This window comes from Aquarana catesbeiana, linkage group LG08 (genome assembly GCF_042186555.1).
Source record: "Aquarana catesbeiana isolate 2022-GZ linkage group LG08, ASM4218655v1, whole genome shotgun sequence".
Taxonomy (NCBI): Eukaryota; Metazoa; Chordata; class Amphibia; order Anura; family Ranidae; genus Aquarana; species Aquarana catesbeiana.
Genome location: NC_133331.1, coordinates 306,564,351 through 306,852,708, shown reverse-complemented (window position 1 = coordinate 306,852,708; position 288,358 = coordinate 306,564,351). Strand labels below are relative to the sequence as shown.

The 288,358-nt window shown below is 44.9% G+C and overlaps 9 protein-coding genes and 2 pseudogenes across 15 annotated transcripts in view; 5 read left to right on the top strand and 6 right to left on the bottom strand.

Annotated features, from left to right (window-relative positions):
* Window positions 1-15,578: 15,578 nt before the first annotated feature.
* On the bottom strand, window positions 15,579-15,697 carry LOC141107012 (5S ribosomal RNA; annotated as a pseudogene).
* A 10,332-nt stretch (window positions 15,698-26,029) lies between these two features.
* Window positions 26,030-36,576, bottom strand: LOC141105091 (uncharacterized). Of its 3 annotated transcripts, none has more exons than XM_073594937.1 (5): window positions 36,418-36,576; window positions 31,946-32,063; window positions 31,615-31,749; window positions 31,405-31,528; window positions 26,030-29,923 (listed from the first exon to the last, which is right to left on the bottom strand). In XM_073594937.1, exons 2-5 carry the CDS (start codon window positions 32,048-32,050, stop codon window positions 28,236-28,238), a joined length of 2,052 nt encoding a protein of 683 aa, XP_073451038.1. In that variant the 5' UTR covers window positions 32,051-32,063; window positions 36,418-36,576; the 3' UTR covers window positions 26,030-28,235. The 3 variants fall into 3 exon arrangements, with proteins under 3 accessions (XP_073451038.1, XP_073451039.1, XP_073451040.1); XM_073594938.1 differs by lacking the exon at window positions 36,418-36,576 and adding an exon at window positions 33,862-34,057; XM_073594939.1 differs by lacking the exon at window positions 36,418-36,576 and having other exon boundaries at window positions 31,873-32,010.
* A 5,546-nt stretch (window positions 36,577-42,122) lies between these two features.
* Window positions 42,123-43,453, bottom strand: LOC141105151 (uncharacterized). Its single transcript, XM_073595038.1, has one exon. The coding sequence runs from the start codon at window positions 42,811-42,813 to the stop codon at window positions 42,127-42,129; it is 687 nt and encodes a 228-aa protein (XP_073451139.1). The 5' UTR covers window positions 42,814-43,453; the 3' UTR covers window positions 42,123-42,126.
* A 16,415-nt stretch (window positions 43,454-59,868) lies between these two features.
* Window positions 59,869-282,652, bottom strand: LOC141105079 (uncharacterized). 3 transcript variants are annotated; one of them, XM_073594919.1, is made up of 12 exons: window positions 282,376-282,652; window positions 280,500-280,663; window positions 278,048-278,185; window positions 277,830-277,955; window positions 277,593-277,743; window positions 66,958-67,055; window positions 66,668-66,809; window positions 66,334-66,431; window positions 66,073-66,214; window positions 65,259-65,356; window positions 65,020-65,143; window positions 59,869-61,802 (listed from the first exon to the last, which is right to left on the bottom strand). In XM_073594919.1, exons 2-12 carry the CDS (start codon window positions 280,584-280,586, stop codon window positions 60,793-60,795), a joined length of 2,214 nt encoding a protein of 737 aa, XP_073451020.1. In that variant the 5' UTR covers window positions 280,587-280,663; window positions 282,376-282,652; the 3' UTR covers window positions 59,869-60,792. The 3 variants fall into 3 exon arrangements, with proteins under 3 accessions (XP_073451020.1, XP_073451022.1, XP_073451021.1); XM_073594921.1 differs by lacking the exons at window positions 278,048-278,185; window positions 280,500-280,663; window positions 282,376-282,652 and having other exon boundaries at window positions 277,593-277,706; window positions 277,830-277,939; XM_073594920.1 differs by lacking the exons at window positions 59,869-61,802; window positions 65,020-65,143; window positions 65,259-65,356; ... (2 more) ...; window positions 66,668-66,809; window positions 66,958-67,055 and adding exons at window positions 272,295-277,033; window positions 277,137-277,272; window positions 277,379-277,476 and having other exon boundaries at window positions 282,376-282,651.
* On the top strand, window positions 88,626-152,153 carry LOC141105494 (uncharacterized). Its single transcript, XM_073595350.1, has 20 exons — window positions 88,626-88,751; window positions 91,908-92,265; window positions 93,078-93,163; window positions 93,284-93,446; window positions 93,563-94,878; window positions 95,010-95,151; window positions 95,696-95,889; window positions 96,016-96,157; window positions 97,595-98,629; window positions 136,813-137,037; window positions 137,147-137,229; window positions 143,600-143,743; window positions 143,830-143,953; window positions 144,070-144,167; window positions 144,281-144,419; window positions 144,538-144,635; window positions 144,756-144,870; window positions 145,075-145,172; window positions 145,282-145,360; window positions 150,029-152,153. The coding sequence occupies exons 2-20, from the start codon at window positions 92,181-92,183 to the stop codon at window positions 151,909-151,911; spliced, it is 6,249 nt and encodes a 2,082-aa protein (XP_073451451.1). The 5' UTR covers window positions 88,626-88,751; window positions 91,908-92,180; the 3' UTR covers window positions 151,912-152,153.
* On the top strand, window positions 161,249-188,540 carry LOC141105493 (uncharacterized; annotated as a pseudogene).
* On the top strand, window positions 193,605-219,614 carry LOC141105164 (uncharacterized). Its single transcript, XM_073595054.1, has 4 exons — window positions 193,605-193,757; window positions 199,509-199,647; window positions 201,136-202,842; window positions 215,664-219,614. The coding sequence occupies exons 2-4, from the start codon at window positions 199,563-199,565 to the stop codon at window positions 216,674-216,676; spliced, it is 2,805 nt and encodes a 934-aa protein (XP_073451155.1). The 5' UTR covers window positions 193,605-193,757; window positions 199,509-199,562; the 3' UTR covers window positions 216,677-219,614.
* On the top strand, window positions 221,683-229,857 carry LOC141105492 (uncharacterized). Its single transcript, XM_073595348.1, has 7 exons — window positions 221,683-221,769; window positions 224,256-224,379; window positions 224,496-224,593; window positions 224,729-224,858; window positions 224,974-225,071; window positions 225,726-225,867; window positions 226,961-229,857. The coding sequence occupies exons 1-7, from the start codon at window positions 221,683-221,685 to the stop codon at window positions 228,343-228,345; spliced, it is 2,064 nt and encodes a 687-aa protein (XP_073451449.1). The 3' UTR covers window positions 228,346-229,857.
* Window positions 232,788-254,084, top strand: LOC141105172 (uncharacterized). Its single transcript, XM_073595064.1, has 6 exons — window positions 232,788-232,895; window positions 234,796-234,970; window positions 235,087-235,175; window positions 235,278-235,419; window positions 236,093-237,512; window positions 250,051-254,084. The coding sequence occupies exons 2-6, from the start codon at window positions 234,937-234,939 to the stop codon at window positions 250,514-250,516; spliced, it is 2,151 nt and encodes a 716-aa protein (XP_073451165.1). The 5' UTR covers window positions 232,788-232,895; window positions 234,796-234,936; the 3' UTR covers window positions 250,517-254,084.
* Window positions 260,089-268,927, bottom strand: LOC141105121 (uncharacterized). 3 transcript variants are annotated; one of them, XM_073594992.1, is made up of 6 exons: window positions 268,824-268,927; window positions 264,942-265,077; window positions 264,260-264,494; window positions 264,055-264,143; window positions 263,856-263,970; window positions 260,089-262,570 (listed from the first exon to the last, which is right to left on the bottom strand). In XM_073594992.1, exons 2-6 carry the CDS (start codon window positions 265,017-265,019, stop codon window positions 261,459-261,461), a joined length of 1,629 nt encoding a protein of 542 aa, XP_073451093.1. In that variant the 5' UTR covers window positions 265,020-265,077; window positions 268,824-268,927; the 3' UTR covers window positions 260,089-261,458. The 3 variants fall into 3 exon arrangements, with proteins under 3 accessions (XP_073451093.1, XP_073451095.1, XP_073451094.1); XM_073594994.1 differs by having other exon boundaries at window positions 260,089-262,567; XM_073594993.1 differs by lacking the exon at window positions 268,824-268,927 and adding an exon at window positions 268,621-268,772.
* Window positions 282,653-288,306: 5,654 nt separating the features above from the next.
* LOC141105086 (uncharacterized) overlaps window positions 288,307-288,358 on the bottom strand; it is a 32,053-nt gene continuing 32,001 nt past the window's right edge. Inside the window, exon 7 of the mRNA XM_073594930.1 lies at window positions 288,307-288,358. This exon is cut by the window's right edge and continues 5,185 nt beyond it. The gene's annotated coding sequence lies outside the window, so the exon portion shown is untranslated.

Sequence of the window (288,358 nt, the reverse complement as noted above, 5' to 3'; positions counted from 1 at the left end):
GTTGTTTACAGGGTAAAAATAAAGCAAAAAAATTTAAAAAACATGAAAAAGAAAATGATTGCAGCGACCACCAGCAAGGACTAGAAAGCTGCAATATATTACATTTTTTGTCTGGGGTTTAAATTCACTTTAAGGCATGGGTGCTTAACCTGTGGCCCTCCAGCTTTTTGTGGAATTACAAGTCCCATCGTGCCTCTGCCTTTGGAAGTCATCCTTGTAACTGTTCAGCAATGCCTCATGGGACTTGTAGTTCTGCAACAGCTGGAGGGCCACAGGTTGAGCACCCATGCTTTAAAGGGTTAGTTCACCTTTTCATAAAGAATAAAAAGGTGAACACCTTACACCCCTTAACCTGTGGTCTCCACAGTACATACCTCCCATAGGGGATGAGCAGTCAGTGCTTGTGTATCCGGTGTTCTCCCTCTTCTCTCTGCAGTGCTTCCAGGATGGATCAGAGCGATGCTCTGTGCTGGCGCTGGCCAATCAGAATCACTCTAATCCCTCCTAGAAGCACTGCACAGAGAAGAGAGAGGATTACAAATCCCTAGACCTCGTACACTGACTACATGGGCACTGACAGCTCATCACTTAGTTAAGTACGGCAGGGACTGGGGGTTGGCGAGATTTTGCTCTCTCCAGTTTTAGTAAATCAACCTCCATATTGCTTCATGTTTTTAAATACAGACAGACGGATACATACAACAGAAACGTGCACAACGTATTAATTTTTTCACTTCATACAATCGGGTTGATTTATTAAAACTGGAGAGTGCAAAATCTAGTGCAGCTGTGCATGGCAGCCAATCAGCTTTCAACCTCAGCTTGTGCATTTAGGCTTTGACAACAAAAACTGGAAGCCGATTGGTTTCTATGCAGAGCTGCACCAGATTTTGCACCCTCCGGTTTTAATAAATCTCTCTCCTTGTGTGTTCTACACCATTGAGTGAAAATCCGCCATCTACATTTCAGCCACAAGAGGGCGTATGCTGACACTCTCCCGTCAGCCCTCATTACATGAAGTGTTACAGAATTCTGATTGTATTAAAATGAAGTCCCTGTAGAAAAAAGGAGGACAATAAACACTTCATAAAGTCCCTCATATCTGTACCGTGGAAGTCCTGACTATGCTGGGGCAGCAGAACATGTTCATTGAAGAATAGGAGGGCGCGGGAAGCGTCTCTATGTAGTCAGTGAGTCCAGGGCCCTGTGCAGGGCTGTGCCGGAGAACAGGGACACGTGGGATGAGATCATCTCCTGAGTCCAGGCCTCGGCATCTGAAATATTAGAGAGAGAAACTTCAATATCATCAGGAGAGGGACACATAAAATATACAAGCGGAGTTGTGGGATCCAGTGAAAAGTGCAGGTATTAGCTCCAGTGGGGGGCAGCTTTCTTGATATGGGGGCTTCAAGTGTGGCCCTCCGACATCACCAAAGGGCCACACATTCAATTCAGTGAATATGCAGTGTAGGAGACAAACAAACAGGATATAGTCAGAGACTGCAGACATGATACAGGAGATGGTCAGAGACTGCAGACATGATACAAAAGATGATCAGAGACTGCAGACATGATACAGAAGATGATCAGAGACTGCAGACATGATACAAGAGATGGTCAGAGAATGCAGACATGATACAGGAGATGGTCAGAGACTGCAGACATGATACAGGAGATGATCAGAGACTGCAGACATGATACAGGAGATGGTAACGAAGGGGCACTCAACAGAGCTGCCCGCTTTCGCCTCTCTTGTTTGTCTTGGCTATGGAACCGCTGGCGGAGGCGATCCGTTCACATCCAAATATAAAAGGTATTGAAGTTGCAGGTTCTGCTCATAAGATCTCCTTGTTTGCAGACGACATCCTAATGACTCTGACTGCACCCAGAATCTCGCTGCCTAATTTATTCTCCCTTTTGGAGACCTTTGCGTCTCTTTCGGGACTACATGTTAACCCCTACTAAGTCTAAAGCGATGTCCGGAAACCTGTCCTCCTCGGGAACTGACCTCTCTAAAAGCCAATTTCCCATTTCAATGGCTCCCCTCATTGCCCTATCTCGGTATACAGCTCACTCCCAAATATGACAGACTGTACCAGGCCAATTTCCCGCCTCTCTTTAGAAAACTCCCTGACATGTTATCCTCCTGGTCCCACCTCCCGCTATCCTGGTTCAGGATCTCTGTGGTTAATATGACCTACCTCCCAAAACTGTTGTATCTATTTAAAGTATTACCAGTCCTGATCGCCTCCTATATATTATGAATTCACCAACCCAAGCTCTTGAAATTTGTCGGATCAACGGAGGTCTTTCAGTCCCCAATCTTCAGGCACACTACACGGCAGCGAACATAGCCCCACTATCCCACCTTCATGACACATATCAAATGCTGCTATGGGCCGTTATTGATCTGGTCGAATCTCACCCTATACCCATTTCCTCTGTACCCTGGCTCCCCCCCCCACGAAATGCCCGCGCGGGTTTGGGCCGTGTATGACACATTCTCTTCGCCTATGGGACTCTGTTAAATTCTCGGCAGGACTACTATCCCCTCCACTTACCATTACTGGTTCTTACTCATTGCCCTTTATTTGCCCCCAGTTGTGAGAATCCTAAATAATTCTCATGGTTGACAGATAATGGATTCACTGACGTTCATTCTCTGTTCACCCCTACGAGAATAATAACATTCGATGTTCTCAGATTTCCCCATGATATCCCCCTTTGTGAACATTATAGTTACCTTCAAATTAAACACTTCCTCCAACAACTCACAAAGGCCTGACCTACCCCATACACCTTGACCCCATTTGAAAGCATCTGCAGGGCTAAACCCCATTCCCCGGGAGTAACATCTTTACTTTACTCCTCAAGCATTACCTCTAGGAAGCCCCCAGTGACATCGTGTCATCTCCAAAGAGACTTGGGTAAACAGTTGGACCCAGAGGACTAGAAGATCACGACAATAGCCCTTACGAAGAGTTCTAGGAATGTTCTCATTCTGGAAAATGCATACAAAGTGTTCTATACATGGTATTATATGCCAGCTAGACTAGCTCGTTTTATTCCTTCCTATTCCCCTCACTGTTTGTTACCGGGGTTGTTCGCAGAAAGGTACCATGGCCCACATTTGGTGGACTTGCCCCAAAGTATGTAGACTATAGGTCAGGGTCTACACCCTTCTTCGTAACATGCTCCATTTCAACCTTAAAAGAGACCCCTATGAAGCCCTTCTGTGTAAACCTAGCCTTGCACTCCTCCACCCGGAATGCCAATTGGCCCAGCACCTCTTTAATGAAACCAAGTTGACCATTGCGAGGGCATGGAAAACCCCAGTACTCAGCTTCGAAGCAGGTAAAAACCTGCATGAACGACATCATGATTAATAAGAAATTGGCAGCCCTCACCTCTGATACTCACAATACATTTCTCAGGGTCTGGCAGCCATGGATATCATACAACCAGTCCTCCGGGTTCAACAGCCTACTTCTTTCAATTTAAGGGTCTCCGGATGCACACCCCTCCCCCAATGGACTCTTCCCTCCTTTCTCTCTTCCTTGTCTTTTTTTTTCTCTCTTATATCACCCCTTGTCTTCTACAGTCTAACCATTCCCTTTCTTTTTCTGTATACTTTCTCTGACACTCCTAGTTTCCAGGAGTCGGCCCAGTTAAGATAGTTACAGTGATGAAAAAAAAAACAAAAAACAAATAAAAACCAAACAAACAATTGTTTTTCTTTCTTATCCATAATCAATATGCAGTTAATCTATGTATGTATGTATTCACCCCTCTTTATTGCTTTGGGTTTCCGAGCCTTTGCCTACAATACAATAAACTCTGGGGCATTAAATGATCTATTTGTACTGATGAATATTGTACCACGTGTATAACATCCCTTTGTTGGGATCTTCCTCTCCATTTTATGTTTGATGTAACCATCACACTCTTGCACTAATCTGTTGAATTTACTTTTCTACCTATAAAGACTTTGTAAAAGAAAAAAAAAGTTGTTTTATTGAGTTAATGTTTTATTGTTACCATTGTTTGCTCTGCAAGTACGCTATTCAGCTGCAGCGCGTATTTATGTATTTTGACAGCAACAGCGTTTGTTCTCACGATATGTATATCAGCGACTCCAGCGCTGTAGGAGGTGATTTCACCACCACAGTTAAAACAAAACAGTGCATGTATGTCCATCATTAGAAGTGGGTGAATGAAGGGTGGTATTCTAATGGTGGGCATACTCACCGATCAATCTCTTTTTTCGTTCAGCCCACATCCTGCATGAAAAAAAAGAACATTGCAATATATGCCCAACAAGGACCAGCAACATACTGGTAGGTAGTTGGATTTTGAGTGGTTATAACAGAATGATGCCTGCAGGTTTAGGTGTCATCTTGGCATCATTCTTTTCAGCCAGCGGCCGGCTTTCATGTAAAAGCAATCCTAGCTAATTAGCAGCTAGACTGGTTTTACAAGCAGTGGGAGGGAACTTCCTCCCCCCCGCCATCTTCCATGGTATTCTCAGGCTCTCCTGTCCCACCGGGTAACCTGAGAATGCAGCCGGAGGTTCCGCCAGTTGACCATAGAGCTAATCGGAGACCAGAATGGTTACAATCATGTCTATGGCCAAAGAAACCGGAAGCTATGAGCATTTCATGACTTCGGTTTCACAGGATATAAACAGCGCCATTGGGAAAATTTGAAAGCATCTGATCATACCAATCTTGGTGTGGTCAGATGCTTTGAGGGCAGAGAAGAGATCTAGAGTTTAAAATTTTTTCCAAAAAAAGAGTACCTGTCACTACCTATTGCTATCATAGGGGATATTTACATTCCCTGTGATAACAATAAAAAAAAAAAAAAAAAAATTAAAGGAACAGTGTAAAATAAAATGAAAAAGCAAAATAAATAATAAAAACCCCTGTCCTCCCGTGCTCGCATGCAAAGGCGAACGCAAGCGTCAGTCTCGTGTCCTATGTAAACAGCAATTGTACTATTCATGTGAGGTATCACCGTGAAGGTCAGATCGAGGGCAGTAATTTTAGCAGTAGACCTCCTCTGTAAATCTAAAGTGGTAATCTGTAAAGGCTTTTAAAAATGTAGGTAGTTTGTCGCCGCTGCACGGTTGTGCGCAATTTTAAAGAATGTCGTGTTTGGTATCTATGTACTCGGCATAAGATCATCTTTTATATTTTACCAAACATTTGGGCAATGTCTGTTTTAGTGCATTAAAATTCAAAAAAGGTGTTTTTTTTTTCCAATAAAATTGCGTTTGAAAAAATCGCTGCGCAAATACTGTATGAAAAAACAAAATTGCAAAACAAAAAATCAAAATTGCAACACCCACCATTTTAATCTGTAGGGCCTTTGGTTTAAAAAAATATATAATGTTTTGGGGTTCAAAGTAATTTTCTAGCAAAAAAAAATGTTTTTCATGTAAACAAAAAGTGTCAGAAAGGGCTTTGTCTTCAAGTGGTTAGAAGAGTGGGTGATGTGTGGCATAAGCTTCTAAATGTTGTGCATAAAATGCCAGGACAGTTCAAACCCCCCCCCAAATGACCTCTTTTTGGAGAGTAGACACCCAAAGCTATTTGCTGGTAGGCATGTTGAGTCCATGGAATATTTTATGTTTTGCCAAAAGTTTCAGGAAAATTACAATTCATTTTTATTTTTTTTACACAATGTTGTCACAAAATGATATATTGCTCACACATGCCATGGTTATATGTGGAATTACACCCCAAAATACATTCTGCTGTTTCTCCTGAGTATGGAGAAATCACATGTGTAAGACTTTTTGGTTGGTAAGTTATTGGCTGAGAGGCATGTTGAGTATTTTGCAGCTCCCATTTATTTTTCAAATTTCTTTTTTCAATTTTCAAAAATTGTGACAAAAAGCAAGATCTGCAAAATACTCAACATGCCTCTCAGCCAATAACTTGGGGTGTCTACTTTCCAAAATGGGGTCATTTGGGGGGGTTTGTGCTATCTGGGCATTTCATGGCCTCCAAAACTGTGATAGGTAGTGAGGAGTGTAATCAAAAATTTACGCCCTTAGAAAGCCTGAAGGCGGAGTTTTTTTTTTTTTTAATTTTCCTGAAACTTGTGGCAAAATATAAAATATTCCATGGACTCGACATGCAAATAGCTTGGGGAGCCTACTTTCCAAAATGGGGTCATTTAGGGAGGGGGTGGTTGTGCTATATGGGCATTTTATGGCCTCCGAAACTGTGATAGGCAGTGAGGAGTGAAACCAAAAAAGTACGCACTTAGAAAGCCTCAAGGCGGTGATTGGTTTTAGGGGTCCTGTACACGGCTAGACTGCCAAAAAGTCTCACACATGTGGTATCCCCGTACTCAGGAGAAGCAGCAGAATGTATTTTGGGGTACCATTTCACATATGCCCATGGCATGTTTGAGCAAAAAGTCATTTCAGTGACAACTTTGTGTAAATTTCTATTAAATTTTTTTGTGATTTTTCAATCACTTGTGACAAAAAATAAAATAAAATATTCAATGTGCTCAACATGCCTCATAGAGAATTCCTTGGGGTGTCTACTTTCCAAAATGGGGTCATTTGGAGGGGGGGGGGGTTGTACTGCCCTGCCATTTTAGCACCTCAAGAAATGAGATAGGCAGTCATACACTAAAAGCTGTGTAAATTCCAGAAAATGTACCCTAGTTTGTAGCCGCTATAACTTTTGCGCAAACCAGAAAAATGTACGCTTATTGAAATATTTTTTAACCCAAGACATGTAGCTGAATGCATTTTGGCCTAAATGTAGGACTAAAATTTAGTTTATAGTATTTTTTTTCTAACAAAAAAGTAGAAAATATAATTTTTTTTCAAAATTTTCAGTCTTTTTTCGATTATATAGCAAAAAATAAAAAATGCAGAGGCGATCAAATACCACCAAAGGAAAGCTCTATTTGTGGGGAAAAAGACGCAAATTTCACATGACCGTGCAATTACCAGTTAAAGCAGCGCAGTGCCAAATTTAAAAAAATGCTCTGGTCATTAGGGGGGCAAATCCTTCCGGGGCTGAAGTGGTTCCAGGGATCCGAAGATTGCTGAGTGGTCATCAGCTTCTACTGTCTGTAACCGGATCCTGTCTATACCTGGCCTGTTTGATTGTGCTTGTTCCTGATACCTTGTTGCTGACCCGGCTTGTGACCTGACTGCCTTTACCTACCATCCCGGTGCCTTTTATACTTGTCTGATACTGACCCCGGCTTAGCCCTGAGTCCGCTTTGGATCTGATACTGTACCTCTGCTTCTTGACCGTTACTGGCGTTCTGCCTTCCTGACCACCCGAGATCCTGCATGCGCCTGCTCACCAGCTTGGTTGCTGCCTGCTGCTCTGCACCTGTTGCTGTGTACCTGCACCTGCCAGTCCACCAGTCTGCCTGCTCTCCTGCACCTGCTGCCGTGTATCCACCTCTGCTAGTCCATGAGTCTGCCTGCTGCTTGGTACCTGCTGCAAGTACCTTCCGTCCAGGATCTCCAACAATTCACCCGTGCCACTCCGTGCCTTACTGTATATTGTGTCACCACCTTCAGGATTAACAGGACAGGAGGTGTAAGGGAAAGCAGCATAGTTTTTAAAAAGGTTTTGCAGGATTTCCTTTTATTTGTACTGCATTTTGTTTTTTATCTGTTTTGTATACTACAAAAAAAATGCAGTGCATAGCTAAAGTTTGGGCTTGAAGAAAAGGTAGCAAACCTACTGGATGGGTGATGTTGGTGATATCAGTTCAGAAGTGGCAATGGAAAGGCTGATTCCCCTATCTGCCAAGGGAACAACTCTTCCAGTGAAGATGAGGGACGAGGGTAGAGAAAGGAAAAAAACAGATACTGGTGGGAGGGGACTCAGCTATTAAAAGGACACATAGGGCAATCTGTCACAAAGACCGTGATCGATGAACAGTTTGTTGTTACCAGGCGATGGGGAGGACCGGGCCCTGGGGAGGACCCAGCAATCATGGTACTTATTGGTACCAATGACAAAATTAGAGGAAGATGAAGCATCTTAAAAAAAGCATTTCAGTGACTTAGGGGCTATATTATAGAAAAGGACCTCCAAGGCAGCATTCTCAGAAACACTGCCTGTACCTCGAGCCACAACAGAGAGGCAGCAGGAGCATAGGGAACTTCCAGCAGCTGTATAGCCACTAGGATTACTTTAACAATGTGCAGAATCGCCAGTCCTAAAAAAACACCAGGATCATGACTGTAGCTGCGGACAGTATGTTAAAAGTTAACAGGGGTCAAAGGTCCCTGTTGGTATGTACATAATGTCATACAAACATGGTTAGTAATTATGAAATGGAGGCAAACCTCCCAATGGGTGGGGAAAGTCTCCCTGGCAAGCTGCCTGCCGAAACCATAACATTTTATATATATATATATATATATATATATATATATATATATATATACACACACATATACATACACACATATACACCCACACAGTGCTTTGAAAAAGTATTCACACCCCTTGAAATTTTCCTTATTTTGTCATGTTACAACCAGAAACTTACAGTAAATGTATTTTGTTGGGATTTTATGTGATAGACCAACACAAAGTGGCACATAATTGTGAAGTGGAAGAAAATGATAAATGGTTTTCAACATTTTTTACAAATAAATATGTGAAAAGTGTGGCGTGCATTTTTTATTCAGCCCCCCTGAGTTAATACTTTGTAGAACCACCTTTCGCTGCAATTACAGCTACAAGTCTTTTTGGGGATGTCTCTACCAGCTTTGCACATTTAGAGAGTTACATTTTTGCCCATTCTTCTTTGCAAAATAGCTCAAGTTCTGTCAGATTGGATGGAGAACGTCTAAGCAGATATTTTCAAGGCTTGCCGCAGATTCTCAATTGGATTTAGGTCAGGACTTTGACTGGGTCATGCTAACACATGAATATGCTTTGATCTAAACCATTCCATTGTAGCTCTGGCTGTATGTTTAGGGTCGTTGTCCTGCTGGAAGGTGAACCTCCACCCCAGTCTCAAGTCTTTTGCAAACTCTAATGCCGCGTACACACGGTCGGACTTTTCGTCTACAAAAGTCCAACGGACGCTGACGGACTAAAGCTGGCTGGTAATCCGATCGTGTGTGGGCTTCTCCGGACTTTCAACGGACTTTTTCAGCCTCAAATCCGACGGACTTTAGATTTGAAACATGCTTCAAATCTTTCCGACGGACTCGAGTCCGGTCGAAAAATCCGCTCGTCTGTATGCTAGTCTGACGGACAAAAACCCACGCTAGGGCAGCTATTGGCTACTGGCTATCAACTTCCTTATTTTAGTCCGGTGTACGTCATCACGTAAGAATTTGACGGACTTTTGTGTGATCGTGTGTAGGCAAGTCTGTTCGTTAGAAAGTCCGCCGCAAGTCCGCCGCAAGTCCGTCGAAAGTCTGTCGGACAGGCTGTCGGACTTTTGTAGCTGAAAAGTCCGACCGTGTGTACGCGGCATAACAGGTTTTCTTCTAAGATTGCCCTGTATTTGGCTCCATCCATCTTCCCATCAACTCTAACCAGCTTCCCTGTCCCTGCTGCCACCACCATGTTTCACGATGGGGATGGTGTGTTCGGGGTGATGCGCAGTGTTAATTTTCCGCCACACATAGCGTTTTGCTTTTAGGTCAAAAAGCTTAATTTTGGTCTCATCTGACCAGAGCACCTTCTTCCACATGTTTGCTGTCCCCCCCACATGGCTTCTCACAAACTGCTAACGGGACTTCTTATGGCTTTCTTTCAACAATGGCTTTCTTCTTGCCACTCTTCCATAAAGGTCAGATTTGTGGAGAGCACGACTAATAGTTGTCCTGTGGACAGATTCTCCCACCAGAGCTGTGGGTCTCTGCAGCTCCTCCAGAGTTACCATGGGCCTCTTGGCTGCTTCTCTGATTAATGCTCTCCTTACCCGGCCTGTCAGTTTAGGTGGACAGCCATGTGTTGGTAGGTTTGCAGTTGTGCCATACTCTTTCCATTATTGGATGATGGATTGAACAGTGCTCCGTGAGATGTACAAAGCTTGAGATATTTTTTATAATATAACCCTGCTCTAAACGTCTCAACAACTTTATCCCTGACCTGTCTGGTGTGTTCCTTGGCCTTCATGGTGATGTTTGTTCACAAAGGTTCTCTAACACACCGCTGAGGGCTTCACGGAACAGCTGTATTTATATTGAGATTAAATTACACACAGGTGGACTCCATTTACTAATTGGGTAGCTTTTGAACACGTCACACTTTTCGCATATTTATTTATAAAAAATGTTGAAAACCATTTATCATTTTCCTTCCACTTCAGAATTATGTGCCACTTTGTGTTGGTCTATCACATAAAATCCCAATAAAATACATTTACGTTTTTGGTTGTAACATGAGAAAATGTGGAAAATTTCAAGGGGTATGAATACTTTTTTTAAGCCACTGTATATATGTGTGTATGTTGCAAAGTTCCAGACCTCTTTAGGCCTAATAGTTACCTCCAGGGTTAGGGACAGCTGACATCCTTCAGTGTACAGTGGGTTACAAGGCATGGTGGGTGTAATGCAAGATGAAAGGGTAGGCGCCAGACACTTTTTGAAGGCAAAGAGATTTATTGTCTCTTAAACAGAACTGAGGGAGAGAGGGTTAGGGCCCGGACACCCCTAGGTATATGCAAAGGTAATTAGCATAGTTACATAATGACATAGTATGTGAGGTTGAAAATAGACACAAGTCCAACCTATGTGTGTGATTATATATCAGTATTACATTGTATATCCCTGTATGTTGTGGTCGTTCAGGTGCTTATCTAATAGTTTTTGAAACTATCAATGCTCCCCGCTGAGACCACCGCCTGTGGAAGGGAATTCCACATCCTTGCCGCTCTTACAGTAAAGAATCCTCAACGTAGTTTAAGGTTAAACCTCTTTTCTTCTAATTTTAATGAGTGGCCACGTGTCTTGTTAAACTCCCTTCCGCAAAAAATGTTATCCCCATTGTGGGGTCACCAGTACAGTATTTGTATATTGAAATCATATCCCCTCTCAAGCGTCTCTTCGCCAGAGAGAATAAGTTTAGTGCTTGCAACTTTAACAAGGGGGCCCCCAGATCTCAGGCACCCCCATGTGAATGAGTATGGGTTACATCACCAAAAAAAAAGTAGTTCAGTGTTAAAAAATACAGTAGTTTTTGACAAGTCTTTTATTAAAAATATCTTCTTCTTCCTCCTCCGGGCTCCTTCTACTCTCGCTTTTCTTCATTCTTCTTTGTCCAGTGTTCTTCTTCCTCTGCTGCTGACGACCCACCTCTGATGCTGAATCCCGCTCCCGCTGACGACCCCCCTCCGATGCTGAGTCCCGCTCCCGCTGACGACCCCCCTCCGATGCTGAGTCCCGCTCCCGCTGACGACCCTCCTCCGATGCTGGGTCCCGCTCCCGCTGACGACCCTCCTCCGATGCTGCATCCCGCTGATCTGTCCGCGCCGATGTCAAGCATTTCTTAGATAACGATGGGGGCATGGCCATTGGATTATGTCATCCAGAGGCCCCGCCCCGTGTGACATCACCACCCAGGGCATGACGGGTCCTTGACGTCACAAGGGGTAGGGCCTCTGGATGACATAATCCGATTGCCACGCCCCCATCGTTATCTAAGAAATGCTTGACATCGGCGCGGACAGATCAGTGGGACGCAGCAAGAGAGTCATCGGCGGGAGCGGCGGCAGAGGAAGAAGCACACCGGACAAAGAGGAAAGAAGAAGAGCGGAAGAAAAACCAGCGGGAGAAGAAGATATTTTTAATAAAAGACTTGTCAAAAATAGGATTTTTATAACAGCTTACCTGTAAAATCCTTTTCTTTGAAGTATATCATGGGACACAGAGTCATAGTAGTTACTATGTGGGTTATATAGGCTACTTTTTTTTTTTTAACAAAAAAAAAACTGTTTATTCAATTTTTTTACAATACAAGCGATGCATATACACAGTTGTACACAGAAATATTGTCGCATGAGTTGAGCAGGTCTTGGAGATTGGGGGGTGGGGGTGGGACTGGGAGGGAAAGGAGGGGGGGGAAGGGGCGGAGAAGGACCACATCCATCTTGCTAGGTTCACAGAGCTCAAACAATGATTAGGCATTCAGAAGATTAAAACAATGGTAAACTATTACCGGGCGGGTCCAACAGCATCATCTCGGTGGTCATCCTCCCCCAATGTGCCCCATATAGGCCACCTTTAGGTGATGGACACTTGTACACCCTAAACAGGAAGTTCAACTCCCTATATAACCTCTCCCCTTACAGGGAGTACCTCCGTTTTGTAGCAAAGCAATACATGGGTATACCAGAAAGAGGGGAGGGACCTCTGTGTCCCGTGATGTACTTCAAAGAAAAGGATTTTACAGGTAAGCCGTTATAAAAATCCTATTTTCTTAAGAGTACATCACAGGACACAGAGCCATAGTAGTTACTATGTGGGATGTCCCAGAGCAATGCCAACTGAGGGGAGGGGGACACAAACAAAAGTAGGGTGCCATCAGACCTAAGGACCTATACTGCTGCCTGCAGTACACTGCGCCCAAAGGCGAAATCCTCATGCCTTCTTACATTAACCTGATAGAATCTGGTGAATGTCTGGACTGAAGATCAAGTTGTGGCCTTGCAGATCTGAGCCATGGAGGCTTGGTGACGCACTGCCCAAGAAGCACTAACAGTCCTGGCGGAGTGCGCTTTGATTTGAAAAGATGGAACCTTTTCTTTCAAATCATAAGCTTGAATAATTACATGCTGAATTCACTTAGAAATAGTAGATATCAACGCTGCCTGTCCCTTTCTAGGACCTTCAGGCAACAAAAACAAAACATCCGTTTTTTTCGAATGTGAGCGGTCGCGTTCAAATATACTTTGACTGCTCTCACTACATCAAGAGAATGACTGAGTGACTTTTCTTCCGTAGAACAGGGTTCTGGAAAAAATGAAGGTAGAACAATATCCTGGTTTTAGATGAAAACCTGAAACCACCTTCGGCAGAAAGCTAGGATGAGGACGCAATATCACCTTATCCTTGTGAATAATTAAATATGGCTCTTTACAAGAAAGAGCAGCCAATTCTGATACCCTTCTTGCAGAAGATATGGCAACCATAAAAACCAACTTCCTTGTCAAAAGAATCAAGGGAGTATATCATATCGGCTCAAAAGGCTGTTTTTGTAAACTGACAAAAAAACAAATTCAAGTCTTAAGGTTTTAAGGGTGATCTAACCAGCGGATTAAGTCATATCACCCCCTGTATGAAACCACGGACCAGGGAATGCGAAGCAAGTGGTCGTTGAAACAATACTGATAAGGCCGAAATCTAGCCCTTGACGGTACTCAAGGCCAGCTTCATTTCTAATCCTTTTTGCACAAAGGCAAGGATTTCCTCAAAAGGCTGTTTTTGTACCTATAACATACTTTCTAGGATGCCAACCCCTGAACTCACACCAGGAATATATTCCTTCCAGACTCTATAATAAATGACTATGGAAGCTGGGTCCTTGTATTAATCAAGGTAGATCTTACTGAGCCTGAAAGCCCCCAATTCTTCAGAATGTGGGTTTCAATAGCCAAACCATTAAATTTAGTGTTTGTGAGGCAGGATGGAACACTGGTCCCTGTGAGAGCAGGTCTGGACGTGGTGGTAGGATCTATGGGTCCCCTACCACCATCCTTACGATCTCTGCATACCAAGATCTTCTGGGCCACAGCAGTCATGGTAACAGCGGAATAGGAGGGAATGCATAAATCAGTGAAAACTGATCCCACAGGGTCACCAACAGATCTGTTCCGTATGCGAGTAGATCCCTTGTTCTTGACACAAAGTTGTCGACTTTGTTGTTGAACCTGGATGCGAAACAGATCTACGTCCAAAATCCCCCATCTTTGGTATATAGCCAGGAAGAGGTCGAAGTGAAAGGACCATTCCCCCGGGAACAACTGCTGGCGACTCATGTAGCCCGCCTGCCAGTTCTCTACACCTGGAAAGAAGATTGCCGATATGCACGGCACATGCCTTTCTGCCCAGGTTAGGACTTCTGACTTCTGGTGCCCTCCTGGTGATTGAAATAAGCCACTGCTGTGGCATTGTCAGATTGATTCCCGATAGGACGATTCCACAACCTGAATGTCCAGGCCCTTAGGGCTAGGCGTGCTGCCCGAATCTCTAGAATGTTGATGGGCAAGGTCTTTCTGGTTCTGGACCATTTCCCTTGGACAGTCCTTCTTTCAGGACTATTTCCCAACTCAAAAGGCCAGCATATGTTGTTACCACCTTCCAGGTAACTGGTAAGAAGGATCTCCTCTTCTGCAGATTCTTGGATATCCTCCACCAACTGAAGGCTCTGGCGCACCCCTGGCGACAGAGGCATTGGAAAATCTAGCGCCTGGACCTTCTTGTTCCAGGTAGATAGCATACCGTTTTGCAGCAGTCTCGAATGAAACTGAGCATAGGGAAATGAATGAAGCCACCATCTATCCCAACAACCTCATGCAAAGGCGAATAGAAGGACCCTTCTTTGCCCTGACCACCTGAACCAGCTCCCTTATGGAACTGATCTTTGCTTGGGGTAAAAACACCCTCCTATAGGCTGTATCTATAATCAGACCCAAGTACACTTAGCATTCTTTAATGGTTTTAAAGAAGATCTCTCTAGCTTGAGGCCCAACCTAGGTACGATTGTGGTGACCATGCTCTGGTCTAAGCGGGCTACCAACCTGTCTAACAAGAGCAGGTCGTCTAGGTATGCTACAATTGAAATACCTTGAGTCCTTAATCTGGCTAACGGAAGGCCAGAAGCTTTTGTAAACACCCGAGGTGTAGTAGCCAGACCGAAAGACAAGGCTATAAACTGAAAATGGAGCTTTTCTACTTTGAAACGCAGACACCTCTGCTGAGCGGGAAAAATAGGCACATGCAGGTATGCATCCCTGATGTTTATTGATGCCAAAAGTTCTCCTCCTTATAGGATGGAGACAACACCTCGGATTGATTCCTTGCAAATCACCTTTTGAGACAAAAGTCAGTCTAACGCTTGAAAAAGAGACCTTTTTCTCTGGGTCTGAAGACATTTTGACCTGAGGAAACGAGGACACGGGAAATCTTGTAACTCTAGTTTGTAACCTAGAGCTATTATGAAGACCATCCGACTGTCTCAAAACTCCTCCTGCCAGACCCTTGAGAACTGTAAGTCTTCCCCCCCCCACTCGAGCGAGCTGGGGCGCCACTTCATAAGTGGCTTTAGCACTCTGTCTTATAGGTTTCCTCCCCCCAGGACTTCCTTTGTCCCTGGGGTTCACTCTGAGGTCCTCTTGAACCTGGCGGTGGAGACTGTCATGACTGCCTGGAGGCTGATGCCCCTGGCACTGGAGAAAGTGTTTGTTTAAATGAGGGACGTCTACTCCTTTTCTTAACTGGCAAAAAGGTACTTTTCCCCATCCCCAAACAGCCTTTCACCATGTAAAGGAAAACCAGCCAAGAGCTTTTGCATGGCGCTTCGGCTGACCAACTTTTCAACCATCAGATTCTACGCATCTGTAGCCTATAGCACCTGGTTATCCCAGGCGGACTCCTATCCAGGTATTAACCAGGCCCGACCCTGCTTAGCCTCCAAGATCAGACGAAATCGGGTGCTCTCAGGGTGATATAGCCATAGGCCAACTACCCAAGTGTAAGGCGAGAGGTTTAAAGAATAGAATCTCTGATTGTGTCAATTGCAAACACAAAGCCCCTGGCAGCTCAGGCTAAATCCTGAGCCTGCTGTTCAGGGAAAACCTTGAGCACTAGTCTCAAATGGTCTCTCAGGGATTAACATACCCCAATTGCCACCACTGCAGGTTTACAATCTTTTATTAGTTGGATTCCTAAGCATTAGAACATTGTCAACAGGACAAGTCAATTTTTTTATTTACAGAGGATACAACAGCGTCAATTGCTGGTATACCTCACATGTTTGTAAATTTTTCCTCCATAGGATAAAGTGTTGAGAACTTTTTAGGAGGAAAAAATTGTTTATCTGGGTGATCCCACTCAGAATACATAAGCTTTCCCAGCAATGAATGAACAGGAAAAGCAAGCACTACATGGTATTCCCTCAGACTACATGGTAGGCCCTCAGACTACATGGTAGGCCCTCAGACTACATGGTATTCCCTCCGACTACATGGTATTCCCTCCGACTACATGGTAGGCCCTCAGACTACATGGTAGGCCCTCAGACTACATGGTAGGCCCTCAGACTACATGGTATTCCCTCAGACTACATGGTAGGCCCTCAGACTACATGGTAGGCCCTCAGACTACATGGTAGGCCCTCAGACTACATGGTATTCCCTCCGACTACATGGTATTCCCTCCGACTACATGGTAGGCCCTCCGACTACATGGTAGGCCCTCCGACTACATGGTAGGCCCTCAGACTACATGGTATTTCCTCAGACTACATGGTAGGCCCTCAGACTACATGGTAGGCCCTCAGACAACATGGTAGGCCCTCAGACAACATGGTAGGCCCTCAGACTACATGGTAGGCCCTCAGACTACATTGATGGCCTTTTTCTGGCACCATCCTTCTATGTTTCTCACGAGCTTCCCAAGTATTATTTGATTGGTATGGTTGTCTGTTAAGCAGTTGGATCTTTTTTGAGATGGCCTTGGGCCAACCTTGTTTAAGAAAAGCCTTTTGGCATTCCAGCTGTGTAGGGTTTAACCACCTCCTGCCTGGTCTATTGTAAAATTACAGCCGCCCCGGAGCCTCTGTCTTCTGGGTGGACGTTATATGACACCCTCCCGGTTGCGTGCCTTGTGTGTCCCCTAGGGGTGTTTCGTCACATATGGCGACCCATCACATTTGGCTGCCCGCTGGAGTGGGCATGCGCGACGCCGCCATATGCGTTCCAACACTTATAAAACTTTTGTCACTTTTAACACTTTTTTAAAAGTGTTTAAAAAAATAAAAAGTGTTTTTGTCACTTTTAACACTTTTAAAACGTAAAGTTTTAAAAGTGTTGGAACGCATATGGGGCGCTGTCGCGCATGCGCACTCCAGCGGGAAGCCAAATGTGATGGGTCACCATATGTGACAAAACAGGGGCCGTGCAGTGGCACAATCTGTGACCTGCTGTGTCCACCAGACACAGCGGAAGACAGATCGCTATACCGGGCCGGCCCTGGTACCATGTGATGGCTGTGACCAATCACAGTGACATTGTTGCCAACCATCAGTATTTATACTGGCAGCCAGTAAAAAACAGGCACTTTTCTACTGCCAGTAAATGCCAGTGACAGGAAGAAGTTGCCAGTAAAAAAATGTCTGACGGTTGGCTTGATACTGCACATGTACAATTCTGGTCTGGAGCCGGCCGAGACTATTGAAGTGCCTGCTACAGTGTGTTCGGGCAGCACCGGCAGGGGCGGGTCTACCACAGGTGTGCCTGAGCATGTCGTGTGATGGTGCAAGGGAGCTGAGCAGAGCGGCCGGAGCCTCGTGTGCAGGTCTGTGGGAGAGGAGTGGGGCTGTCAGTGCTGTTTGGACTGAAGGGACCACCTGGTGTGGAGAGAGACTGTGATTCAGGAGGAGACGCGTCGTGTCGGTGAGGTGTCCTCATCATCTGTGCTGCTGCACACTGCTGTCAATGTCATTGTGAGAGTCAGTTTCATGTGTGTGCGTGCCTCCCCATTCTTATTTCTTGCCCCGTGAGCTACTTACTATATCAAAAATAAGATAGAAATATATTTTTTTTAACTTAATATCTACTTTTGGAAAATTCCAGTAAAAACTTGGCTGTGCCAGTAAATTTTGGATGTTGTGTCAGTAAATTTCAATCTGGTAGGTTGGCAGCACTGCACAGTGATCACATGTCAAATGTACACAATGGCTTATAGTCATAGCCAATCATTGTGTACTGTTGTGATCTCTGTGATTGGTCCCTGTGATCACATGGTACAGACAGGGCTAATCACAGCACACCTGTACCATGTGATAGCCAATCACAGCTATTGCAATAATACATAATGACACATGAATTGATGCCATTCATAAAAAATAAGCGAGTACACCCCTCACATTTTGTAAATATTTTATTACCTTTTCATGTGACAACACTGAAGAAATGACACATTGCTACAATGTAAAGTAGTGAGTGTACAGCTTGTATAACAGTGTAAATTTGCTGTCCCCTCAAAATAACTCAACACACAGCCATTAATGTCTAAACCGCTGGCAACAAAAGTGAGTACACCCCTGAAAATTGTGAAAAAGTGAAAATGTCCAAATTGGTCCCAAAGTGTCAATATTTTGTGTGGCCACCATTATTTTCCAGCACTGCCTTAACCCTCTTGGGCATGGAGTTCACCAGAGCTTCACAGGTTGCCACTGGAGTTCTCTTCCCCTCCTCCCTGACGACATCACAGAGCTGGTGGATGTTGGAGACCTTGCACTCCTCCACCTTCCGTTTGAGGATGCCCCACAGATGCTCAATAGGGTTTAGGTCTGGAGACATGCTTGGCCAGTCCATCACCTTTACCCTCAGCTTCTTTAGCAAGGCAGTGGTCGTCATGGAGGTGTGTTTGGGGTCGTTATCATGTTGGAATACTGCCCTGCGGCTCAGTCTCTGAAGGGAAGGGATCATGCTCGACTTCAGTATGTGACAGTACATTTTGGCATTCATGGTTCCCTCAATGAACTGTAGCTCCCCAGTGCTGGCAGCACTCATGCAGCCCCAGACCATGACACTCCCACCACCATGCTTGACTGTAGGCAAAAAACACTTGTCTTTGTACTCCTCACCTGGTACCGCCACACAGGCTTGACACCATCTGAACCAAGTAAGTTTATTTTGGTCTCATCCCCAAAAATGGGGATATTTATTACAGCAAAAAGTACAAAATATTGTTTTTTTTTTCAAAATTGTCGCTCTTTTTTTGTTTATAGCGCAAAAAATAAAAACCGCAGAGGTGATCAAATACCACCAAAAGAAAGCTCTATTTGTGGGGAAAAAAGGACGTCAATTTTGTTTGGGTGCAACGTCGCACGACCGCGCAATTGTCAATTAAAGTGACGCAGTGCCGAATCGCAAAAAATGGCCTGGTCATTCAGCAGCCAAATCTTCCAGGGCTGAAGTGGTTAACCACTTGTTTACTGGGCACTTAAACCCCCCTCCAGACCAATTTTCAGCTTTCAGCGCTGTCGCACTTTGAATGACCATTGCGCGGTCATACAACACTGTACCCAAATTACATTTTTATCATTTTTTCCCACAAATAGAGGTTTCTTTTGGTGGCATTCGATCACCTCTGCGGTTTTTATTTTTTGTTAAAAAAATTTAAAAAGACTGAATTTAAAAAAATATATATATTTTTTTTATATTTTGTTATAAAATGTTGCAAACAGGTAATTTTTCTCCTTCATTGATGTACGCTGATGAGGCTGCACTGATGGTCACCAATAGGCTACACTGATAGGCACCGATGGGCTGCACTGATGGGCACCGATAGGGCAGCACTGGTGGGCACTGAGAGGTGACACTGAGAGGTGGCACTGAAGGGCATTGATAGGTGGCATTGGTGGGCACTGAGAAGTGGCACTGATAGGTGGCACTGATAACTGGCAGTGATGGGCACTGATAGGTTACACTGAAAGGCAGCACTGCTAGGTGGCACTGATTGGCACCACTGGTGGGCATTGATAGGTGGCACTTGTGGGAATTGACAGGTGGCACTGGCAGGTGGCACTGGCAAGCACAGAGGAGGAGGCAGATGTGCCTCCTTCCTCTTCGGGACCGATGTCTCTTGAACATAAGCCGGTGATCAGCTTTTTTTTTCTCCTCACACTGTCAGCGTGAGGAGATAAAAAAAACAATTACCGAGCTTTTGTTTACACACGTGATCAGATGTCATTGGCTGACAGCTGATTACGTGGTAAGGGGCCGCGATCGGCCCCTTACTCGGATCGGTGATCACCCGAGTCTCGGTTAATCACGCCGCGCGTGCCCTGCAGGGGGAGCGCTGGGAGCGCGCAAAGGGGAGGACGTCCTATGATGGCCTCCCAGAAATTCAGGTCCACGCTGGGGCCATCATTCGGCTACAGCACGGACCTCAAGTGGTTAAAGTATAACTAAAGGCAAAACTTTTGTTTTTTGTTTTTTTTTTTTTAGATAGAGGGCAGAGAGATTAGAACACCTGTCAATTTTGATTGCTGTCTCTGCCCCCATTATGGAGATTCTCCCTCTGTTTGTCCTGTTTACCATTATCATTGAAAAGGAAAAAAAAAGGAGATCCCACATTTTTGGATTGTCCCCTGAAAAGTAATAGAGGGGGAAATCTTCCAATGGGGCATGAGTTCTGGTGACCTGGGGGTCCCCAAGGGATTCCCCTCATTTTCTGGTATTTCCTCTCACTTCCTTTTTTGGCTATGGGACAGGAAGTGAAGGGAAGTCTCCCTGCATTGGGACACAAATGGTGAAAAAAAAAAAAAATCTGACAGGGGTTATCATAGTTGCCAAGATTGTAAAAAAAAAAAAGAAAAGTGGAACACTTTTGTGGCTGTAGGCGGAGCCGTACAATAATTAGGGGGAGAGGGGGAAAGGGGAAGAGGGAAATGACGCGACAGCAGCCCCAGATCCTACACAATAAAAATATGTGTATTCTAGAAAGTTTAACAATCAGCAGATAAAGTCACTCCAAAGACATGCTGGTAGGTTAATTGGATCCTGTCTAAAATTGTCCCCAGTATGTATGAATGTGAGTTAGGGACCTTAGATTGTAAGCTCCTTGAGGGTAGGGACTGATGTGAATGTACAATGTATATGTAAAGCGCTGCGTAAATTGACGGCGCTATATAAGTACCTGAAATAAAATAAATAAATAAATAAATAAAGTTACTCCAAACACCTGGTGTTAGCACTTCAATCATCCCGGCACCATGGTTGTTATGGTGTCAAGATGATTAAAGAGCCCCCCCCTCACACCAGGAGTCCCCGGCAGAGCCCCCCCTCACACCAGGAGTCCCCGGCGGAGCCCCCCCTCACACCAGGAGTCCCCGGCGGAGCCCCCCCTCACACCAGAAGTCCCCGGCGGAGCCCCCCCTCACACCAGGAGTCCCCGGCGGAGCCCCCCCTCACACCAGAAGTCCCCGGCGGAGCCCCCCCTCACACCAGGAGTCCCCGGCGGAGCCCCCCCTCACACCAGGAGTCCCCGGCGGAGCCCCCCCTCACACCAGGAGTCCACGGTGGAGCTCCCCCTCGCATCAGGAGTCCTCGGCGGAGCCCCCCCCCGCATCAGGAGTCCCCGGCGGAGCCCCCCCTCGCATCAGGAGTCCCCGGCGGAGCCCCCCCTCGCATCAGGAGTCCCCGGCGGAGCTCCCCCTCGCATCAGGAGTCCCCAGGGAAGCCCCCCCTCGCATTAGGAGTCCCCGGCGGAGCCCCCCTCGCATCAGGAGTCCCTGGCGGAGCCCCCCTCGCATCAGGAGTCCCCGGCGGAGCCCCCCCTCGCATCAGAAGTCTCCGGTGGAGCCCCCCCTCGCATCAGGAGTCCCCGGCGGAGCCCCCCCTCGCATCAGGAGTCCCTGGCGGAGCCCCCCTCGCATCAGGAGTCCCCGGCGGAGCCCCCCCTCGCATCAGAAGTCTCCGGCGGAGCCCCCCCTCGCATCAGGAGTCCCCGGCGGAGCCCCCCCTCGCATCAGGTGTCCCCAGTGGAGCCCCCCTTACGATTCCCAGAGCTTTTCTTCCAATAATAATAATCCAAAAAGTGACAAAAAAAACAAACGAAACTCCATATTAAGTGTAACTAATGAATCCATAGAACCACTGTGCAAATAGAATATAAAAAAGCAATAAATACGACACTCTAAAATAAGTAATGGTAGTGCAACTATGTGATCTGTGCAATAATAATATAGAATAAATATATATAAATAATGACAGATAAAAATCCACACAAGTGCAATAAATAATAATTAAGTCCAATGGTATCAAAAAGGTGCTTAGATCAGTGAAGAAACGTGCCCTTGGTAAAAAGGTCCCATAGACGATACAATCAAAATTGATAAAACAGCTCCACGATCCTCCTCAAAATGACTCTCCTAGGGATCTCTCGTCCTAACACCGCATAGGATTTTCCCCATAGAACCTCCATTCACGTGGTTGTTTTACATTTCTATTATATTCATTTTTTTGAGCAATATTTATTATACTTTTTTGAGCGTCACTTAATCATCAGTTTTTTACACCATTTATATTTTAATTTGATTGAGCGCTACATTCATTTAATATTTTGTTACCTACATTTACTAGCGCCTGGGTTGTCCACTATTTGCGCCTGAATTATGCCTACTCTACATGAATGGGTGCCCGGATTGCGCCTACTTGACCCCTATTAGCGGCTCAGTTGCTGCTGCTCTGTACCAGCCGATTTAGATAGCTACAGCTTGTGCGCAAGTGTGGTAGAGCAGAGAGCGCCCCTTCAAGCCCAGCAGCGTGCGGGTGTGATTTCCAATGCTGCCTATCAGTGCCGGGACAAGGTCACCCAGTGCCCAGGGCGAACATACCAGATTGCCCCCCCCCCCCTCCCCCATTTACAGTGCAAGGGTTCAGTAGCAAGTGATGCAGAGCTCAGGAATGGAAAAAAAAAACATATTAAGGATTGTGGAAATAGGGTTCAGAAGACTGGTATAAAACCCAATATGTTATATATTGCAGTTTAACAATCATTAGATGTGGTGGCTGCATTAGTTTTATTTTAGGCTTTTCCCCTCTGTTTTCACCTGGCGATCTGGCCAGTGGCATATGTCCTGTATTAGAGTGCCCCCAATCTGGATAAAGGAGCACAGAAGGCACAGCTGATAGCAGCATAGTCAGTCTGGGAAGGAGGGTAGTGTTAGATGTACTAGCAGATTTAGCCAAACTCAATAGCCTATGAAAAACAGGATCACACATTCTCCACACTTCAGCACACTGGACTCCTCTACTTTCTGCTCTGCTGTCTAAAGTCAACATGGGAAAGAGAATGAGGAGGACACGCTCTGACACACAGGGGGGCTCTGACACACAGGGGGGCTCTGACACACAGGGGGCTCTGACACACAGGGGGGCTCTGACACACAGGGGGGCTCTGACACACAGGGGGGCTCTGACACACAGGGGGGCTCTGACACACAGGGGGGCTCTGACACACAGGGGGGCTCTGACACACAGGGGGGCTCTGACACACAGGGGGGGGGCTCTGACACACAGGGGGCTCTGACACACAGGGGGGCTCTGACACACAGGGGGGCTCTGACACACAGGGGGGCTCTGACACACAGGGGGGCTCTGACACACAGGGGGCTCTGACACACAGGGGGCTCTAACACACAGGGGGGCTCTGACACACAGGGGGGCTCTGACACACAGGGGGGCTCTGACACACAGGGGGGCTCTGACACACAGGGGGCTCTGACACACAGGGGGCTCTGACACACAGGGGGCTCTGACACACACGGGGGGCTCTGACACACAGGGGGCTCTAACACCTCAGCTCTTTTCTGGGAATGTGGGGCTGACAGAGCAGGGGAGGGCTCAATAGACTGACAGGAGAGCTAATAGGGACAGGTATTTCTTTTTTCATTGCACCCAGCTTATATCAGGCAAATAATATAGTAAGTACACTGCTGTTAGTGAGACATATCCTGTGTTTAGGATGGGAGACAGCTGGGGGGAGTTAGTTAAGCACTGGATCCCCTCCCTATACACAAGTACTAGATGGATCAGCAGAGAACATTAACAAATGAAAAGTCCCAGTATATTCCCAACATATATAAGAATTGTTCTTCACTTTTTGTAAAGCTGCTCTGCAAAGTACAGGGCGAGTTTACAGCACAGCCAGGTAGAGTTTGGAAGGCAGAGCAGTGGGGACTCACATGGAAGAAAACTAACATCCATCCTGTGAGATCTTCATGTTGGGAGAGCTGTATGATGTATGCAGGGGGCGGAAAGCAATGATCGGAACTGCACTGTTGTATCATCTTGCTCCGCCCACCTGTAGAGGAGCTCTCAGTGTCACAGCCCGATCCAGCCAGCCAGACTGATGAGAAATCAGCAACGCACACTTTTTTTTCCTACATTTTTTTAATTATTCATTTTATTTATGGTATTTATGGTTTTCATTTATTATTTTTATACCCCTTTATATTTATTCATTATTCATTTCATCAAGCACCCATTTTTATACACCATTATTTATTTTTAGATTTACCCATTATTATATTTTTTTTTTTCTTTTTCTACACCATTTTTTATTTTTCATATGCATTTATTATTTTTATACACCCTGATTCCTAGTTATTTTTATATTTATTAATTATTATCCTCATTATTTTTCTTTATTTTTATACACCCTTATTTAGAGTTATTTTTATATTTATTAACTATTATATTTATCATTATTATTTATTTTATACACCCTTTTTTTTTATCTTTATTCTTTAAATTTATTCATAAATGTATCCTTTTTTATTTTTTTATATACATTTTTATTCATTATCTTTATTTTTTTATGTATATTTATACTCTCTTATTTTTTTATTTTATATTACTTTTATTTGTTTATATTTTTAACCTATTTTTTTCCATTCACAATCTTTTATTTATATTTATTTATTATTAATGTCATCGCACACCCATTTTTATTTTTATACACCGTTATTTATTTTTAGATTTACTCATTATTAAGAAAGCGGGGCCCCATTCACAGGGGCCCTGGGGCCCAGGAACCATTCCTAACAAGGAAGAGACCTGGTGTAGTATAAAAGGGGTTTTTAACCGATTCAGCCCTCGGAAGATTTTACCCCCTTCCTAGGCAACAAACAAAAGGTAAAAGAAGGAGAGGTCTGGAGCGAGGCTATGAAAAGGACTAGCAAAGGGCCCGTGTTCTGACGAAAAGTGTCCCCCCATCGGATAGTGTCCACTCCGTACTGCGCAGGCGCCGCGCTTGCGCAGTAAGGAGGACAAAGGAGACGCCGAAAGTCTCCGAAGAAGAACAGCTGACGAAGAAGTATAAACGGCGCCTGCGCAATAGATGTAATATTCTGTCACAGGCTCCCACACGCTCCAGATGCTCGAGGGGGCGGATTTATAAAATGTGTGGATGTTTGCGGGGCTTGTTTAGTAAGGTGAAGGGTGGGTTTAGCAATGTTTATGGGCGTATTTAAGCAAGTGACACAAACAAGTAGGCATAGTATCCCTTACAAAGTACAAAAGTATCTGCCCTTATCACCGCCCATCACACCGCCCCTTAGAAAGTTGTAAGAGCCTCGGGAGCGTGCGGGGGCATGTGACATGAAATCAAGTTATCAAGTGCGTATGCGCCCAGCTCAGCTGTTCATTTTCGTATATTTTTGTCCCGCTGCGCTTGCGCAGTAGAGAGCGGACAGTATCCGATGGGCCACCTGCGCTTGCGCAGTAGAGGGCGGACACTATCCGATGGGGACAAAATTCGATAGGACACCGGCATGACGAGGTAATAAGAGAACAGCAAGGGGTTAACAAAATAGAGCAAAGGTGGGGGATTAATGATTGGAGGAGAGATGGGAAGAGGTGGGGTTTAGTTTACTTAAGGAGTAGGTGGGGTGACCCAGACAAAACTGCAGGGGATCGTGTCAGAGGAGCCGTTTTCCACCCAACCTCCCTGTGTTTTGTGTTGTAATTTGACGATTATTAGTCAAATATACTCATTCTGTGTACGGGGTTTTGTATTGTCTGTTTTTCACCGCTCAATCTATTACAGTGGCTGTATTTACACAGCAACTCCCAGCTGTCATTTTGACAGCCGGGTATTACCAGCAAATGCAAGGCAGTGGCGGCTGGTGTTTTTTTGTTTGTGGGGTGGCAAAAAACCGAACTCTCCCCCGCTGCGGCAAATCACTTTTCCATGTCATCCCACTGACACCGGCAGTAACGTTGGCATTAGTTATAGTGCTAAATAGAGATTTACATTTATTTTCTTAATAAACAAGGCTTTCTTGCAAAAAGTATTTTATTTTCTATACATTTACAGGGAAAAAAAAGAAGTAAAAACAAGAAAAATATTATTTACATTTCTTTGTTCACTTATGACGATTTGTAGTTTATAAACTGCCCCTATCTATAATTTATAGCCCATCCCTTGTTCCTCTGTATGGGCTCCAATTTTAGAACGAATTTCCCATTTTCCTCTCTAATCAATAAAAGAAGAGTGTACAGCAGGTAGAAGACAATAAAAGAAAAGAACACTTAGTAAAAAATATAATAAATTTCTGTTCTCGCAACTCTGTATAACTGAAACTGTTAGATGAGGGTTGAAGATTTGCACCTCCTGAGGATATAAATGTGAGTTCACTATTACATATAAACCTTCCTCCCCCCATGGCCATGGGAGAGGGGAGGGGGGAGAGGCTGAAGAGACACAGTCACACAGGAGAGGGGAGGGGGAGAGGCTGCAGAGACAGTCACACAGGAGAGGAGAGGGGGAGAGGCTGCAGAGACACAGTCACACAGGAGAGGGGGAGAGGCTGCAGAGACACAGTCACATAAGAGAGAGGAGGAGGAGAGGCTGCAGAGACACAGTCACACAGGAGAGGGGAGGGGGAGAGGCTGCAGAGACATGGTCACACAGGAGAGGGGAGGGGGAGAGGCTGCAGAGACACAGTCACACAGGAGAGGGGAGGGGAAGAGGCTGCAGAGACACAGTCACACAGGAGAGGGGAGGGGGGAGAGGCTGCAGAGATACAGTCACACAGGAGAGGGGAGGGGGAGAGGCTGCAGAGACACAGTCACACAGGAGAGGGGAGGGGGAGAGGCTGCAGAGACACAGTCACACAGGAGAGGGGAGGGGGAGAGGCTACAGAGACACAGTCACACAGGAGAGGGGAGGAGGAGAGGCTGCAGAGACACAGTCACACAGGAGAGGGGAGGGTGAGAGGCTGCAGAGACACAGTCACACAGGAGAGGGGAGGGGGAGAGGCTACAGAGACACAGTCACACAGGAGAGGGGAGGGGGAGAGGCTGCAGAGACACAGTCACACAGGAGAGGGGAGGAGGAGAGGCTGCAGAGACACAGTCACATAGGAGAGGGGAGGAGGAGAGGCTGCAGAAACACAGTCACACAGGAGAGGGGAGGGTGAGAGGCTGCAGAGACACAGTCACACAGGAGAGGGGAGGGTGAGAGGCTGCAGAGACACAGTCACACAGGAGAGGGGAGGGGGAGAGGCTACAGAGACACAGTCACACAGGAGAGGGGAGGGGGAGAGGCAGCAGAGACACAGTCACACAGGAGAGGGGAGGGGGAGAGGCTGCAGAGACACAGTCACACAGGAGAGGGGAGGAGGAGAGGCTACAGAGACACAGTCACACAGGAGAGGGGAGGGGGGAGAGGCTGCAGAGACACAGTCACACAGGACAGGGGAGGGGGGAGAGGCTGCAGAGACACAGTCATACAGGAGAGGGGAGGGAAGGAGGCTGTAGAGACACAGTCACACAGGAGAGGGGAGGGAAGGAGGCTGTAGAGACACAGTCACACAGGAAGGGGATAAGCTGCAGAGACACAGTCACACAGGAGAGGGGAGGGGAAGAGGCTGCAGAGACACAGTCACACAGGAGAGGGGAGGGGGGAGAGGCTGCAGAGACACAGTCACACAGGAGAGGGGAGAGGCTGCAGAGACACAATCACACAGGAGAGGGGAGGGAAGGAGGCTGTAGAGACACAGTCACACAGGAAGGGGATAAGCTGCAGAGACACAGTCACACAGGAGAGGGGAGGGGAAGAGGCTGCAGAGACACAGTCACACAGGAGAGGGGAGGGGAAGAGGCTGCAGAGACACAGTCACACAGGAGAGGGGAGGGGAAGAGGCTGCAGAGACACAGTCACACAGGAGAGGGGAGGGGGGAGAGGCTGCAGAGACACAGTCACACAGGAGAGGGGAGAGGCTGCAGAGACACAGTCACACAGGAGAGGGGAGGGGAAGAGGCTGCAGAGACACAGTCACACAGGAGAGGGGAGGGGGAGAGGCTGCAGAGACACAGTCACACAGGAGAGGGGAGGGGGAGAGGCTGCAGAGACACAGTCACACAGGAGAGGGGAGGGGGAGAGGCTGCAGAGACACAGTCACACAGGAGTTTCCCATGTGTCACCACCAATATGAAAGGAAGTATTTTTTATTGTAAAGTTTCCCGCACTCCATACATGACTATGGCTCTCCGTAGTGATTTCTGACGTGCCTATAGAGACTATCTCTGCGAGTGAAATATTTACCGCAATCTGAGCAAGAAAAAGGGCGCTCGCCCGAGTGACTTTTCTGATGCTTAATAAGGTATTTTTTGAGGCGGAAAGACTTCCCGCACTCTGAACAGGAATGAAGAAGCTTGTCCGTGTGGGTTCTCTGGTGTCTAAGAAGGTCCCCTTTCAGGGTGAAACTTTTCCCGCAGTCTGAGCAGGCATACGGGCGAACTCCACTGTGAAATTTCTTGTGCCTTATAAGACTCTCTTTCCAGGTGAAACCTTTCCCGCACCCAGAGCACGAAAAAGCGCGCTCGCCCGTATGACTATTCTGATGATTCGTAAGGTATCTTTTCTCGTTGAAGCTCTTCCCGCACTCTGTGCACGTAAAGGGAACCGCACCCGTGTGAAGTCTCTGGTGGGTAAGGAGGTGTCTTTTTTGACTGTAACATTTCCCGCACTCTGAACAGGAGTACAGCTTCTCCCCAATTTCGACTTTGACGTCGGTATCCGGGCTTTCCTTGTCCGGGAAACTGTTTTCTTGCTCAGAGGGCTCGTCGGGGGAATGAATTTCCTCCTGTTTAACAATGTCCAACGTCTTTATGAACATTTCCTCACTCTCGAAGCATGAGAAGGTCACCCCGGCCGCACCGGCATTTTGGTTCTCCTGAAGCTTTGGTTTTGATTTTAGGGGTTTCCCACACGCTGACTGTGTTGGCTGCTCCCCTGTATGGGTTCGTTGGTGTAGGATAAGCATACCTCTGAGCGCAAAGGTCTTCTCGCACGTCCTACACGTGTAGGTTTTTTTGCCCACGTGGGTTCGCTGGTGTTTGATAAGCGTATCTTTCCAAGAAAAACATTTCCCGCACTCGGAACACGAAAAAGGTTTCTCGCCCGTGTGGATCCTGAGATGTCTCCTCAGGTGGCCCCTCTGCATGAAAGACTGACCGCACTCTGTGCACACAAAGGGTCTTTCCCCCGTGTGGTATCTCAAATGGCTGACCAGGTCACCTTTGCCTATGAAAGATTTCCCGCACTCCGGACAGGGATAGGGGCGCACGCCTGTGTGCTGACTTACGTGTCTAGTAAGGTGGGATTTACAGATGAAGCGTTTCCCGCACTCCGAACACAGGTAGGGGCGCACCCCGCTGTGAATTTTTTTGTGAAAGACCAGATGTGATTTTGTGTTAAAACACTTCCCGCACTCGGAACATGAAAATGGCCGCTCTCCTGTGTTCATCTTCTGATGCCCAGTAAGAGTTGATGTTGACGTTGGGCATTTTTTATCATTAGTATATGGAATGATCTCTTCACCTTTGTGTATAAAGATATCTGAATTGCCGTAAGGAGATTCCTTGAGGATCAGCGCATCTGTTGTCTTACCTGCAACGGGAGTTCTTGGAAGGATATTCAAGGTAAAAGCATGTAACTTATCAAAAGGGTTCTCCGAGTTCAAGGGATCTGCTGGACTGTCTGGATATATATTTGGGGTGGCAGTATGGAATCGATGAGGAAGAACGTTGAAGGTGTCTGCACAGTTAGTTGTGTGAGCAGAGTACTTCACTTCTGGAGAACATTGTACGGTCCCGTTATCTACTCCATTATTATCTGGAGAGAAGAGAGGATATCTCTCTGAGGTATCGAAGATATCGTATTCATCTAATGAAAAGAGATTAAAAAAAAAACAAAAAACATTGACATTGGTTTGGTGAGGAATGTTGGGAACATGACATTATATTGAGGAATGGAGATGGACCTTTCATATGGTGTACAGTATCTCCTCCTCATTTGTTGGGAACGTGACATTATATTGAGGAATGGAGATGGATCTTTCATATGGTGTACAGTATCTCCTCCTCATTTGTTGAGAACATGACATTATATTGAGGAATGAAGATGGACCTTTCATATGGTGTACAGTATCTCCTCCTCATTTGTTGGGAACATGACGTTATATTGAGGAATGGAGATGGACCTTTCATATGGTGTACAGTATCTCCTCCTCATTTGTTGGGAACATGACGTTATATTGAGGAATGGAGATGGACCTTTCATACGGTGTACAGTATCTCCTCCTCATTTGTTGAGAACAGGACATTATATTGAGGAATGGAGATGGATCTTTCATATGGTGTACAGTATCTCCTCCTCATTTGTTGAGAACATGACATTATATTGAGGAATGAAGATGGACCTTTCATATGGTGTACAGTATCTCCTCCTCATTTGTTGGGAACATGACGTTATATTGAGGAATGGAGATGGACCTTTCATATGGTGTACAGTATCTCCTCCTCATTTGTTGGGAACATGACGTTATATTGAGGAATGGAGATGGACCTTTCATATGGTGTACAGTATCTCCTCCTCATTTGTTGAGAACATGACGTTATATTGAGGAATGAAGATGGACCTTTCATATGGTGTACAGTATCTCCTCCTCATTTGTTGGGAACATGACGTTATATTGAGGAATGGAGATGGACCTTTCATATGGTGTACAGTATCTCCTCCTCATTTGTTGGGAACATGACGTTATATTGAGGAATGGAGATGGACCTTTCATATGATGTACAGTATCTCCTCCTCATTTGTTGGGAACATGACGTTATATTGAGGAATGGAGATGGACCTTTCATATGATGTACAGTATCTCCTCCTCATTTGTTGGGAACATGACGTTATATTGAGGAATGGAGATGGACCTTTCATATGGTGTACAGTATCTCCTCCTCATTGGTTGTGAACATGACGTTATATTGAGGAATGGAGTTGGACCTTTCATATGGTGTACAGTATCTCCTCCTCATTTGTTGGGAACATGACGTTATATTGAGGAATGGAGATGGACCTTTCATATGGTGTACAGTATCTCCTCCTCATTTGTTGGGAACAGAATAGCATCTCTGCATTATTTGCTAGTAGCACTGGGTAGTGTCTTAAAATACCCAGATTACTGTGTTGTATTAAGTACTGCAGATGTTTCACCTCTATGAGGTATGGCGATATATACATCTGCTGGGAGCATAAGATGGGGGTGTAGGTTTATTGATGATGTTATTAGTGACAGCAATAAGGGTTAGTAAATCAGATTATAAATGATGAATGTGCTTTTATTTCATAATTCATATTCCTCTTACCTGGTGATATGAGGATCTCCTGATTCTCCATCTTGATTTCCGTGTAGAGATCCTTGTGTCCTTCTAAATACTCCCACTCCTCCAAGGAGAAATAGACAGTGACATCCTGACACCTTATAGGAACCTGACACACACAATGATACAGTCACCATCCAGACACATCCCTTGTCTGTTACTGGATAATGTCCCAGAATTCCCGGCACCGCTCACCTCTCCTGTCAGCAGCTCGGTGATCCTACTAGTGATTTCTACAATCTTCTGCTTGCTGTTTTCCTCTGGTGTCAGGCAGTGTGGTGGAGGCACTGTGAAGGTCACCTGGTCACCAGACTTCACAGGAGGAAAACTCTGTATTGGAGAAACAAGTTTAAGACCAAATTATTCTCTATCTTCCTCACCTCTAAAGGCACACTTGTATTTTATGAATAGAGATAAGAGTGATGTCATGTGACCTCCCAGAATCCTCCTCACCTCTCCGGTCAGGTCTGTGTTTTATTAATAGAGATAAGAGTGATGTCATGTGACCTCCCAGAATCCTCCTCACCTCTCTGGTCAGCAGGTAGATGATCTCCAGGGTGAGGTTTATTATCTTCTCAGTCATGTGACTCCGGTCCTCATCTATCTTCATTGTGGTGGTCATGTGATCCATACAGGATGCTTCTCTGTTTAAATGAATAATAATAAATTAAGAATTATCTGGATAGTACTGGTATGATTAAAGTGGAAGTCCAGGCTGAACCTATCTAATCTTAAATATGCTCCCACCCCCATTCTAACTCCTATTCTAACTATCCTGTAGAGGAAATATGTGTATACTTTCCTATTCTCAGGAATCTCCTTACACTTGTGGTCATTGGGAAGAATTCCCACAATACAGATAACTAAAAAGATCAATGGTGTCAGTGGGAACTTATCTGACAGGCAGAAATTGGCAATTGCTCAAGAAACCCCTGGCAACCTCTGGAGAAACCCTGGGGTTCCATGGAGACCTTGTTGAAAACTCTACACTATACTATGAGTCTCAGTCATTGAGAACATTACATTGGTCCATTTCCACAGGAGTCAGGAATGTCTATTTTGGAAGCCTTGTCCTATTAGTGTCATTGGGAAGGGGATGCACCATACCCATTGTTCTCACTCTGATATCAACTTCTTCAAAGTAACTTTGGAGGCATCTATGGTGGGAATAGTATTTCAGTGGTTTTGGATCTAATTTTAGGCTGTATCTTGACTATAAACCAACAATTCTGGATGGACACCTGGACAAATGGGTAAGACAGTGTTCTGTATCAGTAAGAGAGGTGTTTGGAGGGTAGGACCTTGGGTATAGAGTTGCCACCTCATCCCTTTAAACCCGAACACATATGAATTACACAGGTTCTGAGGCTAATTTAATGCAGGTAAGGCACCAAGTGAGTTTAATTACCACCTAAATCAGCTACAGAACCTGTGTAATTAATATGTGTTTGGGTTTAAAGGGATGAGGTGGCAACCATACTTGGGTATTATGTGGAGGAGAGGTGTACGGAGGGTAGGGCTTTGGGTAATGTGTGAAGGAGAGGAGTGTGGAGTCGGGTAGGACATTAGGTAGTATGTGAAGGAGAAGAGTACGGAGGGTGGGTAGGTAGGACATTGGGTAGTATGTGAAGGAGAGGAGTGTGGAAGTAGGTAGTATGTGAAGGAGAGGAGAGTGGAGGGTAGGTAGGATCTTGGGTAGTATGTCAAGGAGAGGAGTGTGGAAGTAGGTAGGATATTTGGTAGTATGTGAAGGAGAGGGGTACGAAGGGTAGGTAGGACATTGGGTAGTATTTGAAGGAGAGGAGTGTGGAGGTAGGTAGTATGTTAAGGAGAGGAGTACGGAGGGTAGGTAGGACATTGAGTAGTATGTGAAGAGAAGAGTGTGGAGTTAGGTAGGCCATTAGGTAGTATGTGAAGGAGAGGTGTATGGAGGGTAGGACCTTGGGTAGTTAGTGAAGGAGAGGAGTGTGGAGGGTAGGACATTGGGTAGTATGTGAAGGAGAGGAGTGTGGAGGGTAGGACATTGGGTAGTTAGTGAAGGAGACGAGTGTGGAGGGTAGGACAGCTGAAGTACGGACAGTGTACACAATGTGACGGCATTGTGAAACGTGTAGTTGGACTTGGTTAGGATGGGATAACTGTTCTCGAAATTAGATGCCTGTTGAACCCATGGTACCCCCTTACTGTCCATCATATACAGACCAATCTAAGCACACTAAGAGCCCCGTTACACGGTATAGAAAGCCCGGATTTACTCGTAGCTGGACATTTGTGGGTTCTTTGTGTGCATAGGAGAACTGTGAATGGTTTATCATATTTTCATATCACTGAACTCTATATACGCATCTTCTGAAGATACAAGACATCACAGTGACTATGGAGGAAGAGGACGGACATGATGGAGGGGTTACTGGGTGTAAATAGAAAATAATATCTTATTACCTCCTCTACTGCCAGTTCCAGCAATGTCTCCTCTCTACTTCCTCCTGACTCACCTCTGACCCGGAACTTCCTGTCTGTAGGTTACATCACTTCCTGTCTGTGTGCGTTCCACTGAAAACGACGTAGTTTGCCACCCTGTGGCGAGTATGCTAGCTGAAGGCTTAATTATTTTATCAGTCGTCTGACCACTACCGGATGATGTTGGGAATAGTCAATTGAGTGAAACTAAGCCTGGTCTTCCTGATATAGAGGTGCACTTGAGAACTTCGTTGGTGAGGGGAGGAGGCACATATATATCAAACATTAAATATATATATATTATATTATATTTATATATTAGACATTAAAGTCCCCGTCCTTAGATACTAAGAAGAATATAAAAAATTAGGGAAGAGGAACCTCTTGAACTTGACTTCCGGTGGTCATGTCCTGTCATGGCTTCCAAAAAAACATTACATTTTCAGTCTAGTCTTCCCGATTTAGAGGTGCAGGCTGGTTAATGAAGACATCAAATTTCTAGGGTTGCCACCTGTCCAGGATTCACCCGGACAGTTTGGGTTTTGAATCATGTGTTCGGGTTTCAGTCCACCTTAATCCCGGACACAATATTCAGACAGGAATGTGGCTCAGAACAGGGCCCCATAGGAGGGTGAGGGGGCACTATGCACGCCACATTACTATTCGCCCAAAGATGTCCCGGGTCTGTTACAATCCTATAGTGTATGCTAAAAAATATATATTTTAGCTGTGCGCCGCTAAAGTGTTCGGGTTTGGCTTGAAGTAAAAGTGGCAGCCCTACAAATTTCCCATCTTTAAATAGCCAGAGAATATGGAAAATAAGGGTTGAGGAAACTCTTGAACCTAAATTCCGGTGGTCAAGTCCTGTCTTGGTGTCCAATAAACACTACATTTTTAGCTTGGTCTTTCTGATTTAGAGGTGCAAGTTGGTTAATAAAGACATAAAAGTACCCATCCTTAAATAGCCAGCGGATATGGAAAATTAAAGGATGAGGGAACATTTAAACCTGACTTTAGGTGGTCATGTCCTGTCATGGCTTCCAAGAAAACACTACATTTTCAGCCCGGTCTTCCAGATTTAGAGGTGTGGGTTGGTTAATGAAGACATAAAAATTTCCATCCTTAAATAGCCAGAGAATATGGAAAATTATGGATGAGGGAACTGTTGTGTTGAACCTGACTTCCGGTGGTCATGTCATCTCCTGGCTTTTAAAAAACACTACAATTTCAGCCTGGTCTTCCTGATTCAGAGGTGCAGGTTGGTTAATGAAGACATAAAAGTACCCATCCTTAAATAACCAGAGAATATGTAAATAACAGATGAGGGAACTCTTGAACCTGACTTACGGTGGTCATGTCCTGTCATGGCTTCCAAAAAACAATACATTTTCTTTTTTTTTTAAATGTAAGTTTTGATAGCTTCAAGAAACTATTAGATAATCACCTGAATGACCGCAGCATACAGGGATATACAATGTAATACTGACACATAATCACACACATAGGTTGGACTTGATGGGCTTGTGTCTTTTTTCAACCTCTCCTACTATGTAAGAACATATACAGTAACAAAACTAGTATTCGGTATACCCATCTATTAACCTTCAACTGGTCCCTCTTTATTGCATGGAATGTTTCATAGTTGATATATATGTGCCTCCTCCCCTCACCAACAAAGTTCTCAAGTGCAGTTTCTGGCTGACATTTTGGCTAGGCTGGTGTTGGCAGTGGGCAGTTTGAACAAATTCTGGCATTTCACACTTGAGAAACATGTTGGGGGTTGGACACCCCGTGTTGGATTTCGAAAGCTCACTGTGCTATGCGAAGAGCTTGGTTTGGTGAATCTTTGGCTCATGTTGCATCCCACTGATGGCAAGTATACATATCATTGGTAAAACAGACCACACTCTTTTGGTTGTTCGACCAAGAAATTCTCTGCTCTATGCTGCTCCTCTCCAATGCCACTTGAGACCCGGGTGTCGGGGGCAATAGAAGCCGTCTCCACTCACAGATTACATGCTGGATGAAGGGGAAGCCACCGCACATCAGAAAGATCAGTGGTATTCACATTTATTGTGTAGGAAGTTCATGTGCAGCTTGCTACTTATCTTGGCCTGCTACTTGACTACGCTCTGCTTGCTTCCCTGGTACTGACCTCAGCCTACTGCTTGACTACCCTTCCTCCTGCCCAACCATGTATGACCCTGGTTTGCATTGACACACATCTCTAATATCGTTTCCTTCTCCCATAGGGGTGACCTTTCAAACGAAGTGCAAACAGACCCAAGGATATTGGAAAGTGAACCCCTTCTGCTTGACCCTGATGATCTAGCACTCCCAGATCTCAACATGCCCTCTTTCACCTTCAGCTGGCCCATGTGGTGATCGGCAAATGTGGGAATGTCATGGTATTTCGAAATGATCACTTTGTATTCAGAAAACACTCAATATACTGATATACCACCCACTGCCGGCCAGAACTGGCAACAACGGACAGGACAGATCCATGGATTCACACTTCGTACACCAAATTCTTACCTGGCTTTTGGCTTTGTTTCAGGTCATGGTAAAAATTGAGATTCCTCAGACCAGCTGGTCATCCCATGTTGGTGATCTGGTAACCCCTGTAACCCCGTTTTCCTGTTCTTAGCAGAAAGGAGAAGACCCCGGTGCCGTTTTCTATTAATGGAGTGCATCCCTCTTAATGTTCTCCAGGTTGGGTGTTCAGAAACAACCTTTTGCAGCACTGCTGTAAAGAGGGCAGTTACTGGAGCAGCTTTAATGGACCAAAAAGAGGCAAATAGAAATGTATTTTTCGGTTTCACATAGACTTTAATGGATATGTCTTGCTTTAGTCTAAATCAAACCTAAATGAGCTCTTTGCTAATCTAAACATTTCAGAAAGTTTGACTTGAAGTGCAAAATGCGTTCTATTTCAGCATTTATCGCCATAGATATCTTTTTTTTTTTTTTTTTTTAGTCAAGTATTGGAGTTTTATCTTTTTTTTTATAAAACAGAAGCAACCCAAATACAAAACACCCATCCCCCACCCCAGTTACAACCCCTGTAACAGCCCTACATAGTTGGAAATAACATATCAAGAGCATAAGATGTTCCATACAATAAACATACTTATACATCAGTCAGTGGTGTACCTATCATATCTGGCAACCAGGATATTAACACCCCTCCCCCTTCCCCCCACGCAATATAGCGGTGCAGACAGCATGCACGGTCAAGTTGTGGTTGTGTCCAAATGGCGTTAACAGTAGGAGGAGCCTAAAAGAGCATGGTTAAAAAAAACGAAGCCTTCTCGCTGTAGAGTATATACTATACTTAGAGTGCAGTGGTCAGGAGTATGTCATATAAAGCCCAGTGTACAGAGTGCTGTGGCCAGGAGTGTGTTATGTATAGCATAGTGTTTATATTGCAGGGGCTGGGGAGTGCGTAATGCAGAGAGTGAAGGGGTCAGGAGTGTGCAGCGAACAGAGTGCAGGGCACAGGAATGCATAATGCAGGGGGTGCAGGGTTTAGGTGTGCCTAACATAGTAAGTACAATGCTCAGGAGTGTGTTATGCAGATAGTGCAGGACTCAAGAGTGCGTAATGTAAAGAGTTCAAGGGTCAGGGGTACATAACGCATAGAGTGCAGGGGTCAGGAGTCAGTAACTGTCAGGGAAATCATATGCATAGTCATGCACGAAGGCATGCGCAAGGATGTGCACATGCTCATAATAGCTCTCGAGTGACAAGCATACATTCCCTGACTCACGCACATGCCTGTGCGCATGTGCATTAGCGCGAGCATGCATGAATACTTGGCGCTCACTTGTCTATTGCATAACACAGAGAGTGCAGGGGTCAGAAATGGGTAATGTAGAGAGTGCAGGGGTCAGGACAGGGTAATGTAGAGAGTGCAGGGGTCGGGACAGGGTAACATAGAGAGTGCAGGGGTCAGGAGAGGGTAACACAGAGAGTGCAGGGGTCAAGAGTGGGTAACACAGAGTGTAGGGGTCAGAAGTGGATAACGCAGAGAGTGCAGGGGTCAGGAGTGGATAACGCAGAGAGTGCAGGGGTCAGGAGTTGGTAATGCAGAGAGTGCAGGGGTCAGGAGTGGGTAACACAAAGAGTTCAGAGGTCAGGAGTGCATAACGCAGAGAGTGCAGGGGTCAGGAATGGGTAATGCAGGGCTCAGGAAAGGGTACTGCAGAGAGTGCAGGGGTCAGGAGTGGGTAAAACAAAGAGTGCAGAGGACAGGAGTGGATGACACAGAGAGTGCAGAGGACAGGAGTGGTAATACAAAGTGCAGGGCTCAGGAGTGCATAATGCAGAGAGTGCAGGGGTCAGGAGTAGGTAACACAGACAGTTCTTAGGCCAGGAGTGTGTAACACACAGGATGCAGCGACCAGGAGTGAATAATGCAAAGAGTGCAGGGGTCAGGAGTGGGTAACGCAGAGTGTGCAGGGGTCAGGAGTTTGTAACACTCAGAAAGCAAGGGTCATGAGTGTGCAATGCAGGCCTCAGGAGCTTGCAACACAAAGAAGGCAGGGGCCAGGGGCATGAAACCCAGAGAGTGAAGAGGTCAGGAGTGGGTGATGCAGAGAGTGCAATGGTCAGGAGAGAGTGACAAAGAGAGTGCAGGGCTCAGGGGTGGGTTATGCACAGGAGGCAGAGAATAGAAGCATGTAAAAGTGCAGGGCTTAGGAGTGCATAACACACCAGTACAATCCCCATCCCAGCCCACCCTCTCAGTACAGACCCTGAGACAGTGATATGTATGACCAGTCTGGTGTCTATGAAGGTGTCTGTAATGGTTCTAACATTTCCTGTCTAAGAAGGGAGAAGCTTCTCCATGTGGGTTCTCTAGTGTCTAAGAAGGAAGAAGCTTCTCCATTTGGGTGCTTCTCAGTTTGGAATCTCTGGTGTCTAAAAAAAGAAGAAGCTTCTCCATGTGGGTTCTCTGGTGTATAACAAAGAAGAAGCTTCTCCATTTGGGTGCTTCTCAGTTTTGATGCTCTGGTGTCTAAAAAGAAGAAGCTTCTCCATGTGGGTTCTCTGGTGTATAATAAAGAAGAAGCTTCTCCATTTGGGTGCTTCTCAGTTTTGATGCTCTGGTGTCTAAAAAGAAGAAGCTTCTCCATGTGGGTTCTCTGGTGTATAAGAAGGAAGAAGCCTGTCTGTGTGGTGTGGGTTCTCTGGTGTCTAAGAGGGAAGAAGCTTCTCCGTTTGGGTTGCCTGGTGTCTAAAAAGAAGAAGTTTCTCCATGTGGGTTCTCTGGTGTCTAAGAAGGAAGAAGCTTCTCCAAATGGTTTCTCTTGTGCCTAAGAGAGAACAAACTTGTCTGTGTGGGTTCTCTAGTGTCTAAAACTAAGAATATTCTCCATTTGGGTTCTCCGGTGTCTAACAGGGAAGAAGCTTATTCATGTGGGTTCTCTGGGATTTAAAAAGGGAGAAGCTTGTCTATGTGGGTTCTCTGGTGTCTAAAAAAAAAAGAAGGTTCTCCATAGTAGGTTCTCTGGTGTCTAAAAAAGAAAGAAGCTTGTCCATGTGGATTCTCTGATGTCTAATAAGGAAGAAGCTTGTCCATGTGGGTTACCTAGTGTCTAAAAAGAAGAAGGTTCTCTGTGTGGGTTCTCTGGTGTCTAAAAAAGACGAAGCTTGTGCATATGGGGTGTCTGGTGTCTAAAAGGGAAGAAGCTTGTCGTTGTAGGTTCTCTGTAGTCTAAAAGCTAACAAGCTTATCTATGTGGGTTCTCTGGTGTCTGAGAGGGAAGAAGTGTGTCCATGTGGGTTGTCTGGTGTCTAGAAGGGAAGAAGCTTGTCCGTGTGGGTTCCCTGGTGTCTTAAAGGAAAGAAGTTTGTCCATGTGGGTTTTCTGGTGTCTACGAGTTAAGAAGCTTCTCCATGTGGGTTGTCTGGTGTCTAAAAAGGAATAAGCTTGCCCATGTAGGTTCTCTGGTGTCTAAGAGCTAAGAAGCTTGTCCATGTGGGGTGTCTGGTACCTAAAAGGGAATAAGCTTGTCTGTGTAAGTTCTCTAGTGTCTAAGAGCTAAGAAGCTTGTCCATGTGGGTAACCTGGTGTCTAGGAGGGAACAAAAACTTGTTCATATGGGTTGTCTGGTGTCTAAAAAGGAAGAAGCTTGTCCATGTGGGCTTTCTGGTGTCTAGGAGCTAAGAAGCTTGTCCATGTGGGTTCTCTGGTGTTTAAAAGGGAAGAAGCTTGCAATGTGTATTCTCTGGTGTCTAAGAGGGAAGAAGATTCTCTGTTTGGGTTCTCTGGTGTCTAAGAGGGAAGAAGCTTGCCCATGTGGGTTGTATGATGTCTAAAAGAGAAGAAGCTTGTCTGTGTGGGTTCTCTGGTGCCTAAGCGCTAAGAAGCTTATCCATGTGGGTTCTCTACCGTCTAAGAGGGAAGAAGCTTGTCCATGTGGGTTGTCTAGTGTCTAAAAGGGAAAAAGCTTGTCCACGTGGGTTCTCTGGTATCTTAAATGGAAAAAGCTTGTCCATGTTTGTTCTCTGATGTCTAAAATGGAAGAAGCTTGTCCATGTGGGTTCTCTGGTGTCTAATGCCCTGTACACACGGTCGGACTTTCCGACGTAATATATGCAATCGGAGCTTGTTGTCGGAAATTCCGACCGTGTGTGGGCTCCATCTGACTTTTTCCATCGGAATTTCCGACACACAAAGTTTGAGAGCAGGCTATAAAATTTTCCGACAACAAAATCCGTTCGCGTAAATTCCGACCGTGTGTGAACAATTTCCGACACACAAAGTGCCACGCATGCTCAGAATAAATTAAGAGACGAAAGCTATTGGCTACTGCCCCGTTTATAGTCCCGACGTATGTGTTTTACGTCACCGCGTTCATAACTATCAGATTTTCCAACAACTTTGTGCGACTGTGTGTATGCAAGACAAGTTTGACCCAACATCCGTCGGAAAAAATCCATGGATTTTGTTGTCGGAATGTCCGATCAATGTCCAATCGTGTGTACAGGGCATTAGAGGGAAGAAGCTTGTCCACGTGGGTTCTCTGGTGTCTAAGAGGGAAGAAGCTTGTCCATCTAGGTTCTCTGGTGTCTAAGAGGGAAGAAGCGTGTCCATGTGGGTTCCCTGGTGTCTAGGGTAGAGGAAGCTTGTTCATATGAGTTGTCTGGTGTCTAAAAAGGAAGAAGCTTGTCCATGTGGGTTGTCTGGTTTCTAAAAGGAAAGAAGCTTGTCCATGTGGGTTTTCTGGTGTCTAAGAGCTAAGAAGCTTCTCCATGTGGGTTGTCTGGTGTCTAAAAAGGAAGAAGCTTGTCCATGTGGGTTGTCTAGTGTCTAAAAGGGAAGAAGCTTGTCTGTGTGGGTTCTCTGGTATCTTAAATGGAAGAAGCTTGTCCATGTGGGTTCTCTGGTGTCTGAGAGGGAAGAAGCTTCTCTGTTTGGGTTGTCTGGTGTCTAAGAAGGAAGAAGCTTGTCTGTGTGGGTTGTCTGGTGTCTTAAAGGGAAGAAGTTTGTCTTTGGGGTTCTCTGGTGAAGGAGGAAACTGATGTCCAAGAAGGAAGACGCTTGTCCATGTGGGTTATCTGGTGTCTTAGAGAGAAGAAAATTGTCTCTGTGGGTTATCTAGTGTCTAAAAGGGAAAAGGTTGTCTGTGTGGGTTCTCTGTTATCTAAGAGGGAAGAACTTGTGCATGTCAGTTGTCTGATGTCAAGAAAGTATCTTGTCAGTGTGGACTCTCTCTAAGAAAGAAAAAGCCTGTTCAAGTGGACTCTCTGGTGTCTAATGCCGCGTACATACGAGCGGACTTTACGGCAGACTTTGCCCGGCGGACGGGATTTGGTCGGACAATTCGATCGTGTGTGGGCTCCAGCGGACTTTGTTTTCTCAAAAGTTGGACGGACTTAGATTTAAAACATGTTTTAAATTAATCCGTCGAAATCGAGTCCGGTCAAAAAGTCCGCCGTCTGTATGCTAGTTCGACGGACATAAAGCCACGCTAGGGCAGCTATTGGCTATGAACTTCCTTGTTTTAGTCCGGTCGTACGTCATCACGTACGAATTTGATGGACTTTGGTGGATTGTGTGTAGGCAAGTCCGTTCATTCAGAAAGTCCGTCGTAAAGTACGTCGAAAAGTCCGCCGGGCAAAGTCTGCCGTAAAGTCCGCTCATGTGTACGCGGCATAAGAAAGATGAAGTTTGTTCATGTGAGCTTCTTTGTTGTCCTAAAGGGAAAAAAATTGACTCTGTAAGTTCTCAGATGTCTATGATGGAAGAACCTTGTCCATGTGAGTTCTTTGGTGTCTAAGAAGGTCTCCTTTCAGGGTGAAACGTTTTCCACAGCTTGAGCAGGCATGTGGGCGCACTCCACTGTGAAATTTCAAGTGCCTCATAAGACTCTCTTTCCAATTAAATCCTTTCCCGCACTCTGAACACGAAAAAGCAGGCTCGCCGGTGTGACTTCTCTGATGGTTAACGAGGTATCTTTTCTCATTAAAACTCTTCCCGCACTCAGAACATTTATACGGAAGCTCGCCAGTGTGAATTCTCTGGTGGGTTTTAAGGTGTCCTTTCTGGCTATAACATTTCCCGCACTCTGAACAGGAAAATGGCTTCTCTATGGTGTGGTTTTTAAAAAGGGCATCAGGGCGGTCCTTCTGTGAGGAACATTTTCCTTGCTCAGAGGGATCCTCGGTGGAGTGCGCTTCCTGATTACCAACAAGGTCTGGCGTCTTCCTGAACACTTCCTCGCTCTCAGAGCATGAAAGGGTCTTCTCGGCCGCGTGATCGTCTTGATGTTCTTGAAAATTTGATTTTGCTTTTAAGGAATTCCCACATTCGGATTTTGCTTGCTGCTCATCTGTGAGGGTTCTTTGGTGTAGGATAAGCATGCTTCTAAATGGAGGAAGAGGACGGACATGACGGGGGGTTACTGTCATAGTTGCCAACATTGTAAAAAAAAAATGTGGGACACTTTTGTGGCTGTAGGCGGAGCTGTCCAATAATTAGGGGGCGGGGCATTCGTCAGCAGGCGTGGCCTGGAAAAAACAGACAAGCGCGGCGCGCCGAAAAATGGGCGTGGTTTACGTGAAATTGTGGGCGTGGCTTAAATGGGCGTGGCTCTAGAGGGTGTGGTTAGAGTCTGAAATGAATGAGGGATGGAGAGGGGGAGAGAGGGATGGAGAGGGGGAGAGAGGGGGAGAGAGAGGGAAATGACGGGACAGCAGCCCCAGATCCTACATAATAAAAATATGTGTATTCTAGAAAGTTTAACAATCAGCAGATAAAGATACTCCAAACACCTGGTGTTAATGCTTCAATCATCCCGGCACCATGGTTGTTATGGTGTCAGGATGATTGAAGCGCATTATTTCTATTATTATATTGTAATATAAAATGAAATCATTCAACTCACCATAATGCAGAATCAGTGGGATCCCTGAGCGTGTCACCAGCCACGTCGCCTGCCACCAGCCGTCCGTCCTTGCTTCAGATGTCCGAGCAGAGTCCGTCCTTGCATCAGGTGCCCCCAGCGGAGCCCCCCTCACATCAGGAGTCCCCGGCGGAGCCCCCCCTCACATCAGGTGTCCCCGGCGGAGCCCCCCCTCACACCAGGAGTCCCCAAGGGAGCCCCCCTCACACCAGGAGTCCCCGGCGGAGCCCCCCCTCACATCAGGTGTCCCTGGCGGAGCTCCCCCTCACACCAGGAGTCCCCAAGGGAGCCCCCCTCACACCAGGAGTCCCCGGCGGAGCTCCCCCTCACATCAGGTGTCCCTGGCGGAGCTCCCCCTCACACCAGGAGTCCCCAAGGGAGCCCCCCTCACACCAGGAGTCCCCGGCGGAGCCCCCCCTCACATCAGGTGTCCCCGGCGGAGCCCCCCCTCACACCAGGAGTCCCCAAGGGAGCCCCCCTCACACCAGGAGTCCCCGGCGGAGCTCCCCCTCACATCAGGTGTCCCTGGCGGAGCTCCCCCTCACATGAGGTGTCCCCGGCGGAGCCCCCCTCACATGAGGTGTCCCCGGCGGAGCCCCCCTCACATCAGGAGTCCCCAAGGGAGCCCCCCTCACATCAGGAGTCCCCAAGGGAGCCCCCCTCACACCAGGAGTCCCCGGCGGAGCCCCCCCTCACATCAGGTGTCCCCGGCGGAGCCCCCCCTCACATCAGGTGTCCCCGGCGGAGCCCCCCTCACACCAGGAGTCCCCAAGGGAGCCCCCCTCACACCAGGAGTCCCCGGCGGAGCTCCCCCTCACATCAGGTGTCCCTGGCGGAGCTCCCCCTCACATGAGGTGTTCCCGGCGGAGCCCCCCTCACATCAGGAGTCCCCAAGGGAGCCCCCCTCACATCAGGAGTCCCCAAGGGAGCCCCCCTCACACCAGGAGTCCCCGGCGGAGCCCCCCCTCACATCAGGTGTCCCCAGTGCCCCCCCTTCACATCAGGTGTCCCCAGTGCCCCCCCACTCACATCAGGTGTCCCCAGTGCCCCCCCCACTCACATCAGGTGTCCCCAGTGTCCCCCCCACTCACATCAGGTGTCCCCAGTGCCCCCCCCACTCACATCAGGTGTCCCCAGTGCCCCCCCCACTCACATCAGGTGTCCCCAGTGCCCCCCCCACTCACATCAGGTGTCCCCAGTGCCCCCCCACTCACATCAGGTGTCCCCAGTGCCCCCCCCACTCACATCAGGTGTCCCCAGTGCCCCCCCCACTCACATCAGGCGTCCCCAGTGCCCCCCCACACTCACATCAGGTGTCCCCAGTGCCCCCCCACTCACATCAGGTGTCCCCAGTGCCCCCCCCCTCACATCAGGTGTCCCCAGTGCCCCCCCCACTCACACCAGGTGTCCCCAGTGCCCCCCCACACTCACATCAGGTGTCCCCAGTGCCCCCCCACACTCACATCAGGTGTCCCCAGTGCCCCCCCACACTCACATCGTGTCCCACAGCGGTGCGCGCGCTCACCCCCCACCTAGAACCCCCGCCCCTTTCCATATCAGACTGGCAGCGGGGCGGGGGGTAGGCGGGCCGAGGCGGAGCGGGGCGAGGCGGAGCGGGGCGGGCCGAGGCGGAGCGGGGCAGGGGGTGGGCGGCGACGCAGAAGCTTCGTCTAGCCTCCCCCCAGCCGTCTTCCTGAACTTCAACAAAATGGCGGCCGGCGGAGACAATGTCTCCGCCGGCCGCCGACCTCTAGCGGCGGCGGCGGCGGCGGCGGCGGTTTCAAAAACCGGAACCGAATTTTTCGGGACATTTCCCGGGACACCACAAATCCGGGAATGAAGTCCACGTCCCGGGAATGTCCCGGGAAATTCGGGACAGTTGGCAGCTATGCATATCCCTGGTGTATAGTATCTTCTCCGCATTTGAGGGGAACATGACTTCATATTGATGAATGGTGATGGACCTTTCCTATGATGTACAGTATCTCCTCTTCATTTGTTGGGAACATGACGTTATATTTGTTGGAAACATGACTTCATATTGAGGAATTGAGATGGACCTTTCATATGGTGTACAGTATCTTCTCATTTGTTTGGAACATGACGTTATATTGAGGAATGGAGTTGGACCTTTCATATGGTGTACAGTATCTTCTCATTTGTTGGGAACATGACATTATATTGAGGAATGGAGATGGACCTTTCATATGGTGTACAGTATCTCCTCCTCATTTGTTGGAAACATGACGTTATATTAATGAATGGTGATGGACCTTTCATATGATGTACAGTATCTCCTCTTCATTTGTTGGGAACATGACGGTATATTTGTTGGAAACATGACTTCATATTGAGGAATTGAGATGGACCTTTCATATGGTGTAAAGTATCTCCTCCTCATTTGTTGGGAACATGACATTATATTGAAGAATGGAGATGGACCTTTCATATGGTGTACAGTATCTCCTCCTCATTTGTTGGGAACATGACGTTATATTGAGGAATGGAGATGGACCTTTCATATGGTGTACAGTATCTCCTCCTCATTTGTTGGAAACATGACACTAGAGGAATCAATATGGACATTTCATATGGTGTATAGTCAGGGTTGGACTGGGACAAAAATCCGGCCCTGGACTTCATCATGACCGGCCCATTTTAATTTTGAGTGTCCCCAACAGCGCCCCCCTTCACATCAGGGAGTCCCCATCAGAAGGCCTCTTCATATCAGAGAGTCCCTATCAGCAGTCCCTTCACATCAGAGAGTCCCCATCAGAAGCCCCCTTCACATCAGAGTGTCATCCCTCTCCTTCCCCTCCCACAAGTACTCACAGTTTTAAAGGCAACTTCTCGTTCCTCTCTCCAGTCATTTGATAACAAGTGATAAGGGGAGAGAGAGGAAGGAAAGTCTGCTGACTGTATATCTCCCCCTGCAGGCTGGAGGGAGCAGAAAGCCTAATGCTTTCTCCAGCAAGTGACGGAAGCTGCTCCTCCTGACAGGAGTGAAATAGCGATCACTCACTGTCAGAGAGGAGCGGCTCCAGGACTGCACCTGACCGGCCCACCGGGAAACTCCCGGTAGTCCCGATGGCCAGTACATGCCTGTGTACAGTATCTCCTCCTCATTTGTTTGGAACATGACATTATATTGAGGAATGGAGATGGACTTTATAGTAAGGAGGGAAATATCACAGATTACTAGACCTGTTTCTGCATTTCATACTCGCCTGTGCTGAGATCTAGAGAAGACTCCTTCGCTGTCATTGTCACTATCATCCCAACCTCCTCCATAGACTGCTGATCACCCCCCAAATGTGTCTCTTCTTCCTCTTTAAGCCAAGCTTTTATATCCATATCTTCTTCACACTATAGAAACACAAATTATTAACATTAAAATAGACAGAACTAAAAATCTAATAATACAATGTTTTAACTGGAGAATCTTAAAACCTCATCTACCTGATGATGGTGAGGGATGGTGTGACCTTCCTGTGTGGAATCCCGGGAATGCAGAGGACGAGGACATCTCTCTGGTGGGTTTCTCAATGGCTCCATAATAGCGTCCCTGTAGAGATCCTTGAGTCCTTCTGAAAACTCCTCCATAAAACCATTAAATTCTGGATATGAGGCAAGATGTCTCTTTGGTGTATCCTGCACGTGATGACCATATGCTGGAAAGAAAAATGAAATTCATAGTAGAAACGTCTTCATTTTTCTTCTGCAATCAAGAGTCATATAAGTCATTCTATTCCTAGTGGTTTTATAGCTGTGAAATGAGATTTGATAATAACACCAATACAATGAAATAATAAAATAAAATACACAATGTAACCAGACCAACAATGGTACCCCGAGTCATGGTGTACATACACTGTTTAGTGGTCATTGCTTACCTGTCTCCTCCATAGACTGCAATGCATCTCCTGAATAAGCTTCTTCTTTTTCCTCCTTACACTCAACTTTTACATCAATAAGGTCCTCATCCTAAACCCACAAAAATGACAACAAATAATATCTGTGAATACAGAAAAGTTCCTAATCTTTCTTAGTTTGAGGTCTTGGTTGACTTCCAGATTCTTGGAAATACCTGGTCCTTAGGTAAGATGCTGTGACCTTTCTGTATGGAATCCAGAGGAAGGGGACATCTCTCTGGTGGGTTCCCATTACTGGATCCATCTGTAGGAAACACACACACTGACTGAATACATTGTTTCTATGTGTTTATCAGATGATGGGGGATCTAGGTGGACCCTCCGTACTGCTCTCTCCTTTATAATAAAGTCTCCTCTTACCCGGTGATGTGAGGGGCGGTTGATTGTCCATCATAACGTCCTTGTAGAGATCCTTGCGTCCTTCTAAATACTCCCACTCCTCCATGGAGAAATAGACAGTGACATCCTGACACCTTATAGGAACCTGACACACACAATGATACAGTCACCATCCAGACACATCCCTTGTCTGTTACTGGATAATGTCCCAGAATTCCCAGCACCGCTCACCTCTCCTGTCAGCAGCTCCATTATCTTCTTGGTGACTTCTAGAATCTTCTTGTCATTCTTTCTGTCTGGTGTTAGGTAGTGAGTTGGAGGCACCGCTGTCGAGATTGGACATTGCGGATGGCTGCTGGATGTCAATACCTCACCAGATGTCTTCTTTACTACTACAAATTCCTTGACCAGTGTAGTCAAAATGACCCCCATGAATTAACTGTTATGCACCTAAACTCCAACCCACTTTAATATCCATTTATAATAATTGAGTCCACACCTTGTTTTGGAGTATAAATGGCCATAACAGCTTTTATTAGACAAACCAACCAGATAACTCCACTATCAAATCAACATAAAACCCATACCATAACATTTTACCCCAGTCCGTTGGTCTCTGACGGCGACTCACCTTGTTTACCAAATATGTATACCAAAAATATATATACCACCACGCACTGCGGGTACCATTTTGAAAACCGTTAGGCCTCCCGCTGTAGCCGCTCGGAGACACCCCCTTTCCCGCAGTGCCACCATCTCCTTATTCCATCCACCATGATGGAATACACCGGAGGGGCTGATCTTGCCGATGAGCCCCCCACCCCTTTTGGATTACCAACTTCTTACTGCCACCGTCAGAGACCAACAAGCAACTCCGCCACCCTCTGTAAACACCCCTTATTCGCTGTTATGACGACCGTCTTCCACCTGGAATACAAAAAGAAAAATCACAACAAACACCCAACATAAATTGTATACACTTCTGATTTTATATATATCTATATATAGGGAGGGAGGGTGGGAAAACTGCCTCCTCCTGTGTCTTCTTTCTCTCCACTGCCCCTTCCTGGCTCCACCTCTCCCCTTAAGTAATGCCACTCCCCCTTTTACAAGTTCCTATCTTCCACCACCCTTCCTAGACACTCCCATTCCTTATTTCTAATTAACCCCTCTTGTGTCTCCTTCTCCACACTGTCATGCCCGGCCCTCCTTTATCATTCCTTCCTCATTTTCACTCCGGGCCTCCCTTGACCAGTGTAGTCAAAATGACCCCCATGAATTAACTGTTATGCACCTAAACTCCAACCCACTTTAATATCCATTTATAATAATTGAGTCCACACCTTGTTTTGGAGTATAAATGGCCATAACAGCTTTTATTAGACAAACCAACCAGATAACTCCACTATCAAATCAACATAAAACCCATACCATAACATTTTACCCCAGTCCGTTGGTCTCTGACGGCGACTCACCTTGTTTACCAAATATGTATACCAAAAATATATATACCACCACGCACTGCGGGTACCATTTTGAAAACCGTTAGGCCTCCCGCTGTAGCCGCTCGGAGACACCCCCTTTCCCGCAGTGCCACCATCTCCTTATTCCATCCACCATGATGGAATACACCGGAGGGGCTGATCTTGCCGATGAGCCCCCCACCCCTTTTGGATTACCAACTTCTTACTGCCACCGTCAGAGACCAACAAGCAACTCCGCCACAGCCTGAAAGAGTGACCAACTTACTCTTGAAGGCACCTCCACACCCACAGGGCCCTTTGAATCCCTTCCTGCAAGCCCAGACTAGAGGTCAATCCCCCATCTGAAAGATGAACTCCATCCTTTATCCAATAGAGCCCAACATTGGTCTCTAATTCTAGATGCCCAATGACTAAACCTCCATTATTAACCACAACCTCCCCACCATTTTGTTTATGCATATGCGTGTTTTCTGAATGCTAGTCACTAATCTAGCCCGTCTCCAAACTGTCCGGGCAAATATGTCCGACCATAGCCGCAGAGTACCCGGAAAATCAGCCTTTAACTGCAGAAAATCAGCCTTGATGTCTGTGATCAGCTCCCTGACCGGACGTACCCCCCAAACCACTAACCCCTGCATGGATTACCAAAACATCGGGAGGTCTGTCCAACTTTCATATCATACCACTTCCCAAACTACTCTCTCCCACCTCATACCAGGCGTACCCAACCACCGCAAATGAGCTTCTTTCCGCGAAATGCCCAATCCCAGCACACATAGAAATGACCGAGGATCCAAATGAGGCGTGTGGAACCTCCATCTGAAAATGAGGCGTGTGGAACCTCCATCTGAAATGAGACGACAAAACATCCAAGGTAGCAATACTCCAGCATATCCCCACATACTGACAACCTCATTTAAAACACCCCGTAAATCCGGTTTACCTCCCCCTGTTCTCTTTCTTTAAAATTGTATTTTATTTATTTATTTATTTTTTTTTTTTTTTTTTTTTAAATGCGGAATCTCCTTGATTCCCACCTCCCGTTCCTCCACACCGCCGCCTCATCCTACCCACACCTGGCAGCTTCAGTAGCCGCCCCTATGCGGAAGGAGTGTGAAGCGTATTGTTCCCCCTCCAAGCCTGCCCTGAAAAGGCATTTGCTGAACACCGACATAAATTGGAATTTTTGATAAATAGGACCCATCTTTATGCCTTAGTCATAAAATGCCAGCGAAGATACCGCAGTAAAACAGTAAGACCTCATAGCTTGAGATACATACTGAACACAACATCCCACATATGGCCCTCAGACTGGCAAACGTGACAGGCCGTCTCATAACCAATTTCATGTGACCCCTCCGGAAAACCCCCCCCCCTTTTTTTTTTTTTTTTTTTTTTTAAGCCTGTTTCACCCAAACTCTTTTGTTGCGTCCTCCTCCCCCATCAGTTGTAAAATCATGACAGGCCTGCCATCTTCCGCTCAATGGCAGAGACCAATCCCCCACGTTCCATGTTCCTAGACACAAAATACAAAACCCACAACCTTACCTCCGCCCTGTCCTTACCAATCCTGGCCTCCTGTACCATTAACAACCACTCCTTCCATACCTTAGTATAATGCGCCCACGTGGCTACACTCACTGACTGCCGAATCCATCCCGCGGCGACTCCAATGCCAGCTCCCACATCCAATCTGTGTAAGGGACTCCCTCCTGCTCTGCGCCCGGGGTCAACTCTCTGAATCTGTCCCACCGAAAGCGAGACCGTGCATCAGCCAGTGTATTATACACTCCAGGTATGTGACCAGCATACAAGAAAATGTGCAGTCCCAAGCACCTCAACACCAACCTACGCAATAGCCTTAGTACAGGTGGTGATGACGCCGACATGCGGTTGATCACCTGGACCACTCCCCTGTTGGCACAATTCAGTCCCGATTTCATATTCCTACAAGCCTCACCCCCAAAGTTCCAACGCCGGTACTACTGGAAAGAGTTCCAGTAACACCAGGTTACGCGAACCCTGCCTCCACCCATACTTGCGGCCAAGGACCCGCACTCCACTGCCCTTGAAAAAAAACGCCCCATAACCCTTAGCCCCTACCGCGTCCGTAGTTAAATCCATGTCACCGGGCCCGACATCCACAACGATCTGCCGTTGTACGACTCCAGAAACTCATACCATACCTTCAAGTCCTCCCGGTGTTCCCTATTAAGCCCGACCAAATATGTAGGTGCCTTGACCCCTACCGTTGCTGCCGACAGCCGTCGACAGAACACCCTCCCCATTGGGATTATCCTACAAGCGAAAGTCAACTTACCTAGTAACCACTGCAAAGCCCTCAACTGGACTTACCACAGTCTGTGGATCCCTCAAATTACTTTGTATAAGTTCTCCAACTTACCTCTGGGCAGGCGACATTCCACTGTTTCCACATCTACCACTATCCCCCCAACAAACTGAGTTCCGTCGTCGGGGCTTCTGTTTATCCTCTGCTAAAGGCACTCCAAAAAACCTGCCCGCGAAGTGCTGCAACGTGGATAGCAGAATCGCACACACGTCGGAGGCACTAATGTATGACCGAATCTAGGCCCGACACATCCCTAACCACCCACTCCCGAAATGAGCTAAATGCGTCAAACATGGCACCATAAATGAAGCAACCCATAGGTAAGCATTTGTCTACATAAAACTGTTCTTGCCAATAACAACCCAACGGCCGGAAACTATCCGGATGCCCCGGAAGCAAGCGGAAGGCGGATTCTATGTCCGACTTGCCATCAATGGCTCTTTTGCTATACTTCCTCACCCATCATACTGCCACGTTGAATGACGTGTAAGACCCAGTGCATGCTTCCGGATCGATAAATCATTCACCAAACCCCCTTAGGAAATGACCAATGATGAATAAGTCGGAACTTGTTCGGTTCCTTCTTAGGCCCCACCCCCCAAGGTGAAACAACTAAATCCTGTATAGGTATTATCCACAAACGGCCCCCCATCCGACCCAAAGCCACTTCCTTTGCCAATTTTTTCCCCCCCACTAACCTTCTAATTTCTTGTCAGTGGTGGAACCACTGCCCATGAACATGGTATACGAAAACCTTCCCCAAACCCCGTGACCAATAGCCTCATCGCTACCTAGTCCGGATACCTACTTAGAAAAGGCTGCTTCCTTTTCACCTTTCCGGCGTCGTCCCTTTCATGTGCAGGCTCGCTGTGACGCCTCCCTTTTTTTTTTTTTTTTTTTTTTTGAAGCACTCGTGCTTAAACTTACAGGACCCCCCAAATTTACAATTTGTAAATGTCCGCGGAATCAGCCTGTACCTCCTTTTTCTTCATCCCCCCTTCTTGGAATTATCCGGTTTTACCCTATCACAAGTTAAATTTTTCCAGCGGCAATAGGGAAAAATATCTCCACATATTCACCCTTGACAATATTATCCCGAACCTCCTGCTTTAAGTGTGTTCCCAGTGGACCCTCAAAGCACCCATATACCTCGCCCTTCGCCGCATCCACAATACTCACCACCTCCACTCTGGCCGTTGTTGCCGCCCCCTCTGTAGCCCCCCTTTTTTCCTTGACCCGCTCCTTCTGCTGCCGCCCCAGAGGGGTCCGGCACCCTCTGCACCCTTACCCTAGTCGCCATAGCACCTCTTTCCCCCCCGGTTACCGTTCCCTTCCAAGGGCCACCTGCGGCAGCTGTTCCTGTACCAGTTCAAATCTACCCACCAAATTCTGCAATCCTTTCGATAAATCCTTCAATTGCGCCCCTGATCCAGAACTGGCCGGCCTTGGAGCCGCCAATTGCTGATCAGGCGCCCCCCCCCCCCTTTATCCCCACTGTACCCGCTGTTACGACCCCTAATAAGTCATGTAATGCCTTAATCACAGATAAATCATTGCTGGACTCACCGGGCTGTCTGGGAGCACGCCCCCACCGCCTCCGATTGGTCTCTCCTGCTGGCACTTGTTGTTCTTCGCTGTCGGACACCTCACCTTCCGAGCGATCGTCCTGCTCCCTGACAGTTGGCGTTGTCAGCCCCCCGGGTGAAGAGGCCCCGGAAGCCGTGAAGATCTGATCATATAAGGGCCGACTCTCTCCTGCCGCTATACTTCTTCCTGAACCACCACTAGGAGTCGCCCTGGCTGCACCGATCGGCCTGCTTGTGACCACCACCGCCATCCTTCTGTCCATGTGCCAGTCTGTTGGCTAAGCCCCGCCCACCCACAGCCTTGCTGACCGCTCTAATCCCCCTCCGGTGGCCACTGTGTCCTCACTACTCCCCCCCTTAGCCCCCCTGCCTGTTCTGCCACCCCCATGTGTTAAACCCTCACTCTGAGGCCTGTGAAACTCTGGCGGTGAAGCGGCGCCATAACGGCCCGTGGCCCCGCCCCCCGGAGTAGGCCTGCGGCGTGCAGACCGCCCGGGCCCTGAGTTATCCTGTCGCTGTGTCCGCTTCGCTGGGGGCGCTGATCGGTCCCCCCGAGGGCTCCCTGTCTGCCGAGCAGGCCGCGATGGCGGCCCTGGTGAAAAACACGCCGGAGGCCGCGACCTCCGCACGTGATGGGTCTCTTCCACTGTCCACGATCCCTCCTCATCCAATATCAGTGCCCCGACTTGCCTCTTCAGCCAGTCCACTCCTCTCGTCGCCGTCGCAGCCCTCAGCCTCGCCAGGATGGTGTCCTGTCCTCCATGCTGATGCTGGAGGAGCAGTGAATAAAACTGCCTCCTCCTGTGTCTTCTTTCTCTCCACTGCCCCTTCCTGGCTCCACCTCTCCCCTTAAGTAATGCCACTCCCCCTTTTACAAGTTCCTATCTTCCACCACCCTTCCTAGACACTCCCATTCCTTATTTCTAATTAACCCCTCTTGTGTCTCCTTCTCCACACTGTCATGCCCGGCCCTCCTTTATCATTCCTTCCTCATTTTCACTCCGGGCCTCCCTTTATCAAAGAGGATTGTAGGAATAATTACTATGAACGTTCTCAGAATTACTCACCCCTCTGGTTAAATCTATGTTTTATTAAGAGTGATGTCATGTGACCTCCAAAAATCCTCCTCACCTCTCCGGTCAGCAGGTAGATGATCTCCAGGCTGAAGTTTATTATTTTCTCTATCGTGTGACTTTCATCCTCATTCATCTTCATGATGTGGTCATGTGAAGGACGCTTTTCTCTGTACATAGATAAATGGTTCTATATTTAGGATGTATGCGGTTTAAAAACCAGAGCCTCTGGATGGACAGTTGGATAAATGGCTCTATATTTAGGATATATCCGGTCTATAAACCAGAGGCTCTGGATGGACAGTTGGATAAATGGCTCTATATTTAGGATATATCCGGTCTATAAACCAGAGGCTCTGGATGGACAGTTGGATAAATGGCTCTATATTTAGGATATATCCGGTCTATAAACCAGAGGCTCTGGATGGACAGTTGGATAAATGGTTCTATATTTAGGATGTATCTGGTCTATAAACCAGAGGCTCTGGATGGACAGTTGGATAAATGGTTCTATATTTAGGATGTATCTGGTCTATAAACCAGAGGCTCTGGATGGACAGTTGGATAAATGGTTCTATATTTAGGATGTATCTGGTCTATAAACCAGGACAGACGTCACAGTGACTATGGAGGAAGAGGACGGACATGACGGGTTACTGGGTGTAAATATAAAATAATATCTTATTACCTCCTCTGCTGCCAGTTCCAGCAATGTCTCCTCTCTACTTCCTCCCTACTTAACTTTCACCGGAACTTCCTATTTATACCTGACATCACTTCCTGTCTAACATTTCCTGTTGGTGTGTTCCACTCCAAATACCTTGGTTCTCCATCTTGTGGATAATGTATAACATTTCAGCTTGCATTGTTTTACAGTAACATAATTCTTGCCTCGTAGTGTTTTTTTCAGTGATGTTGAACATCCGTATTATACAAAAAACTAAAGTCATAATGTTCACAAATCTCAATAAATCCAAAATTGGAACAGTATGTAGTAAATCAAAGTAAATGTATAATTTTAATTAAAGTGCGCCGGACTGGGTATTAAGAGATATCCCGAGCCATGTAAGCAAAGTAGAAAAAATAAAGGTGTGGGGTTCCCCCCAATTCATACCAGACCCTTCACATCTGATATACATTTCTCATCGTGACCCCAGGAAAAAAAAAAAAACAGTGTGGGATCCCCCCCAAATTCCATACCAGGCTCAAAGAGTCTGGTATAGATTTAAGAGAAACCCCATGCAAAACTCAAGAAAAAAAAAGTGGGGTGCCCCAGAAAAATCTTTGCCGGACTCTTATTCGAGCAAGCAGCATGGCTGGCCAAAAAAAAAGGAGGCGGCGAGCCTGTGGCACCTATTTTTACCATACCTGGCAACATGCCCTCAACATGGGGGATAACTTCCCCCCAGTAAAGCACCAACAGGCCAGGGTTGTGGGGAAGAGTCCCTTGTCTTCATCAACAAGAGTACCCCCCATTGTTGGAAGAGCTGTACTGGGGGAACCCAGTATTTGGGGGTGGGCCTTTACTGGGGAAATCTGTCCTAGGGAGAGCTGTATTGGGGGAAATCTGTACTAGAGAGCTCTCTACTTGGGAAATCTGTACTGGAGGAGATTCATACTAGTCAGGGACATGTATTTGAGGGAAAGTTGTTCTGGGGGAGATCTGTACTGGGGTGAAGCTGTAATGGGGGAGAGCTGTACTGGGGTAGATCTGTACTGGAGAGATCTCTACTGGGGGAGATCCATACTAGTGGGTGATCTGTACTTGAAGGAGAGCTGACCCAGGGGAGATCTCTATGGGGTAGAGCTGTACTGGAGAAGAACTGTACTGGGAGAGCTGACCTGAGAGAGAGCTGTACTGGGGGAAAGCTGTACTAGAGGAGAGTTGTACTGGGGGAGAGCTGTACTGGGGATTGCCTGTACTGAGGAAGTTTGTACTGGGGGAGATCTGTACTAGTGGGGGAACTGTACTGAGAAGAGCTGTACTGGGAAGAGAGCTGTAATGTAATTGGGGTAGAGATAATGGGGGAAATCTGTACTGGTGGAGTTGTACTGGCAAGCGCTTTATTGGGGGAAAGCTGTACTGGGTAGAGCTGTACTGGTGGAGGGCTTGGCTTGGAAGAGAGCTGTAATGGGGTAGATCTGTACTGAGATCTGTACTCTGAAGAGCTGTAATGGGGGAGATCTGTACTGGAGAGATCTCTACTGGGGGAGATCCATACTAGTGGGTGATCTGTACTTGAAGGAGAGCTGACCTGGGGGAGATCTCCATGGGGTAGAGCTGTACTGGAGAAGAACTGTACTGGGCGAGCTGACCTGAGAGAGAGCTGTACTGGGGGAGAGCTGTACTGGGGGAGAGCTGTACTGGGGGAGATCTGTGCTGGGGATTGCCTGTACTGGGGAAGTTTGTACTGGGGGAGATCTGTACTAGTGGTAGGACTGTAATGAGAAGAGCTGTACTGGGAAGAGAGCTATAATGTAATAGGGGTAGAGATAATGGGGGAAATCTGTACTGGTGGAGTTGTACTGGGAAGCACTTTATTTGGGGAAAGCTGTACTGGGTAGAGCTGTACTGGTGGAGGGCTGGACTTGGAAGAGAGCTGCAATGGGGGAGAGCTGTACCGGGGGATAGTGTTTGTACTAGGGAGATCTGTACTAGTGGGGGACCTGTACTTGGAAGAGAGCTGTAATGAGGGAGATCTGTACTTGAATGTGATCTGTACTGGGGGAGAACTGTACGGGGGGGGGGGATTTGGGATTTTAGCTCAGAGGGGGAGGTAATTTTTTGCTGTGTTCTTTCTACTGACCCCTGCACTCTGTGCTTTAACGTATTCCAACACCTGTGTTCTGTTCATTATACACCCCTGAGTCCTGCACTATATACACTATGCTGCGTATTTCGTAATTATAATCACTGCACTCTGTACATTGGGCTGTATATCAAATATACTCCTGACCACTGCACTCTAAGCACATTATATACTCCTGACCACTGCACTGTTTTTATATTGTACATCAGTTGCTGGTTGCTAAGTAACCACAATGTTAATGAAGTTCTTCTTCAAGGTTGGTTGTTTGCAGAAAGAGCATATGTAATGGAAGTGGCTCATTTTCTACAAATGGGTTTGCTTAGGTTTTTATGTGTCTTTTAGACTCTTGAGTGTGGCATGGTAGTTAAAGCATATTTTTCGGGGTACAAGGACTGTGACACGTGTTACTGTGTAAACAGTAAGTAGGCTTGAGTTTTAGACTCCCCCTCCCACCCATAACACCATTTCACCACATCTGTCATTTGTCACGACGTGCTGCACACCGCCTAGTTCTTCTCTGCATGCCCAAGGCTGAAACCCTCTCCTAAGAAAAAAAATATGTATCTACAGCATGCAATCATAGGGAGACCCCCATGTACATAGTGTCCAGGCTGGGATTCCAACCAAGGACCCCACTAGTGCAAGACAGAAGGTCTAACCACTAAGTCACTGTAATGCCCAATTGTTTATGGCCTTCAGAAAATCATCAATAAATGGAAACATTTATAATTAGGATTTTCGTTTTAATAAGATTTATAGAACACAAAAAAACACATGTAGCACCTCCAAAAGGAAATAATCACAATAGAAAAAATGTATCTCAAAAAACAAATTCATGCAAAATTCAAGCAAATATGGCAAGCTGAGGTAGGTGTTGGTCACAAGTGGAACAGTATCTGACCTAAAAAAATTATAATGGGGTTATCAAGGAACCTGCAACCACTCTGAAAATTATGCCATTCATGAATATTGCTCATTTGCTACATAAAATATCATAAAACTAACAGTGTAAATCTTAAAATGGTTCAAAAAGAAAAAGAAAAACTGCGCTGCAGAGCAAAAAAGGTCAAAGGTAAAAGCTGCACACAAAATACACCAATATCTGTGTATACCATGAAAAATAAAAAATAAATAAAGTGCGCTAATTATATGAAAATACACACATAGATGTGAATACATGTGGGTAGTAGTAAAAACCACAATCTACTGAGAGCAAGTAAATGACTCCATGAGTGGTAAAAATATATAAGTGCAAAACATAAAAACTCAAATAAAAAGAAGAAACAAAAAATGTGTACATGTGAAATACAATGATATTAATAGCGTGAAAATCTGAAAATCAAACAAACTCAGTCCATGGGTTCAACTATAAAAAGTTCATCAGTGAAAAAAAGCTTCCATCCACTATACAGCTCAGCAGCAACTAATCCCCCTATGAGTGGATTGACAAAGGAGAGAGATGTGCAGGATGGTGCAAATCCACTGGCGGTGACTCCAATAAGTGAGAAAGTGATAAAGGTGGACTCTTACCCTCCGTGTTGGACCCCCTCCTTGGCAGGGTCTATCAGGCATGCAGATTTTTGCCCTCTGCAGGGACCGTGTAATGGTAACTTTTGAACTTTTTATATTTGAACCCATGGACTGAGTTTGTTTGATTTTCAGATTTTCACGCTATTAATATCATTGTATTTCACATGTACACATTTTTTGTTTCTTCTTTTTATTTGAGTTTTTATGTTTTGCACTTATATATTTTTACCACTCATGGAGTCATTTACTTGCTCTCAGTAGATTGTGGTTTTTACTACTACCCACATGTATTCACATCTATGTGTGTATTTTCATATAATTAGCGCACTTTATTTATTTTTTATAAATCTTAAAATGAACTTGTGGTAGAAACTGCCCTCATCATAATTTATTTTTAAGATTGATATAGAATGTAGCAAGTGAACCATCAGATTATTCCTCTGAGGTGGCGGGTCCACTTTTAAGACAGGTAGCTGTTTATCCACCTGGTTTCTGTCTTAGAGGACCAACAGCTGAAGGACATCTGGAGATCCATTATAGGAACCCCTCACAGTCAGAGTCAACAAATTATTTTTTTCTACAGTTGACACTGTTCCACTTCACAAGATGTTTTTCTCTTGAGTGTGGCCTCTCTTTCTATCCAGCTTTGCTTTTAGAACATCTCCAGGAATCCTTGCTGGAAAAAAACCCTCAGCCCTTTGAACAGGCTGATGTCTAGAAGATCATTTGATTTCCATACCAAGGGCGTCTATGTCTTAAAAAAGAGTTTGCCTTCTTCTCATATGATGGAATTGGAAGTCCACTACAGGCACTCCTTGCAGTCTGTAGATGACAACGTTCAACATCACAAGATGTTCTTCTCTTGAGTGTTAACTCTTGTTCTTGCCAGCTTTGTTTTCAGAACATCTCCAGCAATTCTTCCTGGAAAAGATCCATCAGACACTTGAACATTCTGATGTCTAGAAGATGATTTGATGTCCCTACCAAGGCCTTCTACATCTCAAAACAAAAGTGTGGCTTTTCCCCATACGATGCATTCATATTTATAATTCTGATATCATGAATACGAGGGCCACCAATATGAGGAGAGCTGGAAGTCCACTATAGGAAACCCCTCATGGTGTCAAGGGCAACAAACGATCTTTATCTGTAGATGGCACCATTCAACTACACAAGACATTCTTCTTTTGACTGCAACCTCTCTTTCTAGCCAGCTTTGCTTTCAGAATCTCCAGCAATCCTTGCCGGAAAAGGTCCCTCAGACCTTCGAAAATTCCAATGTCTAGAACAGGGGTCTCAAACTGGTGGCCCTCAAGCTGTTGCAGAACTACAATTCCCATGAGGCAAAGCCATCTACATCTTGGAACAAGAGTGTGGCTTCTCCCCATATGATGTATTCTTCTTTATAATTCTGACATAACTACGAGGGCCAACTGGAGAAGAACTGGAAGTCCAATACAGGAACCCCCTTGTAGTCAGGGTGCCTTTTTCTTGACACATTTATGTCAAATGTTTTAAGTTTGCACAGGCTGGAAGCCGCTGTCACCAAATATTTTAGGCTAATTTTTTTGTGCCTTCTCCTCATATAATGTATTCATTTTTCCAATTCCGACATGAATATGAGGGCCACCAACTGGAGGAGAACTAGAAGTCCACTACAGGAGCCCCTTTGCAATCTGTAGGTGACAACATTCAACATCACAAGACATTCTTCTCTTGAGTGTGACCTCTCGTTCTAGCCAGATTTGTTTTCATAACATCTCCAGAAAACCTTCCTGGAAAAGGTCTCTCAACCATTTAAACATTCTGATGCCTAGAAGTTGATTTGATTTCTGCATCAAGGCATTTCGCATCTTGGAAAAAGATTGTGGCTTCTCCCCATATGATATACTGTGTTCATATTTCCTATTCTGACATGAATACGAGGACAACCACCTGGAGGAGAGCTAGAAGTCCACTATATGAACCCCCTCACAGTCAAGGGCGACAAATGAACTTTATCTGTGGATGACACCATTCAATGTTACGAGAGTTTCTTCTCTTGACTGTGAGCTCTTGTTTCTAGCCAGCTTAGCTTTCAGAACATCTCCAGCATTCCTTGCTGGAAAAGGTCCCTCAGCTAAGATGATTTGATTTTCTTTCCAAGGTCGAAACAAGAGTGTGGCTTCTCCCATATGTTGGATTCATATTTCTAATTTTGACTTGAATTTGAAGCTTCTTCTTGACTCTAATCGCATATGCTATTTCCAGGAGCTGTTCATCATCTTAAAATATTTGGTGACAGCAGCTTCCAGCCCGTGCAAAGTCTAAAACGCTTGACAAAAATAGCACCTCACCAGTGTGGATTGTTTGGTGTTGTACAAGAACATCTAAATGACTCTTCTGTTCAACTCTCAGAGTGATGACTTTTGATTCGGCTCTATAATGTTGCCTGCACTTTGGAGGCCCACGTTGCCTCCAGAGTGGACCTTCTGATGCCTGAGAAGACTGTTTTTAAAAGTGAAGTATTTACCGCACGTGGAACAGGAATATTGCTTCTCCGTAGTGTGAGAGTCCTGATGTGAAATCAGACAGGCTTTCCTGGTGAAACGTTTCCCGCACTCTGTACAGGAAAACGGCTTCTCGCTGGTGTGACACTTCAAATGGCTACTGAGATTCTCCTTAGATGGAAAACATTTTCCGCACTCGGGACAAGGAAAGGGTTTTTCTCCGGTGTGGACCCTCTGATGCGTAACAAGCTTATATTTCTTTGTGAATGATTTCCCACACACCGAGCATGAAAAAGTCTCCCCGGTGTGGACTCTCTGGTGTAGAGCAAGCTCGGATTTCTTTTTGAACGTCTTCTCGCAGTTCGCACATGAAAAAGGACGCTCAACCATATGGCTGCTCTGGTGTGTAAGAAGGTCTCCTTTCTGGGTGAAACTTTTCCCGCACTCCGAGCAAGAATACGGCCGCACTCCGGTGTGAAGCCGCTCGTGTAAAACGAGACTCGCCTTCTGCGTGAAACTTTTCCCACAGTCTGGACACGAATAAGGACGCTCGCCTGTGTGAGTCCTCTGGTGCGTAAGAAGGTCTCCATTCCGAGTGAAACACTTCCCGCACTCGGAGCAAGCGTACGGTCTCACACCAGTGTGAAATCGCTTGTGGACGATGAGGTTTGCTTTTTGCGTGAAACATTTCCCGCACTCTGAACATGAGAAAGGACGTTCGCCTGTGTGGATTCTCTGGTGTCTAAGAAGGTCTCCTTTCCAGGTGAAGCATTTCCCGCACTCTGGACAGGAAAACAGTTTCTCGTTATTGGAACGGGAGTGGATGTTTCCCTTTTCTATGCCAGCATTTTCTGCATTAGAACCTGGAGATAAGACAGGATGTCCTTTCGAGGTGTCCTGAACATCGCGTCCACCTGTTGGAAAAAAAATGTATTTATCATAGTCGGTAAGGTTGAATAAAGACAATAGTCCATCCAGTTCAACCTGTGTAGTTGTATGTGTGTCGGTAATCATTTCCCATATCCCTGTATGCATGGGCGTCCACAGGTAGGGGCAAGAGGGGGCTAGTGCCCCCCCCTCCCGGAGCAAGGTGTCTGCACACGGACACTCAGGGGCCAGGCTGATCCTGAGTGGGTGCAGAGCCGGCACCAGCATATTGGAGGAAAGGCCACCAGGAGAGGGACGGCACTAAAGCCACGGGTCCCTCAAGAAAAGCTGATGCTGACGCCGGGCCGGTCACACCTTTACATCAGCTGCTGCCTCCAGGTCACACTAGTTTCCATTTGCTCTCCACTCCAAGCTGCTACTGCGCCCAGGGCCATCTTAATGCATGGGCACCCCTGGGCACTGCCCAGGGGCCCCAGGTGCATGAAGGCCCCATAATAATCTTGCATAACATCATACTTGCCAACCGTCCCGGATTTGCCGGTACGGTCACGCTTTTTACTAAGCTGTCCCGCGGGATGGCCGTGTCGAGGGCAGCTTCCCTGAACCTGTACTGTGCCCTCCTGATCCCTCTGTACTGTGCCCTTCCACCCACCCATCCCCTGGTCACCGCCCAGGGGCCCCAGGTTCATGAAGGTCCCCATAATAATCTTGCATAACATCATACTTGCCAACCGTCCCGGATTTGCCGGTACGGTCACGCTTTTTACTAAGCTGTCCCGCGGGACGGCCGTGTCGAGGGCAGCTTCCTGGAACCTGTACTGTGCCCTCCTGATCCCCTCTGTACTGTGCCCTTCCACCACCCATCCCCTGGTCGCAGCCCAGGGGCCCCAGGTGCATGAAGGCCCCCATAATAATCTTGCATAACATCATACTTTCCAACTGTCCCGGATTTGCCGGTACAGTCAAGCTTTTTACTAAGCTGTCCCGCGGGACGGCCGTGTTGAGGGCAGCTTCCTGGAACCTGTACTGTGCCCTCCTGATCTCCTCTGCACTGCGCCCTTCCACCCACCCATCCCCTGGGCACTGCCCAGGGGCCCCAGGTGCATGAAGGCCCCATCATACTTGCCAACCGTCCCGGATTTCACGGTATAGTCACGCTTTTTACTAAGCTGTCCCAGGACGGCCGTGTCGAGGGAAGCTTCCCGGGACCTGTACTGTGCCCTTCTGATCCCCTCTGTACTGTGCCCTTCCACACACCCCCTCCCCCAGTACTGTGCCCTTTGCATTTTTATTGTTTAAAATCAAATTTATTGAAGCTACTAATAAATATATGTTTATTTCTATCAACTATGTATACTTTAGTTCTTGAGAGTAGGTGCATAAATTGGGGCAAGCTGGTGGGGGCCCCAGAATATTAGTTTGGCCAGGGGCCAATGATGCTATTAAGACGGCCCTGACTGCGACCTCCTCTCTCGGAGTCCCGGGTGAAGGGGCAGAACAACCTCTTTTCTCTCCAGGCTCCAGCCCCGCAATGAATAATTCCCGCCCACATGGGCGGTAGCAGAAATGCCTCCAGTCCAGCACAGAGTCATCAATTGCCGCTGAACTGGAGGTGGAGAGATGAGGGGGAGGAGTCAAGCGAGACTAGGGGGGGGGAGTCAGCAAGCACAGGGGCGGGATCAGCCCGGAGCGGAGGGATAAAAGGCAAATCTTGCTGCTTTGCTTTGCATAAGATAGCCCGCATGTACACCATGGGGACCCTCTTAGAAATGAGGAATAGGTGGGAACATAGGAACATGCTTCCTATCCACTTGCTCAGCTTGGGATCTGTGTGCTGATCCCCTGCTGAGCAGATCCCACTCTGCTTTGTTGGTGGTGAGGTGTAAACAGACTTGGGTTTTTTACACCCAACTGCTCTCCGATCCCATCTGCCCAGATAGAGGGGAACAGATCCCCTCGTCTGGGATGATGTAACGTCTGTTTACATCTACCACTCCATAGAGGACCATGGAGGGTCTGATCGGGCCTGCCCATAGGAGTGCGCACAGGGTGTGCCAGGTGTGCCCAGGCACCCCCTTATCACCCTGTGCAGCACAGATTCCCCTTACTGCCCTTGCTCCCCCCTCCCCCCCGGAGCGCCTCCCTCCTTTTCTCTCCCACCAGCTGTTGCTGCGGGGATGTTTGAGAATGAGTGGGGGGGGAAGGGGCAGGTAAATTATGTCATTTACAGGCCCCTTCCCTTTCTGAATGAACACAGTGAGTGCTTGGTAGTGTGTGTGTTTGAGCTTTGGGGTGAACACCCTAATGCAATAGGCTGCGCACACCTATGGGCCTGCCTGAAAAACTGACAGGCCGACCCGATCAGACCAGTCGGTGCCAGGATGTGCCACCCCCTCCCCAGTCACCTATATGCTATCACATAGGGGCTAACATGTGATAACAATAAAGTCATGCACAAAAAAATTAATAAACACATTTTAAAAAGTTTTAACGGTTTAAATGGACACAAACAATAATACATTTTTTTTTACAGGCCTCCCCCCAGCCCCCTCCACCCCCACACACACATACAAAAACACATGTTTTAGGTCACCTAGGTAGGAGAATGGTGTTTGAAAGGCAATATATCACATATATCGCTGCGCACATCAGAATGAGGGCAGTCGTATAAATTCTAAAATGATGACCTACTGGGGCGTTATAGAGAGATGTAGATCCACCCGGCGCGGCACCACCCACTCAAGCCCCTCCCCTCCATGACATTGACAAAAAGGGGTGGGGTATAGGTGACCTTAAAATTATGATGACCTACTGGGGCGAGATAGAGAGATGTAGGTCATCATTTGGATCTACATTTCTCCATCTTGCCCCAGTAGGTCATCATTTGGATCTACATCCCTCCCTCTCGCCCTAGTATTTCATCATCTGGTTCTACTGGGGCAAGATAGAGAGATGTAGATCCAGCCGGCGCGGCACCGCCCACTCAAGCCCCTCCCCTCCATGATGTTGACAAAAAGGGGGGGGTGAATCCTGCACAGATTCCTGACCTCAACCTGATAGAACACCTTTGGGATGAATAAGAGCGGAGACTTGCTGGTCTACCATTTCCAACCCATTCTCTTCTTACCAACCAATGAGAAGGTCTATGCATTCTCCACCACTTTCATTCACTTAGTATTCTCCCAATTTTCTGGAGTAAAATAAAAATGTGAACAGTTTCTACATTCCCCGTGTATCACTTACCCCTGCTGAGGTCTAGAGAAGCTTCCTCCTCTTTAATCGTGACCTTAGACTGTTGATCACCCCTCGTATATGTCTGCTCTTCTTCCTCTTTAGCCTCAACTTTCATATTAATCAGGTCTTCAACCTAAACCAACACATTAGTAGAAAATAGCATGCAAATGATACCAAGTACACAGAAAAAAAATTATCCCATATAGTTTGGAATCACCATTGAACCCTGGACTCAAATTCCCACCTACCTGATGATGGTGTGGGATGGTGTGACCTTCCTGTGTGGAATCCTGGGAATACAGAGGACAGTGACATCTCTCTGGTGGGTTCCCATTACTGGATCCATCTGTAGGAAACACACACACTGATTGAATACATTGTTTCTATGTGTTTATCAGATGGTGGGAATCTAAGTGGACCCTCCGTACTGTTCTCTTCTTTACAAAAAAGACTCCTGAGGTCTTTTGTGCTTCAGACTATGGGGGTACAGACTGGCTTCTCGGACCTGTCTGTTCCTGCACCAGAGAGGTAAGCCACCAAGCATCAGGGCCCTGATGACTGCAGACTGCCAACCGCCCAGGACAAGGTTTGTGGTATACCAGGACTGGTGAGTGGATCCAGCTGTGTTTTTTTCCACTGCTAGTAATCCATTACAACCAGAGACTGCCTTTGCCTAACAGCCCTAAAAGTAGTTCATTGCATGCAGTCCTAAAGAGACGGTAACACGTGCACCACCGTACAGTTTGGGCCCCACTGTTATCTGGGAATACAGAGGATGGGGACATCTCTCTGCTGGGTTCCTGCTACTGGATCCATCTGTAAGAAACACACACACTGACTGAATACATTGTTTCTATGTGTTTATCAGATGATGGGGAATCTAGGTGGAGCCTCCGTACTGCTGTTTCCTTTACAATAAAGTCTCCTCTTACCCGGTGATGTGAGGGGCAGCTGACTCTCCATCATGACTTTGAGATTATCTTACCTGAAGAAGGTATACAGATCCTACAATCATCAATCCATATCGCTGAACAGTTTCTGTATTTAGGATTTCTTACTTACCTGTGTTCAAATCTGGAGCAGATTCCTCCTGTTTCATAGTCACTACCATTCCAACCTCCTCTGTAGACTCCTGGTAACCCATCACATATGTCTCCTCTTCTTCCTCTTTCACCTCAACTTTCATATACATCTCTTCTTCATGCTAAACCAACAGAAGGGTAGAAAATAATATCTTAAAAATGTGAGCACCGATAACCTGAGACTTGTAGAAGAATCTTATTTTTTAGAGTCTGGTGTCAATTCTCTGTTCTACCCACCTACCTGATGATAGTGAGGGATGGTGTGACCTTCCTGTGTGGAATCCCCGGAATACAGAGGACGGGGACATCTTTCTGGTGGGTTCCCATTACTGGATCCATCTGTAGGAAACACATACACTGACTGAATACATTGTTTCTATGTGTTTATCAGATGATGGGGGATCTAGGTGGACCCTCCGTACTGCTCTCTCCTTTGGAATAAAGTCTCCTCTTACCCGGTAATGTGAGGGGTGGCTGATTGTTCATCATGACATCCTTGTTGAGATGGGTCTACAGATCCTCAAACATCAATCCATATACCTGAACAGATTTTGTATCTAGTGGCCAACACTCACCTGATCTGATGTCTAGAGAAGATTTCTCCTCTTTAACTTTGTCCGTCATCTCAACCTCCTCCTTGAACTGCTGATCACCCATTGCATACGTCTCTTCTTCTTCCTTCTTCACCTCAGCTTTTATATCCATCAGTTCTTCACCCTAAAACCACCAAATGATAAGAAAGACCATCCTCAAAACACAAGCACTATCCTCAAAGAACGAGCACTAATACCTGGAGAACTCAGAGATGTTTATTTTATACAATTTGGAATCATTTGTAAGTTGGAGATGCTCCAACTCCACCTACCTGATGATGGTGGGGGATGGTGTGATCTTCCTGTGTGGAATCCCAGAAGTACAGAGGACGGGGACATCTCTCTGGTGGGTTCCCATTACTGGATCCATCTGTAGGAAACACACACACTGACTGAATACATTTTTTCTATGTGTTTATCAGATGATGGGGGATCTAGGTGGACCCTCCGTACTGCTCTCTCCTTTACAATAAAGTCTCCTCTTACCCAGTGATGTGAGGGGCGGTTGTTTCTCCATCATGACGTCCTTGTAGAGCTCAATGGTGGCAGGAGATCTTTAAAATAGGGACTGTGGCTTGTTTATATGAGCAGTTCTTTGATGGAATTTTATCAAACAAGGGCCTAACCTCCTAAAAACTGATAGTCAACCATCATCTTCAACCTTCTGCAATACAAATAAAGCAAGGATACAATCACATCCTATGGTGTCGGTGTTCCCTGAATATGGATCTAAACAACTAAAGGTGAGAAAATCCCTGAAAAGGCCAGAGGGAATCTATTTACTGAGCATCCTCCAACTTGGGGCATTGAAGGATCTGCACCATGATGTGGGAAATACGACTCAATTGAAGTACGTTTGTGTACGATTGCCACCTTCTCTGAGGACACATACCAGCTGGATCATCTTTATCCTATTGACAATGACAAGTCCCAGTGTTACCGGAGACCAGGAACGTGTGCAGACTTCTTAGTCCCCCTCCTGAACTGCCACCATTGTAAATTCTGAAATGATACAGCGGCTTATAGGTAACATTTGGAGACACTCAGATCCCGTATTGGATCAAGCTTGTCAAAGGGAAAATGAGGGTGTACGGGCTCTTGAAGGGGGCATCTAGTGGGGGATGGAGGACATTATGGAGAACCTTTACACACAGAAATGGAGAGACTGAAGAACAAATATACTGACCGGCAACTTCACCCAATCTATAGGCAGCCATTATCCCGCCCACTTCCATCATGTGACCTTTAACCACTCACTGTGGGCAAGACCATAATCCAACATGGCCACCGGGGGCCAAGATAGAGGAACTATCCTGTAGTGTCATGTGACCACACACCACCATTTTCTTGTAGTCATTTGGAGGCGACCTACTGCACCCCTCCTAACCACCATCCTTTAACCCTTTACTGCCCCCCCTTTATGTACAGTAACCCTTTATTACCCTTTCCTATCCACATTACATTAACCCTCTACTGGCCCCCTCCCAGTCAAGGTAAATGAACTATTTCCTGCATCCCATCCAACGTACATTAACCCTTTACTACCTCCTCCCATCTAACGTGTATTAACCCTTTACTGCCCCCCTCCCATCCAACGTACATTAACCCTTTACTACCTCCTCCCATCTAACGTGTATTAACCCTTTACTGCCACCCTCCCATCCAACGTACATTAACCCTTTACTACCTCCTCCCATCTAACGTGGATTAATCCTTTACTGCCCACTCCTATCCAACGTACATTAACCCTTTACTCCCCCCTCCCATTTAATGTACATTAACCCTTTACTGCCCCCTCCCATTTAATGTGCATTAACCCTTTACTGCCCCCTCCCATCTAACGTACATTAACCCTTTACTCCCATTCAACGTACATGAACCCTTTACTGCCCCTCCCATCTAACATGTATTAACACTTTACTGCCCCCTCCTGTCTAACATGCATTAACCCTGTACTGCCTCCTCCCATTTAACGTGCATTATCCCTTAACTGCCCACTCCTGTTCAACCTACATTAACCCTTTAGTGCCCCCTCCCATCTAACATGCATTAACCCTTTACTCCCCCCTCCCATTCAACGTACATTAACCCTTTACTGCCCCCTCCCATCTAACGTGCATTAACCCTTTACTCCCCCCTCCCATCCAATGTAAATTGACCCTTTACTGCCAACTCCTATACAATGTAAATTAACCCTTTACTGCCTACTCCTATCCAATGTAAATTGACCCTTTATTGCCCCCTCCCATCCAACGTAAATTGACCCTTTAATGCCCCCTCCCATCCAAAGTAGATTAACCTTTTTGCTGCCCCCTTCAATCCAACGTAAATTAACCTTTTATTGCCCCCCTGCCATCCACCATACAGTAACCCTTTACTGCCCCCTTCCATCCAACGTAAATTAACCCTTTACTGCCCACACCTATCCAACGTAAATTGACCCTTTCTTGCCCCCTCCCATCCAATGTAAATTGACCTTTAAATGCCCCCTCCCATCCAAAGTACATTAACGCTTTGCTGCCCTCTTCAATCCAACTCTTTACTGCCCCCCTCCCATCCAACGTAAATTAACCTTTTATTGCCCCCCTGCCATCCACCATACAATAACCCTTTACTGCCCCCTCCCATCCAACGTAAATTGACCCTTTTTTGCCCCCTCCCATCCAAGGTACATTAACCCTTGACTGCCCCCTCCTATCCAACGTAAATTAACCCTTTACTGCCCCCTCCCAACGTAAATTAACCTTTTATTGCCATTCCTCCCATCCGCCATGCAGTAATCCCTTACTGCCCACTCCCATCCAACAAAAATTAACCTTTTATTGCCATCTCTCCCATCCACCATACAGTAATCCTTTAATGCCCCTTCCCATCCAACGTACATTAACCTTTTACTGCTCCCAATCCACTGTACATTACCCTTTACTGCCCCCTCCTGTCCAATGTACATGAACCCTTTACAGCCCCCCCAATCCAACGTACATTAATGCTTATTGGCCCTGCCTCCACACTGTACATTAACCCTTTAGTGGACTCCTTTCCCCATTGACTTATGCATAAAATTTTGTCGATTTTAAGGCACGAGGTTCTGTGTTAGCTCTTAGATCCTTGCTGCCTAAAGAGGTGATGGATAATTCATTAGAGTTGTCCTTCCCATAGTCCATCACACCATCGTTCCCGTTTTGAGCGGGGCTCTTATGGAGGACTTCCACCATTGGGGCCCCAAAGTTGGCTTACCAGCCTTCATCCAATGGGCTATTTTGCGAGGTTGAAACTGACCCGAATATCTCTCTGCTCTATATGGTTTCATAATGCACCAGTTGGTTGCCTAAAGTTTGTCAATTTTAACGGACGAGGTTCCGTGTTCTCTTCTAGATCCTTGTTGTCATAAGAGATGATGGAAACATTCCTTGGAGTTAACCTTCTCATGAGCCATCACTCCACCATTCCCACTTTGAGTGGGTTTCTTATGCTGAGCTTCCACCACTGGGGCCCCAAAGTTGGCTTACCAGCCTTTATCCAATGGGCTCCTTTGTGAGGGTGAAACTGAATGGAATATCTCTCTGCTCCATATGTTTTATAATGCACTAGGTGGTTGCCTAAAGTTTGTCAATTTTAATGGACAAGGTTCCGTTTTCACTCCTAGATCCTTGATATCATAAGAGATGATGGAAACATTCCTTAGAGTTGACCTCCTCATAAGCCATCACTCCACCATTCCTACTTTGAGTGGGTTTCTTATGCTGGGCTTCCACCACTGGGGACCCAAAGTTGGCTTACCAGCCATTATCCAGTGGGCTCTTTTGTGAGGGCAACACTGACCGACATATCTCTCTGCTCTATAAGGTTTCATAATGCACCAGGTAGTTGCGTCTTTTGTCTGATTTTTCGGTATATTAACCCTTCACTCTCTACTTCATGCCATAGATTAACGCTTTACTGTACCTTAAAGTAGAACTGAAGGTGAAATTGTTTTTAAAATTTTGGATATAGTAAAGAAGGGTTAGAACCCCTGACCGTTTTTTTTTTTTGCCATCTGTGTCCCATTGTGGAAATTTCCCCTCACTTCCTGTTTACTTCCAAAGTGAGGGAGTCCCTGGTTGTCATTGGAAGATTTCCCTCCTGTTCCTGTTTGGACAACCAAAAATTTGGCATTTTCACTTTCTTTGATAACGGTTACCAGGAGAGAGGGTGAATCTTCCTTACGGGGACACAGAGAGCAATAAATACCTGACAGGGGTTCAAAATTGATTTTAATTTTTTTATTACTTCAGTTACACTTTACTGTCCTAAACACTCCTCTCTGTATATTACCTCTTCACTGTCTAGTGTCATTTCAAGACTCCTTTTATTATTATTTTTTTTCCCCCTAAAATTGCAGCTTTCATGAAAGTAATCCCTGGTGATCCTGCCAGGGACACCCCTGTTCAGGCACTTCCTGTAGTAGGGTGACAACCCTCGGTACCCGTCTCCCATTTGCACTCCTGGGTTGTCACCTTGTCAAAGGGGAGACTACAAGCAGCCATTTTAACGCTCATTACGCAGGCTTGGTCCACTGTTCTCACCATCATGAAAACCGCCATGGGAAATCCCACACAGATCCTTGGAGTGGACATCGGCGGGGAAGTGGGTGCTAAGAGGATGCAGCAGATCAACAGCGCTGAGCTCAAACAAAGGATATATACAAGGGGTTATTAAAAAAAAACGATGTCACAACTGTTTATGCTTCTGTTGCAGCCCGGCCAACACTGAAATGAATTCCGTATGACTAACACAGTCTTCCACAGCCTTAAAACTCCCCAGGGGGTCTCCACGGCTGTTTCAACACACATTACACAGACATGGTCTACTATTGCCACCATCTGTAAACCTGCCCTGGGAAATGAAACCATGAAACCATCACTGGAATGTCAACGTGAAGTAGCTGCAAAGAGGCCGTAGGAGATCAGCAACACTGATATACATTGTATATGCAAAGGTAAAAAAAAAAAAAAATGTTTTATTTAAAAGAGAACGGTTAGAAGAGGGGGTTACATCAGAATTTTTTGTAAGTTAGTAATTACTGCCTGAAACTGTGTCTCTACCACAGTGGATAGGTTTTCGGAGGTGACTGAGAGGCGGTTTTCAGGCATTCAAGATGTCCCAAGGTGGACTTTACGTTGAAACACCCCAACTGGTCCGTGGTTGAGGCGTGGTCCCCCTTTGACTTTAATGGGAGAAGTTGGCAAGTCAACATGCTAAGTTAGAATTGTCCCACCACGAAAAAAAAGCAATGTGACCGTTTGTCCATCTGGGTCCCATGGTAGGTGGGTGGTTATGTGCTGGACAAAGTGTGGATCCACCACCCATTGTTACTGCCCCCTAATCGTCCATGTAAACGTAGGCTTGGGGCACTAACTAGATGTCCTGACCCACCTGGTTCTATGGCTGGACCATACCACTATGGAAGAATACGAACTTTACTGAATTGTGCGAGACGCCAAAATCCTCTTCCACTTACTTTCTTTGGATCTTTTGCCCTCACAATGTAGCTCACTCCCCTCTCATTTTGACTATTACTTTTTTACTTACCCCTCCCCCATCCTTTGCTCACTCTTTTCAACTTCTCAATCCCTTCCCCCCCTTTTTTTTTGGTTTCTCCTTTCCCCTGACTCCAGCTGCCCACACACCCACCTTTACCCCCTACTTAATACATTTTTTGGAGACAATGGCCTGTGGAGATATACTCTTTTGCTGTTTCCTCCTTTCTATATTTGTATAGAAAAGTCTTTAAATAGAAGAATTTACAAAAAAGGAATTTGGTAAGGCGCCCCCATGGTCACTAGTTATGTCCCTCCACCCTATCATCAACTTCCATCTTTCTTACCACCATCATTAGTTCTTACAGTTAAGCTTGGCTTTTAGAACAAACTTAAAGAGGACACCATTCAATATCACAAGAGATTTGTCTCTCAAAAGGTCCTCTATGATGTCTACCCAACTTGGTTTTTAGAACATCTCAGAACCTCTTGTAAGCACATAGGCCCCTCCACTTTTTTGACATTCTCTTATCTAGATTATCTGTCTTCCATACCAAGGCCTTCTACATCTCAGAACAAGAGTGTGGCTTGCAGAAACACAAGTTGGAGAAGAACTGGAAGTGCACTGCAGGAACCACCTCACACTCGGAACAACCAATTAACCTTATCTAAAGAAGACACCATTCAACATCAACTGTGATTTGTCTCTCAAAAGTGTCCTCCATGATGTCTACCCAACTTGGCTTTTAGAACATTTCAGAACCTCTTGTAGGCACATAGACCCTTCAGTTCTTTCGACATTCTGTTATCTAGAAGATTATCTGTCTTCCATACCAAGGCCTTCTATGTCTCAGAACAAGAGGGTGGCTTGCAGGGCCACAAGCTGGTGGAGAACTGGAAGTGCACTTCAGAAACCAGCTCACACTTGGAGCAACCGATTACCTTTATCTAAAGAAGACTCCATTCAACATCACATGAGATTTGTCTATTGAAAGTGTCTTCTATGAGGCCTACCCAACTTAGCTTTTAGAACATCTCCAGACTCCTTGTAGGCATATAGGCCCCTCAAATTTTTCCATATTCTGATGTCTAGAACATTATCTGTCTTCTTTACCATGCCGTTCTATGTCTCAGAACAAGAGTGAAGTTTGCAGGACCACAAGCTGGAGAAGAGCTGGAAGTGCACTGCAGGAACCACCTTAACTCAGAATCGATGACCCTTATCTAAAGAATAAACCATTCAACATAAAAGAGATTTATCTCCCTAAATCGTCTTCTATGAGGTCTACCCAGTTTGGCTTTTAGAACATCACTGAATGTACTGTAGGCCAGCGACCTAGGGACCCCTGCATTCCTTTACCTTCAAAGACTCTGTGACCCCCCCCATGTCCCCTATGACCTCTGCACTCCTGTGCCTCCATAGACCTTATGACCTCCTGTGACCCCAGTGTCTAAAGTGACCCCTACACATCCAGTGTCACCTGATGACGCCAGAGTATTTTGTGTCTCCGTTGACCCCAAAGCATCTTGTATTATCCAGTGACCTCAGAGTACTCCAGTTTACGCTGAACACCTCTGTGGGAACTGTGTCTCCACTCAACCTCAGGTATGCTCCTGTATTTCCCCCGACTGTGTCTCTCCCTGGATTTAGACCCCTGTCTGTGACAGAGTGGACCTTCTGATGCCTGCTAAGATATTTCTTCTCGGCAGCATGGGAGTCCTAATGTGAAATCAGACAGGCTTTCCCGAAGAAACGTTTTCTGCACTCTGAACAGGAAAACGGCTTCTCACTGGTGTGACACTTCAAATGTCTATTGACGTTCGCTTTCCATGGAAAATATTTTCCACACTCGGGACAAAGAAAGGGACATTCTCCGGAGTGGACTCTCTGGTGTTCTGCATGAAACTTTTCCCACACTCTGACCACGAAAAAGGATGCGTGTGAATTCTATAGTGTCTAAGAAAATGTTCTTTCAACCTGAAACATTTTCTGCACTCTGGACAGGTAAAAGTCTTCTCGCCATTGTGGATTTTAGAATGGGAACCGACATTTCCTTTTTCTTTGTCGTTACCATCTGCATTATCATCTGGAGATGCCATAAGATGTCCCTCCTAGGTGTTCCAGGTGCAGTGTTTATCTGTTAGAAAGAGATGTATTATTTATGGAGGCTCAGCATCACATGTGGACGTTACTTAGGATGGTCTGCATGCAATTGCAGCCTGCCTATGTGCTCTGCCTCAATTAAATGTTTTGTTTTTTTCTGTTGTTCGTTTGAACTGTATCATGTTGCTATTCTTTGTAGTATGCTGACACCTAGTGGCGGTTTAGGGTCATGACAACTTGTTTACTTTGTGATTTGGTAACTCCCTCTGTCATCTCCTACTTAATTTGTTGCAAGTTCTCTCAGTCCTAGCTAGATCCTTCCTTTTTTTCTTCCATGTTCCCTTAGTCGGGGTTGAGACAGGGCTTGGAAAAGTTGTTATCTTCTGAGACTTCAAACAACTGGAAAAAACTGCACTGATCTGAAGTAAAAATGTGTTGGATACAAGGTTTGTATCTTATTGAAGTGTTAAAGCGGTGTTCCGGCCAAAATTGTACTTTTTAAATAAAAATACCCCTATAATACACAAGCGTAATGTATTCTAGTAAAGTTAGTCTGTAAACTAAGGTCTGTTTTGTTAGTTTATAGCAGTAGTTTGTTATTTTATAAACTTACAGCAGGCCGTGGCCATCTTAAGTGTGGGCATCTGAAGCCAGACTGTATTTCTTCCTGGATCTCATCCTTGCAGATCTCGTACATGCTCAGTGCAGCACAAGCAGTGTAATAGGTTTCAGGTCAGGTTTCCATAGCAACGGCAGTGTCAAAGGAAGTTGCTGCCCCTTCCCAGAAGGCATTGCAAACAGGAAATGATGCGATGGGCCATGGCCAGGGAGGAGGAAGTGAAAAATGAATACAGCAGATATACAGTGGGTGCTGAGAAAAAAAATGTAAAAATATCCAATTCATTTGCAGTGCACAGTTTAGTGAGGGATGCTGAAGAGTTGTAAAAGTGGGTGGAACTCCACTTTAAGCTGCCTGTGGATTCTGTCAAGTCAGCAGGTGACCATATTGTCCTGACAGACTGGGACTATGGAGGTAAGCAATGGGGGGGAAAGCGAACTTAGGACTTTAATTGGGACGCAAGGGAAAGTTTGCGTCCCCATCCTTAATATCATGAAAAAGAGGGAGGGGGGGGGGGGTTGGGACTTTGAATGAGGTGCGCATGATGCAGCCCAATCACACTCACAGAGGTGCAAACATATGTATGTTTATTAAGGACCAATGATCAACATGGCATAAAAACGCATTGCATACATTAGACATAAAATAATCGCATATAGACAATGAATCTATGTATATACAACCATTGGACATGGGTAGGTACAATTATGCATCTTAATCCCCCAAACAAGATAAAAGTCATGTGAAGTAAAAAACATCTGGAAATTGGTCAATGTGTGTTTGATGCATCAAAGGTAGGCCCGACGCTGCGTTTCATGGACTTCAATCCACTCTTCAGGAGCCGGATGCATCTAAATTCTATAAAAAATGTATGAAAAGCAATATAATTTCACGGGTCTAACAAAATCAGCAGAAAAGGGGGAAATTTGGGCATAATGGGCCATGCCAAAAAGGTTACTCACATGATAGCCGAAACTGGGACCGTGCGACAAAACAAAGCCAGGGGTGAGCCATGGAGCCTGGCCCGGGAGCTGAGAGGGGGACCTTAACGAGGAACACCGGACCGCATACACCAACACCCCGCAGTGGAGGGGACTTCTATAATGTAGGAGATATATAAAATGTATCTATGATGATACAAGTAACAAAAAATGAGATGATATAAGCTGCAAATATCACCAAGGTGATTGAAAAAAATATGGAGGTATGTCAATGCATAAGAAGGCATGGGAAGAAAGGAAGTCCTTTGAGCAGCACATCTCTGTGAGGTGTAAGACAGCCTCAGCTTGTGCTCCAGCCAAGCCACGCCACCAACGCGTTTCGCTCTGCCCTGGAGCTTAGTTCCCCATGACCCCCGTGATGCTCCCATGTTGTGCGCCAAGTGTGCTGTCTTCTAGTTGCTCTGCTCCGGTCTGGACCCCGCTCACCTTCCTGCTGCGCCACTCCACGCACCAGATGTGACGTCTGCACCAGACACTCCCAGAATATATATATATATATATATATATATATATATATATATACATGAACCGGAAGGGACTGCTGATGTCTTCCCAGTTCGCTTGTTGGTTTCCCAGTGCAGTGGATATCTCCTACCTGCAATTCCTCCAAAACAAAGCAACGCTAATGCTGAAAAAAGGGCCCTCAAAAGCTGCAGGTGCTGTAAGTGAGTTTTGTCATAGACTTCTATGAAGGCTTTGGAGACACTTTAACCGCTTCAATACCGGGCCAATTCTGACACTTCGCTCCTACATGTAAAAATCATCATTTTTTTGCTAGAAAATTACATAGAACCCCCAAACATTATATATGTTTTTTTAGCAAAGACCCTAGAGAATACAATGGCGGTTGTTGCAACTTTTTATCTCACACAGTATTTGCGCAGGAATTTTTTGAACGCGTTTTTTTTGGGAAAAAAACTGTTTTGTGTTTAAAAAAAAAACAAAACAGTAAAATTAGCCCAATGTTTTTGCATTTTGTGAAAGATCAAGTTACGCCGAGTAAATAGATACCTAACATGTCACGCTTCAAAATTGCACACGCTCGTGGAATGGCGCCAATGTTCGGTATTTAAAAATCCCCATAGGCGACGCTTGAAATTTTTTTACTTCTTACCTGTTTTGAGTTACAGAGGAGGTCTAGGGCCAAAATTATTGCTCTCGCTCCAACATTCGCGGCGATACCTCACATGTGTGGTTTGAACACCGTTTTCATATGTGGGCGGGACTTATGTATGCGTTTGCTTCTGCGTGCGAGCACACGGGGACAGCGGCGCTTTAAAAATTTTTTTTTTTTTTTTATTGTTAATTATATATTTTTTTATTTTATTTTGACACTTTTTTGAAAAAAAAAAAAAAATTGATCACTTTTATTCCTATTACAAGGAATGTAAACATCCCTTGTAATAGCAATATGACAGGTCCTCTTAATAGTGAGATATGGGGTCAATAAGACCCCCATATCTCACCACTAGGCTGGGAAGCCTGAAATTAAAAAAAAAATAAAACGATCGCCGCTTCCAAGCTGAAGCGGCGCCGTTTTTTTGAATGGAGAGGCCGGGCGTGACGTCATAACATCGCGCCCGGCCTCCGATGATCATAGAGACTCCGGGGACCATCTGGTCCGCCGGAAATCTCTATGATCTACATCCGGCGCCGGCGGATCTACTCTCCGCCTCACCGATCGTAACGGTGAGTCGGAGCAGGCACCGGAGGGCGGCGGGAGGGGGGGGATGTCCCCTCTCGCCTCCCATAGGAACGATCAAGCGGCAGAACGGCCGCTATGATCGTTCCTATGGTGTAGAGATTCGCCGGCTGAAACCGGCAATATCCGAATGATGTCTGTAACTACAGGCATCATTCAGATATACCTGAAGTTAGCACCAAGAAAAAGTGACATGGGGGATAATTTTTAACGCAACGTGTGACCAGGACTGTAAGGCAACCATTTTTTTTTTTAGCTTTGATTGGCATTTAGAGCGCTTTAAAAAAGCGTGTCCAATGCCACATTTTGACGCTAGTGTAAATGAGCCCTATCAGTAAAGTCTCTCTGTCACAATGTCCTTGTAGAGATTATCTCGCCTGATGCTGTGAAGGTCTACAGATCCTCAACCATCAATCCATATACCAGAACAATGTATGTATTTAGTGTCCATTACTCACCTGTGATAATATCTGAAGAAGGTTCCTCCTGCTTCAATGTTGACATCATCCCAACCTCCTCCATAGACTGCTGATTACCCAACACATATGTCTCTTCTTTTTCCTCTTTAACCTCAGTTTTTATCTTCATCCCTTCTTTAGGCTGAACCAACGGAACAATAGAAAGTAACGTATTTAAACGACAAGCACTAATTACATTAACAAATAAAATCTCATAGTGGAGATGGTGTGACCTTCCTGTGTGGAAGCTCAAGAATATAGAGGACGGGATCTCTGGTGGGTTCCCATTACTGGATCTATCTGTAGGAAACACACACACTGACTGAATACATTGTTTCTGTGTGTTTATCAGATGATGGGGGATCTAGGTGGACCCTCCGTACTGCTCTCTCCTTTACAATAAAGTCTCCTCTTACCCGGTGATGTGAGGGGCGGCTGATTCTCCATCATGATGTCCTTGTAGAGATCCTTGTGTCCTAAATACTCCCACTCCTCCATGGAGAAATAGACAGTGACATCCTGACACCTTATAGGAACCTGACACACACAATGATACAGTCACCATCCAGACACATCCCTTGTCTGTTACTGGATAATGTCCCAGAATTCCCGGCACCGCTCATCTCTCCTGTCAGCAGCTCCATCATCTTCTGGGTGACTTCTAGAATCTTCTTGTCATTCTTTCTGTCTGGTGTTAAGTAGTGAGTTGAAGGCATGGTTCTAGAGATTGGACTTTGTGGATGGTTGCTGGGTGTCAATACCTCACTAGATGTTTTCTTTACTACTACACATTCCTTTATCAAAGGGGATTGTAGGAATAATTACTATGAATGTTCCCAGAGTTACTCACCTCTACAGTTAAATTGATTTTTTATTAAGAGTGATGTCATGTGACCTCCCATAATCCTCCTCACGTCTCCGGTCAGCAGGTAGATGATCTCCACGGTGAGTTTTAATATCTTCTCTATCGTGTGATTTTTCACCTTTAAACCATCTTCATTGATGTGGTCATGTGAAAAACGCTATATTTAGGATGTATTTGGTCTATAAACCAGAGGCTCTGGATGGACAGTTGGATAAATGGCTCTATATTTAGGATGTATCTGGTCTATAAACCAGAGGCTCTGGATGGACAGTTGGATAAATGGTTCTATATTTAGGATGTATCTGGTCTATAAACCAGAGGCTCTGGATAGACAGTTGGATAAATGGCTCTATATTTAGGATGTATCCGGTCTATAAACCAGAGGCTCTAGATGGACAGTTGGATAAATGGTTCTATATTTAGGATGTATTTGGTCTATAAACCAGAGGCTCTGGATGGACAGTTGGATAAATGGTTCTATATTTAGGATGTATCCGGTCTATAAACCAGAGGTTCTGGATGGACAGTTGGATAAACGGCTCTATATTTAGGATTTATCTGGTCTATAAACCAGAGGCTCTGGATGGACAGTTGGATAAATGGCTCTATATTTAGGATGTATCTGGTCTCACTACCTGTGATTAGCCGTGTGCAGTGTTGGCTTCCTGGCGGAATCGGGCATGTGGGATTTCGAACACGCCCGAGCCCATCTCTATAGCTCCATATTTAGGATGTATCTGGTCTATAAACTCGAGGCTCTGGATGAATAGATGGATAAATGGCTCTATATTTAGGATGAATCTGGTCTATAAACCAGAGGCTCTGGATGGACAGTTGGATAAATGGCTCTATATTTACCATCATGTTCCATGGTGTCATTGTTCCCTGAATTCTAAAACAACTGAAGGTGATAAGATCCATGAACAGCCTGGCTAAATTATATTTTCCTGGCTCCAACATGGCAGCATACATGTGGTAGTATGCTGCTATGGGTTGGCTCCAAGAAAGGAAAATTACGGCAAGTATCTTTTACAATTTTCCATTTTCTGAGTTTCCTTCAACCTGGGGCTTTGAAGGATCTGAACCATGGTGCAGGAAATGTCCCCCCCCCCCCCCCCCCAGACAAACCAATGACAAAATCTCAATGAATCCCAGTTAACCAGAAGCTTCCACCTTAGTAAAATGCATACTAGAACGGCCACCTCTCTGAGGACACATACCAGCTGGATCATCTCTTTCCTGTTCACAATGATAAGCCCCCATTTTACTGACTGGGTGAAGAACCCGGGTATGTATGGACAAGCTGTGTTAGTTCCTCAGTAAGTCCTGAAATGAGTGACTTGTAGATCACATTACATTTGGTGGCTCTCAGATTCCATATTGGATCACACCTGTGACCCAATGATGGTGTATGGACTCTTAAAGGGTTATCTAGTGGAAGGTGGAGGACATTACGAAGGATCTCTACACACAACAATGGAAAGACCGAAGAACAAAATTACTGACCATGATCCCGCCCCATTCCATCATGTGACCTTTAACCACTCAGTATGGGCAGTACCACGATTAAACATGGCTTCCAGGGGACTGGATAGATGAGAAGTGTCATATAACCACTCCCCTTACCCCTTCTTGTAATCATTTTGTGTTCACAGCCGATCCCTACAGTAACCCTTTACTATCCTCTCCCATCCGGCGTTCGTTAACCCTTTACTGTCCCCCTGCCAGACACTGTGCATTAACCCTTTACTCCCCCCCTCCCGTCCACCGTACATTAACCCTTTACTCCCCCCCCCCCGCCTCCCATCCACCGTACATTAACCCTTTACTGTTCTACGTCATTTTAAAACTTTCATTGAAAGAATCTCTACTGATCCTGTCAGGTGGTCTGATGATATCATGAACTCTGTCTTAGCCAGACGTTGCTTTGCATCAATTCATAGAATACAAAGCTTCCTGTGAATGGTGGAGAAGCGTGTCCGGCCTGACTCCATTTTCCTCTGGGAGTGGGACGGGAAGTTCTATGCCCTCTGCAGTATACAGTGCTGTATAATGTATGTAGCAGAGGCTAAATGCAGCTCATACAGCCCTGAGAGCCGCTGCAACGGTTGGGCGTCATTTAGACAACGGTTGGGGGGGGGGGGGGGTGGCTGTAATAAGTCACAGTTGAGACGCATTTTTACTACCCCCCCCTCCAAAAAGAAAAAAAGTACTATATTACAGCTTACCAATCATTAGATGTGATGGCTGCATTGATTTCCTTTTTTTAGGCTGATCGTGCCTCAGAGGAGATGTAGATTGAGACACACATCTAAATCTACCCTTACTGAGGTAAATAGTTGTTTGGACCAGCTTGGGGACCTCACAAAGTGTTTAAAATCCAATGAAACTTGGAGATCAGCTTAAATAAGCTCTTAGTTATAATTTGCATATTGTCCACCAGGTGGTGGACTACACACAGGAAGTGATGTATTATGTGCCTAGGAAGTGATGTAAGGCGAACACGGGAAGTGATGTCTTGTGTGCCTAGGAAGTTATATAGAGCGAATACAGGAAGTGATGTAAGGTAGGCACAGGAAGTTGGTGTATGTGCCTAGGAAGTGATGTAAGCTGGACACAGGAAGTGATGTATTGTGTGCCTAGGAAGTGATATAAGGCGGACACAGGAAGTGAGGTAATGTGGGCCTAGGAAGTGGCGTAAGGTGGGCACAGGAAGTGAAGTAAGCGTAAAAACATGGCGCTCCTGACAAGAGAACAGTTGGCAGGAAGTAGAGAGGAGACATTGCTGGAACTGGAGTAGTGAGAGTATTAGAAGGAGTCCTAGGGTTGCCACCTCATCCCTTTAAAACCAAACACATATTAATTACACAGGTTCTGTGGCTGATTAAGGTGGGCAGTCATGACAATACATGGGGCAACAAGCGGGCAATCATAATTCATGGGCCAACAATTGGGTTGCCACATCATCCCTTTAAACCCGAACACATATGAATTTCTCAGGTTCTGTGGCTGATTAAGGTGGTAATTAAACTCACTTGGGGCCTTATCTGCATTAAATTAGTCTCAGAACCCATGTAATTCATATGTGTTCGGGTTTAAAGGGATGAGGTGGCAACCCTAGCCAACAAGTGAGCTATTTTGACAATACATGTGGTGACATTTCAGCAATCATGACAATACATGGGACAACAAGTGGGCAATCATGACAATGCATAGGACAATTAGTGGGCAATCTTGACAATACCCAGGACAACAAGTGGGCAATCATACCAATACGCAGGACAAGTGGGTCATCTTGACAATACATTTGACAGCAAGTGAGTAATCATGACAATACATGGGACAACAAGTGGGCAATCATAATACATGGGACAGCAATTGTGACAATACATAGGACAATACGTGAGCAATATTGACAATAAATGGGACAATAACTGGGCAATTGTGACAATACATGGGGCAACAAGTATTCATATTATTATATTGTATGTTCATCAGTTTGTCTGATTTTGTAAGATAAACCAGACATCTCTACACTTTACAATATTCTTCCCTTTTTTTTAACAACTATCATTCTCTGATGATCGGTTATTGGAATGTGATCAGTTCATAGACAGTCATCCATTGGGGTTTTTATACTAAGATGGAGCATCCAGAAGGTCCAGTTCCACACGTGTCAGCTGATATTCTAAGTATACATGGAGGCACTACAAATGTCACATAGAATATTCCCATGGCCACCATCTTAGTTCTCCTCCTCATGGTCACAATTTTTGGCTCCATATGTTTACAGTCAAAATTTTTACTAGTAATATGGAGGTTATCCCCATCAGTGGCTTGCATCGTATGTTGGTGTCATGTGATTAGCCCCGTTATTGTAATCTTGATTATTGTTCCTGTCATTGCAACAACTTAAGCCATCATTGCAACACCAAGTTTCTTCTCCGCCTAGCTTTGGAGTGACATACCCCTCTGTGGACTGGGTGTTTCAGGGCCAGTCTGGAAATGGAAGTGGGTGTAATATTGCTTCCACCTTCTCAAATTCCCAGCTCGACCTGGTGCTCAGATTGTCAGGCTGCTGATTCCTCTGTGTAGCACGAATCACTTGACGAAAAGTCAGAGTAACATCAACTGATGGTCTTCCTTTATTGAGAGAGCATGCATGACAGCTGTAAAACAGCCAACGTGTTTCAGCCTTCGGGCCTTAATCATGGCTGATTTATTGGCTGATTAAGATCTGACACTCAAGACGGCCTTACAGTCTTCCTTTTTTGAAATACCATGCATGACAACTGTAAAACAGTCAATGCGTTTCGGCCTTAATCATGGCTGGTTTATTGGTTGATTAAGGCCTGGCGGTTGAAACGTGTTGGATGTTTTACAGCTTTTAAGCATGTTATTTCAATAAAGGAAGACCGCCAGTTGTTGTTACCCCGAGTGCCGACTTTTCCTCTAGCGATTCAGTCTGGGAGTGACCTTAAAGCAGTGGGTTCCGCTTGTAGTGCTTTTGAGACCTTGTTCTAGTAAAAGTTAGCCACAGAGCGTTTCCAGGTCCAGAAGTGCCACCTTGGCCCCAGCGCTTGCCCCGTCTCTGAAGACCCATTCTGTGAGTCGGTACACAGGGTGCCTTTAAACTTTCCACTTCCATCAGTTTTACACCAAAAGGGATTAACACCGAGGGACTAAGCTCCGATTTCATCTTCTGGGTGCAGTTTTGCGCCAACGCACTCTGTGCCCGTTTTCCAGCCAGTGTCCAAAAAGCACCTTCCTGCCGCTGCTCTGGCTTGCAAGAGCCATGTGGAGCTCTGTTTCTACTGCCAACCTACTGTCACGAGGGCCACGTACCTGATGTGAGACCGAAGTAGTGGGGAGGCCTCCCTTGCGCCTCAGATTTCTTAAAGCCTCTGGAGATGGAGACAGAGACTTGGTGGGGACACCGAGTGGCAGAGGTGCCAAGGGTGCAGAGCACCGTGCAAGCCTTAGCCTGGGACCCGAGCCGAGGTCAAGTCCAGTTGGACAACGAGGCATAAAATGGTTAATCAGAAGAAGAATGGTTGAGATCCAAGCTGGGGTCGGTTCCAATCTGGCAGCTGAGTACAAAAGGGGCAAAGAAGTAGAATGGTTAAGGTACAAATCCGAGGTCAAAGGCAAGCAGCAATCAAGAGTAGTCAAATAGGTTTCAAGGTCACAACAGGTTCAGACAGATCACACACTTGCACAGGAACAAGTGGGGACTGAAGATAATCCAGCAATTTGGCAGTGTCTGGGCTGGGCTTATATAGGGAAGTTTGAGATCACTTCCTGTGCGCCTCCTGGGCATTTTCCCGCCTTTTTCCATCAGATTGATGTCACTTCCTGTGCGCCTCCTGGGGATTTTCCCACCTTTTTCCATCAGGTTGATGTCACTTCCTGTGCGCCTCCTGGGTATTTTCCCAACTTTTTCCATCAGGTTGAGCTCACTTCCTGTGCGCTTCCTGGGCATTTTCCTGCCCTTTTCCATCAAGTCTTCTGCGCAGGTGTGGGTTGGCGCCCTGAGGCGTCTTTGGTGCATGCTCAGTTGGCACGGATTTCCTCTTGCGGCAACTTGTGACTAGTGACTTGGTCATCTCCAGCAATCTGATCCTCGAACACTGCCCAGGGGTAAGGGGGTGCTACACTGCATTTCACATGGGTGTACTTAGGCATACTTAAACTGCCACCTAAGTTTGAGTTGCCCCTGCAACCTCAGCTGAGGCTCTGTCAGTCTTTTGCCTGAAATCTCACAAATATATAACTGATGTGGGAATCATTCCCATTCAATAGCATGCAGCAGCAGCCCTCAAAAAGGGAGAGCCACGTTGGCTTAATGTACTGTTCGCTACTTTCAATAAATGTCTCTTAATCTACCATCAAACTTGTATTCTTTTAGACACCAGGCACTCCTCCTTTCTTACTATTCCAAGTTTACATGTGGAAACGATGTTAGGGCCGTACCAAAAAGGCAGTAGCCCAAGCCCTAAGATGGCTCACAGTCAGTATCTATCATTGTGTCAAGAATTTGTGGTAGTGAGCCCTTGTGGATCGCCAACTCTTGGTTCCCCAGGGCGCAGAGTCTAAGCCCCAGCCTGCATTTTCTCCAGAGCCCCTGATGGTGGGAATGGATTTGCAGCAAACTGGAACCAAGGCGCGACCCCCCCCAGGTATGTCCAGCTGAGGATGCAAAGACCACTCGCGTGTGCAGACTGCAACAGTAGGAAATCCAGGAGACAAGCCGAGGTCAGGACGGGCAGCAAACATGCACAGACGGTGAACAAACCCGGGTCCGTACATGGGTCGTCAGGAACAGGATACTCAAGTGACAAGCGAACGGGAGCTCCGAGAATTGTGAAGTTGCTCAGGCAATATCGACTACACTGAGAATTTCTTATACAGGTGAGTAAACTAGGGGGCGGGCCAGAAAGTGATGGAAGGGAAGGAAATAAAAGCACAAAGAATAGCAGGCAACGCCCATAGGTGAGCACAGCCAAACCACACTTAGTTATATAGTAGGTGAGGTTGAAAAAAGACAAGTCCATCAAATCCAACCTATGTGTGTGATTATATGTCAGTATTACATTGTATATCCCTGTATGTTGCGGTCGCCCAGGTGCTTATCTAATAGTTTTTTGAAATTATCGATGCCCCTCGCTGAGACCACCTCCTGTGGAAGGGAATTCCACATGCTTGACGGTCTTTTGCCACGTACACACGGTTGGATTTTCCGAGGGGAAATGTTGGATGTCAGCTTGTTGTCGGAAAGTCCGACCGAGTGTACGCTCCATCGAACATTTGCTGTCGGGCTTTCCGCCAACAAACGTAGATTAGCAGGTTCTCAAATTTTCCGCCAACAAAACTTTGTTGTTGGAAAGTCCGAACGTGTGTACACAAGTCCGTCGCACAAAAGTTCACGCATGCTCGGAATCAAGCAGAAGGAGCCGCACTGGCTATTGAACTTCCTTTTTCTCGGCTCGCCGTACGTCTTTTACGTCAACGCATTCTCATGTTCGGAATTGTTGGCCAACATTTGTGTGACCACGTGTATGCAAGACAAGTTTGAGCCAACAACCTTCGAACAAAAATCCACTGTTTTGTTGGCGGAAAGTCCAAACGTGTGTAATTTTAGTGAATGGCCGCGTGTCTTATTAAATCCCCTTGTGCGGAAAAGTTTTCTCCCTATTGTGGGGTCACCAGTACGGTATTTGTTCATTAAAATCATATCCCCTCTCAAGCGTCTCTTCTCCAGAGAGAATAAGTTCAGTGCTCGCAACCTTTCCTCATAACTAAGATCCTCCAGACCCTTTATTAGCTTTGTTGCCCTTCTTTGTACTCGCTCCATTTCCAGTACATCCTTCCTGAGGACTGGTGCCCAGAACTGGACAGCATACTCTAGGTGCGGCCGGACCAGAGTCTTGTAGAGCGGGAGAATTATCGTTTTATCTCTGGAGTTCATTCCCTTTTTAATGCCAATATTCTGTTTGCTTTGTTAGCAGCAGCTTGGCATTGCATGCCATTGCTGAGCCTATCATCTACTAGGACCCCCAGGTCCTTTTCCATCCTAGATTCCCCCAGAGGTACTCCCCCCAGTCTATAGATTGCATTCATATTTTTGCCACCCAAATGCATTATTTTAAATATTTCCACATTAAACCTCATTTGCCATGTAGTTGCCAACCCCATTCATTTGTTCAGATCTTCTTGCAAGGTTTCCACATCCTGTGGAGAAGTTATTGCCCTGCTTAGCTTAGTATCGTCTGCAAATACAGAGATTGAACTGTTTATCCCATCCTCCAGGTCGTTTATGAACAAATTAAACAGGATTGGTCCCAGCACAGAACCCTGGGGGACCCCACTACCCACCCCTGACCATTCTGAGTATTCCCCATTTATCATCACCCTCTGAACACGCCCTTGTAGCCAGTTTTCAATCCATGTACTCACCCTATGGTCCATGCCAACGGACCTTATTTTTTACAGTAAACGTTTATGGTGAACTGTGTCAAATGCTTTTGCAAAATCCAGATACACCACGTCTACGGGCCTTCCTTTATCTAGATGGCAACTCACCTCCTCATAGAAGTGTAGCGCAACGACCCCCCGAAGGAGCTGCAATTTGTGTGTTCTATCCGTAAATCACATTTACCATTTAGCCCATCGCAGCCCATAGAAATAGAAACAGTCCATTTTTGTCATTTTCTCTTGCGTTTATTGGTGTAACATGAACTGGGATAGGAGAAGGAGTTTTCTGAGATGCTCTTTTTTGCTGCTTTATGATCTTTCCTTTGCCTTCTCATGCAAAGACTTAGAACAATGCGGACTATGAAAAGTCACTCTGAATAACTTTTCATTGGGAAGATAGGAGTAGATTTACTAGAGAATACATAGGCTGTTGTAGTAAAGAGTCACTCTGAATAACTTCTTCACCCGTAGACCTTTTTAGAACAATCTGTATCTCTTTTTGTGCTCAGAGCTTTACCTCCACCTTTTGACCACTACTTCCCGTCTGTACAGTACTTCCAAGTTGAGCAAAGGAAGAGATTACTCTGAATAATTCCTCCCGCCTGACTGATTGGAATCCCGGGGTATTGTTGAACCCAAAGTCACAAACCATCACCGCCTGTCTCAATGACTTGCGTACCAACATCCCTCAGCCTCTGGTAGTACCCTTCCCATTGCCTTTCACTCACTTGATCAACAGTCCATGTGCCACTCACAAACAATCGATCGCCCAGTTGTCTTCCGCTTAGTTGCTACTTCTTCTGCAATGGTTTCTCCATCCCTTCTCTCCAGTCTGGCACGCTCCCTTCCCCATAGGGGCGTCCAGCGACACCAGCGACTACATGCTGTGCGGTGTCACTAACTCCTCTCCTCCGTGTGGCCTGGTCCCCCCCTCCTTCCCCGTAGGGGGGGCTCTGCTCCGTCCCCCGCAGGGGAACTCTCTGATGTCTCCCTCTTCGGACTCCTTTTGCAACATGTGACGCCAGCTTTTATGAGAGTCCCGCCTCCTGCCAAACAAATTAATGATTGGCCAGAACTCACACACGAGCTGCCTGTCACTCAGATCCCAAGTCCAACCTCCCTTCCAGAACCATTTCCACTGAAAGCAAGAGGAGGCATCTCTGGGTCCAAGCACAGGTGGCCACACCCTGCACCACACCGACACTCCCAGTTCTCAAAATAAACAACCAGGCCTGGAATCACAATGCAAGCCTGGCTAAATTTACCTGAAACCATACTTTGTCATTTAAACTCAGAAAGCTCACCTACATGAAAGTAGGTGCCCGCTACAGAAGGTTAATAGATTGGTTTGGCAATAACGATTCTTCATGAATCCATGCTGATTACTGCTAATGATACCGTTCTCATTGCTAAAATCTTGTATATAGTCCCTTATCATCCCCTCCAAGAGCGTGAATAGGAGGCCTTGGGGATAAGCTAACGGTTGGTTTGTTTGTTTTCCCCAAACATTCGTCTGAACGTCGGACTTTCCCACGTTCTTGAACTTTCCAACATTGGCCCGATCATTTCTCAGTCACGATTTGCAAGTTGTCCAGCAGGTGGCGATCTCTGCGACTTTAGCAGAGAACGTGCGCAGGAGGTGATGTGAGATACAGGAAGTGATGTAAGGAACAGGCAGGAAGTGATGACGGTGCAGAGAGGAAGTGATGTCAGGTGCAGACAGGAAGTGATGACAGGTTCAGACAGGAAGTGATGTCAGATATAAGTAGGAAGTTACGGGGAGGAAATAGAGAAGCTACGTAGCTGGAACTGGCAGCAGAGGAGGTAATAAGATATTATTTTCTATTTACACCCAGTAACTCTCCCGTCATGTCCGTCCTCTTCCTCCATAGTCACTGTGACGTCTTTTATCTCCAGCAGATGACGTGACATACATCCTATCTATTATAAAAGCTAAAAACATCTTTCCTTCTGTATCTGAACACCCCAAACCTAAAGAAAATCCCTAAGAAAGACCAAAAATACCCCCAAAATGAAAAGGTAAACTAAAAAAAAAAGACCCTATGAAACAAAAGCCGACTTTTTTATAGGTTTAGGTTTGCAAAATTAATTTTTTTTAAAAATATTTTGCTATGTAAAAATAAAAAAATAAATTAAAAAAGGCGACAGCTGCCCTCAAATCAACCATGTAATAAAATAATAGTAAAAAAAAAAAAAAAAACTAATATTAAGAAATCACAAAAATAAAAAAGCAGAAAAGGGGGTGATTGCCCCAGAGCTGTCAATGAAAAGTCCCGCTGATACCAATAGTTCCAGTAAGGACTTTTTGGGTAATTAAAGATCTACAGTATTTCATAAAAGTAAGTACACCCCTCACATTTTTGTAAATCTTTTCTTCTATCTTTTCATGTGACAACACTGAAGAAATGACACTTTGTCTACAATGTAAAGTAGTGAGTGTACAGCTTGTATAACAGTGTAAATTTGCTGTCCCCTCAAAATAACTCAACACACAGCCATTAATGTCTAAACCGCTGGCAACAAAAGTCAGTACACCCCTAAGTGAAAATGTCCAAATTGGGCCCAATTAGCCATTTTCCCTCCCCGATGTGTCATATGCCTCGTTAGTGTTACAAGGTCTCAGGTGTGAATGGGGAGCAGGTGTGTTAAATTTGGTGTTATCGCTCTCACTCTCTCATACTGGTCACTGGAAGTTCAACATGCCACCTCCATGGCAAAGAACTGTCTGAGGATCTGAAAAAAAGAATTGTTGCTCCACATAAAGATGTCCTAGGCTATAAAAAGATTGCCAAGACCCTGAAACTGAGCTGCAGCACGGTGGCCAAGACCATACAGCGGTATAACAGGACAGGTTCCACTCAGAACAGGCCTCTCCATGGTCCACCAAAGAAGTTGAGGTCACGTGCTCAGCGTCATATCCAGAGGTTGTCTTTGGGAAATAGACGTATGAGTGCTGCCAGCATTGCTGCAGAGTAAGGATGAGCTCCGGCGTGTTCGCACACTCCACGTGCAGAGCCCGCCAGGAAGTCGGCACAGCACTGCGCTAATCACAGGCAGTGAGACATTTCCCGATCTCTGCAGCCGCACATGGGGAAAATGTCTCACTGCCTGTGATTAGCGCAGCGCCGTGCCGACTTCCTGGCGGGCTCTGCACGTGGAGTGTGCGAACACGCCGGAGCTCATCCTTACTGCAGAGGTTGAAGGGGTGGGGGGTCAGCCTGTCAGTGCTCAGACCATACACCGCACACTGCATCAAATTGGTCTGCATGGCTGTCATCCCAGAAGGAAGCCTCTTCTAAAGGTGATGCGCAAGAAAGCCCGCAAACAGTTTGCTGAAGACAAGCAGACTAAGGACATGGATTTCTGGAACCATGTCCTGTGGTCTTATGAGACTAAGATAAACTTGGTTCAGATGGTGACAAGCGTGTGTGGAGGCAACCAGGTGAGAAGTACAAAGACAAGTGTGTCTTGTCTACAGTCAAGCATGGTGGTGGGAGTGTCATGGTCTGGGGGTACATGAGTGCTGCCAGCACTGGAGAGCTACAGATCATTGAGGGAACCATGAATGCCAACATGTACTGTGACATACTGAAGCAGAGCATGATCCCCTCCCCTCGGAGACTGGGCCGCAGGGCAGTATTCCAACATGATAACGACCCCAAACACACCTCCAAGATGACCACTGCCTTGCTAAAGAAGCTGAGGGTAAAAGGTGATGGACTGGCCAAGCATGTCTCCAGACCTAAACCCTATTGATCATCTGTGGGACATCCTCAAACAGAAAGTGGAGGAGCGCAAGGTCTCTAACATCCACCAGCTCTGTGATGTCATCATGGAGGAGGGGAAGAGGACTCCAGTGACAACCTGTGAAGCTCTGGTAACCTCCATGCCTAAGAGGGTTAAGGCAGTGCTGGAAAATAATGGTGGCCACACAAAATATTGACACTTGGGCCCAATTTGGATATTTTTACTTAGGGGTGTACTCACTTTTGTTGCCAGCGGTTTAGACATTAATGGCTGTGTGTTGAGTTATTTTGAGGGGGACAGCAAATTTACACTGTTATACAAGCTGTACACTCACTACTTTACATTGTAGACAAGTGTCATTTCTTCAGTGTTGTCACATGAAAAGATAGAAGAAAAGATTTACAAAAATGTGAGGGGTGTACTTACTTTTGTGAGATACTGTATGAACCCCACCCCACCACCGCAATTTGCAGGAGTAAAGCACAGTTTCCTAACTGACCGTAATCTCTTTCCCTGTCGTTTCCCATACACTGACACTGTGGCTGCTGTGAGACCCCTTTAGAATGAGGGAGCTGGGTTGTCCATTTCCCCCATTATTGGCTCTTCTTAATCTGCTGGACATGGGCTAAAGGATATGCCATGCTTTATGGGGGGTTTAAACAATTGTTCAAGCCAATTCAGCCCAGAATATTCCCATTTGGGCACATCTGAATCCCAGGGGTTTACTGCAAATGCATGGTCAGGCAAATCCAAACCTCCTCCCTGGCGATCATCAACCTGCTGACCAGAGAGGTGAGGAGGATTCTGGGAGGTCACATGACATCACTCTTATCTCTATTAATAAAACACAGACCTGACCGGAGAGGTGAGGAGGATTCTGGGAGGTCACATGACATCACTCTTATCTCTATTAATAAAACACAGACCTGACCGGAGAGGTGAGGAGGATTCTGGGAGGTCACATGACATCACTCTTCTCTCTATTAATAAAACACAGACCTGACCGGAGAGGTGAGGAGGATTCTGGGAGGTCACATGACATCACTCTTATCTCTATTAATAAAACACAGACCTGACCGGAGAGGTGAGGAGGATTCTGGGAGGTCACATGACATCACTCTTATCTCTATTAATAAAACACAGACCTGACCGGAGAGGTGAGGAGGATTCTGGGATGGGATGTAGTGACCGTTGTTATTTTTTTTAACCTAGGATTTTGCAGTGATAAAGCTGTCTAGTGAGCAATGGACACCCAACAGTCTTCCTCATAGACCATCTGACATCACAACTACATCCTCACTACTGGATACCAGAAAAACACAACAAGCAGAAGATTATAAAAGTCACCATTAAGGTCACTGAGCTGCTGACAGGAGAAGTGAGCGGTGCTGGGAGTAACAGACAAGGGATGTGTCTGGATGGTGACTGTATCATTGTGTGTGTCAGGTTCCTATAAGGTGTCAGGAGGTCACTGTCTATTTCTCCATGGAGGAGTGGGAGTATTTAGAAGGACACAAGGATCTCTACAAGGACGTCATGATGGACAATCAACCGCCCCTCACATCACCGGGTAAGAGAACAGTGTAATAAATATGGTAAAGCGGAGAAAATTATTTGTCAACATGTTCTACTCACATGTTCCCAACAAATGAGGAGGAGATACTGTACACCATATGAAAGGTCCATCTCCATTCCTCAATATAACGTCATGTTCCCAACAAATGAGGAGAAGATACTGTATACCATATGAAAGGTCCATCTCCATTCCTCAATATAACGTCATGTTCCCAACAAATGAGGAGGAGATACTGTACACCATATGAAAGGCCCATCTCCATTCCTCAATATAATGTCATGTTCCCAATAAATGAGGAGGAGATACTGTACACCATATGAAAGGTCCATCTCCATTCCTCAATATAATGTCATGTTCCCAACAAATGAAGAGATACTGTACACCATATGAAAGGTCCATCTCCATTCCTCAATATAATGTCACGTTCCCAACAAATGAGGTGGAGATACTGTACACCATATGAAAGGTCCATCTCCATTCCTCAATATAACGTCATGTTCCCAACAAATGAGGAGATACTGTACACCATATGAAAGGTCCATCTCCATTCCTCAATATAACGTCATGTTCCCAACAAATGAGGAGGAGATACTGTACACCATATGAAAGATCCATCTCAATTCCTCAATATAATGTCATGTTCCCAACAAATGAGGTGAGGATACAGCACACCATCCCTCACATCAACGGGTAAGAGGAGACTTTATTGTAAAGGAGAGAGCAGTACGGAGGGTCCACCTAGATCCCCCATCATCTGATAAACACATAGAAACAATGTATTCAGTCAGTGTGTGTGTTTCCTACAGGTGGATCCAGTACTGGGAACTGTTCCTGTCCTCTGTATTCCCGGGATCCGGCACTGGATGATCACAACTATGCGCGCTGTTACCAGGTTGGTTGGAGCATCTACAAAATGAATGTGACTCAACAAGACAAGTTGCAAGTTGATGTTTTTTTCCCTGTGGTCTTTCATTAATAATTCTTATATTTGCAACCCATTTTCTTGATTTAGGGTAAAGATCTGATAGATCTAAAAGTTGAGTTTAGAACAGAAAAGCAAGAAACGTATATGAGATGTGACCTTTCCCTGGAAGAAGGTAAAATGATAAGGCCAATTAACGAGAAGGAATTTATCCATGTCATTATGAAGAATTGGCGGCCCCTCACATCACTGGGTAAGATGAGACTTTATTGTAAAGGAGAGAGCAGTACGGAGGGTCCACCTAGGTCCTCCATCATCTGATAAACACATCGAAACAATGTATTCAGTCAGTGTGTGTGTTTCCTACAGATGGATCCAATAATAGGAACCCACCAGAGAGATGTACCCGTCCTCTTTACTTCCGGGATTCCACACAGGAAGATCATATCTACGCACACCATGATCAGGTGGATGGATCCAGTAATAGGAACTCACCAGAGAGATGTCCCCATCCTCTTTTTTCACGAGACTCCACACAGGAAGATCATATCTATGCATACCGTGACAATGTGGATGGATCCAGTAATGGGAACCCACCAGAGAAATGTCTCCGTCCTCTGTATTCCCAGGATTCCACACAGAAAGATCACATCTACGCACACCATGATCAGGTAGATGGATCCAGTAATGGGAACTCTCCAGAGAGATGTCCTCTGTATTCCCGGGATTCCACACTGGAAGATCATATCTACGCACACCGTGATCAGGTAGATGGATCCAGTAATGGGAACTCACCAGAAAGATGTCCTCCTTCTCTGTATTCCGGGGATTCCACACAGGAAGATCATATCTACGCACACCGTGATCAGGTAGATGGATCCAGTAATGGGAACCCACCAGAGAGATGCCTCCGTCCTCCTTATTCCCGGGATTCCACACAGGAGGATCATATCTACGCACAACATGATCATGTAAATGGATCCAGTAATGAGAACTCACCAGAAAGATGTACCCATCCTCTGAATTTCTGGGATTCGACACAGGAAGATCATATCTATGCAGACATTGATCAAAAAGATGGATCCAGTAAAGGGCACCCACCAGAGAGATGTCCCCATCCTCTGTATTCCCAGAATTCCACACAGGAAGATCATATCTACGCCCACTATGATCAAATAGATGGATCCAGTAATGAGAACCCACCAGAGAGATGTCCCTATCCTCTGTATTCCCAAAATTCCACACAGGAAGATCATATCTATGCACACAATAATCCAACAGATGGATCCAGTAATGGGAACCCACCAGAGAGATGTCCCCGTCCTCTGTATTCCCGGGATTACACACAGGAAGATCATATCTATGCACACAATGATCAAACAGATGGATCCAGTTATGAGAACCCACCAGAGAGATGTCCCCGTCCTCTGTATTCCCCGGATTACACACAGGAAGATCATATCTATGCACACAATGATCAAACAGATGGATCCAGTTATGAGAACCCACCAGAGAGATGTCCCCGTCCTCTGTATTCCCGGGATGCTACACAGGAGGATCATAGCTACGCATACCGTGATCAACTAGATTTATGCAGTAATGGGAATCCACCAGAGAAATGTCCCAGTCCTCTGTATTCCAGGGATTTCACACTGGAAGATCACAACTATGCTCAACGCTATCAGGTAGGTGGAACATATATGGTCCTCTATTCTGTGTCATCTTCTCAGATAAAGTGCAGATCTTATACAGCAGGTTAATGTTCTGTTTTTGAAGCTTCTAAGTCATTTTTTTTTCAATATTTTTGCGATGGAAGTGTGATGATATGATGAATATGGAAGTTGGGAGTAAAGCAGAAGAAGCAGAGGTTAATATGAGGGGTGATCAGAAGTCAACGGAGGAAAGTGGGTTGATGGTGACAGACAATGAGAAGAGGTTTCGTCTGGATGACACTGAAGGTGATTGTAAATATTATATAGAGCACTGATTTATATTTCTTTTTTTTTGTTTTGCTTGGTTGTTTTCTTAAAGCCAAACTCCAGGAGAGATCTTATTTTAAAACCTACATTTTTCCAGCTTGGCTCCATCTAACACTTCATTTCTCACATCTGGAGATGCGGACATTCACTGAAGTACATACAGTCAGCGCTGGTGTTTTCCAGGTGCTGCTCAAGCGACTTACCTTCTGCAGTATATACTGAACACAGCAGATCGCTTTCTTGGCAGGTCTACCACTCAGAGAACATCTTGTATTTTTTTTCAACGACCACAAGGAGTTCTCTGATTGGACAAGGTAGAGATTTTCATCATTTGTCCCTCCTCTCGGCCTCATCCAATGAAAGATGGCCTTGTATTAATTTAAAAAGAAATACAAGATGTAAAGTATGTAGGTTGTCATTGATTACATTCTTGGTAGTTGCCTGGATAGTTCAGTTTATTGGAAAGAGCAGAACGAACGTTCAACCTAGATGTTTCTTCATCCCCCATAACTGTTTCTTGCAGATGGATCCAGTAATGGAAACCAATCAGAGAGATGTACCCGTCCTTTGTTTTCCCGGGATTCCACGCAGGAAAATCATATCTACGCACACCATGATCAGGTAGATGGATCCAGTAATGGGAACCCACCAGAGAGATGTCCTCTGTATTCCCGGGATTCCACACAGGAAGATCACACCATCCCTCACCATCATCAGGTAGGTGGGACTGGGCATGTAGGAAAGTGATCCCATACTCTGAAAGATAACAGTCTTCTATGTACAGTATACAATATTAAAGTTCACATTCTAAGGGTTTTATATTTTGTCATTGTGTTGGTTAAGGATGAAGAATTTATTATTAAGAAAACTGAGGTTGAAAAGGAGAAACAAGAGACATATGAGAAGGGTGATCAGCAAATTATGGAGAAGGATGAAATGATGGACACTGGTAAAGAGGTGGACTCTTCCCCAGATATCAGCTCAGGTAAATATTCATCACTAGATGCAATAACATATTAACCTTTTACTTCTACAAATGGAAGATATATTGACTGATTGAATGTGGGGAATTAGCAGACCTGCATGCTCACGCCTTTTGCTGGAAAGGTCCATCTCCATTCCTCAATATAATGTCATGTTCCCAACAAATGAGGAGAAGATATTGTACACCATATGAAAGGTCCATCTCCATTCCTCAATATAATGTCATGTTCCCAACCAATGAGGAGGAGATACTGTACATCATATGAAAGGTCCATCTCCATTCCTCAATATAATGTCATGTTCCCAACAAATGAGGAGGAGATACTGTACATCATATGAAAGGTCCATCTCCATTCCTCAATATAATGTCATGTTCCCAACAAATGAGGTGGAGATACTGTACACCAATGTTTCTCAACTCCAGTCCTCAAGTACCAACAGGTCATGTTTTCAGGATTTCCCTCAGATGAAACGGCTGTGGTAAATACTAAGACAGTGAAACTGATCAAATCACCTGTGCAAAATAATGGAAAGCCTGAAAACATGACCTTTAAGGGGTCCATCTCCATTCCTCAATATATCATCATGTTCCCAACAAATGAGAAGGAGATACTGTACACCATATGAAAGGTCCATCTCCATTCCTCAATATCATGTCACATTCCCAACAAATGAGGAGGAGATACTGTACACCATATGAAAGGTGCATCTCCATTCCTCAATATCATGTCACATTCCCAACAAATGAGGAGGAGATACTGTACACCATATGAAAGGTGCATCTCCATTCCTCAATATAACGTCATGTTCCCAACAAATGAGGTGGAGATACTGTACACCATATGAAAGGTCCATCTCCATTCCTCAATATCATGTCACATTCCCAACAAATGAGGAGGAGATACTGTACACCATATGAAAGGTCCATCTCCATTCCTCAATATAACGTCATGTTCCCAACAAATGAGGAGGAGATACTGTACACCATATGAAAGGTGCATCTCCATTCCTCAATATAACGTCATGTTCCCAACAAATGAGGAGGAGATACCGTACACCATATGAAAGGTCCATCTCCATTCCTCAATATAACGTCATGTTCCCAACAAATGAGGAGGAGATACTGTACACCATATGAAAGGTCCATCTCCATTCCTCAATATAACGTCATGTTCCCAACAAAGGAGGAGGAGATACTGTACACCATATGAAAGGTCCATCTCCATACCTGAGTATACCATCACGTTATGAGGTAGATAAAGGTTTCTCTCCATTCTCCACCAAAAAATTGTCATCATTGTAGAAATGCTATTACCCAGTGATGTTTGGGTGTATTGTATCTGGTTTGTCTTCGTAGTTTGGTGTTATAATTTCACCTAAATTCATGCCAGAGATGGACATAGGAATACCTCAGAGATTTATTTTATTTTTTCTTCAGGTTCTAATGCAGAAGATAAAGGCATCACACAATGTCCTCCAGAAGCAAATCCTATTACTGATAATATACATGACAGACCTCACCTGGAGGAATCAATGGATACGTCTAATCCTGAGGAATGTTCTGCTAAATCCCAGTCTAGGACTTCTAATTGCCAACCAATATCTGAAAGTGCGGATACATCAAGAGATCCATCTAGGGGATGTCAAACGGATGAAGGTCCTTCTTCCTGTTCAGATTTTGCTCAGAAAGAAAAGCCTAATCTACCCCAAGAAAGTCACACAGGCAAGGACTTATTCTTATGTTTAGAGTGTGGGAAACGTTTCATCCACGAAGTTGATCTTGTGAGACACCAGGAAATTCATACAGATCTTTTTACCTGTTCGGAGTGTGGAAAATGCTTCACTCGTAAAGGACATCTTCTTGACCACCTCAGAATTCACTCAGGGGAGTCTCTTTTTTCATGTTCAGAATGCGGGAAATGTTTTGCTCAGAAAGCAAAGCTTAAGAGACACCAGAAATGTCACACAAATGGGCGCCCATACTCATGCTTAGACTGTGGGAAGACTTTCACTCAGAAAGAGAGGCTTCAAAGCCATCAAAGAATTCATAAAGGTGAGGACCCTTATGCCTGTTCACAGTGTGGAAAATGTTGCTTTGATAAAAAAGCACTTATTACACACCAGAGATATCACACAGGTGAGCGCCCCTTCTCATGTAAAGAGTGCGGGAAGAGTTTCATTCACAAAGAATACCTTCATAACCACTTCAAAATTCACATAGGCGTGCGTCGTTTCTCGTGCACGGAGTGCGGGAAAAATTTCCTTTACAACAGGGACCTTGCTATACACCACAGAGTACACACGGGCGAGCGCCCTTTTTTATGTTCAGAGTGCGGGAAGTGTTTCCCTTTCAAAAGTGGACTTGTTACACATCAGAGAGTTCACACGGGTGAGCGCCCCTATTCTTGCGCAGAGTGCGGGAAATGTTTCATCGAGAAAGGAGGCCTTCTTAAGCATCTGAGAAATCACATGGGCTGAACTTCCCTTTCACTCAGAAAAAGAACTTCTTACACAGGACAGGGGAGCTTCCCTACTCTGCTCGTTCTCCACCTAGCCTCTCCAGAAGTCACACTCCTACGGGTCCTCTTGATGTTCCGAGAGTGAAAATAAAAAATAAAATAAGTAAAATAAATTTGATTAGACAGAGTACTCGCAGCTGCTGACAAGGTCGAAAAAGTACGGGTCCTCTTGATGTTCCGAGAGTGAAAATAAAAAATAAAATAAGTAAAATAAATTTGATTAGACAGAGTACTCACAGCTGCTGACAAGGTTGAAAAAGTACGGGTCCTCTTGATGTTCCAAGAGTGAAAATAAAAAATAAAATAAGTAAATAAGTAAAATAAATTTGATTAGACAGAGTACTCGCAGCTGCTGACAAGGTTGAAAAAGTACGCTTGTAGCAAATGTATATCTTGTACAACCTGAGGGCTAAAGTGTTTGTAAAACCCGAACAGTGAACTTCTTTTCTGTTGTCCCTTTTTGTTCCGTTAAATAAACCATTGAAAGCATTTTGTTATATTTGTTCAATACGTGTAGATAAATATACTGCCTGTACTACAATCCTAACATCTCCTCCCCTCAAAAACCTCTCCTCCCCCTGTGTTGTCGAGGTGGATTGGGGCCCTACCATAGTATGACAACACTGCTCTTCAAGATACACTATGTTGTCAAAAGTATTGGTACGCCTGCCTTTACATGAACTTTAATGGCATCCCAGTCTTAGTCCGTAGGGTTCAATATTGAGTTGGTCCACCCTTTGCAGCTACAACAGCTTCAACTCTACTGGGAAGGCTGTCCACAAGGTTTAGGAGTGTGTCTATGGGAATGTTTGACCATTCTTCCAGAAGCGCATTTGTGAGGTCGGGCACTGATGCTGGATGAGAAGGCCTGGCTCGCAGTCTCCGCTCGAATTCATCAAAGTCAGGACTCTGTGCAGGCCCGTCAAGTTCCCTCCACCCCATACTCGCTCATCCACACTACATTGTCAAAAGTATTGGGCCACCTCTCCAAATCATTTGGTGGAGGGGGGGATTATGGTGTGGGGTTGTTTTTCAGGGGTTGGGCTTGGCCCCTTAGTTCCAGTGAAGGGAACTCTTAAAGTGTCAGCATATCAAGACATTTTAGACAATTTCATGCTCCCAACTTTATGGGAACAGTTTGGGGTTAGCCCCTTCCTGTTCCAACATGACTGCGTCAAGTTCCTCCACCCCAAACTCGCTCATCCATGTCTTTATGGACCTTGCTTTGTGCACTGGTGATCAGTCATGGCTGGAACAGGAAGGGTCCATCCCCAAACTGTTCCCACAAAGTTGGGAGCATGAAATTGTCCAAAATGTCTTGGTATGCTGACGCCTTAAAGTGGTTGTAAACCCTTACACACCACTTTTACCTACAGGTAAGCCCATAATAAGGCTTACCTGTAAGTACTGGAAATATCTGCTTAACCAGCACGGAAGGGCCCTAGCAGTCAAGGGGCCATTCATGGTTTCTGAAGGGTCCTGAAGCTTCTAGTTATGTCTATGATCCATTATAAACCCTCCTCTACTCAGTATGCCTCAGTTTTGTGAAAAAGTAGTACAAAGGGCATGAATAGAACGCAATAATTACAAAAATCATATTTTCCTTTTCATCCATTGTGGTACAAAGGAATTCAAAACAGTTTGGACGTCCAAAAAGCATTCCAACTGACAGGTGGGCAAAAAAGCTAAGCCTTACTAGAAGGACTAAGGAATGTCTACAGACCAAAAGCTGCCTGAAGAACCAGTGCCTGAATCTGAATTAATAACTTGAGGCTTCCTAGTAGGGTAGCCTACCAATACTACCAAGGGGAGAGAACACAGGTTCAACCTGATGTTCCAGATCAGGATGAAAAGGACAACACCAGAAGGAATGCGTTCACATGGAAGGGCAAACAGAATCTGAGGCTGTGAGAAGCTGATTAGGCCAGAACCCACCAAAACTAAGTGAAACAATAACAAATTCCCAACAAATCGAAAAACGGACCCACAACCTAATGAGGTCAACAAAATAAAAAATAACTGGGAATAATCCCAAGGAGTAATAGGTGCCAAAGCGAACCTAGTAAAAACAAAAAAACATAGGTCCAGGCAAGAAGGTCAGCTGGTCTAAATGAGAAGATTGCAGTTCTATTAACCACAACCTTTTGGGTCAAGGGGACAAATAAACTCTGTGAATAAAAGAGGTTGCCAAGCAACACAATCAACCACAACAAGCAAGGTTCACCAGAGAATGTACAGCCCAATTACAACCCAATAGCCCACAAGGGTATAAAGCGACCCCATAGCCCACTAGAGGGTCCAGAGGAGACTAGAGTGACTACTTCAGGCACCTGATGAGGTTGAGTGATTACATCAAAGGCTGCCTGATCCACAGAGACAGGGCCACAGGCAGATCCGTTATTGCAGGGAGGGGGTCAGAAGAAAGCCGGGATGGAAAGGAAGGCCTTACCTTGTTCCATCTACTATTATTAGACCTTGTGAAATGCTCACTATTCCCACTGAGGGCGACTCACCAGGCAGATTTAGATGGATAAATAAGGGATTTACAGACATGTACTCACTATTGTCTTTTGATGGCATGAAATCCTTAAAATTTCGGGAGACGACCTCAACCAAGAATATTACCATAATATACAACTACAACCCTTTGTCTCCTCTTACGGTTTTAAACCCTACTGGTCACCAATCTTTGAAAATGAATGCCATACAGACCCCCACTCTCCAGGTCTTAGGAGCTGAGTAAAACCCTGCCTGATGAAGATTGAGAGGAGTTCAACGTTTATTTAATATTTTTAGCCTTGGAGAATTCATACAAAGTACTTTTTTGATGGTACCTCACTGCTCCTATGTACCCCTAATACTCGCCATTCTGCTTTCATAATTGTGGACATTATTCTTTGCTTCCAGGCACAGAGGTTATGTAACCAAGCCAACTCTTTAGTAGACAAAGTAGCTGGTTGCAACTTACACAAATATCCATTGGAAGCTTTGTTGAACAAACCTAAAAGCCCAAAATCTAAAATGTGCCATGGTCTACCAACAAACAAATTAGCTTTGTATTCAATTATACCAAACAAACCATAGCTCCCTTTTGGAAATCTCCAGTACTAAACTTCTCAGAAGTCAAGGCCCACCTTAATGGGACCATGAATATTAAAAAAATCGATGGCTATTATATTGGACACCCACAAGAGATTCCTTAAAATCTGGTCCCTGTGGATAGCCTACTCTCAATAATACAGCCTTTCACTTTTAAAGCTGGTTTAATGATCTAGAAGCCCTTGGGGATAAGGATCAATCCTTCCCCTCCCCCCAAGAAAACTCTTCCTTTCTTTCCCTGTGGCTTCCTCTTTCTCCCTTGTCCACCCACCCATCATTTTGGCATTCAGTTGGGGTTCCTCAGGGGGGTGATCAGTAGAGAAGTGTCCTCTTACATTAGTGGTCAGTGAAGAAGTGTCATCTTACATTGATGATCAGTAGAGAAGTGTCATCTTACATTGGTGATCAGTAGAGAAGTGTCATCTTACATTAGCTGTCAGTGAAGAAGTGGTATCTTACATTGATGGTCAGTGGAGAAGTGTCCTTTTACATTGGTAGTCAGTAGAGAAGTGTCCTCCTACATTGGTGGTCAGTGAAGAAGTGTCAGCTTACATTGGTGGTAAGTAGAGAAGTGCCATCTTACATTGGTGGTCAGTTGAGCAGTGTCATCTTACATTGGTGGTCAGTAGAGAAACCTCCCTATACATTGGTTGTCAACAGAGAAGTGTCCTCTTACTGTACATTGGTGGTCAGTGTCATCTTACATTGGTGGTCAGTGTCATCTTACATTGGTGGTCAATAAAGAAGTGGTCAGTAGAGAAATGTCCTCTTACATTAATGGTCAGTAGAGAAGACCCCCTTACATTGGTGGTCAGTAGAGAAGTGCTATCTTACATTGGTGGTTAGTAGAGAAATGTCCTTTTATGTTGGTGGTCACTGGTCAGTAGAGAAGCCCCCCTTAGATTGGTAGTTAGTAGAGAAATGTCCTCTTACATTGGTGGTCACTGGTCAGTATAGAAGCCCCCCTTAGATTGATAGTTGAGAAATGTCCTCTTACATTGGTGTTCACTGGTCAGTATAGAAGCCCCCCTTACATTGGTGTTCAACAGAGAAGTGTCCTCTTATATTGGTGCTCAGTAGAGACGTGTCATCTTACATTAGTGGTCAGTAGAGAAGCCTCCCTTAGATTGGTAGTTAGTAGGGAAATGTCCTCTTACATTGGTGGTCACTGGTCAGTATAGAAGCCACCCTTACATTGGTAGTCAACAGAGAAGTGTCCTCATATATTGGTGCTCAGTAGAGACGTGTCATCTTACATTGGTGGACAGTAGAGAAGTGTTCTCTTACATTAGTGGTCAGTAGAGGAGTGCCATCTTACATTGATGGTCAGTAGAGAAGCACCCCTTACATTGGTGGTCAGTAGTTAAGTGCCATCTTACATGTCAAATATTGAAGTATGTATTCTCAACTCAAAAAAGGATCTTCTCTTGCTCTCAGTCTCCTCCAAACGTTCAAGTTTAATCGTTTTGATGCTGTGATAGGACTTCTGTTTAGAGGGTGGCTATGTTCGTTCTCCATGGTTTTACCGTATGCAGGAACGTAGCCACCCTCTCGATGGACATGGGTCTATGAACTATGAGAATGTGTAGTGTGCATAGAGCAGTGCACATGGCCACAACTAACGTGTAATGCTTGTTCTACACAAATGGAAGTGGAGAGGAAAAGGAGAGGTTCGGGAGTTCACGGAGAATGTTACACGGAGGAGACATACAAACACAGTAAGCAACCATTTAATGAAAAACAGATTACATGGCCATTACGTAGTGGATGTGTATGGATTGTTTTAGTTAAAGATAATTTTTAGCATCACTTTGATGTTACAATTTACGAAAACCATTTTTTTTCCTGCGTGCTTCACAATGTGGCATCAAAAGGGGAATAAAGATTTCCTAAAACGCACACTTTCCCTTTGAGTGTTACCATTCCTCTACATTACATATAAAAAGTCACGGTAATGTGATATAACGTATGATATAACGACTTGCTGATTATATATTGTGTTTTAAATATAGAGGAGGGGGGGTGCAAATTACGTAAATGGCAAAAATTACAGAATTTTTTTTTTTTTTCTTATTTTTAACAATTTATTTCCAATCAGAATCAAGGAAACACAAATATTTGTTTTCAAATTGGCTCCCAAATCAGGTCAGGTCTTATTACTAGAGATACGAGTGATGCCATGTGACTTCCCAGAATCCTCTTCACTCCTACGGAAAGCCCCAACCATAGATGATCTCCGGGGTGATTTGCTTACTGTCCACCAGTTGGCGATCTCGGACAGCGTTGGTGGATTACACACACAGGAAGTGATGTAACATACAGACAGGAAGTGATGACGTGTAGAAACAGGAAGTTCCAGGTGAGAGGTCAGACTACTAGAAATAAGGACGTGCTGTATTAGCATACTCTCCACAAAGATGGTCAAGGTTAGTTTGACAGGCAGGAAGTGATGCAACATTGGCAGGAAGTGATGTTACAGACAGACAGGACATTCTAAGCGAGTTGGAAGGAAGTGGAGAAGAGACATTGCCGGAATCGACAGACGAGGTAATAAGATATTATTATTTACTCTAGAGTCGCCACCTCATCCCTTTAAAACCGAACACATATTAATTACACAGGTTCTGTGGATTTTTTAAGGTGGTAATTACTTGGTGTCTTATCTGCATTAAATTAGCCTAAGAAACGGTGTAATTCATGCCCCATCATGTCCATCCTCATCCTCCATTGTCAAATCATTGTGATGACTTTTATCTCCAGGGAATGTTACTGTATAATATAAAAGCTAAGTACCTTATTCCTTCTGTCGCTGCATCTGAGCCTTTGATAAGAAGGGCAACGGCAAGACAGGACTAACTGGCAATAATAGGTCCAACCCGTGTATGTCTAACTTTTAAATAGGTCTAACGTGTGTATGTCTAACTTTTATTTTATCTATGGGGATGGAGTGATATAATGTGAAATGGTTTAGGCGCACGCTGTTGTTTCCTAAATGACGCAGCGGCGTGTATTGCAAACAAATGGCAGCTCAGATGGTCAGAAGCACCCAAAACCTAAAAAAAAAAACTCTATTGACATACAGTAAAAAAAGTATACCCCCCCAAAAATAAATAATTCCAAAACACCACCCCTAGAAACGAAAGCCAACTTTATTTTATAGGATGGCCTTCCAAAAATATTAAGAAAAGCAGCTTGCCATGACCAGGAACACTGCCGTGATAGCAAGTTTAAAAAGCCCTCCAAGGCAAAGAGGCTATGGATCCAAGTCTACTCATGAATAGGGAAGGTACTGGGTTGCAACCTACAGAAAGGTCCAGTGGAAGGTTTACTGAGCAAGCCTATCCAAAATGTCCCACCATCTACCACTAAACCATTTAGCTTTATATTCAATGCTACTAAAGGAACCGTAGCTCACTCTTAGAAATCTCAGTTTTTAGCTTTTTGGAAGTCAAAATCCATCTGAACCGGACCATGACTAGTAGGAAATTGGCTAGTAGATTGGACAAACACAAGAGATCCCTTAAAATCTGGTTTACTAGCCTACTCCCGATACTAGAGCCATACAATTTTATAAAGATGGGTAAATGACCGAAACGCCCTTGGAGATGATCCATTAAAGTCCATAGGTGACCACCAAAGTGCAAATCTTGTTCATCTGTGACTCCCACTTCAGTGTTTCACCGCCAAAAAACCCCCACAATAACCACTTACCAGATGATAAGAGGTCTAACAGGTCTCAAAATATGGCAGGAACACTGAGAGAATCCAGTGGAAGGTCTACTGAACAAGCCTATCCAAAATCTCCCACCATCTACTACTAAACTATTTAGCTTTAGATTGAGTGCTACTAAAGGAACCATAGCTCCCTCTTGGAAATCTCCAGTACTGAACTTCCTAGAAGTCAAAATCTGCCTGATCGGGACATGACTAAAAAAAAAAAAAAATTGATGGCTAGTAGATTAGACAAACACAAGAGATTTCTTAAAATCTGGTTTACTAGCCTACACCTGATACTAGAGCCATACAATTATAAAGATAAATGACCGAAACGCCCTTGGAGATGATCCATTAAAGTCCATAGGTGACTACCAAAGTGCAAATCTTGTTCATCTGTGACTCCCACTTCAGTGTTCCACCACCAAAAACTACACATTAACCACTTACCAGATGGTTAGAGGACTCCTGATAATAAGAGGTCTAACAGGCTGCAAAATATGCCAGGGATGCAAACAGGTAAGGCAACATGTGCAAAACGAAAAAATTGCATTCTTTTTGGATTGATTTGTTAAGTTACTGTTGTTTTGATGCATTTGTAATGAAATTCATTTTAATTTAGTTTTGTTTATTCGTTTTCGACTGGATTCACATTTTTCCAATGGATTCGGAGTATTGGAATCGAATTTGAATCAAAAATGTTAAATCGATCCGAATTTATTGTGAAGAATAGCTGGTTCTATTCTAAAAGAAATTCGAATGACGATTATATTCTTTCCATTTTTTTTTCTATTCTAGTCTTTTTTTTTCTATTTTATTCTATTCTTTTCTATTCTATTCCTTTATTTTCTATTTTATTATTTTGTTCTCTATTCTATTTTTTCTATTTATTCTATTCTTTTTTTTTTCTGTTCTTTTTTATTTTATTCCCTTATTTTCTATTCTACTTTTTTCTATTCTTTTATTATCTATTCTGTTCTGCTGTTTTACTCTATTATTTTCTATTCTGATTTATTATATTCTATTCTTTTTGAAATTCAAATTTATGAAGACGGCTATATTCATTCTTTTTTATTCTATTCAAATCTATTCTATTCCTTTATTTTTTTATTCTATTGTTTTCTATGCCTTTATTTTCTATGCTATTCTTTTATTCTATATTCTATTTTGCTCTTCTTTACTCTATTCTTTTCTATTCTGTGTTATTCTATTCTTTTTGAATTTATGAAGACAGTTATATTCTTTCTATTTTATTCTATTAAAATATATTCTATTCCTTTATTTTCTATTCTATTTTCTATTTGTTTATTTTCTATTCTATTTTATTCTATTGTTTTTTTTTTCTATTCTATCCCATTCGAATTCATGAAGACAGCTGTATTCTTTCTATTCTATTCCTTTACTTTCTATTCTATTCTTTTCTATTGTTTTATTCTGTTCTGTTATTTGCAAACTTTGGCTAAGATGGCTATATTCACTGATACACTTAGTCTTTAAAGGAAATCAGCAATAGTCAGCAATATGTTTATTTCAAATTTGTTTTTAAATTCCTACATTGGTGGTCAGTAGAGAAGTGTTCTTTTATACTGGTGGTCAGTGAAGAAGTCCCACTTACATTGGTGGTCAGTGGAAGTGTCATTATACTTTAATGGTCAGTAGAGAAGTGTCCTATTACATTGCATTGTTGATCAGTATAGAACCCCCCTTATCCCCCTTATAATGGCAATCAGTGAAGAAGATCACCTTAAATTGGTGGTCAGTAGAGACGTCCCCCTTGCATTGGTGGTCAGTAGAGAAGTCCCCCTTTCATTGATGGTCAGCAGAGAAGCCCCTCTTGCATTGGTGGTCAGCAAAGACGCTCCCCTTGCGTTGGTCAGTAGAGAAGCTCCCCTTGCGTTGGTGGTCAGCAAAGAAGCTCCCCTTGCGTTGGTGGTCAGCAGAGAAGCCCCCCTTGCGTTGGTGGTCAGCAGAGAAGCCCCCCTTGCGTTGGTGGTCAGCAGAGAAGCTCCCCTTGCGTTGGTGGTCAGCAGAGAAGCCCCCCTTGCGTTGGTGGTCAGCAGAGAAGCCCCCCTTGCGTTGGTGGTTAGCAGAGAAGCCCCCCTTGCATTGGTGGTCAGCAGAGAAGCCCCCCTTGCGTTGGTGGTCAGCAGAGAAGCCCCCCTTGCGTTGGTGGTCAGCAGAGAAGCCCCCCTTGCGTTGGTGGTCAGCAGAGAAGCCCCCCTTGCGTTGGTGGTCAGCAGAGAAGCCCCCCTTGCGTTGGTGGTCAGCAGAGAAGCCCCCCTTGCGTTGGTGGTCAGCAGAGAAGTGCTATCTTACATTGGTGGTCAACAGAGAAGTGTCCTCTTACATTGATGATCAGCAGAGAAGCGCTCCTTACATTGATGGTCAACAGAGAAGTGTCCTCTTACATTGATGGTCAGTAGAGAAGTGCCATCTTACATGTCAAATATTAAAGTATGTATTCTCAACTCAAAAAAAGTACCTTATATTGCTCTCACCCTCCTCCAAATGTTCTAGTTGAATCCTTTTGATGCTGTGATATGTCTTCCTATTAAAGGTTTGGCTACGTTCTTTCACCATGGTTTTTCTGTATGCAGGAATGTAGCCACCCTCTCGATGGATGGACATGGGTCTATGGGATGTGTAGTTTGCATAGAGCGGTGCACATGGCCACAACTAATGTGTAATGCTTGTTCTAAACAAATGGAAGTGGAGGGGGAAAGGAGAGGCTTGCGAGCTCACGTAAATTAAAACCCAATATGCAACAACTTCATGAAAATCAGATTACATGGCCATAAGTAGTGGATGTGTATGGATTGTTTTTGGAGAATAAGGATATAGTTTAACATCACTTTTAATGTTATGTTGATGTTACAATTTCCGAGAACCATTTTTCTCCCCGCGTTCTTCACAATGTGGCATCAAAATATAAAGCTCTCCTAGAATGCACATGTTCCCTTTTGAGTGTTACCATTTCTCTACATTACATAAAAGTCACGATAATGTAATATAATGTGAATGGTCAAACTTGCTTATTATATATTGCGGTAAATATGGGAGGGGGGGGTGCAAATTATGTAAATGGCAAAAATTACAGAGATTTTTTTTTTTTTTCTTATTTTTATCCATTTATTCCCAATAAGAATCAAGGAAACAAAGACATATGTATCTAAATTGACTACCAAATCAGGTTAGGTCTTTATTAATAGAGATACGAGTGATGTCATGTGACTTCCCAGAACCCTCTTCACAACTGCGGAAAGCCCCAACCATAGATGATCTCCGGGGTGATTTGCTTACTGTCCACCAGTTGGCGATCTCTGCCGGATTACACACACAGGAAGTGAGGTAACACAGAGACAGGAAGTGATGACGTGTAGAAACAGGAAGTTCCAGGTGAGAAGTCAGACTACTAGAAAGAAGGACGCGCTGCATTAGCATACTCTCCACAAGATGGCCAACGTTAGTGTGACAGACAGGAAGTGATGTAACGTTGACAGCCAGGAAGTTGTAGGCGAGTTGGAAGGAAGTGGAGAAGAGACATTGTCGGAATCGACAGACGAGGTAATAAGAAATTATTATTTACACACAGTGACGCCCCGTCATGTCCATCCTCGTCCTCCATTGTCAAATCATTGTGATATCTTTAATATCCAGCGAGTGTTGCAATTTGGGATGAGCCGAACAACACCACCCCGCCCCCCCCCCACGAGTCGGTATGCAGCAGAACATGCGAACATAAATATATATATATATTCTCTATTTAATCTCTATAGAGATATATATCTATATCTCACAAAAATAAGTACATTTTTGTAAATATTTTATTCTATCTCTCATGGGACAACACTGAAGAAATTACACTTTGCTACAATGTAAAGTAGTGAGTGTACAGCTTGTATAACAGTGTAAATTTGCTGTCCCCTCAAAATAACTCAACACACATCCATTAATGTCTAAACCGCTGGCAACAAAAAGTGAGTACACCCCTAAGTGAAAATGTCCAAATGGATCCCAATTAGCTATTTTCCCTCCCCAGTGTCATGTGACTCGTTAGCGTTACAAGGTCTCAGGTGTGAATGGGGAGCAGGTGTGTTAAATTTGGTGTTATCGCTTTCACTCTTTCATACCGGTCACTGGAAGTTCAACATGGCACCTCCATGGCAAAGAACTCTCTGAGGATCTGAAAAAAAAAGAATTGTTGCTCTACATAAAGATGGCCTAGGCTATAAGAAGATTGCCAAGACCCTAAAACTGAGCTGCAGCACAGTGGCCAAGACCATACAGCGGTATAACAGGACAGGTTCCACTCAGAACAGACCTCGCCATGGTCCACCAAAGAAGTTAAGGTCACGTGCTCAGCGTCATCTCCAGAGGTTGTCTTTGGGAAATAGACGTATGAGTGCTGCCAGCATTGCTGCAGAGGTTGTAGGGATGGGGGGGTCAGGTCAGCCTGTCAGTGCTCAGACCATACGCCACACACTGCATCAAATTTGTCTGCATGGCTGTCATCCCAGAAGGAAGCCTCTTCTAAAGATGATGCACAAGAAAGCCCGCAAACAGTTTGCTGAAGACAAGCAGACTAAGGACATGGAGTACTGGAACCATGTCCTGCGGTCTGATGAGACCAAGATAAACTTATTTGGTTCAGATGGTGACAAGCGTGTGTGGCGGCAACCAGGTGAGGAGGACAAAGACAAGTGTGTCTTGTCTACAGTCAAGCATGGTGGTGGGAGTGTCATGGTCTGGGGCTGCATGAGTGCTGGGGAGCTACAGTTCATTGAAGGAACCCTGAATGCCAACATGTACTGTGACATACTGAAGCAGAGGATGATCCCCTCCATGCAGAGACTGGACCGCAGGGCAGTATTCCAACATGATAACGACCCCAAACACACCTCCAAGATGACCACTGCCTTGCTAAAGAAGCCGAGGGTAAAGTTGATGGACTGGCCAAGCATGTCTCCAGACCTAAACCCTATTGAGCATCTGTGGGGCATCCTCAAATGGAAGGTGGAGGAGCGCAAGGTCTCTAACATCCAACAGTTCATGGAGGAGGGGAAGAGGACTCCAGTGGCAACCTGTGAAGCTCTGGTGAACTCCATGCCCAAGAGGGTTAAGGCAGTGCTGGAAAATAATGGTGGCCACACAAAATATTGACACTTTGGGACCAATTTCGACATTTTCACTTAGGGGTGTACTGACTTTTGTTGCCAGCGGTTTAGACATTAATGGCTGTGTGTTATTTTGAGGGGACAGAAAATTTACACTGTTATACAAGCTGTACACTCACTACTTTACATTGTAGCAAAGTGGCATTTCTTCAGTGTTGTCACATGAAAAGATAGAATAAAATATTTTGCGTATGTATGTATATAAAATGTTCTCAAATACACTGCCACTAACTGAATAACCTGCCTGCTTAATCTAAATCAAGCTATCTCTCTGTCCACACCAACAACACTACACAGGGCCGCCATGTAAGCAGCCTTATATAGTGTGGGGCATGGACTTAGTCCCCCTGAGCCATGATTGGCCAAAGGCACCCTACCTTTGGCCAATTAAGGCTCTCTTAGCAGAGGGCGCTGTGATTGGCCAAAGCATGCAGATCAGGTGCATGCTTTGGCCAATCATCATACAGCAATGCACTGTGATCTCGCAGTGCATTGTGGGGCGTTCTGCAGAGCTCGAATTTGCCGCAAACGCCCCATAATGTTCACTGTTCTGCGAACGGAAGAACACCCGATGTTCGACCCGAACATCAAGCTCATCCCTAGTTGCTATATAATATAAAAGCTAAGTACCTTATTCCTTCTGTCGCTGCATCTGAGCCTTTGATAAGAAGGTCAACGGCAGGACAGGATTATTGACAATAATGGATCCAACCTGTGTATGTCTAACTTTAAATAGGTCTAACTGGTGTATGTCTAACTTTTATTTTATCTATGGAGGGTGCGGTGGATTGGCGTGATATAATGTGAAGTGGTTTTGATTTTTTTTTTTTTTTTCTCTCTTAAACGACGCATGATGGCATGTTGCAAACAAGAAGCAGTTCCAAGAACAGATGGTCAGAAGTGAATGCTTCGATTTGATCAGTAGTCCCCCTTACATTGGTGGCCAGTGGAGAGGTCCCCCTTACATTGGTGGCCAGTGGAGAGGTCCCCCTTATATTGGTGGCCAGTGAAGAGGCCCCCCTTACATGGTTTCTTTAGAGGAACACAGGGGGATTTTATGGCGCCAAAATACATCAAACTTTATATAAAACACATTTCTTTTATTGCTTCAAATGTTAAAAATGGGGGCATAAAAATTGCATCCCAATGGAACATTGATTAAAATCTTAAATATACACATAATACATATCTATACAGATGTTGTGCATGTTGTTCGACATGTTTCGCTATACTGCTTCTTCAGGAACTGTAAAGCATATGTAGCTATGAAGAACTAGATATCATCAGTACTGTTATCACATATAAATTGCATACATTTATAACTATATGTTGCTTTTGCTACCAAGGTTTTTGAAACAAAGACAACACAGTGTGTATCACAAAATCCTGACAACATATAAAAATCAAGTATTAGGTCTGAGTAGTGGTCTAGAACTCATCCAGAGGGAAATATATATATATATATATATATATATATATATATATATATATATATATATATATATATATATATATATATATATAATATATGCACCACATACAGTGCCTTGAAAAAGTATTCACACCCCTTGACATTTTCCACGTTTTGTCATGTTACAACCAAAAACATCAATGTATTTTATTGGGATTTTATGTGATAGACCAACACAAAGTGGCACATAATTGTGAAGTGGAAGGAAAATGATAAATGGTTTTCCAAATTTTTTTTACAAATAAATATGTGAAAAGTGTGGGGTACATTTGTATTCAGCCACCTTTACTCTGATACCCCTAACTAAAATCTAGTGGAACCAATGGCCTTCAGAAGTCACCTAATTAGTAAATAGAGTCCACCTGTGTGTAATTTAATCTCAGTATAAATACAGCTTTTCTTTGAAGCCCTCAGAGGTTTGTTAGAGAATTTTAGTGAACAAACAGCATCATGAAGGCCAAGGAACACACCAGGCAGATTAGGGATAAAATTGTGGAGAAGTTTAAAGCAGGGTTAGGTTATAAAAAAAAATATCCCAAGCTTTGAACATCTCACGGAGCTCTGTTCAATCCATCATCAGAAAATGGAGAGAATGGCTCAACTGCAAACCTACCAAGACATGGCCGTCCACCTAAACTGACAGGCCGGGCAAGGAGAGCATTAATGTGAGAAGCAGCCAAGAGGCCCATGGTAACTCTGGAGGAGCTGCAGAGATCCACAGCTCAGGTGGGAGAATCTGTCCACAGGACAATTAGTCGTGCACTCCACAAATCTGATTTTTATGGAAGAATGGCAAGACGAACACCATTGTTGAAAGAAAGTCATAAGAAGTCCTGTTTGTAGTTTACGAGAAGCCATGTGGCGGACACAGCAAACGTGGAAGAAGGTGCTCTGGTCAGATGAGGCCAAAATTTTACTTTTTGGCTTAAAAGCAAAACGCTGTGTGTGGCAGAAAACTAACACTGCACATCACCCTGAACACACCATCCCCATCGTGATACATGGAGGTGACAGCATCATGTGGTGGGGAGGCTTTTCTGCAGCAGGGACAGGGAAGCTGGTCAGAGTTGATGGGGAAGATGGATGGAGCCAAATACAGGGCAATCTTAGAAGAAAACCTGTTAGAGTCTGCAAAAGACTCAAGACTGGGGCAGAGGTTCACCTTCCAGCAGGACAACGACCCGAAACATACAGCCAGAGCTACAATGGAATGGTTTAGATCAAAGCATATTCATGTGTTAGAATGGCCCAGTCAAAGTCCAGACCTAAATCCAAATGAGAATCTGTGGCAAGACTTGAAAATTGCTGTTCACAGACGCTCTCCATCCAATCTGACAGAGCTTGAGCTATTTTGCAAAGAAGAATGGGCAAAAATGTCACTGTCTAGATGGGCAAAGCTGGTAGAGACATCCCCAAAAAGACTTGCAGCTGTAATTGCAGCGAAAGGGGGTTCTACAAAGTATTGACTCAGGGGGGCGCCATACAAATGCCCCCCCCCCCCCCCACACACACACACACACACACACTTTTCACATATTTATTTTAAAAAAAAATTTGAAAACCATTTATCATTTTCCTCTCATTTCACAGTTTTGTGCCACTTTGTGTTGGTCTATCACATAAAAAACCCAATAAATTACATTTACATTTTTGGTTGTAACATGACAAAATGTGGACAATTTCAAGGGGTATAAATACTTTTTCAAGGCACTGTATGACGATGGAGACCACAGGGTGAGCACCAGGAAGTACATGTTTCTGTATGATAAAAAAACAATAAGGCCATAAAAATTCATCTAACAATGGGTAATAAGGTGGACGCAAGAAGCAGCGGCTCAAAAAAGGGGCCCTCAATTACCTTAAACTGATTATCAATGTTGCTACAAATGTCCAAGAAAATAGAAGGGAAGGGATGTTACATCTTGAGAGCCTTCCGCCAAAGTGGATAAAATAGATTGTCATCATATCAGCCTTCCAAAAGCTCACCAGCCAAGTTCTAGACTCACTTAGAGCCCGTGCTCCATCTGGTGATGAACAAGACACCAGGGGGATGAATATACAAATATATCTAATATCTATATCGACAACACCCTAACAGAAAGAGGAAAAGGCTCAGTGATTTGATGCACCACCAGCTAGTGACGTGTGCATGCGCCACGAGTACTGATCTGCCATCTTAGAAAGTCTCTCAATCAGGATGGACATCTCACAGACAGGGGAACTTCCGGAACGTCCACCAGATGGAACTGGGGCAGATGACGAACACGCTGGGAACCGGAAGCGCCCACTCATGCGTCACTAGACGGCGAGATCCCGAGTCCCGGTCCACCATATTTGAAGATCCATCCAACCAGATGGACATCTCACAGACGAAGGAATGGGCCAGCAATCCCCATGCTGGAGTTGAAGGGGCGGAACCAATCCAGCCCCAAATCCAAGACCCCCAGGGGAGAGCACTGGAGGACTAGTCGTGCAGGTACGATAGGCACTGGTGCCCACCTCAGGCGGGAAAAAGGACATAGCATTCAAGATGCCATATCCAGGGGAGACACCCCACACATCCGTACAATGTACAATTCACAAATATGGTGACTCCCAGTAATCCAAAATGTCAAAACTGGAAAATACAAGTAAACGCAAGAAAATAAGTGTATATATTGGGCAAGTTGGTTAAAATAAGGCCCTCAAGCCGGGTCTAAGAAGAAACAAACTTTAGATATGAAACCAGGGGACATTAACAACAGATCAATTGACACCAAACAGTCCCCACTACTGCCACCTAGGCACATATCACTCTGTTAGGCAATCCGACCACGAACCAGAGTAACATACAAGTACATACATCTACATATATATCAATAGTAATGGCATCTCAAAGTAAACAACCTGGGAGGAGAGTTCATTGGCAGGCTTTTGGAATTCTAAAAAAAAGGCTTGATGCTCATATCTTCATTCAGGCTACTGGATACTTGGTGGCTGATAATTTATAAATCCACCTCCCTTCACTTTGTAAAAGTTTTTTTTATCAATGTCTCCTCCTCTTTCATCTGGGGGGACATGATCAAGAGTGAAAAAATGGACATTAGACAGATAGAATCCATGGTACAATCCTATGCGTCTACTGGTAGGGGTTTACATTTTCTTCTTAAAGATCAGGGAAACATGATCCCTGATCCGATGGAACAAGGGTATCTTCGTTTTCCTAATGTAGTGAGCACCACACTTGCATTGCATGATATAGACAATGCCAATTGTCTGACAATTGGCAAAAAAAATCAAGGCTTCCATACCTGGACGTTGGGTAGTGTGATCTGGCAGGCATTAAGGACTTAAGTGCAAAAATTGCACTTACCACAAGGGGCAGTGCCCAACTTACTAGTTTTCCAAGGTTTCCGAGATCTACGGAAAGTAATTTAAGGGTAGGAGTTAATATATTTGGAGACCACCTCATCAGCAGTAAGTAGATGCCAATATCTTTCCATTATGTGTCGGATTTTTTGATGTTGTCCTGAATATGTGGTAATCAACCTGGTAATGGACGTGGTATATTGATGCTTTTTATTTTAATGGATCAATCCATCCTTATCCTACAATTTAGCATGGGGTTACGGTAGATCCTTTTTGAAAAAGCGTATAACCCAATATAAAGACGGTATTCGAGAGCTTTGGCTTCCCTCTCAAAATCCTCCTGTCTAGTTCAGTTTCTCCTGATACACAGTATTCCGTATAATCAATACTTGTGTATCAATGGAGTAGGGTGTGAGCTGGCCACGTGGAGAATAGTATTTCCAGAGGTTGGTTTTCTGAATAGTGTAGAACCCAAGCTCTGGTCCTCATTAATGAAAATACTAACATCCAAAAATTCAATGGACTTCAAAGTAAAACTTGAGATTTAAATCATTGTGTTCCAAAATAGTTAGAAAAAAGTCCAATTCCTGTCTAATACCCATCCACAAAAAAAAAGATGTCATCTATGAACCTTTTCCATATTAGAATCGTATCAATGTATTCATGTATTGCCTCATCAAAGAGGTTCTGCTCCCACCCCCCCCCAGGTAGAGGTTCGCATAAGAGGGGGCACACCTGGTCCCCATAGCTCCCCCCTGAACCTGGAGCTAGTGGGATCTTGGAAACATGAACAAATTGTGGGTCAGGTGAAAACTCAACAGATCAAGAACAAATTGGTTATATGGTTCCACCAATGTATCCCGCTGGGAAATGAAGCCCTCCACAACCCCAACCCCCCTGTCATGCGGGATGGAGTTGTAGAGGGCCTCCACATCGACTGCAACCAACCATGAATTTGCGGGCACATGGATACCATCGAATATCCTGTACATAAGATGGTAGGGATAATGCGTGTGGATGCAAGTAGTCAGCTACCAGCTGGCTGGCCGATTCTGTAAGGCAACCATTGCCTGAAACAATAGGTCTGCCAGGTGGCTGATCCAAATTTTTGTGAATCTTGGGTAAGGCTTGCAGAGTGGGAGTTCTTGGATTGGAGACATTCAAAAACTCCCACATAGATTTATCAATGGTACCTTTTTGTGTACCCTCGGCCAATCAGATTTTTATATTTGGTCTGGGTAGTATCTACAAAAGACGAAGGGACCCGTCTTTACCAGTTTATATTCTTTAAAATTTTCTGTACCATGGATTCATACTGTGTCGTGTCCATACCCACTATGTTTCCACACTTGTCGGATGGTTTGATCACAAGATGGCGGTTCTGTCTTAATGAAGATATGGGCTCTAATTGTACGTGGGAAAGATTGGAAACTTCAGTGACTCTCAAACTGGTTTGTTCTAACTCTATAACAACTTGCTGTGTAAAGGCCCAAATGTTTGGGTTGTCTTGCAGTAGGGGAAATGCTCAGGATTTAGGTTTGTATATCTGTGGAGGTTCGAAGCAAGTCAATCCAGAGGGGTCTAACCCACCACAACCAGCACCAATGGAATCGGGTACTAGCTGGGGAGGAAGATCCTCTATGGTATTGCCCTCCTTCCATATCTCCATTAAGTCCTCCAATGTTTTTTATCATTAGTGGAAAATTCTTTCCATAAGGGATTATACAATGAATTCTGTCCAGCAGTTTTTAGAATCTTTATCATAAAGCACCTTAAACAGTCTCCGGGCAAATAGGTGGACATCCTTAATCAAATCAAAGTAGTCCACTCACTGCTCAGGACAGAAAGTGAGGCCCAGACAAAGGACTTGTGTCTGGGCTTCTGTCAATTCAAAGGAAGAAAGGTTAATTACTTCAAGTTTTGTTTGTTCAAATTCTGCTTGGGTGTAGCACTCTCCACATTGAATACTTTAACATTGAATACTTTCTTGGGGTCTATCATGGGATTGGCTACAAAGATGGGTGCTGGACGTAAGTCCCCCGAAACCGTGCCGATATTTGATACGCTTACCTTGGCCTCAGAAGATAAGTTAGGTGGAATAGTAGATGAGGAAACAGGGCTAGGTGCCACGGGTGGTAAACCACCTTGTGTACGTGAAGAAGAGTGTTCAGAGATTGAGGGTTGTGAGGAACTTGAAGGGTGATGTGCTCGATCAGAACTGGGAGTGCGTTTAGGTACGGATGAGTGTATACCCTGAACTTCATTTTTCCGTTTATGTAAAAAATGGGACTGCTGTCTTGGATGAGTAGCTTGAGCCTGAGATGAGGAAGCAGAGGAGAAAGAAGATGCATCAGAGTCATTAGGATCATTTAGAGTATTGGTAGATAGAGTCGGATAGCTATTTCTCCCTCTTCTCATGGTGGACAATGAGCGGAGTTGGAGTTATAGGCTAAATTATCCCAAATTAATTTCTTTTCTTTGGTTTTTCTTACATTGGTGGTCTGTAGAGAGCAGTCTGCTTACATTGGTGGTCAGTAGAAAAGAGCCTCCTTACATTGGTGGTCAGTAGAGCAGCCTCCTTACATTGGTAGTCAGTAGAAAGGAGTCATCTTACATTGGTGGTCAGTAGAAAGGAGCTTTCTCTTACATTGGTGGTCAATAGAAAAGAGTCCTCTTACATTGGTGGTCAGTTGAAAGGAGTGTGCTCTTACATTGGTGGTCAAATCTTCATTTTATATATTTTATATTGCTCTCTGCCTCCTTCAAATTTAATTTTTTTTGCTGCTGTGATCCAACTTCTTCTTAGAGGGTGGCTACATTCTTCTTTTTCCATGGTCTCACTGTATGTAGGAACAAAGCCAACCTCTCGATGGACATGGGTCTATGGCAGGGATATGCAATTAGCGGACCTCCAACTGTTGCAAAACTACAAGTCCCATCATGCCTCTGCCTCTGGGTGTCATGCTTGTGGCTGTCAGAGTCTTGCTATGCCTCATGGAACTTCTAGTTCTGCAATAGCTTGAAGTCCTCTAATTGCATATCCCTGGTCTATGGGATTTGTACTGTGCATAGCGTAGTGCACTACTCATTGTAAGCGAATGGAAGTGAGAGGGAAAAGGAGAGGTTCGGGAGCTCATGGAGAATAAAAACACAGTTAGCAACAATTACACTAATGTGATATAATGTGAATGGTCAGGCTTGCTGATTATATATTGTGGTAAATATAGGGGGGGGGGGCGCAAATTGCGTATATGGCAAAAATGACAGAATTACATTTTTTTTAATTATTTTTAAAAATGTATTACCAATAAGGAAAACAGAAATATTTGTATCCAGACTGGCTCCCAAATCCGGTCAGGTCTTACTATTAGAGACACGAGTGATGTCATGTGACCTTCCAGAATCCTCTTCACTCCTAGGGAAAGCCCCAACTATAGATGATCTCCAGTGTGATTTCCTTACTGTCCACCAGTTGGCGATCTTGCATAAGGCTGGTGGATTACACGCACAGGAAGTGATGTAGCATACAGACAGGAAGTGAGGACATGTAGAAACAGGAAGTTCCAGGTGAGAGGTCAGACTACTAAAAGTAAGGACGCGCTGTATTAGCATACTCTCCACAAGATGGCCAACGTTGTTTTGACAGGCAGGAAGTGATGTAACATTGACAGGAAACAAAGAAAGACGATGACAGGAAGTTCTAGGCTAATGGAGAGGAAACATTGTCGGAATCGACAGATGAGGTAATAAGATATTATTATTTACACACAGTAACGCCCCATCATGTCCATCCTTGTCCTCCATTGTCAAATCATTGTGATGACTTTTATCTCCCGGGAATGTTGATATTTAAAATTAAAATCTAAGTCCATTTTTCCTTCTGTCGCTGCATCTGAGCCTTTCATAAGAAGGTCAACAGCAGGACAGGTTTAAATGGCAATAATAGGTCCAACCAGTGTATGCCTAACTTTAAATAGGTCCAACCAGCGTATGTCTAACTTTTATTTTATCTATGGAGATGGGGGTGCGGTGGATGGGAGTAAAAAAATTGGAAATGGTTTAGGCGCACGCTGTTTCTTAAATGATGCAGCGGCGCGTGTTGCAACAATAAAAATTCCAAAAAACCACCCCTAGAACCAAAAGCCAACTTATTTTATAGGATAGTCTTCCAAAAAAAATTAGGAAAAGCAGCTTATTATTAACAGGAACACTGCCCTGAAATCAACCAAATTGAAGTTAAAAAAGCCCCCCAAGGCTATGGATCCAATTCTACTCAAGAATGTGGGAGGAAGAACCCAAGGACTCTATAGTGCAGTATAAGATAACACTATTATTTAAAAAAAAAAAAGTACTCACAAACAATGCAATTGAGACAAACCTGTAAAAGTGCATCGCTCAGCCTAACGGCGTGATGACGTCAACTCTAGGCTTCACCCTTAATTTACTCACTGCCTCTTGTACAAAGTTTATTTTCTTACTTTTTATGGTTCTTCCAAAGATATCTAAGGGTTCCTCAGTTTGTGGCTAACTGACCTCCCAGTTTATGGTGCCAGCGTAATTCCAGATCCAACTCCACTTGGCAAAGCCAGCTGCGTAACAGAAATAATAATTTTATCTGTCTGTAGGGGGTGAATTCTGACCACCTCTGTACAGGAGGCATTCTTCCCACTGGCCCCATAATAAGGGGCATTTTTTTTTTTTTTAATATTCTTTATTTATACAAAGGTGCCAAGAATCCATTGAATACAATATCAAATTCAATATACCACAAAATAAATATCCAATTCACCAACTTCATAACTACATAATACTATATATGGCAGATTAATGCACCATAACAAACTCCAACAGTTATCTCCTTCCCCCTTTCTCCTTGTTCCCCTCCCAAAAAAAAGAAAAGAAAACCCCCACCTACACATATATATATATATATATATATATATATATATATATATATATATATATATGTGTGTGTGTGTGTGTGTGTATGTGTGTGTGTGTGTATATATATATATATATATATATATATATATATATATATATATATATATATATATATATATATATATATATATATATATATATATATATATATATATATATATATATATATATATATATATATATATATATAATCATCTCCTCCCCCACCTCCCCCCCCCCTCCCCCCCAGGAAGAGGATCGCACGCATGTATTGGCTCTAGAGAGAGGAATACCTCATTCTCCTAATCATCTTTCCAAAAGTAACTTCCCTTCATCCGAATATATAAATTTTACTCAGTGTGACCTTGTTTTAGTATATTGTTCTCTTCTGTCCTGTGCAGTGTGCACTAGGTCCTCCATTGCATTAATATTCCTAACCTTGTGGAGCCACATTATGCTGGAAAGATCCTAACCCTCCCACTATCGTTGAGTAAAACATGCTTTAGCAGCATTAACCGGGTGGCACAAAACTGATTACCTATATGTCTGGGGTGGTATTTGTGAGCAATGTAACAGGAAGAAAGCAGGGTCTTCCGGTATTGGGCGGTCAGTAAATTTTTATGCGATCTTCTGTACTTCGGACCAGTACTGTTTTTAATCTTAGGGCAGAGCCAAAAAATATGAAAAAAGGTAAAATAAGAAAAAAATACCACGCTACCTAACACAAATAAAAGGCTAATAAAATGGCCGCAGCTCAAACTTGTGATATACACAAACCAATGTATACAAAAGAAAAAAGAAAGCTGCGCAAAATGGTTAAAATGAAAATAAAAGTGAGTGAGCACCGTGATGAAACGAAAAACAAGCTAGATACCACTGAGAACAAAAAAATTTGAAAAGTCCTCAATAAGTAATAAAACAGTCCAGTGATAACAGTGAGGGTGAAAAACTCCTTGATACAAAGACACCACCCTCTGGTGTAATCCTCCATCACATAGAGTGCACGCTTACCAGAGGGCAAGCTTGAATAAGCCTGTGTGATTGGTCAGTGTCCGGACATCAATCCAGCAGCAGCAACTTTCTGTAGCTACACCGAAGGTAAGCCAGGTGACCTCAAATCAACGGGTATACAGGGTAAGGCACCGATCAAAAACCCAAGAGAATGGAGAGAAACTCACCATAGTGTAAATCGGGCTAATAAGGTTTATTAAAAATGAAAGGTTACACTTACATGAAACTAATGATAAAACATCCATAAAAAATTGCCGGCCAGCTTGCAGACACCTGTCCGCACACGAGGTACACCGCGATGACGTCAGCATGTCAATCTCCCGACATACGTTTCGTCTCAAAATGACGTTGTCTGGGGAACGGGCGACGCACTGACTCATTGCATTAAATACATTTACAAACAACCACGCCTCATTGTGAAACCTGAGTGGCGGGACCTGATTACCTCATTCCAAGGTTAAAACTAACAGGTGTTATATTAGAATACCAATAAAAGCAGGTACAAAAAAGGTTAAAAAATGAAAATAAAAACTAGCAGAGGACAGAAGCAATATAGAATTGTATATAAAAAAACAATGCAATAGAAATGCCAAACCTCATCTGCGCACCAGCACAGAAGTGGCCATAATAAAAATAATGATGATAATTGAGTGTTAGCCCCGCTCTACCCCCTTGCGGGGAAAGTGGTCATAACACTCCAAAAAATGCACATTAAGAATAAATCGCCACTGGTAACACATGGCAATTAGTGTATCCAGAGCGCACAAAATAAAAGGCTAGTTGTCTATCACTACTGGCCAGTGAGTAAGCCTTCCACATTGGTAATGAAAAGCAAATCTTGCAATATGTCACAAAAAACTTTGTGGTATCTAAATCACATGTTCAGGAGACCAGCAGGGACCAAGAATGACCTCTAATGATCCCTACTGGTCTAGTAACATCAAACATTACCAATGAGCCGGTATGTATATATATTTATTTAAAAAAATATATAAAAAAATATAAGTATGGCCACTGAGGATTCACATCAAGTACACATATACAAAGTATCAAGGCTTATGAATTATCAATAAATGCATTCAGATCAACGTCTATGAGACTGGATGCTTGGGGAAGCCATTTATTATATTTGTCACATACTCATTGAGTCTAACCGAGAGGGGGCGTTTAGTCCTGCCCACATACTGTAGCCCACAAGGGCATTGGAGCAGGTAAACGACCCCCTCAGTAGAGCATGTGATGAATGGCTTAATCTCAAATTCCATCAAGGTACTTGATGATATGAATTTATGAGTTCTCCTATGCACACATTCACTCAGAGCACACCCTACACCTCCTACATTGATGGAACCCAGTCAGATTCTCGAAGAACCCCCTCTTCATAGGGGGGGATCGAGAACATTAGGAGCCACTTTATCTCTAAGGTAAGGGGCTCCCTTATAAATAACCTGTGGTTTGACGGGGAGGACAGTGTTAAAAATCTGGTCGTTGGTAAGAATGTGCCAGTGTTTTCTGATAAGTTTTCCAACATTCCTATGTTGTATGGAATAGGTGGAAATAAAGGGGACAGAAGGTGCCCTATCCCTGTTGGGTGATCTTTCCCTAAGCAACTCCTATCAATTAATGACACCTCAATTAATGACATTGGTATTTAATTCCTCCAATAAAGAGGTCCAAATCAACTTGTCTGCCATCCCATAGGAGGAGAATGTCGTCTATGTACCTGGCCCATAGCACAACCTGGGGTTTCTGATGGGCATAGACGACATCCTCCTCCCAAAGGGCCATAAAAAGGTTCGCCAAGCTTGGGGTGTATTTGGCCCCCATGGCGACCCCTCTGTCCTGTCTATAAAACTGGCCACTGAACAAAAAATAACTCCAGGATGCCGCAAATTGGAGCAATTCCTTGATAAAGGAAATTTGTTTGTCTAATAAATCCAAATCCCGCCCGAACAAATTTCCTTTATCATGGAATTGCTCCAATTTGCGGCATCCTGGAGTTATTTTCTGTTCGGTGGCCAGTTTTAAAGACAGGACAGAGGGGTCGCCATGGGGGCCAAATACGCCCCGAGCTTGGTGAACCTTTTTATGGCCCCTTGGGAGGAGGATGTCGTCTAGGCCCATCAGAAACCCCAGGTTGTGCTATGGGCCAGGTATATACACGACATCCTCATCCTATGGGATGGCAGCTGAGTTGATTTGAACCTCTTTATTGAGTAATTAAATACCAATACCAGAGGTATTTTTCTCAATTATGAGGCCAGCCAGACTGAAATCAATTTTCTAGATTTGAAAATTGGGGTGAGGGGCGATCAGTTTACAACTGCTACTTTTTTCAAGAGCACTGAACATAATTATTACATCCCAATTGATAGCTGCCACCATGAGGCATGGCTTAGATCAGTGCTGAAGAGCCAGTACATAAGCCTGAAGCGAAATTGCTCTGATAACAGGGAATTTTTACTTCAGGCGCAGACTCTGACTAAACCCTTCTAAAAAAGGGTTACTCAGACGCCTTCCTGAAAAATACCTTGGATGAGGTGTCATTGATGGGAGTGAGTTGCTAAGGGAAAGATCACTCAACAGGGATAGGGCACCTTCGTCCCCTTTATTACCACCTAATCCATACAACATAGGAATATTGGAAAACTTATCAGAAAACACTGGCACATTCTTACCAATGACCAGATTTTGAACACTGTCCTCCCCATCAAACCACAGGTTATTTATAAGGGAGCCCCTTCCCTTAGAGGTAGAGTGGCTCCTAATTTTCTCGATTCCCCCCTATGAAGAGGGGGTTCTTTGAAAATCTGACTGGGTTTTATCAGTGTAGGGGGTGTAGGGTGTGCTCTCTGAGTGGATGCGTGCATAGGAGAACTCATAAATTCATATCATCAAGTACCTTGATGGAATTTGAGATTAAGCCATTCATCACATGCTCTACTGAGGGGGTCGTTTACCTGCTCTAATGCCCTTGTGGGCTATAGTATGTGGGCAGGACCAAACGCCCCCTCTCGGTTAGACTCCATGAGCATGTGACGAATATAATAAATGGCTTCCCCAAACATCCAGTCTCCAGACACTACTTAGAAGTTCACAATAAGAATCCTGCCAAGCCCATCTTCCTGGGGATTGATAGGTACACCCCTCATTGGAGAGGTGGGTCCTTGGTACGTAGTATCTCGAGACTTGAGATGGCGTGAATACATAGAATAAAATGCTATACCCCTTTTGGGTTAAACGTAGACGTTGACCTGAAAGCATTTATCGATACTTCATAAGCCTTGATATTTTTTATATGTGTACTTGATGTGAACCCTCAGCAGCCATACTTATATTTTTTATAATATATATATATATATATATATATATATATATATATATATATATATATATATATATATATATATATATATATATATATATATATATATATATATATATAATTTTAAATATTTTTTATAATAAATATATATATTTACCGACTCATTGGTAATGTTTGATGTTACTAGACCAGTAGGGATCATTAGAGGTCATTCTTGGTCCCTGTTGGTCTCCTGAACATGTGATTTAGATATTACAAAGTTTTTTTGTGACATTTTGCATTATTTGCTTTTCTTTACCAATGTAGAGGGCGTACTCACTGGCCAGTAGTGATAGACATCTAGCCTTTTATTTTGTGCGCTCTGGATACACTCTAATTGCCATGTGTTACCAGTGGCGATCTATTCTTAATGTGCATTTTTTGGAGTGTTATGACAACTTTCCCCGCCAGTGGGTAGAGCGGGGCTAACACTCAATTATGATTATTTTTATTATGGCCACTTCTGTGCTGGTGCGCAGATGAGGTTTGGTGTTTCTATTGCATTGTTTTTTATATACAATTCTATATTGCTCCTGTCCTCTGCTAGTTTTTTATTTTTATTTTATTTTTTATTTTTTACCCATTTCATACCAGCTTTTATTGGTATTCTAATATAATACCGGTTACCTTTAACCCTGGAATGATGTAATCAGGTCCCGCCACTCAGGTTTCACAATGAGGCGTGGTTGTTTGCAAATGTATTTAATGTGATGAGTCAGTGCGTCGTCCGTTCCCCAGACGATGTCATTTTGAGACGAAACGTGCATCAGGAGGTTGACGTGCTGACGTTAACGCTGTGTACCTCGTCAGCGGACGGGTGTCTGCAAGCCGGCCGGCAATTTTTTATGGATGTTTTACCTTTAGTTTCGTGTAAGTGTAACCTTTAATTTTTAATAAACCTTAATAGCCCGATTTACACTATGGTGAGTTTCTCTCCATTCTCATGGGTTTTTGATCGGTGCCTTGCCATGTATACCCGTTGCTTTGAGATCACCTGGCTTACCTTCGGTGTAGCTACAGAGAGTTGCTGCTGCTGGACTGACCAATCACACAGGCTTTTTAAAGCTTGCCCTCTGGTAAGCGTGCACTCATTGTGGTGGAGGATCACACCAGAGGGTGGTGTCTATGTATCAAGGAGTTTTTTTTCACCTTCACTGTTATCACTGGATTTGTATCACTGGACTGTTTGATTACTTATTGAGGACTTTTCACATTTTATTGTTCTCAGTGGTATCTAGCTTGTTTTTCGTTTCATCACGGTGCTCACTCACTTTTATTTTAACCATTTTGCACAGCTTTCTTTTTTCTATTTTATAAAATAAGGTACCCTGTTCCTCTTGACATTGGCAACAGCAATCTGCCACTTCTGGAAAGATCTTACAAAGCACCGACGGTGTGCGATACCATCGCGTCAGTAGTTTGTAATTCATCTCCTGAATACGTGTACAGATAGATGAACTCAACGAAAGATAAATGATATTGTGATGCTGGGCAGATGTAAATGTCCTGTTCAGATCTCTTTCCCATTTACTGAGACTCAGTAACAGAAAATCCTCTGGAGGTGCTACCAGCAAGGAATATATCTTGGAGAGAGTGTTACAGAGAGGCTCTCCTCCCTCGCGATATATTTCGTACTGTGTCTGCTGTCATCTGTAGTTCTCCGCGGTCCTAATGATCGAAAATAATGACATAGCTGCAATGCTTGCCAGAATTTCAATCTGTATTGACCCTCTGGTTGCATCAATATAGCGATCGTGGGCCAGTTGTCGGCCTCCAAAAAGTGGAAGGCTTGAAAAAGTCCCCTCTCTAATAATCTACGGAAAGGGCCTGTCTCTACACCTGGAGGGAAAATAGGGTTTGCCAGTATAGGAAACAATGGTGATTGTATAGAAGGGAGTCTGGAAGTCCTACAGACCATGGATCCTATTCTAAGAGTAGGGCCTATAGTAGGATGTATCTTAAGGGAGGCTGGTAAATCTGCGTAACCCCACATTGCCCTGTATAGCGGGATCGGACTAGACTGTTGCTCAATAGCCGTCCATAATTTAAAATCTCTGTGCACCAATCGACTACTCTACCAAGGTGAGCAGCTTTATAATATATAAGTGCATCCGGTACCGCTATTCCACCATAGTATTTCGACATCGTCAAAAGTCGTCTTCACAGCCTGGGTTGTTTCTGGGCCCATATGAACTTAGTGAAAAGCGTATTAATTTGGTGTAAGAAAGCTTCTGGAATGGCAATGGGTAATGTCTGGAACAAATACAGATATTTTGGTAGTATGTTCATCTTAATAATGTTACAAAAACCAAACCATGAGTGCAATCCCCCGATGGCATTTGTCTAGCAGAGAGCGAATCGAGCTAAGCAATGGTAAAAAGTTCAGCGCAAAGATATTGGTCAGGTTTGATGGGATATATGTACCCAGATACTTCAATGCAGATGTTGCCCATTTAAATTTAAAATTGGATTGTAAAGTATGACGCAGAAGAGGAGGTAAGGCAATCCCCATACCTTCGGATTTAGTATAATTTATCTTAAAATTTGATAGAGTTCCATAGCTCTCTATAAGGTTAGGGAGTGAAACCTGTGAATTGGTCATTGAAAAGCGTAAATCATCGGCATAGGCTGAGATTTTATATTCAGAGTCTCCTATTTGTAACCCCGAAATATCGGGGTTCAGCCGAATTTTATTCAAGAAAGGCTCCAACGAGAGGGCGAATAACAGGGGTGAGAGGGGACACCCCTGACGGGTGCCGTTCGAGATAGAAAAGGGGTCTGAAAATACCCCATTAATCTTTACCATTTCCTGTGGTGCAGAGTAATCCATTGCAGGATCTGATCCCCAAAGCCCATATGCTTCAGCACCTCAAACATAAAATTCCAGTTCACCCTGTTGAATGCTTTCTCTGCATCAGTACTTAAGAATACACAAGGAGTACCAGTACGATTAGCGTAATGTATCAAATTAAGCGCTTTAATAGTATTGTCTCTCGCTTCGCGGGAAGGGATAAAACCCACTTGGTCCAGATGTACCAACCGGGGGAGCTGGGATTGGAAATGAGAGGCGAGTAATTTAGTAAAAATTTTCTAAGTCTACGTTAAGTAAGGAGATTGGCCGATAGCTGCCACAGTCAGTTGGATCCTTCCCCTCTTTTGGAATAACTGATATGTGTGCCAATAGTGCAGCCGAGGATTATTTAACGGACTGCCCCAATGCGTTAAATACTTTGATCATGTATGGTCCTAACAGTGGCAGAAGAGTCTTATTATATATATATAATCTTCACTACTTTTTGTAGTTCTTCAATTGTTATTGGAGCTTCCAACTCACAGCTGGAAGGTTATATAGGGACGAGTAGAATTCCCCAAATATTTCTTGTTAAAAAAAATTCTTGTTTCTTTTCTTTTCTTGTTAAGAATTCCCCAAATACCTGGGCAATATCTTTTGGCTTGGTGAATGTCTGTCCCTTATTCCCCTTTATATGGGGTATATATGCACGTTGTTCTCTGAGTGCCAATAATTTACCACATTTATCTCCTACTACGTATGAGACTTTCCTACCAGCTTGTATTGATGCCTTAGCTTTAAAACGAAGAAGATCTGATACCTGTCTCCGGAGGTGAGCTAGGTCCTTCCCCATTTGGGGGTCAGGTATCCTATGTTGTATTTATGTTGTATTTCTAAAGCCTGAATTTCAGCAATAAGTTTTGTTGATTGTTCCTCCCAGGCCTTCTTACCACGGGATCCGTGTTTGATAAAGACCACCCTTATAACTGCTTTATGTGCCTCCCACACTATACCTGGGTCACTCCCCAGTATGTCATTTGTCTCAAAATACGCAATAAGTTCTTCAGACACGTCAGTTAGAACCTCGGGGGTCTGTAACAACAAACTCTCATTCAGACGCCAGTGCCTATCCAGGGAATAGAATGAGCTAGATAACGAGAAGCGCATCATGACCGGTGCATGGTCAGACTGGGTTATACATCCTATAGAGATATCTAGAACCGAGGGTAGCAAATGAGGGACTAAAAAGGTGCATTTTCACATTGTCTCCCAATGTATTGGATTTAGTAGGGGTTCCCGAGACCAGAAAAATTATTTCAAGCATTCCTCTAGAGTAAAAAGGTTGAGAGAGGCTGATCTATACTCTCCAACAAAGGTTTCCATGCATTCTTCTGAGGTAAAAAGGTTGAGAGGGGCTAATCTATACCCTCCAACAAAGGTTTTTAAGGGTTCCTCTGGGGTAAAAAGGTTGAGAGAGGCTGATCTAGACTCTCCATTAAAGGTTTATACTTCATTCCCACTTCAATACTGTATATATCAATAGGTCCATGCATACGTCACCTCATTACATAAAGTAATCGTCCATTGAAGACCCAATATAGTCAGGGCAGGGTGATGCTTGTTGACCCCACAGAAAATGTTAATTAATACATTTCATCTCCATGGTCAGATGTGATTTCCAATTTTCATAAAGGTTGTGTAAAGCCTGATTTTTCGCTGTACCCATCGAAGATATGTTGTTTTTCCATATGTCCCTATTCAATCCTTAATAAAAACGACTGAACAAGAATATTCCCGTTTTTGCCATCTTGGTTCTCTTCTTCATGGTCACCTTGATGGTCTCCATAATTTCACAGTCATTCATCTCCATGAATGATACAGAAGCCTTCCCTGTCAGTAGCTTACAGAGTATGTCAGTGATCAGTCCTGTCATAGTCACGATTGCTTCTCTCCTCGTCACAGAGATTATTCTGGTCAGTGCTGCAACAGTTCAATCCATCTCTGTAGGTTTAGAAGGTATCACTGTTATTTTTATCATCTTCAAATCCACAGCAAAGGATGTTGGCATTGCTCATGTATTTAACATCTTGGGTGGGTCATTTTGGCGGTCAGTGGAGAAGGGATTCCTTACATGGGTGATCAGAGGAGAAGCCCCCTTACATTGGTGGATAATGGAAAAGCCCCCTTACAATGGCAATCGGTAAAGAAGACCTCTTTCCTTTTGTGGTCAGTAGAGAAATGTATTCTTACATCGGTGGTTGGTAGAGCAGTCCAGCTTAGATTTATGATCAGTGGAGAAGACCCAATACATTGTTGGTGAGTAGAGAAGTGTCATCTTACATTGGTGGTCAGTAGAGAAGTCCTCCTTACATTCGTGATCAGTGGAGAAGTCCTACTCATAATGGTAGTCAGTAAAGAAGTGTCAGCTTGCATTGGTGGCCAGTAGAGAAGCCCCCACTTACATTGGTTGTCAGTGGAGACATGTCATCTTACTTTGGTATCCGGTAGAGAAGTGTCATCTTGCATTGATCAGCAGAGCAGTGTCATATTACATTGGTGGTCAGTTAAGAAGCCACCCTTACATTGGTGGTCAGTAAAGAAGCCCCCCTTACATTTGTGGTCAGTAGAGAAGACCCGTGGTCAGTAGAGAAATGTCCTCTTACTTTGGTGGTTCGTGGAGAAGCTCTCCTTACATTGGTGGTCAGTAGATAAATGTCCTCTTACTTTATTAATCAGCAGGGACATGTCATCTTACATTGATATCAGTAAAGAAGTCCCCCCTTACATTGGTAGTTAGCAGAGATGTGTCATCTTACATTGGTGGTCAGTAGAGAAGCTCCCCTTACATTGGTAGAGAAGCTCCCCTTACATTTGTGGTCAGTAGAGAAGTGTCATCTTACATTGGTGGTCAGTAGAGAAATCTGCCTTAAACTGGTGGTCAGTAAAGAAGTCCCCCTTACATTGGTGATCAGTGGAAAAGTCCTCCTCACAATGGTAGTCAGTAAAGAAGTGTCATCTTACATTGGTGATCAATGGATATGTCCCCCTTACAGTACATCAGTGGTCAGTAGAAAAGCTCCCCCTTACATTGGTGGTCAGTAGAGAAGCTCCCCCTACATTGGTGGTCAGCAGAGACATGTCCTCTTACTTGTAGTGTGCATAGAGCAGTTCACATGACCTTATCCAATATGTACTGCCTGGGAACAAACGGAAGTGAGGGGGAAAAGGAAAGATTCGGGAGCTCACGAAGGATATTACAAGGGGGCATAAAAAATAAAGTAAGAAAGATTTAATGAAAAACAGATTACAGGGCCATTACGTACTAGAAAAGGATATCGTTTAGCATTACTTTAATGTTATGCTGACGTTACAATTGACACAAACCATTTTCTTTCTTATTTCTAACAATTTATTCCCAATAAGAACCAAGGAAATAGAAATATATGTATCCAAATTGGCTACCAAATCAGGTTGGGTCCTATTAATAGAGACGAGCAATGTCATGTGACCTCCCAGAATCTTCTACGCATCTACGGCAATCCCCAACGATAGACGATCTCCAGGGTGATTCACATATTGTCCACCAGTTGGCAATCACAGCTACTTTTTGGTGAATTACACACACAGGAAGTGATGTAATCTAGAAACAGGAAGTTCCGGGTGAGAGGTCAGACTACTAAAGATAAGGACGTGCTGCGTTAGCTTAGAGCAAAGGTTCTTTTTCACTGACAGGAAGTGATGTCACGTACAGACAGGAATTTCCAAGCGAGTTGGAAGGAAGTGGAGAGGAGGCAGTGGTGGGACTGGCAGACGAGGTAATAAGATATTATTATTATTAATACTGGATAACCCCCCCATCATGTCTGTCCTCTTCATCCATTGTCAAGTCATTTTGATGTCTTTTTTATCTCTAGTGAATGTTGCCATCTAATATACAAGCTAAGTACCTCTTTCCTTCTGTATCTGAGTGTTTAATAAGCAGGTCAGCAGCAGGACAGGTTTAATGGGGGATAATGGGTATTAATGATGTATGTCTAACTTTAAATAGGTCTAACCGGTGTATGTCTAACTTTTATTTTATCTATCGGGATGGGGTGACATAATACGAGGTGGTTTAGGTGCACACTGTTTGCTGTGAACAAAAGGTCAGAAGTAAAGCTATGATTCGAGCACCACAAACCTAAAAAAAATCCCTCTTAATATACAATAAATATCAATGTACCTCCAAAAAAAGAAATAATAACCCCAAAATACCACCCTAAGCAACAAAAGCCAGCTTATTTTATAGGATGGTCTTTCAATTTAAAAAAAAAAAAAAAAAAGCAGTTTGCTATGGACAACCAACGTGTCCCAAAGTCAACCACATCCTAAGTTAGGAAGACCCAAAATTGAATCTCAATGATCCCTGATGATACTTACCTTTTAGGGTGTGTGAAGACGTTGTGAACATAGAGGGGAATCACACATGACAATGTTCCTCACCACTGAAATTTACAAGAGTTGGGTTATTTTTTTTTTGGGTCTGTTGGTCATTGGTAAAAGGGTTGTTAAAAATCCAGCCACGCCAATTTGGCCAAAAATTTGTCCATTTGGGTGAATTTGAATCTCAATGATCCCTGATGATACTGAGGCAGAAAATGGGTGATTGCCCAAGATGTAGCAACCATAATGGTCACTGACCCTGAGATTGACAGTAGTCTAATGCCACGTACACACGAGCGGACTTCTTGTCGGACTGAACCCCGAAGGACTTTTCAACGGAGTTCCAACGAAACGGACTTGCCTACACACGATCACACCAAAGTCCGATCATTTCGAACGTGATGCTGTACGACCGGACTAGAATAAGGAAGTTCATAGCCAGTAGCCAATAGCTGCCCTTGCGTTGTTTTTGGTCCGTCGGACTAGCATACAGACAAACTGATTTTTCGATAGGAATCGAGTCCATTGAAAAGATTTGAAACATGTTCTATTTCTAGGTCCGTCTGAATTTTTGACAGAAAAGGTCCGATGAAGGTCCGATGAAGCCCACACACGATCGGAATGTCAGACGGAATCGTTCCGTTGGACCTATTCTGCCGGAAAGTCCGCTCGTGTGTACGCAGTATTAGTAAAGACCTTTTAGAGTGTGCGAAAAGCTTGTGAAATGCGGGGGGGAATCACACAAGACAATGTTCCTCACCACCAAAATTTACAGGAGCATGGTTTCCTAACTGACCTTAAAGGGGTTGTAAAGGTAAAATTTTTGGGCAATATCTGATCTATATGCAATGTAGATCATGAATCTAGATGTTATTTGTACAGAAATGATTTAGTTACCTGTTAATTCCGCTTTATCAGCACTTTCTCCGTCCTCTCTGTATATTCTCCTCTACTTCCTGGTTTTCGAGCACGCTCCCTGCATCTACGTCACGGCTTCAAAGGAACTACAATTCCCTTGATGCTTAGCGGCATCGCGCATGCGCGGTGCTGCTTTTTCGGCATGAGAAAACGAGAACGAGCCTAGTTCTTATTTCTGCCTTGCGCAGACGCCAGACGCCTCCCAGTTAACACGCCCATTCCCGCCTCCCCAGCACGCCCATAGTCGGAGCTACAGCGTCTTAAACACGCCCTCGGCACACAGCGTCTCCAGCAGGGATGTAGTCCCAAGGGAGGGGGCGAGCAGGCATAGTAACCCCCATGGAAGAACGGCTCGAATGAGGGGGTAAGCTTACAGAGGAGGAACAGGAAGTTGCCAATTCACACACAGAAAACAAGCATTTACAAGGGAAAAACAAAGGAAAAGCTGAGTGAACCAACAGTACACTAGCTTAAAGGAACATATTTAGAAAATAAAAAACAAACCTTTAGTATCACTTTAATCTCTCCACATGCAGTTTGTCGGCTTTTCTCATCCTTTCCTTAGAGCAGCTTTCATTTCATTGACATAATGGCAGCTCTGAGCCCAACCCTCCATCCCTTTTATAGAGAGGGAGCTGGGTTATGGCTCCTTCACATCTGCTAGCCATGGGTCAAAGGGATGTTAAAAATTTGACTATGTCAATTTGGCCAAAAATGTGTCCATTTTGGGTGAATTTGAATCCCGATGATCTGGAGGCAGAAAATAGGTGATTTCCCGTGATGTAGCAATAAAAACGGTCACTGAGCTTGATAGTCATCCTAGTAAAGACCTTTAGGGTGTGTGAAGACCTTGTGAACATGGGGGGAAATCCCTCAAGACAATGTTCCTCACCACCAAAATTTTACAGGAGCACAGTTTCCTAACTGACCGTAATCTGTTTATGCAGTTTGTCGGATTTTCTCATCCTTTCCTTAGAGCAGTGTGGAAGCTCTGAGCCCAACCCTCTATCCTTTATAGAGGGGGCGCTGGGTTATGGCTCTTTCTCACCTGTTGGCCAAGGGTCAAAGGGTTGGAAAAAATCCAGCCACGCCAATTTGTCAAAAAATGTGTCCATTTGGGTAAATTTGATCCCGATGATACAGAAGCAGAAAATGGATGATTGCCCATGATGTAGCAATAAAATTGTCACTGAGCTCAAAAGTAGTCCTAGTAAAGACCTTTGGGGTGTGTGAAGATCTTGTGAACATGGGGGGCAAATCACACAAGACAATGTACCTCATCACCAAAATTTAGAGGAGCACAGTTTTATAACTGACCGTATTCTCTCTGTATACAGTTTGTCGGCTTTGCTCATCCTTTCCTTAGAGCAGCTTCCATTTCATTGGCACCGTGGCAGCTCTGAGCCCAACCCTCCATCCTTTATAGAAACACACAAGACAATTTTCCTCACCACCAAAATTTACAGTAGCACAGTTTATTAATTGACTGTAATCTCTCCAGTTTGTCGGCTTCCTTATCCTAACCTACAGCAGCCTTCAATTCATTGGAGCTAAGGTGGCTTTGAACCCAGCCCTCATCCTTTATAGAGAGGGAGCTGGGTAATGGCTCTTTTGGGTCTGGTGGCCATGGGTCAAAGAGTTGTCAAAAATCTCAATCACCTGAATTAGGCCAAAAATGTGTATATTTGGGTGAATTTGAATCCCGATTATATGGAGGCAGAACATGGGTGATTGTCCATAATGTAGCAATCAAAATAGTCACTGAGCTTGATAGTCTTCCTAGTAAAGACCTGTAGGGTGTGTGAAGAACTTGTGAACAAGGGGGGAAATCACACAAGACAATGTTCCTCACCACCAAAATTTACAGGAGCTGTTATCATTCTTTTGGGTCTTTTCAGGCCATGGGTAAAAGGGTTGTTGAACATATGGCCACACAAATATGGCCAAAAACTTATTCATTTGGGTGAATTTTAATCCTGATGATCCCCAATAGAATGGAGGCAGAAAATGGTTGAATGCCCATGATGTAGCAATGAAAATGGTCTTTAAGCTCGATAGTCGCCCTACTAAAGACTTTTAGGGTGTGTGAAGACCTTGTGAACATGGTGGGGAAAAGCTCAAGACAATGTTCCTCACCACCAAAATTTACAGGAGCTGGGTTATGGTTCTTTTGGGTCTGCTGGCCATAGATGAAAAGGTTAAAAATTCAGGCCCCGGCGATTTGGCAATAAATGTGTCCATTTCAGTGAATTTGAATCCCGATGATCCCCAATAATATTGAGGCAGAACATGGATGATTGCCCATGATGTAGCAACCAAAATGGTCAATGAGCTTGATGGTAGTCCTAGTAAAGACCTTTTAGGGTGTGGGAAGACCTTGTGAACATGGGGGAGCACAGTTTCCTAAATTGCCATAATCTCTCCGTATGCAGTCGGCTCTTCTCATTTCATTAGCACTATGGCAGCTCTGAGCCCAACGCTCCATCCTTTATAGAGAGGGGGCTGGGTTATGGCTTCTTCACATCTGTTGACCTTGGGTCAAAAGGTTGTTAAAAATTCAGCCACGCCAATTTGGCCAAAAATGTCCACTTGGGTGAATTTGAATCCCAATGATCCCTAATGATATGGAAGCAGAAAATGGGTGTTTGCCCATGATGTAGCAATCAAAATGGTCACTGAACTGTAGAGAAGTGTCATCTTACATTGGTGGTCAGTATAGACGCTTTCCTTACATTTGTCATTAGAGAAACACCCCCCCTCCTCACATTGGTAGTTAGTAGAGAAGTGTCATCTTACATTATTGATCAGTAGAGAAGTGTCATCTTACATTATTGATCAGTAGAGAAGTGTCATTGTACATTGGTGATCAGTAGAGAAATGTCTGCTTACATTGGTAGTCAGTTTTGAAGTTCCCCTTACGTTGGTGATCAGTAGAGAAGCCCCCTTACATTGGTGGTAAGTAGAGCAATGTCATCTTACTTTGGTAGTCAGTGTAGAAGTGTTCTCTTATTTTGGTAGTCAGTAGAAAAGTGTCCTCTTACACTGGTGGTCAGTAGAGAATTGTCACTGTAGAGCAATGTCCTCTTTGGTAGTCAGTAGAAAAGTGTAATTTTTCATTGGTGGTCAGTCACAAAGTTCCCCTTTATAGTGGTGGTCAGTAGAGAAGTGTCCTCTTACATTGGTGGTCAGTAGAGAAGTGTCATCGTAGCACAATATCCTCTTACTTTGGTAGTCAGTAGAAAAGTGTCATCTTACAATGGTGATTAGTGGGGAAGCCCCCCCTTACATTGGTGGAAAGTAGAACAATGTCCTCTTACTTTATTAGTCAGTAGAAAAGTGTCCTTTTACATTGGTGGTCAGTAGAGAAGTGTCCTCTTTGGTAGTCAGTCGTAAAGTACCCCTTACATTGGTGGTCAGTAGCAGTGCTTGTTCTATAGAAATAGAAGTGAGAGGGAAAAGGAGAGGTTCGGGAGCTCATGGAGGATGCTACAAGGAGGCATAAAACACAAAGTAAGAAACCATTTCATGAAAAACAGATTACAGGGCAATTAAGTAGTGGACGTGTATGGACTATTGTTGGAAAAATAAGGATATCGTTTAGCGTCGCTTTAACCATTTTTTTTCCCCCGCGTGCTTCACAATGTGGCATCGAAGGGAAAATAAAGCTCTCCTAAAACACACACGTTCCGTTTTGAGCGTTACCATTCCTCTACATTACATAAAAGTCACACTAATGTGATATAATGTAAGTCGTCAGACTTGCTGATTTATATATTGCTTTAAATATGGGAGGGGGAGGGGGTGCGAAAACTACATAAATGACAAAAATTTCTAACAATTTATTCCCAATAAGAATCAAGAAAATAGAAATATATGTATCTCTAAATTGGCTACCAAATCAGGTTGGGTCCTATTATTAGAGACCAGAGCGATGTCATGTGAACTCCCAGAATCCCCTTCGCCTCTACGGCAAGCCCCAACGATAGACAATCTCCAGAGTGGTTCACGTATTGTCCACCAGTTGGCGATCACAGCTATTTTTGGAGGATTGCACACTCACACAGGAAGTGATGTAACCTACAGACAGGAAGTGATGACATCTAGAAACAGGAAGTTCCGGGTGAGAGGTCAGACTACTAAAGATAAGGACGTGCTGCGTTAGCGTAGGTCAAACTGTCTTTTTCACTGGCAGGAAGTGATGTAACATTGGCAGGAAGTGAGGTAAAATGACGGCAGGAAGTGATGTCTCGCACAGACAGGATTTTCCAGGCCAGTTGGAAGGAAGTGGAGAGGAGACGTTGCTGGGACTGGCAGACGAGGTAATAAGATATTCTTATTAATACTCGATAACCCCCCCCATGTCATGTCTATCCTCTTCATCCATTGTCAAGTTATTTTAATGTCTTTTATCTCTAGTGAATGTTGCTATCTAATATAAAAGCCAAGTACCCCTTTCCTTCCGCATCTGAGTGTTTAGTAAGCAGGTCAGCGGCAGGACAGGTTTAATCTGGGATAATAGGTGTAAATGATGTATCTCTAACTTTAAATAGGTCTAACCGGTGTATGTCTAACTTTTATTTTATCTATGGGGATGGGGGTGACATAATGTGAGGTGGTTTAGGTGCACATTGCTTGCTGCGAACAAAAGGCAATCCCAAGAACAGATGGTCAGAAGTAAAGCTATGCTTCAAGCACCACAAACCAAAAAAAAACCTCCCTATTAATATACAATAAACATCAATATATCAATATCAACAGTACTCCTAGTAAAGACTTTTAGGTTGTGTGAAGACCTTGTGAACATGGGGGGGGGGGGAAATCACACAAGACAATGTTCTTCACCACCGACATTTGCAGTCACATACTGCAGTTTCCTAACTGACCGTAATCTCTATCTATGCAGTTTGTCAGCTTTTCTCATCCTTTTCTTACAGCAGCTTTAATTTCATTGGCACAATGGCATCTCTGAGCCAATCCCTCCATCCTTTATAACAAGGGAGCTGGGTTATGGCTCTTTTACGCCTGTTGGCCATGGGTCAAAAGGTTGGTAAAAATTCAGCAACGCCAATTTGGACAAAAATGTGTCCATTTGAGTAAATTTAATCCTGATGATATGGAGGCAGAAAATGGGTGATTGCCCATGATGTAGCAATCAAAATGGTCACTGAGCTTGATAGTCATCCTAGTAAAGAACGTTAGGGTGTGTGAAGACCTTATAAACATGGGGGGAATCACACATGACAATGTTCCCAATGTTCCTTACCACTGAAATTTACAGGAGCTGGGTTATGGTTCTTTTGGGTCTGTTAGCCATGGGTAAAAGGGTTGTTAAAAATTCGGCCACACTAATTTGGCCAAAACTATTTCCATTAGGGTGAATTTGAATCTCAATGATCCCCGATGATATTGAGGCAGAAAATGGGTGATTGCCCGTGATATCGCAAACTAAATGGTCACCAAGTTCAGTAGCAGTCCTGGTAAAGACCTTTTAGGGTGTGTGGAGACCTTGTCAACATGGAGGCTAATCACACAAGACAATGTTCCTCACCACCAAAATTTACAGGAGCACGGTTTCCTAACTGACCTTAATCTCTCTAAATGCGGTTTGTCTGCTTTTCTCATCCTTTCATTTCATTGGTAGCACTGAACCCAACCCTCCACCCTTTATGGAGAGGGAGCTGAGTTATGGCTCCTTCACATCTGTTGGCAATGGGTTAAAAGGGCTGTTAAAAATTCTGCCATGCCAATTTGGCCACAAATGTGTCCATTTGGTGAATTTGAATATCAATGATATGGAGGCAGAAAATGGGTGATTGCCTATGATGTAGTAATCTAAATGTTGACTGAGCTTGATAGTCGTCCTAGTAAAGACCTTTAGGGTGTGTGAAGACCTTGTAAACATGGGGGGGGGGGGGGGGGAATCACACATGACAATGTTCCTCACCACTGAAATTTACAGGAGTTGGGTTATTTTTTTTGGATCTGTTGGTCATGGGTAAAAGGGTTGTTAAAAATCCAGCCACGTCAATTTGGCCAAAAATGTGTCCATTTGGGTGAATTTGAATCTCGATAATCTCTGATGATATTGAGGCAGAAAATGGGTGATTGCCCATGATGTAGCAAACAAAATGGTCATTGACCCTGACTGTGCTCCTAGAAAAGACCTTTAGATTGTGTGAAGACCTTGTGAATATGGGAGAAATCACACAAGATAACGTTCCTCACCACCAAATTTTGCAGGCACAGTTACCTAACGGATCCTTGTTCCTTTATAAAGAGGGTCAAAGGGTTGGTAAAAATTCAGCCAGGCCAATTTGGCCAAAAATTTGCCCTGATCATATGGAGGCAGAAAATGGGCGATTGGCCATGATGTAGCAATCAAAATGGTCTTTGAGCTTGATAGTCATCCTAGTAAAGACCTTAAGGGTGTTTGTTTGAAGAACTTGTGAACATGGGAGAAATCACAAAAGACAATTTTTTAATTACCACCGAAATTTACAGGAGCACAGTTTCCTAAATGGCCGTAATCTCTCCGTATGCAGTTTGTCGGCTTTTCTCATCCTTTCCTTAGAGCAGCTTCCCTTTCATTGGCACTATGGCAGGTCTGAGCCCAACCCTCCAACCTTTATAAAGAGGGAGCTGGGTTATGACTCCTTTACAGCTATTGGCCATGAGCCAAAGGGTTGTTAAAGATTCAGCCATGCCAATTTGGCCAAAAATGTGTCCACTTGGGTAAATTTGAATCTCAATGATCCCCAATGATTTGGAGGCAGAAAATGGGTGATTGCCCATGATGCAGCAATCAAAATGGTCACTGAACTGTAGAGAAGTGTAATTTTACAATGGTGGTCAGAGAAGCCCTCCTTACATTGGTGGTCAGTAGAGAAATGTCCTCTTACTTTGGTAGTCATTTGCAAAGTTCTCCTTACATTGATGGTCAGTAGAGAAGTGTCATTGTACATTGGTGGTCAGTAGAGAAGCCCTCCTTACATTGGTAATCAGAAGAGAAGTGTCACTTTACATTGGTGGTCAGTAGAGAAATTTCCTCTTACTTTGTTAGTCAGTCGCAAAGCTCCCCCTACATTGGTGGCCAGTAAATAAGCTCCTCCTACATTGGTGGCCAGTAGAGAAGCTCCCCCTACATTGGTGGCCAGTAGAGGAGCTCCCCCTACATTGGTGGCTAGTAGAGAAGCTCCCCCTACATTGGTGGTCAGTAGAGATATGTCCTCTTATTTTGGTAGTCAGTAGAGAAGTCCCCCTTACATTTGTGGTCAGTAGAGAAGTGTCATATTACATTGGTAGTCAGAGAAATGTCCTCTTAAGTTGGTGGTCAGTAGAGACCTGTCATGTTACCTTGATGATTAAATATTCAGGTATGTATTCTTGATTTAAAAAAGCATTCTTCTTAGCCTTTTTTTTACTGCTGTGATCCGACTTCCTGTTAGGGGGTGGCTATGTTCGTTCTCCTTGGTCCCACTGTATGTAGGAACCCACCCTCTCTTGCTTGCCCCCCCAAGATGGACTACAAATTACGGGATCTATAGTGTGCATAGAGCAGCACCCATGACCCCAACTAACATGCAGTACTTGTTCTATACAAATGGAAATGAGGGGGAAAAGGAAAGGTCTGGAAGCTTACGGAGGATGTTACAAGGAGGCATAAAACGTAAAGTGTGAGACAATTTAATGAAAAACAGATTACAGGGCCATTAAATTGTGGATGTATATGGATGATTTTTGGAAAAATAAGGATATCGTTTAGCGTCACTTTAATGCTACATTGACGTTACAATTGACACAAATCCATTTTTTTTCCTGTGTGCTTCCCAATGTGACAACAAAAGACTAATAAAGCTCTCCTAAAACACACACATTCCCTTTGAGCATTACCATTCCTCTACATTACATAAAAGTCACACTAATGTAATATAATGTAAGTCGTCAGACTTGCTGATTATATATTGCTGTAAATATGGGAGGGGGAAGGGGGTGCGAAAACTACATAAATGCCAAAAATTTCAAGAAAATGCATTTTCTTTCTTACTTCTAACAATTTATGCCCAATAAGAACCAAGAAAATAGAAATAGATGTATCCAAATTGGCTACCAAATCAGGTTATATTAAGAGACAATAGCTATGTCATGTGACCTCCCAGAATCCTCTTCGCCTCTACGGCAAGCCCCAACAATGGACGCTCTCCAGGGTGATTCACATATTGTCCACCAGTTTGCGATCACGGCTACTTTTGGTGGATTGGGTGCACAAACAGGAAGTGATGTAACCTACAGACAGGAAGTGATGACATCTAGAAACAGGAAGTTCCGGGTGAGAGGTCAGACTACTAAAGATAAGGACGTGCTGCATTAGCGTAGGACAAACAATGCTTTTCACTGGCAGGAAGTGATGTAACATTGGCAGGAAGTGAGGTAAAATGACGGCAGGAAGTGATGTCACGCACAGACAGGAATTTCCAGGCGAGTTGGAAGGAAGTGGAGAGGAGACGTTGCTGGGACTGGCAGACGAGGTAATAAGATATTCTTATTAATATATGATAATTCTCATTGTCATGTCTGTCCTCTTCATCCATTGTCAAGTCATTTTGATGACTTTTATCTCTAGTGAATGTTGCTATCTAATATAACAGCTAAGTACCTCTTTCCTTCCGCATCTGAGTGTTTAATAAGAAGATCAGTAGCAGGACAGGTTTAATCGGGGATAGTGGGTATAAATGGTGTATGTCTAACTTTAAATAGGTCTAACAGGTGTATGTCTAACTTTTAATTTATCTATGGGGATGGGAGTGAGATAATGTGAGGTGGTTTAAGTGCACACTGTTTGCTACGAACAAAAGGCAACTCCAGGAACAGATGGTCAGAAGTAAAGCTATGCTTCGAGCAGGACAAACCTAAAGAAAAAAAATCCCTATTAATATACAATAAATATACCTAATAAATAAAATAACCCCAAAATGTCACCCTCAGAAACAAAAGCCAGCTTATTTTTTAGGATGGTCCACCAATAAAATCTAAAAAAAAAGCAGTTTGCTATGGACAGGAAAAATGCCCTGAAGTCAACCACATCCTAAGTTAAAAAGCCCCCAATAATATGAGCGCCCAAAAATAAAGAAGGCAGAAAATGGGTGATTGCCCATGATGTAGCAATCAAGATAGTCACTGAACTTGATGGTCGTCCTAGTAAAGACCTTTAGGGTGTGTGAAGACCTTGTAAACATGGGGGAAATCGCACAAGACAATGTTCCTCACCACCAAAATTTACAGGAGTTGGGTTATGGTTCTTTAGGGTCTGTTGGTCATGGGTAAAAGGGTTGTTAAAAATTCGGCCACCCCAATTTGGCCAAAAATTTGTCCATTTGGGTGAATTTAAATCTTGATGATCCCCAATGATATTGAGGCAGGAAATGGGTGATTGCCCATGATGTAGCAACCAAAATGGTCACTGACCCTAACAGTACTCACAGTAAAGACCTTTAGGTTGTGTGAAGACCTTGTGAACATGGGAAATCACACAAGACAATGTTCCTCACCAACAGTACTCATAGTAAAGACCTTTAGTTTGTGTGAAGGCCTTGTGAACATGGGAAATCACACAAGACAATGTTCCTCACCACCAAAATTTGCAGGCACATAGTTTGCTCGCTGACCATAATCTCTCTGTGTGCAGTTTGTCGGCTTTTCTCATCCTTTCCTTAGAGCAGCTTTCATTTCATTGGCACAATGGCAGCTCTGAGCCCAACCCTCCATCCTTTATAGCGAGGGAGCTGGGTTATGGCTCTTTTACACTTGTTGGCCATGGGTTAAAAGGTTGGTAAAAATTCAGCGACGCCAATTTTGGCCAAAAATTTGTCCATTTGAGTAAATTTAATTCCAATGATCCCTGATGATATGGAGCCAGAAAATGGGTGATTGCCCATGACGTAGCAATCAAAATAGTCACTAGGCTTGATAGTCATCCTAGTAAAGACCTTTAGGGTGTGTGAAGATCTTGTGAACATGGGGGGAATCACATAAGACAGTGTTCCTTGCCACCAAAATTTACAGGAGCTGGGTTATGGTTCTTTTGGGTCTGTTGGCCATGGGTAAAAGGGTTGTTAAAAAATATGGCCACACAAATTTGGCCAAAAATGTGTCCATTTGGGTAAATTTAAATCCCGATGATCCCCATAGATATGGAGACAGAAGATGGGTGATTGCCCATGGTGTGCAATTAAAATGGTCACTGAGTTTGATAGTCTTTCTAGTAAAGACATTTAGGGTGTGTGAAGACCTTGCGAACATGGGGGGAAATTACACAAGACAACGTTCCTTACCACCAAAATTTACAGGATTGGGTTACTGTTCTTTTTTCATGGTTCTTTTGGGTCTGCTGACCATGGATAAAAGGGTTTTACTAAAAATTTGGCCACACAAATTTGGCCAAAAACATATCCATTTGGGTGAATTTGAATCCCAAAGATTCACCACAAATTTATGGTCTCGTGAATTCAAACCTCCACCCATAGGGATCATCAACCTGCTGACAAGAGGGGTGAGAAGGATTCTGGGGAGGTCACATAATATCACTCTTATCTCTATTATAAAAAAAAAAAAAAAAAAAACACAGACCTGACCAGAGTTGAGGAGGATTCTGGGACTTTAGGTAATATATTTTTTGCTGTTATTTTTATACAGCTTTATAAAGTGTTGAAGACATCTGGGGAGTGGCTGACAGAAGACCTCACCAAAGACCATTCACCATCACGGTTCCTCTCTGATTCTTTAGAAAAACAACCAGAAGATTATTTAAGCAATCAACAAGGCCAGTTGAAGGACAAGGTGAGCGGTGCTGGGAATTCTGGGACATTACCCAGTAACAGACAAGGGATGTGTCTGGATGGTGACTGTATCATTGTGTGTTTCAGGTCTCTATAGGGTGTCGGGATGTCACTGTCTATTTCTCCACGGAGGATTGGGGGTATTTAGAAGGACACAAGGATCTCTACAAGGACGTCATGATGGCCAATCGGCCACCCCTCACAACACCGGGTAAGAGGAGACTTTATTGTAAAGGAGAGAGCAGTACGGAGGGTCCACCTAGATCCCCCATCATCTGATAAACACATAGAAACAATGTATTCAGTCAGTGTGTGTGTTTCCTACAGATGGATCCAGTAATAGGAACCCACCAGAGAGATGTTCCCGTCCTCTGTATTCCCGGAATTTCACACAGGAAGATCACAACTATGCACACCATTATCAGGTTGGTGGAATCTAGAACAAGAAAGTTGACTTAACAATGCAAGACCCTACGAGCTGATGTGACTTTGTAAAATTAAATCTTATGTTTTCCATCCATTTTTTTTTTTGGCTTAGGGTAAAGATCTGATTGATTTAAAAGTTGAGGTCCAAGTAGAAAAAGAAGAAACGTATTTGAGGGGTGAAATGATGCTGCAAAGAGAGAAGGAATCTTTCCATGCCTTTATTAAGAATCATCTGGCTCTTACATTACCAAGTAAGAGGATACTTTATTGTAAAGTAAAGAGCAGTATGGAGGGTCCACCTAGATCCCCCATCATATATGATAAACACATAGAAACAATGTATTCAGTCAGTGTGTGTGTTTCCGACAGATGGATCCAGTAATGAAAACCCACCAGAGGGATGTCCCAGTTCTCTGCATCCCCGGGATTCTACACAAGAAGATCACAACTATGCACAACTTTATCAGGTAGATGGAACAGAACATCTGGAATATATATGGTCACCCTTTTAGATGAAGTCCAGATCTTATAGGCTGATGTTCTTTCTGAAGTATTAATACAGTTTTTTCAATATTTTGTTGTTGAAGTGTGAACATGTGATGAGTGTGATGAAAGCTGACAGTAAAGCAAAAAAAGAAGAAATGATTCGTTTGAGGGGCAATCAGCAGTCAACGGAACGATCTTCTCTGCTTATCACCAAAGGTGAGTGTAAATGTTATACACATCAATGGTTTATATTTACTTTATTTTTTTTAGAACCTATCCTAAAAGAAGCATGTAGGTGGTCATTAATTTCATCCTTTTGAAAATCTCAATTACCTGGCTGAAGAGAGATTTGTTTATTGGAAGATGCAAAATAGAGGTCCACTTACATCCTCTATTATCCCCTATAACTCTTTCTTACAGATGGATCCAATAACGGGAACAAACCAGAGAGATTTCTCCGTCCTCTGTATTCCTGGGATTCCACACAGAAAGCTCTTACTATCCCTCACCATCATCAGGTAGGCTGAACTGACCATATAGAAAAAAGATCCCAAACACTAAAAAGCAAGATTCTTAAATGTTGAAGATTACATTTTAAAGCTATTTTCTGACGTTTCATTGGTTTAGATTGAAAAACTGATTCGAATGAAAATTAAGCTTAAAAAGGAAGAAGAAAAGAAGAAATCCTCCCCCTTTCTCATCTCAGGTAAATAATCGATAGATGCAAAGATGGTTTAACCTTTTACTTCTATAAATGTAAGATGTACCTATTGGTCAAACATTGTGTGGAATCCGCAGATCTTCACAGCATTGAGTTAACAAAATTGTTTTTTTTTTTAATGATAGACCACAAAAGGGGAGATGCCAGTCTTTGTTTGAGGAAGGCCAAAGTCTCCCATTGACATCTCATGTTAGTCTTGCTGCTCATCCTAGTGGTAATTCTCTGGCATTCTCACACTTTTAGGTGCACGCTCATGTCTTTTGCTGCAGAGGTCCACCTTCATTCCTCAATATAACGTCATGTTCCCAACAAATGAAGTGGAGATACTGTACACCATATGAAAGGTCTGTCTCCATTCCTCAATATAACATAACGTTCCCAACAATTTATAAGGGCAAACTGTACACCATATCAAAGGTCCATCTCCATTCCTTGGTATAACGTCATATTCCCAACAAATGAGGAGGAGATACTGTACACCATATGAAAGGTCCATCCCCATTCCTCCATATAAAGTCATGTTCCCAACAAATGAGGTGGAGATACTGTACACCATATCAAAGGTCCATCTCCATTCCTCAATATAATAACATGTTCCCAACAAATGAGGTGAAGATAATGTACACCACATGAAAGGTCCATCTCCATTCCTCATTATAATGACATGTTCCCAAGCAATGAGGAGGAGATACAATATGAGAGATCCATCTGTATTCCTCAATATAACCTCCTTTTCCCATCAAATGAGGAGGAGATACCTTACACCATATGAAAGGTCCATCTCCATTCCTTTGCATAACTTCATGTTCCTAACAAATGAGGAGGATGATACTGTACACCATATGAAAGATCCATCTCCATTCCTCAATATAATGTCATGTTCCCAACAAAAGAGATGGAAATGCTATCCAAACATGAAAGGTCCCTCTTCATTCCTCAATATAACATCATTTGTTCCCAACAAATAAGGTGGAGATACTGTACACCATATGAAAGGTCCATCTCCATTCCTCAATATAACATTGCGTTCCCAACAAATGAGGTAGAGATACAGCACACTGTATCAAAAGCCCATCTCCATTCTTCATTATAATATGATCCCAACAAATGTATAAATATTGTCCATCCCCATTCCTCCATATAAGGTCATGTTCCCAACAAATGAAGAGAAGATACCGTACACCATATTAAAGGTCTGACTCCATTCCTCAATATAACATAATGTTCCGAACAATTTATAAGGTGATACTGTACACCATATGAAAGGTCCATCTCCATTCCTCAATATAATGTTATGTTCCCAACAAATGAGGAGGAGATACTGTACACCATATGAAAGGTCCATCTCCATTCCTCAATACAATGTCATGTTCCCGAGAAATGAAACCTGTCCCCCAGGAGCAAGAAAAAGGTGGACTATCACGGTACAGATATGATTTATACCTGTACCATGATAGTCCACCTTTTTCTTGCTCTTGGGGGATCGGTTGGGGATCGACTTCCTAATTTCTCATATATTGGACAATGGTACACCCCCCTACTAATTAATTAAACCTATGGTTTTAGAGGCTATATATTTTCTTCCCAACAAATGAGGAGGAGATACTGTACACCATATGAAAGGTCCATCTCCATTCCTCAATATAACGTCATGTTCCCAACAAATGAGGAGGAAATACTGTTCAAATATGAAAGATCCATATGCATTCCTAAATATAACATTGTGTCCCCAACAAATGAGGGGGAGATACTGTACACCATATGAAAGGTCCATCTCCATTCCTCAATATAATGTCATGTTCCCGAGAAATGAGGAATTCGGCCCCTAACCTGTCCCCCAGGAGCAAGAAAAAGGTGGACTATCACGGTAGAGATATGATTTATACCTGTACCGTAATAGTCCACCTTTTTCCTACTCTTGGGGGATCGGTTGGGGATCGACTTCCTAATTTCTCATATATTGGACAATGGTACACCCCCCTACTAATTAATTAAACCTATGGTTTTAGAGGCTATATATTTTCTTGCCAACAAATGAGGAGGAGATACTGTACATCATATGAAAGGTCCATCTCCATTCCTCAATATAACGTCACGTTCCCAACAAATGTGGAGATACTGTACACCATATGAAAGGTCCATCTCCATTCCTCAATGTAACGTCATGTTCCCAACAAATGAGGAGGAGATACTGTACACCATATGAAAGGTCCATCTCCATTCCTCAATATAACGTCATGTTCCCAACAAATGAGGAGGAGATACTGTACACCATATGAAAGGTCCATCTCCATTCCTCAATATAACGTCATGTTCCCAACAAATGAGGAGGAAATACTGTACACCATATGAAAGGTCCATCTCCATTCCTCAATATAACGTCATGTTCCCAACAAATGAGGAGGAGATACTGTACACCATATGAAAGGTCCATCTCCATTCCTCAATATAACGTCATGTTCCCAACAAATGAGGAGGAGATACTGTACACCATATGAAAGGTCCATCTCCATTCCTCAATATAACGTCATGTTCCCAACAAATGAGGAGGAGATACTGTACACCATATGAAAGGTCCATCTCCATTCCTCAATATAACGTCATGTTCCCAACAAATGAGGAGGAGATACTGTACACCATATGAAAGGTCCATCTCCATTCCTCAATATAATGTCATGTTCCCAACAAATGAGGAGGAGATACTGTACACCATATGAAAGGTCCATCTCCATTCCTCAATATAACGTCATGTTCCCAACAAATGAGGTGGAGATACTGTACACCATATGAAAGGTCCATCTCCATTCCTCAATATAACGTCATGTTCCCAACAAATGAGGAGGAGATACTGTACACCATATGAAAGGTCCATCTCCATTCCTCAATATAACGTCATGTTCCCAACAAATGAGGTGGAGATACTGTACACCATATGAAAGGTCCATCTCCATTCCTCAATGTAACATCATGTTCCCAACAAAAGAGATGGAAATACTGTCCAAATATGAAAGATCCATATGCATTCCTAAATATAACATTGTGTCCCCAACAAATGAAGAGGAGATACTGTACACCATATGAAAGGTCCATCTCCATTCCTTAATATAATGTCATGTTCCCGAGAAATGAGGAATTCAGCCTCCAACCTGTACCCCAGGAGCAAGAAAAAGGTGGACTATCACGGTACAGATATGATTTATACCTGTACCGTGATAGTCCATCTTTTTCTTGCTCTTGGGGGATCGGTTGGGGACCGACTTCCTCATTTCTCATATATTGGACAATGGTACACCCCCCTATTAATTAATTAAACCTATGGTTTTAGAGGCTCATTTGTTGGGAATACAATATATATATATATATATATATATATATATATATATATATATATATATATATATATATATATATATTTTTTCTTCCCAACAAATGAGGAGGAGATACTGTACACCATATGAAAGGTCCATCTCCATTCCTCAATATAATGTCATGTCCCCAACAAATGAGGAGGAGATACTGTACACTATATGAAAGGTCCATCTCCATTCCTCAATATAATGTCATGTTCCCGAGAAATGAGGAATTCGGCCCTCAACCTGTCCCCCAGGAGCAAGAAAAAGGTGGACTATCACGGTAGAGATATGATTTATACCTGTACCGTAATAGTCCACCTTTTCCCTACTCTTGGGGGATCGGTTGGGGACCAACTTCCTCATTTCTCATATATTGGACAATTGTACACCCCCTACTAAATTAAACCTATGGTTTTAGAGGCTATATATTTTCTTGCCAACAAATGAGGAGGAGATACTGTACATCATATGAAAGGTCCATCTCCATTCCTCAATATAACGTCATGTTCCCAACAAATGAGGAGGAGATACTGTACACCATATGAAAGGTCCATCTCCATTCCTCAATATAACGCCACGTTCCCAACAAATGAGCAGGAGATACTGTACACCATATGAAAGGTCCATCTCCATTCCTCAATATAACGTCATGTTCCTAACAAATGAGGAGGAGATACTGTACACCATATGAAAGGTCTATCTCCATTCCTCAATATAACGTCATGTTCCCAACAAATGAGGTGGAGATACTGTACACCATATGAAAGGTCCATCTCCATTCCTCAATATAACGTCATGTTCCCAACAAATGAGGAGGAGATACTGTACACCATATGAAAGGTCCATCTCCATTCCTCAATATAATGTCATGTTCCCAACAAATGAGGAGGAGATACTGTATACCATATGAAAGGTCCATCTCCATTCCTCAATATAATGTCATGTTCCCAACAAATGAGGAGGAGATACTGTACACCATATGAAAGGTCCATCTCCATTCCTCAATATAATGTCATGTTCTCAACAAATGGGGAGGAGATACTGTACACCATATGAAAGGTCCATCTCCATTCCTCAATATAACGTCATGTTCCCAACAAATGTAGAAATACTGTATACCATATTAAAGGTCCTTCACCATTCTTCATTAAAATCTCATATTATGAGGTGGAGAAAGTTCTGTCTTCCTTATTCCCGATCGTTGCCAGAGCTTCTGTTTAATACTTTAAACATTCGACCCACATATATGACTGATGGATACAAGACTTATGTTTTTATTTGAAAATTTTCTTTCTGACAGATGAAGACTGGGCTGGGAGTAGGAACGCCTCGGAGGTACTTTTTATTTTATCTCCAGACTGTAATAAAGAAGATGAAGTCATCGCTCCGTGTTCTCCGGAAGTAATTCCCATTACTGATAATACTCCTCAGAGAACTTACCATTTGGAGAGATCCATGGACCTGTCCAATCCTGAGGAATCTCCCGATAAGCCACAGACTGGGTCTTCACATAGTCCTCAAACCTCAGACAATATGGAAACATCGGGAGATCCACCTCATCCCAAGGAACCTTCTTCAAGCCATAAAGGAGAGCATTCCTTGTCATGTCCAGAGTGCGGGAAATGTTTCACTCAGAAAGGAAACCTCATCAGGCACCAGAAAATTCACACGGGCGAGCGTCCGTTTTCATGTTCGGAGTGCGGGAAATCTTTCATACAGAAAGTAAGCCTTCTTCTGCACCAGAGAAATCACACCGGTGAACGCCCCTTTGAATGCGCGGACTGCGGGAAAAGTTTTAACGGGAAAAGCCTACTTCATAGACACCAGAAAATTCACGTGGGCGAGCGACCTTTCTCGTGTTTAGAGTGCGGGAAGAGTTTTTTCCAGAAAGGAGGTCTTCTTCTGCACCAGAGAAATCACGCCGGCGAACGCCCCTTTTTATGTTCGGAGTGCGGGAAAAGCTTTAACGAGAAGAGCGTGCTGCTCAGACACTCGAGAATTCACACGGGGGAGCGTCCTTTTTCGTGTTCGGAGTGCGGGAAAAGCTTCGCTCTGAACAGAGACCTTGTTAAGCATCAGATGGACCACAAAGGGGAGCTCCAGTTTTCTAGTTTGATATCCGGGAAACCCTTCATTAGGAAAAGCGTCGTCATTAGAAACAAGAGAATCCACAATCGCCAGGGTCCCTTTCAGTGCTCCGAGTGCGGGAAATGTTTTGCAGAGAGAGGAGAGCTTTCTGAACACCAGAGAAGTCACGCGACGGAATATCCTTGTTCAGAGTGCGGGAAATGTTTTAGTCAGAAAAGAGCACTCCTTACGCACCAGAGAGCTCACACGGCGGTGCATCCTTATTCATGTTCCGAGTGCGGGAAATCTTTCACTGTAAGAGCAAGGTTTCTCGCACACCAGAGAATCCACACGGGCGAGCGTCCTTTCCCCTGTTCCGAGTGCGAGAAAAGTTTCGCCGTGAGAGCGAGGCTCCTTGTACATCAGAGGATCCACACGGGCGAGCGCCCCTTTCCGTGTTTAGAGTGCGGGAAATGTTTTGCGGAGAAACGCGTACTTCTCATACACCGCCGGGTCCACACGGGCGAGCAGCCCTACTCCTGTACAGAGTGCGGGAAGCGTTTCGCCGAGAGGCGACAACTTCTTCGGCACCAGAAATTCCACACGGGCGAGCGCCCTCACTCGTGTCCCGAGTGCGGGAAATGTTTCGCTCTAGAAGGAGACCTTTTGAAGCACCAGCGCAGCCACGCCCCCAAGGGTCCCTTTCCATGCGTAGAGTGCGGGAAAAGTTTCCACCTAAAAGCGAGGCTTCGTTTGCACCACAGAACTCACACGGGCGAGCGCCCCTACTCGTGCTCGGAGTGCGGAAAGCGCTTCACTCAAAGGGGGAGCCTTCTGATACACCAGAGGGTCCACACGGGCGAGCGGCCTTTTTCGTGCCCGGAGTGCGGGAGGTGTTTTTCCGAGAAGAGCATGCTCCTCATACACCAGAGGGTCCACACGGGCGAGCGCCCCTTTTTGTGTACGGAGTGCGGGAGGCGCTTCAGCCAGAAGGCCAGCCTTCGCAAGCACCAGAGAAGCCACGTCCGCAGGGGTCCTTTTTCGTGTGAGGAGTGCGGGAAATGTTTTAAACACGAAGGTAATTTCATTCGGCATCAGAGCGCTCACACTTGCTGAAGCTGTTTGCAAAAGTATGGCGGCTTCCAACAGGTGGAATGGATCAGTCCATAGGAGGAGCGTGTGAGGAAGTGGTACGTCCCGCCACCGACCGACTGTTCACCTCTATGTAATCCATCGATCTTCTCTCTCTCTCCTTTTTTTTTTTTTTTGACCCCTATTTGGCTCGTTAAATAAATTGTAATAATTTTGTTATATCTATTCATTAAAGTGTAAATAAAGCCTGTTGATCCTGCCAGAAACCTTTTGTGGGCTGATGACTTCCTGTGCTGCACTCCTATCAGTTACATTGTTCCCAGGTATCTCCATGGACGGCAAAACGCCTCCAACCCGATCAATGGGAAACGAGTACGACGAGATCGGTGCCGATACGAAGCATTTCTACACCAGAATCGGTACTAGACGTGTGCAGAACATATCAAATTTGTTTCCTTAAACACTTACGGATCAGGTCTATTTTTCAGACTCGGTGTTTACAAGTTATAACCCCTTTTTTTTATTTGTTTATATATATATATATATTTTTTTTTTTAACATTTATTTATATATATATATATATATAATCATTTTTATATATATTTTTAAATATATATATATATATGCATATAAAAAATATATATCATTTTTATATATTTTTTAAATGTATTTATATTTATTTTTTATTTAATAAAAAATAAATATATTTATTTTTATTTAAATTGTTTTTATATATATATATATATACATACATACACATTTTTTTATTTTTTATAATAAATATATATATATATATATATATATATATATATATATATATATATATATATATATATATATATATATATATATATATAAAATTTAAATAAACAAAATATATATATATACATAAATAAAGACAAAAAAAAAAAGGGGGGTTTTAACTAACTAAACACTTATATTTATTTTATATTTAATAAAAAACAAAAAATAAATATATTTATATAATTTATTTTTATTTAAATTGTTTTTATTTTTTATATATATATATATATATATATATATATATATATATATATATATATATATATATATATATATATACACATTTTTTTTATTTTTTATAATAAATATATATATATATATATATATATATATATATATATATACATAAATATACATAAAGACAAATAAAAAAAAAAAAAAAAAAAGGGGTTTTAACTAACTAAACACTGAGTCTGAAAAATAGACCTGATTCTTAAGTGTTTAACGAAACAAATTTTATATATATATGGGGGTAGGGCTTATATTGCAGCCATCACCAACAATCACGCTAGGTCTTATTTTCGGGGAAACAGGGTATATATATATATATATATATATATATCTCTTATCTTTCACAAAATATAAATAAAAAAAAATTGGCCTAACTTTACTGTTGTCTTATTATTTTTACGTCAAAAAAGTGTATTTTTTTCCTTGAAAAATTGCGCTTGTAAGACCTCTGCGCAAATACGGTGTGACAGAAAGTATTGCAACGACCGCCATTTTATTCTCCAGGGCAGTGATGGCGAACCTTGGCACCCCAGATGTTTTGGAACTACATTTGCTCCACTACACTGCAGTGTAGTTGAGCATCATGGGAAATGTAGTTCCAAAACATCTGGGGTGCCAAGGTTCGCCATCGCTGCCCTAGAGAATAAAATGGCGGTCGTTGCAATACTTTCTGTCACACCGTATTTGCGCAGAGGTCTTACAAGCGCAATTTTTCAAGGAAAAAAATACACTTTTTTGACGTAAAAATAATAAGATAACAGTAAAGTTAGGCCAATTTTTAAAAAAAATATTTTGTGAAAGATTAGGTTACACCGAGTAAATTGATACCCAACATGTCACGCTTCAAAATTGCGCCCGTGGAATGGCAACAAACTTTTCCTCCGTAAAAATCTCCATAGGCGAGGTTTTTAACAGGTTACAATTTCTACAGTTTTGAGTTAGAAAAGAATAGAATAGAAAATAAAATAGTAAAATAGAAAAGAATAGAATAAAATAGAATATAACCATCTTCTGATATTTTAATAGACTAGAAATTCGAATTTCCAAATAAAATAAAAGGAATAAAATAGAAAATAAAAGAATGGAAAATAATAGAGTAAGACGGAACAGATTACAAACTAGAATAGAAAAAAACAGAATAGAAAATAAAAGAATAGAGTAAAACAGAACAAAATAGAATAGAAAATAAAGGAATAGAATAAAAAAATAGAATAGAATATAACCATCTTTTGAAATTTGAATTTCGAATAGAATAAATTTGAATACAATAGAATATAACCATCTTCTGAAATTTGAATAGAATAAATTTGAATAGGAAAGAATAGAAAATAAAATAGTAAACTAGAAAAGAATAGAACAGAATAAACAATACAAAAGTATAAAAACAAAAGAATATAGCAAACGTTTTCCGAAATTCAAACTTTGAATAGAATAAATTTGAATAGAATAGAATAAAAAAATCTATTCAAATTTCAGAAGATGGTTATATTCCTTCTATTTTATTCTATTCCTTTTTATTCTGTTTTATTTTCTATTCTATTTTGCTCTGTTTTACTCTATTCTTTTATTTTCTATTCTGTTCCTTTTTTTTTTCTATTCGATATTGTATTCTGTTTTACTCTATTATGTTCTATTCTTTTATATTCTATTATATTTTTTTCTATTTTATTCTATTTTATTCTATTCTCTTTGGAAATTTGAATTTGATTAAAAAACTATTCTTTTGAAAAATCTGTTTATTCGATTTGAAAACTATTCTAATTCAAATATCATCTGAAGTTTTGATTTAGTTATTTTCGGATTCGTTTAAATTCGTTACTATTGCAATTTGGAAATTCAGATACATGTTGGATTTCCGAATAACGAAAAATTTATCTGAATTTCAATTTTGTAACAAAGCGAACCGCACACGCCTAGTCGGTACTCGTGCAAATGCACCGGTACTTTCAGGCTCGGTTCTTTCAGCTGACAGCGGGATTCCCCCCACTGACAACCGACAACTCCTTCAGCTGTCAGTGGGGTGCCTCTATTGACAGCTGAAGTGTTTATAAGAAGTCCGGCAATTGGATCTGTCAGAGAAAAAGAAAGCAGCCAGGTTATGTTTATCAACAACATTGCTCAGCTGCTGAAACAGAAAGATACAAAGAAACATTGTTTCTTTTTGTATCTTTCTGTTTATTCATCTACAGATCAAAGCAATGAACTTCCCTCTGCAGATAAAGTCAGATTAAAGCATTTTCTATTTTATAAACTATTCATAATTAAAACTTTTTTTTTTTTTTTGGCTTTGTTCGGTAATATAGATTAACAACGCAGAAGTATAGTGTAGACTACACAGTTTGCTGTATATTGTTACCAATCACTTTTGTGATGATCCCTTGCCCTCATGTGGTCATCTGTGGTTTTGCATGTTCCTGGTCCAAATACATGTTTCACCCGCAGGGCTTCTTCAGGGTGAATATTGTCTGCTAATTGTCATGACCAGGGCTTTTTGTCCTCAGAGAATAGGTGCAGGTACTCCCCCTATCTAAGTCACCCATTTTTTTTTTTTTTTTTTTTCCTCCACCTACACACCTCCAAGCGCCGTCCCCGGGTTCAACACCCTACCCACCTCCCTAGTTCCACCACTTTTAGAAAATGCAGAATCAAGTATAATTTTGTGGTGATATGGAATATGTTAATGATCAAATAGATCCCCTGCAGCCAACAACTTTAGACCCCTCCAGCAGCAATAGACCCCCGTTAGTAACAGTAGATCCACCCAAACAACAAGGGACCCCACCAGTAACAATAGACCCTTACCAGTAACAATAGACCACCACCAGTAACAGAAGATCTTCCAGCAGCAGTAGATCTCTCCCAGCAACAACTGACCCCCCAGCAACAATAGATCCTCCTCGATGACAATAGAGCCCCCAGCAGCCAGCATCAATAGAACCTCCAGCACCCCTTGCCAATACATACAGTCAGTATTAGAGGTGCCGGAAGTTCCCCCACATTCCGGCTGAGAAAATATACCTTGAATGGGTAGTGTAGATTTTTCAAAAAAAAATTTCCCAGAAGAAATGTCTAACCAATTTTGGTTATGTGTGACCACAGGAAGGATAGGAGGACCAGGGGCATGTAATACCACAGATGACCACAAGAGGGCTAGGGATCTCCATAAAAGTGATTGGTAACCACAATATACAGCAAACTGTCTAGTGTACACTATTTTCCCGCCCACCACTACTGCTGCACTACTTTTCTGGGACTTTGGTGCAACTTGAGTGCCATAGACTGCATTGGTAAACCACAAAAGTCGCAAGCAAGTAACACAACTTTGGGGTCGCAGCAGCGTGAACCCAAGCCTAAGAGTCCCGTGGTGAGATCTTCTGGCTGCAATCCTTGGTCCTCTTACCCCCCCCCCCCCCACCATTCCTGTTCCTTTTTCCCGTTCTCCATAATATTTTATCAATTCTTTATTTATGGCTGGAAGATGTACAGCAAACAGATACACAAGCCAGTAAAGCCATGTTGTCGTCGGACAGACCAGTGGTCTCCAAACTGTGGCCCTGGGGTTGGATGTGGTCCTTTGCTTGTTGGGGCACCAATTTATTGACTGACACCAACGAAGGGACACCATTCCTCCCAATGACACCATTGATGAAGCACAGCTCCTCCCAATGACACCAACGATGGGGCTCAAGGACACCGATGATGGGGCACAATTCCTACCAATGATGGGACACAATTCCTACCGATGGAGTACAATTCCTTCCAATGACGGGGCACAATTCCTACCAATGATGGGACACTATTCCTACCAATGGCACCAACATGTGGTCCAATGACGGGGCACTATTCCTACCAATTATGGGACACAATTCCTCTCACTGACACCAAAGATAGGGCACAATTCCTCCCAATGACACCAATGATGGGGCACAATACCTCCCAATGACACCAATGATGGGGCACTATTCCTACCAATGACCCCAATGATGAGGCACAATTCCTACCAATAACACCAACAATGTGGTCCAATGACATGGCACTAATTATACCGATGATGGGACACAATTCCTCTCACTGACACCATAGATGGGGCACAGTTCCTCCCAATGACACCAAGGATGGGGCACACTTCCTACCAATGATGGGGCACAATCCCTTCCAATCACACCATCGATGGGGCACAATTCTTCCCAATCACACCAATGATGGGACACGATTCCTACCAATGACACCAATGATGGCATTATTCCTACCAATGAAACCAATGATGGGGCACCATTCCTACCAATGACACCAAGGATGAAGCACAATTCTTACCAATGACACAAACGTGGTCCACTGACACCAATACCAGGACACTATTCCTACCAATTATGGGACACAATTCCTCTCACTGACACCAAAGATAGGGCATAAATTCCTCTCAATGACAACAATGATGGGGCACAATTCCTCCCAATGACACCAATTATGGGGCACAATTCCTCCCAATCACACCAATGATGTGGCACAATTCCTACCAATGATGGGGCACTATTCCTCCCAATCACACCAATGATGGGGCACAATTCCTACCAATGAAGGCATTATTCCTACCAATGATGGGACACTATTCCTACCAATGACACCAATGATGCGGCACAATTCCTACCAATGATGGGACACGATTCCTCTCACTGACACCAAAGATAGGGCTTTGTTTACTCCAACTGATGCTGGGACATTTTCTACTCCCGATGGCTACAGTGCACCCCCTCCTAAAGTCTTAAGGACAGTAATCTGGCCCTTTGTTTAAAAAGTTTGGAGACCCCTGGCATAGACAGAGCACTAAATTGAGAAGATGGGGTATTCTGGAGGATATACCATTCAAGGTAATCAAGTTATTGCCAAGGCGATGAGGATACACTAGACCCTGTTGAACTTGGTGGATGTAAAAGAGGTCCTTCCAGAGAAGGGGTATATGTTGCCGGCGGGCAAACTCAAGGGATGCACGTCAGTTTTTCTTTCTATAAAAGATCAGAGAAGGAAGGTGTGGAGGTCCCTGTAATCTAATCTAGTTGCCTACTCTGGGCGGGTCCAATAGAACCATGTCTTTATCATACAAGCTTCTCGTTCTGAAAGGATAATGCCAGCTCCTTCATCCTTATGATGTAATTCAAAGACATGATCCAATGACTAATCGTGAAGGGGTGAGGTGGACTTTCACTGAATTGGAATGCAGGCCTTAGCCAGGTTGAGCAGATGGATCACCAGATGTTCCAATAGAACTATGTTTTTATGAAACAAGCTTCTCATTTCTGAAAGGATAATGCCAGTTCCTCCATCCTCATGATGTCCTTCACAGATTTGATCTAACGACTAATTGTGGAGGGGGGGGGGACTGCCACTTAATTGGAATGCAGGCTTTAGCCAGGTTGAGTAGATGGATCACCAGATGGATCCAATAGAACCAGGTCTTTAAGAAACAAGCTTTTAATTTCCGAAAGGTTAATGCCAGTTCCTCCATCCTCATGATGTCATTCACAGACTTGATCCAATTACTAAACGTGGAGGGGTGAAGACTTCCACTGAATTGGAATGTAGGCCTTAGCTGGGTTGAGCAGATGGATAACTAGATGGTCCAATAGAACGATGTCTTTATGAAACAAGCTTCTCAGTCATGTAGGAGGAGCACACAGAGGGGTCAGTCGTGTAGGAGGAGCACACAGAGGGGTCAGTCGTGTAGTGGGAGCACACAGATGGGACAGTCGTGTAGGAGGAGCACACAGAGGGGTCAGTCGTGTAGGAGGAGCACACAAAGGGGTCAGTCATGTAGTGGGAGCACACAGATGGGACAGTCGTGTAGGAGGAGCACACAGAGAGGTCAGTCGTGTAGGAGGAGCACACAGAGGGGTCAGTCGTGTAGGAGGAGCACACAGAGGGGTCAGTCGTGTAATAGGAGCACACAGAGGGGTCAGTCGTGTAGTGGGAGCACACAGAGGGGTCAGTCGTGTAAGAGGAGCACACAGAGGGGTCAGTCGTGTAGGAGGAGCACACAGAGGGGTCAGTCGTGTAGGAGGAGCGCACACAGGGGTCAGTCGTGTAGGTGGAGCACACAGAGGGGTCAGTCGTGTAGGAGGAGCACAAAGAGGGGTCAGTCGTGTAGGGGACCACACAGAGGGGTCAGTCGTGTAATAGGAGCACACAGAGGGGTCAGTCGTGTAGTGGGAGCACACAGATGGGACAGTCGTGTAGGAGGAGCACACAGAGGGGTCAGTCGTGTAGGAGGAGCACACAGAGGGGTCAGTCGTGTAGGAGGAGCACACAGAGAGGTCAGTCATGTAGGAGGAGCACACAGATGGGACAGTCGTGTAGGAGGAGCACACAGAGAGGTCAGTCGTGTAGGAGAAGCACACAAAGGGGTCAGTCGTGTAGGAGAAGCACACAGAGGGGTCAGTCGTGTAGGAGGAGCACACAGAGGGGTCAGTCATCTAGGAGGAGCACACAGAGAGGTCAGTCGTGTAGGGAGAGCACACAGAGGGGTCAGTCGTGTAGGAGGAGCACACAGAGGGGTCAGTCGTGTAGGAGGAGCACACAGAGAGGTCAGTCATGTAGGAGGAGCACACAGAGGGGTCAGTCATCTAGGAGGAGCACACAGAGAGGTCAGTCGTGTAGGGAGAGCACACAGAGGGGTCAGTCGTGTAGGAGGAGCATACAGAGGGGTCAGTCGTGTAAGAGGAGCACACAGAGGGGTCAGTCGTGTAGGAGGAGCACACAGAGAGGTCAGTCATGTAGGAGGAGCACACAGAGGGGTCAGTCGTGTAGGAGGAGCACACAGAGAGGTCAGTCATGTAGGAGGAGCACACAGATGGGACAGTCGTGTAGGAGGAGCACACAGAGAGGTCAGTCGTGTAGGAGAAGCACACAAAGGGGTCAGTCGTGTAGGAGAAGCACACAGAGGGGTCAGTCATGTAGGAGGAGCACACAGAGGGGTCAGTCATCTAGGAGGAGCACACAGAGAGGTCAGTCGTGTAGGGAGAGCACACAGAGGGGTCAGTCGTGTAGGAGGAGCACACAGAGGGGTCAGTCGTGTAGGAGGAGCACACAGAGAGGTCAGTCATGTAGGAGGAGCACACAGAGGGGTCAGTCATCTAGGAGGAGCACACAGAGAGGTCAGTCGTGTAGGGAGAGCACACAGAGGGGTCAGTCGTGTAGGAGGAGCATACAGAGGGGTCAGTCGTGTAAGAGGAGCACACAGAGGGGTCAGTCGTGTAGGAGGAGCACACAGAGAGGTCAGTCATGTAGGAGGAGCACACAGAGGGGTCAGTCGTGTAGGAGGAGCACACAGAGAGGTCAGTCATGTAGGAGGAGCACACAGAGGGGTCAGTCATCTAGGAGGAGCACACAGAGAGGTCAGTCGTGTAGGGAGAGCACACAGAGGGGTCAGTCCTGTAGTGGGAGCACATCCATGTATCCATGTAGGAGGAGCACACAGAGGGGTCAGTCGTGTAGGAGGAGCACACAGAGGGGTCAGTCGTGTAGGAGGAGCACACAGAGGGGTCAGTCGTGTAGGTGGAGCACACAGAGGGGTCAGTCGTGTAGGTGGAGCACACAGAGGGGTCAGTCGTGTAGGTGGAGCACACAGAGGGGTCAGTCGTGTAGGTGGAGCACACAGAGGGGTCAGTCGTGTGGAGTCCTTTTCCTCAGGGGAGATGGAGTCCCTTTCCCTAGGGGACATGGAGTTCCTGCCCCCAGGGGAGATGGGGTTCCCTTTCCATAGAGGAGATGGGGTTCCTGCCCCCAGGGGAGATAGGGTCCCTTTCCCCAGGGGAGATGGGGTTCCCTTTCCACAGAGGAGATGGGGTTCCTGCCCCCAGGGGATATGGAGTTCCTGCCTCCGGGGGAGATGGGGTCCCTTTCCCCAGGGGAGATGGGGTTCCCTTTCCACAGAGGAGATGGGGTTCCAGCCCCCAGGGGATATGGAGTTCCTGCCTCCGGGGGAGATGGGGTCCCTTACCCCAGGGGAGATGGGGTTCCCTTTCCACAGAGGAGATGGGGTTCCTGCCCCCAGGGGATATGGAGTTCCTGCCCCTGGGGGAGATGGGGTTCCTGCCCCCAGTTGAGAAGGGGTTCCCTTGTGACACTGACATTGGAAATAATGTTGGCACTATGAAATGTGACTGCTGTCCCATGTCTCTAAGTTTCCAGGCAGTCACACGTCCCCCATCCGGGGTTGGTGGAACTATTATCGGCCACCACTGTTACCACGCCCATCTCCTTTGTATTTGTATTATGTGTATCTTGCAGGAAGACTGGGGGCAGGGCAGAGAGGGGAGGGGGGAATTCCTCCAACAGCTCTCCTTGCTGATTGGACAGTTTACTTCCAAAGGGAGGGGTGATTGTCTCTGAGCGTATACGTGTTCCATGTGTTTGTATAAAGAGTTGTTGATCCTACATAGAGTTACGACTAAGGACTGGTTGCCCGGAGGGATCTTGGATCGGGCTGGTACCGGACGGAGGAAGCATTTATGGCAGAAACAATCCTGTTGAGGACGGAGGTACGTCACACTGTCCCCGGGTGAGAAGGGGGTCCCTGTCCTCGGGGGAGAAGGTGTCCCTGTCCTCTGGGGAGAAGGTGCCCCTGTCCTCGGGGGAGTAGGGGTCCCTGTCCTCTGGGGAGAAGGGGGTGCCTGTCCCTAGGTGATAAGGGGATCCCTGTCCTCGGGGGAGAAGGGGGTCCCTGTCCTCGGGGGAGAAGGGGGTGCCTGTCCCCAGGTGATAAGGGGGTCCTCGGGTGAGAAGGGGGTCCCTGTCCTCGGGTGAGAAGGGGGACCCTGTCCTCGGGTTGAGAAGGGGGTCCCTGTCCTTGGTGGAGATAGGGTCCCTGTCCCCAGGTGAGAAGGGGGTCCCTGTCCTCGGGGTCCCCAGGTGAGAAGGGGTCCCTATCCTCGGGGGGGGGGGGGAAGGTGGTCCCTGTCCCCAGCAGAGATAGGGTCCCTGTCCCCAGGTGAGAAGGGATTCCTGTCCTCGGGGGGGAAGGGGGTCCCTGTCTTCAGGGGAGAAGGGGTTCCCTGTCCTCGGGGGGAAGGGGTTCCCTGTCCTCGGGGGGAAGGGGTTCCCTGTCCTCGGGAGAGAAGGGGTCCCTGTCTGGTTATAATCCACCACAACTAGCTTTACTTGTAAGGTATCATTTATTAACTACTTTGCAAATATGGGGTGAAGTCTCTGTGGGGTGTAGTCTCTGTGGGGTGTAGTCTCTGTGGGGTGTAGTCTCTGTGGGGGTAGTCTCTGTGGGGTGTAGTCTCTGTGGGGTGCAGTCTCTGTGGGGTGCAGTCTCTGTGGGGTGTAGTCTCTGTGGGGTGTAGTCTCTGTGGGGTGTAGTCTCTGTGGGGTGCAGTCTCTGTGGGGTGCAGTCTCTGTGGGGGGGGTAGTCTCTGTGGGGTGTAGTCTCTGTGGGGTGTAGTCTCTGTGGGGTGTAGTCTCTGTGGGGTGTAGTCTCTGTGGGGGTAGTCTCTGTGGGGTGTAGTCTCTGTGGGGTGCAGTCTCTGTGGGGTGTAGTCTCTGTGGGGTGCAGTCTCTGTGGGGTGCAGTCTCTGTGGGGTGCAGTCTCTGTGGGGTGTAGTCTCTGTGGGGTGTAGTCTCTGTGGGGTGCAGTCTCTGTGGGGTGCAGTCTCTGTGGGGTGTAGTCATTGTGGGGTGCAGTCTCTGTGGGGTGTAGTCTCTGTGGGGTGCAGTCTCTGTGGGGTGTAGTCTCTGTTGGGGCAGAGATAGGGCCCCTGTCCCCAGGTGAGAAGGGGTAAGATAGGGTCCCTGTCCTCTGGGGAGAAGGGGGTCCCTGTCCTCGAGGGAGAAGGGGGTCCCTGTTCTCGGAAGAGAAGGGGGTCCCTGTCCCCCGGTGAGAAGGGGGTCCATTGTATATCCCTGTATGTTTTGGTCATTCAGGTGCTTAACTAATAGTATTTTGAAACTATCGATGCTCCCCACTGAGACCACCTCCTGTAGAAGGAAATTCCACATCCTTGCCACTCTTACAGTAAAGAACCCTCTACTTAGTTTAAGGTTGAACCTCTTTTCTTCTAATTTTAGTGAGTGGCCACGAGTCTTATTAAACTCCCTTCCGCAAAAAAGTTTTCTCCCTATTGTGTAGTCACCAGTCCGGTATTTATATATTGTGGGGTCACCAGTCCGGTATTTGTATATTGAAATCATATCCCCTCTCAAGCGTCTCTTCTCCAGAGAGAATAAGTTCAGAGCTCACAACCTTTCCTCATAACTAATATCCTCCAGACCCTTTATTAGCTTTGTTGCCCTTCTTTGTACTCGCTCCATTTCCAGTACATCCTTCCTGAAGACTGGTGCCCAGAACTGGACAGCATACTCCAGGTGCGGCCGGACCAGAGTCTTGTAGAGCGGGAGAATTATCGTTTTATCTCCGGAGTTGATCCCCTTTTTAATGCCAATATTCTGTTTGCTTTGTTAGCAGCAGCTTGGCATTGCATGCCATTGCTGAGCCAATCATCTACTAGGACCCCCCCAGGTCCTTTTCCATCCTAGATTCCCCAAGAGGTTCTCCCCCCAGTGTATAGATTGCATTCATATTTTTGCCACCCAAATGCATTATTTTAAATTTTTCTACATTGAACCTCATTTGCCATGTAGTCGCCCACCCCATTCATTTGTTTAGATCTTTTTGCAAGGTTTCCACATCCTGCGGAGAAGTTATTGCCCTGCTTAGCTTAGTATCGTCTGCAAATACAGAGATTGAACTGTTTATCCCATCCTCTAGGTCATTTATGAACAAATTAAATAGGATTGGTCCCAGCACAGAACCCTGGGGAACCCCACTACCCACCCCTGACCATTCTGAGTACTCCCCATTTATCACCACCCTCTGAACACGCCCTTGTAGCCAGTTTTCAATCCATGTACTCACCCTATGGTCAATTCCAACGGACCTTATTTTGTACAGTAAACGTTTATGGGGAACTGTGTCAAATGCTTTTGCAAAATCCAGATACACCACGTCTACGGGCCTCCCTTTATCTAGATGACAACTCACCTTCTCATAGAAGGTTAGTAGATTGAATTGGCAAGAACAATTCTTCATGAATCCATGCTGATTACTGCTAATGATACCGTTCTTATTACAAAAATCTTGTATATAGTCCCTTATCATCCCCTCGAGTTTACATACTATTGATGTTAGGCTAACTGGTCTTTAATTCCCAGGGATGTATTTTGGGCCCTTTTTAAATATTGGCTTTTCTCCAATCAGCTGGTACCATTCCAGTCAGTAGACTGTCTGTAAAAATTAGGAACAATGGTCTGGCAATTACTTGACTGAGTTCCCTAAGTTCCCTCGGGTGCAAGCCATCCTATCCCGGTGATTTATTAATGTTAAGTTTCCCAAATCTAATTCTAAATCTGTCCTCTGTTAACCATGGAGGTGTTTCCCGTGATGTGTCATGAGGATAAACACTGCAGTTTTGGTTACTGAAGCCCCCCGATTCCCTTGTGAAGACTGAGGAGAAGAATAAATTCAATACCTTTGCCATCTCCCCATCCTTTGTAACCAGATGTCCTTCCTCATTCTTTATGGGGCCAATATGGTCTGTCCTCCCTTTTTTACTGTTTACATACTGTACTTAAAGAATTTCTTGCGATTTTTTTGCTCTCATCCGCTATGTGTCTTTCATGTTCTATCTTAGCCGTCCTAATTGCACCCTTACATTTCTTGTTGCATTCTTTTATAAAGTCTGAATGCTGATGATGATCCCTCAACCTTGTATTTCTTGAAGGCCTTCTCCTTTGCTTTTATATGCATTTTTACATTGGAGTTAAGCCATCCAGGACGTTTGTTCGCTCTTTTAAATTTATTACCCAATGGGATACATTGGCTAATGCCCTTATTTAATATGCTCTTAAAGCAAACCCATCTCCTCCTCCGTGTTCTTTGTTCCTAAGATTTCATCCCAATTTATGCCTTTTAGCAAGGTTTGTAGTTTAGGGAAGTTGGCTCTTTTGAAATTCAGTGTCTTTGTATTCTCCTTATGTTTCCTATTTGTGCGATTAATACTGAAGCCAATTGACCTGTGATCGCTGTTACCTAAATTGCCTCGTATTTCCACATCCGTGATCAGGTCTGTATTGTTGGTAATCAGTAGATCCAGTAATGTTTTATTTCTATCATCTGACCCATAAAATTGTCCTGCAAGACATTTAGGAACTGGCGAGCCTTAGACGAATGCGTGGTTCCCTCCACCCAGTCTATGTCTGGATAGTTAAAACCCCCCATTATAACACTTCCCTTCCTTGCTGCTAATCCAAATTGTGATAGGAGATCCGTCTCCCCCTCCTCTCTCAGGTTGGGGGGCCTATAGCATACTCCCAGTATTATTTTCCCCTTAGCTTCATCCCTTTGGAGCTCTACCCATAAGGATTCCACCTCCTCCCTAGCCCCCTCAGTGATGTCATCTCTCACATTCACTTGTACATTATTCTTGATATATAGGCATACCCCTCCCCCTTTTTTACCCTCTCTATCCTTGCGATAAAGGGAATACCCTTGAATGTTTGCCAGCCAATCATGAGAGCTGTTGAACCAGGTCTCTGAAATTCCCACAAAATCCAAATTCTCCTCGTACAACAGTATCTCTAGTTCACCCATCTTGTCCGCCAGGCTCCTGGCATTGGTGAACATGCCACATAGTTTAGACCGGTCGCAGTTTCCCATCTGACCCCCTGTTACCTTCCCATCTGACCCCCTGTCACCTTCCCATCTGACCCCCTGTCATCTTCCCATCTGACCCCCTGTCATCTTCCCATCTGACCCCCTGTTCTCTTCCCAGCTGACCCCCTGTTCTCTTCCCTTCTGACCCCCTGTCCTTTTCCCTTCTGACCCCCTGTCCTCTACCCTGCTGACCCCCTGTCCTTTTCCCATCTGACCCCCTGTCCTTTTCCCATCTGACCGCCTGTCCTTTTCCCATCTGACCCCCTGTCCTTTTCCCATCTGACCCCCTGTCCTTTTCCCTTCTGACCCCCTGTCCTTTTCCCTTCTGACCCCCTGTCCTCTACCCTGCTGACCCCCTGTCCTCTACCCTGCTGACCCCCTGTCCTTTTCCCATCTGACCGCCTGTCCTTTTCCCATCTGACCCCCTGTCCTTTTCCCATCTGACCCCCTGTCCTTTTCCCATCTGACCCCCTGTCCTTTTCCCTTCTGACCCCCTGTCCTTTTCCCTTCTGACCCCCTGTCCTTTTCCCATCTGACCCCCTGTCCTTTTCCCATCTGACCCCCTGTTCTCTTCCCTTCTGACCCCCTGTCCTTTTCCCTTCTGACCCCCTGTCCTCTACCCTGCTGACCCCCTGTCCTCTACCCTTCTGACCCCCTGTCCTTTTCCCTTCTGACCCCCTGTCCTCTACCCTGCTGACCCCCTGTCCTCTACCCTGCTGACCCCCTGTCCTTTTCCCATCTGACCCCCTGTCCTTTTCCCTTCTGACCCCCTGTCCTTTTCCCATCTGACCCCCTGTCCTTTTCCCATCTGACCCCCTGTCCTTTTCCCATCTGACCCCCTGTCCTTTTCCCATCTGACCCCCTGTCCTTTTCCCTTCTTACCCCCTGTCCTTTTCCCTTCTGACCCCCTGTCCTTTTCCCTTCTGACCCCCTGTCCTTTTCCCATCTGACCCCCTGTCCTTTTCCCATCTGACCCCCTGTTCTCTTCCCTTCTGACCCCCTGTCCTTTTCCCTTCTGACCCCCTGTCCTCTACCCTGCTGACCCCCTGTCCTCTACCCTTCTGACCCCCTGTCCTTTTCCCTTCTGACCCCCTGTCCTCTACCCTGCTGACCCCCTGTCCTCTACCCTGCTGACCCCCTGTCCTTTTCCCATCTGACCCCCTGTCCTTTTCCCTTCTGACCCCCTGTCCTTTTCCCATCTGACCCCCTGTCCTTTTCCCATCTGACCCCCTGTCCTTTTCCCATCTGACCCCCTGTCCTTTTCCCATCTGACCCCCTGTCCTTTTCCCATCTGACCCCCTGTCCTTTTCCCATCTGACTCCCTGTCATCTTCCCATCTGACCCCCTGTCCTTTTCCCAGCTGACCCCCTGTCCTTTTCCCAGCTGACCCCCTGTCCTTTTCCCTTCTGACCCCCTGTCCTTTTCCCAGCTGACCCCCTGTCCTTTTCCCAGCTGACCCCCTGTCCTTTTCCCAGCTGACCCCCTGTCCTTTTCCCAGCTGACCCCCTGTCCTTTTCCCAGCTGACCCCCTGTCCTTTTCCCAGCTGACCCCCTGTCCTCTGCCCTGCTGACCCCCCTGCTGGCTGCAGTTGTCTAAACTAAGAGTGTCTGTTACTCTCTTTCACACTGCCCAAAGCCAACACTAACAAACCCCCCCCAAAATACACACACAGGGAGAGGAGAGAGAGCTCGATTTGCACCTCTTCCTCCCGCCCCTCCCCCGCTGTGTCTGCCCACACTCCAATCCCTGGCGCTGTGCCTCAGAATAGGAAAGTTGGGGCCGGAAGTTTGAAGTCCATCAGCCTCAGATACAACTGGATGAAAGGTGCTGACTGCCAAGGGGTGAGTGAGCTCACCATCCATCCCTGTCTGTGACTGAAGTCTCCCCCCTCCCCCCTTCTCTCTCCTGCCTCTGAGTGAGACACTAAGGCAAATCCAGGGTCTCAGAGCACCCCTTACATCAGAGTTCCCCTTTACATCAGAGGCCACAGTGTTCCCCCTTACATCAGAGTTCTCAGTGTTCCTTCTTAAATCAGGGTTCCCAGAGCATCCCTTATGTTAGAGGCCCCAGAGTTCTCCCTTACATCAGAGTCTGCAGAGTCCCGTCCCACCCCCCCTTACAATGAAAGGGAACTCTGCAAGTTCAGATGTAAAAGGTGAACTCTGTGGACTCTGATGTAAAGCGGGACTCTTGTTATTAACTTATTATGATTAGAAATATTATTTAATAGCAAAATATATGTATAGTATATATACTATAAAAAAAAAAATTGCTGTGCGCCACTAAAGCGTTCGGGTTTGACTTGAAGAAAAGGTGGCAACCTTATACTGTCGTATATATAGATAAATTAAATCATCAATACTGCTGTCTTGATTAATTGTTTCAACTTCCTGACAGCATATTAAAGTTTACATTTTAAAGAAATAATTTTCTGCCATTTTCTTGGTTTAGGATGAAGATCTGATTAACGTAAAAACTGAGGATATAAAGGAAGAAGAGACGTATATGAGGGGTGATAAGAGGTTTACAGAGGAGGTTGGGATGATGGACGCAGTTAAAGAGGAGGAATCTTCTCCATATATCAGCTCAGGTACATAATCATCACTAGATTCAAAAATGGTTTAAAGCCGACCTACACACCCCAAATCCACCTTCCATCTTCTCAACCTTAAAAGCCAATTTCTTTTGTTTACTTTTTTTTTTTCATGGAGATACTGTACACCATATGAAAGGTCCATCTCCATTCCTCAATATAACGTCATGTTCCCAACAAATGAGGTGGAGATACTGTACACCATATGAAAGGTCCATCTCCATTCCTCAATATAATGTCATGTTCCCAACAAATGAGGAGGAGATACTGTACACCATATGAAAGGTCCATCTCCATTCCTCAATATAATGTCATGTTCCCAACAAATGAGGAGGAGATACTGTACACCATATGAAAGGTCCATCTCCATTCCTCAATATAACGTCATGTTCCCAACAAATGAGGAGGAGATACTGTACACCATATGAAAGGTCCATCTCCATTCCTCAATATAATGTCATGTTCCCAACAAATGAGGAGGAGATACTGTACACCATATGAAAGGTCCATCTCCATTCCTCAATATAACGTCATGTTCCCAACAAATGAGGAGGAGATACTGTACACCATATGAAAGGTCCATCTCCATTCCTCAATATAATGTCATGTTCTCAACAAATGAGGAGGAGATACTGTACACCATATGAAAGGTCCATCTCCATTCCTCAATATAATGTCATGTTCCCAACAAATGAGGAGGAGATACTGTACACCATATGAAAGGTCCATCTCCATTCCTCAATATAATGTCATGTTCTCAACAAATGAGGAGGAGATACTGTACACCATATGAAAGGTCCATCTCCATTCCTCAATATAACGTCATGTTCCCAACAAATGAGGAGGAGATACTGTACACCATATGAAAGGTCCATCTCCATTCCTCAATATAATGTCATGTTCTCAACAAATGAGGAGGAGATACTGTACACCATATGAAAGGTCCATCTCCATTCCTCAATATAACGTCATGTTCCCAACAAATGAGGAGGAGATACTGTACACCATATGAAAGGTCCATCTCCATTCCTCAATATAACGTCATGTTCCCAACAAATGAGGAGGAGATACTGTACACCATATGAAAGGTCCATCTCCATTCCTCAATATAACGTCATGTTCCCAACAAATGAGGAGGAGATACTGTACACCATATGAAAGGTCCATCTTCATTCAGACCTTTTTTAAACATATACGACTCCTGAGAAATATTGATCATTTTTATTGCCTTCTGACAGATGGACTCTGTGGTGGGAATAGAAGTACATCGGAGGAAGATGTGAAGGTAGAAGATAATGACATTGGATGTTCTCCAGAAGTAAATCCCATTCCTCATAATACACATGACAGACCTCACCATCGGAAGAGATCATTGGATATGTCTAATTCTGAGGGATCTCCTCATAAGTCACCTACTTGGACTTCAGATGGTCCTCTAATATCTGACAGTGCGGATGGATGTGGAAATCCATCTAATCTCAAGGGATCTTCTTTAAAACATAAAGGGGTTCATACAGGAGAGAATTCATTGTCATGTTCAGAGTGCGGGAAATGTTTTACTCAGAAGGCACACCTTCTAAGCCACCAGAGATGTCATGTTAGTGAACATATTCATTCCTGTCCAGTGTGCGGAAAATGTTTCACCCGGAAAGCAAGTCTTATTTCACATCAGAAAAATCACACAGCTGAAGATCCTTTTTCATGTTCAGAGTGCGGGAAATGTTTTAATGGGGAACGTCAACTTCTTAGACACATGCAAACTCACACTGATGAGCATCCTTTTTCATGTTCAGAGTGCGGGAAATGTTTTAGTGCAAAAGAAACCTTTCTTATACACCAGAGAAGTCACACGGGTGAGCGTCCCTATTCGTGTTCAGAGTGCGGGAAATGTTTTAGTAGTAAAGGAAACCTTTCTCAGCACCAGGGAATTCACACTGGTAAGCATCCTTATTCATGTTCGGAGTGCGGGAAATTTTTTAGTCGAAGAGTAGACCTTCTTCAGCACCAGAGAATCCACACTGGTGGAGAGTGTCCTTTTTCATGTTCAGAGTGCGGGAAACGTTTCGCATCGAAAAGTTACCTTGCTAGGCATCAGAGAGTCCATACAGGCGAGCGTCCCTATTCATGCCCAGAGTGCGGGAAAGGTTTCCCTCACAAAGCAGGTCTTCTTAGACACCAGAGAATACACACTGGTGAGCGTCCTTTTTCATGTTCTGAGTGCGGGAAATGTTTTAGTGGAACAGAAACCCTTCTAAGGCACCAGAGAGTTCACACAGGTGAGCGTCCCTATTCATGTTCCGAGTGCGGGAAAAGTTTTTCTGAAAAAAAGTGTCTTCTTGGGCATCAGAGAGTTCACACGGGGGAGCGTCCCTATTCATGTACAGAGTGCGGGAAATGTTTCACCGAGAAAGGAGGTCTTCGTTTACACCAGAGAATACACACGGGTGAGAGTCCCTATTCCTGTTCAGAGTGCGGGAAATCTTATAGACTGAAAGGAGGCCTTGTTTACCACCAGAGAATTCACACGGGCGAGCGTCCCTTTTCGTGTTCCGTGTGCGGGAAATGTTTCCCTGTGGAAGGAAACCTTCTTCTGCACCAGCGTGTTCACATTGGTTAGCGTCCTTTATCGTGGTCTGAGTGCGGGAAATGTTTTTTTTTTTTTCTTACATAAAGATACTTCTTAGACATCGGAGAATTCAGAGGGACTCCATTCATGTTCAGAGTGCGGGAAAGTTTAAAAATAAAGGAAATTTAAGATTAAAATTCAGAGTACCGCCCCCCGGCTGGAAGTGCGGGGAATGGACGCTGGATTCTAACGGGTGCAACTGACTCCTCCATCAACCAATCAATGGCGTCGTCATCTCCGAGGTTCCTACTGGCTGCTGCGTGTCGTTCTCCTTTACCATTTATGGAAGTAGCCGGCTTTTTATTGGTCGGCCAGTGTAGGATTATTAATACCCGGGACGGATTTCTTATCTCTATTATAAAAGATTGGCATGGGAAGATTATATCCCTCCCCTCCCCCTCGTGTGTCGATCCCTTCTTCTCATCCTCTCCAATAAACAATCGTCTCTCCTGAGTCTTGTCTTCTATTCCCGGCTCATCGCTGATTGGAATCTCATCCATTGGTAGGGCCCCATTGCTGGGCACTGGTAAGGCTACATTTGATGGGCACTGTGGAGTGAGTGGCCCAGGCCCTGGGCCCCACTTTGCACAATACATACAGGCAGCCTGAGGAGAGGGGCCCCGGGCCGGCACACACAGCACTCCCGGCCTCTCTCCTCTGCACAGACCAACACCTGTGTGCGGACACCTTGGGGCAGGAGGGGCCCCACATATCGGGACCTGCATAGAAACATAGTGCAGGAGGGGCCCCCAGACCTCAGAAAGACCCTGCATGGAGACATAGTGCAGGAGGGGCCCCCAGACCTCAGAAAGACCCTGCACGGAGACATAGTGCAGGAGGGGCCCCCAGACCTCAGAAAGACCCTGAAAAACTCTTCTTCTAGCATACATCTTATTTTCTCTCCAAATCCGCCATCCCCCCTTGAGCACAAATTCCCTCAAACCCCTCCTTCTTCTATCACAAATCATTCTTTCTCTAAATTCCCCCTCCCAGCAAAAATCTTCCCCCTTCCTCTCTTTGAGTATAACCTCCCCCCCCCCAAACCTTTCATTCTAGTACAAATCCTCTTATTCTTCTCATCAAAATTCCCCGCCCCAGCATTAATTGTGCCCCAGCAAGACACCCCCCCCCACACACACACACACACTTTAAGCATAAATTCCCCCCCAAACTCCTCCTCCTATCACAAAGCCCCTTATTATTCTCCCCAAATTCCCCTTCCCAGCACAATTCCCACCTCATTCTAATAGCAATACTCCCCCTAATGCTCCCCTCCCAGCACAAGTCATATGAGATGTTGGTAGAATGAAGCCTTATCAGATCCACCTCATACAGTTGTCAAAGTCCCGGAAAGATAATGAACCTCCAACCACTCTGGTGACCGCAAGACGTGAGCCTCAGGTTGCTGTGCCCATTACTTACCCATGTGGTAGAGGGACATTACCTGGGGGCCCCTATATTTTTTAAACAGGGCTTCCAGATTCCGATAAGCCCCCCCACCCCCGCCCACAGACTCCCCACAACCACCTGGCCGGGGCTATGGGGAGAAGGCCCTTGACCTCATTAACATGGGTACAATGTGCTTTGCTGGGGGGGCGTTTCTCAATGGATAAGAGAGGAGAGGACAAGGTGCTTTGCCGGGGGGGGGGGGGGGGCTTTTCTCAATGGATAAGAGGGAAGGAGAGGACAAGGTGCTTTGCCGAGAGGCTGTTCTCAATGGATAAGAGAGAAGGAGAGGACTAGGTGCTTTGCCGGGGGCTTTTCTCAATGGATAAGATAGAAGGAGAGGACAAGGTGCTTTGCCGGGGGGCTTTTCTCAATGGATAAGAGAGAAGGAGAGGACAAGGTGCTTTGCCGAAGGGCTTTTCTCAATGGATAAGAGAGAAGGAGAGGACAAGGTGCTTTGCCGGGGGGGTTTTCTCAATGGATAAGATAGAAGGAGAGGACAAGGTGCTTTGCTAGGGGGGGTTTTCTCAATGGATAAGAGAGAAGGAGAGGACAAGGTGCTTTGCCGGGGGGCTTTTCTCAATGGATAAGAGAGAAGGAGAGGACAAGGTGCTTTGCCGGGGGGCTTTTCTCAATGGATAAGAGAGAAGGAGAGGACAAGGTGCTTTGCCGGGGGGGTTTTCTCAATGGATAAGATAGAAGGAGAGGACAAGGTGCTTTGCTAGGGGGGGTTTTCTCAATGGATAAGAGAGAAGGAGAGGACAAGGTGCTTTGCCGGGGGGCTTTTCTCAATGGATAAGAGAGGAGAGGACAAGGTGCTTTGCCGGGGGGCTTTTCTCAATGGATAAGAGAGAAGGAGAGGACAAGGTGCTTTGCCGGGGGGCTTTTCTCAATGGATAAGAGAGAAGGAGAGGACAAGGTGCTTTGCCGGGGGGCTTTTCTCAATGGATAAGATAGAAGGAGAGGACAAGGTGCTTTGCTGGGGGGCTTTTCTCGATGGATAAGAGAGAAGGAGAGGACAAGGTGCTTTGCCGGGGGGCTTTTCTCAATGGATAAGAGAGAAGGAGAGGACAAGGTGCTTTGCCTGGGGGCTTTTCTCAATGGATAAGAGAGAAGGAGAGGACAAGGTGCTTTGCCGAAGGGCTTTTCTCAATGGATAAGAGAGAAGGAGAGGACAAGGTGCTTTGCCGGGGGGGTTTTCTCAATGGATAAGATAGAAGGAGAGGACAAGGTGCTTTGCTAGGGGGGGTTTTCTCAATGGATAAGAGAGAAGGAGAGGACAAGGTGCTTTGCCGGGGGCTTTTCTCAATGGATAAGATAGAAGGAGAGGACAAGGTGCTTTGCTGGGGGGCTTTTCTCGATGGATAAGAGAGAAGGAGAGGACAAGGTGCTTTGCCGGGGGGCTTTTCTCAATGGATAAGAGAGAAGGAGAGGACAAGGTGCTTTGCCGAAGGGCTTTTCTCAATGGATAAGATAGAAGGAGAGGACAAGGTGCTTTGCCGGGGGGGGCTTTTCTCAATGGATAAGAGAGAAGGAGAGGACAAGGTGCTTTGCCGAAGGGCTTTTCTCAATGGATAAGAGAGAAGGAGAGGACAAGGTGCTTTGCTGGGGGGGTTTTCTCAATGGATAAGATAGAAGGAGAGGACAAGGTGCTTTGCTAGGGGGGGTTTTCTCAATGGATAAGAGAGAAGGAGAGGACAAGGTGCTTTGCCGGGGGGCTTTTCTCAATGGATAAGAGAGGAGAGGACAAGGTGCTTTGCCGGGGGGCTTTTCTCAATGGATAAGAGAGAAGGAGGACCAAACATCCTTGCACTGAAGATCTCTACAGGCTTCAGCTGCACAATGTGGGATTTTGGGGTTCAATTCTCGCCGTGGGTCTCCCCCTCACCTCACCTTGACTTGGGGGCCCTGGAAGTCCTGCTTATTCAGACACCCACACACCGGAGGGAAGAGCAGAGACTTGTTTATTGGGCGTGGCTCATCATGTTAAGTTATCGAAGCACATGTGGGTGGGAACATCTCTGCCCACCAATCAGATACAAATATAACGCATAGTATCATAAGTGCATTCGACGACATATTTCCTTTACTAGAAGGAGAAAATCTCCTTTATTCATTTAACCAATCATAACGATCCACATATTATAACATGTTCATTATTCAGAGATACATAGTAGGTGAGGTTGAAAAAAGACACAAGTCCATCAAGTCCAACCTATGTGTGTGATCATATGTCAGTATTACATTGTATATCCCTGTATGTTGCGGTCGTTCAGGTGCTTATCTAATAGTTTCTTGAAACGATCGATGTCCCCCACTGTGAAAGTAATTCCACATCCTTGCCGCTCTTACAGTAAAGAACCCTCTACGTAGTTTAAGGTTAAACCTCCTTCATGATCTACAGAATAGTCTTAACCTAAAATTTTCCATTAGACGCTTCCTCTGGTCGTCTCCCTGCTCGGCTTTTGTTCAATTTAGAAGTTCCTCATTGAAGTGTCACTTTTACTCCATAACTTCCTCAAATACGCTTAGAAGAACAAACCGCTTCCAACCAGAACCTATAGTAGCCCTCTACAGCCTGAAATATTACTCATAATTATATTAAACAATTAGGGAACCCTTCATGGGATATACGTCATAATAATTATTATTATTATACAAGATATATATACAGTATATAGAGCACCAACAGTTTCTGCAGCACTTTACGGAATAAAGGTAGACAGTACAGTTACAGTACAATTCAATACAAGGAGGTTAGGAGAGCCAACATGAGAGGGAGACCATGTGCTGTTTGTTCCCGTGTGGAGCCAGAACCACCACTAGAGGAAGTCCATGTGCCGTGTGAGAGAAGGAAGTGTCCTCAGTGAAGGAAAGGTGGCGGCCATTTTGTTGTAGCTCAAAAGCAACGTACGAAAGGGGCATGTCTCCTCTAAGAATCTTCTGGAGAGTGTGCAGAGTGTGAGAACAGAGAGGGGGAGGTCATTTTATCTTATTATTAGGAGTGTCTTCACCCCACACACCCCCATCACCCATTCTTTCTGCACCCCTCCTCCCACCTCTTCATCTGTACATTCTTTCCCCCGATCTTACCTGCACCGCACTCCTCCCTTACCACTGGCCCTGTATGCTCCAATGTCTGCATGATGACTCCCCAGATCTTACACATCCACCATAATTACCCCCCCCCCCCCCCATCATTGCACCTGACCATGAGGTCAGGAGAATGTTATATACAGCCTAGTGTACAGACGTGACCGGAGAGGTGAGGAGGATTCTGGGAGGTCACATGACATCACTCTTATCTCTAATAATAAAACACAGACCTGACCGGAGAGGTGAGGGGGATTCTGGGAGGTCACATGACATCACTCTTATCTCTATTAATAAAACACAGACCTGACCGGAGAGGTGAGGAGGATTCTGGGAGGTCACATGACATCACTCTTATCTCTATTAATAAAACACAGACCTGACCGGAGAGGTGAGGAGGATTTTGGGAGGTCACATGACATCACTCTTATCTCTATTAATAAAACACAGACCTGACCGGAGAGGTGAGGAGGATTCTGGGAGGTCACATGACATCACTCTTCTCTCTATTAATAAAACACAGACCTGACCGGAGAGGTGAGGAGGATTCTGGGAGGTCACATGACATCACTCTTATCTCTATTAATAAAACACAGACCTGACCGGAGAGGTGAGGAGGATTCTGGGAGGTCACATGACATCACTCTTATCTCTATTAATAAAACACAGACCTGACCGGAGAGGTGAGGAGGATTCTGGGAGGTCACATGACATCACTCTTATCTCTATTAATAAAACACAGACCTGACCGGAGGGGTGAGGAGGATTCTGGGAGGTCACATGACATCACTCTTATCTCTATTAATAAAACACAGACCTGACCGGAGAGGTGAGGAGGATTCTGGGAGGTCACATGACATCACTCTTATCTCTATTAATAAAACCAGTGGCGTAACTAAAACCTTCAGGGCCCCGATGCAAGAAATCATGAAGGGCCCCCCTGACCCCTGGACAGCGCTTTTCCTAGGGGGATGTCTGATAAGAGGAGGAGCCGCGAGAGCCGCCGAGGGACCCCAGAAGTCGGTGTTCGGGGCCACTCTGTGCAAAACTAACTGCACAATGAAGGTATGACATGTTTGTTATTTAAAAAAAAAAACCTTTACAATCACTTTAAGGGGTTAAAACAGGTGGTCAGTAGGCAACATATTGCCTCTTTACCGGCTGTCAAATGCCTCTGAAAAGTGATCTGAGCATGGATCGCTTTTCAGAGGAACAGCATTTTGTTGCTGGTACTTTGAACGAGCAAGAAAAAAAAAAATCAGTCCTGATTGTACACATATAGGGTGTCAGGATTAAACGTGCATACATAAAATGTGCATACATACATCTAAACAGTGGGGGCTGGTGCTCAAAATTTTTTGGGGGGCGCAAACATTTTTTGAAAAAAAAACCATCAAACGCAGCCACTGTGCCACTTAAATTCTGCCACTGTGCCATCAATTGCAGCCACTGTGCCAAATGCTGCCACTGTGCCCATCAAACGCTGCCACTGTGCCCATTAAATGCTGCCAGTGTTCCATCAATTGCAGCCACTGTGCCAAACGCTGCCAGTGTGCCCATCAAACGCAGCCAGTGTGCCCATCAAATGCTGCCAGTGTGCCCATTAAATGCTGCCAGTGTGACCCCCGACCGCTCATCGACACTTACCCTGTCTTGGTGGGGCAGTGGGTGACTGCGACGAGCGGGGTCCTGCATGCGTCTCCTGCTGTCCTCATCTCCCATCCTTTCCTCCTGATAGGCGTCCAATAGCGGCGCCTGTCGTTTCAGCCAATCAGGTGACGGGTAACAGACCCGAGCACCAGATTGGCGGAGAGGCAGTTTAGTGTTAGGAAAGCGCATAGTCATTCGCTTTTCTAACACTGCTGAGTGGCCTGTGAGGTCACCTTTTTTGATGCCTATTAGAGGCTATGGCTCTAATCCGGTGCTTCAAACCCCCCCCCCCCCCGCCGCTGTAATTCAGGTGCCCTGCGCCCAAAAAGGGGCTGGGCGCCTGAATAGGGTGTGGCAGCGGCGGCCATAGAAAGATTTATGCAATGCATGAATCTATCTATTGGTGATAAAGGGGCGCTGGAGAGAGGGGGCAGCGCCTGTGCGCCCTTAATGCACGGGCCACCACTGCATCTAAACACACACATAATATACACACACAAACACATATAAATACACACACAAACACATACATGAACACATACATACAGAAAGCCTTTTCAAAAACGGCAGTGCTTTACCTCACCTCTTCCTGCCGGGTACTGCACTGTAGGGGGAGACAAAGAGCACACAGTGTGCTTTCACTTTAGATCAGTGTGACGAGCTCCCTGCACAGTGCCGATTACAGTTCGTCCGCCGATCGGGGAGATCGATCTCAGCCGCTCCTCCTATCAAGATAAACAGGGGGGCTCCTATTGCCCGGGGGCCCCATGAGTTATCAGTCCGCTCCTGGTCACACCATCCCTCACCATCATCAGGTAGATGGGATGGAAGATCTGGAACATGTATGGTCCTCTCTACTGTGTCACCTTCTCAGATGAAGTGTAGAAATTATAGGCTGATGTTCTTTCTGAGGTTTCTAGATCATTCTTTTTCCATAGTTTGTGATGGGAAGCTGAGGAACAATGTATGGGTGGGATAATCAATCAGACAACAAAGAGTTCATCCCTGAGAAAACATCAAAGTCTGTTTACCCAGCTGGCAGAAACTGGACTTTCTGAATTGTTTCATCTCCTTCCATTGTCCAAACATCGAAAAATGCTAATCAATGACCACCTGACCCACCCCCCCACCCCCCCCCCTACAGGGCCAGCTCTGACATTTCTCTCCTACATCTAAAAATATGTCTTTTTTGCTAGAAAATGATTTCAAGACCCCAAACATTATATTTTTTTTTTTTTAAAGCAGAGACCCTGGAGAATAAAATGGTGGTTGTTGCATTTTTATTATGTCACATGATGCTTGTATAGCCATTTTTAAAACACCATTTTTCAGGTAAAAAATACAATTTAACTGCTTCAGCGCCAAACCTATTCTGGCACGTCTCTCCTACATGTAAAAATCAACTTTTTTTTTTTGCTAGAAAATGACTTAGAACCCACAACCCTTTTTAATTTTATTTTATTACTATTTTTTATTTATTACTATTTTTATCATTGTTATTATTATTATTATTATTAATATTATTATTGTTATTTTTTAATTATTGATTAATATTATTGTGTATTATTAATAATAATAGTCCCAAACCTATTCTGGAACGTCTCTCCTAAATGTAAAAATAAAATTTATTTTTTTCTAGAAAATTACTTAGAACCCCAAACCATATATATATATATATATATATATATATATATATATATATATATATATTCATATACATATACACACACACTGTATATTTTGAAAGCAGAGACCCTAGAGTGTAAAGTGATGGCTGTCAAAAAAATTTTATTAATATTTTTTATTTATTACTATTTTATCATTATTATTATTAATATTGTTTTTTATTGAATAATAAATAATAATAATAATCAATAATAAAAAACAGTAATAATACAAAATTGCAAAAACCACCATTTTTTTTCTCCAGGGTCTCTGCTTTCAAATTTTATATATATATATATGTTTTCTAAGTAATTTGCTAGCCTTAAAAAAAAAAAAAAATAAATGTTACATGTAGGAGAGAAGTGTCAGAAAAGGCTTGCGGCTGAAGTGGATAAAGTGTATGTTTATTCCTGAAAACCAGTGTTTTTAAAAATGGCTGTGCAAATAATAATAATAATAATAAAAAAGTTATTCTTATTATTATTATTTATGCAGCAATTTTTAAAAACACCAATTTTCAGGGGAAAAAAAATACACTTGAATGAATTTTAGTGCACACAAACACGATAAAATATCCAATTTTATTGGTAAATATCAAAGATGATGTTAGGCCAAGTAAATAGATACCAAACACATCAAGCTTTTTAAATTGCGTATGCTCGCGGTGGAATGGTGACAAATTATGGTACCTAGAAATCTCCATAGGTGACCTTTATAAGCCTTTACAGGTTATCAGTTTAGAGTTACAATTGAGGTCAATAGAGAATTATTGCTCTCGCTCTGGCGTTCGTGGTGATACCGCACATGTGTGGCGCGATCGCCATTTCCCTATGCATACAGGACCTGCATTCGCCTTTATTTTTTATTTTTTTTACCATTTCCCCTTTATTTATTTTTAATCAACTTTATTGCTATCACAAGTGATGAACAACATCCCTTGTGATAGCATGGGTCATGACAGGTCCCCTTTATGGAGAGATCTGGGGTCTTTGAGGTGTACCCTCCTATTATGAGGGCATTATATCTAGATGTAACTCAGGGATAAAAATAGAATGTCCCAGATTTTGTTGGTTTGAATAAAACCAATTTTATTCCCAGAAGACCTAAAATAGGAATTCCTAATCTTAGAGTGCCACCTGCTGGGCAGCTATTGTCAACACCTAAACAAACATTAGGTTAATCAATAGAAGTGCCTTCCAATCACATGTGGGTAAACATTCTGAACAACCCCCTCTAGGCGAGTCCTTAGATAAGAGAATAAAAGGTGAAGTTCAGAGAGGGAGGAGATCACTCGGACACAATCCCTCAATCAACCACTCTGAGACGGAATACATTCTCTCACTCAGAAGACGCTCTCTCTCTCTTACGCTGGAGACACACTATCTCGATCGATTGCTCTCACAACCTCACAGATCCAGATTCTCACACAATAGAAGGGCTCTCTCGCTTTGTCTCTATCCAGAGAAACACTCGCTCTCTCCATCTAAGGCTCTGTCCATTGATCTCCTTGGAAGCTCTCTGAACATTCTCTGCAGGTCATCACATAAGGAGCCCTGCCAATCCCCGGTGTGGTTATCATCCACCACAACTTTACTTTTACTCTTTACTGGTAAGGTATCATTAACTACTTTGCAAATGGTGTAGTCTCTGTGGGGGGCAGTCTCTGTGGGGGTAGTCGTAGTCTCTGTGGGGTGCAGTCTCTGTGGGGGTAGTCGTAGACTCTGTGGGGTGCAGTCTCTGTGGGGGTAGTCGTAGTCTCTGTGGGTGCAGTCTCTGTGGGGTGCAGTGTCTCTGTGGGGGTAGTCGTAGTCTCTGTGGGGTGCAGTCTCTGTGGGGTGCAGTGTCTCTGTGGGGGTAGTCGTAGTCTCTGTGGGGTGCAGTGTCTCTGTGGGGGTAGTCGTAGTCTCTGTGGGGTGCAGTGTCTCTGTGGGGGTAGTCGTAGTCTCTGTGGGGGTAGTCGTAGTCTCTGTGGGGTGCAGTCTCTGTGGGGGTAGTCGTAGTCTCTGTGGGGTGCAGTCTCTGTGGGGGTAGTCGTAGTCTCTGTGGGGTGCAGTCTCTGTGGGGGTAGTCGTAGTCTCTGTGGGGGTAGTCGTAGTCTCTGAGGGGTGCAGACTCTGTGGGGGTAGTCGTAGTCTCTGAGGGGTGCAGACTCTGTGGGGGTAGTCGTAGTCTCTGAGGGGTGCAGACTCTGTGGGGGTAGTCGTAGTCTCTGAGGGGTGCAGACTCTGTGGGGGTAGTCGTAGTCTGAGGGGTGCAGACTCTGTGGGGGTAGTCGTAGTCTCTGAGGGGTGCAGACTCTGTGGGGGTAGTCGTAGTCTCTGAGGGGTGCAGACTCTGTGGGGGTAGTCGTAGTCTCTGAGGGGTGCAGACTCTGTGGGGGTAGTCGTAGTCTCTGATGGGTGCAGACTCTGTGGGGGTAGTCGTAGTCTCTGTGGGGTGCAGTTTCTGTGGGGATAGTCGTAGTCTCTGTGGGGTGTAGTCTCTGAAGGGTGCAGACTCTGTGGGGGTAGTCGTAGTCTCTGTGGGGCTAGTCGTAGTCTCTGTGGGGTGCAGTCTGTGTGGGGGTAGTCGTAATCTCTCTGGGGCGCAGTCTCTGTGGGGGTAGTTGTAGTCTCTGTGGGGGTAGTCGCAGTCTCTGTGGGGGTAGTCGCAGTCTCTGTGGGGGTAGTCATAGTCTCTGTGGGGCGCAGTCTCTGTGGGGGTAGTCGTAGTCTCTGTGGGGGTAGTCGGTGTAGTCTCTGTGGGGGGCAGTCTCTGTATGGGGCAGTCTCTGTGGACCAATGTCTAAGGAAGTAGTCTCTGTGGTGACTTTGTCCTGGTACTGTCCACACTGCACACAGCGGATGTCCCCTCTCCCACACAGCAGAGATCGGATTCCCTTACAGACACCATGGATCTGCACAGTGTGTAGCTGGTTGTTGTGTTGCAGTTCTGACCTGTGAAATTCCCAGATTGGAATGGCAGAGCAGCTGCAGTAGCCAGCTACACACTGTGCAGATCCAGGCTGTCTGTAAGGAAATCTGATCTCATCTATGTGCTGTGTGGGGGAGGAAGAGCTCTGCTAAGTGCCCTGCCAGCAGTGATTCTGCCCTATTGACCCCCTGTCCTCTGCCCAGCTGACCCCCTGTACCCTGCCCTGCTGACCCCTGTCCATTGCACTGCTAACTTCTATCCTTTGTCCTGCTGACCCCTGTCCTCCATCCTGCTGACCCCTGTCCACTGCCCTTTTGACCCCTTTACTCTGCCCATGTGACCCCTTTACTCTGCCCTGCTGACCCCCTTTACTCTGCCCTGCTGACCCCCTTTACTCTGCCCTGCTGGCTCCTGTACATTGCACTGCTGACTTCTATCCTCTGTCATGTTGACCCCTGTACACCGCCCGTCTGACCCCTGTCCTCTACCCTGCTGACCCCCTTTCCTCTGACCTGCTGACCCCTGTCCTCCATCCCTGCTGACCACTGTACATGGCCCTTCTGACCCCTGTCCTCTGCTGATGTGACCCCCTGCTCCCTGCCCTGCTGATCCCCTTTCCTCTGCCCTGCTAGCCCCTGTCCTTTGCACTGCTGACTTCTATCCCCCGTCTTGCTGACCCCTGTCCTCTGCCCATGTGACCCCCTGCTCCCTGCCCTGCTAACCCCTGTAAATTGCCCTGCTGACCCCTATCCTCTGTCCTGCTGACCCTCTTACCTCTGCCCTGCTGATCTGTGTCCTCTGCCCTTGTGACCCCTGTATTCTGCCTTATTGACCCCTATCCTCTGCCCTGCTGACCCCTGTACACTGCCCTTCTGACTCCTATACATTGCCCTGCTGACGTTCCATCTTCTGCCCCTCTGCACCCCCACATCAGATAGGTTAGATCCAGCCCTGGTTACATAGTCCATACTTTCATTGGTGATTTTATTGTGCTAAAAAAATCTCTACACAGAGTCAGGCCGGCCATACACGGCTGAACCAGCCGAGATTCGAACCATCTATGGCCGAGCCTTAAATAAACTCAGGAAGATAATCAACCCAGTGTGGTTCACATCTATTCATTTGTTTTAAGTTAATGAGCAGACTGGAAGGCTGGAGACACTGTCCTACATCGATGAATTAAATAGTCGATACTGCTGTCTTGATAATTTGTTTAAATTTCCTGACAGCATATTAAAGTTTACACTTTAAAGAAATTATTTTGTTGGTTTAGGATGAAGATCTGATTAACATAAAAACTGAGGATATAAAGGAAGAAGAGACGTATAATATGAGGGGTGATCGGAAGTTTACAGAGGAGGTTGGGATGATGGACGCAGTTAAAGAGGAGGAATCTTCTACAGATATCAGCTCAGGTACACATAAAGTGAATATATAAATATATATAATGATCCTGCGCAAAACCTTAATGAGCAATGTGAAATGGTGACCACTAAAATTGTCGTGTAATATGACCCATGCAACTGATGAATAGTCAAAACACTAATATGCAAAAAAATATAATAAAAATAAAATGAGTGAGGAATAAGTGAACGTGTGAGTAGTAAACTATACTGTGAGGATAATACCAAAACTGATATCAAATAAATAGGTTCAAGGTGAAAAAATCATTACAGTATCTCCTCCTCATTGGTTGGGAACAGGACATTATATTGAGGAATGGAGATGGACCTTTCATATGGTGTACAGTATCTCCTCCTCATTGGTTGGGAACATGACATTATAGTCAGGAATGGAGATGGAACTTTCATATGGTGTACTGTATCTCCTCATTGGTTGGGAACATGACATTATAGTCAGGAATGGAGATGGACCTTTCATATGGTGTACAGTATCTCCTCCTCATTGGTTGGGAACATGACGTTATATTGAGGAATGTAGATGGACCTTTCATATGGTGTACAGGATCTCCACCTCATTTGTTGGGAACATGACATTATATTGAGGAATGGAGATGGACCTTTCATATGGTGTACAGGATCTCCACCTCATTTGTTGGGAACATGACATTATAGTGAGGAATGGAGATGGACCTTTCATATGGTGTACAGTATCTCCTCCTCATTAGTTGGGAACATGACATTATATTGAGGAATGGAGATGGACCTTTCATTTGGTGTACAGTATCTCCTCCTCATTAGTTGGGAACATGACATTATAGTCAGGAATGGAGATGGACCTTTCATATGGTGTACTGTATCTCCTCATTGGTTGGGAACAAGACATTGTAGTGAGGAATCGAGATGGACCTTTCATATGGTGTACTGTTATCTCCTCCTCATTGGTTGGGAACATGACATTATATTGAGGAAAGGAGATGGACCTTTCATATGGTGTACAGTATCTCCTTCTCATTTGTTGGGAACATGACATTATAATGAGGAATGGAGATGGACCTTTCATATGGTGTACTGTATTTTCATGGAAAAAAAAAAAATAAACAAAAGAAAATGGGTTTTAAGACTGAGAAGATGGAAGGTGGATTTGGGGTGTGTAGGTCGGCTTTAAACCATTTTTGCATCTAGTGATGATTATGTACCTGAGCTGTAAAAATATAGATAAAAGGACTTCTGCGCTATTACATAAATGTGACGTGGAATTGCGGCAAAATCTCTTGGTGATCACAAATCACACAGTGAACATAAAGTGAATATATAAATATATATATAGAAAGATGATCCTGCGCAAAACCTTAATGAGCAATGTGAATGGTGACCACTAAAATTGACGTGTAATATGACCAATGCAACAGATGAATAGTCAAAACACTAATATGCAAAAAAATATAATAAAAATAAAATGAGTGAGGAATAAGTGAACGTGTGAGTAGTAAACTATACTGTGAGGATAATACCAAAACTGATATAAAAAAAAAAGGTTCAAGGTGAAAAAATAATGAATTTGCCTGGTGAAAAATTGTATAATAAATATAAAAACCAATCCCAGCAATAATGATGTGACAAGTAGAAAATGTAAAAAATGGAAAAAAGTCCCAGAATGATAGATGAAAAATAATGATGACAACAGTTCATAGGTCTTCACAATAGAGAAAAGCAGATCGTATCATGTTGACTGTAGTCACCTGACATCCATTCAATGTGCTCACAGGGCCCTCACCTTAATGGTATGATCAAATGCCTTTATCCAAATGGACCGTTGCCACAGTTCCACAGCCCCAGATCTGTCCAGAAGGATGATGACCGCTTGGAGGGGAGAACCGGGTCGGTCTCACCCCAATGAGCAAATCCACATGGAAAAATAAATGGGCTTCCAATATACCAAGTTTATTAAAATATTATTTTTATTATTATTATTTTTAATCTATCATTCTGGGACTTTTTTCCATTTTTTTTTTTACATTTTCTACTTGTCACATCATTATTGCTGGGATTGGTTTTTATATTTATTATACCATTTTCCACCAGGCAAATTCATTATTTTTTCACCTTGAACCTATTTATTTGATATCAGTTTTGGTATTATCTTCACAGTATAGTTTACTACTCACACATTCACTTATTCCTCACTCATTTTATTTTTATTATATTTTTTTGCATATTAGTGTTTTGACTATTCATCATTTGCATGGGTCATATTACACGATAACTTTAGTGGTCACCATTTCACATTGTTCATTAAGGTTTTGCGCAGGATCATTATATATATATATATATATTCACTTTATGTTCACTGTGTGATTTGTGATCACCAAGAGATTTTGCCGCAATTCCACGTCACATTTATGTAATAGCGCAGAAGTCCTTTTATCTATATTTTTACAGCTCAGGTACATAATCATCACTAGATGCAAAAATGGTTTAAAGCCGACCTACACACCCCAAATCCACCTTCCATCTTCTCAGTCTTAAAACCCATTTTCTTTTGTTTATTTTTTTTTTCATGAAGATACTGTACACCATATGAAAGGTCCTTCTCCATTCCTCAATATAATGTCATTTTCCCAACAAATGAGGAGATACTGTACACCATATGAAAGGTCCATCTCCATTCCTCAATATAAGGTCATGTTCCCAACAAATGAGGAGGAGATACTGTACACCATATGAAAGGTCCTTCTCCATTCCTCAATATAATGTCATTTTCCCAACAAATGAGGAGGAGATACTGTACACCATATGAAAGGTCCATCTCCATTCCTCAATATAACGTCATGTTCCTAACAAATGAGGAGGAGATACTGTACACCATATGAAAGGTCCATCTCCATTCCTCAATATAAGGTCATGTTCCCAACAAATGAGGAGGAGATACTGTACACCATATGAAAGGTCCATCTCCATTCCTCAATATAATGTCATGTTCCCAATAAATGAGGAGGAGATACTGTACACCATATGAAAGGTCCATCTCCATTCCTCAATATAAGGTCATGTTCCCAACAAATGAGGAGGAGATACTGTACACCATATGAAAGGTCCATCTCCATTCCTCAATATAAGGTCATGTTCCCAACAAATGAGGAGGAGATACTGTACACCATATGAAAGGTCCATCTCCATTCCTCAATATAAGGTCATGTTCCCAACAAATGAGGTGGAGATACTGTACACCATATGAAAGGTCCACCTCCATTCCTCAATATAATGTCATGTTCCCAACAAATGAGGAGGAGATACTGTACACCATATGAAAGGTCCATCTCCATTCCTCAATATAAGGTCATGTTCCCAACAAATGAGGTGGAGATACTGTACATCATATGAAAGGTCCATCTCCATTCCTCAATATAATGTCATGTTCCCAACAAATGAGGAGGAGATACTGAACACCATATGAAAGGCCCATCTCCATTCCTCAATATAACGTCATGTTCCCAACAAATGAGGAGGAGATACTGTACACCATATGAAAGGTCCATCTCCATTCCTCAATATAACGTCATGTTCCCAACAAATGAGGAGGAGATACTGAACACCATATGAAAGGCCCATCTCCATTCCTCAATATAACGTCATGTTCCCAACAAATGAGGAGGAGATACTGTACACCATATGAAAGGTCCATCTCCATTCAGAACTTTTTTAAACATCTACGACTCCTGAAAATTATTGATCATTTTTATTGCCTTCTGACAGATGGACTCTGTGGTGGGAATAGAAGTACATCGGAGGAAGATGTGAAGGTAGAAGATAATGACATTGGATGTTCTCCAGAAGTAAATCCCATTCCTCATAATATACATGACAGACCTCACCATTGGAAGAGATCATTGGATATGTCTAATTCTGAGGGATCTCCTCATAAGTCACCTACTTGGACTTCAGATGGTCCTCTAATATCTGACAGTGCGGATGGATGTGGAAATCCATCTAATCTCAAGGAATCTTCTTTAAACCATAAAGGGGTTCAGACAGGAGAGAATTCATTGTCATGTTCAGAGTGCGGGAAATGCTTTACTCAGAAGGAACACCTTCTAAGCCACCAGAGATGTCATGTTAGTGAACATATTCATTCCTGTCCAGTGTGCGGAAAATGTTTCACCCGGAAAGCAAGTCTTATTTCACATCAGAAAAATCACACAGCTGAAGATCCTTTTTCATGTTCAGAGTGCGGGAAATGTTTTAATGGGGAACGTCAACTTCTTAGACACATGCAAACTCACACTGATGAGCATCCTTTTTCATGTTCAGAGTGCGGGAAATGTTTTAGTGCAAAAGAAGTCCTTCTTATACACCAGAGAAGTCACACGGGTGAGCATCCATATTCGTGTTCGGAGTGCGGGAAATGTTTTAGTAGTAAATCAAACCTTTCTCAGCACCAGAGAATTCACACTGGTAAGCATCCTTATTCATGTTCGGAGTGCGGGAAATTTTTTAGTCGAAGAGTAGACCTTCTTCAGCACCAGAGAATTCACACTGGTGGAGAGTGTCCTTTTTCATGTTCAGAGTGCGGGAAACGTTTTGCATCGAAAAGTTACCTTGCTAGGCATCAGAGAGTCCATACAGGGGAGCGTCCCTATTCATGTCCAGAGTGCGGGAAAGGTTTCCCTCACAAAGGAGGTCTTCTTAGACACCAGAGAATACACACTGGTGAGCGTCCTTTTTCATGTTCTGAGTGCGGGAAATGTTTTAGTGGAACAGAAACCCTTCTAAGGCACCAGAGAGTTCACACAGGTGAGCGTCCCTATTCATGTTCCGAGTGCGGGAAAAGTTTTTCTGAAAAAAAGTGTCTTCTTGGGCATCAGAGAGTTCACACGGGGGAGCGTCCCTATTCATGTACAGAGTGCGGGAAATGTTTCACCGAGAAAGGAGGTCTTCGTTTACACCAGAGAATACACACGGGTGAGAATCCCTATTCCTGTTCAGAGTGCGGGAAAGGTTTTAGTAAAAAAGGAATCCTTCTTCAGCACCAGAGAAAGATTCACTCGGTTAAACACTCTTTTACATGTTCAGAGTGCGGGAAATGTTTCACTGATAAAAAACACCTACTCACACACCAGAGAATTCACATCGGTGAGCGGCCCTTTTTATGTTCCGGGTGCGGGAAATGTTTTCCAGACGAAGATTTTCTTCTTAGACACCAGAAATTTCATACAGGCGAGTGCCCCCATTTATGTGCAGAGTGCGGGAAATGTTTTAAAGTCAAAGCAGGCCTTCTTATTCACCAGAGAATACACACGGGTGAGAATCCCTATTCATGTTCAGAGTGCGGGAAAGGTTATAGCCATAAAGGAGGCCTTGTTTACCACCAGAGAATTCACACGGGCGAGCGTCCCTTTTCGTGTTCCGTGTGCGGGAAATGTTTCCCTGTGAAAGGAAACCTTCTTCGGCACCAGCGTGTTCACATTGGTTAGCGTCCTTTATCATTGTCTGAGTGCGGGAATTTTTTTTTTTTTCTTACATAAAGATACTTCTTAGACATCAGAGAGTTCAGAGGGACTCCATTTATGTTCAGAGTGCGGGAAAGTTTAAAAATAAAGGAAATATAATAAAACATCACAGTACCGCCCCCTGCTGGAAGTGTGGGAAATGGACGCTGGATTCTAACGGGTGCAACTGACTCCTCCATCAACCAATCAATGGCGTCGTCATCTCCAAGGTTCCTATTGGCTGCTGTGTGTCGTTCTCCTTTACCAATTTAATTTTTCTATTATAAAAGATTGGAATGGGAAGTTTATCCCCCCCTCCCCCCTGTGTGTCGATCCCTTCTTCTCATCTTCTCCAATAAACAATCGTCTCTCCTGAGTCTTATCTTCTATTCCCGGCTCATCGCTGATTGGAATCTCATCCATTGGGGGGGTTATTAGTGGGATGGAGAGTCCACCGGGGTCCCCCAAATCCCCCTTCTAGTACAGATCCCCCTCCTCCCCCCTCCCAGCATTAATCCTTCTCCCCCAAAGCCCTTCTTCCAGTACAAACCCTCTTACCCCCCCCAATCCCCCCCCCCCCCCAGCATTACCCCTTTTTCTAGCAGAAATTCTCTTAATCTCTCCTTAAATCTCCCCCTCCCATGACAAATCCCCCCCCCCCCCAGTATAAATCCTCCTATACTCTCTCTAACCCCTTCCTTCTACTTCTAATCCTCATATTCTTATCCCAATTCCCCCCTCCCAGCACAAATCCCCTCCAAACCCCTCCTTCCAGTACAAATCCCCCTATTCTCCCCCCCCCCCCCCCAAATATCCTCTCCCAGCACAACCCCCAAGCAGAAATTCCCTCCAAACCCCTTTTTGTAGCAGAAATTCTCATCTTCTCTCCCCAATTCCCCCCCCCCCAAAAAAAACCACCACTTTGAACATAAATTCCCCCACACCCTTCCTTCTAGCACTAATCCTTATTGTCTATGTCCAAAATCCTACCTCCCAGCACAAATCCCCCTTCCAGAACCCCCCCCCCCCCGGGCTCAAGTCCTGCAGGAACGAATGGGAACAGCATTCCTGTACTTTTTTCGCAACAGGAATGCCGTTCCCGTAAGCAGCCGCATCCTGCAGGACTGTGAGCTGTGGCAGGCAGTGTGGGTGTGCAGGAAGGGGAGGGAGTTCATGCTAATGGAGGGCGGTCCATCCCTAGTGTCACAGCCACCGTCCTCCCCTCCCTCCATCCTCCTCCTCCTCCAGCGGCCACTGTAACAAAGTCCCGCCTCCTAGATTCAGTGATAGGCGGAACCTTGTTACAGCGGCCACTGGAGGAGGACCGAGGGAAAGGAGGATGGGCGGGCACACCGGGATATTCTAATTCCAAGATCCATCCAGACACCAATCAGGCTGCATTGCTGGGCACTGGTAAGGCTGCATTGCTGGGCACTGGTAAGGCGACATTGCTGGGCAATTGTAAGGCTGCATTGCTGGCAACTGATCAGGCTGCATTGCTGGGCACTGGTCAGGCGACATTACTGGGCACTGGTCAGGTGACATTGCTGGGCACTGGTAAGGCGACATTGCTGGGCATTGGTAAGGCTGCATTGCTGGGCACTGGTCAGGCGACATTGCTGGGCACTGGTCAGGCGACATTGCTGGGCACTGGTCAGGCGACATTGCTGGGCACTGGTCAGGCGACATTGCTGGGCACTGGTCAGGCGACATTGCTGGGCACTGGTAAGGCAACATTGCTGGGCAATTGTAAGGCTGCATTGCTGGCAACTGATCAGGCTGCATTGCTGGGCACTGGTCAGGCGACATTACTGGGCACTGGTCAGGTGACATTGCTGGGCACTGGTAAGGCGACATTGCTGGGCATTGGTAAGGCTGCATTGCTGGGCACTGGTCAGGCGACATTGCTGGGCACTGGTCAGGCGACATTGCTGGGCACAGATAAGGCTGCATTTGATAGACACTGAGGAGTGAGTGGCCCGGGCCCTGGGCCCCACTGTGCACAATAAATACAGACAGCCTGAGGAGAGGGGCCCTGGGCCGGCACACCCAGCACTCCCGGCCTCACTCCTCTGCACAGACCAACACCTGTGTGCGGACACCTTGGGGCAGGAGGGGCCCCACATATCGGTACCTGCATAGAAGCATAGTGCAGGAGGGGCCCCAGACCTCAGAAAGACCCTGCATGGATACATAGTGCAAGAGGGGCCCCCAGTCATTGCAACTTCTTTTAGAAATTCCCTGGAACCATTATCACACATTGTGTTTTTTTTTTTTTTTTCTTCTATTACAAATCCTCTTATTGTCTCCCCAAATCCCCCCTCCCACCAAAGAAACCTCTTTTTCTAGCATACATCTTATTTTCTCTCCAAATCCATCCACCACCCCCCACACCCCCCTTGAGCATAAATCCTCATTCTCTCTTCAAATTCCCCCTCCCAGCACAGATCCCCCCATCCTCTCTTTGAGTATAAATCCCCCCAAGCTTTTCATTCTAGTACAAATCCTCTTATTCTTCTCCCCAGATTCCCCGTCCCAGCATTAATTCTGCCCCAGCACAACCTCCCCCCCACACTTTAGGAAACTTTAAGCATAAATCGCATAAATCCCCCCCCCCCCCACACACTCCTCCCCCCTATCACAAAGCCCCTTATTCTTCTCCCCAAATTCCCCTTCCCAGCACAAACCCCCCACCCAAATTCCCATCTCATTCTAATACAAATCCTCTAATTAATCCTCCCCCTAATGCTCCCCCTCCCAGCACAAGTCATATGAGATGTTGGTAGAATGAAGCCTTATCAGATCCACCTCATACAGTTGCCAAAGTCCCGGAAAGATAATGAACCCCCAACCACTCTGGTGACTGCAAGACGTGAGCCTCAGGTTGCTGTGCCCATTACTTACCCATGTGGTAGAGGGACATCACCTGGGGGCCCCTATATTTTTTAAAGAGGGCTTCCAGATTCTGATAAGCCCCCCCACCCCCGCCCACAGACTTCCCACAACCACCTGGCCGGGACTGTGGGGAGAAGGCCCTTGACCTCATCAACATGGGTACAATGTGCTTTTCTTGATGGATAAAAGAGGAGAGGACAAGGTGCTTTGCCGGGGGGCTTTTCCCAATGGATAAGAGAGAAGGAGAGGACAAGGTGCTTTGCCGGGGGGTTTTCTCAATGGATAAGAGAGAAGGAGAGGACAAGGTGCTTTGCCGGGGGGCTTTTCCCAATGGATAAGAGAGAAGGAGAGGACAAGGTGCTTTGCTGGGGGGGGGTTTCTCAATGGATAAGAGAGGAGAGGACTAGGTGCTTTACCGGGGGCTTTTCTCAATGGATAAGAGAGAAGCAGAGGACAAGGTGCTTTGCCGGGGGGCTTTTCTCAATGGATAAGAGAGAAGGAGAGGACAAGGTGCTTTGCCGGGGGGCTTTTCTCATTGGATAAGAGAGAAGGAGAGGACAAGGTGCTTTGCCGAGGGGCTTTTCTCAATGGATAAGAGAGAAGGAGAGAACAAGGTGCTTTGCCGAGGGGCTCTTCTCAATGGATAAGAGAGAAGCTGAGGACAAGGTGCTTTGCCGGGGGTCTTTTCCCAATGGATAAGAGAGAAGGAGAGGACAAGGTGCTTTGCTGGGGGGGTTTTCTCAATGGATAAGAGAGAAGAAGAGGACAAGGTGCTTTGCTGGGGGGGTTTTCTCAATGAATAAGAGAAGGAGAGGACAAGGTGCTTTGCCGGGGGGCTTTTCTCAATGGATAAGAGAGAAGGAGAGGACAAGGTGCTTTGCCGGGGGGCTTTTCTCAATGGATAAGAGAGAAGGAGAGGACAAGGTGCTTTGCCGGGGGTCTTTTCCCAATGGATAAGAGAGAAGAAGAGGACAAGGTGCTTTGCTGGGGGGGTTTTCTCAATGAATAAGAGAAGGAGAGGACAAGGTGCTTTGCCGGGGGGCTTTTCTCAATGGATAAGAGAGAAGGAGAGGACAAGGTGCTTTGCCGGGGGGCTTTTCTCAATGGATAAGAGAGAAGGAGAGGACAAGGTGCTTTGTCAGGTGGGGGGCTTTTCTCACTGGATAAGAAAGAAGGAGAGGACGAGATCACAGAAGACTTGAAGCAATTCACTTCCTGAACATTGCAAGTGTAATGCCAGGAAAAGGACCAGACATCCCTGCACTGAAGATCTCTACAGGCTCCAGCTGCACAATGTGGGATTTTGGGGTTCAGTTCTTACTGTGAGTCTCCCCCTCACCTCACCTTGACTTCGGGGCCCTGGAAGTCCTGCTTATTCAGACACACCGGAGGGAAGAGCGGAGACTTGTTTATTGGGCGTGGCTCATCATGTTAAGTATTCAAAGGACATGTGGGTGGGAACATCTCTGCCCACCAATCGGATACAAATATAACGCATAGTATCAGAAGTGCATTCGACGACATATTTCCTTTACTAGAAGGAGAAAACCTCCTTTATTCATTTAACCAATCATAACGATCCACATATTATAACATGTTCATTATTCTGAGTTACATAGTAGGTGGGGCCGAAAAAAGACACAAGTCCATCAAGTCCAACCTATGTGTGTGATTATATGTCAGTATTACATTGTATATCCCTGTATGTTGCGGTCGTTCAGGTGCTTATCTAATAGTTTTCTGAAACTTTCACTGAGACCACCGCCGGTGGAAGGGAATTCCACATCCTTGCCGCTCTTACAGTAAAGAACCTTCTACGTAGTTTAAGGTTAAACCTCCTTCATGATCTACAGAATAGTCTTAACCTAAATTTAGAAGTTCCTCATTTAGGTTTCACTTTTACTCCATAACTTCCTCAAATCTGCTTAGAACAAACCGCTTCCAACCAAAACCTAGAGTAACACTCTACAGCCTGAAATATTACTCATAATTATATTAAACAATTATGGAACCCTTCATGGGATATACGTCATAAGAATTATTATTATACAAGGTATATACAGTATATATATAGCGCAGCACTTTACGAAATAAAGGTAGACAGTACAGTTACAGTACAATTAAATACAAGGAGGTTAGGAGAGCCAATATGAGAGGGAGACCACGTGCTGTTTGTTCCCGTGTGGAGCCAGAACCACCACTAGAGGAAGTCCATGTGCCGTGTAAGAGAAGGAAGTGTCCTCAGTGAAGGAAGGGTGGCGGCCATTTTGTTGTAGCTCAAAAGCAACGTACGAAGAAGAATGTCTCCTCTAAGAATCTTCTGGAGAGTGTGCAGAGTGTGAGAACAGAGAGGGGGAGGTACTATTATCTTATTATTAGGAGTGTCTTCACCCCACACCCCCCCATCGCCCATTCTTTCTGCACCCCTCCACCCACCTCTTCATCTGAACATGCTTTTCCCTGATCTTACCTGCACCGCACTCCTCCCTCACCACTGGCCCTGTGTATGCGCCAATGTCTGCATGATGACTCCCCAGATCTCACACATCCACCATAATTCCCCCCCCCCCCTATCATTGCACCTGACCATGAGGTCAGGAGAACGTTATGTAGCGGTACCCCCATCGGGGCTGCTGGTTTGTTCATCATCATTTTGCCATTCACTCCGCTTCCGATCTCCCTTCACACGCACATGACACTAAACAGTCAAAGTTCAAGTTTTAATACTCTTTATTAGTGGGATCAGTCTGGGGTTGTTCATAGAGGGATATGAGATGCTCCACCAGACCCCACTATTATGAGGGTGCAATCCATGGCCATAGCTTTGTTACTGGACTTCCCTGAAACAATCCTTCCCTGAGGTCTATTGCTTCCTCTTGTGCAGCACTCCCAAGTTGAACAAAAGGGCATTACTCTGAATAATTCCTTCTGCTCGACCGATAGATTCCCTTTAGGTGTTAAACTTAGAGCCACAGGCCATCACCGCCTATTTCCATGACCCACACGCTAACGCCCACCAGTCTCTGGAAGTTACTGTCTTAAGGTTTATACTGTGGTCCGTAGGCTCACAGCATGTCACTCCACTCACTTCTGCCCTCAGTTCTCTGGGCTTCCACTGACCTGTTCCCTCCCAATCAACAGTCCATGTTTCACTCACAGAAAATCGATCACCCCACCCAGTCTTCTTCTTCGTCCGGCACATACCCGCGTGGGGAGGTCCGGCTCTTCCCCAGCGCTACATGCTGGCTCTGCCGTATTCCAGGTGCCCGCCTTGGACCTCCTGAAACACTTCTCGACCTCCTTCTTTGTTCTCCCGGGCCCCAGGCCCTCTCTCCTCCGCACGCTCGGGCCCCAGGCCCTCTCTCCTCGCTCGGGCTCCCAGGCCCTTCCCCCCAGGTAGAGTATGTGACCCCCCCCTTTATATAAGAGCCCTCCTTTCGAACCAGACAAATTAATGATTGGTCAGGACTCTCAAATACGTTTCCTGCCACTCAGGTCTCAACCCATCCTCTCCTTCTGGAACAATTCACCGTCAGGCAGAGGAGGCATCTCTGAGGCCAAGTGTAGGTGGCCACACCCCCTCTATTCTGACACTTCCAACCCAGAATCAAAACAACCAGGCCTGGCAAAAGACCGCAGACCTGGCTAAATTTACCTATACTAAATCCTATGCTACCAAACTCTATACTATCACACCTACCCTTAAGTAGTGGGCGTTACATCTATATACAGCCCAGTGTACAGACGTGACCGGAGAGGTGAGGAGGATTCTGGGAGGTCACATGACATCACTCTTATCTCTATTAATAAAACTCAGACCTGACCGGGGAGGTGAGGAGGATTCTGGGAGGTCACATGACATCACTCTTATCTCTATTAATAAAACTCAGACCTGACCGGGGAGGTGAGGAGGATTCTGGGAGGTCACATGACATCACTCTTATCTCTATTAATAAAACACAGACCTGATCGGAGAGGTGAGGAGGATTCTTGGAGGTCACATGACATCACTCTTATCTCTATTAATAAAACACAGACCTGACCGGAGAGGTGAGGAGGATTCTGGGAGGTCACATGACACCACTCTTATCTCCTGTTAACAAAACACAGACCTGACCGGAGAGGTGAGGAGGATTCTGGGAGGTCACATGACATCACTCTTATCTCTATTAATAAAACACAGACCTGACCGGAGAGGTGAGGAGGATTCTGGGAGGTCACATGACATCACTCTTATCTCTATTAATAAAACACAGACCTGACCGGAGAGGTGAGGAGGATTCTGGGAGGTCACATGACATCACTCTTATCTCTATTAATAAAACACAGACCTGACCGGACAGGTGAGGAGGATTCTGGGAGGTCACATGACATCACTCTTATCTCTATTAATAAAACACAGACCTGACCGGAGAGACGAAGAGGATTCTTGGATGGTGACTGTATCATTGTGTGTGTCAGGTTCCTATAAGGTGTCAGGATGTCACTGTCTATTTCTCCATGGAGGAGTGGGAGTATTTAGAAGGACACAAGGATCTCTACAAGGGTTTCATGATGGAGAATCAGCCGCCCCTCACATCACCGGGTAAGAGGAGACACTTCTCTCCTACATGGAAAAATAATTATTTTGTTAGAAAATGATTTTGAGCCCCCAAACAACTAATCACTGATCACCTGACCCCCCCTCCCAGGCTAATTCTGACATTTCTCTCCTACGTGGAAAAATCTGCATTTTTGGCTAGAAAATGACTTAGAACCCCCAAACATTATAAATATATTTATGAAAGCAGAGACCTTAGAGAATAAAATGGTGGTTGTTGCATTTTCTTCTTCTTATTATTATTATTATTTATTTTTTATTATTATTACTGTCACAGCCATTTTTAAAATACCAATTTTCAGGAAAAGAATACATTTTAATGAATTTTAGTGCATGCCAACACAATATAATATCCAATTTTATTGGTAAAATATTAAAGATGATGTTACACTGAGTAAATAGATACCTAACATGTCACGCTTTAAAATGGTGTATGCTCGTGGAACTGCGACAAACGACGGTACCTAGAAATCTCCATAGGTGACCTTTATAAGCCTGTGTGGCGTGATCGTCATTTGCATATGCATGCAGGACCTACATTTGCGTTTAATTTTTTTATTTTAACACTTCTCTTTTTTCATCAACTTTATTGCTAGCACAAGGGATGAACAACATCCCCTGTGATAGCATGGGTTGTGACAGGTCCTCTTTATGGACCCCAGATCCCTCCTTTGGCCTTTGAGGTGTACCCTCCTATTATGAGTGCCTTTTATCTAGATTTCCCCCCAGGGATAAAAATAGATTGTCCCAGATTGGGTTGGTTTGAAAGAATCCAATTTTATTTCCAGAAGACCTAAAATATTTATTCCTAGTCTTAGAGTGCCACCTGCTGGGCAGCTATTGTCAACACCTAAACAAACATTAGGTTAATCAATAGAAGTGCCTCTGAGTAAACATTCTGAACGACACCCTCTAGGCCAGTCCTTAGACAAGAGAATAAAAGGTGAAATTCAGAGAGGGAGGGGATCACAGGAACAATGTATGGGCGGGATATTCAATCAGACAAACCGTTCATCCCTGAGAAAACAGTCTGTTTCAGCTGGCAGAAACCGGACATTTTCAATACACTCTCTCACTCGGAAGATGCTCTCTTTCTTACGCTGGAGACACACTATTTAGGTCGATTGCTCTTACAACCTCACAGATCGGCATTCTCACACAATAGAAGGGCTCTCCCGCTTTGTCTCTAGCCAGAGAAACACTCGCTCTCTCCATCTAAGGCTCTGTCCATTGATCTCCTTGGAAGCTCTCTGAACATTCTCTGCAGGTCATCACATAAGGAGTCCTGCCAATCCCGGGTGTAGTTATAATCCACCACAACTTTACTTTTACTCTTTACTGGTAAGGTATCATTTATTAACTACTTTGCAAATGGTATAGTCTCTGTGGGGGCAGTAGTCTCTGTGGGTGAAGTCTCTGTGGGGTGCAGTCTCTGTGGGGTGCAGTCTCTGTGGGGTGCAGACTCTGTGGGGGTAGTCGGTGTAGTCTCTGTGGGGGGAAGTCTCTGTGGTGCAGTGTCCAAGGAAGTAGTCTCTGTGGTGACCTTGTCCTGGTACTGTCCACACTGCACACAGCAGAGATCGGATTCCCTTACAGACACGGCCTTGGATCTGCACAGTGTGTAGCTGGTTGTTGTGTTGCAGTTCTGACCTGTGAAATTCCCAGATTGGAATGGCAGAGCAGCTGCAGTAGCCAGCTACACACTGTGCAGATCCAGGCTGTCTGTAAGGGAATCCAATCTCATCTATGTGCTGTGTAGGGGAGGGGAGATATGCTGAGTGCCCTGCCAGTAGCGATCCTGTCTTCTGACCTGCCGACTCCTTTCCATTGACCCGCTGACCCCTGTCCTCCATCCTGCTGAAACCTGTACCCTGCCCTGCTGACCTCTTTTCATTGCCCTGCTGACCCCTGTCCTCCATCCTGCTGAACCCTGTACCCTGCCCTGCTGACCCCTTTCCATTGCACTGCTAGCCCCTGTCCTCCATCTTGCTGACCCCTGTCCTCTGCCCAGCTGACCCCCTATATCCTGCCCTGCTGACCCCTGTACACTGCCCTGCTGACCCCTTTCCATTGCCCTGCTGGCCCCTGTCCTCCATCCTGCTGACCCCTGTACACTGCCCTTCTGACCCCTTTCCATTGCACTGCTGACCCCTGTCCTCCATCTTGCTGACCCCTGTACACTGCCCTTTTAACCCCTATCCTCTGCCCTGCTGACCCCTGTTCTCCATCCTGCTGACCCCTGTACATTGCCCTCCTGACCCCTTTCCATTGCACTGCTGACCCCTGTCCTCCGTTTTCTGACCCCTGTACCCTGCTCTGCTGACCCCTTTCCATTGCACTGCTGACCCCTGTCCTCTATCCTGCTGACCCCTGTACATTTCCCTTCTGACACCTTTCCAATGCACTGCTTACCCCTGTCCTCCATCCTGTTGACCCCTGTCCTCTGCCCAGCTGACCCCTGTACACTGTCCTACTGACCCCTGTCCTCTGTCCTACTGACCCCAGTACACTGACCCCTGGCCTCTCTCCTTCTGATCTGTGTCCTCTGCCCTTCTGACCCCTATCCTCTACACTACTGACCCCTATACACTGCTCCCCTGACCCACTGCACACTGCCTTGCAAACCAATGGCCTCTGTATACTGCCCTACAAACTGCTGACCCTCTCCTCTCCCCGCTGACCCCTGTACACTGCCCTACTGACTCATATACATTGCCCTGCTGAATTTGCATCCTTTGCCCCCTGCACCCCCACATCAACAGGTTAGATCTAGGCCTGGTTACGTAGTCCATACTTTCACTGAAAATATTTATTGTGCTAAAAAATCTCAAGACAGAGTTAAAGCAGAGTTTCACTAAAAAAAAAAAATGTAGATGTCAGCAGCTGCAAATACTGCAGCTGCTGACTTTTAAAATAAGGATACTTACCTGTCCCGGGGTCCAGCGATGTCGGCACCCGAGACCGAGCCGTCCCTCGATCCTCGGGTGCTGCCGCCGCCATTCTCACTGAGGGAATCAGGAAGTGAAGCGTTGCGGCTTCACTGCCCGGTTCCCTACTGCGCATGCGCGAGTCGCGCTGCGCGTCTACACTGGTCCCCGTTGTGTTGTGGGAACTGTGTATTTCCCACAACACAACGGGGGTGGGCGGGGAGTCTGCGGCTAGCTGCGGCTAGCTATACCCGGAAGTGGGTGCAGATACCTGTATTATACAGGTATCTGCACCCCCCTCCCCCCTGAAAGGTGCCAATTGTGACACCGGAGGGGGGGAGGAATCCGATGAGCGGAAGTTCCACTTTAGGGTGGAACTCCGCTTTAAGTGGAAGGAAGATAATCAAGCCAGTGTGGTTAATATCTCTTAATTTGTTTTAAGCTATTTAGCAAGTCGGAAGGCTGGAGGCACTGTCGGGTATCGATGAATGAAATAATCAATACTGATCGCTTAAACTTCCTGACAGCATATTAAAGTTTACATTTTAAAGAAATAATTTTCTGCCCTTTTTGTTGGTTTAGGATAAAGATCTGATAAATATAAAAATCGAGGATATAAAGGAAGAAGAGACGTATATGAGGGGTGTTCAGGAGTTTACAGACGAGGTTGGGATGATGGACGCAGTTAAAGAGGAAGAAACTTCTCCAGATATCAGCTCAGGTACATAATCATCACTAGATTCAAAAATGGTTTAAAGCCGACCTACACACCCCAAATCCCCCTTCCATCTTCTCAACTCTAAAAGCCATTTTCTTTTGTGTATTTTTTTCATGAAGATACTGTACACCATATGAAAGGTCCATCTCCATTCCTCAATATAACGTCATGTTCCCAACAAATGAGGAGGAGATACTGTACACCATATGAAAGGTCCATCTCCATTCCTCAATATAATGTCATGTTCCCAACAAATGAGGAGGAGATACTGTACACCATATGAAAGGTCCATCTCCATTCCTCAATATAACGTCATGTTCCCAACAAATGAGGAGGAGATACTGTACACCATATGAAAGGTCCATCTCCATTCCTCAATATAACGTCATGTTCCCAACAAATGAGGAGGAGATACTGTACACCATATGAAAGATCCATCTTCGTTCCTCAATATAACGTCATGTTCCCAACAAATGAGGTGGAGATACTGTACACCATATGAAAGATCCATCTTCGTTCCTCAATATAACGTCATGTTCCCAACATATGAGGAGGAGATACTGTACACCATACGAAAGGTCCATCTCCATTCCTCAATATAACGTCATGTTCCCAACAAATGAGGAGGAGATACTGTACATCGTATTAAAGGTTTTAACTCCATTCCTCAATATAATTGTCATGAATCTGCAGTGGTACTTCATGCCCTGTCTGTCTGTCTGTTTACCTCTCTGGTCTGTGTATCAGCTTGGGGACCATGCCCTCCCTCCTGTGTGTTTAAATAATCTTCTCTCAGCATGGCTCCACCCCAGCCTCTAACAGGAAACACTATTTAACCCCGTGCACTGCAAGCCAGCCTTGCCCGAGCAACAGTTGTGTTTAGACTTTTGTGTGGTGTCCTGCTGTATGTTTATCTCTGACTTCCGTGTACCAACCTTGGTGCGTCCTTCTGACCATTCCTGCCTGCTAGTGACCCTGACCTTGGCGTGTCCTCCTGACCACCCCTGTCTGCTAGTTACCTTGACATTGGTGTGTCCTCCTGACCACCCCTGTCTGCTAGTTACCTTGACCTTGGCGTGTCTTCCTGACCACCCCTGTCTGCTAGTTACCTTGACCTTGGCGTATGTTCCTGACCATCCCTGTCTGCTAGTTTCCCCGACCTTGGCTTGTTCTCCTGACTATCCTGTGTTTAACCCTGAACTGCTGCTTCCGCTCTGTCCACCAGAGCCAGTCCATAATCATGAGCTGAGGGACCCCGGGTGGGCGCGACCTGGAGTCAGCTGCAGCCAAATCCATTCTCACCACCAGAGGCTCTGGTGAAAACCTGTTGGCTCTTAGATTCTTATTGATCTGGTTTGTTGTCATAGTTTAGTGTTATAATTGCACCTGGTTCCATGTTAGATCTCTTTTAAACTTCGAAATGCTCGACCAATATATAGATGACTCTTGAAAAACATTTATAATAGTTATTTAAAATTTGCTTTCCAACAGATGGACTCTGTGGTGGGAATAGAAGTACATGGGAGGAAGATGTGAAGGTAGAAGATAATGACATTGGATGTTCTCCAGAAGTAAATCCCATTCCTCATAATACACATGACAGACCTCACCATTGGAAGAGATCATTGGATATGTCTAATTCTGAGGGATCTCCTCATAAGTCACCTACTTGGACTTCAGATGGTCCTCTAATATCTGACAGTGCGGATGGATGTGGAAATCCATCTAATCTCAAGGAATCTTCTTTAAACCATAAAGGGGTTCATACAGGAGAGAATTCATTGTCATGTTCAGAGTGCGGGAAATGTTTTACTCAGAAGGAACATCTTCTAAGCCACCAGAGATGTCATGTTAGTGAACATCTTTTTTCCTGTCCAGTGTGCGAAAAATGTTTCACTCGGAAAGCAAGTCTTATTTCACATCAGAAAAATCACACAGCAGAAGATCCTTTTTCATGTTCAGAGTGCGGGAAATGTTTTAATGTGAAAAGCAAACTTCTTAGACACCTTCAAATTCACACGGGGGAGAGACCTTTCTCATGTTTAGAGTGCGGGAAATTTTTCAGTCGAAAAGAACACCTTCTTTTACACCAGCGAAATCACACTGGTGAGCGTCCTTTTTCATGTTCTGAGTGTGGGAAAAGTTTTTCACACAAAAATATACTCGTTAATCACGAGAAAGTTCACACAGGCGAGCGTCCCCATTCATGTTCAGAGTGCGGGAAATTTTTCAGTCGAAAAGAACACCTTCTTTTACACCAGCGAAATCACACTGGTGAGCGTCCTTTTTCATGTTCTGAGTGTGGGAAAAGTTTTTCACACAAAAATGCACTCGTTAGTCACGAGAAAGTTCACACAGGCGAGCGTCCCCATTCATGTTCAGAGTGCGGGAAATGTTTCACTCAGAAAGGAGGCCTTATTAGACACCAGAGAACACACACAGGTGAGCGTCCCTATTCCTGTTCAGAGTGTGGGAAATGTTTTAGTGATAAAGGAAATCTTTCTCAGCACCAGAGATCTCACACAGGTGAGCGTCCTCATTCCTGTTCAGAGTGCGGGAAATGTTTTCATGAGAAAAATACACTTATTAGACACATGCAAATTCACACGGGTGTGCAACGTTTCTCATGCTCCGAGTGCGGGAAATGTTTTACTCAAAAAGAAAATTTTCTTATACACCAGAGAAATCACACTGGTGAGCGTCCTTTTTCATGTTCTGAGTGCGGGAAAAGTTTTAGTGGAAAAGGAGGCCTTGTTAAGCACCAGAGAGTTCACACAGGTGAGCGTCCTCATTCATGTTCTGAGTGCGGGAAATGTTTTTCTCAAAAAAAGTTGCTTCGTAGGCATCAGAGCGTTCATACAGGCGAGCGTCCCTATTCATGTTCAGAGTGCGGGAAATGTTTCACTGAGAAGGAACAACTTCTTATACATCAGAAAATTCACACGGGTGAGCGTCCCTATTCCTGTTCAGAGTGTGGAAAATGTTTTAATCGAAAAGGATACCTTGTTCAGCACCAGAGAGTTCACACAGGTGAGCAGCCCTTTTCATGTCCCGAGTGCGGGAAATGTTTTCGATTCAAGGGTTCGTTTGTTAGTCATCAGAGAACTCACACCGGCGAGCGTCCCTATTCTTGTTCAGTGTGTGGGAAATGTTTCACTGGGAAAGGAAACCTTCTTCAGCACCAGAGGGTTCACATTGGTTAGCGCCCTTTTTTTGCGGGAAAAGTTTTTTTTTTTTACAAATAGAAACATCAGCGAGTTCAGACAGGCGAGATTCATGTTCAGAGTGGGGGCAACGTTTCACTCTTTTTGTACGTTTCGTCAGCTCTGTAAACAGCAGAGAAACCACACTTCTGAGAGGCTCCATTTTCACGTTCAAAGTGTGGGAAGGTTTAAGAATAAAGCAAATATGTTCATGAGTTCATGTTCAGAGTGTGGGAAACGTTTCACTCCTTTTGCCTGTTTTATCACCTTTCTAAACAGGGAAAGGTTCACGCTTGTAAAAGGCTCCGTTTTCATGTTCAGGGTGTGGGAAAGTTTTTCCGTGAGGTGGCTTCACATTTTGGATTAAGCCAGAAACCTTGTGTGCTAAAAACGTCCAACGAATGCCCATGCGGCCCTCAATAGCATTGTCATTTCATAGGTTCCTATTGACTGATGCACGTCGTCACTCCTCCTTTTTGAATCATTGAAGTAGCCAACGTTTTATTAGTCCAGCCAATGTAGGATTATTGATTTGATATATTTGGTTAATTCTGTTATAAAATATTTGATTGTACAGTGTGCTAATCAGTTATTCTGAACTCGAAAAATAAAGACTCCATCCAATATTCTGTCCTGAGTCTTGTCTTCTATCAATGACCGTAATTCTTATATGATTGGTGATTGGAATGTGATCAGTTCCTACAAAGACACTGATTGGGGTTTTATTAGTCAGACGGAGAAAGGTCCCATTCCAGAGGGTCCAAAAGGTCCAGTTCCAGAGGGTCCAGTTCCAAAGAGTCCAGAAGGTCCAGTTCCAATGAGTCCAGAAGGTCCAGTCCCAAAGAGTCCAGAAGGTCCAGTCCCAAAGAGTCCAGAAGGTCCAGTCCCATAGTCCCATAGAGTCCAGAAGGTCCAGTCCCATAGAGTCCAGAAGGTCCAGTCCCATAGAGTCCAGAAGGTCCAGTCCCATAGAGTCCAGAAGGTCCAGTCCCATAGAGTCCAGAAGGTCCAGTCCCATAGAGTCCAGAAGGTCCAGTCCCATAGAGTCCAGAAGGTCCAGCCCCATAGAGTCCAGAAGGTCCAGCCCCCCCCTAATAGTACCAATTCTCCTTTCTCCCCAATTCCCCCCCCTCCCCGGCACAATCTCCTATTTCTAGTAAATCCTCCTTCTGAGCATTAATCCTTCTCCCCCAAACCCCTCCTTCCAGTACACTCTCTCTTAATCTTCTCCCCCAAATCCCTCCTTTGAGCATAACCAAACCTTCCTTCTAACACAGATCCTCTTATTCTCTCCCCAAAATCCCCCTACCAGTACAGATTTCCCCTTTAAGCACAAATCCCCCCCCCCCAACACCTAGCCCCCTAAAACACTCCTTCTAGCACAGATCCTCTTATTATCTCCCAAAAAACATAAATTCCCCCAAACACCTCCTTCTAGCCCCCCCAAAACCCTCCTTCTAACACAGATCCTCCTATTCTCTCCCAAATATCCCCCTCCCAGCACAGATTCCCAACTTTTAAGCATACCCCCCAAAAACACCTCCTTCTAGCCCCACAAAACCCTCCTTCTAGCACAGATCCTCTTATTCTCTCCCCAAAATCTCCCTCCCAGCGCAAATCTCCCCCTCCCAGCACAAATTTCCCCTTTAAGCATAAATCTCCCCCAAAAAACTCATTCTAGCCTCCCAAAACCCTCCATCTAGCATAGATCCTCTCTCCCCAAAATCTCCCTCCCAGCACAGATCACCCTCCTCCTAGCAGAGATTCCCCTTTTAAGCATAAATCCTCCCAAACACCTCCTTCTAGCCCCACAAAACCCTCCTTCTGGCACAGAGCCTCGTATTCTCGCCACAAAATCCCCCTCCCAGCACAGATTCCCCCATTAAGCATAAATCCCCCAAACACTTCCTTCTAGACCCCCAAAACCCTCCTTCTAGCACAGAGCCTCATTTTCTCTCCCAAAAATCCCCCTCCCAGCACAGATTCCCCCTTTTAAGCATAAATCCCCCCAAACACCTCCTTCTAGCCCCCAAAACCCTCCTTCTAGCACAGATCCTCTTATTCTCTCCCAAAAATCCCCCTCCCAGCACAGATTACCCCTTTAAGCATAAATCCCCCAAACACCTCCTTCTAGCCCCACAAAACCCTCATTCTAGCACAAATCCTTATTCTCTCCCCAAATTCCACCTCCCAGCACAAATCTCCCACTCCTAGCACAGATTCCCCCTTTAAGCATAAATCCCTCCCAAACATCTCATTCTAGCCTCCAAAAACCCTCCCTCTAGCATAGATCCTCTCTCCCCAAAATCCCCCTCCCAGCACATATCTCCCTCCTCCCAGCAGAGATTCCCCCTTTTAAGCATAAATCCCCCAAACACCTCCTTCTAGCCCCCCAAAACCCTCCTAGCACAGAGCCTCGTATTCTTGCCCCAAAATCCCCCTCCCAGCACAGAGTCCCCCTCCCAGCACAGATTCCCCCTTTAAGCATAAATCCCCCAAACGCCTCCTTCTAGACCCCCAAAACCCTCCTAGCATAGATCCTCTTATTCTCTCCCAAAAATCCCCCTCCCAGCACACATCCCCCTCCTCCCAGCACAGATTCCCCTTTTAAGCATAAATGCCCCCTAAACACCTCCTAGCCCCCCAAAACCCTTCTTCTAGCACAGAACCTCATATTCTCCCCCAAAAATCCCCCTCCCAGCACAGATTACCCCCTTAAGCATAAATCCCCCAAAACACCCCCTTCTAGCCCCACAAAACCCTTATTCTAGCAAAAATCCTTATTCTCTCCCCAAAATCCACCTCCCAGCACAAATATCCCCCTCCCAGCACAGATTCCCCCTTTAAGCATAAATCCCTCCTAAACATCTCCTTCTAGCACAGATCCTCTTATTCTCTCCCCAACATCTCCCTCCCAGCACAAATTTCCCCCTCCCAGCACATGTTCTCCCTTTAAGCATAAATCCCCCCCAACACCTCCTTCTAGCCCCCCAAAACCCTCCTTCTAGCACAGATCCTCTTATTCTCTCTGCAGAATCCCCCTCCCAGCACAAATCTCCTCCTCCCAGCACAGATTTCTTTGAGCATACACCCCCCCCAACACCTCCTTCTAGCCCCCCCAAACCCTCCCAGCACAGATCCTTTTATTCTCTCCCTAAAATCCCCCTCCCATTTCAAATCCCTTCTCAAATCCCCGCCCCCTTGCGAGCATAACCCTCCCCCAAACCCCTCCTTCTAGCACAAGCTTCTTATTTTTCTCCCCAAATACCCCCTCCCAACACAAATCCCCCCTTTAAGCATTAATCTACTGCAAACCCCTCCTTCGAGCATGAATCCCCTTATTCTCTCCCCAAACCCCCTCATCACAAATCCCCCCCCCCAATTCGCCCTTTGGGCATAAATCCCCCCAACCCCTCCTTCTAGCACAAATCCTCTTATTCTCTCCCCAAATCCCCCCTTTGAGCATAAATCTTCCAACTACTCCTTCTAGCACAAATTTCTCTTATTGTCTCCCCAAATCCCCTCTCCAAGCACAATTCCTCCCACCAAATCCCTCCTTTGAGCATAAATCCCCCCCCCCCCAACCCCTCCTCCTAGCACAAATCCTCCTCTTCTCTTCCCAAAGTCCCCCTCCCAATGCAAATACCCCCCCCCCAAGCCCCCAATTTAGACATAAATCTTCCTTTCCTGCTAGCACGAAGCCCCCTATTATTCTTCCCAAATACCTCTCAGCATAAAAACCCTACCCACCCCCCGCCTAATCCTCACTCCTACAAATACTCTAATTTATTAGTCCTCCCCCTAAATGTCCCCCCTCCCAGCACAAGTCTTCCCCCCCCAATCCACCCTTCTAGTAACATTTCTCCTCCCTCCACATTCCCCTCCCCCCCAGCATAAATCCTCTTATTCCCCCACCCCCAGCACAGACCTCAAATACCATGTGGCTCAATGCTGGGAGATATTCTTCCTCCCATGCTCCTTTTGTGATTTTACATGTGACATGTCGGAGCCGAGGCGGAGCCTAGGGGAAGCTTTCCTCAGCTCTGCCATTTACTGTTGCGACAGGCGGCAGCTGCCAGTGATAGATCCTTGCTGCCGCCTGTCAGTGTATGTAGGCTTTGATTCTAGTCACAGCTCTCCTGGACTCAGGAATTATGGTGACCCTGGTACAGAACAACTGGGAGGGGGGTGTAGGACCTGTGACCAAGATGTTTTATGTCATCTGCATCCAAGGCGATGCAAGGACCTACCCAATAGCGTCCATTACCACCATTTCTGGAACTGTTGAACACGAGGCAAACTGGTAAGAAATCTAGTACACCCCGTAATAGTGGGCTGTGACTTTCCCGGATTCTAAGGGACTAAGGCAAACTGGGGAGAAGAAGAAGTCTGACCAGATGGGTAAAACAGACCTCTGACCTTCAGAGGATATTGTTATAGAGATGGCAATGATTAATGTGACGTTGAGTTATGATGAAGGGTCTGGTCTGTTTACCCAACCCAAAATGATAAGGTTGCCAGTATCGGGGACCAAGGTCCTGAAACTAGGCTGTCCTCTGAAAAAGGGGGGATTGATTTTTCTACAACCTCTTGTGATCAACCCTCCATGATCTGGATGTGTCCCTGTTTTTTTTTTTTGGCATGGCTCAGATGCAAGGCTTTACTCTGGCCTGGGCAAGAGAACAGATAGAGGTTATAAATATCATTCCCCACAAACAAGAGATGGTCTTATTTTAACCTACTCTATTGGGTTACCAAGGTTCAAGAAGACATTGTTGAGCAACTGTTGATACCCTCAGCTGTATAAAGGGAAGATCCTCAATCTGGTCCATAACCATGTTTTGGAGGGACACCTGGTGACTGCGAAAAGTGAGGTGCGTATCTCTGGCCCCAGTCGAAAACTGAGATAAAGAAATTCTGTACATTTTATGCCACCTTCAAGTTAACTGCTCCATTGTTACACTTCAGCAGTCCCTTGGTGCCCCTGCCTATAACTGAAGTTGTTTTTGTACAGATAGCAATAGATTTTGTAGGCCCCAATGGTGAATACTAATCAAAGGAAAAGTACCCCCCAGTACTACAGGACTTTAAGGGCAAACTCTTATAGACAGTATATAGTAAAACATAGAAAAATGTATTATTTAAAGATTAAAAAACGTAATGGTGCAAAACATCACCATACATGATATACAGTACAGCATATACATATAGTACCACACTCGAAAGGGCTAAAGAAACTTTGAGAGAAACACTTCTCCTATAACCTGATGCGTTTCGGGAATCTTGGAGTATATCCCTTCTTCAGGGGCATAGAGAAAGGTAGAAGTGGTTGGTATAGAGGTACTCTGAAACAGAAAAAGCAAAATATACAGTTCAAAAACATAGGCAGAGCAGACATTGCGTCAACATGTGGAACACAACAGGCGTAAAAGCGTGTACATACCAGTACTGTGTCATAGAATCAAATATTCCTGAAAGGTTGAAATCGAGCTGAGCAAGCAAGGAAACAAATTTCCTGTTGAAAAATGACCAGATGGGTGGGGAGCCCCCTAGGCTCAAGAAGTCCCTCACAGGGATTCCCAGAAAAGGTCTCCACAGCCAACCCAGAGGGCCTCGCGTAGGGTCAGTCGGGCGGCGTGATTGAAGATGGATGGACAGCGCGGGACACTTTTTTTTAATCATTTTTAATAGAGTTGTCAAAAACTGTCTATTGTGGTTTTTACTTTTTTACACTTTTTTGGGTGAATGGGTAGGGGTACAATGTACCCGATACCCATTCACATAGGGAGGGCGGGATCTGGGGGCCCCCTTGTTAAAGGGGGCTTCCAGGTTCCGTTAAAGCCCCCCGCAGGGCAAGGGTTGTGGGGATGAGGCCCTTGTCCCCATCAACATCGGGACAAGGTGTATTGGGGGTACCCCAAAGCACCCTTTCCCATGTTGAGGGCATGTGGCCTGGTATGGTTCAGGAGGGGGGAGCCTACAGGCTGCATGCTCGAATTAGGGTGTGGTATGAATTTTGGGGGGGAACCCACGCCAATTTTTTAAAAATTTTGGCGTGGAGTTCTCCTTAAAATCCATACCAAAACCAAAGGGCCTGGTATAGATTTTTTTTTTGGGGGGGGACCACACGCTGTTTTTTTTTTTTTTTTTAATTGGCGTGGAGTATCCCTTAAAATCCATACCAGATCCGATATGGACTTGGGGTGGGGGGGACCCACGCCCATTTCTTCTTGATTTCTATCTATATTGCTGGGTGCCGGCAATACATTACAGCGCAAGCAATTTATTTTAGGGTCTGGCATGGATTTTGGTGGAACCCTAACGCCATTTTTTTTTAAATTTTGGTGCAGGGTTCCCCTTAAAATCCATACCAGACCTGAAAGGTCTGGTATGGGGGGGACCCATGCTGTTTTTTCAATGATTTTTTATGTATATTGCCGGGATCCGGCAATACATTACAGCCGAGAGCAATTTTGAATTACATTTTTCCTTTAGAAATGTCATTTTGCTGCGATACTGTTAGAAACATAGGAAAGATGCGCTACTTTACAGGCAGTCTAAAGGGACGTCCAGGCATGATATTTAAAGGAATATTTCATTTTTATTGTTTCAGTTTAAGCATTATTAAAATCACTGCTCCTGAAAAAACGGTTGTTTTTAAAACTTTTTTTACATTAATACATGTCCCCTGGGGCAGGACCCAGGTCCCCAAACACTTTTTATGGCAATAACTTGTATATAAGTCTTTAAAATTAGCACTTTTGATTTTCATGTTCGTGTCCCATAGACTTTAATAGGGTTCGCACAAATTTTTTGCATGTTCGCATGTTCTGGTGCGAACTGAACCATGGGGGTGTTCGGCCCATCCCTAGTAAGAATGTTGTAGGAACGTTAGTTCAGTTCTTCATTCATTAGTGGGATCTGATCAACTTTGGTTTTCGACTACAGTAATGAGAAAATTCGCACGGGTTGTAAAAAAAATTCTCAAATGTGTGAATGCCTAAGAACGTATGTGGTTTATTTTTGTTCCATAAAGTCCATTCGTACCAGAATCGAAATCTTGAACTATTTTCGAACGACATGAAAATTTTCGAACAAATTTTCCTAAGAATTTTTATACAAATTTTCACAAGCGTCTCCTTTCCTGATCCTACCAACATTCTGACCTTATTTACCATATACGAGTGTGTCGTAAAAAATGTTCAGTTTAGGCCGATTTTTTTGTTAAAAAAAAAATTGTTTTATGCGCTATAAAAGGAACACCCCGAAAGCCAGTCCTGAAAATGTACCCATTAGAGCAAATAACCAAAGCATCCCCGCCAGTACTCTCCTGTTTTTCTGCGAGGGACACTAATATGGCTACAATCACTTTAACTACGCTAAGTACAAAAATCCCAATATGGTCCACAGGGTGGTTATTTGACTTTTCTCAGGTGGAACGCACAGACAGGAAGTGATGTAAGGTTAAGACAGGAAGTGACGTATCGCCACAGAGGAAGTGATGTAGGTACAGGCAGGAAGTGATGTCGGGTATAAACAGGAAGTTCCGGGTGAGAGGTGAGTTGGGAGGAAGTAGAGAGGAGACATTGTTGGAACTGGCAGCAGAAGAGGTAATAAGATATTATTTTGTATTTAAAATCTTTAATTGCATAAAGAAAATGTCCTCCTTCTGTTTTGCCACTGGGGGAACAGAAACAGAGGAACACGTAACACTGTTTGCACATCCCCTGATGAAGAAACGTAAGTAGGATGCGCAGCGAAACTTTCTCCACTACTAACATTAATCTTGTCCTCTGCCTCAACGCCAACTGGGCCCCCAGATCTGTATATACTGGATGACCGGGGACCCCACCGTGTCTGTGCCAGCAAAACCTCCACTTTGCCATCTATACTCTGCATGTGTCCAAAGATGCCAGAGATTGCTGCCTGCGCCCATCTAACACCGCTGTCCCCCGTCCCTCCCCCATCTAACACCGCTGTCCCCCGTTCCCCCTCCCATCTAACACCGCTGTCCCCCGTTCCCCCTCCCATCTAACACCGCTGTCCCCCGTCCCGTCCCCCCCCATCTAACACCGCTGTCCCCCGTCCCCCCCCCCCATCTAACACCGCTGTCCCCGTTTCCCCCCCATCTAACACCGCTGTCCCCCCATTCCTCACCCCCCATCTAACACCGCTGTCCCCCCCCCCTCCCCCTCTAACACCACTGTCCCCCGATCCTCTGCCCCCCCCATCTAACACCACTGTCCCCCCATCTAACACCGCTGTCCCCCCCCATCTAACACCACTGTCCCCCCATTCCTCACTCCCCATCTAACACCGCTGTCCCCCGTTCCCCCCATCTAACACTGCTGTCCCCCGTCCCTCCCATCTAACACCGCTGCCCCCCCCATCTAACACCGCTGTCCCCTGTTCCCCCCATCTAACACCGCTGTCCCCCGTTCCCCCCATCTAACACCGCTGTCCCCCGTCCCTCCCATCTAACACCGCTGTCCCCCGTTCCCCCCATCTAACACCGCTGTCCCCCGTTCCCCCCATCTAACACCGCTGTCCCCTGTTCCCCCCATCTAACACCGCTGTCCCCTGTTCCCCCCATCTAACACCGCTGTCCCCCGTTCCCCCCATCTAACACCGCTGTCCCCCGTTCCCCCCATCTAACACCGCTGTCCCCCGTTCCCCCCATCTAACACCGCTGTCCCCCGTTCCCCCCATCTAACACCGCTGTCCCCCGTTCCCCCCATCTAACACCGCTGTCCCCCGTCCCTCCCATCTAACACCGCTGCCCCCCCCCCATCTAACACCACTGTCCCCCATTCCCCCCTCCCCCATCTAACACCACTGTCCCCTGATCCTCTACCCCCCCCCCCCCATCTAACACCACTGTCCCCCATTCCTCACCCCCCATCTAACACCGCTGTCCCCCCATTCCTCACCCCCCATCTAACACCGCTGTCTCCCCATTCCTCACCCCCATCTAACACCACTGTCCTTCACTCCTCACCCCATCTAACATTGCTATCCCAGACCCTCACCCCCCCAACACTGCGGTCCCCACTCCTCACCCCCATCTAACACCACTTTCGCCACTTCTCACCCCCCCCCCCATCTAACATTGCTCTCCTCGATTCTCACCCCCCCTGCTAACACTGCTGTCTTCACTCCTAACCCCCCCCCCCATCTAACACTGCTTCCCCTCACTCTTTAACCTCCATCTAACACTCCTATGCCCGCTCCTCACCCCCATTTAACACTGCTGTGCCCCTATCCTCAAAGGTTCTAGTAATCATCACTGATCTGCTGACAGGAGAGGTGAGCGGTGCTGGGAATTCTGGGACATTATCCAGTAACAGACAAGGGATGTGTCTGGATGGTGACTGTATCATTGTGTGTGTCAGGTTCCTATAAGGTGTCAGGATGTCACTGTCTATTTCTCCATGGAGGAGTGGGAGTATTTAGAAGAACACAAGGATCTCTACAAGGACGTCATGATGGAGAATCAGCCGCCCCTCACATCACCGGGTAAGAGGAGACTTTATTGTAAAGGAGAGAGCAGTACGGAGGGTCCACCTAGATCCCCCATCATCTGATAAACACATAGAAACAATGTATTCAGTCAGTGTGTGTGTTTCCTACAGATGGATCCAGTAATGGGAACCCACCAGAGAGATGTCCCCGTCCTCTGTATTCCCGGGATTCTACACAGGAAGGTCACACCATCCCTCACCATCATCAGGTAGATGATTAATAATTATTGGTAGTTATGATTTTTATATACATGCTTATGTGTTACAATAGAAATGTTGTTATATATTCAGAGTGTAAACCTGAATGTTGCTGTAAAAGAAGAGTATAAAGAGGAGGATGAGGAGTATGGTGTAATGGAGGAGTTTTCAGATGGACACAAGATTATGACGGAGCCACCTAATACCAGGAACCCACCAGAGAGATGTCCCTGTCCTCTGTATTCCCGGGATTCCACACAGGAAGGTCACACCACCCCTCACCATCATCAGGTAGATGAAACTGAACATATATTGTCCTCTCTACTGTGTCACCTTCTCAGATGAGGTGCAGATCTTATAAGCTGATGTTCTTTCTGAAGTTTCTAAGTCATTGTTTTTCAATATTTTGTGATGGAAGTGTGAAGATCTGATGAATGCGAAAGTTGAGAGTAAAGAAGAAGAGGAGGAGGAGGATAACATGAGGGGTGATCAGCAGTTGGTGGAGGAAGCTGGGATGATGGTGAAAGAACACAAGGAGGAATCCTCTCTGGATATCACTGAAGGTGCTTGAAAATGCTCTACACAGCAATGATTTATTTTTTTATTGGTTGCTCACTTCTAGGTAACCTATCTTAAAAGAAATATGCGGGTCGTCCTTGATTACATTCTTCTGAAAATGTTGGTTGCCGAGTTTAGTCTATTGAAAAGGGCAAAATAGGGGTCCAACCAGATCATCCCCCATCATCCTCTATACCTTTTATTCTTACAGATGGATCCAGTAATGGGAACCCACCAGAAAGATGTCCTAGTCCTCTGTATTCCCGGGATTCCACACAGAAAGGTCACACCATCCCTCACCATCATCAGGTAAATTGAACTGAGGATGTAGGAAAGTGATCCCAGACCCTAAGAGACAACATTCATCTATGTATATTAAAGCTTACATTTCCAAAAATATAATTTTTCTGCCATTTTGTTGGTTTAGGATGAAGATCTAATTAATGTAAAAAATGAGGTTATAAAGAAGGAAGAAGAGACGTATGTGAGGGGTGATCAGCAGTTTACAGAGGAGGTTGGGATGATGGATGCAGTTAAAGAGGAAAAAACTTCTCCAGCTATCGGCTCAGGTACATAATCCTCACTAGATGCGAAAATTGTTTAAAACCAGCCTACAAACCCCAAAACCACCTTCCATCTTCTCCGTCTAAAAAGCCTTTTTCTTTTCTTTACCTTTTTCGGCATGAAGATACTGTACACCATATGAGAGGTCCATCTCCATTCCTCAATATAACGTCATGTTCCCAACAAATGAGGAGGAGATACTGTACACCATATGAAAGGTCCATCTCCATTCCTCAATATAATGTCATGTTCCCAACAAATGAGGAGGAGATACTGTAAACCATATGAAAGGTCCATCTCCATTCTTCAATATAACGTCATGTTCCCAACAAATGAGGAGAAGATACTGTACACCATATGAAAAGTCCATCTCCATTCCTCAATATAACGTCATTTGCCCAACAAATGAGGAGGAGATACTGTACACCATATAAAAGGTCCATCTCCATTCCTCAATATAACGTCATGTTCACAACAAATGAGGAGGAGATACTGTACACCATATGAAAGGTCCATCTCCATTCCTCAATATAACGTCATGTTCACAACAAATGAGGAGGAGATACTGTACACCATATGAAAGGTCCATCTCCATTCCTCAATATAACGTCATGTTCCCAATAAATGAGGAGGAGATACTGTACACCATATGAAAGGTCCATCTGCATTCCTCAATATAACGTCATGCTCCCAACATATGAGGAGGAGATACTGTACACCATATGAAAGGTCCATCTCCATTCCTCAATATAATGTCATGTTCCCAACAAATGAGGAGGAGAGAAAGGTCCATCTCCATTCCTCAATATAATGTCATGTTCCCAACAAATGAGGAGGAGATACTGTACACCATATGAAAGGTCCATCTCCATTCCTCAATATAATGTCATGTTCCCAACAAATGAGGAGGAGATACTGTACACCATATGAAAGGTCCATCTCCATTCCTCAATATAATGTCATGTTCCCAACAAATGAGGAGGAGATACTGTACACCATATGAAAGGTCCATCTCCATTCCTCAATATAATGTCATGTTCCCAACAAATGAGGAGGAGATACTGTACACCATATGAAAGGTCCATCTCCATTCCTCAATATAATGTCATGTTCCCAACAAATGAGGAGGAGATACTGTACACCATATGAAAGGTCCATCTCCATTCCTCAATATAACGTCATGCTCTTAATAATTAAGATGGAGATACTGTACACAAAAGGAAAGACCCATTTCTATTCTTCACCATAACATTGTCATTGTTGTAGAAACACTATTACTCAGTGATGTTTGGTTGAGTTGTATCATTGATCTGGTTTGTTGTCATAGTTTGGTGTTGTAATTGCACCCAGTTCCATGACAGAGCTCCTTTAAAATTTTAAATTCTCGACCAACATCTACGACTCCTGAAAGTTATTGATCATTTTTATTGCCTTCTGACAGATGGACTCTGTGGTGGGAATAGAAGTACATCGGAGGAAGATGTGAAGGTAGAAGATAATGACATTGGATGTTCTCCAGAAGTAAATCCCATTCCTCATAATACACATGACAGACCTCACCATTGGAAGAGATCATTGGATATGTCTAATTCTGAGGGATCTCCTCATAAGTTACCTACTTGGACTTCAGATGGTCCTCTAATATCTGACAGTGCGGATGGATGTGGAAATCCATCTAATCTCAAGGGATCTTCTTTAAACCATAAAGGGGTTCATGGAGCAGAGAATTCATTGACCTGTTTGGAGTGCGGGAAATGTTTTACTCAGAAAAGAAGCCTTGTTAGACACAAGAGAATTCACTCGAGCGTGAAGCGTCCTTTTTTGTGTTCCGAGTGCGGGAAACGTTTTTTCTACAAAGGTGAACTTCTTGCACACCAGAGAGTTCACACAGGCGAGCGTCCCTATTCGTGTTTAGAGTGCGGGAATTGTTTCGCTAGGAAACATCATCTGGTTTCACACCAGAAAGTTCACACAGGTGAGCGTCTCTTTTCGTGCTTAGAGTGCGGGAAATGTTTCAATAAGAAGGTACAACTGCATACACACCAGAGAATTCACACAGGCGAGCGTCCTTTTCCATGCTCCGAGTGCGGGAAATGTTTCACTCAGAGTGGAGAGCTTCTTAGACACAAGATGACTCACACAGGTGAGCGTCCCTATTCGTGTTCAGAGTGCGGGAAATGTTTCAGTAAGAAAGTGAACCTAGTTACTCACCAGAGAATTCACACGGGTGAGCGTCCTTTTCCATGTTCTGAGTGCGGGAAACGCTTTCCAGCGAAAGGAGACCTTCTTATACATCAGAGAGTTCACACAGGCGAGCGTCCTTTTTCATGTTCGGAGTGCGGGAAATGTTTTACTCTTAAAGGAAACCTTCGTACACACCAGAGAATTCACACAGGGGAGCGTCCTTTTACATGTTCAGAGTGCGGGAAATGTTTCGCTCAGAAAAGTTACCTTCTTAACCACCAGAGAACTCACACCGGTGAGCGTCCTTTTTCATGTTTAGAGTGCGGGCAATGTTACAGTAAGAAATCAAACCTACTTGTACACCAGAAGATTCACACAGGGGAGCGTCCTTTTACATGTTCAGAGTGCGGGAAATGTTTTGCTGAGAAAAGTTACCTTCTTATCCACCAGAGAACTCACACCGGTGAGCGTCCTTTTTCATGTTTAGAGTGCGGGAAATGTTACAGTAAGAAATCAAACCTACTTGCACACCAGAGAAATCACACAGGGGAGCGTCCTTTTACATGTTCAGAGTGCGGGAAGTGTTTCACTCAGAAAAGTTACCTTCTTATCCACCAGAGAAGTCACACGGGTGAGCGTCCTTTTTCATGTTTAGAGTGCGGGAAATGTTACAGTAAGAAACCGACCCTACGTGCACACCAGAGAGTTCACACGGGTGAGCGTGCTTATCCATGTTCAGAGTGCGGGAAATGTTTTACTGATAAAGGAGGCCTTTGTCGACACCAGAAAACATCACACAGGTGATCGTCCTTATTCACGTTCCGAGTGTGGGGAGCATTTTCTTTGTACAAAAGTGACCTTCTCAGACACCAGAAAGTTCATGCAGGCGAGCATTGATGTTGGTTAAAACCACAGTTCCACCACCTACTTTTTTTTGCCCCCCCCACCAACTGCAGGTGGAAAATATATTGCAGAAAAAGTCAGCTGCACTCCTCGTGCAAAACTTACACTCACCAGCCACCTTATTAGGTCCACCTTGCTAATAGCAGGTTGGACCACCTTTTGCCTTCATTCTTGGTGGCGTAGATAAAACAAGGTGTTGGAAATGTTCCTCAGAGATTTTGGTCCATAGTGACATGATAACATCACGCAGTGTAGATTTGTTGACTGCACATCCATGATGCCAATCTCCAATTCCACCACATACTAAAGGTGCTCTATTGGATTGAGATCTGGTGAGTGTGGAGGTCACTGGATCTGGTGAGTGTGGAGGTCACTTGATCTGGTGAGTGTGGAGGCCATTGGAGTACAGGGACCTCATTGTCCAGTGGTGAGATGATTGGAGCTTTGTGACATGGTGCATTATTATCCTGCTTGAAGGAGCCATCAGAAGATGGAGGACACTGTAGTTATAAAGAGATGGACATGGTCAGCAACAATACTCAGGTAGGCCGTGATGTTTAAACCATGCTCAGTTGGGTACTAAGGGGGCCAAAGTGTGCCAAGAAAATTATCCCCATACCATTACACCACCACCAGCCAGAACCGTTGATACAAGGCAGGATGGATCCATGATTTCATGTTGGTTACACCAAATTCTGAGCCTACCATCTGAATGTCGCAGCTGAAATCCAGACTCATCAGACCAGGCAACGTTCTTCCAATCTTCTATTGTCCAATTGTGGTGAATTGTAGCCTCAGTTTCCTGTTTTTAGCTGACAGGAGTGGCACCCGGTGTGGTCTTCTGCTGTTGTAGCCCATCTGCTTCAAGGTTGGATTTGTTGTGTGTTCAGAGATGGTATTCTGCATACCTTGGGTGTAACGAGCGGTTATTTGAATTACTGTTGCCTTTCTATCATCTGGAACCAGTCATCCCATTCTCCTCTGACCTCAACAAGGCATTTTCCTCCACAAAACTTCCGCTCAGTGGCTAGTTTCTCTTTTTCCCACCACTCTCTGTAAACCCGAGAGATGGATGTGCGTGAAAATCCCAGAAATACTCAGACCAGCCCCGTCTGGCACCAACAGCCATGCCACGTTCAAAGTCACTTAAACCCCTCTTTCTTCCCCATTCTGATGCTCGGTTTGAACTTCAGGAAGTCGTCTTCACCATGTCTAGGTGCCTAAATGCATTGAGTTGCTACCATGTGATTGGCTGATTAGCAATTTGTGTTACCAAACAATTGAGCAGGTGTATCTAATAAAGTGGCCGATGATTGTATATCCTTAGTTAAATACAATAATATGAGAAAACTTAACACCGTAACCTCTAAAAACAATAAAAAATCCCATATAACTCACAATGGAGCTCTCGGAAATGTAGATTCCAGTTGAATTTGGTGTGTAAACCAACAAGCGCCTTGAAAATCAGAGTATTTTTATCGCAGTTGTAATAACACTATAAATTGCTTGCACTTGTAAACCCCAAAGGGGGCTCAGCAATCCATCAATTTCACCTGGCGGCTCTTATCCTACATAGATACATTAAGTATTGTGTCCCTAGAATAAGAAGTCTGCTACCAACAGGATCACATATACATGGGGCAACAAGAGGGCAATCATAACAATACATGAAGAAACAGGCTGGCAACCACGATAATACATGATGCAACAAGTGAGCAATCATTACAAATACATGGGACAATAAGTGGACAATCATGAAAATACATGGGGCAACAAGAGGGCAATCATAACAATACATGGGGCAACAGACTGGGAACCATGATAAAACATGAAGCAACACGTGGGAAAGCATTACAAACATATGGGACAATAAGTGGGCAATCATGAGAATACATGGGGGGACAATCATGAAAATACATAGGGCACCAAGTGGGCAATCATAATAATAAATGGGGCAACACGTGAGCAATCATTACAAATACATGGGACAATAAGTGGGCAATCATTACAAATACATGGGACAATAAGTGGGCAATCATTACAAATACATGGGACAATAAGTGGGCAATCATGACAATACATGGGGCAACAGGTGAACAATCATGAAATCACATGGGGCAACAAGTGGGAAATCATGACAATACGTGAGGCAACAGGCTGGCATCCACAATAATACATGAGGCAACAAGTGGGCAATCATTATTAATACATGGGGCAACAAGTGGACAATTATTATAAATACATGGGGCAACAGGCTGGCGATCATGATAATACTTGTGGCAACAAGTGGGCAATAATGGAAATAAATGGGGCAACAGGTGGACAATTTATTCCAATACATGGGGCAACAAGTGGGCAATCATGACAATATATGAGGCAACAGGTGGGCAATCACGGTAATACACAGGGCAGCAAATTGGCAATCACCACAATACATGGGGCAGCAAGCGAGCAATTGTGACAATACATGGACCATTGTACCACTACACGGGGAACTAGCGAGAAATGGGTGCAAAACATAAGGGAGACAATACCTGGAGCCTGATCTGCTTATTATTTTTATATCTTTTTGTATTATTTTTTATGTTTCTAGATCTAGCCTACTGGATGGAAAAATATCACTGTAAAATGCAGTGACCCATAGCAGCCAATCAGGATTTATCTTTCACTGGTGAACCTTTTTATAGGTTGCTATTGGCTGCAGCATGTCATTGCTTCTTTTTGATTGATTGAAGTAGCTGGCTTTTTATTGGTCCAGCCAATGTATGATTATTAATACATTTGACACATTTGTATATTCTTGTATAAGAGATTTGAGCTTTTTTTTATTCCTGTAATGTACTGTATGGTAATCAGTTATTCTGATCTTATAAAATAAACAAGAATGTTTTGTACAATATTCTCTCCTGAATTTTTTTTTTTTCATAAATGACTATAATTCTCAGATGATCAGTGATTGGAATGCGATCAATTCATAGAGTCATCCATTGGGGTTTTATTAGTCAGACGGAGAGTCCAGAAGGTCCAGTTCCAGCTGATATCTAAGGATACATGGAGCCACTACAAATACCTCATAGAATATTCCCATCACCGTTATCTTGGTTTTCCTCATGGTCACAGTTATGGGCTCAATTTCACATTTATGGTCTTCATCAGTCATATGGAGGTCATCATCATTGGTGGCTTACAGAGTATGTCATGATTGGTCCCGTCATTGTCAACAGTCCGGGACTGTACCAATTCTATTTAAGTATCTTTATGTGTCTCTTCCATGTTCTGTCACTATAATGTATTTTCTTGTTCATTGAGGGACACAAGAATTCAAAGACTTTTGGGTTACTGAGACCTACAGGAGGATTTGAACACTAGCAAGCAGACTAATAGAAACCGTCCTACGTCCATTGTCTAAAGTTGAGTCTCTTAAAGTGGAGTTCCGCCGAAAAAAAAAAAATAACTCAGCAGCTACAAAAAGTGTAACTGCTGACTTTTAATAATCGGACACTCAGCTGTCCCACGGTCCAGCGATGCAGGCGTACAAAGCCCCTCTTCCCCTCCTCTCCACGGCGCCGGCATTCTTATTGTGGGTGCCTGGCTGTAAACGTCCGGGCAATCTTCTGGGACCTGTGACATGTCCCAGAAGATTGCAAGGGGGGAGAGGTGAACCTCTTCCGGTGCCGCGGAGCCCCGGGAGGAAGTGGGAGCTGGATTCCTCTAAAAAGAGGATATCCGCACCCCCCCCCCCCCAAAAAAAATGACATGCCAAATGTGGCATGTCAAGGGGTCACCTGCACTTAAAGCGGAAGTTCCATATTTGGGTGGAACTCGGCTGTAAGTCCTTTTGGGTTACTAAGACCTACAGGAGGATTTGGACACTGGCAAACAAAGATATTTTGCCCAGCCTAGTATATACCTTTCTTCTTCTATTATGGAGTCTCTAAAGTCCTTAACTGACGATGCTCCATCTAAGGAGTCGCAGGCCACTGCCATTACACTAAGATTAGAGACTGTCTCAGCGCCTATTGGTGTGCTTTCCACCACTTTAAAACCCAGGATCAGCCTGCAGCTTCTACCAGTGCCTATTTTAGGCTCCTTTAAGGTCCCCAAGACCTTTGTGCACCTGCTGTTTGCTATTAGGCTTTATGGAGCTGTAAGATACCTGAAAGTGGACTTCCCGGGATGTGGATCTGGCAGTATCCCATCTTAACAAAGCCTCAACGATCCCTGTGGAGGATGTCCCTGTGTTTAAGGACCACATTGATAAGCCATTGGAGGACCCATTCTAAAACCTTATTCTTTTTGGCAGGCTTACAATCACCTTAGGTAGACTAATGCCACGTACACACGAGCGAACTGTCCGACAGAAAAAGTCAGACGGAAGCTTTTCACCGTATATTCCGATCGTGTGTAGGCCTCATCGGACTTTTTTTTTTTTCGAAAAATCTGACGGACCTAGAAATGGAACAGTTCTAAATCTTTCCGACGGACTCAATTCCTATTGGGAAAACCGGTCGTCTGTATGCTGGTCCGACGGACCAAAAAACGACCCATGCTCTGAAGCAAGTACGAGACGGAAGCTATTGGCTACTGGCTGTTGAACTTCCTTTTTCTAGTCCCGTCGTAAGTGTTGTACGTCACCGCGTTCTGGATGGTTGGACTTTGGGTTGACCGTGTGTAGGCAAGACCGCTTGAATGGAATTCCGTCGGAGTTTTTTACGACGGCTAAACCGGTCGTGTGTACGCGGCATTAGTACAAATATCCCTTTGTGGTCCACAAGGTGGTGATCTGACTTATCTCACGTGGAACGCACAGACAGGAAGTGTTATGAGGTACAGGCAGGAAGTGATGTAGGTCCAGCGAGGAAGTCATAAAGGCACAGACAGGAAGTCCCTATGGAAGACAGGAAGTGATGTCAGGTATAAATAGGAAGTTCTGGGTGAGAGGTGAGTTGGGAGGAAGTGGAGAGGAGACATTGCTGAAACTGGCACCAGAGGAGGTAATAAGATATATATTTTTTCATTTTAAAGTCTTTAATTACATAAACGAAATGTCCTCCTTCCATTTTACCTCTTGGGGAACAGAAGGCTGTATCTTTTTGCTAATGTAAGCCATCAGCCTGCTGGGATATCCTTGTATTAATGATTGGAGGCATTTCGATTATCATGAATACTTTTTAATAAATGGTGAGAACATAAACGTGCTTCACCATGGCATTTATTTTTCTATCCCTCGTTACCGCAATCCGCTGCTGAGCGGCAATTGTCCACACACTGGACACCGCCGCCGGTCCCTAAAGTTATGACACATGCGAGTTTCACCATTATAATCCATCTTCCAACCCTTCTGGAAAGAAGCGTCTGTCAACTGTTTGTATCTGGAGGTGGATTTCCTCTTATCTCCATTGCACAACTGCACTTTTTGGAACAATATAATGAATTTCATCTGTATTTGAATGGACTTTTTTTTTTTTTTATTTATTTTTTGATGGGCTTTTGTTTATATGAATTTTTGGGTCTTTATGCGTAAGAGCTCACTATATATGCACTGATTTGCTGCACGTTTGCACTCTATATAGGTTTTATTTTACATATCAGTATTATTTTACTTTATTATTAGAGCTGCTTAATTTCCATCTAACACTGCTGTCCTCCACTCCTCAACCCCCATCTAACACTGCTGTCCTCCACTCCTCAACCTCCATATAACGCTGCTGTCCTCCACTCCTCAACCCCCATATAACACTGCTGTCCTCCACTCCTCAACCCCCATCTAACGCTGTTGTCCTCCACTCCTCAACCCCCATCTAATGCCGCTGTCCTCCACTCCTCAACCTCCATCTAAAACGGCAGACCTCCACTCCTCAACCTCCATCTAAAACGGCTGACCTCCACTCCTCAACCTCCATCTAACACTGCTGTCCTCCACTCCTCAACCTCCATCTAACACTGCTGTCCTCCACTCCTCAACCTCCATCTAACACTGCTGTCCTCCACTCCTCAACCTCCATCTAACGCTGCTGTCTTCCACTCCTCAACCTCCATCTAACACTGCTGTCCTCCACTCCTCAACCTCCATATAACACCGCTGTCCTTCACTTCTCAACCTCCATCTAACACTGCTGTCCTCCACTCCTCAACCTCCATCTAACGCTGCTGTCCTCCACTCCTCAACCTCCATCTAACGCCGCTGTCCTTCACTCCTCAACCTCCATCTAACGCCGCTGTCCTTCACTTCTCAACCTCCATCTAACGCCGCTGTCCTTCACTTCTCAACCTCCATCTAACACCGCTGTCCTCCACTCCTCAACCTCCATCTAACACCGCTGTCCTCCACTCCTCAACCTCCATCTAACACCGCTGTCCTCCACTCCTCAACCTCCATCTAACGCTGCTGTCCTCCACTCCTCAACCTCCATCTAACGCTGCTGTCCTCCACTCCTCAACCTCCATCTAACGCTGCTGTCCTTCACTTCTCAACCTCCATCTAACACCGCTGTCCTCCACTCCTCAACCTCCATCTAACGCTGCTGTCTTCCACTCCTCAACCCTAATCTAACACTGCTGTCCCCTGCTCCTTGGCACCTCATCTGACACTGTTGTCCCCCACTCTTCACCCTGCTTATCACCCACTCCTCCACCTGATCGCATGCTGTTTTCCCTCAACCAACAATTTCCCCTTTTCCATCAGGAACCTGGCCAGAGAGGGGAGGAGGAGGAGGACAGGAAAGCCATTGTTAATTCCAAAGTTGTTGTGATATATCACAGCAGATCAGGTTCTGCATTGAGGAGGAGGAATAGGCTGATTCTAATTGCTCCACAACCATCTGCCACCCACACAACACACATTACACATCACCTCCTAACCTCCCACCAATCCACCGTTTATAAATGTAGTCTGGTAGAAAACAGGTTAATAAAATCAGGGAGGTGAGGAGGATTCTGGGAGGTCACATGACATCACTCTTATCTCTATTGATAAAACACAGACCTGACCGGAGAGGTGAGGAGGATTCTGGGAGGTCACATGACATCACTCTTATCTCTATTAATAAAACACAGACCTGACCGGAGAGGTGAGGAGGATTCTGGGAGGTCACATGACATCACTCTTATCTCTATTAATAAAACACAGACCTGACCGGAGAGGTGAGGAGGATTCTGGGAGGTCACATGACATCACTCTTATCTCTATTAATAAAACACAGACCTGACCGGAGAGGTGAGGAGGATTCTGGGAGGTCACATGACATCACTCTTATCTCTATTAATAAAACACAGACCTGACCGGAGAGGTGAGGAGGATTCTGGGAGGTCACATGACATCACTCTTATCTCTATTAATAAAACACAGACCTGACCGGAGAGGTGAGGAGGATTCTGGGAGGTCACATGACATCACTCTTATCTCTATTAATAAAACACAGACCTGACCGGAGAGGTGAGGAGGATTCTGGGATGGTGACTGTATCATTGTATGTGTCAGGTTCCTATAAGGTGTCAGGATGTCACTGTCTATTTCTCCATGGAGGAGTGGGAGTATTTAGAAGGACACAAGGATCTCTACAAGGACGTTATGATGGAGAATCAGCCGCCCCTCACATCACCGGGTAAGAGGAGACTTTATTGTAAAGGAGAGAGCAGTACGGAGGGTCCACCTAGATCCCCCATCATCTGATAAACACATAGAAACAATGTATTCAGTCAGTGTGTGTGTTTCCTACAGATGGATCCAGTAATGGGAACCCACCAGAGAGATGTCCCCGTCCTCTGTATTCCCGGGATTCCACACAGGAAGATCACACCATCCCTCACCATCATCAGGTAGATGGAATGGAACATCTGAAACATGCATGGACCTCGCTTCTCTGTCATCTTCTCAGATGTAGTGCAGACCTTATAAGTCGATGTTCTTTCTGTAATTTTAATTCATTGTTTTTCAATACTTTGTAATGGAAGAGTGACAATCTGATGAATGTGAAAGTTGAGAGTAAAGAAGAAGAGATTAATGTGAGGGGTGATCAGCAGTCAACAGAGGAGATGATGATGACAGAAAATAAGGCAGAATCCTATCTAAATATCACCAAAGGTGAATGTAAATGTTATAAACAGCAATGATTTAATTGTCTGCTTGGTTGCTCACTTATAGGCAACCTATCTTAACAGATCCCCTATCTCTTACCCTATACCTTTTATTCTTACAGATGAATCCAAAAATGGAAACCCACCAGAGAGATGTCCCCGTCCCCTGTATTTCCAGGGTTCCACTCAGGAAGATCACACCATCCCTCACCATCATCAGGTACCGTAGGTGGGACTCAGAAAGCTGAGATAACAATCATCTATATATATATTAATGTTTTACAATTTAAGTTCTCCAGTTATACCGGCTTACATATATGGGTCGCAGTTGCCCCCAAAAAATCGATAAGATCTGGTGTTCCTGGGTGGATGCCAGGAACCTTATTCTACAAATGTTAAGCCATTGCCCGGTCCCTGACAAGGGGGCTGTGAACTGCTTCCCCCTCCTTATCTAAGTGACTCTATAAGGGGTTTCGGAATATCTCTTCCTCCCCCACACCTCCCTCTCCCATATGGGAGTTTAGTAGCCGCTTAATTTAGAGTGCTTACTTAAAATATTTGTCTATAAGTTTAGTAGGTGAGGTCGAAAAAAGACAAGTCCATCAAGTCCAACCTATGTTACTTTTTGGCTAAATCTCTGGTTTGGATCTGAACGTGCCAATTAATAAATTGTCCATATGGTAGTCCCCTTCTTTCTAATTTTTAGTTTGGTAGGTGTCTTTGTTAGATCTACAATGGCCTATTATGACTGATCTTACACATCAAGATGTATCTCATCTGTCATACACTTGTATAACGTTGCATATGTCTCAATATAATAAAAAAAAAAGTTTACATGTTAAAAATTTTGTTTTCTGCCATTTGGTTGGTTTAGGATGAAGATCAGATTAATGTAAAAATTCAGATTATAAAGAAGGAAGAAGAGACGTATGTGATGGTTGATCAGCAGGTTACAGAGGAGGTTGGGATGATGGATGGAGTTAAAGAGGAAGAAGCTTCTCCAGATATCAGCTCAGGTAAATAATCCTCACTAGATGCAAAAATGGTTTAAAGCCGACCTACACACCCCAAATCCACCTTCCCTCTTCACAATTTTAAAAGCCATTTTTTTGTCTACCTTTTGCTTGACATGGAGATACTGTACAACATATGAAAGGTCCAGGTCCATTCCTCAATATAATGTCATGTTCCCAACAAATGAGGTGGAGATACTGTACAACATATGAAAGGTCCATGTCCATTCCTCAATATAATGTCATGTTCCCAACAAATGAGGAGGAGATACTGTACATCATATGAAAGCTCCATCTCCATTCCTCAATATAATGTCATGTTCCCAACAAATGAGGTGGAGATACTGTACACCATATGAAAGGTCCATCTCCATTCCTCAGTATAACGTCATGTTCCCAACAAACGAGGTGGAGATACTGTACACCATATCACAGGTCCATCTCCATTCCTCAATATAACGTCATGTTCCCAACAAACGAAGTGGACATACTGTACACCATATCAAATGTACATCTCCATTCCTCAATATAATGTCATGCTCCCAACTAATGAGGAGGAGATACTGTACACCATATGAAAGGTCTTCTCCATTCCTCAATATAACGTCATGTTCCCAACAAATGAGGAGGAGATACTGTACACCATTTGAAAGGTCCATCTCCATTCCTCAATATAACGTCATGTTCCCAACAAATGAGGAGGAGATACTGTACAACATATGAAAGGTCCATCTCCATTCCTCAATATAACGTCATGTTCCCAACCAATGAGGAGGAGATACTGTACACCATATGAAAGGTCCATCTCCATTCCTCAATATAAAGCATGTTCTCAATAATTGAGGTGGAGGTACAATACACAGGACATGAAAGGTCCATCTCTGTTCTTAACCATAACATTGTCATCATTGCAGAAACACTAATACTCAGTGATGTTTGGTTGGGTTTTATCATCGTTTCGCTTTGTTGTTATAGTTTGGTGTTGTAGTTGCACCCATTTCCATGTCAGACCTCTTTTGAACTTTGAAATGCTCGACCAACATATATGACTCCCCAAAAATACTTATAATTTTGTTTTTAAATTGTCTTCTGACAGATGGACTCTGTGGTGGGAATAGAAGTACATCGGAGGAAGATGTGAAGGTAGAAGATAATGACATTGGATGTTCTCCAGAAGTAAATCCCATTCCTCATAATACACACGACAGACCTCACCATCGGAAGAGATCATTGGATATGTCTAATTCTGAGGGATCTCCTCATAAGTCACCTACTTGGACTGCAGATAGTCCTCTAATATCTGACAGTGCGGATGGATGTGGAAATTCACCTAATCTCAAGGGATCTTCTTTAAGCCATAAAGGGGTTCAAAAGGCAGCAAATTTATTGGTATGTTTGGAGTGCGGGAAATGTTTTACTCAGAAAAGAAACCTTCTTAGACACAAGAGAATTCACACAGGTGAGCGTCCTTTTTCATGTTCAGAGTGCGGGAAACGTTTTTTTAGGGAAAGTGCTCTTCTCATACATCAGAGAACTCACACGGGTGAGCGTCCTTTTTCATGCCCAGAGTGCGGAAAATGTTTTACGGATAAAGGCATACTTCTTAGACACCAGCAAATTCACACAGATGAGCGCTCTCTTTCATGTTCAGAGTGCGGGAAATGTTTCCGCCACAGAGCAGCACTTATAACACACCAGAGAAGTCATAAAGATGAACGTCCTTTTTCATGCCCCGAGTGCGGGAAATGTTTTTCCTACAGAAGTATACTGCTTAGACATCAGAGGGTGCACACAGGCGAGCGCCCCTTTTTGTGTTTAGAGTGCGGAAAACGTTTGACTACGAAGGAACATCTACTTTCACACCAGAGAGTTCACACAGGCGAGCGCCCTTTTCCATGTTCTGAGTGCGGGAAATGTTTCACGCAGAAAGGGGAGCTTCTTATACACCGGATGACTCACACAGGTGAGCGTCCCTATTTGTGTTCAGAGTGCGGGAAATGTTTCATTAAGAAAGTGAACCTCCTTGCACACCAGAGAATCCACACGGGTGAGCGTCCTTTTTCATGTAAGGAGTGCGGGAAATGTTTTTCTTACAAAAGCGTACTTCTGAAACATCAGAGAGTTCACGCAGATGAGCGCCCCTATTCCTGTCCAGAGTGCGGGAAATCTTTTACTCGTAAAGAAGACCTTTGTCAGCACCAGAAATATCACACGGGGGATCGTCCTTTTTCGTGTTCGGAGTGTGGGAAGCGTTTTTTGTACAAAAGTTTCCTTCTTAGACACCAGAAAGTTCACACAGGCGAGCGTCCCTTTTCATGTCCAGAGTGCGGGAAATTTTTCACTAATAAAGGAGATCTTTGGCAGCACCAGAAATATCACACGGGTGATCGTCCTTTTTCATGTTCGGAGTGTGGGAAGTGTTTTCTGTACAAAAGTTTCCTTCTTAGACACCAGAAAGTTCATACGGACGAGCGTTGCTAGTGGTAAAACCACAGCCCCACCACCAACCAATACACCACTTATAACTGGCAGCACTGTTCCTGCATAGATTGTGTCCCTAGGACAGGAAGTGAGGTACTGGCAGGATCACTAGGTGAAAAATAAGGGAGAAACATTTTGGAAAAAAAAAAACAAATGCAGCCACCATGTCTAAGGGCTGGTGCGGTGCAATATATTATGGTTTTGTTCTTGAGTTTAGGTATAGTTTGGTGATCTAATACTGCAGTGATAAGATCTGCCTGCTGCAGTTCTTGCCTTTCTTCAGCCCACACTGGGGTGTCCCTGTTTCTCGTTTTCCTTTCTCCATCAGAGGACAATACATGGGGCAACACGTGGGCAATCATTACAAATACATGGGGGAACGAGCAGACAATCTTGATAATACATGGGGCAACAAGTGGGCAATCATTACAAATACATGGGGGAATAGGCAGACAATCATGATAATAATACATGGGGCAACAAGTGGGCAATCATTACAAATACATGGCGGAACGGGCAGACAATCTTGATAATACATGGGGCAACAAGTGGGCAATCATTACAAATACATGGGGGAATAGGCAGACAATCATGATAATAATTCATTGGGCAACAAGTGGGCAATCATTACAAATACATGAGGGAACAGGCAGACAGTCATGATAATAATACATTGGGCAGCAAGTGGGCAATCATTACAAATACATGGGGGAACGGGCAGACAATCTTGATAATACATGGGGCAACAAGTGGGCAATCATTACAAATACATGGCGGAACGGGCAGACAATCTTGATAATACATGGGGCAACAAGTGGGCAATCGTTACAAATACATGGGGGAACAGGCAGACAATCATGATGATAATAATACATAGGGCAACAAGTGGGGAATCATTACAAATACATGGGGGGGAACAGGCAGACAATCTTGATAATACATGGGGCAACAAGTGGGCAATCATTACAAATACATGGCGGAACAGGCAGACAATCTTGATAATACATGGGGCAACAAGTGGGGAATCATTACAAATACATGGGGGAACAGGCAGACAATCTTGATAATACATGGGGCAACAAGTGGGCAATCATTACAAATACATGGGGGAACAGGCAGACAATCATGATGATAATAATACATAGGGCAACAAGTGGGGAATCATTACAAATACATGGGGGGGAACAGGCAGACAATCTTGATAATACATGGGGCAACAAGTGGGCAATCATTACAAATACATGGCGGAACGGGCAGACAATCTTGATAATACATGGGGCAACAAGTGGGGAATCATTACAAATACATGGGGGAACAGGCAGACAATCTTGATAATACATGGGGCAACAAGTGGGCAATCGTTACAAATACATGGGGGAACAGGCAGACAATCATGATAATAATACATGGGGCAACACGTGGGGAATCATTACAAATACATGGGGGAACAGGCAGACAATCTTGATAATACATGGGGCAACAAGTGGGCAATCATTACAAATACATGGGGGAACAGGCAGACAATCATGATGATAATAATACATAGGGCAACAAGTGGGGAATCATTACTAATACATGGGGGGGAACAGGCAGACAAGCTTGATAATACATGGGGCAACAAGTGGACAATCATTACAAATACATGGGGAACAAGCAGACAATCTTGACAATACATGGGGCAACAAGTGGGCAATCATTACAAATACATGGGAGAACAGGCAGACAATCATGATAATAATACATGGGGCAACAAGTGGGCAATCATTACAAATACATGGGGGAACGGGCAGATAATCTTGATAATACAAGTGGGCAATCATTACAAATACATGGGGGAACAGGCAGACAATCTTGATAATACATGGGGCAACAAGTGGGCAATCATGGCAAATACATTGGCCACAGGCAGACAATCAGGACAATACTTGGGGCAACAAGTAAGCAATCACGACAATACATGGGGCAACAGATAGGTAATCAAGACTATACACGGGACAGCAGGCTGGCACTCGTGATAATCCATGGAGCAACAGGCAGACAATCTTGATAATACATTCACCAGTTGCCAGACATTTATTACAAATACATGGGGGAACAGGCAGACAATCTTAATAATACATGGGGCAACAAGTGGGCAATCATGGAAAATACATTGGCCACTGGCAGACAATCACGACAATACTTGGGGCAACAAGTAAGCAATCATGACAATACATGGGGCAACAGATAGGTAATCGGGACAGCAGGCTGGCACTCGTGATAATCCATGGAGCAACAAGTGGGCAAACTTGATAATACATTGGCAAACTGCCAGACAATCATGACAATGCATGGGGCGACAAGTGAGCAATCACGAAAATACCAACGTATGATTATGAATACATTTTTTAATTCTGTTATAAAAGATTTGAGCTTTATTCTAGTCATACAATGAACTTTGTGGTAATTGGTTATTCTGATCTTGTAAAATAAAACAAAATATTCTTCCCTGAGTCTTCTTTTTTACCAATGACCATAATTATCAGATGATCAGTTCATAGAGAGTCATCCATTGGGGTTTTATTTGTGAGATGGAGGGTCCAGTTTCAGAGTCCAGAAGGTCCATTTCCAAAGAGTCCAGAAGGTCCAGTTCCAGGTGGTCCAGAAGATCTAGTTCCAAAGAGTCCAGAAGGTCCAGTTCCAGAGCGTCCAAAAGGTTCAGTTCCAAAATAGTTCAGAAAGTTCAATTCCAAAGAGTCCAGAAGGTCCAGTTGCAGAGGGTCCAGGAGGTCCAGTTCCAAAGAGTCCAGAAAGTTCAGTTCCACACACGTGTCAAGAAACATGGAGCCACTACAAGTACCAAAAAGAATATTCCCATCCCTGCCATCTTGGTTCTCCTCCTCCATGTTTGCAGTAGTTGGTTCCATAATTTCACATTTTATTGTATTCATCAGTGATATGGAGGTTATCATCATCACACATCCTCTCTCCTCCTCTTCTTGTTGGTGACTCAGAAAGCGACGTGACACTCCCCTTTTGTGACCCCACTCACCAGAGTTAATGGACCCTCAGCTTTGCAGTCTGGGGTCAATAAAGCTGTGACCTAAAAGATTTGGTGTCTGTGTGGAATGGAGGACTCTCAGAGAAACTTCCATATGGGTGTTCACGTGGATGGACCGAGGTAGATCAATCATAATAGGGAAAACAGAAAAAATCCAAATAGTGAAGTACTGCTAGTACTATGTGTACTGCGCAATCAAACAATGCCACTCACAAGACAACTGTAGGCATCAATGTATGTTCTAGGTCTGCCGCTGGATGGCGTGCGTTCCACAGACGGCGGAAGTTGTGTCACTGGTTCGAGAAACCAGAAATGTGTCAATGCGTTTCGCCCCTCCTCCAGGGCATCATCAAGGACACAAATTTAAGGGTTTGGCATGTTGGGTATCCCTTTACTCTTTATACGCTTTTATATTTTACCAAAAATTTGGGTAAGTTATTGCGTTTGTTTGCTCTAAAAATTTGTTTTTTACTGACATTTTGCGCTTTCTAGACCTTTGCAGTAATATCATGCGACATAAAAAATTGGAACTACCACTTTTTTATTTTCTAGGGTTTCTGTCTTCAGAAACAATATAATGTTTGGGGGTTTTGCGTAATCTTCAAGCCTTAATATTAACATGTATGCAAAAAAGGTACAGGGACACATGTGACGCCCAGCAAGAGCACAATAGAGGCTGAAGGCATCCAGTGCGCCCCACACCAATTCAACCAACTGTACAAAAAAGTGGCAACCACCCTAATCTATGACTAGCCTTCCCAGCAAGGTGCCAGTCCTGGAAATTTACCCGCAAATAACCAAAGTATCTGTCAAGGCTGGGCTCAACCCTTCCTTCTCTGAGCTGGCCGCTCAGCTGTCGGCTAATTGCCAGCTCCCATCTTACTCCACAGTTACTCAGCTGTTGATGATATCCTGCTCGTCAGTCCTGCAAAAAGCCGTCCAGTCCAGAGGATCTCTGCCTTCGTCTTGTCAACGTCACAGAGATGATCTCCTGCGTTCCTGTTTAAAGACTTGCTTTGCTGACATCCCTTCTGGCTCCAGATCCTGCTTGCTGTTTCACTTGTTCCCTGACTTCTGGCTTGGCTGACACTCCATTCCGGTTACTGAACTTTGGCTATGTTTTGACTATGTTTGTTCTTTTTACTTTTATTATTATTAAACATGTGTGATTTAACTGTACTTCTGTCTCGGTCTGATTTCATGGTTTCTGACAGTATCACAGACAGTACTCAATTGTTTTGCTGCGAGGAACTAATACGGCTACAATCACCTGAAGTACGCTAAGTACAAAAATCCCATTATGGTCCACAAGGTGGTGATCTGACTTATCTCAGGTGGAACGCACAGACAGGAAGTGATGTAGGTCCAGAAAGGAAGTGATGTAGATACAGACAGGAATTGATGTCAGATACTGACACGAAGTGATGTCCGGTATAAATGGGAAGTTCCCGTGAGAGGTGAGTCGGGAGGAAGTAGAGAGACGACATTGCTGAACCTGGCAGCAGAGAACGTAATAAGATCTTATTTTCTATTTATAATCTTTAATTACATAAAGAAAATGTCCTTGTTTTGTTTTGCATCTGGAGGGAACTAAGACAGGGGGATACATAATGCAGAGAAGCTATTTCTGACTCCCAAGGAAAAAATATAAGTAGGCTGCACAGCACGCTTCCCAAAAGCAAAACTTCCCCTTGCTCCCCTGTAGCGCCCCCACCAGGCAGTGCTGAAGTACTCGCAATGTATCTAGGCAAGAGTCAGAGCTCAGGGTGACCTGGTGTCAGAAACAATGAAATCAGACCGAGACAGAAGTACAGTTACATCACACTTGTTTAATAATAAAAGTAAAAACAGCAAACGTAGTCAAAACATAGCCAAAGTTCAGTAACCGGAACGGATAGTCAGCCAAGCCAGAAGTCAGGGATCAATGTAGTGAAACAGCAAGCAGGATCTGGAGCCAGAAGGGATGTCAGCAAAGCAAGTCTTTAAACAGGATCGCAGGAGATGTTCTGCTCTGTGATGTTGACCAAGGCGAAGGCAGAGATCCACTGGACTGAACGGCTTAAGTAGGCAGGACCGACGAGCAGGATATCATCAACAGCTGAGTAACTGTGGAGAGATAGAAGCTGGCAATTAGCTGACAGCTGAGCAGCCAGCTCAGAGAAGGGAGGGTTGAGCCCAGCCCTGACACCTGGAAACATTCAGCCGATTTCCCCCCTCCTTCCTCGTAGGATGCACAGTGCACTTCCTCGTAGCTAGGGGCAGCAACAGCAAAACTTCCCCCAGCCCCCCTGTAGCGCCCCCACCAGGCAAAGCCGAGGTACTCACAATCTATCTGGAGAAGAGGCAGCGACGAGGGTGACCCAGACAAACTCTTTGCTGGAAATATTCTGCCCGCTTTCCTCCCTCTTTTCTCAATGAACGCACAGCGCAATTTTGCATAGCGAAGGACAGGAACAGCAAAACTTCCCCCAGCCCCCCTGTAGCGCCCCCACCAGGCAAAGTCGAGGTGCTCACAATCTATCTGGACAAGAGGCAGTGACAAGGGTGACCCGGACACTCTCACTTCTGGAAATATTCCGCCCGCTTTCCCCCCTCTTTTCTTAATGAACGCACAGCGGACTTCCTCATAGCGAAGGACAGCAACAGCAAAACTTCCCCCAGCTCCCCTGTAGCGCCCCCACCAGGCAAAACCAAGGTACTTACAATATATATGGGCAAGAGGCAGCACAGAGGGTGACTTGGACACTCACTTCTGGAAACATTCAACGCTTTGCCCCCCTCCTTCCTCATAGGGTGCACAGCGCACTGCCTCGTAGCGAGGGGCAGGAACAGCAAAACATTCCCCAGCGCCCCTGTAGCGCCTCCACCAGGCAAAGCCGAGGTACTCACAATCAATCTGGAGAAGAGGCAGCGCTCAGAGTGACCCGGACACTCACTTCTGGAAATATTCAGCAGCTTCCTCCACCAACCCTGGTCACTACTAACCTTAATCCCCTCCTCTGCCCACTGCCTGAACACCAACTGGGCCCCCAGATCTGAATATTACATAGTTGGTGTGGTTGAAAACAGACGCTAGTCCATCTAGTTCAACCAATAGAAGAGAAACAAATACACTCAAATAGAAAACCTCTAGTATACACAATCCTATTCCCATAGCTGATCCAGAGGAAGGCAAAAAAATAAAAAATCAATATAGCATGGTCTGATTTGCTCCAGAGGGGTAAAAAGTTTCTTCCTGATTCAATCGGGTATCCTTTGGATTAACTTACCCTGGTGCTAACACCTATAAATATATGTGTCCAGTTATATTTTGTGCATTTAGGAAAGAATCCAGGCCTTTTTTTAAGACAATCGACTGTGTTGGCCAGAACCAACTCTCACGTGTTATGTTACTTCATCTTCTTCGAAAGGGTCACACGGTGCTGAGGAAGATATTCTGGTGAATATGTGACATCCAGTACACCTCACTCTGTGTCAGAAGAGACAGAGAGGAACCAAGAAACGCTCCAACTGTCCCTTTAGAAGGACACAAGGATCTCTACAAGGACGTCATGATGGACATTCAGCCGCCCCTCACATCACCGGGTAAGAGGAGATTTTATTGTAAAGGAGACAGCAGTACGGAGGGTCCACCTAGATCCCCCATCATCTGATAAACACATAGAAACAATGTATTCAGTCAGTGTGTGTGTTTCCTACAGATGGATCCAGTAATGGGAACCCACCAGAGAGATGTCCCCGTCCTCTGTATTCCACACAGGAAGGTCACACCATCCCTCACCATCATCAGGTAGAATGAACTTTCCAGAATGAGTTGATATTCCTCTATGTTGTCTACTGGTTTTAGAGCTTACTTTTTGCAGGTGTAATTCTCTGTCCTTTTGGGGTTTAGGGCAAAGACCCGATTGATATAAAAGTTGAAGTTAAAGAGGAAGAAGAAGAGACCCATGTGATGGGTGATCTCCAGCCTACAGAGAAGGTTAAGATGACTATAAAAAATAAATTGAAGCAATCTTCCCTAGATATCGGTACAGGTATATCGAGGCCAAAAAAAGTTAAATTTTTATCTTTCTTCTATAAGTACGAGGAATGGAGTTTGACAAAATATGAGAATTAATGAATTAAGATGAAATTGAATTACAAATGGTAAACCACCCAATCTACAGTATAACAGGTTGGAGCAGAAGGAGGCATTTCTGGATTTGTTTTGTATCATTCTATATTTTTTTAGAAAATCAGAGCATATTGTCCCTAGTTATGTTGGTTTCTTGTGGGACTGTTTTTTGCTGTTGCCCACCTCTCAGTTGGACTGTATTTAGATGTCCTCGGCACTCAATGAATTCCTGTGTCTCTCAATAAACAAGAAAGAAAATGGGATTTCCATACTTCTTCTTGTAAGACCCATATCTTTGAGTTCATTGAGGGACACAGATCACACCTCTTTGTGTCTATGATCCCGATCTTGGATCTGCTTTTCCACAAAATTCAGGGTGTATACTGGGAGTTGGCAGGGGATATACTGGGCTGATCCACAATTTGTTTGTTTGCCAGTGTCCAAATCCTCCTGTAGGTGGCAGTACAACACACCAGTCACTGAATTCCTTTCGTATTCCTACTTTGGTGCTAAGACTAACTAACATTTACGATTCTTAAATGTGAAACATGAAACAATATTATACTTATTATTTAAAAATTGTTTTCCAACAGATGAACTCATGAATTCTCCAGGAATGTTTCCCATTACCCAAAATATATATCACAGACCTTACCATTTGAAGAGATCAAAGGACCCCTCTAATCCTAAAGACTCTTCTGATAAATCCCACACTTTGACTTCGGATGACCATCTAAGATCAATGGATTCTTCTAATCACGAGGAACCTTCTGACAAATCCCATACTATGACTTCAGATGTCCATCTAAGATCAATGGGTCCTTCTAATCCTGTGGAACCTTCTGATAAATTCCATACTATGACTTCAGATATCCACCTAAGATCAATGGATCCTTCTAATCCTGAGGAATCTTCTGATAAATCCCATACTATGACTTCAGATGTCCATCTAAGATCAATGGGTCCTTCTAATCCTGTGGAACCTTCTGATAAATCCCATACTATGACTTCAGATATCCACCTAAGATCAATGGATCCTTCTAATCCTGAGGAATCTTCTGATAAATCCTATACTATGACTTCAGATGTCCATCTAAGATCAATGGGTCCTTCTAATCCTGAGGAACCTTCTGATAAATCCCATACTATGACTTCAGATATCCACCTAAGATCAATGGGTCCTTCTAATCCTGAGGAATCTTCTCATAAATCCCATACTATGACTTCAAATGTCCAATTGAGATCTCACAGAACGAACAGATCAGCAGATCATTCTAATCCCAAGGAATCTTTGTTAAGCCGTGAAGAAAGTGAGAGTTCCATGTCGTGTTTGGGGTGCGGGAAATCCTTTACAATGAAATCTGAACTTCTTCTACACCTCAGATCTCACACCAGTGTGACCTACACTTGTTCAGAGTGCGGGAAATCCTTCACTGAGAAAAGAGAATATCTGACACATCAGAAAATTCACAATCCTTATTCGTGTTCAGAGTGCGGGAAATCTTTCGCTCTGAAAGGAGATTTTAACAAACATCAGAGAGTTCACACGGGCGAGCGTCCTTTTTCCTGCTCAGAGTGTGGGAAAGGTTTCACTCAAAAACCACACCTTCTTACGCACCAGAGAATTCACACCAGGGAACGTCCTTTTGCATGTTCAGAGTGCGAGAAATGTTTCACATTAAAAGGAAGCCTTCTTATACACCAAAGAATTCACACGGGGGAGCGCCCGTATTCGTGTTCGGTGTGCGGGAAAGCTTTCGCCGTGAAAGGAGACCTCGTTAAACACCAGAGAGTTCACACGGGTGAGCGTCCTTATTCATGTTCAGAGTGCGGGAAGTGTTTCACGTGGAGAAGAGACCTTCTTAAGCACCAAAGAAGTCACACGGGTGAATGCCCCTACTCGTGTTTAGAGTGTGGGAAATGTTTCACTGAGAAAGGAAAGCTTATCAGACACCAGAGTAGTCACACAGAAGACCGTCCTTATTCATGTTCAGAGTGCGGAAAAGGTTTTAGATTTAAAGGGAATCTAAAAAAACACCAGAGAACACATCTACGTTGATTATCTTGACAAATGTATTTAACAGGTTGAAATTCCATAGAACGACTTTCTAATTAAAACCTCATTTTTAAGGGGTGCGTCCCTGCAAAGTGACATTCCTGGAGACTCCAGTAGTGAGGTCTGAGGGTTCCTGGCCATCTTGGGATGATCGGCAAAGTAGCTTTGGATGGTTTCATCTTCCAAAAGGTTTTAAAAGGGTTATTTAACTACTCCCCCCCCCCCAGGTGGACATCACCTCTCCCGTTGCGATTGGGGAACCGGAGAATGAACCCTGCCGGTGGTGGCAGTTTATAATAGAGCTGGCCATGGACCAGGCCATCTCTATGACCTTCAGAGGCCAGAAGCGACGTCATGACAACAGATGTAAACGCTGCCATTTTTATTGCTGGGAAGCCTGAGATCGATTTTTTTTAAATTTATTTTTGATCTGATGCTTTCCAGGATAGAGGAGAGATGTGGGGACTTATAGACCCCCCCATATTTCTCCATAAAGAGGACCCGTCATCCTTATTTCTATTTACTAATTACTAAAACTAATCTATTATTTAGGGATGATTACGTTCCTTGTAATAGGAATAAAAGTGATCAAAACATACAAAATTTAAAGGGAAAGTGTAAATATAAAAAAAAATAAAATAAAAACAATTAAAAATAAATTAATTAATTAAAGCGCCCCCCTGCCCCCCAGTAGTGAACGCATACGTAGGCATATGGAAACAGCATTCAAACCACACATGTGAGGTATCTCCGCGATCGTTAGACTAAGAGCAATAATTCTAGCCCTAGACCTCCTCTGTAACCTAAAACCGGGACCCTGTAGAGATTTTTAAACGTCGCCTATGGAGATTTTTAAGTACCAAAGTTTGTTGCCACTCCACGAGCGGGCGCAATTTTGAAGCGTGACATGTTAGGTATCTATTTACTCGGCATAACATTATCTTCCACAATATAGAAAAAATTGGGCTAACTTTACTGTTTTCTTATTTGTTAATTCAAAAAAGTGTATTTTTTTCCAAAAAAAAAAATTGCGTTTGTAAGACCGCTGTTGCAAATATCGTGTGACATAAAATATTGCAACGACCGCCATTTTATTCCCTAGGGTGTTTGTTTGAAAATAAATATATATATAATGTTTGGGGGTTCTAAGTGATTTTCTAGCAAAAAAAAAATGATTTTAACTTTGAAAAAGTTTGAAAAATAGGCCTGTCCTTAAGTGGTTAAAAATTGCTGTGCAAATATGGTGTGACATAAAAAAAAATTGCAATCACCGCCATATTATTCCCTAGGCTACAAAAAAATATATATAATGTCTGGGGGTTCTGAGTAGTTTCCTAGCAAAAAAAATATATTTTTAACATGTAGGAGATTAAGTTCAACCATAAAAAAAATAATAATAATAATAATAAAAAAAAATCATACAATCCCATATACCCAATCCTAACTGTGGGTATAGGATTGGGTATATGGAATTGTATGATATTATTATTATTATTATTTTTTTTTTTTTTTTTATGGTTGAACTAGATGGACTTGTGTCTTTTTTTCAACCTGACTATGTAAGTATGTAAGGCCAGAATTGGCTTGGGTGGCAAATGGTTCATTTATGTCAAAGATTTGCTTTGATACAATGAGTTGCACCAGTCCAAACTGTATTTCAGGGCAGGAGCAGCCCACTTTTAACAAATGGAAAGCTCACGTAAATATCAGTTGCCCAGGCATGCGTTCTTCCACATTAACACAAATAGTCAACTAAAAAATGTAGAGCCACTTGGCTCCCTTGTTAACAGCACCGTTGTACTTCTTACCAGTTCCTCTAACTGTGTTGGCCAGCTCTCCTTGGTTCTCTCGGCTTAGCCTTTTAGTCGAAGCGCCTTGCTGCACAGCTCACTCCTGGCCTTTTGGATAGAGGTTCTCCTGACACCCCAATAGGAGCCCACCTGACTCCCGGGACAAGACCTCCTGGCTGCTGGCCTGTGCCCCTCTGACCTCTGGGTGAGAACTGCTGTCTCCAAACTGGGAGCCCTCAACTATCCTTAGGATTAAAGCAGAACTCCGGTCAAATTTTTTGCCTTTGGATAGAGGTTCTCCTGACACCCCAATAGTAGCCCACCTGACTCCCGGGACAAGACCTCCAGGCTCCTGGCTGGTGCCCCTCTGACCCATGGGTGAAACCTGCTGTCTCCAAACTGGGATCCCTCAACTATCCTCAGGATCAAAGCAGAACTCCGGTCAAATGTTTTGCCTTTGGATAGAGGTTCTCCTGACACCCCAAAAAGGAGCCCACCTGACTCCCGGGACAAGACCTCCAGTCTCCTGGCTGGTGCCCCTCTGACCCCTGGGTGAGACCTGCTGTCTCCAAACTGGGAGCCCTCAACTATCCTCAGGATTAAAACCATGTGCAGTGGAGCTGTACCCCCCACTGCATGAGTTAACTGCTCATTTTGTTCTAGGGGACAGGGCGGTGAAGATGCACTTACCTGACCCACCAATCCTCCCCGCAGAAGACCGGTCCCAACAGCTCCTGCCCCCCGCGGCCCAGCGGTTTTGAAAATGGACTGTTCCTATCGTCAGCACGTTCAGAGCTTGCTAAACAGAGAGGAACAACCCACCTCCAGACCATGGACGAGTATATTGCTTTTCCTGTGGGGCCCCCGATATGTAAGACCTTCTGCATATACCAGCCACAGAGTCCATCATATCTATGGGCATACCTACAGGGTTTCTCAAGTGTTCACATAGGTTTCACCTAGGTAGGACAATACCAAATAATTATGGAATTATTTGATATGTACTTAATTTTTTGATTTCAACATGTTTTTATGACGATGTTAAATAAATTTGGATTTGTATTCAATTGAGTCCTCTCTCTTTCATCTTGGGTCTACCAGTGGCTACCAATTTAACTACTTCAATACTGGGCACTTACACTCCCTTCCTGCCCAGGCCAATTTTCAGCTTTCAGCACTGTCGCTGTTTAAATGACAATTGCGCGGTCATGCTACACTGTACCCAAACTAAATTTTTATTATTTTGTTCCCACAAATAGAGCTTTCTTTTGGTGGTATTTGATCACCTCTGCATTTTTTATTTTTTGCTAAACAAATAAAAAAAGACCTAAAATTTTGAAAAAAAAAAAAAATTTTTCTTTTGTTTCTGTTATAAAATTTTGTAATTAAGTACGTTTTCTCCTTCACTGACAGGAACTGATAAGGCAGCACCGATGAGGTGGCACCAATGAGGTGGCACTGATGGACCTGGTAGCGGCACTGATGGGCACTGATATGCGGCACTGATATATGGCATTGATAGGCATCACTGATGGCACTGGCAGGCATTGGGGATGGGCACTGATTGGCAGCTGCCTGGGCACTGATTGACATTTCCCTGGTGGTCTAGGGTGGCATACCTGGTGGTTCAGTGTGGTGGCAACCCTGGTGGTCATCCGAGGGGGGTCTGCGCTGATAAACAATCAGCACAAACCCCCCCCCTGTCAGGAGAGCAGCCGATCGGCTCTCCTCTACTCGCGTCTGTCAGACTCGAGTGAGGAGAAGCCGCTCAACAACTCTTCCTGTTTACATCGTGATCAGCCGTGATTGGACACGGTTGATCACGTGGTAAAGAGCCTCTGTCAGAGACTTTACTGAGATCTTTACTGAGATCGGTGTAGCGCTGTGTCAAACTGACGGGCACGCAAGAGCGGTCGTTCTGGAGGGTCGTCATATGACGTCCATCCAGAACGAGAGCTGCGCCCCCCATGCGTCATTTGACAGCTGACGGGCGGGAAGTGGTTAAAGTCCATGTTCATCCTTGAGTTTTCTTTTTTGCTTACATTTGGATGTGGTGCCACATTCTGAGTCATGTCTCAATTATTTCTCACTAGGAGTTCCGAATGACCTACTGAAGAAGTCCTTATAGGGGGGTGTAACGCGTAAGCGGGTGGGAGCCAACGTCCTCACGCTTGTTATGTTGTAGTACACAAGATTGTGCTGCATATTTTATGATGTTAAGAGCCATGATCTTTTTAATGTGAATGTCTTTATTTATACCTTTGTCCTTTTTAATACATTTTATCAGTGAGCACTATAAGTTCCCTTTTGTTTTATGTCAATTTGCCTGAATTCAAGTATGGAGGGGGAGTTGTGGTGAAGCAGACGTGGAGAGGGGAGGTGCAACATGGTGCTGTGGCAGTAATTACACAAACTCCAGTTGCAGAGAACAGAACTTCTATTAATACAGAATCCAGTAATTCAGAACAGGCCCGGTGGGAAGGCACCCAACCGGGAACACTCACAGAAAGTAAAAGCAAGGTGTAGCAGAGCTGGTCTCAGAAGTGCCAACAGCATCTGTCTTAAGGGGCGGAATGCGGCCTGGATGGCCCGGACCCAACTGGGGAGGTCTCCAGGTAGGATGTCCTGTCCCTATCCTTTCCCTACTCATCAGGAACCTCTCCTTGATGCTAATCACTGTCCCCGTCAGACGGGTGTAAAAATAGTTGGAATTGAAGCGCAACACCACTGCTAAGAGGTTCAGATTCCATAAGGTCAGGGGTACAATTCAAAAAGTAGCCAATGCGTTTCAGGGGTCTAAGTGCCCCCTTCATCAGGGCTAGAAAGAACATAAGAAGATTTTCATATCAATCTGATATCGATAAAATATAATATATAAAATGTAATGAGAGTGTCAAAATAATTACACAAAAATGAGAACATAAGTGCTGAATGAACGGGTAACCTGTCCCTTAACTACCCACATGTGAAATGCACGCCAAGCCTGGGAGCAATGGTCTTAAATAGGCTCTGCCTTTCCTGCCTGTCCCAAGATGGCTGCTAGAGTCACATGGGGGGGCAGCATCCAATGGGATAGCTTCTCCAATGACCTTGGAAACCACGGAGGAACCCTGTTCCTCTTGACTTCCCCTCCCCTGCAATGTCACTGCGGTTGAGCGCCACCTCCAGTGGAGAAAATAGACTGCACCTGCCTACATCACCGTGATTAACTTTATTTGGGAAATGCTTTTTCTGACCTCCTATTATCGTTGAAGTTAAAATCTGAGGTGAGCAGACCAAGGTATCACTGGGTATAGTGCTTCTCCTTCTACTCTGCAGATTTTTGGAATTGATTATCACGGGAGAATGGTGATTAATCTCGAGGAAAAAAAAATATCGGATAAAAATACTGAAAGTTTTTGTGGTGTGATGTGATTGTTATACATCTGCATGGATCACATTACAGTAATATGGCCCTTCAGACAAACAGTGCTGACTTGGTCCTACACTCACACATGTCAACATCGAGCATCATAAGTAAGGTCTGGGAAAGAAAAACTTCTCCACATCTTTTATTTGGGCCCTCAATATGAATAAATCTCACAAAGATACACTATATTTCCAAAAGTATTGGGACGCCGGCCTTTACACGCACATGGAATTTAATGACATCCCAGTCTTATAGGGCGTACACACGGTCGGACTTTGTTCGGACATTCCGACAACAAAATCCTAGGATTTTTTCCGACGGATGTTGGCTCAAACTTGTCTTGCATACACACGGTCACACAAAGTTGTCGGAAAATCCAATCGTTCTGAACGCGGTGACGTAAAACACGTACGTCGGGACTATAAACGGGGCAGTGGCCAATAGCTTTCATCTCTTTATTTATTCTGAGCATGCGTGGCACTTTGTCCGTCGGATTTGTGTACACACGATCGGAATTTCCGACAACGGATTTTGTTGTCGGAAAATTTTATCTCCTGCTCTCCAACTTTGTGTGTCGGAAAATCCGATGGAAAATGTCCGATGGAGGCCACACACAGTCGGAATTTCCGACAACACGCTCCGATCGGACATTTTCCATCGAAAAATCCGACCGTGTGTACGGGGCATTAGTCTGTAGGGTTCAGTATTGAGTTGGCTCCGCCCTTTGCAGCTATAACAGCTTCAACTCTTCTGGGAAGGCCGTCCACAAGGTTTAGGAGTGTGTCTATGGGAACGTTTGACCATTCTTCCAGAAGCGCATTTGTGAGGTCAGGCACTGATGTTGGATGAGAAGGACTGGCTCGCAGTCTCCGCTCTAATTCATCTGTTCTGTTGGGTTGAGGTCAGGACCTCTCGTCCAACATCAGTGCCTGACCTCACAAATGCTCTTCTGGAAGAATGGTCAAACATTCCCACAGACACACTCCTAAACCTTGTGGACAGCCTTTTCAGAAGAGTTGAAGCTGTTATAGCTGCAAAGGGTGGGCCAACTCAATATTGAACCCTAAGACTGGGATGCCATTAAAGTTCATGTAAAGGCAGGCGTCCCAATACTTTTGGTAATATAGTGTGGGTTAAACTGGATGGACCGATGTCTTTTTTTTCAGCATTATAAGCTGTGGAAACTGTGTGCCACTTATCACAGACGTTAAGGTACAGACAGGAAGTCTCTTTGGAAGACAGGAAGTGATGTCAGGTACAGAAGGAAGTGATGTCAGACACAGGCAGGAAGTGACGTCAGGCACAGACAGGAAGTGATGTCAGTATAAACAGGACGTTCCAGGTGAGAGGTGAGTCGGGAGGAAGTAGAGAGAAGACATTGCTGGAACTGGCAGCAGAGGAGGTAATAAGATCCTCTTTTATATTTAGTTTTAATTACATAAAGAAAATGTCCTCCTTCTTTTGACGCTGGAGGAACAGGAACACATAACACTGAGAATCTGGTTAAATATAAGTAGGACGCACAGCGCAGCAAACAGCAAAACTTCCTCCGGCTCCGCTGTGGCGCCCCCATCAGCCAGAGCCGGGGGGTACTTCACAAACTACATGGGCAAGAGGCAGAGCTCAGAGCCACCCCGACACTCTCTCCCAGAAGATTCAGATCCTCATCACTAGTCTACTAAGGCTATTTTCACACATATACGGCCATGTTTTGCAAGGGCACGGCAGCTCTCCTCTAGGGTTGCCACCTCATCCCTTTAAATCCGAACACATATTAATTACACAAGTTCTGTGGCTGATTAAGGTGGCAATTAAACTCATTTGTTTCCTTATCTGCATTTAATTAGCCTCAGAACCTGTGTAATTCCTATGTGTTCGGGTTCAAAGGGATGAGGTGGCAACCCTAGTGGTTCCCAGTGCGGGTGTGGATTTTCAGTGCATTCGGCGTGCCGTTAGGATTAATGGCACCCCCCCCACACATCCAACGTGGTTTTTCTCTGCGAACGGTGGTTGCGGCTCCAGGAACGGGTACGGACCCGCAGCAGGAACCACCCTCCTAGTATATGAACCTAGCCCTAAAGAGGGGCTCCAGGCTCCTCCAAAAAAAAAAAATCAGCAGCTACAAATACTGTAGCTGCTGACTTTTGTATTCACTTGAGACGATTTTTTTTTCAGTCGGCTCTCGGGTGCTGCCACCGCCGCCATCTTGGCTGAGGGAAACCGACAGTGAAGCCTTGCAGCTTCACAGGCCGGTTCTGCTGCGCTGTGCTGCGCTTTGTGAATGGTGTAAGAGGTTAAATCTGCTTAGACCTGGACAATCAGTGGAATTCTGTCAGAGCTCGGGAAGCATCCAATGCAGACAAGAGAGTCGTTCAATGGATGCTTGCTTTTAATGGTAAGGGTTGTACCTTTATACAAAATACGGACAAACAATATTGCACAACTTAAAGAGAAAGGAGGGAGGGAGGGAGGACAGAGTTCGTCACATGACACATAATTCCTATATAAACATATAGCATCTCAGACACAGTCTAAACTAGTATTTTAGCTGACGGTTGATATTATCTAAAAACATAATTGTAAACTATTTAATGCTGACGTTCTGACTTTGTCTGAAGACATCATTTTAAAACCAGTTCTTACCCGACCTTGTCTATCCTGTGGTCATCGTGACAAACAAGACCCTAAAATAAGAGAGATTCCTCTGTCAGCTATTTTAAAGTTTTAGTCATGTTAACTCTTTCTCCTCCTTCAAATGGCCTGGCAGCAGGGGAAGGGGGAGGGGCGAACTCAGCCAGAAGTTTGGCTGTCAAAGGGAGTGGGTACCTGTCAAAACCAGGTACCAGCTCCCCCCCAAGGTAGGTGCCAAATGTGGCATCAGAGAAGGGAGGAGGTGGACAAGCGGAGCTTCTCCTTTTGGGTCTCCTTTTAATCCCGTCCTCTGCCTAAACACCAACTGGGCCCTCAGATCTATATATACTGCATGATCAGGAACCCTACCGTGTCTGTGCCATCAAAATATCTGCTGCTCTGTTTATACTCTGCGTGTGTCAGAAGAAGACACCTGCAGACATGACTGCCAGGAGAGTTAAGATGGCCACACACGGCTCAAATTTCAGCCAATTGCTGCTGAGTCGGTGTCTTCCTCTCTTCTTTCCCATGGATTCAGCATGTACATGAGCTTGTGCCTGTAGGGGAATGTGACCTGCCTATGTTAGAGATCTTAACCCCATTTGACACTGCTGTCCCCAACTCCTCAGCCTCTCCCACCCCCCATGCCATCTGATTCTGCTGTCCATCACTTCTCACCTCCGAACCACATGTCGCTACCCTCCACTCCTCAACCCCCCGATCTGACCCCATTTCCTCCTCTCTTCAGCCCCATCTCACGTTGCTGTCCCCACTTTTCATCACCCCATTTGATTCTGCAAACAAAAGAACTTGCTGCTCCAGGTGAGACAGGAAGCCTAATGATATCACGGGTGCCCACCTCGGCTCACCTCCACTGAAGAAATGGCTGCACTCCAAGATCCATTAAAATTCTTATTTGATAGACGAACATCCCAAGTGTTATAAACAGTTCAAATGGTAGTCGCGTTTCACACACTAACAGGTGCGCTTATTCAAGCGCACCTGTTAGTGTGTGAAACGCGTCTACCACTCCTCAGAATAGGAAAGTGCGGGCTGGAAATTTGAATCCAGCAGCCTCAGATACATCTGGATGAAAGGGGTTGACTGCCAAGGGTTAAGCGAGCTCACCATCCATCCTTGTCTGTGACTGAAGTCTCCCCCTTCTATCTCCTGCCTCTGAGTGAGTACACTAAGGCAAATCAGGGTTCTCAGAGCACCCCTTACATCAGATTTCCCCTTTACACCAGAGGCCACAGTGTTCCCCCTTCCATCAGAGTCCTCTCCGTACATCAGAGTTCTCAGTGTCCCCCATTTAATCAGGGTTCCCAGAGCATCCCTTATGTCAGAGTCCCAAGAGTTCTTCCTTACATCAGAGTCTACAGAGTCCCGTCCCGCCCCCCCTTACAGTGAAAGGGAACTCTGCGAGTTCAGATGTAAAAGGGGAACTCTGTGGACTCTGATGTAAAGGGGGACTCTTGTTATGTTATGTTATGTTGTGATTAGAAATGTTATTTAATAGCAAAATAAATGTATAGGTTATACTACAAAAAAAAAATTGCTGTGCGCTGCTAAAGTGTTCGGATTTGATGCCAGTGATATAGCATAACAAGCTCTCTCCGGTATCAGAACTAAACAAATGCTATGCAAACTTTATTCATCCCAGAAAAATCCAAAAAAGTCCCAGTGTATTATTTTTCAACAGGGAGAGGCATTCTGTATTGACCAAATGACAATGAGGATGGACAAGGAACGGAGTCAAATGGCAGAGAAGATCATAAACCTCACCCTGGAGATCATCTACCTGCTGACCGGAGAGGTGAGGAGGATTCTGGGAGGTCACATGACATCACTCTTATCTCTATTAATAAAACACAGACCTGACCGGAGAGGTGAGGAGGATTCTGGGAGGTCACATGACATCACTCTTATCTCTATTAATAAAACACAGACCTGACCGGAGAGGTGAGGAGGATTCTGGGAGGTCACATGACATCACTCTTATCTCTATTAATAAAACACAGACCTGACCGGAGAGGTGAGGAGGATTCTGGGAGGTCACATGACATCACTCTTATCTCTATTAATAAAAAACAGACCTGACTGGAGAGGTGAGGAGAATTCTGGGAGGATAAGCTAATATAATTGTTGCTCTTACAGAGTTTTCCTCCTGTGAAGGCTGGTGCCCAGTTGACCATCACAGTGCCTCCACTTCACTCCCTCAATCCTGAAAGAAACGACAGTAAAATTCTAGAAGTCACCAAGAAGATGATGGAGCTGCTGACAGGAGAGGTGAGCGTTGCCGGGAATTCTGGGACATTATCCAGTAACAGACAAGGGATGTGTCTGGATGGTGACTGTATCATTGTGTGTGTCAGGTTCCTATAAGGTGTCAGGATGTCACTGTCTATTTCTCCATGGAGGAGTGGGAGTATTTAGAAGGACACAAGGATCTCTACAAGGACGTCATGATGGACAATCAGCCGCCCCTCACATCACCGGGTAAGAGGAGACTTTATTGTAAAGGAGAGAGCAGTACGGAGGGTCCACCTAGATCCCCCATCATCTGATAAACACATAGAAACAATGTATTCAGTCAGTGTGTGTGTTTCCTACAGATGGATCCAGTAATGGGAACCCACCAGAGAGATGTCCCCGTCCTCTGTATTCCTGGGATTCCACACAGGAAGGTCACACCATCCCTCACCATCATCAGGTAGGTGGGATTGGGCACCTAGAAATCAAAGCAATTCTAAACTCTCTGAAATGATATTCTTCAATGTAGTCTCTTGATATTAATGATAACCTTTTATAAACATCATTTTTGATAATTTTTGGGGGTTTAGAGTGAAGACCTAATTCCTATAAAAGAGGAAGAAGAGACGTATGTGATGGGTGATCAGCAGCCCACAAAGGATTTTGAGATGACTATGAACAATAAACTGGAGCAATTTTTCCTAGATATCGATACAGGTAATGAACATTAAAGCCAAAAAAATGTATTTTTTTTTTACTTCTATAGTTATGAGATATGTAGTTTGACCAAAAGTTCTGGGAAATTAGTAGTCATTCACAGCATCCAGTAAAATAAAATTGAATTATGAATAGTAACTTGGGAAGACAGTTTCAATTGAAAAAGTTACCTTATCTGTATTAATCTAAAGTAGAGGGGGGGCATCATTTTCTGGATTACTTTTTGCAGCAGATAAAAACGCTACTCAAATAGTTTACTTACAGTATTGAATTGTAAATGTGTTTTCTCAGTCACCTAATTCCCTAATTTTTGTGCTATCCTTGTTTAACAAAAGAACTTCACCTCGTTCGGTAAGGAAAAAATTGAGGAGATTAAGGTGATGACCATAACAACATCATCAATGTATCTACTCCACAAATAAATATTCCATATAAAAGGGCCATCTCCATTTCTCAATATGTCATGTTCCTAACAAATGAGGTGGAGATACTTTACATTTTATGAAAGGTCCATCTCCATTCCTCAATATAACGTCATGTTCCTAACAAATGAGGTGGAGATACTTTACATTTTATGAAAGGTCCATCTCCATTCCTCAATATAATCTCATGTTCCCAACAAATGAGGAGGAGATACTGTACACCATATGAAAGGTCCATCTCCATTCGTCAATATAACGTCATGTTCCCAACAAATGAGGTGGAGATACTGTACACCATATGAAAGGTCCATCTCCATTCCTCAATATAACGTCATGTTCCCAACAAATGAGGAGGAGATACTGTACACTATATGAAAGGTCCACCTCCATTCCTCAATATAACGTCATGTTCCCAACAAATGAGGAGGAGATACTGTACACCATATGAAAGGTCCATCTCCATTCCTCAATATAATGTCATGTTCCCAATAAATGAGGAGGAGATACTGTACACCATATGAAAGGTCCATCCCCATTCCCAAGTATGTCATGAAGATCCCTCATCATAACCATATAATGAATACACAAACACCATTACCCATTGTCAAATTAATTGGGTGTGTAATAAACCTGTAAAATCTGTTTTGTATTCTTACTTTGGTGGAATGAACCCATTTCCTTCCCAGAACCTTTAGAACTGTTGACTTAAAGACCAATGTGCATGACTCTGAATTGGAAAACATGAAAAATAACGAATTCTTTCAAATTGTTTTCCAGCAGATGGCCTTAATTTCAGGAATACCTCAGAGAAACATTTTTTATTACCTCAAGATTTTGTGGAAGATAATGGCATCCCACCATATTCTCCAGAAGTAAATGCCATTACTCATAATATAATACATCAGGGACCTTACCAATTAGAGTGGTCAATTAATCCCTCTAATCCTGAGGAAACTTCTGATAAATCCCATACTGTTAAACCAGAAAAAAGCTCTCACAGTATAGATACATCAACAGATCCATCTAATTTCAAGGAATCTTCTTTGGGTCTTGAAGAAGCCTACACAGGAGAGAATTCATTGTGTTCAAGATGCGGGAAATCTTTTACTAATCTTTCTGAACTTCTCCTACATCTCAAATCTCACAGCAGTGTGACCTACACTTGTTCAGAGTGTTGGAAATCTTTCCCTGAGAAAAGTGAACTTCTTAAACACCAGAAAAGTCACATGGGGGACAATCTTTATCCATGTTCCCAGTGCGGAAAATGTTTCACTCAGAAAGGAGATCTTAACAGACACCAGAGAGTCCACACGGGGGAGCGTCCTTTTCCTTGTCCGGATTGCGGGAAATATTTTGCTCAAAAAGCCAACCTCGTTACGCACAAGAGAATTCACACCGGGGAACGTCCTTATTCGTGTTCTGAGTGCGGGAAGTGTTTTCGTGACAGAGGGAAGCTGATCGTGCACGAGAAAATTCACACGGGGGAGCGTCCTTATTCGTGCTCAGTGTGTGGGAAATGTTTCATTCGGAAAGGAGGCCTTCTTGTACACCAGAGGAGCCACACGGGCGAGCGTCCGTATTCGTGTTCGGAGTGCGGGAAATGTTTCACGGAGAAAGGAAAACTTATTAGACACCAGAGTAGTCACACAGGGGAACGGCCTTTTTCGTGTCCGGAGTGCGGGAAATGTTTCTCCCTTAAAGAAAACCTAAATAAACATCAGAAAACACACGTCCGTTAATTGTGTTGACAAATGTACTGTTCTATTAACCAGGTTTACAGAGGGAAAAAATGCCGCTCAAACCAACTCGATGTGGTCACAGTGTATGGCCATCTTTTCCTCGACTTACCTACGCTTCTGGATTTGTGCACTCAGACACCTGCTCCCATGTTCTGAGTACTGTCAGGGAGATCCTGCTCCGGCCACGCTCACTGACGTGTTTCGTCCCGCCCACCCGGGCTTGGTCACAGAGGTGGGGCCATATATCGTTACTATATCAGGTCGGTTTGGGTGGAGTCTTTTCCTCGGCTTACATACGCTTCTGGATTGGTGCACTTTAGACATGTGCTCCTATGTTCTGAGTACTGTCAGGGAGATCCTGCTCTGGCCACGCTCACTGACGTGTTTCATCCCGCCCACCCGGGCTTGTTCACAGAGCTGGGGCCATACACCGTGACTATATCGGGTCAGTTTGAGCGGAGTCTTTTCCTCGGCTTACCTACGCTTCTGGATTGGTGCACTTTGGACGCGTGCTCCCATGTACTGATGCGTTTCGTCCCACCCACTGGGGCTGGGTCACAGAGGTGGGGCCACACGCTTTGACTATTAGGTCTGTTTGAGAAGCGGCGTCTTTTTCTTTAGCTTACCTACGCTTCTGGATTGGTGCACTCAGATGCCTGCTCCCGTTCTGAGATTCTGAAGCCTCCAGCTTGGAGCGGCGCTACAAGTCTTTCACTAACCAGGTTGAACTGCTCTGTTCGGGGGAACAACCATCTGGTAAAAATGAGTTTTTAAAGGAGTATATCCCTGAAAAGTGACCTTCTTGGAGACTCCAGTGTCGAGATCTACCTGCTACAGTTCCGGTCCATCTTTGGATGGTTGGGAGGGTATGTTAGATGTTGTCAATCTCTGGTAACTTCAAAAACTGAACTCTCAGGATTACTGTATACAGATTGAATATCTGGTGTCAACAATTTTGAAGCAAGGAATGCATAGCAATGACCCTCCTCAGGAGCTGTTGGATCTAAACAGGCCCTCCTAGCCTACCTTATTATGACCTGCCCTTTACCTGCACCCAGACACTCACCGACTCACAAGCAGTGTCCACTCCAATAGACAGTCTTCTAATCTTCTTTTCAGAAATGTATTGGGCTCCTATGTCTAGGGAGAGAGGATAAAAGGGTACAGGCAGGACCTGGACAAGGGAGGGGCGGGTGCCCTGAGTGCAATGGTTTATTGTGGGGATGGGGGCGCCTTCCTTCTGTTACAAGGCTGACAGGAGTTGTGACAGCAGCATCACTATTCCTATCTTCAAATCTTCTTTTGAGAAATGTATTTGGCTTCTATGTCTAGGGAGAGAGGGTAAGGGGTACAGGTACAAAAAAAAAAAAAAAATTCACCCCTCCTAGCACAAATCCTCTACCGCTAAAATCCCCCCCCCCCCCCCACTTCAAATCCTTCCCTCCCAGTACAAATTCCTCCCTCCTAGCACAAATCATCCCCCCTCCCAGCACAAATCCCCTTAGATCACCACTCTTAGCAACCCCACCCCAAATTTCCCCTCCTAGAACAATACTTACCCCCTGCCACCCCCCTAATTCCCCCCCTTCAACACAAATCCCCTCCTCTCAATCTCCTTGTGTCCCCCCCCCCCCACCTCACTTGATACCACAGTACCCAGGGCAACCTCCCCTCCTTCCCACCTCTTGTCCCGGCCCTGGGCCCTAGGTACTGCAGTAGCAGCCTCCCAGTGAGATCTGTTTTTCAGACCCTAAGCAAACAATCAGACACCTTAAAGCGGTAAAAAAATTACGCTTCCATTCAATGTCCAGCCAGCAGAAGCTTCCCCTTTACTCTCCCAGACATTCTTCTTAAGATGGTCCCTCTGGGTAGCCACAGGCCAGCTCAGGTTACCTGGGCTTTGGCTTTCTCCTCCAGGCAAAAAGGACCTAGAAGACAAAGAACTCTCCATGCTCATACCAGCCCCAGACACAAGACACAAGCCTTGGGACGAAAAACCTAGACCTTTTTATACCGTGACCCTAAATTTTAATCTGGCGGGGCTTCCTCAGGCTACCATAGTCCTGTGAGGAGCATTCTGGTCTAAGGGTGTAGGCTGGAAACAAGACCGTCCTGAGCACGCTGTAGAGATAAGGAGATGTCCCGGCAGCTGCACACCTTTCCCGGCTGTGTAAATATCAAGCAAAAGCAGCCTCAGCTTTCTCCATGTTGGCCATGCCCCCAACGTGTTTTGCCCCACCTTATGCCTTAATCATGGACCCTCATGAGCATGGAGAAACGTGTCAGGGGCACAGACTCGTTGGAGCTAGCTGAGGCTGCTTTTGCTTGATAACTACTCTGCCTGGAAAGGTGTGTGGCTGCAAAAGTAGCCTCAGCTCGCTCCATCTGGTCCATGCCCCTAATGTGTTTTGCCCCATCTTAGGGCTTAATCATGGACCTTCATGAGCATGGAGAAATGTGTCGGGGGCGCAGACTGGATGGAGCTAGCTGAGGCTGCTTTTGCTTGATAACTACTCCTGCCTGAAAAGGTGTGTGGCTGCAAAAGCAGCCTCAGCTCACTCCATCTGGTCCATGCCCCAACGCGTTTCATCCCACTCATGGAGGTCCATGATTAAGCCCCGGGGATGGGGTGAGACCCGTTGGGACATGGCCTAGATCAGCGTTCTCCAAACTACGGCGCCCCAGCTGTTGCAGAACTACACATCCCATGAGTCATTCACAGACATGACTAGGCATGGTGGGAATTGTAGTTCCTGAACAACTGGAGGGCCATTGTTTGGAGACCCCTGGCGTAGATGGAATGAGCGGAGGCTGCTTTTGCTTCACTAGCTATATGGCTGGGAAAGGTGTGCAGCTGTTGGGACATCTCTTTATCTCCCTACACCTTTTTATACATACGTCCTCTCCAAAGCAGACCCTAGGAGGCAGAGACCCTTCTAGAAAGTTAGCCTTAAATATTTATCTCCAGCGTTGGAATCTACCCCTCAGTGATTGGCCAAGGCAGAATAAAATATTTATAAATCCCATTCATTGTATATTCTCTATCTACTGGAGAACTCTCCCGACAGCAGGCAGAAGCAATCAACGTTGAGGGCCTAGGTCAGGTATATCCAATTAGTGGACCTCCAGCTGCTGCAGAACTACAAGTCCCATGAGGCATAGCAAGACTCTGACAGCCACAAGCATGACACCCAGAGGCATGATGGGACTTGTAGATGGAGGTCCGCTAATTGCATATCCCTGGCCTAGGTAAATACCCAACGATCACAGAAGAGGCAGCTCAGGCTGACTACACTTCGAACAATACATTCAAATATGGAAACTTCAGGTCATCACAGGGTCTGTACATATGTACATTCTCCATTTCCAATGATTATAGCTCCATGATTTTGAGCAGCTCTTCGGGGGTTGGACACCTTTATAATAATGCAGAGGGCGGAGCTGTCCATTGCGTGATATAAGCCAATGGTTCATTTGCAATGTCCTATATATTTTTACATTCTTTATGATGAATTGATGATATGCCGATATTTTATTAAAAATGTGCCTATGTATCTAGGCCACTGGATCCAACATGATTTTTTTTTTTTCTAAAGCGGTATTATCCAATCAAACTTTGTCTTTTACTGGTGTACCTTTTGGTTGGCTGCTTCTCATTGCTCTTTATTTTACTTTACTGAAGATGTTGACTCATCAATGCTTAACACACTGTATAGCTATTAAGAAATATTATTATATATTTGAATTTTTTTAAACTTCATTTAAACATTTGGTTTTATTGTGCGTTAATCAGTTTTTCTCATTTTCTAAATTAAAGGGTTCTAGGCTGTTCAGTATTCTTCTCTTATGCCCCGTACGCACGGTTAGACTCTCCGACGGGAAATGTTGGATGGGAGCTTGTTGGCGGAAAGTCCGACCGTGTGTACGCTCCATCGAACATTTGTTGTCGGACTTTCCGCCAACAAAATGTTGGCTAGCAGGTTCTCAAATTTTCCCGCCAACAAATGTTTGTTGCCGGAAAGTCCGATCGTGTGTACACAAGTCCGGCGCACAAAAGTCCACGCATGCTCGGAATCAAGTACAAGCCGGAAGAGCTCGGTCTTGTAAAACTATCGTTTGCGATGGAGACATGACGTACGTCTTGTACGTAACCACGTTCGTAATTGTTGGCCAACATTTGTGTGACCGTGTGTATGCAAGACAAGTTGGAGCCAACAACCTTCGAACAAAATTCCACGATTTTGTTGTTGGAAAGTCCGATCGTGTGTACGGGGCATTAGTCACTTAGATCATAATTCCATGAATTTTATTTTAAAAAATTGGATCCATTTATAGAGAGCCATCCGTTGGTGTTTGATAAGTGAGACGGAAGGGGAGCTCAGATGGTCCAGTTCCACAAGTGTCTCAGCTGATGTTCCAAGGCAACGTGGAGCCACTACGTAGAATGTTCCAATTGTTGTCTTCTTGGTGATCCTTCTAGAAGTCACAGTTACAGTATATCTTCAATAATTACCTTTATTAGAGATATGGAGGATATCCTTATTAGTGGCCAGTGTCATGTGATCAATCTCAGACCAGCCGCTCCGGGGATACCATGACTCAGAAGAACGTAAAGAGAGGAGAGAGAGCCCCGAACTCACCAAACACCAGGGAAAGGGATAAAGGAGGCATAATGTAGTGTGGTCATTGACAGAAGGAAAGAGAGACAAAGCAAAAGGATCTCTTCCTGCTGGTGATTCCTCCAGTGATATAAAGATCTATATAGAGGAATCAGGACCTCCTTCCTCCTGCTGGTGACCCCTCTAGTGATATCAAGATCTACCCTGTTTCCCCGAAAATAAGACCTAGCGTGATTGTCGGTGATGGCTGCAATATAAGCCCTTGTTAAAGTCCTTGTAGGTCTTATTTTCAGGGTAGGGATTATTTTCGGGGAGACAGGGTAGGGCTTATTTGGGGGGGTAGGGCTTATATTGCAGCCAACACCGACAATCACGCTAGGTCTTATTTTCGGGGAAACAGGGTATATAGAGGACTCAGGACCTCCTTCCTCCTGGTGATCAAACTAGTGATATAAAGATCTATATAGAGGAATCAGGACCTCTTTCCTCCTGCTGATGATCCCTCTAGTGATAAAAAGATCTACAGTATCTCACAAAAGTGACTACACCCCTCACATTTTTGTAAATATTTTCTTCTATCTTTTCATGTGACAACACTGAAGAAATAACTCTTTGCTACAATGTAAAGTAGTGAGTGTAAAGCTTGTATAACAGTGTAAATTTTCTGTCCCCTCAAAATAACTCAACACACAGTCATTAATGTCTAAACCGCAGGCAACAAAAGTCAGTACACCCCTAAGTGAAAATGTCCAAATTGGGGCCCAATTAGCCATTTTCCCTCCCTGGTGTGTCATGTGACTCATTAGTGTTACAAGGTCTCAGGTGTGAATTGGGAGCAGGTGTGTTAAATTTGGTGTTATCGCTCTCACTCTCTCATACTGGTCACTGGAAGCTCAACATGGCACCTCCATGGCAAAGAACTCTCTGAGGATCAGAAAAAAAAATATGTTGCTCTACATCAGTGGTTCTCAACTCCAGTCCTCAGGACCCACCAACAGGCCAGATTTTAAGTATTACCTTGGGGAGATGCAGACAAGAATACTGCAATCACTGAGCAGTAAATGAAATCACCTGTGATGTATTTTAGTTATCTTGCAAACCTGGCCTGTTAGTGGGTCCTGAGGACCGGAGTTGAGAACCACTGCTCTACATAAAGATGGCCTAGGCTATAAGAAGATTGCCAAGACCCTGAAACTGAGCTGCAGCACGGTGGCCAAGACAATACAGAAGTTTAACAGGACAGGTTCCACTCAGAACAGACCTCACCATGGTCCACCAAAGAAGTTGAGTGCACGTGCTCAGCGTCATATCCAGAGGTTGTCTTTGGGAAATAGACATATGCAATGGTGACCCTAGGGGGGGGGCCAGAGGGGGCCCTGACCCCCCCAACATTATGATGTGCCCCACCATGTGCCCCCCCCCCCCCCCCCCCAAAAAAAAAAATTTTTTTTTTTTTTTACAAAAAATCAATGTCTAAGAGGGAGAGAGTCCCCAGTCAGCTCCTGCGGGTGATTCCTCCCCCCTCCCCTGCTCGCTGACACTACATAATGCGAGCGTTCACACAACCACGGCCGCCTGATCTGCTCCTTCACCTGCATCCTCATTGACAGGGAGAAGAGCGAGTTGCAGGAAGGACTCCACCAGGACTTTCAGTTACTGAAAAAACAGACTGATTTCTCCCGTCCTTAGAACAGGAGGACCAGCCTGTAATTTCCAAGAGATGCCAGACCAGAGCTGTCAATAGCAGGGGCAGGACAGCAAGAGGAGGCTGGGGAACCCCACAGTGGCAGAACACCAGGGCCCGGAGGCAAGACAACCTTTGCAACCCTGATAGTTCTCCCACTGCTTTGGATCCTTATATTTTCTTGATATGCTGGTGACATATATCTCTTGTTTTCTGCCACCCTGGGGGACCCCAATACAGTAGGAAAGGAGCTCACTGCAGAACATGTGAAAGGGCCCATTGTGGGGTCGTAGTAAAGGGCCCCAGGATATATATATATATATATATATATATATATATATATATATATATATATATACGGTTCATTTTGCTGCGATACTGTTAGAAACATAGGAAAAATGCGCTACTTTACAGGCAGACTAAAGGGACGTCCAGGCATGATATTTAAAGGAATATTTCATTTTTATTGTTTCACTTTAAGCATTATTAAAATCACTGCTCCTGAAAAAAACTGTCGTTTTTAAAACTTCTTTTTGCATTGATACTTGATATTTTCCCTGGGGCAGGACCCGGGTCCCCAAACACTTTTTTTGGCAATAACTTGCATATAAGCCTTGAAAATGAGCAATTTTGATTTTTCATGTTCGTGTCCCATAAACCCGGGGTGTTCCGCTCATCCCTAACTGTGACATACCAAAGCAGAGAATGATCCACTCCCTGTGAAGACTGGGTCACAGGGCAGTATTCCAACATAACCACTCCAAACACACCTGCAAGACAACCACTGCCTTGCTAAAGAAGCTGAGGGTAAAGGTGATGGACTGGCCAAGCATGTCTCCAGACCTAAACCCTATTGAGTATCAGTGGGACATCCTCAAACGGACGGTGGAGGAGCGCAAGGTCTCTAACATCCACCAGCTCCGTGATGTCATCATGGAGGAGGGGAAGAGGACTCCAGTGGCAACCTGTGAAGCTCTGGTGACCTCCATGCCCAAGGAGGGTTAAGGCAGTGCTGGAAAATAATGGTGGCCACACAAAATATTGACACTTTGGGCCCAATTTGGACATTTTCACTTAGGGGTGTACTCACTTTTGTTGCCAGAGGTTTAGACATTAATGGCTGTGTGTTGAGTTATTTTGAGGGGACAGCAAATTTACACTGTTATACAAGCTGTACACTCACTACTTTACATTGTAGCAAAGTGTCATTTCTTCAGTGTTGTCACATGAAAAGATAGAAGAAAATATTTACAAAAATGTGAGGGGTGTACTCACTTTTGTGAGATACTGTATATAGAGGAATCGGGACCTCCTTCCTCCTGCTGGTGATCCCTCTAGTGATATAAACATCTATATAGAGGAATCGGGACCTCCTTCCTCCTGCTTGTGATGGCTTTAGTGATATAAAGATCTATATAGAGGAATCTGGACCTCCTTCCTCCTGCTGGTGGTCCCTCTAGTGATGTCCTACACAGACACCCTGGGCTCAGATCATGGGGGACAGTTCAGACACCCTAAACACACCCTTAAGGACAGTTCAAACACCTTACACACACCATGGAGGGTAGTCCCGACACCTTACACACACCATAGAGGATGGACCTGACACTCTAAGCATACCATGAGGGACAATCCCGGTATTCCACATACACCATGGGGGACAATTCCAACACTCCATAAGGGACAGTCCCAACACCCTACACACATTATGGGGAATAGTCCTGATGTCCTACACACACCACAGGGGGCAGTCCAAGCACTCTAAACGCAGCATGAAGGACAGTCCATGCACCCTACACACACCATGGGGGACAAGCCTGATACTCTGCACACACTGTGAGGATAGTTCTGACACCTCACACTCACAGGAAGATACAGTCCCGACACACTAAACACTCCATGCATGACAGTCCAAACACCCTGCACACACATGAGGGACAGTCCTGACACAAACATACCATGTACGACAGCCTGGCACCATACATACACCATGGGTGACAGTCCCAACACTCTTCACATTCCATAGAGGACAGTCCCACCACCCTACACACACTATAAAGAATAGCCCTGATGTCCTACACACACCCCAGGGGGCAGTCTTGACATTCTGCACACACCAGGAAGGACATTCCCAGTACTCTGCACACACCATGGGGGGGGGGCAGCCTAGACATCCAACACTGCACTTACTATGGGGGCCAGTTCTGCCACCTCACACACACCAGAAAGGACCGTCCTGCCACCCTACACACTTTATGAGGGACAGTCCCAACATCCTATGAGAAGGTTCTCACCCATTAACTTGGAAGGAAATTAAAAGGAATCGTTACATTTCAAATCAGTTCTGACTGAGGAACACCTAAATGCCCGAACTCAATATTAGAGTTATGGAGGCAGAATTCCTGGAAGACCTCAACCCTTTGATAACCAGGGGTGGTTGATGCTTGAATGCTCAGAAGAAATTTAGTACTGCCAGTATCTAAACTAATTTGCCATTTTAAAAAAATTCTATAATTTGGTAAGGACTTGAAGGTGATCATGTGATGGTTCCCAGTCACTATTCAAGACCACAGATTTCCTAGACCAGTGGTCTCCAAACTGCGGCCTGGGGGCCAAATGCGGCCCTTTGCTTGCTTTTATCTGGCCCTTGGGGCACTATTTCCATTCACTGATACAAAATAGGGAGCAATGGGGCATAATTCCACCCCCCAACCCCCCCTTCCCCCACTGATCCCATTGAAGGGGCACAATTTCTCCCAACGACACCAATAATGAGGCAAAATTCCTTCCAATGACACCAATGATAGCGCACAATTTCTCCCAATGACACCAACAATAAGGCCCAATGACACAAATGAAAAGGACACAATCCCAAAGGACACCAAGTATGGGGCATAAGTCCTCCCACTGACACCAAAGATGGGGCATTTTTTTTTCCCACTGACATTGGAACCTTTTCTACTCCTAATTGCCATAGTCTACCTCCCCCCAAACAGTCTGAAGGACAGTAAACTGGCCCTTTGTTTAGAAAGTTTGGAAACCTCTGTCATATACAGTGCCATCTGAAAACTGGGACTTACACCTGTGCATACCCTTAGCTATGTAATGAGGAGCAAAGATTAATATTCTCTCTGCACGGGGAGGCGCCCCTGAAAATGTTACTCTACAGACTGCAGATGAGAAGCGATTCAAGAACTTTGGTGTGCATCGCTCGGAGATGCTCCAGGCCTTGGGATCATTAGGATAATAATAAAGGATTAAACCACTAGTTCTGTAGTTTACCAAAATGTATTTATTAAAATTTAATGTATTTATATGTTGAACCAACACATTCCACAGTCCCCACGTAGGGATAGTGGAAGCACAGTCTTTGCCCCAGAGGAGCTTGCAATGTAAGGTCCCCACCGTGGTAATACTGACACACATGGACAGTAGGACCAAAAATGGACCAAACCATTTGACCTAGAGGCCTCACAAAAACACGGGACTAACCTGTGCAAGGCCCTGGTGGAAGCTGCTCCCAGGGCCCCAGTGCATGCAAAAGGCAAGATCTCAGACTGCTAAGCCATCACACTGCTTTGGCTCTATAGACATTCCTGATATCCCAGAATCCCCCGGACAAGGCATTACTGTGCAGTAAAGTCACTTGATACAATACCCGAGCTCTACTGCTTTATAAAGTAGTCTGCAGCTGAAGACCAGTGCAATGACAAATGCTAGCCGGCAACTCGGTGTACTCCAAAGTTCAAGTCTTTATTGGCTACATGTCAAATAGATAGTATAAACTTCGAACGCGTTTCGTCCCTAGCCACGTACATGTACCTGACTGGCTTCAAGTGGTTATACTGGTGTTAGGGCTGCAGCTGTAGGGCATAACCCCTGTATTTTTTATTATTTTACAGCAGGTAATGCTTTTTCATCTAAAAAGGGATCCTAGTGGCTGATTAGTCGCTGGATTGCTCTTACAGGCGGTAAGGGAGGGGACCCCCCTTCCCTCCTGCCACCCATTGCCGCTCTTCTGGGCTCTCCCCATTGATCGGGGAACCCAGTATCTGGTCTGGGAGTGCCGCCAGGATATTATTTTATTCTCTAGGGTTTCTGCTAATATATATATATATATATATATATATATATATATATATATATATATATATATATATAATGTTTGGGGGCTCTAAGTAATTTTCTAGCAAAAACAATGCAGATTTTTACTTGTAAAACAAAAAGTGTCAGAATAGGCCTGGTCTTCAAGCGGCTAGTGGCCTTACTCATATGAGTAAGGCCACTAGGGCCGAAACGCGTTAGTAATTTCTACTATGTATTTTACATTTACCCAATAAAGACTTGAACTTTGGAGTACACAGAGTTGCCGGATAACATTCGTCGTCACTGTGGTGTAACAGAGCCGAGGTCACATCACCACCAGTAGCTTACATAAACTTAGCCCATTTTTGGGGTTTTCTTTGGACCCTGACCTACAGCAGTGTCTGCAATGGAGGATAGGGTTTACAGACCACCTCCTAGCAGCTGAAGGTCAGTCTCCTATTGTTTTTATTTTACAGGTTGCTTTGTGAATTGTGTTTTGGCCAGGAGTTGTCTTCTTTGGATGAAACACCCTACAAATAAAGTTTTCCCTTTTTCAGTGAGTGTGAGTTCTCTGATGGTTGAGAAGGTTGGCCTTCTGTGCAAAGGTTTTGCCACAGGTCGTGCACGGGAAAGGTTTGACGTCTCTGTGAATCCTCTGGTGGATGGTGAGGTCAGATCGGTGCTTGAAGCACTTCCCGCACTCCGGGCAGGGGTAAGGCCTCAGGCCTGAGTGGATCCTGAGATGCCGGACCAGGTCTGACTTGAACCGGAAACACTTGCCGCATTCGGAGCATGGGAAAGGTTTCTCGCCCGTGTGAATCTTGCGGTGCTCGGCGAGGTGGGACTTGTGGCGGAAATACTTCCCGCACTCGGGACAAGGAAAGGGCTTTTCCTGGGAGTGAAAGCGCTGGTGCGCCACGAGGATGGACTTCCGGGAGAAAGATTTGCCGCACTCGGTGCAAGGGAAAGGGCGCTCGCCCGTGTGAGTCCTTAGGTGCTTGGTGAGGATGGACTTCTGGCTGAAGCACTTCCCGCAGTAGTCGCAGGGAAATGGCCTTTCGCCATTGTGGACTCTGTGGTGCTGATTAAGGACTGATTTCTGGGCAAAGCATTTGCCACACTCTGAGCAGGTAAAAGGCCGCTCCCCGGTGTGGGTTCGACGGTGGCGGACAAGGTCCGACTTGTGGGAGAAGCTCCTCCAGCACTCAGAGCAAGGAAAGGGACGCTCAATGGTATGAATCTTCTGGTGCTCCTCCAGGTCTGGTTTCTGGGCGAAGCGCTTGCCACACTCTGGACAAGCAAAGGGCCTCTCTATCAGGGTAATCTGCTGAGTCGGCTTTACACTTTTATCAGAGTCACAATGTTGAAGGCCTTTGTTCCAACCCAATGACCTGCTGAGAGAAGACTCCCTGGGGTGAGAGGGATCCTGGGATATTTCTTCTTTGTGATGGACATCTGAGGTGATGGTGTTTGATATAACAGGGGAAGGTTCTTCTTCAGGTTTTGAGGAATCTGATAATCTATTCATACTGTGAAGTCCCTGATGTAGATTTGTGGTAAAGTGGTTTTCTTCTGAAGACTCTTGTGTGACTTCATCTTCTGTCTTACACTCTGAAGATAAGAAGGGCCGTGCTTCAGAGCGGTTCTCCATGTTAACTCCATCTGCTGGAAAAAGAAAAAAGACCAACTGCTATTTGAAAAGAGAAGAAGACCAACTGTCATTTGGGAAGAGAAGAACAACTGTCATTTGGGAAGAGAAGAAGACCAGCTGTCATTTGGGAAGAAAAGAAGACCAACTGTTTTTTGGGAAGAGAAGATGACCAACTGTCAATGGGGAAAAGAAGATGATCAACTGTCAATAGGGAAGAGAAGAAGACCAACTGTCTTTTGCTGCTAGAAAAAATTGGTGACATTAAAACATCGTACTCAGAAAGTTCTCAGGGACTGGTAAATTGTGGTGTTTGGACCCCTTACCATTTGGTTTTACTCTTGTACAGGCGTGATTAAGTCCAAAACAGCTATAGAGAGGAGTCTACACTGGCACTGTAGGACAAGTTGGGAGTTCAATCACTAGATTACACTAAAAGTCTTATTTCACGCAACAAGTTGGTGACCTGTGGATGAACTTGAGGACCTTGGAGCTTCACAAGAAAGACCAAGATACTCTTTTTGACCACTCTTAATGAATGATCCCATAAACTTGACTTTTGGAACCTTGTTGGAGCCCATGTTGAACTACAACCAGTAAATTTGCGTTAACTGTGCGCATATAAAATATCAGGAAAAATCTGTTAAGTTGGTAAAGCCTACAAAAGAATATAATTTTGGCATTAAGATGGGGAGATGTTCTACTTATGATGAGGACTCATCTGCAAGACAACATTTGTCATTGCCACTTATGTAGCTATGATAGATGCCACCTGGTCATTAGGTCAGATGTCAGCAATTTGGGCACTGAGGTTGAACTTCTGTTACCAATACCATTATCTTATCAGAAGATGATAACTTCAGTTATATGTGTGTGAATACTGGAAGCGTGCAAGAAGGCAAGAGATTCCAGAGAGTGTTTTTGAGTTGTAAGTGAATGCAGATAATACATTTGGCCTTCTAAGGTTGTGACAGGTAAAAGAAATTCAGAGGTGAAGGACTCCATCAGAGGTTTTTCTGAGATGGACAAGACTCAAGAATGGCAAAATCATCAGCACACGTCACTGACTAAACAAGAAGGATGTATACATTTTATCACCAATGAAGGACTTTGGGGACCTATACTCGGTTCTAATGTATGGAATTAATCAATTCATGCAACAGGTGGCACACCATGAAAAGTTGTAAGGGCAACAAACTCCCCAACAAGACTTCAAATGTTTAAAATGAAAGATGAATGAGCAGCTGGGTATTGTTGTGAAGATGAAACAAGACGAATCGTAAAGTCACATTCATTGCTCACCTGTGCCAATCTCCAAAGGAATGTCCTCAGCCTTACATGGTTTATAGACCACCGAATGGGCCTCTTTTTCTTCCTCCTCTATATCTTCTACTTTAATATCAAGAAGAAGTTCACTCTAAGATGACAAATTTTAACAGCAATGAATTGTGACCTACAGCATACAGGAACTCCAAGTTTGACAAGCTGGTGTTCCACCTACCTGAGGGATGGTGTGATCTTCCCGTGTAGAATCCTGAGAATACAGAGAACGGGGACATCTCTCTGGTGGATTCACAGTACTGGATCCATCTGTAGGAAACACACACACTGACTGAATACATTGTTTCTATGTGTTTATCAGATGATGGGGGATCTAAGTGGACCCTCCATACTGCTCTCTCCTTTACAATAAAGTCTCCTCTTACCCGGTGATGGAAAGGTTTGGCAATTTTCAGTCTTCACAGCCTTATGGAGGTCTTTACCATCTTCTAAATATCCCCAACGCTCTCTTTTCAGCAGCTCAATAATCCTGTTGGTGAGTTCTAGAATCTTTAGCTCCTTATTCTTTTCAGCTGTGTGATCCATGGTGGAGTTTTGTCCTCCCGACAAATATTTTACACGTGTAACACATTCGCCTGACTTTTTCATAATCATATAATCCTAAAAAAATCAAGAAAGAAGGGAACATATAAATATGGTTACCCATACCATATGACCTCTCCGGAATATGTGACCTCCCCACCCAACCCAGGATCCGCCTCACCTCTCAGAAATATGTCACCCCTCCGCCCGACCCAACCCAGAATCCTCCTCATCTCCCCAGTCAGGACTGTGTTTTATTATTAGAGATAAGAGTGATGTCATGTGACCTCCCAGAATCCTCCTCACCTCTCGGGTCAGGTCTTTGTTTTATTAACAGGGATAAGAGTGATGTCATGTGACCTCCCAGAATCCTCCTCACCTCTCCGGTCAGGTTTGTGTTTTATTAATAGAGATAAGAGTGATGTCATGTGACCTCCCAGAATCCATCTCACCTCTCCGGTCAGGTCTGTGTTTTATTAATAGGGATAAGAGTGATGTCATGTGACCTCCCAGAATCCTCCTCACCTCTCCAGACAGCAGGTAGATGATCTCCAGTGTGAGGTTTAATATCTTTTCTGTCACATAACTCCGGTTGTTGTCCATCTCGAGGACTTGGAGTGTGGTGTCCAGTCAAGGTGGGAGTCTTGTGCCCCGCTGCCTCCTGGGTACATATACAGTAAATGTTACAAATTAAAAAATGTTTTTGCATCTCTCTGTGAAGTTTTGCTCCTGTTGGGCATTTTTTACCCCTCTAATTTTCTGGGCAGATAAGGTGGGGCAATGACCTCAATAAAGAAATGGACAGCAATAACCATTTGATTTTAGAAAATTGGGGAAGTGTGAGAATCTCGTCAGATCTGTGTCAGAGGGATATCCCCTCACGTCCTGTCCCAGTGGCCAGTTCTGAACCAATCTGCAGATTCGTGGGACAGCAAATCTGGGATGAGCTCCATAGAAGTTCCTTCTCAACATCAGATTATTATTGCATAGTCATAATGAGTGAAAACTGCCTACAACGGTCTAATTGGACAATGGACGGTCACGGGACATCTTTCAGAGAGAATGGGCGATAAGAGCACATATAAGTGGACCATTCTATTTCCTAATGCAGGAAATAATTAATTCTAGATGGTCACAAAAAGGTTCCATGGTGTTGCAAGAACCTTTACAAGAGCTCTTCTGATGGTGGACACACTCACCACGACTGTAGTAGTAACCCATTACATATGATGGGGACAAGTCTAGGTCATGCATGGTCAGGATGATTTCCCTCTCTGTCTTTCGGAGAGGGTGATAGGCAATAAGTAGCTGGAACGTGCAAAGGAGTGGCCTGTCCTTTTCCCCACAGCAGCAAATGGAATGACTTCTAGATGACCACAGAGAGGTTCCAAGGTGTTAGAGGGACCTCCGCAAGAGGTGGAAATGCTTACCACAGCTGGAGTAGTGACCCATCACAGATGATTAAGACAAGTCTAGGTCATGCGTTGTCAGGATGAGTTCCCTCTCTTTTGGAGAAGGGGACGTGCAATAAGAACCTAGAACATGCAGAGGAGTGGTCTGTCCCGCTCCCCAAAGCAGCAAAAGGAATAAGTTCTAGATGACCGCAGAGAGGCTCCAAGGTGTTGGTAGAACCTCTGCAAGAACTCTTATACTGGAAGAGCTCACCACAACTGGAGTAGTAACCAGTCAAAAAAGATTGGGACAGGTCTAGGTCATGTGTGGTCAGCATGATTTCCCTCTCCATCTTTTGGAGAGGGAGGTAAACAATAAGAACCTGGTATGTACAGGGGAGTGGTCTTTCCTGTTCCCCAAAAAGCAAAAGGAATAACTTCTAGATGACCACAGAGAGGTTCCAAGGTGTTGGAAGAACCTCTGCAAGAGCTCGTTTACTGGAAGAGCTCACCATAGCTGGAGTAGTAACCCATTACACATGATTGGGACAAGTCTAGGTCATGCATAGTTAGGATGATCTCCCTCTCTGTCTTTCAGAGTGGGTGATGGCCAATAAGAAGCTGGTACATACAGATGAATGGTCTCTCCCTTTCCGCAAAGCAAGTAAAGGAATGCCTTCTAGATGACCACAGAGAGGTTCCAATGTGTTGGAGGAGCCTCTGCAAGAGGTGGAAATGCTTACTACAGCTGGAGTAGTGACCGGTCACAGATGATGAAGACAGATCTAGATCATGTGTGGTCAGGTTTCCCTCATATTTTATTCCCCACCGACTTTTTAAAGCACTACAGTGCCTTGCAAAAGTATTCACCCCCCTTGGCTTTTTACCTTATTTGTTACATTACAGCCTTAAGTTCAATGTTTTTATAATCTGAATTATATGTGATGGATCAGAACACAATAGTCTAAGTTGGTGAAGTAAAATTAGAAAAATATATACATAAAACAATTTTTTTAGAAATAAAAAAAATGATAATTGGCATGTGCGTATGTATTCACCCCCTTTGTTATGAAGCCCATAAAAAGCTCTGGTGCAACCAATTACCTTCAGAAGTCACATAATTAGTGAAATGATGTCCACCTGTGTGCAATCTAAGTGTCACATGATCTGTCATTACATATACACACACCTTTTTGAAAGGCCCCAGAGGCTGCAACACCTAATCAAGAGGCACCACTAACCAAACACTGCCATGAAGACCAAGGAACTCTCCAAACAAGTAAGGGACAATGTTGTTTAGGAAGTACAAGTCAGGTTTAGGTTATAAAAAAAATATCCAAATCTTTGATGATCCCTAGGAGCACCATCAAATCTATCATAACCAAATGGAAAGAACATGGCACAACAGCAAACCTGCCAAGAGACGTCCGCACACCAAAACTCCTGGACCAGGCAAGGAGGGCATTAATCAGAGGCAGCACAGAGACCTAAGGCAACCCTGGAGGAGCTGCAGAGTTCCACAGCAGAGACTGGAGTATCTGTACATAGGATGACAATATGCCGTACGCTCCTTAGAGTTGGGGCAGAGTGGCCAGAAAAAAGCCATTACTTTCATCAAAAAACAAAATAGCACATTTTGAGTTTGCGAAAAGGCATGTGGGAGACTCCCAAAATGTATGGAGGAAGGTGCTCTGGTCTGATGAGACTAAAATTGAACTTTTTGGCCATCAAAGAAAATGCTGTGTCTGGCGCAAACCCAACACATCACATCACCCAAAGAATACCATCCCCACTGTGAAACATGGTGGTGGCAGCATCATGCTGTGGGTATGTTTTTCAGCAGTGGCACTGGGAAACTGGTCAGAGTTGAGGGAAAGATGGATGGTGCTAAATACAGGGATATTCTTGAGCAAAACCCATACCACTCTGTGCGTGATTTGAGGCTAGGACGGAGGTTCACCTTCCAGCAGGACAATGACCCCCAAACACACTGCTAAAGCAACACTTGAGGGGAAACATGTAAATGTTTTTGGAATGGCCTAGTCAAAGCCCAGACCTCAATCCAATAAAAAATCTGTGGTCATACTTAAAAGATTGCTGTTCACAAGCACAAACCATCCAACTTGAAGGAGCTGGAGCAGTTTTTGCAGGGAGGAATGGGCAAAATCCCAGTGGTAAGATGTGGCAAGCTCATAGAGCAGGGTTTCTCAACCAGGATTCCGTGGAACCCTAGGGTTCCTCCATTGGTTCATAGGGGTTCCTCGAGCAATGACCAATTTTTGCCTCTCAGATAACTTCCCAGCTACACCAGTGATCGTTTTAGCTACCTTTGGAGGGGGGGGGGGATTCTTCCAGAAGACCACAGATGTAAGAAGCACACTTCCACTGACCATCACACCAATGTATCATGAGTTGTAGATATAGACACTTTTAACAGGGGTTCCCCGAGACCGAAAGGTTATTTCAAGGGTTCCTCCATGTTGAGAAAGTCTGTCATGGAGACTTATCCAAAGCGAATTGGAGCTGTGATAGCCGCAAAAGGTGGCTCTACAAAGTATTGACTTTAGGGGGGTGAATAGTTATGCACATTGACTTTTTCTGTTATTTTGTCCTATTTGTGGTTTGCTTCACAATAAAAGAAACCTACATCTTCAAAGTTGTGGGCATGTTCTGTAAATTTAAATGACGCAAATCCTCAAACAATCCATGTTAATTCCAGGTTGCGAGGCAACAAAACACGAAAAATGCCAAGCGGGGGGGGGGGGGGGGCCTGGGTGTGAATACTTTTGCAAGGCACTGGATTTATTACGCACCCTCTAAACCGCGTCCACTAAAAAGAGGGGACCATCGAAAAAAAAAAAACGTTGCCGCTGTGCTCCAATCCAGAAACTTCCAGAAGGAAACAATGTCAAAATGTGACCGTAGAAAAGAATGGCGCTAGACGTCACAGGGGGGAGGGGGGAGACGGAGAACGGCGTGCAGGATAGGGATGAGGCTCACGCCTCTGGATACATACCTCTCTCCCTCTCGGTGATCCGGGCTTTGTTTGATGACACAGTGACATTCAGAGGGAGGGTGGGAGGAGGAGCAAAGGATTCTGGGAAGTGTAGTTTAGCAGGGGGTGGGGGAGGGCAGCATGGCTCCTGGTGTTACAATGTATCTACACAAGGTTGTCCTCTTCTGATGTTTAGGAAGTCCTTTTCTGATGTTTAGGAAGTCCTCACATTTTATGCACAAAGATCTCTCTATTTCTATAACAGTCACATCCCAACTACTTATCTACACTTGGCTTGTCCGGTGTTCTACAAATCGTTTTAACTTCACCTTCTCCGATGACAGATCGATTGTTTATCGGTTTATTATCAATAGGATTGTCTTATAGATCAGTGGTTCTCAACCTCAGTCCTCACGTACCCCCCAACAAGCCATGTTTAAAGGTTTTCCTTTATCTTGCACAGGTGCTTTAAATCAGAATCAATGGCTTGGTCATTTGGACAGCTATTTTATCTAAGAGAAATTCCCAAAACATGGCCTGTTGGGGGGATACTTGAGGACCGAGGTTGAGAACCGCTGTTATAGAGCGCTGACGTAGTCTGAGGCGTAGTACAAAGCACAGAATCTGCAACAGGGAAAATAAATAGACCTGTAGGAACATAAATGATTGATGGTGGAAAAAGACTGAGCGATCCATCCCTTTGATGTTAAAATGCGTGTTCTTGTGTTTGATTTTTTTTTTTTGGTCTGGCTGACAGCAGGGATAGTGAGAACCCATCATGATGGACACAGTAAGGGATGGTGAGAACCCATCATGATGGACACAGCAGGGATGGTGAGAAGAACCCATCATGATGGACACAGTAGGGATGGTGAGAACCCATCATGATGGACACAGCAGGGATGGTGAGAAGAACCCATCACGATGGACACAGCAGGGGTGGTGGGAACCCATCATGATGGACACAGCAGGGATGGTGGGAACCCATCATGATGGACACAGTAGGGATGGTGGGAACCCATCATGATGGACACAGTAGGGATGGTGGGAACCCATCATGATGGACACAGCAGGGATGGTGGGAACCCTTCATGATGGACACAGTAGGGATGGTGGGAACCCATCATGGTGGACACTCATTATCTGGACACCAGGATGGTATGAATCTCTCATAAAGAGGAGAGCATCGATGGTGGGAACCCCTTTATAATGGGGACAGCAGGGATGGTGGGAACCCCTCATGATGGACACAGGAAGGATGGTAGGAACCCCTTATTATGTGGACAGCAGGGATGGTGGGAATCTCTCATAATGAGAACAGGGATGGTGGGGAACTCCTCATAACAGACAGAAGGGATGGTGAGAACCTCATAATATACACAACAGAGATAGTGGGGAACCCTTAGTAATGAGAACAGCAGAGATGATGAGAACCCCTCATAATGAGGACAGTAGGGATGTTGGGAACTCTTGAAAATGGAAACAGCAGGGATGGTGAGAATAACTCATAATGGGGACAGCAGGGATGGTGAGAATAACCCATCATGATGGACACAGGAAGGGATGGTAGGAATCCCTTATTATGTGGACAGCAGGGATGGTGGGAATCTCTCATAATGAGAACAGGGATGGTGGGAACTCCTCATAACAGACAGAAGGGATGGTGAGAACCTCTTATAATTTACACAACAGAGATAGTGGGAACCTCTAGTAATGAGAACAGCAGGGATGGTGGGAACCCCTCATTATGGGGACAGCAGGGATGGTGGGAACCCCTCATAATAAGGACAGCAGGGATGGTGAGAACCCCTCATAATGGGGACAGCAGGGATGGTGGGAACCCCTCATAATAAGGACAGCAGGGATGATGGGAACCCCTCATAATGGGGACATCAGGGATGGTGGGAACCCCTCATAATGGAGACAGTAGGAATGGTGGGAACTCATCATAATGGGGACAGCAGAGATGGTGAGAGCCTCTCATAATCAGGACAGCAGGGATGGTGGGAACCCCTGATAATGGACACAGCAAGGATGGTGAGAACCCCTCATAAAGAGAGCAGGGATGGTGGGAACCCCTTTATAATGGGGACAGCAGGGATGGTGAGAACCTCTTATAATGGGGACAGCAGGGATGGTAGGAACTCCTGATAATGGGGACATCAGGGATGGTGGGAACCCCTCATAATGGGAACAGCAGGGATGGTGAGAACATCTCATTATGGAAACAGCGGGGATGGTGAGAACCCCTCATAATGGAGACAGAAGGGATGGTGGGAACCCCTCATAATGGGAACAGCAGGGATGGTGAGAACATCTCATTATGGAAACAGCGGGGATGGTGAGAACCCCTCATAATGGAGACAGAAGGGATGGTGGGAACCCCTCGTAATGGACACAGCAGAGATGGTGGGAACCCATCATTAACTGGACAGCAGAGATGGTGGGAACCCCTCATAATGGGGACAGCAGGGATGGTGGGAACCCATCATTAATTGGACAGCAGGGATGGTGGGAACCCCTCATAATGGGGACATCAGGGATGGTGGGAACCCCTCATAATGGGGACATCAGGGATGGTGGGAACCCATCATTAATTGGACAGCAGGGATGGTGAGAACCCCTCATAATGGGAACAGTAGGGATGGTGAGAACATCTCATTATGGAAACAGCGGGGATGGTGGGAACCCCTCATAATGGGGACAGCAGGGATGGTGGGAACCCATCATGATAGACACAGCAAGGATGGTGGGAACCCCTCATAAAGAGAGCAGGGATGGTGGGAACCCCTTTATAATGGGGACAGCAGGGATGGTGCGTACCCAACATAACAGACAGCAGGGATGGTGAGAACCTCTTATAATGGGGACAGCAAGGATGGTAGGAACTCCTGATAATGGGGACAGCAGGGATGGTGGGAAGTGGGAACCCATCATTAACTGGACAGCATGGATGGTGGGAACCCCTCATAACGGACACAGTAGGGATGGTGGGAACCCCTCATAATGAGGACAGCGGGGATGGTGAGAACCCATCATAATGGGGACAGCAGGGATGGTGGGAACCCCTCATAATGGACACAGTAGGGATGGTGAGAACCCCTCATAATGAGGACAGCAGGGATGGTGAGAACCCCTCATAATGGGGACAACAGGGATGGTGGGAACCCCACTTATTGAGGACAATAATCTTTTCTATTACTTACCTCCACTGGATTCCCACTTTCTGGTCTTCTCAGGAACTGGTGATGTAGCCTGGAGCTCGCTGGTGCCCCCTGTTGAGGCCACTAGAGATTTCTCTAGAAGGCCCTGGTGATGTAGTCTTCCCAGGGGGCACCAGTGAGCTCCAGGCTGCATCACCAGCCTATCCAGCGAGATCTCAGGTAGTTAAGCTCCATTTAAGCCTGCAACGAGGCCTCAGAGACATTTCCGGGATCTTACTAATGGGCACTTATCTTTTTTAAAGGCTACACCCCACCCCCCAAAAAATGACTCCATTCCATTATTTGTTTTTCATATGATCTCTTTATTTCCAGTTCATTGTAGGATCTACCAGACGTGAAGATGGAAGACACAGAAGATACCTAAAGCTCAAACCGATATACGTGATAGAGAAACAGAGCCACCTCCAGCACAAACCACCAACACCCCTCCCCCCTTCCAGTACACACAATGGCGGACAGATACAGTAAAAACCCAGCAGTTTCTGCACTTTGCCAGAATCAGGCTGTTTCGTTTTTTCATTTTCCCCCGTCACCGGGTTCAATTTTTTAATTAATAGGTTATTAGACTTTCTCTCTCTAATTGAAATGACTCAGAGAGCCATACAGAGCAGGGAGGGGGATGAGTCGTGGGTGAACATTTTCTGCTTGAGTTATTGAGCTCTGTAAACACCAGGAGTTGTCAGGTTTAAAACAACGTCACTGCTTAGCCCTGTAGTGATATAAGGGTGGAAGGAAAAGGAACTAGAGCATAGGATGGGGGGGGGGGGGGGGATTCCAAAAATGTCCAATGAGGGGGAATCTTAAGATGGTTGCTCCAGCTCCCTATGTGACACCTCCCTCCCCCCTCCCAACATGTATTCTGAGCTCCACTATCCCACTAACAGAACCAAGACCCACATGGCAGGTGTTGATGGTTAGAGAGGAAAGAGACCAGCGAATGGATGTTCACATGTCTAATGAGGAGGAATCTTAAGGTGGGCTCCTTCACCTCCCCATGTGACTCCGCCCCCTCCCTACATGAATCCTGGGCTTCACTATCCCACCCACAGACCTGGGACCTACATGGCAGATGTTGATGGGTAGAGAGGGAGGAGGCCAGTGAATGGATGTTCACCAATCTTTCCTGGTTAGTAAGAACCCTGGAAGGACAAGGTTTAAGGGTCTAATAGACCCCCGAGGTCTCATTAAAGAGAATCTGTCACAGTATATATATATATATATATATATATATATATATATATATATATATATGCTATCACATAGGGGGCTATTGGAGTTTGGAGGAGCCCAGACATATATAGAAGACCACCAGCAATCCCTCAAAGCTGAATTCTGGTCTGGAGAAGAAAGTCACCCTTGCAGTGGGTCCCCTCTACAGGGCAAGGGCTAAATGTTGGGATTTTTTTTGGAGCAGTGGTTCCCAACCTTGGTCCTCAATTCCCCTAACAGGTCATGTTTTGGGAATTTCCCTTGGATAAAATTTCTCTCATGAATACCGAACCATTAATACTGATTTGAAGCACTAATGATGGGGCACTCTTCCTCCCACTGACACCAATGACGGGGTACTACATCTCCCACTGACACCAATAATGGGGCACTATTCCTCCCACTGACACCAATGATTGGGCACCATTCCTCCCACTGATACCAATGGTGGGGCACTATTCCTCCCACTGACACTAATGATGGGGCACTATGCCTCCCACTGACACCAATGATGGAATACTATTCCTCCCACTGACATCAATGACGGGGCACTATATTTCCCACTGACACCAATGATGGTGCACTATTCCTCCCATTAACACCAATGATGGGGCACTATTCCTCCCACTGATACCAATGATGGGGCACTATTCCTCCCACTGACACCAATGATGGGACACTGTTCCTCCCACTGACACCAATGATGGGGCACTCTTCCTCCCACTGACACCAATGATGGGGCACTATATCTCCCACTGACACCAATAATGGGTTGCTATTCCTCCCACTGACACTAATGATGGGGCACTTTTCCTCCCACTGACTCCAATGATGGGGCACTATTCCTCCCACTGATACCAATGATGGGGCACTATGCCTCCTACTGATACCAATGATGGGGCACTATGCCTCCCACTGATACCAATGATGGGACACTATGCCTCCCACTGACACCAATGATGGGACACTTTTCCTCCCACTGACACCAATGATGGGGCACTATTCCACCCACTGACACCAATGATGGGACACTTTTCCTCCCACTGACACCAATAATGGGGCCGTGGGAAAGGAGGAGTAGGGGAGCAAAGCACAGAAACTGCCCTGTTTATCAGTCCATAAATTGCCCTCTATTATCTTTACTAAGAGGCTCATCCTGATTAGGGTCCCTTGATGCTCCCTGTGCTACCTGGCCAGTGTTTACCGCCTCCTGGCAGAGTAGAGCCGGGACGAGAGGTGTCAATGCTTAGCAAATAGCCCAGAGGCTTTTCACAGTCTTGTAGGTGCTCGGGACTACATTTGTTGGACGAATGTCACAAGCATTCGCTCAGCCTGCACCAATTTTTCCTGTATTTTCTCTAATATGATTATTTTCTGACTGACAGCTCCGTCTAGTGGCCAAAAGGCGGTGCTTTTTTCCCCCGAAACAGCTCAATCAGAAAAAAAAAATACAGCATTTTGGCCACTAGATGGAGCTGACGATCAAAGGAAATAATCCTACCAGAGAAAATGCGGGGAACAATTCTGTAGGCTGGGCAAATTCTTGTGACACTCGAAGAACTCATAGACCTCTTAGTGTTCAGGAACGTATGGCTAAGACCTGACACCCACGTGCATCGCTCATATATCACCTCTAACAGGCGGTCAGCATGGGCCTAATGGAGGGGCACTTACAAACACTACTCCAGTCAGTTCAATATGATCTCTATGGTGCAGTCAATGGGGTGTCCAGGGGAAGCCTTTCCCGGGTGCACAAACAACTTCTCTGTGTTGTGAGATCTCAGATGCGAACTTCAGAGCTTCTAGATGCCCCCAATCGCTTGGAGATCCGGACCTGGCTCTACGACAGTTCCAAGAGCTCTCAGGTGTTCACGAAATTTCTAATCCTCTAGACACACCCAATCACTTAACCCAGATTTGAATCTACGGTAGTTCCAAGAGCTCTCCGGTGTTCACCAAATTTCACGTCCTCCAGATGCACCCAATCACTTGGAGATCCGGATCTGGCTCTACAGCAGTTCCAAGAGCTCTCAGGTGTTCACAAAATTTCTAATCCTCTAGACACACCCAATCACTTAACCCGGATATGAATCTACGGTAGTTCCAAGAGCTCTCCGGTGTTCACCAAATTTCACGTCCTCTAGATGCCCCCAATCACTTGGAGATCCGGATTTGAATCTACTGTAGTTCCAAGAGCTCTCCGGTGTTCACCAAATTTCACGTCCTCTAGATGCCCCCAATCACTTGGAGATCCGGATTTGAATCTACGGTAGTTCCAAGAGCTCTCAAGTGTTCACAAAATTTCTAATCCTCTAGACACACCCAATCACTTAACCCGGATTTGAATCTACAGTAGTTCCAAGAGCTCTCCGGTGTTCACCAAATTTCAAGTAATCTAGATGCCCCCAATCATTTGGAGATCTGGATTTGACTCTACAGCAGTTCAAAGAGCTCTCAGGTGTTTCAAGTGCTTTGGAACCGTTCCCCGCACCGCCTCCTATCACTGCTGCGAGCTCTCTGGTGTTCGCCCGCTTTCAGAATCCCCGTTCTGTCCTCCGGGACCCTCAGCCTCTTTGTGCTGCTGCGTGTGTTTAACAAGCTGTGTCTTCCTCTGGAACCTTTTTCCACACAGCAAACAAGGGAAGGGCCTCTCGCCCGTGTGTGTCCTCCGGTGTGCCACCAAGTCCGCGTGGCGCGAGAAACACTTGTTGCATTCCGAGCACGAGTGCGGTTTCTCTCCTGTGTGGATCCTCATGTGGTTGACCAGCGTCGGCTTGTGGCCGAAGCATTTGCCGCACACCGAGCAGGAAAAGGGCTTCTCCCCCGTGTGAGACCTTTGGTGAGCGATCAACTGGGACTCCACCGCATAGTTCTTCCCGCAGTAGGAGCACGTGTAAGGCTTGGCCCCCACATGCCCTCTCAGGTGCTGGACGAGCTGCGACTTGCCCCGGAAGCACTTCCCGCAGTGGCTGCAGGCGTACGGCTTCACTCCCGTGTGGACCTTCCAGTGTTTATTCAGCCCCGATTTACCCGAGAAACACTTCCCGCACTCCGAGCAGGAATACGGCTTCTCCCCCGTGTGAAACCTTTCGTGTGCGGTGAGCTGCGACCTGTCCACGAAGCACTTCCCGCAGTCTGGGCAAGAGAAAGGGCGCTCCCCTGTGTGGGACCTCCGATGCCTCAGGAGGTGGGACTTCCGGGAGAAGCCTTTCCCGCACTCAAAGCAGGAGAAAGGAAACTCCCCCGAGTGGGTGAACTCGTGAGTCTGCAGGTCAGACTTCTTAGCAAAGCCTCTGCCGCACTCGGAGCATTTAAACGGCCGGTCGCCGATGTGGGTGGTCTGGTGGACATTAAGGTGAGTCCTGCGCAAGAAGCGCTTCCCGCACACGAGGCACGGGAACGGCCGCTCGCCTGTGTGGACCTTCTGGTGGCCGCGTAGGGTGGACTTGGACGTGAAGCATTTGCCGCATTCGGAACAGGAAAACATCTCACTGCCTCGATCTCGGGCCTTGTGGAGCGTGGCGTCTGTTTGACCGAGGGAGGCTTCCTCGGGATTAGAGGGAACCGCTATTCTGTAGGCATTGTAACGTCCCGGATGGACTTTCCGAGTGGGAAATTTGCGGCTCGGGTCTTTGGCGTTATAGGAATCTGGAGATCCATCCGCCCTGCAAGGTCTCGTGTTGGGGGTGATGGGGTTTTCCGCTCGATAGTCTTGTGTGAAGCCACCATCTTCCATTGTACGATATGGCAGTAAGGAAAGACAATGGTCCGGGGTGGTTTTGATGCTGTGCCCATAGGCTAAACACAAAAAAGAAAGATTCATCAGCTTGATAGGACTGATCTGTGTTACTTCCCTACTCTGAAGTATCAAAAAAATAACTATTTTGAGTCCATCGTTTACCTGTCTCGAAATCCAAAGAAAAGTCCTCCTCTTTAATTGTCACCATCATCACCTCCTCCTCCGTAGACGGCCGATCGCCTATCGCATTCGTCTTTTCTTCTTCTGCTTTACGCTCATCTTTCATATCAAGCCCAACCTAAAACCACAAAATAACATCTTAACTAGAAAATTGTAAGCCCCGCCCATCATGCCAACGGGTCAAAGAGTTTTCCATCACTTTGGAGACTCCCTGGCCCACCTACCTGAGGATGGTGGGGGATGGTGTGATCTTCCAGTGTGGAATCCCGGGAATACAGAGGACGGGGACATCTCTCTGGTGGGTTCCCATTACTGGATCTATCTGTAGGAAACACACACACTGACTGAATACATTGTTTCTATGTGTTTATCAGATGATGGGGGATCTAGGTGGACCCTCCGTACTGCTCTCTCCTTTACAATAAAGTCTCTTCTTACCCGGTGATGTGAGGGGCGGCTGATTGTCCATCATGACGTCCTTGTCGAGATCTTTGCACCCTTCTGAAAACACCTCTGTGACGTCGTTCTCATCTACTTCATCGTCAATTTCTTCTTTAACAATAACATTAAAATCAGTCAGGCTTCCACTCTGAATGTATAAGAAAAAATAATAGTAACAAGGCAGAAGTTGCATGGTCTAAAAAAGACAAATGGCACCGGTTGTTAAGCTTCTACCTGCTGGTGCCGTTGGATCTCCCGATCCTCCATCATGACGTCCTTGTAGAGATCCTTGTGTCCTTCTAAATACTCCCACTCCTCCATGGAGAAATAGACAGTGACATCCTGACACCTTATAGGAACCTGACACACACAATGATACAGTCACCATCCAGACACATCCCTTGTCTGTTACTGGATAATGTTCCAGAATTCCCGGCACCGGCACCGCTCACCTCTCCTGTCAGCAGCTCCATCATCTTGTTGGTGGCTTCTAGAATCTTTCGCTTCTTGTGTTTCTCCGGAGTCAGGGAGTGAAGTGGAGGCACTGTGATTGTCATGTGGTCACCAAACTTCTTCACAGCAGGGAAACTCTGTATTGGAACAGAAATAGCAATGTCACTCAACCAATGGCATGCATGGGGGGAGAGGGTGTGCAGGTACATACTCCTGACCCCTGCACTCTGTAAGTTATACACTCCTCGCCCCTGAAATCTGTGGATACACACTCCTGACCCCTGCACTCTGTGTGTTATATACTCCTCGCCCCTGAAATCTGTGGATATACACTCCTGACCCCTGCACTCTGTGCCTTATACACTCCTCACCCCTGAAATCTGTGAATACACACTCCTGACCCCTGCACTCTGTGTGTTATACACTCCTTGCCCCTGAAATCTGTGGATATACACTGCTGACCCCTGCACTCTGTGTGTTATATACTCCTCGCCCCTGAAATCTGTGGATACACCCTCCTGACCCCTGCCCTCTGTGTGTTATACACTCCTTGCCCCTGAAATTTGTGGATACACACTCCTGACCTCTGCACTCTGTGCCTTATACACTCCTCGCCCCTGAAATCTGTGGATACACACTCCTGACCCCTGCACTCTCTGTGTTATACACTCCTTGCCCCTGAAATCTGTGGATATACACTGCTGACCCCTGCACTTTGTGTGTTATACACTCCTCGCCACTGAAATTTGTAGATATACACTCCTGACCCCTGCACTCTGTGCATTATACACTCCTAACCCCTGAAATCTGTGGATACACACTCCTGACCCCTGCACTCTCTGTGTTATACACTCCTTGCCCCTGAAATCTGTGGATATACACTGCTGACCTCTGCACTTTGTGTGTTATACACTCCTCGCCACTGAAATTTGTAGATATACACTCCTGACCCCTGCACTCTGTGCATTATACACTCCTGACCCCTGCAATCTGTGCCCCTGAAATCTGTGGATACACATTCCCGACCCCTGTAATCTGTATGTTATACACTCGTCGCTCCTGAAACCTGTGGATAAATACTCCTGACCCCTGCACTCTGTACGTTATACACTCCATGCTCCTGAAATCTGTGGATACATACTCCTGACCCCTGCACTCTGTGTGTTATACACTCCTCACTCCTGAAATCTGTGAATACATACTCCTGACCCCATGCACCCTGTACGTTATACACTCCTCACTTCTGAAATCTGTGGATACATACTTCTGACCCCTGCACTCTGTGCATTATACACTCCTGAAATCTGTGGATACACACTCCTGACTCCTGCACTCTGTGCGTTATACACTCCTCGCTCCTGAAATCTGTGGATACACACTCCTGACCCCTGCGCAATGCATTTATGACCCCTATATTCTGTGCTTTGCACACACCTGACCCCTGCATTCTGTACATTACGCATTCCTGGCGCATGGATTCTGTATGAATGAATGAATGAATGATTTGTATAGCGCTACAAATGCAAACTAAATCGCCTCAAGGCGAGTGTATATTATGCACTCCTGAGACCAGCACTCTATGACTCCTGCACTATCTGCGATACACACTCCTGAACCCTGCATTCTCTGTGTTAGGCACCCCTAAGCCCTGCAGTCTCTCCATTACATACTTCTGACCCCTACACTTTCTTGGGATAGACGAGGGTGGTTAATTTTTTTTTTTTTTAAATGATCAGCCTTGGGTGCCAGATATGCTAGGTACGCCACTGCATGTGTCCTCCCAGAATCCTCCTCACCTCTCCGGTCAGGTCTGTGTTTTATTAATAGAGATAAGAGTGATGTCATGTGTCCTCCCAGAATCCTCCTCACCTCTCCGGTCAGGTCTGTGTTTTATTAATAGAGATAAGAGTGATGTCATGTGACCTCCCAGAATCCTCCTCACCTCTCCGGTCAGCTCTGTGTTTTATTAATAGAGATAAGAGTGATGTCATGTGACCTCCCAGAATCCTCCTCACCTCTCCGGTCAGGTCTGTGTTTTATTAATAGAGATAAGAGTGATGTCATGTGACCTCCCAGAATCCTCCTCACCTCTCCGGTCAGGTCTGTGTTTTATTAATAGAGATAAGAGTGATGTCATGTGACCTCCCAGAATCCTCCTCACCTCTCCGGTCAGGTCTGTGTTTTATTAATAGAGATAAGAGTGATGTCATGTGACCTCCCAGAATCCTCCCCACCTCTCCGGTCAGGTCTGTGTTTTATTAATAGAGATAAGAGTGATGTCATGTGACCTCCCAGAATCCTCCTCACCTCTCCGGTCAGGTCTGTGTTTTATTAATAGAGATAAGAGTGATGTCATGTGACCTCCCAGAATCCTCCTCACCTCTCCGGTCAGGTCTGTTTTACTAATAGAGATAAGAGTGGTGTCATGTGACCTCCCAGAATCCTCCTCACCTCTCCGGTCAGAAGGCAGATGATCTCCAGGGCGAGGTCAAATATCCTTTCCATGATGCAACTCTTTTCCGTCCTCCGTACCATCATTAGGCGGCCTGTGTAATAATTCTTTTACCAGCGGTTCCGCCCTCGGCTTTTTATGCGACGCTCACAGCCTAGCTGACCTAAAAACCAGGGAGAAGCTGACTGTTTTATAAATATATATATTACACACACAGTATCTCACAAAAGTAAGTACACCCCTCACATTTCTGTAAATCTTTTCTTCTATCTTTTCATGTGACAACACTGAAGAAATGACACTAATGTCTAAACCGCTGGCAACAAAAGTCAGTACACCCCTAAGTGAAAATGTCCAAATTAGACCCAAAGTGTCAATATTTTGTGTGGCCACCATTATTTTCCAGCACTGCCCTAACCCTCTTGGGCATGGAGGTCACCAGAGCTTCACAGGTTGCCACTGGAGTCCTCTTCCCCTCCTTCATGACGACATCACAGAGATAGTGGATGTTAGAGACCTTGTGCTCCTCCACCAATAGAGGATCAATAGATCAATAGGGTTTAGGTCTGGAGACATGCTTGGCCAGTCCATCACCTTTACCCTCAGCTTCTTTAGCAAGGCAGTGGTCGTCTTGGAGGTGTGTTTGGGGCCGTTATCATGTTGGAATACTGCCCTGCGGCCCAGTCTCTGAAGGGAGGGGATCATGCTCTGCTTCAGTAGGTCACAGTACATGTTGGCATTCATGGTTCCCTCAATGATCTGTAGCCCCCCAGTGCCGGCAGCACTCATGCAGCCCCAGACCATGACACTCCCACCACCATGCTTGACTGTAGACAAGACACACTTGTCTTTGTACTCCTCACCTGGTTGCCGCCACACACGCTTGTCACCATCTGAACCAAATAAGTTTTGTGTGTGTGTGTATATATTTATACACACACACACACACACACACACACACACACACACACACACACACACACACACACACACACACACATATATATATATATATATATATATATATATATATCACTATGTATATACAGTGTTCACCCATATAATATATATATAATACAATGTATATACATAGAATACTATAATATAGTATATAACAATAACATTATATATATATATATATATATATATATATATATATATATATATATATATATATAAAACATAATGTATATACAGATAATACATTGTACCAAACTATAATATAATATATACAATAAATACACATATAACACTATGTATATACAGTGTACACCCATATAATATAATATATACAATGTATATACATAGAATACTATAATATAGTATATAAACAATATATAATACAACATATGTACACATCTATATAATATATATACACATATCTCGCCTAGCAGTAAGAAGGGTCGCTGGTTCGAATCCCGACCACGACACTACCTGCCTGGAGTTTGCATGTTCTCCCTGTGTCTGCGTGGGTTTCCTCCGGGTACTCCGGTTTCCTCCCACACTCCAAAGACATGCTGGTAGGTTAACTGGATCCTGTCTAAATCGGCCCTAGTATAGGTATGAATGTGAGTTAGGGACCTTAGATTGTAAGCTCCTTGAGGGTATAGGGACTGATGTGAATGTATAATATATATATGTAAAGCGCTGCGTAAATTGACGGCGCTATATAAGTACCTGAAATAAATAAATAAAATAAATATAATACAATGTATATACATAGGGTACAATGTACAGCCCTATACTATATACACAATATATAAACATGTAACACAATATATATATAATAAACAGACACATAATATATGTATATAGAATGCACACAGAGGGTTGTATGGAGTGTGCACTCTTCTATGGAGGGACACCAATACTGACCAGCAACTTCTCCCCTTTCCATAAGAAGCCATTTCCCCTCCTTTGGGAGCGCCCCGCCCACTTCCGCCACGTGGCACGCACACAGGCTTTTTCCTGCCTGTGCGTTCCACGCCTCTCTTCCGCCAGAATCCAACATGGCCACCCGGCGGCCCGCGCGCATGCTCGTCCGGCGGCCATTTTGTCGTAGCCCAGGACTCTAAAGACACATGGTTGTAAGACTTGTGCAGGGTACAGAAGGTGTCAGGGTTTTTTTTTCTTTTAGATAAAGCAGAGTCACTTCAGATGGAATGTGTATAAAGAGGAAATGTAGTGAGTGAAGAGGGGTGATGTTGTATAGGGGGGTCACCAAAATCTCGGGATGGGGGCTGCGGAAGGAGCACAGCAACCTCCTGCTATGATTGTTGGCTCCAGCCTGCACCTCACTGCTGGTCACAGGGGGCCACCCATTCACAGCAGAACATGCAGCTGCAATACTCACCTTCAATCCAGAGCTGTCCCCTTGCAACACTGAGCTTTCACCACAAGATGTCCTCCGTCTTCGGGAGCTGAGTGACACCAAGAGTGACCCAACTGTGAGTGCAGGGTGTCACGGCCCCGCCCCTAAGACCAATGTCCACTCTCAGCTGTAGATCAGAGAAGGGAGGAAAGAACTCCCCACTTCACATCTGAATATTTATTGCTCAGCTTTCTGCAATCACAGTATTAGGTAAAAGACAATCCTCTGTCCTCATTTTACCATTCCTGACTCCTGGTGTGTAGGGATCCCTCAGCTTCCCTCCTCTTACTGCAAAGAACCCTTCCTGTGTGATGGGAACCCTTCCCACTGGTCAGATGACTGTGCCAGGTCCGTATGCCGCTGTTACAGGTTTCGGCACTAATAGGCCAGGATAAGGATGCCGGTGTTCTAGCTGTGGGGGGATGGTATAGAAAACCAGATCCTATCGGTGGAGGAGTGGCTAATATGAACACATCCTATCTATGGGGGTGTGGGGGGGTTCACAGGACCATATCCTACCCAAGGGGGGGTGGCTTATAGGACCATATCCTACCCATGGGGGAGTGGTTCATAAGACCATTTCCTACCCATGGCGGAGTGGCTTATAGGACCATATCCTATCCAAGGGGGAGTGGCTTATAGGACCATATCCTACCCATAGGGGAGTGGCTTATAGGACCATATCCTGCCCAACGGGGAGTGGTTCATAGGACCATATCCTACCCATGGGGGAGTGGCTTATAGGACCATATCCTACCCATGGGGGAGTGGCTAATAAGACCATATCCTACTCATGGGGGAGTGGCTTATAGGACCATATCCTAACCATGGGGGAGTGGCTTATAGGACCATATCCCACCCATGTAGGGCGGCATATGGAAGCACATCCTACCAATGGGAGAGTGGTTCATAGGACCATATCCTACCCATGGGGGGAGTGGTTCATAGGACCATATCCTACCCATGGGGGAGTGGCTTATAGGACCATATCCTACCCATGGGGGAGTGGCTTATAGGACCATATCCTACCCATGGGGGAGTGGCTAATAAGACCATATCCTACCTATGGGGGAGTGGCTTATAGGACCATATCCTAACCATGGGGGAGCGGCTTATAGGACCATATCCGACCCATGTAGGGCGGCATATAGAAGCACATCCTACCAATGGGAGAGTGGTTCATAGGACCATATCCTACCCATGGGGGGAGTGGCTTATAGGACCATATCCTACCCATGGGGGAGTGGCTTATAGGACCAAATCCTACCCATGGGGGAGTGGTTCATAGGACCATTTCCTACCCATGGGGGAGTGGTTTATAGGACCATATCCTACCCATAGAGGAGTGGTTCATAGGACCATATCCTACCCATAGAGGAGTGGTTCATAGGACCATATCCTACCCATGGGGGAGTGGCTTATAGGACCATATCTTACCCATGGGGGAGTGGTTCATAGGACCATATCCTACCTATGTGGGAGTGGCTTATAGGAGCATAATCTACCCATGGGGGAGTGGTTCATAGGACCATATCCTACCCATGGGGGAGTGGCTTACAGGAGCATATCCTATTTAAGATGGGCAGTGGCTTATGGGATTATATCCTATCTATGAGGGAGAGGCTTGTTAGAGCATATCCTATCAATGTGGGAGTGTCTTATAGGTGCATATCCGATTTATGGGGAGTGGCTTATATCCTATCTCTGGGGGAGTAGCTTATAGGAGCATATCCTATTCATGGGGGGCGGTGGCTTATTGGATTATATCCTATCTATGGGGAGTGGCTTATAAGTGCATATCCTATCCATGTGGGAGTGGCTTATAGGTGCATATCCTAGTTATTGGTAAGTGCCCTATAGGAGCATATCCTGTCCATGAGGAAGTGGCTAATAGAATCATATCCTATTTTTGGGGAGTGGCTTATATCCTATCTATGGGGGAGTGGCGTATAGGACTATATCCTATCCATTGGGGAGTGACTTACAGGACCATATCCTATGTATGGAGGAGTGGCTTATAGGAGCACATCCTATCCATTGGGGAGTGACTTATGGGGCCAGATTTTATATATGGGGGAGTGGCTTATAGGACCGTATCCTGGCTTATACTATAGTCATTTGTAGAAAACACGCAGACACCCATTTATTAGAAAACTTTTATTGCAGTTCATCAGAAGATTATAGTTCTTGTTTGCTAAAACAACCATCCTCCGACCCCGCTCTCGTGTAACGTAGTTCTAGCCACGTGCCCAAAAATATTAAATAATGACACCCCACCCGGGGTTGCCATTATCCTTTACAGCAAGGACAGGACATGCACACCATTTCAGAGAATGCCAGATACACTGGTAGGGACAAATACCACCCGATCCCGGGAAGGACATGCAGTGAGAACAAGGATTTGTTAAAAAGGTGCCTGCTTCCAAATGGCAATTTTGAGAGTAGGGGGCCGGGTGGGGAGCAAACATTATTAAAATTCTTCTATTACTGATATCTGTACGAGTGGAAAGTCATCGGAGATTCTGAAGGATCTGGACATGTTCCTGAGATAGACCAATATGGTGGACCAGAAAAGATCTTCACTAACATCGTACACTGCCAACATGTCAATGATGTTCCAATGGCAACATGCCTACCGGATGGTAGGATTGGGTGGTTGGTCCCCCTCATAATGGTCTACTGGTGAGGAAGGGGCACCTACTTAACTCATTACAACTCAGGTTTACCTACATCAATTTTATGGAAAAACTAGCCAGTGAGTGAAAAGTGTCTCGGGTTGCTGAAAACAGGAAGTACAATTTGAAAAATAGTATAGGTGTTAACTCTGCCCTGTAATGCTCGGACCTGGGAATGCTCAGTCAGGGATAGTCATCACTGGTGCCATTTTCATGAGGGCACCAACTCCGGCATCCCCAGCACATGACATACCACACCTCTACTGTTAAAATAGTTGCTCCTGTTCCCCCTCCGTACATGTAGACCTTGCCCACCCTGTCCGAAAATACTCCTTAGTAGCCCACTTCCATCTTATCTTAGCGGCAGGATGGTCCACCACGTGCACAGAGTGCGTTCACTCAGCCGCTCAAGGACCAGTAGACCTGACCGCTTTTAACATCAAATACGGCAGGGGTGTCCAAACTTTTTTTCAAAGAGGGCCAGATTTGATGAATTGGACATGCGTGAGGGCCGACCATTTTGCCTGACATTCTTTGAACCATAAAAATTCGGTCTAATGCCCCGTACACACGGTCGGACTTTGTTCGGACATTCCGACAACAAAATCCTAGGATTTTTTCCGACGGATGTTGGCTCAAACTTGTCTTGCATACACACGGTCACACAAAGTTGTCGGAAAATCCGATCGTTCTGAACGCGGTGACGTAAAACACGTATGTTGGGACTATAAACGGGGCAGTGGCCAATAGCTTTCATCTCTTTATTTATTCTGAGCATGCGTGGCACTTTGTCCGTCGGATTTGTGTACACACGATCGGAATTTCCGACAACGGATTTTGTTGTCGGAAAATTTTATATCCTGCTCTCAAACTTTGTGTGTCGGAAAATCCGATGGAAAATGTGTGATGGAGCCTACACACGGTCAGAATTTCCGACAACAAGGTCCTATCACACATTTTCCATCGGAAAATCCGACCGTGTGTACGGGGCATACGTGTGTTGGTCCGAGCACTAATACACGGCCCAACAAGAATTCTCCTGCCTTTGTGGCTGTGTTTGTTAAAGAGATGAGCTCGGGCGTGCTATTTGGATATACCGTATTTATCAGTGCCCATCTGCAGCCTTACCATTGCAGCCCCACCATTGCCATGAATGCAGCCTTAACATTGCCATGAATGCAGCCCCACCATTGCCATGAATGCAGCACCCCCACTGCCATGAATGCAGCCCAACCATTGCCATGAATGCAGCCCAACCATTGCCATGAATGGAGCACCCCCATTGTCATGAATGCAGCCCCACCATTGCCATGAATGGAGCACCCCCACTGCCATCAGTGCAGCCTTAGCCATGCCCATCTGCAGCCTTGGAGGGGAGAGGGAGGGGGCGGGACGAGTGCCGTACACACAGGAGTATTTCCTGTTTACGAGGCTGCCGCCTCTTTAATACGAAGTCCCGCCTCCTATGATGGACAGAACAGTTGTCCAATGGCAGCGCAGGAGATGGGACTTCCTATTACAGAGGCTGCCCCGTAAACAGGAAATACTTCTGTATTTATGGCACTCGTCCCACCCCCTGCCTGTCCCCTTTAAGGCAGCCAGCATATATATCTTTTGTGGCCCCGGCACTCGGGGATTCGTTGGGGGCCACAAAAGATATACATGTCCAAATTACCAGGTGGGCCGCTCGAAACCGAAATGCAGGCCGCAATTGGCCCACGGGCTGGACTTTGGACATGCTTGCAATACAGGTTCGTCTAGCGCCCGGGGCAAGGATGTGGAACTGCGCCCCCTTTCCCACTAATGGATTTACTGCCCTCTGTCCATTCTTTGTCCCCTTGCTCCTCTGTGCCCAGGGCAGTTGTCCCTCCTGCCCACCCCTTGCCCTGGGCCCTGCTTACATCTATCCTGTCCTGCCACAGAGAGGGATCAGCTACTAAGGAGTTTTTTTTTGTTTTGGATAGGCTACGCAGAGCCTACATGTACTGAGGAGACAGGAGCAACTGATTGGTGGAGGAACGGTATGTAATGTGCTGGGGATGTTAAAATATATAAAGGAAACAGCAGAGGGCAACAACAAAGTGCAGTATATAGGAAGAGCCTAGATGGCACCAACTAAGTGCAGTATATAGGAAGAGCCTAGAGGGTGCCAACTAAGTGCAGTATATAGGAAGAGCCTAGAAGGTGCCAACTAAGTGCAGTATATAGGAAGAGCCTAGAGGGTGCCAACTAAGTGCAGTATATAGGAAGAGCCTAGATGGCACCAACTAAGTGCAGTATATAGGAAGAGCCTAGAGGGTGCCAACTAAGTGCAGTATATAGGAAGAGCCTAGAGGGTGCCAACTAAGTGCAGTATATAGGAAGAGCCTAGAGGGTGCCAACTAAGTGCAGTATATAGGAAGAGCCTAGAGGGTGCCAACTAAGTGCAGTGTACAGTAAAAGACTTTATTAAAACTCACAAGTGTATTTCTGTTTAAAAATAAATAAATAAATAAATAATCACAAATGGCAACTCAGATGCATAAGGATAAGAGCATGTCCTCCACCCAGTGCAGTTTACTGTTGAGCCTCATTGTGTCTTTAGCAGCCAGGAAGCAGATTCCGCTGTCAGAAGCTGTGTAGGACACCAGAAAGGAAACCGGAAATCCTGGAGCGCATGGACTGCGCAAGACTGGAAGTGACGTCACACCTGAGAGGGCCGCAACGTGGGGAGAATGAATACATGTTTCAGGGCAAGGTGGCTTCAGGATTTCCGGTTTCCTTTCTGGTGTCTTACACAGCTCCTGACATGAAACCGGAAATCCTGGAGCCA

What these genes read in the sequence shown, in the direction of transcription:
- LOC141105172 (XM_073595064.1), top strand. Translation starts at nt 234,937, where the DNA reads ATGATGGACATTCAGCCGCCCCTCACATCACCGG. An exon ending in GCCGCCCCTCACATCACCGG is followed by an intron (nt 234,971 to 235,086) that starts GTAAGAGGAGAT and finishes TGTTTCCTACAG; the next exon opens with ATGGATCCAGTAATGGGAAC. An exon ending in GAGTGCGGAAAAGGTTTTAG is followed by an intron (nt 237,513 to 250,050) that starts ATTTAAAGGGAA and finishes AAAATGTTTCAC; the next exon opens with TCAGAAAGGAGATCTTAACA.
- LOC141105091 (XM_073594937.1), bottom strand. Translation starts at nt 32,050, where the DNA reads ATGGATCACATGACCACCACAATGAAGATAGATGAGGACCGGAGTCAC. An exon ending in CCGAGCTGCTGACAGGAGAG is followed by an intron (nt 31,529 to 31,614) that starts GTGAGCGGTGCC and finishes TGTGTGTGTCAG; the next exon opens with GTTCCTATAAGGTGTCAGGA. An exon ending in GGAGATCCTCATATCACCAG is followed by an intron (nt 29,924 to 31,404) that starts GTAAGAGGAATA and finishes TCTTTTCATTAG; the next exon opens with ATGAATACGATATCTTCGAT.
- LOC141105494 (XM_073595350.1), top strand. Translation starts at nt 92,181, where the DNA reads ATGGAGGAGTGGGAGTATTTAGAAGGACACAAGGATCTCTACAAGGAC. An exon ending in TGCTGGGACTGGCAGACGAG is followed by an intron (nt 137,230 to 143,599) that starts GTAATAAGATAT and finishes ATTTTTATACAG; the next exon opens with CTTTATAAAGTGTTGAAGAC. An exon ending in TTCTCTGCTTATCACCAAAG is followed by an intron (nt 144,871 to 145,074) that starts GTGAGTGTAAAT and finishes TCTTTCTTACAG; the next exon opens with ATGGATCCAATAACGGGAAC.
- LOC141105164 (XM_073595054.1), top strand. Translation starts at nt 199,563, where the DNA reads ATGAGGGGTGTTCAGGAGTTTACAGACGAGGTTGGGATGATGGACGCA. An exon ending in TTCTCCAGATATCAGCTCAG is followed by an intron (nt 199,648 to 201,135) that starts GTACATAATCAT and finishes GCTTTCCAACAG; the next exon opens with ATGGACTCTGTGGTGGGAAT. An exon ending in GCACCAGAGGGTTCACATTG is followed by an intron (nt 202,843 to 215,663) that starts GTTAGCGCCCTT and finishes AAGTTCACACAG; the next exon opens with GTGAGCGTCTCTTTTCGTGC.
- LOC141105079 (XM_073594919.1), bottom strand. Translation starts at nt 280,586, where the DNA reads ATGATGGTACGGAGGACGGAAAAGAGTTGCATCATGGAAAGGATATTT. An exon ending in AGATCCAACGGCACCAGCAG is followed by an intron (nt 277,744 to 277,829) that starts GTAGAAGCTTAA and finishes TTATACATTCAG; the next exon opens with AGTGGAAGCCTGACTGATTT. An exon ending in TTCTCTAGACCTCAGCAGGG is followed by an intron (nt 61,803 to 65,019) that starts GTAAGTGATACA and finishes TTTTTCCAACAG; the next exon opens with GTGGACGCGATGTTCAGGAC.
- LOC141105492 (XM_073595348.1), top strand. Translation starts at nt 221,683, where the DNA reads ATGTCAGGTATAAATAGGAAGTTCTGGGTGAGAGGTGAGTTGGGAGGA. An exon ending in CCATCCCTCACCATCATCAG is followed by an intron (nt 224,594 to 224,728) that starts GTAGATGGAATG and finishes TTGTAATGGAAG; the next exon opens with AGTGACAATCTGATGAATGT. An exon ending in TTCTCCAGATATCAGCTCAG is followed by an intron (nt 225,868 to 226,960) that starts GTAAATAATCCT and finishes GTCTTCTGACAG; the next exon opens with ATGGACTCTGTGGTGGGAAT.
- LOC141105151 (XM_073595038.1), bottom strand. Translation starts at nt 42,813, where the DNA reads ATGTTGGCAACTATGACAGTAACCCCCCGTCATGTCCGTCCTCTTCCT.
- LOC141105121 (XM_073594992.1), bottom strand. Translation starts at nt 265,019, where the DNA reads ATGGACAACAACCGGAGTTATGTGACAGAAAAGATATTAAACCTCACA. An exon ending in CCAAACCTTTCCATCACCGG is followed by an intron (nt 264,144 to 264,259) that starts GTAAGAGGAGAC and finishes TGTTTCCTACAG; the next exon opens with ATGGATCCAGTACTGTGAAT. An exon ending in AAGATCACACCATCCCTCAG is followed by an intron (nt 263,971 to 264,054) that starts GTAGGTGGAACA and finishes TTGTCATCTTAG; the next exon opens with AGTGAACTTCTTCTTGATAT.